We start from the raw sequence: 288,358 nt of genomic DNA on the forward strand, positions 1-288,358 counted from the left end.
TATTTAGCTTTTGCTAATACTATTGGCTAATAACTTGCATCAGTCAAGATGGTTTTGATTATGTTGCAGTGACAAACACTGAATATTTCAGTGGTTCCATCATTTCACATGCCCAGCCGGGGTTAGATGCAGCTCTGCTCAACATTGGTGGAGCAGTCTTAACCTGGAATAGTGTTGGTCATTGTCGCAGAGGGAAGAACATATGGTGAACCACATATTCAGTCTTAAAATTTGTGCTAAAAAGTGACACACTGCATTTGGCCAAACCAAATCATATCACTAACCTTATGTCGGCAGAGCAGAATGCATCATCCTCTTATAGGATTGTTCAATAATCAAATCTACTACATAGCCCCATTTTCACACCTTTAACCTAATATCTGAATGTCATTTTTTCCTTACAACATATATTCTGGTAGTAGTACTTTGGTTTATACAGTCAACAGAAACTAAGAAATTAACTGCATATGTCTTTGTTAAGAACTCTTTCTGAAGCTCCTTACTTGAGCTCTGTCATTTGTTTGCCTTCTTATCACTGCAGCACCTTAGCAAATATATTCTAAGGATATTGTGGGTTTTGTATGAAATGCATTAATCATTCATGCCATTTTGATTGGCTTCTCTTCTTTTTACAGTATATAGCAGCCAAACAAGGTCACTTCTATAAGATTTATTACAAAGTATCTTACTGACAATTGATTTTTCTCCTTCTAAAACCTTACTGTGATACATTAGCCTATGAGTTTTTACTGGTCTTCTTTTTAGGAGGATAAAAAATAGGACTCTATCCACCCTAATTCTGTGACAGTAAAAGGAAAAACAGAGGGGATGAATTTTTTATGTTCTAGTATCTCCCTAGGCATAAATGTGAGATAAGTTGATAAGGCCAATAGATTCAGAATATCGACTGGTCCCAGCAATCATTGCCATAGGTACTGGTTCTGTTTTAGTTAGAAGTGTACTAAAATTTTAAATCTACATTAATATGAGGTTGTATCTCTTCTTAGATGGGCCTCTCCCCATTTTTCATGAGAATGAGTTTGTAATTCCATGGTAATATTGAGCATAGAATGCTAATATATTGAAGTAGTTTTTAAAATTCCAAAGATTAATTGATACCTTATAATGTACTTTTTTCCATTAATGTGTTTTTGGGGAAAAAGCATATAAATAAAAAACATGTTATACAGATCAAATATTTAACTTTTTAAAAAGATATTGAGAGACTTATATTGCAACTTCCTGTTTTTAATACTACCTGTCACCTCCTCATATTTTTAATTGGAGAACCTGGCTTTCCAATTCTGAATTTTACTTTGTCTTCTGTTTAACAACTGTCACTGCAGTTCTCAAACTGTGTATGAAGGTACCCTCGGACACTAAGAGATATTTTAAATTTTCAAAAGAAGTCCAGTAACATTTATCATAACATTTATCAGATATGATCTGCACTACTAGGCCAAAGTAGTTCACAGTTCTACCATTAGATCATATGAAATTCCCTTTGATTAGATTGTATCTTTGTGAGGCCGGATTTTGGCAGTTGCCATGATAAGAAGCAAGCACCGTATGGGCTGCCTGGGTGGCTCAGTGGGTTAGGGCTCTGCCTTCAGCTCCGGTCATGATCTCAGGGTCCTGGGATCGAGTCCTGCATCGGGCTCTCTGCTAGACAGGGAGCCTGCTTCCTCCTCCCTCTCTCTCTCTCTCTCTCTCTCTCTCTCTCTCGGCTTGCCTCTCTGCCTACTTGTGATCTCTCTCTGTCAAATAAATAAAATCTTAAAAAAAAAAAAAAAAGAAGAAGCAAGCACCTTACACAAGTCAATATAGAACAAGAAATGTGGGTGATGGTATCCAAAGTGATTCCAAGATTTGAGATGTGCTGTGCCCAACAGGCAAATACAAATTGTGGTTATTTAAGAATGAAATAAAAGTTATATATTTTCTTTCAATTTATATGTATTATTTTTTTCCAAATGGTTACTAAATCATTAGTACAAAAATGTTTGTTTGGATCTAACAATCCAATAAACAGAACTCTAGCATATTTATTTTGGTCTAGGATCCCACATGAAAATATTATTAAACACTAAGAGCATCTTGATGTGAGAAAGTTCATATATATATATATATTATTTCCAGTGTAATATTTGAATAAGACAAGGGATGTTATAGTGGAAAATTATTTTCAACTTACTCAAAATTATAGATAATGTGGATTTATAAATGTATAATACGTTAGTATTATGCTGGATACCTTACATTCTTCATGAATTTAGAAAGGAAAACTTTTGTTACACCTTAATCCCATCTAATACTATTGCTATACATGTTGATAAACAAAAATATTTATATGCATTCATGAATTCTGACTTATTAATGCTTATTTGATCAATTGTTTAAATATGTTATTTTGAGCAGTGTGGTAGACATTGATGATTAATTTCCCTGGAATCTACCTACTTACCATCACACACACACACACACACACACACACACACACATATACACGTATACATACAAAGGAGGCAATCTTGTCATTTAAGCAAGGCTGGCCATCCCCACCCCACCCTACCTATCCTCCTGGTTCCAGTTCTGGGTCTACCCAGACCAATCAACATAACCCTTTCCCATTTGGACAATTATTGGTTAAGGATGAGCATGTGGTATGACCTAGTTGGTCTAAGTAAAGTGTTAATCAGGACTCTGTTTTATGACTGGAAGAAGAGAATTTTACACATGCTCACTGAATAGGAACTAGGAAGTCTGTGGCATGGCTTGTGTTGGAAACCATCTTGAAAGAGGTAGGAGAACTGACCTCAGGATTAGGCCAACCCCATGAAAAAAAAGAGTAGAGAGAAATTTGCTTTTGATCACACTTTTACTTTGCTGAATTAATTCTAACTTGAAGCCATCCACACCAACCTACAGTATAAACACCTTTAGAAGTTTCAGAAAATTAAGCCAATACATGTCATCTTTGTCAAAGATATTTTGTTACTTGCAACCAAAAATATTCTGATACAGATGTCTTACTCTTTTTGTAACTGCAAATAAGAAAATCTTTTTAAAAAGATGGCTAAAACTCAAATCAGGATTTTTTCTTTGTGGGAAAACAATTGGTTGTCATTCAAATAATAACAGAAAGTGAAGGGTACCTGGGTGGCTCAGTCTGTGGAGTGGCAGACTCTTGGTTTGGGCTCAGGTCGTGATCTCATGGGTCATGAGATCAAAACCCTCATGAGGCGCCACAATTAGCAGAGGTGTAGAGGGGTGGTTGGCTTGAGTTTCTTTCCCTCTGCCTCACCTCCAACTCGTGCATGTGTGCCTGCTCTCTTTCTCTCTCTAAAATAAATAAATATATATTTTTTAAAGGAGAGTAAGATTGATTCCATATTTCCATGAAAATATTGTCGTACTTATTTAGTGTCATGTAAGTATATGTATGTTTGTTTGTGTATGTGAACGTATCTATAAATACATAGATTCATTGGAAAAAAAAAAAAGAAACTAACACTTATTGAGTTTATATCATATACCAAACAAGATATCATATTTTAAATATATTTTATCATAGTATTGTTCTACTAAATACCCTCAGACTGTGCAAATGATGAGTAGAGAAAAACAGGTTTTTAAAAAAAAAATTTATTTTAGAGAGAGCAAGAGCATGGACATGAGGGGGAAAGACAGAATCCCAAGCAGACTCTATGCTGAGCATGGAGTCTGATGTGGGGCTTGATCTCATAACCCTGAGATCAGGACCTGAATTAAAACCAAGAGTTGGATGTTTAACCAACTGCACCCCCCAGATGCCTCAAGAAAAATAGTTTTAAATAATTAATTAAATATTCTCGATTTAAAATTGGTCTATCATACGAATATGCTAGAAAAAAAGTTATGATTATTTAAATCAGTGATTTTCAACCATGGCTGCACATGTCCATGACTACCTCTAAATATACGGATTTATTTTTCTGTACCAAGGTCCAGACATTCCCAACAACTCTCCAATTGTTTCCAAATGTGGAGTTAGGATTGAGTAACTCTATTTTATCTGATGTAACTCAGAGAGTCTAACTTTGGTTCCACTACCTAGGTTTTCTTTAACCTTCTCTGCCAGCTTTCTGACCTAGAAATTGTAAGCCAGATACTGTTATCCTTTTTTGACTCAGAATGGAAAGTCTGACTGCAGCTACATGCTGGACTTTGTCAAGAACTGATGCAAGGTGTGACCAGCTGGCTTAGTCAGTAGAGCTCGGGGTTGTGAGTTCAAGACCCACGTTAGGCATAGAGTTACTAAAAAAAAAAAAAAAAATTGATACTACAATATTAACCCTATTTTTTCTTTCTACATCTTCTTGCAATAATTCACCAGCTGTCAAGCAGCTCTTGTGGATTTTCTGGCTCTTAAGAGTCAGTACTTAACAAAAACACCAGATTACTTCCTTAGCTGGGTTGAAGGACCTCGCTAAGAAATCTGGGAGGTGTAAGAACGGACTTGGGCATAGACCTTTTAGTAATTTTCCTTGCTATGTCCATGAAGTAGCAGTGATTGGATGATTGCTTTTTCCCGTATTTCCTCCCAGGCTCTTAAAATGCTAAGCATTACTAATCAAAAGCAGGTAAATTAGTTTCAGTGAAACTGCCGGTGTTTATTCTCAAACACATTAACCACAGAAGGTCTGCTGCAAATGTAACATCTGTGTTTCACTAAAAGAGAAGGTAGGAGAACCATGACTTTATAGCTCAATTCATTGCCATTTTTTTTTGTCTTAATAATGCTTTCTTACCAGTTTTCCCAAATCGCAGGAATCTCTAGAAATGAAATAAATTTCAGTCATAAGTATTATATCTCATTACAACAGGAGAAACAAAAAGTCTTCAAAAATGATTTGATTCCTAATTTTGTAAGATTCAATAGAGATTTTCTGGATAATGTGGAAACAGGATATACTCTCATTTTCTTGTGATCTGAAGCATACACAATAGTACCAGCTGCTTCCGTTTTCTTACACTGAACAATTGTCTTCACATATTGTCAATAGAGAACAGCACTCTTGGGCATATTAAACTCATTTGTAAATTGTTGAAGGTAAAGATCACAGTTGAATGTACATTTCCCGGAATGCATTGTCATTAGGAGTTGGACTTACTAAGTCACTTCCTGTCACATCAATGAGATTCCTGGGTCTTGTATATGAGTATTGTGAAAATATAGCATAACAAAATACTGAGCCATATTCTTCCTGTCTCTTTCAGTAATTCGCAGAACAAGCCCTTTAGCCAGCATTGTGAAATGTAAATAAAGTTGTAGAATTTTATAGATACAATATCTAGAATATTGGCTACATTTATTTAGTCCTTGATGAAATCATTAAAATCCAGCTAAACTCTACTTTATGTGACATAAAGTGCTGCTAGAACCAATTTAGAACTTTTCCCTATAATTTTGTGGCATTAATGCAGCCACCTGATATAAGCAGTGATGCGGGAAAAAAGCTTTCTTTCATTTTCTATACCTTCTGAAAGATGTTCTGATTTAAAGAAAAAAGCGTGTTTTAGAGAATGAGCTACAGACAAATAGAAGAATCTACACTTGAGAGACACAGTTAAAATGGCATCTGCAGCCAGCAAACTTGTTCTTCCCACCTGACAGAATTCAACTCTTTTCAGCAGCATTCAGTTTTAATGCATTTGCAGCAATGCAAACAACAATAAACAAATGGAAAAAAGCAAAGGAAACATATCGCTTAGAACCAGACGTCTGATTCAATTATCATGTAATCAGAGGAATCAAAAGCCAGTTTTCACTCAATAAAGAAAAAGTGGATATGGAACTTTTATAGCCTATGGTTTTTTCACTGGAGAAGGAAAAAGGTTGTTTTTTTTTTTTTTTTTTAATTTTTTATTTTTTATAAACATATATTTTTATCCCCAGGGGTACAGGTCTGTGAATCACCAGGTTTACACACTTCACAGCACTCACCAAAGCACATACCCTCCCCAATATCCATAATCCTACCCCCTTCTCCCAAACCCCCTCCCCCCGGCAACCCTCAGTTTGTTTTGTGAGATTAAGAGTCACTTATGGTTTGTCTCCCTCCCAATCCCATCTTGTTTCATTTATTCTTCTTCTACCCACTTAAGCCTCCATGTTGCATCACCACTTCCTCATATCAGGGAGATCATATGATAGTTGTCTTTCTCTGCTTGACTTATTTCGCTAAGCATGATACGCTCTAGTTCCATCCATGTTGTTGCAAATGGCAAGATTTCATTTCTTTTGATGGCTGCATAGTATTCCATTGTCTATATATACCACATCTTCTTGATCCATTCATCTGTTGATGGACATCTAGGTTCTTTCCATAGTTTGGCTATTGTGGACATTGCTGCTATAAACATTCGGGTGCATGTGTCCCTTTGGATCACTACATTTGTATCTTTAGGGTAAATACCCAATAGTGCAATTGCTGGGTCATAGGGCAGTTTCTATTTTCAACATTTTGAGGAACCTCCATGCTGTTTTCCAGAGTGGCTGCACCAGCTTGCATTCCCACCAACAGTGTAGGAGGGTTCCCCTTTCTCCGCATCCTCGCCAGCATCTGTCATTTCCTGACTTGTTGATTTTAGCCATTCTGACTGGTGTGAGGTGATATCTCATTGTGGTTTTGATTTGTATTTCCCTGATGCCGAGTGATATGGAGCACTTTTTCATGTGTCTGTTGGCCATCTGGATGTCTTCTTTGCAGAAATGTCTGTTCATGTCTTCTGCCCATTTCTTGATTGGATTATTTGTTCTTTGGGTGTTGAGTTTGCTAAGTTCTTTATAGATTCTGGACACTAGTCCTTTATCTGATATGTCGTTTGCAAATATCTTCTCCCATTCTGTCAGTTGTCTTTTGATTTTGTTAACTGTTTCCTTTGCTGTGCAAAAGCTTTTGATCTTGATGAAATCCCAATAGTTCATTTTTGCCCTTGCTTCCCTTGCCTTTTGCGTTGTTCCTAGGAAGATGTTGCTGCGGCAGAGGTCGAAGAGGTTGCTGCCCGTGTTCTCCTCAAGGATTTTGATGGATTCCTTTCGTACATTGAGGTCCTTCATCCATTTTGAGTCTAATTTTTGTGTGTGTGTGTAAGGAAATGGTCCAATTTCATTTTTCTGCATGTGGCTGTCCAATTTTCCCAGCACCATTTATTGAAAAAGGCTGTCTTTTTTCCATTGGACATTCTTTCCTGCTTTGTCGAAGATTAGTTGACCATAGATTTGAGGGTCTATTTCTGGGCTCTCTATTCTGTTCCATTGATCTATGTGTCTGTTTTTGTGCCAGTACCATGCTGTCTTGATGATGACAGCTTTGTAATAGAGCCTGAAGTCCGGAATTGTGATGCCACCAACGTTGGCTTTCTTTTTCAATATCCCTTTGGCTATTCGAGGTCTTTTCTGGTTCCATATAAATTTTAGAATTATTTGTTCCATTTCTTTGAAAAAGATGGATGGTACTTTGATAGGAATTGCATTAAATGTGTAGATTGCTTTAGGTAGCATAGACATTTTCACAATATTTATTCTTCCAATCCAGGAGCATGGAACATTTTTCCATTTCTTTGTGTCTTCCTCAATTTCTTTCATGAGTACTTTATAGTTTTCTGAGTATAGATTCTGTGTCTCTTTGGTTAGGTTTATTCCTAGGTATCTTATGGTTTTGGATGCAATTGTAAATGGGATTGACTCCTTAATATCTCTTTCTTCTGTCTTGCTGTTGGTGTAGAGAAATGCAACTGATTTCTGTGCATTGATTTTATATCCTGACACTTTACTGAATTCCTGTATAAGTTCTAGCAGTTTTGGAGTGCAGTCTTTTGGGTTTTCCACATATAGTATCATATCATCTGCGAAGAGTGATAATTTGACTTCTTCTTTGCCGATTTGGATGCCTTTAATTTCCTTTTGTTGTCTGATTGCTGAGGCTAGGACCTCTAGTACGATGTTGAATAGCAGTGGTGATAATGGACATCCCTGCCGTGTTCCTGACCTTAACGGAAAAGCTTTCAGTTTTTTCTCCATTGAGAATGATATTTGCGGTGGGTTTTTCATAGATGGCTTTGATGATATTGAGGTATGTGCCCTCTATCCCTACACTTTGAAGAGTTTTGATCAGGAAGGGATGTTGTACTTTGTCAAATGCTTTTTCAGCATCTATTGAGAGTATCATATGGTTCTTGTTCTTTCTTTTATTGATGTGTTGTATCACATTGACTGATTTGCGGATGTTGAACCAACCTTGCAGCCCTGGAATAAATCCCACTTGGTCGTGGTGAATAATCTTTTTAATGTACTGTTGAATCCTATTGGCTAGTATTTTGTTGAGTATTTTCGCATCTGTGTTCATCAAGGATATCGGTCTATAGCTCTCTTTTTTGGTGGGATCCTTGTCTGGTTTTGGGATCAAGGTGATGCTGGCCTCATAAAATGAGTTTGGAAGTTTTCCTTCCATTTCTATTTTTTGGAACAGTTTCAGGAGAATAGGAATTAGTTCTTCTTTAAATGTTTGGTAGAATTCCCCCGGGAAGCCGTCTGGCCCTGGGCTTTTGTTTGTTTGGAGATTTTTAATGACTGTTTCAATCTCCTTACTGGTTATGGGTCTGTTCAGGCTTTCTATTTCTTCCTGGTTCAGTTGTGGTAGTTTATATGTTTCTAGGAATGCATCCATTTCTTCCAGATTGTCAAATTTATTGCCGTAGAGTTGCTCATAGTATGTTCTTATAATAGTTTGTATTTCTTTGGTGTTAGTTGTGATCTCTCCTCTTTCATTCATGATTTTATTTATTTGGGTCCTTTCTCTTTTCTTTTTGATAAGTCGGGCCAGGGGTTTATCAATTTTATTAATTCTTTCAAAGAACCAGCTCCTAGTTTCGTTGATTTTTTCTATTGTTTTTTTGGTTTCTATTTCATTGATTTCTGCTCTGATCTTTATGATTTCTCTTCTCCTGCTGGGCTTAGGGTTTCTTTCTTGTTCTTTCTCCAGCTCCTTTAGGTGTAGGGTTAGGTTGTGTACCTGAGACCTTTCTTGTTTCTTGAGAAAGGCTTGTACCGCTATATATTTTCCTCTCAGGACTGCCTTTGTTGTGTCCCACAGATTTTGAACCGTTGTGTTTTCATTATCATTTGTTTCCATGATTTTTTTCAATTCTTCTTTAATTTCCCGGTTGACCCATTCATTCTTTAGAAGGATACTGTTTAGTCTCCATGTATTTGGGTTCTTTCCAAACTTCCTTTTGTGGTTGAGTTCTAGCTTTAGAGCATTGTGGTCTGAAAATATGCAGGGAATGATCCCAATCTTTTGATACCGGTTGAGTCCTGATTTAGGACCGAGGATGTGATCTATTCTGGAGAATGTTCCATGTGCACTAGAGAAGAATGTGTGTTCTGTTGCTTTGGGATGAAATATTCTGAATATATCTGTGATGTCCATCTGGTCCAGTGTGTCATTTAAGGCCTTTATATCCTTGCTGATCTTTTGCTTGGATGACCTGTCCATTTCAGTGAGGGGAGTGTTAAAGTCCCCTACTATCATTGTATTATTGTTGATGTGTTTCTTTGATTTTGTTATTAATTGGTTTATATAGTTGGCTGCTCCCACATTGGGGGCATAGATATTTAAAATTGTTAAATCTTCTTGTTGGACAGACCCTTTGAGTATGATATAGTGTCCTTCCTCATCTCTTATTATAGACACCTCCAGATTTAAAGTGAGGGGGTGGAAAATAATTTACCATGCTAATGGACATCAGAAGAAAGCAGGAGTGGCAATCCTTATATCAGATCAATTAGATTTTAAGCCAAAGACTATAATAGGAAAAAGGTTGTTAATGTGATTATACATATGAAGGTTTACTACTGTCTTTAACAGAGGCTTGCAATATTTTCAGTGCCAAGAGAAAATACAAAGAAAAAAGACTCATTTTCTTCTTTAATAAGCAATATCAGTAGCACTTTAATATAGCAATAAACTGAAGATGATTGTGAGTTATACTTTCTGTCAAGGATTTAAAAGGCCCTCTAAATTGGCCTCTGGGTATTTGTGTTGTAATAGGTTACAGGAGAAACATGTAACACATGCAAAGTTCAAAGGATTTTTGAATATGCAAATGCATTGCTGATACTATTGAGAATCCAATTAAGAAGATTTACATATTATGTTCTTAAGTTGGTACCAAAAGTATCATGAAAATTTTGAGTCAGGTATATCAACTTCCTTCATTTTTTTTGAGCTTTTATGCTTGAGTTTATTCTCCATTTAACTTTCAAAACACAACTATAGTTGAATATTTAAAAAAAACAATAGTAAGTAGTGAGCTATGATTATAGTCCTTCACTTATTCACTACCCCAAAAAAGATGCCAGTGGTATTATGCATTGGCCTCTTTAAGAGGTCTGACACTGAACAACCCCCTAGGATGATGTTCATCATCTTCTTATGCTTCCCCAGTGTAATGGCGCCATCTTTTCTGATTTGGATCAGAGTCTACCAGTTCTACTTGGTCCATTTCATCAGTCTCTTCTATTTCTTTCCTTACAGTTAGGAGTTTTTCCAGCAAAAAGAATTTATTAGGAGAGAGAAAGCCATTCTCAGGAAAGTTTACCTTAAATTTGATGATTAGGTGACCATTTTCATATGGTCTATCACAAATTGGCATACCTTCATTTAGCACACACTTGATATCTCCATGCTTTGACCTAGACATGAGGTGATGATGATGGTTCTTTTGTTGCAGGACTCCAGAGTCTGGGCCATGTTCATGCTACCTCTCTTGGTTCCTTCAGTCCTGTCAACTTTTTTCTTTTTATAAAGAAACTCAACTGAGAGAGATCAAATGACCTTCACAAAATGTACAGCAGTGAAGTCTCTCAGTTGAGTGGTATGTTTGCCACTACAGCGCACCTCACATGGAGGAATCTGAAATGCCACACACTAGTGCCATATACAAAACAAAATACAGTGCCTTGAGACACAAACACAGCCTTATCATAAATATTAAGATTTCTCTCATTAGACAAACATATTAAATGCAGGAAAGCATAAAAGTGAAAATAAAAACCACCCAGTCACTAGTGTGATTATTTTATTGTTTCCTTGCAGATTTTTTCCCTTGATTACTCCTCCTCTTCACCTTTTTAACAAGCCTTATTGAAGTATAATTTAGACACAATAGAATACATCATTTTTCTGTAAACAGTGCGATGCATTTGTCCACTATATACATGCATGTAACCACCAGCCACTCCAGATAGAGTATTTCCATTACATCTGTCTAGTTCCTTTATGCACATTATAGTCAATCTCCACAATTACTCCTGCCTCAGGCAATGTTCATTTACTATCTCCATAAACCACCTCCTATTCTCAGATTTCATATAATGGACTTATACAGTGTGTACACTTTTATGTCTGACTTCTTTTACTCAGCAGAATACTTTTTAGATTCATCCACATTGTTGAATATATTGGCAATTTGTTCTTTTTATCACTGAGTAGTATTCCTTTGTATGGTTATACCACACTCTTTATGCATTCACTGTTGACCATTTCAGTTATATCCAGTTAAAGGGCTATTATAAGATATTATGAACTTTCCTATCCATGCATCTTTTTATATGAATTCTTCCTTACCTGAGGTTTGTCTGGTATTCCTCATGATCACATTCCAGTTTGCGACCTTCACAGGGTGTCAAATCCTATCCATCTGCCCTACATTGGTAATGTTAATTTTGATCACTCTGCAAAAGGTTTATCAATTTTTTCAGTGTGTAATTAGTATTTTTCTCACATTGAAATTCATAAACAATCTGTGAGTAAGCACTTGAAAGCTGTGAAGTTATCCCATTCCTCATTAAAACTTCACCCTGGATTTAGTATCTATTGATGATTCTTAAATGACCCCATGCTTATCATTATGGTTACAAAATAATGATTTTCCAATTCGTAATTCCCTTCCCATTTACCAGTCAATCCACAGAATTCTATAAGGGACACCTGGATGGTTCAGTTGGTTTAGCATCCTCCTTCAGCTCAGATCATGATCCCAGGGTCCTGGGATCAAGCCCCATGTCTGGCTCCTTGTTCAGTGAGGAGCCTGGTTCTCTGTTTGCCTGCCATTCCCCCTGCTTGTGCTCTCTCTCTCTGTCTCTGTAGCAAATATATAAATAAAATCTTAGAAAAAAAAGGAATTCTAATATAAGCAAGGCCTCTCCTGCCCCACCTCACACCCATTCATTTATTTATCTATTTATTATGATTGTGAACCCTTGAATTTCTGTTTTATCAGTGGTTCATTATGGGTCTTAATTATTTTGTTGCTCAAATTGTCCTAGATTTGATTAGTAGGAGCCCTGTCAAGTTATTCCTATGCTCTTATGAACTGACTTACCAACTTTTTCTTTACTCTTTCTTACTTTCAGATGGACAAATTGCTCTAAGCTTATCTTGTATCTGTCTGCCTCATTCCTGGACTCAACCATTCATTTCTCCAAGGAGTCCTGACTCCTTCATGAGAAATGATATTGGAGATCTAGATCTGGGTGTCATATGTGCTCATTGCCCCTGAAGTAACTTTGCTCTGTGGCCCTCTTACTGGATAGAGCAAGGAAAATATGCCTGTGTATACACAGGTATCTAAATATACAACCAAACGTGCATACACACATACATACACACATGCAAATGGATTTGGGCACATACACACATATGCGCATTTTAGAAATCATGGATTCTCAGTGACACTTCCAAATCTAATCCATCTCCACAGAGCTTTCTGTTGCCTTTTCCACATTTTATGCCTTTTTCCCCTCACATTCTATACTTTAATGTCCCTTCTTCCACGGTGAGAACACTGCCTCTCAACATCATCGGTTTTGCTCATATTCTACTTTAAGAGTTGCTTCCTCCAAACCAGTAAAATAAAGAAATCTTTTAGAAAGAAATCACAGGGTGCCTGGTGACTCAGGTGCTTAAGCGTCTGCCTTCAGCTAAGGTCATGATCATGGGGTCCTGGGATCAAGCCCTGCTCATTGTGGAGTCTTCTTCTCCTTCAACCCCTATTCCTTCCCCCGACCCTCTGTTTGTGCTCTCTCTCTCTCTCTCTAAAATAAATAAATAAATAAGTACATACATACATAAAAAGAAAAAAAAATCTTTAAAAGAAATAAAATCTTAAAAGAATTTTTTTAAAAATCAGAATTTGGGCACCTGGGTGGCTCAGTTGGTTGAACGACTGCCTTCGTTCGGCTCAGGTCATTATCCTGGAGTCCTAGGCTCAAGTCCCACATCGGGCTCCCACCTCCATGGGGAGTCTGCTTCTCCCTCTGACCTTCTCTCCTCTCGTGCTCTCTTGCACTCTCTCTCCCTCAAATAAATAAATAAAAATCTTCAAAAAAAATAAAAATTTATTTACAAATCTCCTGTCCTCCCCACAACCTTGCCCAAGACTAAGAATATATAATCAAATGCCTCATTCCTAAATTAATTGTATTAGTCCTTTCTGCCTTTCTCCCCAATGTAGATATGAAAATCATTTGAAATAAAATAAAGTTCATTTATTTCCATTTGCTTTCAGTTTTAGATTTTTTCCTTCCTCATTCTGATTTAATTTCATTTTTTGAATATGTAAAATATTAGCATATGTTCAAAAGTCAAAAATATTCAAAAAGATGCATTCAGAGAAGTGTCATTCATTCCCTTCTGTATTTTTCCCACCCTGTTCCTCCATATGTGTAATGATTCATTGTTTTCTGTGTTTCTTTTTGTAAAGATAAGCAGACATATGCACGTTTTCTTATCTCCATCTTTCTATACACACAAATGTAGCATAAGTTTATGCCCTTTTGCACTTTGCCTTTTTTACTTAATATCATCTCCCTGGAAATCACTATCAGTTCACAGAGATCTTCCTCATTATGTTTCACAACTGTATAATCCTCATGCATACGTATCATAGTTTATTCAACCTATCTCTAAGCTCAGGCATCTAGGCAGTTTCCAATATTTTGCAATTATATGTAATCCCAATAAATAGCCTTGATCATATGTATTTTCACATTGTTTGAGTCATATGTTTAGGGTAAATTCTGAGAACTGGGACTGCTAAATTGAAGGATAAATGCCTTGTGGTTTTGTTCAATATTACCAAATTCTCCTCCATTTCTCAAAGCTGGTGGCAAACAGCAATCTATGACAGTACCTGTTTCCCTCAGCCTCTACATGAAATTTATATAAAAATTAACATGACACAGGGCCCCTGGGTGGCTCGGTCCATTAAGTGTCTGTCTTTAACTCAGGTCATGATCCCAGGGTCCTGGGATGGAGCCCCACCTCAGGCTCCCTGCTCAGCAGGAAGTGTGCTTCTCCCTCTCCCTCTGCAGCAGCCCCTGCTTTTGCACACTCTCTCTCTGTCAAAAAGAAATAAATAAAATCTTTTTAAAAAGATTAAAATATGACACCAAAATCAAAGCACAAGCAACAAAAGAAAAAAATATATATTCTTTCCTAATTAAAAAATATCACACTGTATCACAGGTACTTTCACACACCACTAGAGCCCTTTGTGAATGTGATTCTATACAGTTGCATGATAAGGCATTGAACAACTATACCATAACTTGGTTTTGGATATTTAGATTTTTTTCAAAATACTAATATTTTATATTAAGTGACAATGGACATTTTTAGTGTATAATCATTTGCCCATATGTAGAAGGATTATGTCACTAGAACAGATTTCCAATTTTCCCTCAATATCTTCATTTTACATATGAAGGGCATTGAAGCTTGGAGAGAGAGCAAAAACTTTGCCCATATGTTTGAGAAGTTCATGCCTTCTATGAGACTACTTTAGCAGAAGTATTTTGCTAAAACCAAATCATTTACACCAATCTGTGGACAATAATATCTTTGTCCGGTATCATCATTAATGCAGGGAATAGAGGAAAACTTTAAAAAGTATCAACTGAAGAATCCCCTTGACCTCCACGAATAATTCAAAATGACTTTTTTTTCATCTGATGTGCAGGGTTTAGTGAGCTTTAGGGTTTTAATAAAGAGCTTCAGAATGATTGCCAAGTACTTCAAGTGCTCTAGGAGTGCACTTGGTGTTTGCAAGGATTTTCATTTCATAGATTACTTAGTGCAGTAATTTGAGAAACTAAGTGCTTTCCTTTAAGCACCCAAAGTTATGATACAATCTGCATTGAAAATGTGTTGCCTTGTATTGCCTTCCTATCTTAGCATTGGTCACTCTTCCGAGAAGCAAGTTGAATTTTTAATAGAATTTGCCTTTTCCTTAGGAACCGTGGTAGAAGACCTGCTTCCATTAAAAATGCAACACAACTGTTGGGATTGGAGGTTTTTTCTGTAGATGCAATCATTTTATAAGCCACAAAATACTGGTATTTACACTGACAATCTTGTATCAGTCCTATTCAGTGACATGACTGTCCTTCCCTTTGCTGACTGACATGTCAGGCTTCCAGCCTCCCATAGTGTCACACTCAGTAAGGGACCCCTCACTTAAAACCTGCTGGTGTTTCTGCCTCAAACCTTGCCTTGCTGCCTGGCTGCCACCTTTGCCCTGAATTTTGCTGGTCTTAAGCTCAGGTTTGTTTGACAAAGCACCTGCCGACTTCAGCTTTGGCTGTTCCAAGAATCTTACTCCAAATTGCATATTTCTTGGCATAGGGCACATCCATGTCATGTCTCTGGTCTGTTTGTATTGGGCCACATCTGAGGCTGGATCAGGCAATTTCCATCAATAACTCCCTGCCATGAGATGGAGGTGCTCACATGTCAAACTGCAGACTGCATCCTGCTGGCAAAAAGATTTGTAACCTCTGGGTCCAGAACTTCAGAGTCACTGTTGCAATCAATATTATAGGTTCAAATGTTGACCAGAAGAGGTTTTTGTCAAGGTTTTATGCTCAGCCCAGTTTTTCCTGAAGTAAATGAGTTGGGTTAAGCTCTTCTACACATTTTTTACACCAAAAGGCCAGTTAGTCTCTCACAAAGGTAAAGAACATGTTCCCACTTCCCCAAACCCCTAACACTCTCCCTTTTCTTCCCTCTCTCTCACACAAGAACACTATAATTGCACTATAATTTAATTATATTCACAAAATTTGTTAACATGTCCTTCTCTCATTCTAAGCTGTGTACTCCTCATGGGTAAAAAATGAGTCATGTATGTTTGTGCTCTGCCCCCTTAGGTCTAGCACATGACCTAGAATAAAGTGGTTTTTCCTGATTATTCTATTTAAGTGATTAAAACCATAAATACAAGTGTTGATTCCTTTGAAATATTTGTTATGAAAGTTAAACAGGTGTTCAAGAATTATTTCCAAGCTCAAACAGTTTTTCAAAGACTAAAGCAAAAGGAAGACAAATAATAAATTCTGGAGATCCTTTTAACAATACTTCAACCAAATAGCAAATAAGTACATTCCTTCCATTGACACTTATGAGCTAGAGAATGGTCCCAATTGGCCAGTTTCTTTTTTTTTTTTTAAGATTTTATTTATTTGACAGACAGAGATCACAAGCAGGCAGAGAGGCAGGCATAGAGAGAGGGAAGCAGGCTCCCTGCTGAGCAGAGAGCCAGATGTGGGGCTCGATCCCAGGACCCCGGAACCATGACCCGAGCCGAAAGCAGAGGCTTTAACCCACTGAGCCACCCAGGTGCCCCCCAATTGGCCAGTTTCACGCAGGTCTGAATATACACATTTGGGTTGAATTTGAGCAAGAGAAGATATATGTGAAGATGGTCAACATACTATCCGTAAGTGGATCTATAGTAAGGATGTTTAACTGTTTCAGTGTTAGAGAGATAAACTTAAGAATTATTACTGTGAGAAATGGGTGAGGGCTTCAATTGGTGATAATAGAAGGTAATGCTGAGCAACTATGAGGTTTGAAATCATACATTTATTATAGAGTTATCAACCCGTGATTAGGGAAATTTTGATATATTTGAGCTTCAAGAAGTTTGCAAAACTTGTATTTTATGCCCTGTTTTCTCTTTCAGTATAAACCTTCAATAGGGAATGAATAAGTCACAGGGATGAAAGGTACAGCATAGGACATATAGTCAGTGGTATTGTAATAACATTGTATGGCGACAGATGGTAGCTACACTTGTGGTGAGCATAGCATAATGTGTAGAGTTGTTGAATGATTATGTTGTACACCTAAAATTAATATAACATGGTGTGTCAAGTATACTTCAATTTAAAAAAATGAAATAAGTTAATTAAAAAATATATATGCTTAAAATATTATAAGCTAGTTAATAGTTGGGACCATGTCTTTGCCTCTTTAATAATAAGCACACTCTCATAGTTGGTATCCAAATATATATTATTGATTGCTGCATACATGGATGGAAGGAATAAGAGTAAGAATATTAAACATGCTAGAATTCTCCATATAGCCATTATGGAGTAACAGGTGTCAGACTTACCCTCTTATCATGAAGTACTATAACATTTCACAAATTATTTGTGGTAATAATGTCTAGGTATTGAGCATAGATAGCTCAAAGCTTTGATACTTAAGAGAAGGAAACACATGAGATGAGTTGCTTTTCAGTCTGCCTTTTTATCTGGGGCCACTTTTGAGGTGATAGAATAGGGAGTTGGAACCTAAGTAGACTAATGGGAAAAACAATATAAATGGTGAATGACCTTTCGCCAAAAGTAATTGATGCCATAACATTTTGGAACAACATCTTTAAAATGCTGGAGGAGGGGCACCTGACTTTCTCAGTAAGTAGAGCATGTGACTCTTGTTCTCAGGGTCATGAGTTTGAGCCCCACATCAGCGTAGAGTTTACTTTAAAAAAAGTAAATAAAAAAAAATAAAATGCTGGAAGAAAAAGAGAAGAAAGAAAACCTATAAATTCAGAATTCTATATCCATTGAAAATATCCTTCAAAAAAGAGGATGATAGAAGAAAACATAAGAAAAATATTTGTGACCCCGAGTTAGGCCAAGATTTCTCAGACATAACACCAAAGGCATAATACAAAACAGAGGAAACTGGTAAGTTGAACTTTATCAAAATAAGGAATGTTTGGGTTTTTTTGTTTGTTTGTTTTTTAGATTGAGAGCAGTAGTTTGTTACTATCACATGTACTCACAGGCAAGGGAAAAAGGATTTCATATACTATACAGAACCACAAAGAGGCTGCATTTGGAACCAGAGTAAGAAAACAGGCTGTGGGGAGACAGGCTTTGTAGTATCAAAAGGGTGGAGTGCACCTTGGCTGTCATTGGCTCCTTTGAATAATTCTGCCACTTGGCAGTGAACTAAGCCTTATTTCTGAAATAAATGGGAACTGAACTTGATCTACCTAATGGGGAGTGTTATTTGGCTAGGGAATCTTTTCCATGAGAGCAGAGTGGGAAAGAGAATTCATAGTCACCCCATTTGAGGCTCTTCTACTTTTATCTTATGTCAAGGCAGTGCATAATATTGGAATGAGTTCATAAGTATTTACTTAAAAAATTTTTTTAGCTACATACACTTTCTCTCTCTATGTCTCTTTTTTAATATGATAATTTAAATATTTATAAGAAGAAGTGGTGTGCTGAAGAAAGAGCATGAAAGTTGTTTCAATTAGCAATTTAAGTGAAATTCTAGGTGTCTTCAGAAGCAAATGTGTGTGTGTGTGTGTGTGTGTGGTGTGGTCGTTATGGGAATGTCTGCCCTTCAGAAGACACGGTTGAGGCAATAAAATGGCAAACCAAAGACAGGGAAAAATATATGCAAGTCACATATTTGAGAAAGAATTTATGTCCAGAATATATTAACCAAAATCAGTAATACGGGAAAAAATTTTAAACAAACAACTTCACCAAAGAAAATACACAAATGGCAAATCAGTGCATGAAAAGATGCTTAATATTATTAATCATTAGGGAAATCCAAATTAAAATCGTGATGACGTATCACTACTCATCTATTAGAATGACCAAAAAAAAAAAAAAAAAGAATCCTGATAAGTACTGGCAGTGATGTGAAACACCTGGAAATACATCACTAGTGAATGCTAAATGGTACAGCCACTTTGGAAAATAGTTTAGTGGTTTCTTATACAGTTAAATGTACACGCCATGTATTTACATAAGCAAAATGAATGAAAATATATTTTCATACAAAAATCTGTTCACATGTGTTTATAGTGGCTTTCTGCATGCATAGTCACCAAAATTTGAAACAACACAAATATTCTTCAAATGCAGAATGGATAAGCACATTGTGGTGTGTCCACATGACGAAATACTACTCTGCATAAAAAAGAATGAATTATTGATATATGCAATGACTTGGTTATCTCACAAATGTATTTTGTTATGTGAAAGAAGCTAGTATCAAATGGCTACATAGAGCATGATTTCATTTATATGATTTTTTTGGAAAAGGTGAAACTGTGGGGACAGAAAGTAGTTCAGTGGTTGCTTTTGACTGGTAGTAGGTGGATAAGTTGACTTTATTTTTTTTTTATCATCAAGCATTTTTTATTTTATTATTTTTATTAACATATAATGTATTATTTGTTTCAGGGGTACAGGTCTGTGATTCATCAGTCTTAAACAATTCACAGTGCTCCCCATAGCACATACCCTCCTCAGTGTGGATGAGTTGACTTTAAAGGATCACATGGGAATACATTTTGGGTGATGACATTGTTTTATATCTTGATTAAGAAGACATTTGACTATGTGAGTTTGTCAAAGCTAGCAGAACTATATTAAAAAAAAAAAAAGATCTGGAGTACCTGGGTGGCTCAGTTTGTTGGACATCCAACTCTTGGTTTCAGCTCTGTAGTGATCTCAAGTTTGTGGGATTGGGCTCTGTGCTCAATGTGGAGTCTTCTTGGGATTCTCCCTTTCCCTCTGCCCTCCCCCTGGCTCTCTCTACCTCTATCTTTCAAAATAAATAAATAAAATATTTTTTTAAAAAGATTAATTTTACCTTATGTAATTTGTACCATTAAAAATGAAAAATAGTAGGGTATAATGACCATTTTCAGATAAACAAAAGCTGAGGAAATTTGTTGCCACGAGACCTAACCTCTGAAAGATGATAAAGAAAGTTCTTCAGGCTAAAGAGAAATGGCACTAGAATAAAACTCAAATCTATAACAACAACAACAAAAAAGAAAAGTAATAGAAATGGTAAATATGTGGGTGAATATAAAGGCTGTCTCTTCTTCTTTTAGCTTCTATATTTCTTTAAGAGAAAACTGATATTTGGGCACCTGGGTGACTCAGTGGGTTAAAACCTCTGCCTTCTGCTCAGGTCGTGATCTCAGGGTCCTGGGATCAAGCCCCGCATTGGGCTCTCTGCTTGGCAGGGAGCCTGCTTCCTCCTCTCTCTCTGCCTACCTCTCTACCTACTTGTTATCTCTGTCAAATAAATAAATAAAATCTATTTTTTAAAAAAAGAAAAAACTGATATTTAAAGCATAAATAATATATCTTGGTATTTTTAATATATGTAGAAGTTAAACGTATAATAAAATAGCACAAAGTATAGGAGGGAAAATAAAATCATACTCTTTTATTTATTTATTTTTGAAAGGAACAATAGGGGGAGAGGGAGAGAGAGAATCTTAAGCAGGTCCCATGCCCCCAGCATGGAGCCCAACACAGGGCTCAATTTCACAACCCCAAAATCATGACTTGAGCCAAAATCAGAAGTTGGACACTCAACCAACTGAGCCACCCTGGCACCCTGTGAATCATAGTCTTTTAAAATGTTTCAAGTTTTACATGAAGTAGTATGATAGTGATTCTAAGTAGACTGTGATAAATTAGGGATTCATATTATAATCCCAAGAGAAAGTGGTACAAGTAGGACAAATATAAGAAACAAAATCCAATAGAGGACATCAAATAAAAGACTACAAATATTCAAATAACACAAAAGAAACAATAAATGAGGACTGAAAAAAATGTAAGGGACAAATAGAAAAGAAATAGCTTAGAAGATAGATTTAAATGAAACAATATAAAACCCTGCCAATTCATTAGGAAGACATCACAATCTTAAAAGTGAATGGATCAAATAAGAGAACTATAAAATAGATGAAATAAAAGCTGACAGAGCTAAAATAAACACAAAAGGCCACATAGTAGGCTATTTCATTACCCTTCTCTCAGTAATTGATAAAACAAGTGGGCAAAAGATCATATAGGGCTGTAGACTATTTGAACAACACTATCAACTAACTCAACCTTATTGACATTTATAGATCACCTCAACAATTACTGAACATAGTTTTCATGTGCACATAAAATTTCTATCAAGATAGACAATATATCGGGCAGTAAATATGTACCAATAAATCTGAAAAGACTAAACACTCACAGAGTATGTTCTTTGAAAACAACAGAAATAAATTAGAAATCAACAATAGTAGGATAATTAGAAGATTCCCCAAACTTTGGAAATTAATCAACACTTTGAAATAATCCATGGGTAAAAGAATATATCACAAAGAAAATTAGAAAATATATCCAACGAAGTTCAAATGAAAACAGCATGCCAAAGTTTGTGGAGTGATACTGAAGTGATATATAGAGGGAAATTTATACCTTCACATGTTTATTTTTAAAATAACATTTAAAATCAGAGTGGCTGCACCAGCTTGCATTCCCACCAACAGTGTAGGAGGGTTCCCCTTTCTCCGCATCCTCGCCAGCATCTGTCATTTCCTGACTTGTTCATTTTAGCCATTCTGACTGGTGTGAGGTAGTATCTCATTGTGGTTTTGATTTGTATTTCCCTCATGCCGAGTGATATGGAGCACTTTTTCATGTGTCTGTTGGCCATCTGGATGTCGTCTTTGCAGAAATGTCTGTTCATGTCCTCTGCCCATTTCTTGATTGGGTTATTTATTCTTTGGGTGTTGAGTTTGCTAAGTTCTTTATAGATTTTGGACACTAGTCCTTTATCTGATATGTCGTTTGCAAATATCTTCTTCCATTCTGTCAGTTGTCTTTTGATTTTGTTAACTGTTTCCTTTGCTGTGCAAAAGCTTTTGATCTTGATGAAATCCCAATAGTTCATTTTTGCCCTTGCTTCCCTTGCCTTTGGCGATGTTCCTAGGAAGATGTTGCTGCGGTTGAGGTCGAAGAGGTTGCTGCCTGTGTTCTCCTCAAGGATTTTGATGGATTCCAATGACTAAATTTCTATTTTAAAGGCCTTGGACTACCTAAGTTGAGGGCTCTCTATAATGCTGCAATTCTCAGGTATTGCCGTATTATAAATAGATATGCAAATACACCAGAGAATACAGAATAGATCTACCAGAAAAAGACTCACACTTAAACTCTCAACTGATTTTCAAGGAAGAGTTCAATGTAATTCAAAGGAAAAAGGAAAATATCTTCCACAAGTTGGGTATAATAACCATATGGGAAAAAAACCTTGACTCCTTCCTTACATGATACACAAAAAATAATTTGAGGTAGATTAAGATCTAAATGTAACAGTAAAACTGTAAAAGCTTTAAAAAATATTGCAGAATATCTTTGCAAATACAGAATCAGCAAAGATTTCTTAGAGCAGCCACACAAAAAACATTGAACTTAATAATAAACTGGACTTTGAAATAAAAAAGAATTCTGTTTTTCAATTTTTGTCTTTATTGTCTTTATTTAAAAAGAAATGCAAGCAACACAGAGGTTGAAAATATTAACAACAAATATATCTAAGGACTTGTGTCCAGAATATATAAAAATCTCTCAAAAATGGCTAATAAAAATGGACAAAATACTTAAATGCTACCTGAAAGAAGATATGTGAATAACATATAAGTACATGAAAAGATTCTCAATGTTATTAGACATCATGAAAATGAAAATTAAAACCACAGTGGTACAACCACTTGGAAAACTGGTTGGCAATTTCTTAAACAATTAAATATATACCACCCTTATAATTCATTGATTCCACTTCTTGGTATTTTTTTTTCCCACTCCTTGGTATTCACTTGAAGTTAAAAATATTGGGGGCGCCTGGTGGCTCAGTGGTTTGGGCTGCTGCCTTCGACTTGGGTCATGATCTCAGGGTCCTGGGATCGAGCCCCCCATCGGGCTCTCTGCTCTGCAACAAGCCTGCTTCCCTCTCTCTCTCTCTCTCTCTGCTTGCCTCTCTGCCTGCTTGTGATCTCTGTCTGTCAAATAAATAAATAAAATCTTTAAAAAAAAAATATTGGTTACACAAAGCCTTATATGAGAATGTTTATAGGAGTCTTATTCATAATAACCAAAAATTGGAAATAACCCCAAAGTCTATTAGTAAGATAGTAAAGTGATATGTTCATATAATGAAATAATATTTAGCAATAAAAAATAAGGCACATTTACAATAAAATGTCATTGAATTGTGTACTTGCATTAATGCTTATTTCATTATATATAAATTTAATTCAGCAATTTAAAAAATGTATACATTAATTCTTTGGGAAAAGATTTTTAAGCTGAATAATACAAGGGGACATTGGCTCATCATGGAATTATTTTTCTTTTCTGTTCCAGTTTGTTTGACCTACAAATATTTTATGATATATACCCATGGAACCTCAGTGAAAACAACCTTCTGTTCCCTGGCTCTATTCTTAAGAGTTATTCAAGGTCACCAAAGCACATTTATTGACTCTACAGTCAACATTAGCTTTTCTTTTCTTAAATCTTTTTATTTTTCTGGGATGCCTGGGTGTCTCAGTTGGTTAAGTGGCTGCCTTTGGCTCAGGTCGTGATCCCAGCATCCTGGGATCAAGTCCCACATCGGGCTCCTTGCTCGGCGGGGAGCCTCTGCCCGCCACTCTGTCTGCCGGTGCTCTCTCTCTCTCTCTGACAAATTTAAAAAAAAATCTAAAAAAAAAAAAATTTAACTTTTTATTTTTTTCTTTTTAATTAAAAAAATTTTTTTTTTCAGTAGGTTGCATGCATAGCACGGAGCCCAACACAGGGCTTGAACTCATGACTCTGAGATAATATCAAGAGTTAGACGCATTACCAACTGAGCCACCCAGGCACCCTGTCAACTTTTAACTCAAATCTACATAAACCATAAGATTCCTGTTATTTTTGTGAATCTAAGTTATTGGCTTTGGCAAGGGCAGTGGGGGGATTAATTTATTTTGCTCAGGGATATTGGAGAATACACCAGGCAGATTATTGAATAATGCTCCCTAAAATACCCTTTAATCTGCAGTGCTGGATAAAAATCAGATAAAAATCACAAACTACATTAGTGGTCTGGATAAAGTGAATTCAAACTTACTTTTAAATTAGTTGGAGTAGAATTATCCTATTTTCCTGCTTATCACTTCTCCTTTAGGAGGTGTGTTAATTTGCAAATGGAGCTGTTTTCTGGTGGAAATATCAACTATTTGCAACTATTTGCAGTACTTAGATGCAGCAGACCAGAGGACTCTTGACACAAACAATATGATTAGACATGACATTGTAATTCACCATAGCAGGTTGCTGAAAATTTAAAGAGGCTGCCCTTTTTTGGTCCTGATTAGAATCCCATCATTCTTCTGTTCTAGCTAATCTCAAAAAGGAAAAGTATGGGGAAACTTAGATGTCTGCAGCTTTCAGAAATTCGTTCATCTGTTGCCAGGCTAAGTGAATTATTTATCAATGACTCAGCACATCTCTGGTGTTTGAAGACATACTGCACAAATTTAAAATCAGCTTTTATTTATTTCTGCAGCCAGGAAACACACCCAATTAAAATAAACAATTTGGAAAGATTTTTGTTCCTGAAAGTTATGAATAATTTCTTCAATATAAAAGTTCAGTGTCTGCATTTTGTGAGCCACTATGTACTTAGACTCCAATGCAATTTCATTTCCCACCTTTTCACATGTTAAATGGCATGAATAGCTGTTAAATGCCCATGTGTTATAAATAAAATCTCAGGAGATAGTAGAATAGAAAATACAGCAGAATGGAAAATAGCTGAAGCCACACTTAACTGCTTCCTAACAGAACCTCAGTTTTGTTTAGGTATGTACTTCATTTCCTGCTCCAGAGGGAGTTCCCATTTGCCAAAGGAATAAGAGCATAGAGTTTCTTCTGGTTATTCTTGCTCCACAAAGGTCATGTGACCTAAGTTAGATCAGAATAAATTTTATTCCATGTTTTGAAGAGAAGTTACTCTTATTTGTTTTACTAAACAAGAAAGTAAATACCCTCGTTGCTGTTGGCATTTTCTTGAAAAGAAGTTGTTAAGGAAAGCAAAGAAGAAATAGATATTTTACTGAATCGGTGAATCACTGATGTTTCTATACTTGACCCTGCACTACCTCTAGTCTTCCTGGTATGCAAGAAAATATATTTCCTTATTGTTTAGGAGAGTTTAATTTAGTATTTCTTATCAAAAACTATTCTTCTAAACAACATGGAAGTATGTCATTATCTACTCTGGCCTTGATTCATAGTAAAATATTTTGTTGTTGGACTGAGTTTTAGGCTAAAATGATTCTTGTCTACATTGTTAGCAACAGAATATAAGTGAATACATTTTAGTTCATATAATGTAATCCAATTCAGAAGGGGTTTACCAAACCGTCTCTAGGAATGTAAGAAGATAGCATTGTTGGTAGCTGAGAGACTGATTCCAAAATCCTCTAAGGTATGGAATACCTCAGAACTGAAAAAGCCTCAAGTATTAAATTGTCACACACACACAGAACATAGAGGCAAATAATTATCAACTGAAGGGAATTGGACTGAAGTATAGTAATTTTAGAATATTGAGATTCAAGGAGAAGTCATTTCTATTATATCTACTCTATGACTATTGAATGATTATATATGGCAATGGCCTTGTTGGAAGTTCTCTGCACTGTTAGGGAATTGTGATTCGGTTTCATTGCAGACAGAGCATGAGGTCCTGATGAAAAACAGAATGGATATTTTTCTCTTTTTTTTTCTTAAGATTTTTATTTATTTATTTGACAGACAGATCACAAGTAGGCAGAGAGGCAGGCAGAGAGAGAGAGAGAGAGAGAGAGGAGGAAGCAGGCTCCCCACTGAGCAGAGAGCTGGATGTGGGGCTCGATCCCAGGACCTTGGGCTCATGACCTGCCAAAGGCAGAGGCTGTAACCCACTGAGCCATCCAGGTGCCCCCAGATTATTTCTCTTAAGTGTGATAAATAGGAAAAATATGACCTGTCCTTAAACTATCATCAATACAAAGATAATTTTACAATGTGAACTTAACGTTCACAAGTTAGGAAAATGATAATCATTGCTAAATCATTAAAGAGTGAGGCTACTGTGAGATGATCAGAAGAAAGGAAGATAGAAAAGAAACAGAATCCTTAAAAAAAAAAAAAAGCACAATCTTTGTCATCCATGTAGCAGAATATCAAGGGTACTATTGAAGCCATAAGAAGGATTTTAGTACAAGATGGTGACGTAGGAGGCTCCTGAATCCACCTCTAATGAACACATAGAATCTACAGCTACACACAGAGCAATTCTCTCTAAAAGAAATCCAGAAACTGGCTGAGCAACTCCAACACACTGGGTGAACAAGAAAATACCCACATCACAGAATCAGCTATTTTCTTCACTTCCTTTGTTGCTTCTATGACCCTCTCGCACCCGGATTCTTGAAATGCCTACCTACGGGGTCCTTTGCTCTCTTCTGCTTTCCAGTCCTTCTCTTTCCACTATTTTATATTGTTTTATTTGAACACTCCCATAGCACAATAATCATCTATTCTTTCATCCTTTCTGCATTTTTTTTTTTTTGCCTTCACCCATTATCTTCTTTCCAATCCAGAAATAACCTACCATTTTCCTGCAGGCCAAGTCTATCGTGAGACTTGGTCTACATAATGCTTTGAGATGAATAGAATGTAATACTACTAAGCCACTCAAAGCAACAAACCACTAACAAATGTAACAACATGGATGAATCTCAAAAACATTATATTGAGCAAAAAGAGCCAAACCTAAATTGGCTGCATCATTCCATTTATATTAAGTATTTGGAAAGGTCAATCTAAGTTATCGTAAAATCAGAACTATTCTTAACTGTCAGGTAAGGAATTGACCGGAACTGAGAATAAGGGAATCTTTTTTGGGTAAAGGAAACATTCTATAACTTGTTTGGGGTAAAGGTTAGATGAGTATATGCATTATCAAAATTTATCATAGTACATATTTAAAATCTCTATAAATAATATATATATAAATTATATTTAAAAGTTTGGAAGAACGAGGACTCTAAGTTAAAAAAACTAACAAAATTTGGGGAGTCTGGCTGTCTCAGTCAGGAGAGCATGCAACTCTCTGTCAGGGTCGTGAGGTCACACGGCCAGTGTGGGGCTACTTAAAAAACAGAGAGTCTTAAGAGCTCTGTCAAACAACTGCAGAGTGTGGATCTTATTTGGATTCTGAATTAAACTACCAAAATGAAAAGAATAAAATTTGAAAAAAAAAACAACAAAAGTTATTATAACTTAATGTTTAAGTAATTTTTTAAAATGGCTGCCAATATTTTCAACCTAGAAGTCTGTGTTTCTAGGGTGTCTGGGTGGCTCATTTGGTTAAGGATCTACCTTTGGCTCAGGTCATGATCCCAGGGTCCTGGGATGGAGTCCCCTGTCAGGCTCCCTGCTCAGCGGGAAGTCAGCTCCTCCCTCTTCCTCTGCTGCACCCCCTGCTTGTGCTCTTTCTCTCCCTATCACATAAATAAATAAAAATGGAATCTGTTTCTAACTTTTTATAGAAAATAGGAAGACCTGGAAACATTGAACCCACATTTTCAAATAAGCCTAGCAACTGGGCTTAGGATCAAATAAATTCTTATAATCCCAGTGGCACAGAGACCCTGCCGTTCTCCAATGTGTCTTTCATACAACCAATCTCATTCATTTATGTTATTTCGGCAGGCACATAGGTACTTGTGTTCATGACTCTGGTCATATCCATTTCATTCATTTAGCCTTTTTTTTGTTTGTTTGGTCCTTTGGCCCAAATTCTAGTTCTTAGAACTGATGTGACCATTTTCATTGTATTTGGGCAAACTGGAGTGTCTTAAGATTTCACATACTTTTTTTTTTTTAAGATTTTATTTGTTTGTCAGAGAAAGAGCACAAGCAGGTGGAGCAGCAGGCAGAGGGAGAAACAGGCTCCCCGTTGAACAAGGAGCTCAATGCAGGACTCAATCTCAGGGCCCTGGGATCATGACCCAAACTGAAGGCACATGCTTAACCAACTGGGCCAACCATGCACCCCAGATTACACACACATTTCAACAGTATACTCGCAGTGTCATTGAAGTGACAGGCCCAAAATTTACCCGATACAATAGACAGGAACCTAAGCAGAGACAGGTCATTACCATTAAACCAGAAACCCTGGAATTAAGCACCTTTTATAAGGGTACAAAGATGCAATAAAATAATTAAAAATACAGACTGCCTACACATAATGAAGACACTACTTTGTGAATGATAAACCTTTCCCATATTTTTCCTGAGGTTCAATTTATCAAGATATCAAATCCTAAAATTTCTCTCATTGAAATCTGAGTGTATCTCATTCCACAGTGAGATTTTTTCCAAAGGTCTTGTAATTAAACACAGAACACTTAAGTGATTTTATTAATAATATTTCCTGCTAGTTTAAATTTATTTCATCTTTAAGGCTGCCTGAACATTTTACAGGTCACAAAAATATTTTTAAGGATTTTTTAATGGAAAAGTAACTGAAATAGGTTGGATCAAAATACGCTTTTCTTTCCATCAGAAACCAGGCATGAAATATTTCCATTCAGATGGAGGATTATTTTGGTTTAGAGTCACCTGATGAGTGAGATATGAAAATCATATTTCTAGCTTAGCTAGGGAATTTTATGTAGGAGACTATATTACCCTCATTTCTATTCAGTAGCATGTACAGTGAAAACAGAAACACTGCAATTAAGTAATCATCCAGTTTCCTCATAAAAACACATTGTTTCAGATGATATCAAGAGGACATGATAAGCAATCTATAGGACTTAGAAATATAACATACCAGCAAAATGTTTTGAAACCCATTGTCAACAGTATTTATAAGGCATGGCAAAAGAGGGTGGGTGATAAGAAATGACCTAATGGCTGGAAAGGTCTGTTAGCAAACACCTGTAGATTGAAATTTGAAATTAAATTTTCTTGTCATTAAAGAGAAATGAATTTTAAGTAAGCATGTCATTTGCTTCCCTGTAAACATTTCCACTGATTCACTTATCTGGGTTACTAGCCAACAGGGTCTCAGTTGCATTGTGCATTGTAGCATCTACAAGGCAGAAAATAATAATTTGCATTACTAAATTAGGGAGAAAATACAAATTAAATTAAGTTGAATTTCTGCTTCTCGCACCAGTAGTGAACGGGGAGAGTTCTGGTATGAAATAAGACATTTGGGTTTCGCCAAGTATTCTAAGCCCAGGGAGGTTAAGTGACTAACAATGATAAACTTTTCTTAGACACACTTGGAAGGTTCAGATAAATTTAAACTTTGAGTCATGCTGGGAAATGAAGGAGGGTAAGGAGGGAGAAGAGAGACCAGAGTGACATTGCAATCAATCGTGCAATAGTGTTTACAAATGTTGGCCTGGATTTAGAGCTTTCAGGAACAGAGTTAAATTATACCAGGCCAGTGTCCTCAATGGCTTTGTGCAGTGAGGCACTTGTCAAGTTCCAGAATGCTGCTTCCAAAGCATTCATGCCCTTTCCCACCAAACTAGGACAGTGGTGTTTAGATATTAAGTTGGTGTCTTCAGGGATATTAAATCTCCTAAAATAATATTTGATTTCTCTATATATGACATAGTCAAGGGAGTAAGAAATTTGAGATCTGAAATGTCCAGATTATTATCTGACCTTTCTGAATTTGATAGAATACAGTCAGATACATTTTTAAAACTTTATCTCTAATGCAATTAAAGGTAGTGATTTGAAACCCCCAAATAATGAGCATATACTATAGTTTGTGCTTTATATTAATTATCTGATATAATCCTCACTGTGTTTCTATGAGATAAGGTTTATTCCTATTATAACTCTTATTCTACAAATGAATCTGAGAATTTAATTTGTTCACAGTCACTACGCTAGTAAGTGGATGATTTGGGATTTAAATTCTGATCTGTCATACTTCAAAGTATTTTAAAACATATGTTGTGACACATTGCTGCTGGGATACTGATCACCATTTTTAAAAAAAAATTTAAAAAATTATAGTAGAACAAGGCAGAGTAGAAAATATTAGGCAGCAATGCAGGTAAGCAACAGTTCATGAAACTTTTCTTTCAGATGTGTATATATGTATGCAGCATGTATATAATGATCTAAAATAAAAATGCATTTCTTGCTGTATCACAGTAAAAGAGAAATTTAAAATACATTGCAGTCTACGCTCTCAAATCAAAATAATCTGTGGTAATTATAATATGCAAAAAAAGAATCCCCCTAAAATAAAGTACCATAACTGAAAGATTTGATGGGTAAATTCCTCAGCTTTAGAGGCTGTGTGGGCTGTTTTACATTTTCTCCTTTACTAGATGTATCAGCCTCTATTTCTCAGATGACTCTGGATTCTGCAGCTCATAGCTTGACCAACTACTGCGTGGCACTTAAGTGTACACAAGATCTCATATGATGCCATTTAACACTGTGTGTTACAGCTTATTCAAATATTAGAGAATATAGAGCTTAAATATCTTTCCTATAGTTACCCAACTAGTACAAGACAGAAATAAAAATCAACTATAGACATTGTGATGTGTCCCCTTCTCCTCATACTTCCTTTAGATGGCATATGGCAGGTGTTCCATGCACACACATTTTTCGGGCCCCCTGCAGAAAACAGGATGCTTAAGAAGTGTGAGGCTTCTTTGCTCTTTCATAGTTTTGCTATTGTGGACATTGCTGCTATAAATATTTGGGTGCATGTGTCCCTTCGGATCACTACATTTGTATCTTTAGGGTAAATACCCAATAATGCGATTGCTGGGTCGTAGGGTAGCTCTATTTTCAGCTTTTTGAGGAACCTCCATGCTGTTTTCCAGAGTGGTTGCACCAGCTTGCATTCCCACCAACAGTGTAGGAGGGTTCCCCTTTATCCACATCCTCACCAACATCTGTCATTTCCTGACTTGTTAATTTTAGTCATTCTGACTGGTGTGAGGTGATATCTCGTCGTGGTTTTGATTTGTATTTCCCTAATGCCGAGTGACGTTGAGCACTTTTTCATGTGTTTATTGGCCATTTGGATGTCTTCTTTGCAGAAATGTTTGTTCCTGTCTTCTGCCCTTTTCTTAATTATATTATTTGTTCTTTGGGTGTTGAGTTTAATAGGTTCTTTATAGATTTAGGATACTAGCCCTTTATCTGTTAGGTCATTTGTGAATATCTTGTCCCATTCTATCAGTTGTCCTTTGATTGGTTTTGTTGTTGAGAAGATATTCACAAATGACAGTACAGACAAAAGGTTGATATCCAGGATCTACAAAGAACTTCTTAAACTCAACACACACAAAACAGATAATCATGTCAAAAAATGGGCAGAAGACATGAACAGACAATTATCCAATGAAGACATACAAATGGCTATCAGACACATGAAAAAATGTTCATCATCACTAGCCATCAGGGAGATTCAAATTAAAACCACATTGAGATACCACCTTACACCAGATAGAATGGCCAGAATTAGCAAGACAGGAAACAACCTGTGTTGGAGAGGATGTGGAGAAAGGGGAACCTTTTTACACTGTTGGTGGGAATGTAAGTTGGTGCAGCCACTTTGGAGAATAGTGTGGAGATTCCTTAAGAAATTAAGAATAGAGCTTCCCTCTGACTCTGCAACTGCACTACTGGGTATTTACCCCGAAGATACAGATGTAGTGAAAAGAAGGGCCATCTGTACCCCAATGTTTATAGCAGCAATGGCCACGGTCACCAAACTGTGGAAAGAACTAAGATGCCCTTCAACGGACAAATGGATAAGGAAGATGTGGTCCATATATACTATAGAGTATTATGCCTCCATCAGAAAGGATGAATACCCAACTTTTGTAGCAACATGGACAGGACTGGAAGAGATTATGCTGAGTGAAATAAGTCAAACAGAGAGAGTCAATTATCATATGGTTTCACTTATTTGTGGAACATAACAAATAACATGGAGGACATGGGAAGATGGAGAGGAGAAGGGAGTTGAGGGAAATTGGACGGGGAGATAAAGCATGAGAGACTATGGACTCTGAAAAACAATCTGAGGGTTTTGAAGGGGGGGTGGGAGGTTAGGGGAGCCAGGTGGTGGGTATGATGGAGGGCACGTATTGCATGGAACACTGGGTATGATGCATCAACAATGAATTCTGTTACACTGAAAAGAAATAAAAAAATTTTAAAAAGATACTGTGGCTATTTACACCAGTAATAAATATATGTCTGTCTTGATCTGACATCACCAACAAAATAAATCTGTGCAAACATTTAATTTAAAAAGCATTAAGTAACAGAATTCTGGGGTCTTGAAATTACCAGTTTTTCAGAGAATGAAGAATCCTTCCGAGATCCTGACCCTAGTGTGAGTAGAAAGGAAGGAGTGAAATTAGATTCGTTATAAATAACATACTAACTGACAGATAAGGAAACTTAATTCAGCAGCAATATGTTATAATGAGGAGCTTTAATAGCTTATTGCTCCTTGCAAATATTCTCTCCTTCTGAGCTATATGAAACATGATTTTTAAATGTAAGAATAATTTGATTTGGATGTTCATTTAATTGACTCATCCAAATCCACGTATAGGGACATCAGTTGTATTGTAACTCTATGTCTGTTTACTAATCTAAGGCAATTTGTTGAGTAGAGGCCATGTGAAAGACAGTGCACAGAGCATCTCTAAAAACATTGTGATGCATAGCTTTTTTTCATTTGTTTGTTTTAAGATTTTTTTCATTTACTTGACAGAGAGAGAGAGTCCAAGCAGGGGGACCAGCAGGCAGAGGGAGAGGGAGAAGCAGACTCCCTGCTGAGTAGGGAGTCTACTGGGACAGGATCCCAGCACCCTGGGATCATAACCCGAGTGAAAGGCAGAGCTTAACCAACTGAGCCACCTAGATGCCCCTGCGATGCATAGTTTAATGTTAAATATGTAATAGGCACATACGTAAAAATAATCCAAATGTGTATTTATACAGAATGTATCTATTTAACTGGCTAAAATATAATTAGATATACAAACAAGAAATACATGTGAAAAAATACCATAGCCAGCATGTTTAGGAACATACAAGTGAAATAAGCATGAAATAATATATTTAGCTATAACTCATAAATTCTCAAATGCTTTTGGGATGGCTTTTCTGAGAGTACCAATATAGCATTTAGCTACTACCAACTTCATTTCTATTTCTGGGAGCTAGTAACCAGGAGATGGAATGCTACAGGGTTAGTGTTGGCAAAAGACCAGGTGTTTCAGATGCCTGTACTCACTGGCACGGCATGAGTTTTATGAGGATAAAGAGCTGGGTAATTAGCTGCTTCTCTGAGAAAACACCAAATAGCAGATGACGCCGGTGCTGCAGGAGGGCCTGGAGGGCCCTAGAGGGCCCTGGGGCCCTGGAATGGGAGGCTGGAGGATTAGGCAGCAGCAGCCCAGACCTGGTCCTGGCCATGGTTGGGGGTGGGGCTCTCAGAGGCAAGGCCAAGGACAAGGAGTGCATCGACAAGCTGGGCCACCTGATCAAGAGCATGACTGGGAGGAGATCTGTCTCTTCTCCCATCCCATCAAGGGCTCTGAGATCATTGGCTTTTTCCTCAAGGATGATGTTTTGAAGGTTATCCCTGTGCAAAAGCAAACTGGTGCTGGTCAGCAGACCATGTTCAGGGCATTTATTGTCATGGGCGATTACAATCAACACACTGGTCTGGATGTTAAGTGCTCCAAAGAGGTAGCCACTGCCATCTGTGGGGCCATCCTCCTGGCCAAACTTTCCGTTGTCCCTGTGGGGCAAAGCTACTGGTGGAGCAAGATCGGCAAGCCTGTACTGTACCATGCAAGGCTGACTGGCCTCTGTGGCTCTGTGCTGGTGCGCCTCGTCCCTGCTCCCAGAGGCGCTGCCCAAGAAGCTGCTGATGACAGCCGGTATTGACACCTGCTATACCTCACCCCGGGGCTGCACTGCCACCCTAGGCAGCCTCACCAAGGCCACTTTTGATGTCATTTCCAAGACCTGTGGCTATCTCACCTATGACCTCTGGAAAGAGATTGTGTTCACCAAGTCACCCTATTAGGAATTCACTGACCATCTTGTAAAGACTCACACCAGAGTTTCTCTGCAGAGAACACAGGTTCCAGATGTGGCCACCACAGAGTTTTTTAATAAGAAAAATAAATTGAAGTAAAGCCTGTTTTAAAAAAAAGAGAGAAAATTATGACTGTATTATATATAAAGTCATGTCATAGTTACAATCATTTATCTATCACCAAGAATCTCATAATGCTGCTATAATGTAAGAGAAGACAATTGAATTTAAAGTCAGAAGACTACATTGAAATAAAAGGCTAAAATTTATGAGTTGAGTAACCTTAAAAATTAATTAGGCTTTAGATTCTTCCACTGAAAATTGTAGATGGTAATTCTTTTTTACAGGAAGTTGTAATGGTAATTTGAGCTTGAATCATATAAAATTGCTGATATTTGATTATTTTTATCTATAAAAATGATCATTCATTTGGATCAACCTAATAGTAAGAGTTATACATTTATTGAATCTTTTCATATAAGTACTTTGTTATGTTCCACATGTTGTAGTAGATTACAATGATAGCATCAATGTTTTACCCCTCTCTGTATTTGTGCCCTTTGCAAAAATATATTTTCAGTGTCCTCCCATCACTAGTTGGCTGACCTACCCTGGGCTTAACAACTTGACTTATTTTTGTCAATGGAACATTAGCATGGGTGAGATCGTGCAGAGGTTTGAAGTGAACTTTAGCAATGGGGCTTGCCCTATTTTACTACGGGAATCTGTCCAGGACAAATGCTAGAGAATAAGACACATCTAGACAGAGTTAAGAACATCCAGTCATTCCAGCCTAGGCCATTCTAGATCAACTGACATTCAGCCAACTTCTAGACCTGTTCAGGAAACCAGGTATGATTAGTATAGCCAACCTCCAACTATAAACTTTTAGTCATATACCCTAGAGGATTTATATCAGTACTCATATTATTGTGGCAATAACTAACAAATATAAATGATTCTCTCATCTCATGCACACAACAAATCTATAGGCTCTATTATCATCCTCTCTGGACAAAAGAAGACACTGTGACCCAGAGAAAAGTTCAATGAACTGCCCTGGGTCATATTAAGAGACAATAAATGACAGAGGAAAGGTTTGAAATTATGGAGCTGGGCTTCAGAGGCCATATCCTAACTAGTATACTGAATGGCTTTGTTCTTGTGAAGATGAAATGAGATTATTTTTTTGAAAGTGCTTTGTCAATGTTAAAGCACACTAAAAATATAAGTCATTATTATGAAGCTGCAACTCTTTTTCAAAGATGCTGTAAAATTCCAACTAAGTTTTTTCTTTGTCTCATAAAAAAAGAAACCCCAGGCAAGCACTAGATGATTTAAAATGCACTGTTCTTTGATATGCCAGTTACATAGGGAAAACTGATAAATGGTGAAATTTAGCATGCCACCTTCCTTCCGAATTGGTGATAGACCGCTGCTATTTGCTCGGCAACTACCAAGTAAACAGAAAAATAAAGCCATGGTTTTCTTGGCAAGTGTCATTAAAAATAGATTAAGTTTACAGTAAATGTAATCTGTAGCATAGATCATACAGACAAAAAAACCTGAAGGGGAAATGAAGGCATTAATAAGATATTTCTTAATTTTATGAAGCGTTACACACATCAGACCACTGAACCAAAATAACCTAGGGAAATAGCAATGAAACAGGCGTTTATCCCTCAGCTTCTAAGAGGCATGCAAATACAAATGGTGCAAAACAAGAAGCTGATTATGCCTAGAAATTGGAATAAACATAAAAAAGAAAAGTCTGGAGATGCTAATAGGCATTAAGTTTATGAGGTGTGACTTTATTTACATGGAATATTCTCTATGGGCATGATTTTTTTTTTAATTCCATTCGACTTTTCATTTATATATATATCAAACATCTCCCCTCCAAAATTTATTATTTTCTTAAAAAAAAAAAAACTAGAATGCTACACTGGGTGAAATGAATAATGGGGAGAACTGAAGAGAAATAGGACTCTCGGTGGAAGGGTGTACCTAAGCTAAGCAAGGTATGGCCAGAAGTGGGACTTCTTGATTTGGGAGGCTTTTGTCTGCTGGTGTCCTTTTTTTTTTTTTTTTTTTTTTTTTTTTTTAAATAAAACACAGAACTGACACTTTTAAAAAGAGAGAAAGAAAAAGTGAACTTAGAACAAAAGGGAAGAAAAAAAGGAACCTAAAAAATAAAACAGATGAAATAGAACAAGGAAAGAAAGTTCTCCAGAAAGCATAACTAATACTTAAATGATTTATACAAAACCTATTGTTTCATCAGTGTCTCCAAAAGATCCTACCCTTGATTTCACTGCTTCCTATTTAATCATTTATTTCTCCTCTGATAATTGTCACCTAATTGTCTCTGTCCTCTGAAATAGGAAAGAGGAAGAATGCTCAGAAGAGCTTTGCTCTTGAGTGTCTTTCTCTAGTATTCAGCTTTGAACACAAACTATTCAGTCATTCCTTCATTCAACTTATTCATTAACTAACAATCATCTACTGAGAGAAATGATAACTTTTCCTTAGGGCTTGGGCATTTACAAGCTCTGCTTTGAGAAAACTGACCCTGCTTAGTGCAGATTTGGATACCAATTTTTTTACTGACCATAACACCTTCATAACTTCCCGCCATCTTTTTTATGTGAAATTCTGTGACACTTAGTCTCCTTGTACTGATCAGATGAAGTAGCTTTGTATCATTCCTGCTGAATTTTACCTTATTGTCATTGTTTCATTGTCTGAGCCTGTCAGTAGTTTTCAATCCTGACAGTTTAATCCTACAATGCTATATGCAAATTTGTATTTATTCTTAAAAGTCATTGAAAAAAATTTCCACAGGCCAGATGACTAAAAACAAACAAACAAACAAACAAAAACCTGAAAAAATTGACACTTTATTGCATGGCTGATGGGCATACAAATTGATACTACTGCTTCCAAAAACTGCTTGGAAATACTTATTAACTTGAACTTGTGAATTCCCCCAAGAGCCCATCAATTACATTCCAAATTATAAATACACAGCAGAAGTGTGTGTACAGCTTATCAAGGGATCTATACAAGAATAATCATACCATCAATATTTGTAGTAGTCCAAAGTGAGAGCAAACTATATGTCCAACCACAGTAGAATGGATAAATAAATTGTGGCATCTTCATATAATGGAATACTAAAGAGCAGTGAAGTGGACAAACTACAATTTACACACAACAATACGGATAAATCTCAAGGGCGTAATGTTGAACAAACTAAGACGGAAACAAAACTACTACTGCATGAGTCTGTTTTCCCGGGTTCAGACTAAATAAAACTGTAATATATAAGGATGAATAGTTATATGGTCAAGCTATTTTTTTTTTTTTTTGGAAAAGGAAATAAGGAGATGACTCTCTAGAGGGGGCGGAAATGGGGAGGACTGTGATGAGAGAAGCATGACACTTTCAGTTTTTTGGTCTTTGTTATGGTTATACGGATGTTCACTCCATGATAAATTACTGAGCTCCACATATGAATTTGTACACTTTCATGTGTATTTTATTTCACAATAAAAAAATATTTAAAAACAAACAGTATTAATTAAAACATCTCATATGGAAGCACACCTACATGATTATATTCTGGTTTATTGGTATTCCATTAGCCTAAGCTGCCATTAAGCACCACGTGTTTTTAAATGTTTGCTTTTATAGAGAACAAATCTTTCAAATGAACTACTTCAATTCTTATCTAATATTTTTACCATTATTATTTTGTGAATAAGTGACATAGTAGCCTGGGATTGCTATGCTGGAAACGTATCTCGGAAGATGAATAGATAAGTCTCCTAAAATTAAAGACACTGAAAAATAATAACTAAAACATATGATAACTCTTCTTAAATCTCAGATATTTTAATCTGAGCTAATTCTGAGGTGAAAGTCTTTTAATCACTTACAAATAAGTAATAACCATATTTCATTAATCCTAAAACATATTTTATTGCACCTGTGAAATCAGAGTGTCTCTTATAATCAAGTGCACCCTCAATCTTTGTCAGCTTAGGTCAAAGTTAAGGACTTCCAGAGAGAATTTTCATTTGCTTTTGCCAGCCAACTTCAGGCACAATCCATCTGAGACCATTTTAAATTAAATTCTCTGCTTGAGATTTCTTGGACCATACTAAAAGTGTGAATTTAGACCTCAAACCTGCATGAGTACTGACTAGTTGTTCAAATTTGCCACCCAGTGTCGAGGTTGTAATACTAAGTTTCCCTTGCCGGTCCTTTCTCTGTAGCCACTCTACTGAGTTGCTTAGTTTTATACTGAAGCTATAGCCTTTGGTTAGACCCAGTTTTAATCAGAGGACTGCTGTTAGACCATTCCTCCACACAATCTTGGTTTTTCCTTTCTTATTGGTACATAAGGTCTTAACAACCAGTGGTATCTTAGATTGTACAAGATACAAGTCACAGGTAGAGATTTCCCAAAAGAAAACATTAAACCTACAACTGGACAGGAAAACCCAGACTGACTCTTACATGTATCATTTTGTTTAACCATGTATTAATTTTGATCAGAATATTGCTATTTACTCTATATTGTTAAAGTATCAGGTTGTAATAAAATCAGTGGACTTACTTTGAGAACTCAAGTATTCCATAATTTGAGGCAAAATTATTGTTTTTGTGTGCAATGCTTGTGTTGCCCCCTTGAATTAGAAGACCTGTGAAGTCTCAGATTATACATTTAGAAATGTCCCTTGATCTTGTACAACATTGGGCCCATATTAAAGACACAATAAAACGTAGTGAATATTTAGAGGACTAAAAAACAAACATGCAGGTTGAAACAAAGAAAACTTCTGGAAATAGGGTCGTCCATGTGTGTGGGCACCCAAATATAAAGGAAAGGTCAACATCTGGGCACAGAAGCAAAAAGCGCTTTTGGTTCGTCTTCGTTATGAAAATATTTTGGCCTTGACAGGATCAGATATTATGGAAGAGTGCTTGAGAGGATATTGGGAATCCTATCTACAATGCTTGCTCCAACAGATTCAATTCACAGCCTTAGCAGGTAATAAAAGAAGCCTCTGGACCATGTAAGGGATTGCCCAGGCATAGCTAGGTGTACTGAACATTTTATGTATTAATGCCAATCTCAAATAAATCACTTTTCTGGTCTGCTGTGGGAGGGAAGGATATTTCTGTCAGTAAGTGAATGGAGGATTACTGACTTGCTGACCTTTCCTGACTGTGATAAAAGATGACTTCTTTCCTTTCAGCAATACTTTAAAAATGGAAATTGCTCTTTTAAATGTAGGATATGAGAATGAAGGAGGGAGCCCACTATTATTCCATAAATAGATGGTGGCAGAGGGCACCCCTTGGGAAAGGGAGAAATTCTCATTAGGGCTATTTTTCTGAGAGTTGTCACTATGCATGTGTTTGCATTTAAAGACTGGAGAAAGGAGGAAGCAGTTCCTGACCTGATGTATTTTTAAGACTCTATTCTTATTCCTGAAGCATTTAAATATAGTGTGTAAAATACAGCACTCCTAAATGCCTTGTACTGTGATTGTTATGTGGATTCTTATGTCATTTTCCTGAAGAAGGAGTCAGGATTGCAAAATTGTTTTGCCTCACATTATTAGATCCAAATAAGAATGGAAAATACCAAGGCATGTATTTTCCCTTAACCGAGGAAATGGGACAGTTGCTGGTATTTCAAAACACAAATGGCCTTTGCTGCACAGGCCAGGGAAAAAAGAATGTGCTAAAGGATTGGATTTTTTGTTAGATGTGTTCAAGGATCTTTTGAAGGCCTGAGAAATGTAAATGAATGAGAAAAATGATGATGTAGGATATTTAGTGATATCAGATACTGAAACAACTAAAATGGGCCAGAGAAAGTCCACCATATCCCTGAAGCCTTCTATCACTTAAGTCTTAACGGGCTCTTTACCCAATAGTACTAGTTGTCAGAGCCACTCTTTGTCTAATATTGTGTGTACATGTGGCTTCCTGGACAATCTGAAGATACTGTTCACAGAATGAAGGGATCATATATTATACCAGTAGTAGTGAATCAGTTGGTCTTAAGGGCACGAGGCCATCAGCTGTCATCCAGAGTCACAGAATAAATGTCCGTCAAGGCTAAAATTCACATCAATCAATAGAACTTCATTTTGAAATTAAATAGAAAAAAAAAACCAATAAAACAAGAACAAAAAATACCTCTCAAAGTGGATCACTTAGCCCCTGGATGAAAGCTGTGGAGATGACAGATAATTTGATTGCCTATAATACTTTGCACCAAGAACTAAAAATTTCATCCTATTATGTCATGTAAACACCTAAATATTGTTGGTCTGATGTTCTTTCTTTTAAGAACAATCCTCCGCTTGAAGTTGTTAGTATCTATATCATAGATTAAGTCTTTGACCTTGGGTTTAGTTGTCTGTGCTTGTATGTAACTACTTTGTCATGTGTTGGAGCCACTATGTAGCCAAAGGATGGTTTAAGAATAACTGTAACCATCAGATTGACTTGCTTAAGCAGCCATGCAGATCAAATCTCCAGAGAAGTTGGATGAGTAGACTCTTTAACTATATGCTGTTACTGGGTTTGTTCCAAAATGCTTGATTCTACTTGGGCTTGATTCACCTGAGCCCAAAGCAGCAGTAGAGTAAAGGTAATGGAAACTTTGGATGATAATATTGTGCATGTGAGGGGCACCTGGGTGGCTCAGTTGGTTGAGTGTCTACCTTCAGCTCAGGTCATGATCTCCAGGTCTTGGGATCAAGCCCCTCATTGGGCCCTCTGCAGAGCAGGATATTTGCTTCTCTCTCCCTCTCTGTCTCCCTCTGCCCTTCCCCCCTGCTCATTCATTCTCTCTCTCTCTCTCTCTCTCCCTCAAGTAGATAAATAAAATATTTAAAAAATATATTGTGTGTGTGAGATATTAGTCTGAAATCCTCAAAATAAGCCATAAATTCAAAGAAATAGGCAAAGTCAGCAAGACTGGCATTCTTGGAGAACACATGAGAATGGTGCTCTCTGGGGTTGTGCAGCACAACAACTCTTAGGGGCTAATGTAGATTGCCAGTGCATTTTAGATATAGGATGGGGGAGAAATTACCATAAGTGGCTTCCGAGATTCCAGGGCAGCTTTTCTGCCATCTGATAATTATTGATCTTTCCTCCTTAGCATATGACTTTGATCCTGGAAAATATATGTACAGAGAAGGGGAAATTTACATTAAAATCTTTTCACTGAGCCATATTATACTGTGAATGAAACATTGTAATGTGAATAAGACAAGTGGGGGTAAATTTTGACAGGGAAATGGAGTGTTGGGCACCCTGGGTTGGGATGAGAAGTGTGCCAGGAAATCTTCCCAGTTCTCTTTTGGACATTTAGCACAACCTACATATTGAACTCTCTAATGAAGGGTGCTTTGTCTAACAGAAGTTCTATTAGTTCCAAATAAAACTGGTTTAATCAAAACAGGAAATTATTGGAAGGACACGGGAGTATTTCATGGAACACAGGCAGCTTCACTTTACTTTCCCACTCTCTGGGTCTTACATCGTCCTTCTTGTCTGCTTCTTTCTGCATATCTATTTCATTCCTTTATTCTCTGCAGTTTTTCTTTGCATCCCTGCACACATACCCCAAAACCCCATGGTTTATGCATTTTATTACTAGCTACATGCAGAGACCAATTCCAAATTAATGGGCAAGAGAAACAGACGAGGCTAGCTTAAGGCAGGAACCATCTCTGCAGTAATTACCTCTGACCAGGGGTTCAGGGTCATGTGGTGCAAATATGGTCGCCTGCCAAGTCGTCCACTGTTCTCAGAAAAATCATTATGGGTGGAGCACACACTCCAAAGCTAATCAATTACAACAACCTGTCTGGTTTCTGCTTTCATACCTTCACAGTCTTACACCACATAGTTATGACTAAATGGTAAGACTTTGAAGATCTAGCTGTTTGATCTCCTTTTCCTATAGATATTTTTCCCCAATCGTTACTCTAACTGTAACTTTGTATTTCTATTAAGTTGTAAATCTAAAAACGTTCCAGTTCCAAAATAGATAATATGAAAACCATTCTAAGCATATAAATGCATGAAATTTTTACATATTTCTACTAATCAATCAAAACCAGCCTTAGTTTAGGAAAATAGCATGTTGCATGTGTTTTCCCTGTACAAACGGCACAATAGTCAAAGAAACCTAACTGAAGCCAAACTGTGCTTTTGGTTTGAATGGGTATGAGAAGTCTTAGTGTTTGCTTCAACTTCTAGAACATTTCTAATTCAAAAATGTTATCCAATCATTGGCAGTAGGAGATTGGATCCTGGTGTATAGGATCATACTTGAACTTGCTAAAGCTCAAGGGCCTGGCCAAATTATGTACTAATGTTTATTGACTTTTGATACAGATAGGGAAAAAATAATTTTATACAGGCCTGAAGAAATGGGAGAAAGTAATTCAAAGTATTCCATGTCTTGAAAATTGGCTAGAAAGATGTTCTAAATATTGAGGCTTGCACAGAAATACCCTGAGAATAGACTTTTCCAAAATTCTGCTTCATTGAGCAGCATTTAAAAATATCAAGGTCTTCAGAAAATATAACTGAAAATTTTATATGAAACATTACACCTCCATAATGTTATATTATGTCAAATTTATGCCAAAATTTTTCCAACAGTGAACAGCATTCAGAGGGTGGAGTTGAATGAGAAGCATAATTTTCATTATCATAAGTGTTAAATGTTTTATTATTTAGGGAAGCAAAATTTTCCTCCTCAAATGTGTCTTTTGGCCTGTGGATTACTTTAGGCTGATTGTTTTTAACAAACAGATGACTCAAGGAGTTTTTCTTTTTTGCTACTCCCATAACTGCTTGAAAGGATTTAGACAGAGGATCTGCTCCCAGAGAGAGCTATCACCACAGATAACTATAGTATAATATGAACTAGGTGCCATAGGGAGGAACCCTAGCTAGTCCTGTTTGAGCCAAGTTCTCTATGTCCTATTGTTTCTGGAAGGCTCAGCAAATACTGTTTACCAAACATTGACTTTTTCATCTTCCTGTGAATTGCCTTTCTTCCCTTTGTAGCCCCAGACCCCTACCTGCTTCTTAGCTGAAATGCCTGACTGCCTGTGAGCCTCATAATCTTATAGAGTCCCCATATGTACATAGTTAAATTTGATTTTCTCCTGTTTAGCTGTCTCATATCAATTTAATTCTTAAGACTAGCCAAAAAGATAAATAAATAAACTTGAATGGTAGAGGAAAATTTTTCCTTTCCAATGATTACAATTTCTCATTTTGCTTCTTTCGGACACATCACTATACAAATAAGTAATGCGATCATAATAGCTAGATAATGTTTAAGAAGAATCTCCTAAATGTTAGAAATTGGAAAACTGTTCTTGATGTCGAGTTGTTACATTCCCACTGAGCAGTGATATGGCCACAAAAGTCTCCAAAAACACTTTGATAGAGAAGTTTGTGTGTGGGAGAGGTTCTCAAGCATGAGAGCATTATGTCTTTTCAGTTAATACATGGTATCAACGAGTTAGCACAAGGTATCTGTTAACACAAGTTATCTCCTCCATTTATCCCTTAACAGTGTAATCCCTCGTTCATAGTGAGCTCAAGTCTGTTCAGACTTCAAACAATTTCTTTAAACTCTTCTTGTGAACCGTATTTTTATTTAAAAATAGGCTGTTTATTTTACCTTTATAATGATAAATTCAAAGCTGCCAAGTGGCAGTCATCAGTACCACCATCCCATATATGTAATGTATAATTATCTACTATATATAATTAGTATATATGGCTATTAGTGTATATATATATATATGTTTAGATACTATTTTCTTCATTAATTCTGGTCACATGCAGAAATTGAAGTATTCAAGGTTTTTGCTGGTTTGGTGACATGATTTTCCAGCACTTGTTCCAAGTTTCCTTTATAATCATTATTCCTATGAAGTCATTCAACTTGGAAATAATTGCTTGCCAAAACTGAGTTTCTCTGGTGAACCACTCAACACAGCTTTAGTTTTATAAAGAACACCATTCTTTGTGTGCTGTTAATCTTGGCTTCGAAACACCACATATTATTCTTCCCTCTTGAACAGTTCAGCTCCTGTTCTCTTAGTTATACTTTGGAACTATTAGACTTACTGCTGGAATATAAATGTGTGAGTCACCCAGCTGGTGACTCTTCGAAAACAGATTTTCTAATTATAGATATATGGACTCTCTGCTCATAGCAACATGTAGTTGTTAAAAAAATCTGAGGACTTCCCAAACAGTCTGAAGACCTGTCTCATATAAGAAAAACTGTTGGCATTTTATTAGATGGTGTTTTGTTACTTAGTCTGATCTTAACTTTGGCATTAAGTAGCTATGATACCACATTCCAATAGTTGTCATAAAAGTTAAATTATTCAAGTAAATTAGTGCTTCTAGTGAAAATACTAAGCACATAATTCTAATATTTATTTGCTCTTTTAATCCCACCTAAGGTTCTGCTTCTGAAAAGCTATTAACAGAAGGTCATGAGAATTCGATAAATTCAGAAATTCAGGTATTCGGTGGATTATTTTACAGAATAGAAAATGACTTCACTACCAATTTACTTTCTAACCCAAATGACTTAAATGGTATGCTGTATTGACATAGGATGGACCTGGCTTAATAAAAGAAACTGCTAACAGGCTGTATGGCCATCATGGCAGAGCAAATTGAAAACGCTTTCCTGTTTCATGTTCACAATGAAATCTCTGAAGGCAAAGGATTTTCCCTTGTCAAATCAGAGCAAAGTTATGTCTCCATGTCCTCTGTATTCAGAGAAAGTGGGTTATGGATAATTACCAGGCAGGACATGTTTGTAAGTGTTTTGCTCATGAGAATTCTACATATAAATGAAAGTTACTTTATCTTAAAAATGTAATACACCATATGAATGATGTTACTCCATCAAATTAGAGTCTAAGGCAGTTGAAAGGAAAAGTGATAGAAAATATTAGAACTTATGGCTGTCAAATATGCATACTTTTGAAAGTCTGAGATTAAATATAGGATAGGCTTGCAGATGATTTACAGTATTTTTTGGCAGAAAAGAGTTCTGTGAACCTTTCAAAATGTAAGGGTTCATAAGAGACATGAAAGGATATCCTAACAAAAATATGTACTTTTTGTTCAAACTGATTTTATCAATACAAGAAAATTTATTCAATTACATGTGGCTCTATTTAGGTCTTCAAGAAAAAATTTCTGGCAACCATACAAGTGCATTTTATTGCCTCATTTAAATTTCCTTCCAAGTACACCCACCATTTATATACACAAACATGATGCAAAATTTCAATTTTATGGATTTGTTCATATGCACATGCACATGTGCATGGCAAATGGAGTGTACTTCTCTAATTAAAAATGATAGAAAAGAATGCAGGAGAGGCTGTGTTAACCTACCTTGCAAACACCAAAAACTAAACAAAATCCAAAACAGAGTATCAAGCCTTTTGCTACTCCTGTTTCTAATTGTGTCATTAGAGTATGAAAATCAATAGCTTGCACTTTATCTCTTTCCTGTGCATTTCAAAAGAAAGCTTTAAAGAGACATTTAACATTCTTTCTTTCTCTTAGTGTTTACAGAACTGGCCTGTAAGGAACAGAAAGAATCTTGGGAGAGAGTATGAAACAAAAGTAGTTTTAAAAGTTTTACATAAAAAGAGCCATGTTATGGCAGGTTCTGTTTTCTAAGTAAAGTATATATTATAAAGGGGAACATCAACTTGCAGACATGTAATTTGGGAACCTGTTCATGGGTCTACACAGCAGAGAAGGCACAAGTCAAACCGCATCAGTGAAACCACTTTTATTTTTATTTTTTCCACATAGATAACTTCAGGTCAGCTACAAAAATCATGAAATGAAGAACCGATCGCGAAACTGCAAACTCAAAACCACTGGAGTGATAAACAGGATTCCCCCAGAGGACTGTTAGAAAAAAATAACCAGAATACCATGGATTCATATTTAAGTAGTAAACATGTCATATATTTAAAAATAATAAATATAGAACAGCAGTAGAGAAACTATAGCATAAACAGCATGAAGTATCATTTTGTTTTTTAAGACAGATGAAATTTCTAGGCACAGTTTTAGGCATTAAAGAGGACACAGAGGCATAGGTTAGTGTGCGCTGCTCTGTACAAAAATACAGTCTGAATAAATTACATTGCTAGCCATACAATTAGACGTCACTTACCAGTCAGTTCATTGCATGTTTAATAATATACAGGTACATGCTAATCCATATATATCATTTATATTTCAAACACATAGGTCTCTTTATATTTGTCTTTAAAATTTACATGTTGAACTTACAAAAAGCTAAATAGTTGTGCAAGAAATCCAAATAACTAGCCCTGCTGAGTACTTTATGCTCTATGTGTGTATGTACGTGTATATATCTCTTTAAGTTAAACAATGGATTTATAGCCAACAGTTTTGCTTGTAAGAAACCATCAAGCAAACCTAAAGCTGCAAAGACATAATGTAGGTGAAAATTCACATGTGTTCATTCTGATAGATGAAAAAGTATTTTGGATGAGCAACAACTTTCATGTTGTACTGAGCTTGTTAGTCATGAAATACTTTCAAATATTAGTGATGGTAGAAATATAACATAGGGCTCTTCACTGGGAAGGGGAGAAAAGTTATATAAGAAATCTACTTTTCAGTGTACTGCAAACATGTGTGCCTTAGCCTATAACATATTCTGTCATTTTCCAGCCTGTCATATTGACAGAGAATGAAAACTTGATAAGACTCGAGATGTGATATTGGTCTAACAGCACACTGCATCCTCTATTAGGACTAAGAAAAGTGCCTGATTGATGTCAGCACCAAAGTACTGTTCTTCCATTATTCAGGAATAAGGAGACTCTCTCACAATAGAGAGTGTTTAGTAGCCGAAATCCCTATCCAACAAATATCGTATTTCTCATGCTGCTCTGACAATATGCAATTAACTGCAAGACAGTCTGGCCCAGATTTTACTATTTTTTAAGAAAATTGCTTCAGAAGATTCTATAATACTAATACCATTCTGAAAAACTTCCACCCAGTTTCTAGTTTCTTATGATTCTATGGAGAATCATATACTTTTACAAAGGTTTCTCTCTAGGATGCATTTAATTACTTTTGTCTGTCATTGCTAAAGTAAGATTAAGCCTAGTTCTTTATATTTACTTTGTGATTCTATAGAAAAGTCACAAGATAGGAGGGTGTTTTTTTTAAGTGTTTGAATAATAAAATAGATTCCCCCCCCCCTCCTGTTGTTTTGGCAACAGTTCTTAAGACAAGCTGAAAGCAGAACTCTCCTCTGGGAGGTAAAGCAAATTATTAAATACTATTGATGTGGTCCTGCTCTTAACGGATTTTGCAATACAATAGAACGTACGTAGGTTTTAAATGATTTTTCCAATGCTTCTTTCTGCAAAAGGGCCAAAACCAGGACATACTGTTTTAGTGTCTTTGTTAACAAAAATAACTATCTATAACTTTTATATTAGAACTGTATTATTTGATATAAAAATATGTTTATAATTAAACTATCCAAATTTGTATATTAAACAGGATTAATGCAAGTTTGCAGTGTGAGATTAGCTGCAAACTTTCTCCCTATCATTAATATTTCCTTCCATCTGAACAGCCAAATGATTCCCTTAACATAAATCCATCATAAATGTGTGCACAAATCAGTTAGCCCATTAGTTAACTTCAGAGGACCAGGTGATAACCAGATGAATTCTACTCCTCTACTGAGACATTTAAACATTTCTATAAATCTATTGCTATTCTTTTATTTTTTAATAAAGACATTTAAAGTACTTAAAAAAAGCAGCCTTCTATTTTACTGAATTTTTAACAAAATGATCATTCTAATTGCTATTCTCTTTTGAACTACAGTGCTTACAGAAGAATCATGAATTTTCAGATTAACGCCATTTCAATTTTTCTTCTTAAACAATTCTATTAAAACTTTCAGTGAAACAGTAGAGAACATAGAGCAAAAGTTTTAAGGTATATGTACTTTTGTACAGTAACTAAGTGTGAATACCAATCTAAGCCTCTTAACGTGTACAAGGTTAGTGTTCAAATCACTTCACTAGAGCAAATATTACTTTTATGTGTAATAGGCAAATGCATGTATAGGGCTAGGGAACAACTTATTACCATTTATACTAATGGTTCACCTTCTATAAAAATAGTTAAGCTTGTTACATATGCACAATTATTTGCGGTAATGTTTGGTAAATGATTTAAAGGGTACTTAGGACAAAAGCAACTCATGCATATTTCTTTCTAGTTGCCCCAGGGAAAGTAGAGACTCTCTATTTTCCTCATTCTAGATATGGTTGAGGCACAACTGCTAACCACATAATGAAAAGCACATGTCTCCAAGACTCGACTCCCTTCCCGGGGAGAAGCTGATGGCCAAAGCATTGCCTCCCATTAAAAAAAAGAGTATTCTTGAAGGTGGAATATGTACCCTGAACCAATTACATTCAGAACTTCCATTAGGTGCCGAAGGGCAGTTCACTTTTCTAAAGCTCGCTCAAGCAAATAACCAATGGCCAATCTAGTCATTGGGTGGGATAAGCAGGAGACAAGGACTCTAACAGTGGATCCTTGTCAGAGCAAAGGAACTTCTAAATGTTGCTTATGCCAGCTGCTCCCCTGCAGGCAATAGGAGATTCAGGCATTTCTCATTCCAACTAGTTTCTCACAATGGTTGCTGTCATATAGACCCTTCACTTGTCAAGAAAAATGACATGAACATATTTGAAGTTTGCAGCATTTGCCTATGTCTAATCAGCTCTCTTAATTTGTGCAGGTCCCTAAAATGGATGTAAAAGCTGGTTATGATGTTGACAGCCAAAAGGCAAAAGATATTAAATCAACCGAGCAAACTGCTTGATGCTCCACAAGTGTTTTAGAAAACAGGGAGTTAGAAAAGATACAGACATAATCCTTTTGTTGGATGGTTGGTTGTTTTTAAAATCTCAGACTGTTGGTTCTAGTAGTAGTCTTCGTAGTTCTTAGGGTTCAGGCAATAAAGGATGGCACCCCCAAACGAAAATATAGTTGCACCCCAGGCCAGGCCATAACCCCAGTTGAACTCATGGTAAATTTTCAAGCTCACAGTTTCAATGAACTTGATTGGGTAAAGGACCAGGCTGCAAACCTGTAAAACAACTGAAAGAAAAGCAAATAGATTTTAGAAAAATGTTATTTGCAGGAAATAAAAGGGTACAACATATATATATATATATATATATATATATATATATATATATATATGAGAATTACTTTGTAATCAAATATAAAAGCCAAAAAATTTGAAGGACTGCTTGTTCTAGATGGTATACCTGAAAACATTAACATTTTTTTCTTTAACACTGTTTTCACAATATAGTAAGAATTACTGTTAGTAATTAGTAACTCACAGTAATAGTACTTGATGAGATAATTAATGCAATAATTTACAAGAGCATAGTGATTCTCACTTTACAGACATACATATATAAGCATCACTATTTTGCAAGTATTACTGTAAGTTCAACTGTTCCACTATACAAAATCTGTAAATAGTTTCCCGAGAACAGTGATCCCAAATACCCCAAACTTTTGCTATTTATTTATGCTCTTAAGGAATTGAGGAATTCAAATTCATTTGTACTGATGAAAATAGTTAAGCTGTGATTTTAAGACACACTTTTCTTGCTGTTGCTTCTCAATACCACAACTGAGCCGATGATTCTAGCAATTCTTACTGTGATGTCTTTTGCTTATATTCCATTGATCAAATATGATTTTCATTCCTTTCTTCTCATCCTTCAAAAGGGACTCAAAAGAAGCCACATCCAATTATACTTTTGTATTAGATATAATAGATGACATTTATATATTCATTCTTCATCTACTTTCAAAAAAGAAAGAAATCGGGCACGTGAGTGGCTCAGTTGGTTAAGCAACTGCTTTCGGCGTGGGTCATGATCCTGGAGTCCCCAAATCAAGTCCTACATTGGGCTCCCTGCTCAGCAGGGAGTCTGCTTCTCCTTCTACCCTCCCCACTTTCATGCTCTCTCATATAAATAAATAAAATCTTTTTTTTTTAAAAAAAGAATGAAATCAATGAAGGCATAGGAAGAAGCTAATGGTACTGAAAACATCAGTGAATGCTGGGTACGACCTCAAGCACAAAACTCAGCTATTCATTCTTAACTAACTCTCACTTCTTAAGTCAGTTGTCAGTCACGGCTAAAGGGGGAACTGTGATGAGTCATACGTAACAAAATAAAACAAACCAATTCATCAGGAAAGGGAAGGGTTGTTGTTTTTGCTTATATATAAAATTAAAGTGGCCCTTATCCTGTGGCTATTTCTATATGGGAGGCACTAGATTACATAAGAGATGATGGCTTCCATTCAAAATCTTCACTGCATATTGCATCAACTATTATATAATTTCTACTTCATTTAAATCAGCTTAACTAGAATTTATGGGATGCGTCTGCCTCATTCTCTACTACAGAACAGCTTCCACCCTCAAGAAACAATCTTAAAAAATCTGGGGTACCATGTACTATGCTATGGGGCAGGGACTGGCAAACAACCAAATCTGGTCTGCTGTCTGTTTTTGAAAACAAGTTTTCTTGGAACACAGCCAGGCTCATTCATTTATGTACTGTCCGCACTGTAACAGCAGAGCTGAGTAGTTGCAAGAGAAACTATGCAGCTCACGAAGTCAGGAGTACTTACTCTCTGGCCCTTTATAAAAAAAAGTTTGCCAACCCCTGATACATAAAGTAAACGTTTAGTCAAAATGACTATTATTTAACTCATCTTAAAAATACTGTAAATTCCAAAAGTACAACAATAAACATGAACAGTGAAAGTGACAAGAATAAAATGTGATATAGTAAAAAAAAAAAAAAAGATATGGTTTATTATATTTTTTAAAAAGAGCAGTAGGAGGACACCAGGGTGGCTCAGTCATTAAGCATCTGCCTTGGGCTCACGTCATGATACCAGGGTCCTGGGATTGAGCCCCGCATTGGACTCCCTGCTCAGTGGGAAGCCTGCTTCTCCCTCTCCCACTCCCCCTGCTCGTTCCCTCTCTCACTGTGTCTCTCTCTGCCAAATAAATAAATAAAATCTTAAAAAAATAAAAATAAATAAAAATAAAAAGAGCAGTAGGATGGATAGTGCGTTTAATTAAACTGGAGTTTTGTTCTTTAAAGTCCATGTTCATCTATTCTCAGTACCTATAAAATATCCATGTTACCAATATGATTCATGTTCTCAGGAAGTCTACATTAATGATCCTCTCTCTAGCATAACACTGATGAACTCCAGAACATACATGAGGATGAGATTGCACAAAATCATTCCATTCTACAAGGTTCTGACTAGGGGTCAAGTAACATTTCTGGAGCCAGATATAAGAATTTGAAACACTTTTACCATGTAGGTCAACACTGCGCCCACCATACTTCTGCACTATAGAGAATGGATGGAAAAATAGGTCCATATAAAATGAGAATCTCTTGGCATCCAAAATGGAAATCAGAACTTGTTTATAGTTTAAAAATCTCAGAAAATGTTTTAAGTCATTGTCAGGACAACTGACAGCTCATTATGTAACCCACACTTGCTCTACCTCCAGCTAGTAAGTGCTAAATGTGTATTAAAAAAAAAGTCAGCTGGCTCTGTGACTTCGTGAGGGAAAGGGCACTTTCATGTATTAAACATCTTAAAACTAATAAGAAGTCAATTACTATCAACCATGAAGTAGAGAAAAAAATGGCAAAGTTAGTAAGTTTGAAAAAAAAAAAAAAGGCATTTCTCCTCACGCTTCTATATTCTGGTAACTTGTCAAAGCATGACTGATTCTGCCCGTAGATGACTGAAATATAAATGTGAATTAGGAATAGTCATTCATTTATTCATTCAATAAATTCACTCATTCAATAAATGTTTGAACCAAGTGGTACAGTTTAAGGCATTGGTAACAAAAGCTGCTACCGTCACAGGGTAACTAGGTAAAACCTAGTTACCAATGGGTTAGTTACCCATTGGTAACCCATTGGTAACTAGGCAGAGAATATGGCAGGTATTGTCAAGACACATGAAAATACAAGAAGGCCAGAAAACCAGATAGAGGGACACAGGCTGCTCTTTCAGATCAAAAGCTGGGGAAAGCCTCTTTGCGGGGGGTTGCGGGGGAGTCATCTAAGCACAGGCCAGAACAAAGTGAGGGTGCAGGTCAACTGAGTGGGGTAAAGGGCAGAGGCAGTGCAGAACCCCTGACTCAGGAGCAGGCCAGTGGCAGCAGGACATTAGTAAGGACACTGTAGCTGCCGTATAGAAAACGAGGCAGAGTACAGCAGGACATGAGATGGAAGAGAGAAGCAGGGGCCCATTTGGGGATGGCCCTGTGAACCATGGGTGGGGGTCTGGATTTTATTCTCAGTGTGATGAACAACTGCTAAAGGAGTTTGAGCAGAGAAGTAATAACTAATCTGAATTCTATTCTAGAAGGATTATAGGGGTTCTTGTGGGAAACTGCCAGTCCCTAGGGTGAGTTGTTTACCTAGACCGCTTTTAATATTCACTTCAATGTGTTTTATTTAGCAAATATTTGGCCTCCATGGTATAGTACAATGACATAATTTCCCACTAGTGGAAAAGTGGAAATACAACTCCATTAGGCTCCTCCGGCATATTCTCCTGAACAGCTTTCTTAGAGATAAAGCTTTATTGTGTTGTAGCCAGATGAAAATTACCCCAAAACGCTTTATGCCTCTGAATTATTTTACTCTCTTTAGAATCACTGAGAGAAAAGCATGTAATAGCAAAACTGAGAAAAAAAAACATATATAAACCTGCATTTGTAAATAACTTTTTCCACTTAATAAAAATACACAGAAGCAGGTAAAAATGCCTCCTTGCCTTTTATAGATGCTGTGAAGGCAAAAACAAACGCACAAACCAAGGCCAGAACTCAAGAAAACATCATCACACTTACATTTCTACTTTCCTACCAATCAATGAAACATAATAGGGACTGGTTTTGATATTCTCTGTGCTCTACCTCAGAGGCAACGTAAGTGAAGTCCTGTAGCATTTTAGAATTTGAAGGGAGCTTGAAGTTCATTTTATACCTCTCTCCATTTTTTTGAAAAGAAGTAACAAAACTACTAACCATGAAATTGTGTGGAGAGAGGCATGACAAGAACTTAGAGATACTGATTTTTGTCTTACGTCTAGTTTTCTTTAAGAGGCTATTTTTCAGCGCTTTCAATGCTGAAACATTGAAAACATTCAATACTGAAATATTCAATATTTTCATTTAAGGGGATATTTCAACAAACACTTATTGGATGTTGACTGTGTGGCAGGTGAAAGGGATCAGCCAGACAGGACAAGGCTCTTGGCCGGTCATATTTCATACTCTATGGTGAAAACAGACACATAGATAATTACAAATGAATGTGTTCAACAGTAAGAGCAGAAGCATGTTCACTGATCCATTAACTACACATTTCCTGAACTCTAATGATGTCCCAAACACCATTTCTGCCTGGATAAAGAAGGGAGGGCTTCCATGAGGAAGCACCATTGGAACTGATTCTTGAAGGATGGACAGGACTTGATGAGAAGATAAAAACAAAAAGACCTCTAGTAAAAAAAAAAAAAAAACAGCAGCTTGTATAGAGCTTAGCAGTATAAGAGGGTGTGCCTGTAGAAAATTCACGAGGTTGGAATAAGGGGTGCATTCCCATGGAAAGGTTTGGTTCAGACTATAAAAGGCTTAGTGTGTCATAAAAGTAAGAGACTGGTTTCTACAGGGAGACATCTCAGAGGTTATTTGAATTGTACATGCTATTCATGCCCTACCCGTATGCTCTCCTCTTCATCACTCCAGTACACGTTAGCCTGACTTCCAACTGTCAGCAGCACCTGCACTTCTTTGCCTGACTTTTCTTCTGGCCATGAAAGCTACTTTGCCTGACTGCGGGGCAGGCCTGTTGCTCTGGGAAAGTAACACTGCTGGCTCCCCTGCATCACCTCAGCCCTTACCAATGACTCTCAGAATCTGGTTTTTAAACACCCCAGTTCTCTAGTCCTTCCAAGGAAATAACTGAGCTGTATGTTGTAAACCGGTTTCCAGAATTTTTCCACGAAGTTTAAGCTCTAGCTGCCTTCAGCAACAACTGGTTTGATAATGTCCTCTTTCTTGCCTCCCTTCCCTTCTCTGTCTCACTTTCCGTATCCCTGCTTTTGCCTCCCAGACTAAGTACTTGCACTTGTTTCCTTGTCTTACATTCTTCCTCTGGGGAAACCAACAGGACAAGTGACAACACCAGCTGTCTATTTGAGAACTGTACCTCATGTGTTTGTGTGCAAGACAGATTGTAAGTGGGAAGGAGACTAGAGATGGAAGGGCCCTAGGAGGCTAGTCAATGCATGGATACCTGTACGCAGTGATGACTGAGCTGACACCAGCGGGAAAGAAAGGGAAAGAAGCTGAAGAAAAGGCGGGAAAGGAAGGAGTCACATAGATAGTTTAAGTCAGATATTATCAAAATATTATCGAAATATAAATATTATCAAAAAATAAAGTAGGGGAAGTTCCAATCTGGAAGTGGAGATGTTTCACTTGAAGAGTTATGCCCTCAACTAAGTCAGTAATGGTGGTTCATGAAAAGGAACTATGGATTTAGGAGATTAATTTAGAGACAGAAGTGATAGGACCTACCAGGCAGATCTCTAAATACAGAATATTTCCAAAAAGAAAATGGTAATTTGGAGAATGAAAACATTTGCCCATGAAGGGTTAATATGAAGTAATCTTCTTTTCCTTTTTATTCTTTTTTAAAAAGATTTTACTTATGTATTTGAGAGAGAGAGAGAGAGTGTGCACAGGCAGGGGGCAGAGCTAGAGGGAGAGAGAGAGAAGGAAACTCCCCGCTGAGTATCAGAGCCAGGGCTCAATCCCAGGATCCTGAGATCATGACCTGAGCTGAAGGCAGGTGCTTAACCGACTGAGCCACCCAGACACCCCCTTATTTTCCCTTTTAAATTTAATCTGTAACTACCGAGAATCATAGTACATATGAAATTAATTACTGGCATTTATACTATAAATTGTTCTAGCCAAAGGGTAGTTCAATACTGATTAAGATCTGTGAATAGAATACCCTTTTAGCTTGAAATGGAAGCTGCACATTGGTTTTTCTGCCAAAATCTAGAACCAAAATACCTCCAGGCACCTCACTGTGTAACAGGATGGTGTGTAGGGCTACAAAAGGCAAGTCTCTAATCAGAGACAGGTCAGAGGTGGAAAGCAGTTGTAGGACCATGGGGGGAAAAAATCACTATTCTGTACAAACATTCATTTACAGAAGGATTTTTGCAGATAGAACAGAAAGGAAGTATCCTTAGTAAAATTAGTAGGGATTCTGTTATTTAAAATCTGAATTAGAAGACTGAAAATATGCAATCTGTACCAAAGGCCCTTATAAGAGGCCTGTATATCATCGTAAGTTCCAGTGGAGCATAAAACAGATCTGCAAAACCAAACAATAAAAGAAGAGGACCTAGAAAGAAGCAGCCCCTTTAATTTCACCAACTCTTAGTGAGAACTAGATGTAACTTATAATCCCATCATATATAACCTATTGTTCTCAGTTACACAGTAAGAAATATGTTATAGTCCTCTGTATTGGAAATATGTACACTTTCATGATGCACTATGATTCAGTCACGTTACACTGATGAATGTGTGGTTATTAGGACATTTCCAGTTGCTTACTTCCTTTAGGTGTTGCCCCCAAGAAATGGAGTAACTGGAGTTATGGGATGGACTCCAGCTGCAGCACACAGCTGGCAGCTGAATTCAAACTTCAAGGCTGATTCTGCTCTTGTTTTGCTATGTGTTAGGCATGTCCAAGTAAAGATGAATTGAAACCCTGGCCCTGCAACTGTTTAGCTGGATAATCCTGGGGAATCACTTAACCTTTCTGAACCTATTTCTTCAGTGATAATATGGTAAAAATAAATACCCAATCTTAAGATTGCTGGGGTCAGAAAGAGTATATGCTAAGTGTCTAGCAGTGTTACAGGGGGTAGGTGCTCAATTAATTATTGTTGTCAACCTTATTATTACAGATAGTATCTTAATCTGAAGTTCAGACTTCTAGGACCAATGAATGAAAGAGCTGTGGAACATGGGACAATGTTTTAGATGGGCTGCAATGATGACAAGCTCTTAGCAATTCTTGTAAATATTCAGGTGGGTAACACCCCCGCCCCCCACCAAATTAGGAACTTCAGGGACAAATGGAAGATGGAAAATCTTTAAAATATGTTTGGCTGCCTTTATGAGATTTAATCATCAGCTTTTAAGTAAATACCTTTGGAGTATATAATCTAACCCCAAGGCAGTATACCTACATATTAGAGTATTTAACAAGTATTTGTTAAATAAGTGAATGAAAACATGAATAAATTCTTGAGCTCTTTTGGTCTGAGCTTTGTGCTCACATGAAACTTGCTACTTCATAAATTGCCAAGAGAGAAATGGTTTAAGAAAAATTGCACTAGAGTTAGCTAGTTGTTCACGTGCCTGTTTTTCCCTGTCAAGTTATAAGCCACACATGCCTTCGTCATCTTTCCAGCATTCATTCAACTATTTATTGCGTACCACGTTGTACTGGGCATAGCACTTGGTGCTGAATTAATTATGTAGTCCAGTGTCGAGATGTTTCTAAGTGCTAGTGTTATGTTTATTTGGATTTTATGTACTGCATGTTTCAGCAGAAGAAAAGATTATTTCTTCGCTGAGATACGTAACATTCTCTGTGTGTCAACACCAAGATAAGGCTGGGTATTATTTGAAAAAAAAAATTTGAGAAAAGAAGAGAAACACAGACTATTTTCAAGCACACCAAGGTGAGAAAAAAGGGGAAATGGCCCCAAATACACATTTACTACAAAGAATCACTAAACTGAATTACAGGTAAGACAGGCCAACCAAGAGAATAAGTATGTTTACTATGAAGCAAGTGAAATAAACAGCCATGATTCTTTTTTGTGTTGTTGTTGTTTTTTAATTTATTTATCAGAGAGAGAGAGGGGGAGAGAGCGAGCACAGGCAGACAGAATGGCAGGCAGAGGCAGAGGGAGAAGCAGGCTCCCTGCCGAGCAAGGAGCCCGATGTGGGACTCAATCCCAGGGCACTGGGATCATGACCTGAGCCGAAGGCAGCTACTTAACCAACTGAGCCACCCAGGCGTCCCAACAGCCATGATTCTTGCTAGCATTGTTTCAAATGGGCAGATTTTCCAAATTTGTTACTTTTACGCCCAAATCAATAATGGATTCTTATGTGTAATGAGTACCTTTTCCAGAAATCAGCTACAGACAAGTCTTTAATGGGTTCTCAGATGGGAGAGAGAAACCTTTTCATGATGTTTCAAATAACCAGTAAGTTTTTACCTTGTTTTATGCAAAGAGAACACTAAACTAATGGTTATTTCATTAAAAAGCTTCCATAAGCACAGTGTCAAAAGAGAATGAGTAAAATTCAACCTCAGCACATGTACATTTTAAAAATGTAGTAATATAATGCTTGCTTTAGGTCTCAGCGGGTAGAATATGAATATATGAATATTGCTGTGGGATTCCTTTTATTATTTTATAATTTACTAATACTTGTAGTAGCTAGAGCTAAATAGGAATCTTTATTTTGACCAAATCCATTACCTTAACTTATGGTCATTTACAGTATGTTTTCTGTTACAATCAGTACTTATATTCACACTCTCATAATTTTTGCTATACTTGGGAAAACTGAGGTTTTTAAGAAAGAACTAGAAACTCCTAGTTATTTTTCTAAGCATGTTTAGAATAGGTGCTTTAAACACGGGATTTCTTTACAGATTCTGTATATGCTATTATGTGGTAAGTTAAAGTCTAAATGAGAGAGTAACTAGGTAGCACCACAATATTGGATATTTATAAGAGAATGTCTAGAGTACCTCTATACCTTTCTAAAACCAGAAATATCTGAGTGTTCTAAAGATTATTCAAAACGTAATTCCAGTTTTAAGGAATGGTATATCATTTCAGAACAATTTATCAAAAAATTCTATCACAATTATCTTATCACTATGTTAATAAATCCTAACTGTAAAGACAAATTTATACTAAAATTAAAATATCTAAGATATTTCATTCTAAGAATAGAAATATCCATGCTAAATCCATGAACCAAGATATAAACAAGAGAACTGTGATGGAATCTTTAGAAGAATCTTCATGGTGTACTAAATGATTCACAATAGAGATCTTTATTACACAGGAAATCAACAAAAAAATGAATAGTATTGCCACTGCCTAAGACTTCAAACTTTTTTTTGTAATGGTGTTTCTGTTCCATTATAAAGTGTCTGTGATGCTATTTAGCTAGTTTTGTGGGTCTCTTAATACCATGTTCCGTCCGTAAGAGGCACCTAATGAACGGCTAAATGAATGAATGAGTCAGTAGTGAATAAGCCACTAATTCAAAATTCAGTAGCCTCCCAGCCCCGGCTCTGACAGTAGCTACTATACAATCTTGAGCAAGTCACTTCAGAGATTTGACTTAGATGTACTTCAGCCCTCTGGACCTTTGTTTTCATAATGCTTACATTCCCATCAGTTCCTGGGTATAAAAAAATGAACACAAACAGCAGGGGGCAGCAGAATACTTCTGATCTTATATTTTTAGATCAAACTACACTTCAAATCCTGAGAAATTTCATCTGTTCCCATCTTTAAACAGCTTAAAAAAAAAAAAAATCCATCTAACAGCCGAGACGGTTCTGTCAGTGTCTTCATTATTGACAGTCACAGGGGCTTATTTTGCAGTCTTCAAATCAGCTGTGACTGACAGGATAAATTGAAGGCACCACAAGAATATTTCAGTTTGAATCAAAAAGAACAATATATCCAAGGCTATACTTATAAATAAAAATTAAAACACATTAATTGACTGGGCTTTTAGTCTTATAAACCCCCTTTCTAAATAGTTCCCTGATTTTAGCAAAACCTCCACCCTACCTTGCTTGATATTTTCATCCAAGCTGTGCGTGCTTCATAGGACAAGGGCTGTTAAATTAACAACTATGCCAGTGACCGCATACAACTGAATTGTTTGATGGTTCAAGTTATATATTATCATTTTTCATTACAAGCATGTTTGTTTCCAAACAGATTTAGAACTTTAAGTTTAAATATATGGGAATTTTTTCCAGTTTCATGTCAGAAAAAAATAATGTTACCTTAAGATCACCAAGGGGGCAGTGAAAGGTGGGGTAAAAAGCTAAATATGAAGACGGTTGGTAAATACATCTGCTGCAATTCATAGGGCAACAGTCCTGTCAAGAACTATGACTTATTCATGTTTTAGTTAGAAGTTTAGAAATTGCCACTGTGTTCTGAAATGCTTAACAAACTGAAAACTAATAAGACAAACCCTTAATCAATTTACCTTAAAATATAACAAATGCCTCTCAATTTTTATGTAATGCAGCGACCCCATACTGCTTTTGCCTGAGAAGAGAGGGGTGGTAGAAAGGTTCCTGCAACTTGAATACCAGTTTGAACATAATAAATATATATTTACCTGCTGCAAAAAGCATGACAGCAACAGGTCTGTAGAAGCGCCTTCGAGATCCCACGCAGATAGAAATCAAACCCACCAGGAATGCAATAAGAATGATGGCAGCACCGCCCAAGAGTAAAGCCAGAGTAGCAATCTGCCAATCTGGAAAGAAAAAAAAGAAAGGTATTGCTTTTAAGCAGTCTGTCCTCAAAGAATCAACAGAATGATGTTCCGCAGCCTGTACCCTAGCTACAGCTAAATACATGGGATCCGGCTGCATGCTAAGCATCCTTTGGGAACTGAACTGTTTTGCAACAAAAATTACCATAAACGTCCTTATTCAGAAAAGTCTCTTATGCTAAGCTCAGCAGTGTTTTTAGACCAGGGGTTTGCCACGCTTTCTAAGGATTCTACTAAGCCTTCATGGTAAATTGGGTATCCTTTCCATAACCTATTTTCATTATTTTATTGTTTTCTCTATTGAGCTATAAAGCTCACAAATCTTAAATATGAATATCGAGACTAGGATGACATTTTATATATATTCGTATGCCCATATACCACCACCCGCATTAAGATATAGACCATTTTTGTCACCGGGTTTCCTTCGTGCCCCTCCCCAGTCAATAATCCTCCTCCCACCCAGACTAGTAAGGGACATCTATCACCTTGGATTCATTTTTGCCTATTCTTAAACTTTATGTAAATGGTATGAACTCTTTTGTGTCTGGCTTTTAAGTCTGTGATATTGATTTTGTGTCTGATTTTTACGTCTCTGATATCCACCCATGTTGTGTGGCAGTAACACACTCCTTCATTCTTTTTTTTTTTTTCCTGTCCTTTCTTGTCTAGCCTTCCTTCTCCTTACCGCACCCCCAAGCCCCCCCAAAACCAAGTTTTTATTTGCCAGTCTTCCCTAAAACAACTCCCCCAGCAAAATAGCATCAGGAGAATTTGTTGCTGTTTGTTCTTTCCTCCTCTCTTTCATTTCATTTTAATCTCACTGTGGTATTTACCACAAGGATGGTTTGTGAAATTAAGTATTCCCAGAGAGCCAGAATGTACTCTAAACAGCTGTCGGCCCCCTTTCTTCATTCATACGTGGAAACAGCAAGTATATATTGACCACATGCTACATACAGGTCTTTGTACGTGGATACTGTGAGTCTCCCATATGCTGAGTGAAACGTAAACCTCACAGAAATGCATCTGTCATTTCTTATAAAGATATAGAAATAGCATGACAGAAAATTGGCCCATTTCCCATTCCATAAGAAGAGGAAAATGTTCTCTAAGAAGTATAGCAAAGTGAATATATGAAAGCACTATTCAGTTTAAGAAGCATCACAAAAAAAGTTATTGTGCAGAACATTCTTCAGTGGGGGTCTTTTGGAAGTCCCAGGCTGCCTCTTCTGGTCCTCACTGTAATGTACGTGCAGAAAATGAAAATAGACTTTAATCCATGGTTAAATTGCAATGTAGTCTATCCAAAGTCAAGAACTCATGATATTTTGATGCTGCACTCTGAAATTATCCCTCCAGAAAGCTTTCAAAGCACACTCTTTACCACTGTAGGATAGGGGATGAATGGAGGAACCTATAAAACCCTCGGATTTTCTTCTCTTCTTTACACTTATATATCTCCGCCTTAAGTGTCCTCTCCCACATCCTTGCCTTGTAAAAACTTCTGGATTTATAACTGGCACTGACTCAGAACTTGCATTGCATTCAGGAAACAAACAAACAAGGGGAAAACAGAAAAAAATCCACACTTCTAAAATATAAAGGTGAATCGCAAGAAAGTAGAGAGCATTTTTTTATGCCATCTATTTGTAACAAAGCCATATAACTTCAAACAAAAGTATATCTGGCTTTCAACTAGAGTTTAAAAGGATAGCCATACTATGGATTTTTTATTCCATAACAGCATGTAGCTTTGAATTAAAAAAAACCCCAAAGAATAATCCTTACATTTGGAAGTCTCTAAATTTCTTTGAAAAAGTTTATACATAGCACAATTATTTTTTACTTTAACATAACAGAAATTCTTCTGAAAACTTTTAAGTTGAAATTTCTGAATAAGTAAAATTTTCATTGTATTAAAGTGTTTAGGGTACAAAAAAAATCCTTCCATTCGTTAATCAAATTCTTTAAGAGAGACTATGTGGAACACTGTCTAGTTGGACCATTAATTTATAAAAATGTTTATTACCGTTAGCATCTCCAAATTCCTTTAAGTAAGAATTTTTACAGAATCAATTTTAAGTCAAGATACAACCAAAATATTCACTCACTTTAAAAAATAGCTTAAAAGACTGCTTTTCTGGTAAGTTCTTTCACACAGCCCAATATGTATGCATAAAATGCCACACATTTGACTACTTCCACTTTTAATCCAAAAGAAAAAAAGGAATTTTGTTCACTTTTCTCTACTTTAAATATCCTCAAAGAATAGATAAAACACATGTATTTATTTGCATCTTGTAAAAACAAACTAAGACAGGAAAAAATTGGCAAAATTTTCCCAGACAGTAAATATTTCAGTTTTATGGGTGATGGTCTGTGTTGCAACTACTCAACCTCTGCTGTGTAGTGTGAAAACAGCCATAGACAATATGTAAATGAATGAGCATGGCTGTGTCCTAATAAAACTTTATCTACAAAAACAGGTGGTGGGTTAGTTTTGACCCTCTGGCTAAAATTTACTGACCCCTGGTCTGTACTTTATGTACCATTAAAAAATGTTGAATTTTTTTCTATGTAAAGGTCTCTCAGACAATAATAATTTCGTAATAAAGTCAATTTGATAAATGCGTAATAAAGGTGTGCAAAGTGATGCTGACCCAATTTAGCAACTGAAAAGTACAAAAAACACAAATCTCACAAAATGTCGAATCTCCTTCAAATAATACTTCATGTCATAGAGAAAACCAATAAAATGCAATAGAAGCCACCAGGAGAACAACACTTATTAAAAGGGACTAAAACCTAATTAGGAAGGGAACCTCTTACATCACAGGAAGTAGTTCTAAAAAGTAAGTGAATACAACCAGTTCTCATTTTCTTCCTTTTTTTTTTTTTAAAGATTTATTTATTTGGGGAGGGGAGGGGCAAGGGAGAGGGTAAGACATCTCAAGGACATGGCTGAGCATGGAGCCCAAAGCAGGGCTCCACCTCATGGACCCTGAGATCATGATCTGAGCTGAAACCAAGAGTCAGACTGAGCCACCCAGGGGCTCCTTTATTGTCTTCTCAAAGTCCGGTATCTCTCTATCTATTTTTAGTACTGAGGGTTGTGGCTAATGAAAGTCATACTAGACATAAAGTCAAAAAGGCACATCACACTGTAATACTGTTACCCTTCCCTCTGGTCCTTAACCATAGATAATGCCTGTTCACACAGAGAAGCCATTTTATTTTATGAGAGACTAGAATTAGGCCATGTCTGCCACTGCCTGGCCAGAAGCTGGGGTTTAGACTGAAGTATTGAGCCCATATCTCTCATAGACAGTGCCAAGTTTTGAGATTGTTGTCATTATAGCCATTTGGAATGATTCACTCAGGCAGGATGCCCAGGACCCAAGCTTTAACTTGCTGATCAGTTGAACAATTAGGAAGCCAAAAACTGGTTCGATAAGGCTACCATAGTCAGTTAGATCCAGGGCACTTTTCCTGGCTAAGCACTAGGTATTCTGAAGCTGAGAACAGTGCTTGTGGCATCATGCCTCTTTCAGGAAACAGAAACCACTGTCCAAATATTAGGGCCTGCCTGCCTTACAGGTGAGCTAAAGTCAGGGACCATGTAGATCGGCTTGATACCATTTCCTCTTTCTTGTTGAACAAGACTAGTACACAGAGAATTCAAAAAATAGTTTTATAGATACCTAGCAATAGCCATTAAAACTCTGGGCTTCATGTATACACATATACTTCCTTATCTACCAATGTACAGTTAACAAAATATACATATAGAATGTTCTGTACTTGAATGATTTTTTTGATAATATTATAATAAATGAGCAGAAAATTTGTCTCTACACTAATGGTTTTTCCATTAGAAGGTTTGCATGCCACAAGTACTTGCTATCCCATATTCAGTGTTTGCAAAACAAATTAAAATGTCATAAAAATCTCAATTTTCAGCCCCATTTCTTAAAACAAAATCATCTATTTTAAGTTCTCATAATTGGTTAATTTCTACATCAATCTTAGTTCCACAATTTTATAGCCCTCACAGTATTTAGTGAGATGAAGTGTTAAGAGTCCTTAGAGATTTATTATTCTGCATTAGTTTTACACATTTCTATAAATGATAAAGTGACACTGTAGTGGAGCAGTGAACATAAACCAGCTCTGCAGAACATCAATGGCCATGGTGCTACTTTACAAATTGCAGTGCTCTGCACAGTTAAAACTGGTCATTGTTCAATGTCAGGCCAGCTGATTTGAAATTTGAGTTTGGTTTCCAAGAGCTCAGAAAACAAGTGATAATCAGTTTTGATGAAAAAAAAAAAAAGGTACATCCTTGGTCCATAAACCAGGGAAGACACAAATGGGCTGTGAAGAATGTTTTGGATCTGGAACTCCCACCTGAAATGAGGCTGCCATACTTCTGGCAGATTCGGTTTAAGAGTGTAGCAGATCCCCCCCCCCCCTTATCTGCAGTTTCGCTTTCCATGCTTTCAGTTATCCGCAGTCAAATACAGTCCAGGCTGGAAGCAGATGATCCTCCCGATGAATCACCAGAAGGTCAATAGTAGTAGCCTAATGCTACGTCACAATGCCTGTATCGGTCGCCTCACTTAATTTCATCATGTAGGCATTTTATCTTCTCATGTAATCACGAGAAGGATGAGTATAGCACAATACAATAGTCCGAGAGAGAGATCATATTTACATAACTTTTAGTATAGTATATTGTTATAACTCTTCTATTTTTTAATCTTAGTTATTGTTGTTGATCTCTTACTGTGCCTAATTTAAAAATTAAACTTTATTGCAGATATGTGTGAACAGGAAAAAACAAAGCATATGTATGGTTCGGTACCACCCACAGTTTCAAGCATCCACTGAGGTTCTTGTAATATATCCCCCAGAGATGGGGGGGCCTATTGTATTTTGGCAAAACTGACACAGTGGCACACACAAGGCACTGGATGTGCACCTATGGAAGCCAAGGCTCAAGATACATGTGTGCTTCTCCACTAGTGCTTTCTCTAAAAAAAAATAATAAAGTTAAACATTTTTAAAAAGGAAAAAATAACAGTAATGAATATATATAATGTTATACTTTCCCCTGTAGTTACAGAATCAAAATTGGGCAGTCTTTATATCACAACATCAAGTCCAGCATTAATATGCAACTCAGGAACTAAAATCAAGTCCTATTTCAAGGTATTTTTATTAGCTGGCGCCAGTGTTTCCAATGTCTATAAATGCTTTAGTATTCTGCAGAATTGTGCTGACTTTCTTTACGGTCTAATACATGAGACTGGTCTGAAATTGCCACTGCATTATGAAAATTCTATGAGCCACATTCTAATTGCCAAATTGGAGAATTCACATTCCTTTAGGGAATTCATGGTCAAAGTTTACTTCCAATTTTCATGAAAGGTAAAATCTTAATGATAATACACTTTCCACACGTTCCACACGTTCAAATGTACCACATTAGTGGAACTACAAATGTACCACCTCATTTCAAAACTTTTAACTTGTCAAACACTGGCTAATTTATTTACCTCTGTAGGTATTGTTTATATGCTGAAATTAGTTCTACTGTATGTAAATCCTTGAGCACACAACTGCCACTTCTTCTAGGAAATTAGATAAAATTAAAAGGCAATGAAGAAACAGATTTTTAGTCTTAGAAATTCAACTCCCACAATTTGGGTGGGCAGTATTTTCCTAAATGTATCTTAATGTTTTAATATGGGAGTATCACTGTTTTAGAATTCTCATCACAAATTAAAATACTGATTTTTTTAAAGATTTTATTTATTTATTTGACAAAGAGAAATCACAAGTAGGCAGAGAGGCAGGCAGAGAGAGAGAGAGGAGGAAGCAGGCTCCCTGCTGAGCAGAGCCCGATGCGGGACTTGATCCCAGGACCCTGAGATCATGACCTGAGCCGAAGGCAGCGGCTTAACCCACTGAGCCACCCAGGCGCCCCTAAAATACTGATTTTTAATGAACTTTTATAATCCCATTCAAATTTGCCAAACACTTTTATTTTCACCTTTGAATTCCCTAAAAGACAGGTATATTAACCAAAATGATATCCATAACTCCAATCGAAATCATTTACTGTTCCACCTAGAAGAGGTGACAGGGTGAAGAGGTTTCCTATCACCTTGACACCACCTCACAGGTCATCCATAAATCTTCCCTAAATCCACAGAAGCTGGATCATTTCACTCATCCCCAGAACACCTTCAGTTTTTCTAAATACTTTTATTCACTTGTTGGGCATATGTATAGCAAAACACTTAAATTAATTTTAATTATATTGGTGCAAACTCATTATTGCCAATTCCATTTTTATCATCAGGAATGGGAACTACTGGGACGGCTTGTATTTGTTGAGGAGGAAACAAGCTCCAGTTACAGAATAACTTTTCAAACCCCAATTCTCTAATACACTGCTGACCTAATCACAGAAGACCATGCCTTTTTCCTGACTAGCTCATCTTATTAGAAATTATGCACTGAATTATTTTCATCAACTGTAATTTAGGATTTTGAGATTAATGCTACATATTTCCAGGTTTGGACAGTAAGCCCATATCCTCATGTATGAAGAATGAATCAAAATGGTGCTGTTAATTTGTATAAAAGGAAGGTAACTATAGACTTAACAGCCAAAATATTTCCAGAGTTATCAAATAATACACTTCACTTTTTCAATCTGTATATGGCAAATGAAATGGAAAACTGAAGCCATTACTGAGGGAGTTTAAACTTTTTCTTTGGTAAGTTGCATTCTGACCTAAATCTACCAGTGTTGCATTAATTTTCTACCACTCCATGAGATATAGAGACAAAGACAGGCAAAAGAAAAATTCTGATTCCAATTTCAATAATTAAAATGACCATGTGTTTTGAATCAACTAATATCAAATCTAACATTCTTCATGTGCAAACAAATATTTAAAGCAAACAACTATGTGTCTTTTACAAAATGACAGTATAGACACTGTACACTGTGCTGCACAAAGTGAAATGGAATATTAGAGAAGCACCTACCTTGTTAATCAAGTTGCAATGATACAACTTAGAGTCCTACTCTTCAGGCCAACATATGAATAAAAAATGTATCAAAAACACAGCACTGACCTGACTTTAGCACATATACGATACTAGGAAACCATGCAAGTAAGTGATGCAACAACTCTTTAATAACCAAAATGTAGGTCGATTTTGCCAAAATTCTGGAAAATTCTGATTGTCCAAAAGTACCAGACAGGTTACTAATTTTCAATCCAGACAATTTCATTTAAGCCTTTTGAATTTGAATTATTCTGTGTGGTGTTAGATGAATATGTATCTCTTTTTCTTTAACAAATCAAGGGTTGTTTCAACTGCTTCACAGAATTCTATCTTAGAAATTTGGTGAAAATGCAATTTATCATCTAAATATCATAACGTATGGTATCTTTTCCCCCAAATAAGACCATTATATACAGTGCTTAGCAAAATGCCCTGCAATTAAAGCATGTTGCAGAATTTGGACCAAAAAAAAAAAAAAAAAAAAAAAGACACACCATCACTGCTATCATGTACTACGTTAGAAATATTTCATTAGCATTTTATGGTAACTAATATTATCTAAAGGGTACAGGCTCAGTAGTAATTTCTGATCGTACTATTTCCATAAAGTTGTGATGAGTTTGTTATACTGAACATCTTCCCCACTCTTGGGGGGGGGGGAATCTAAGGTTACAATTTAGGCAACTTGGTTATCTGGAAAAGCAGGAAGAAGAAAGTCCACACCAGGACTAGGAGTGGGTGACCTTCCTCTATTCAACTAAAAATCTTCTGTGTGATGGATTTAGAGTAACTAATAATAATCAAAGGGTAGACGGAAGGTAGCCAGTCACCCACGATCTGTACTGAGATACCTTCTTAGTAAATACGGGGGGAGGGATAAAATTGGCAAGATAGCAGCTCCCTGTTAGCAAACTTCTTTAGTTGGGATCTCTTCCATCCCCTGCCAAATTTGAACTTTTATTTCCCCCTTTACATTACTTTGTACATTTATATGATTTCGTTGTTTAAAAGCAAGTGTTTCATTCATCACCTTGCTGTCCCTAACTAGCACAGTGGTGCCACACAAACTGGCTAATTCTGTACCAGGATAATGCCTACGCCCTGTATGAAATCAATGAATATGTTTTAATGAAATTAACTCTTTGGGCACACATGACAAGATAGGAAAAGGGAAAGGTCATTTCTCTCTTTAGGTCACCTAGTGGTGCTAGCCAGGTCGCATTCACAAAGTACTATGGCAACATTTTGATGAACTTTTGGTTTAGGGACCTTAAAACACAAGAGCAAGAAACCCCCGTTTGATGAAAATTGTAGTTCTTTTGTGGATGAGCCTTTTGCAGACTGAGGATATGTCACTCATGGGTCCCAGCTTCTACATTTAAACATCTTTTTGCCAATAAACATGTATTTTGAAAAGAGAATCAATAGGTGACATTATGTTGAAATATGGCTCATTAAACTATCATTTAAAATCCCCCAACATTTAATATAAGCTGCTAGAAACAAAAATGATCTAGGTATTTTTCCTCAGTTCTTTGGGAACCATGGATGCCTTGTTTTTGAAGATTTTTTGAAAATTGATGACCGACACTAGTGTCTCAAAAACCCACACAAATTACAAGCAAAAAATGGCAAGGAAAGATGTCCTTGTCTAATTTTCAAGGGAGATAATCCAATACTTTGAAAAGACTGTTAAGATTTAACTGCCAGTAACTTTGACATATAAGGATGAAATTCTGTTTAAGGAACATCAGTCCCTTTCGATAAATAAATGTATCTTAAAAAAAAAAAAAAGCCAGGATGCATTAAAACTTGATCTAGTGAAATTTATATTCATGTAATCAATTTAAGAAACTTACATGGCTGCCTTCCACATACTTACAATTATGATTTTAAAATTAAACAGATGTTTTAAAGCATCCTATCATAGCAAAACTTAAAAAAAAGTTTTGCTGATTTTTAAGGACTAGTCATGCGAACAATGTAAATTTGATGTTAGGAAACATCTAAAACTTCACAGACTTACTGACATATGAGTCTACCTGAAGATCTTAAATTCTATGTGAAATCAGATCTTGGATGGTTATAAAAAGTAGACATCTATTTCATGTGTAGTACTTAACCTCTGAATCCGAAGTGCCATGCCTGGGAGCACTTAGCAAACCTTCCAAAATGAAGAGTTACCTGCAGTGTGACAGGAAAGTTGGAAAACACACCGTGCAAAAATAGTTCAGCCAAGTACAATTCCTACTGAGTCACTACCATTGTATCTTCCTCAATTTTTCTTATCCATTCAAGAAATTTGCCCAGGCAGGAATACTTTTAAAAATCTTTTCTACTCCAAATGTGCTATTATTCTGTAATTCAATATATGGGCAATTGTCAGGAAAAGAATTTTTTTATTAAGGGAAAAACAAGCAAACAAAAAATAATTCGGCAACTCCAACATCTTTCTAGTGCTACAAAACTTGACTCCTGTCTTCAATTTTAACATTTTAGTGTTTGTGTACAAAGAACCTATCTCCTCTGTCTCATACAGAACTTTCTTAAAACAAAACAAAACAAAACAAAAACAAAATAAAACAAAACAAAAAAACTAAAGTTTATCAGCAACACGAAGTAGCAGCTTATAGCCCAGATTCAAATCAGTTTGAGCCTTGGTCATTTGAGACTATAAACCAAAATGGCTTAAGGCCACCTAAAGAGAGTGGGAGAAGTTCTCTATTGGTAGACAGGTTAGGTTTTTAAGCTCATTTGATTACAAATCCAAAGTAACCCCATACAAGTGACCAATCATTAAACCCATGTGATAAGGGCAGTTTTTGCCCCAGCCAAATTTTACTTATATAATTGATGCAAAGTTCCTTTTTAATTAAGATTTTATTTATTTTTTAGCTCAGAGACAGAGAGTTAGAGTAAGTGAGCACAACCATGGTAGTGGCAGACGGAGAAGGAGAAGCAGGCTCACTGCAGAGCAGGACCCTGGGATTGTGACTTGAGCAGAAGGCAGATGCGTAACTGACTGGGCCACTCAGGCACCCTGATTGAAAATTCTTCAAGAAAGTAGCTATGTAGTTGTCTTTGTTCTTCAGAGGCAGTAAAGAATGCAGATTGGCAGCTAGACTCCAGTGAGACTCTATGCCTCAAAAGTGGCCCAACAGCATCTCCCATCCTCCATGCTCTTCTATAATGGGACTTTCCAGTTGCTCCATCAAGACCAAGAGGTGGAGCCCAACTTTCCTTGCCTGGAATTTGGGCTGCCAAATGGCTCCTCTGTGATTTTCCAGCTAGTTAAGACAGCGACTGGTTCTCTTAGGACCCTCATTTTGGGAAAAACCACTCATCCTATAGTAAGTTTGACTACCCTGGGACCACCATGCTAGTAAGGCTGGTCCTAGTGGCCAGACTCCAGTCTCTCCGCCATTCCCCCCAAGGTGCCAAACCCAGTTAGAAAAAGATCCTGCAGTTGCAGATGTTCCAGTCCCCAGCCATTCAAGTCACCCTCAGCTATGTCCCCCAGACACCCTGGAGCCCCAGATAAACCATCCTCATTATGTCCTATCTAAATTCCTGACCCACAGATGTCATGAGCATAATAAAATGATTGTTGTTTTGTACCACTAACTTTTGAAGTGGTTTGTTTCCCAGCATTAGTAACTGGCACTCTCTTGGAAAAAATGCCTCTACCACCGACTGAAAACTTGGTAAACTTACAAAATGCCTGGTCTCTTCAATAACATATAGGGATAACATGAACTCCCTTGCAAGTTTACTGTGACACTGGCAATAATTGAGATGTTTGCTCTGTAATAGTACTGAGAAAAAGGGTAGCTATTAGATAGTAATTTTGTGATCATGATCTACCACGAGCATTGTTAAATGCTTGGTAATGCAGTAGCACAATTTAAATTTGAAACTGACAGCATACTTCATTATTCAATGCAAAGAGTTTACCTTCCAAGGGGGATGGGGGGAGTCTTCAATTTTGCAAAAAAAAAAAAAAAAAAAAAAAAAAAAAAAAATCACTTTGGGCTTGTTTTTCTGAATATATAATAAGGAAGGAACACAACCCTAATGTGCAGGTACTTTTATATATTTAATCTTAATGACAAAGCATTTGAAGCCATTAAATTGTATGAGGTCACGTGAATGCTTAAGTGGCCAAGTTCAGGGCAGTTTGAATCTAAAGCCTCCTGTATTCTCCACAACAGTACTCTGCTCTCCTATAGGATTACATTATAATTTAGTATAGTTCATATAGAAATCTACTGTGATATTTAGGTAATATATTCCAGGGACTTAATCTGAAGCATCTACAATCCTTTTCACTAATATATCTAGTAGTAGTGGATGTATCTTTGGTCTCATTAAGTAGTCTTACCATTAACAGAAACTTGAAAGAAATTCCTCAAATATATTCTTGACAGCAGACAAAATCTATTGCCTGAGATATGCTTTTGTTTGTTTTGGTTTTATTGGGAAATGTTTTATGAAAGGCCAGGCTTCTCACACACCCATCAAATCCCTTTGCTGACAAAGACTGATCCAAATGGTTCCCTGGAGGTTACAATCATTCTATAAATGTGAGCAAAAAAGGAATTATATCTGCCCACAAATTAAAACATCTTTTTTAAAAGTCAGTCTTGGGAATTTGAAAGTCTTAGGAGATGGTAAAAGAAAAATCATCACGAAGATCGTGAAATAAGTCATACTTGGTTTTTTCTCCAGTTTATTGAGAAAGTTTTGGTGCTGAGTGCTACTCTTTGTATAACTTTCCACCCACCTATGTTGTGTAGGTTAAATAAAACTGCATTTGTTCTACTTGTGTTTTTTTTCAGGAAGCCAGAAGAGGGTCTAACTGTCTGACCTCCAGGCCTGCAGAACTATTTGTAAACACACATCGGTATCAACATATTTTGGGAAAGAAGCTAAACATTTCCTGAAGTAAGTAGAGTTGTGACGTTTCCTAATGAAATTCTGATTCCCAATGAAGGTATGGATTCAAAGTATGCACAAAGGACATACATCTGAATTCAGAATCACTAAACCTCAGATTTTCTAAGATTTGTAGTTGTTTAGGCAGTTTGGTTTATCTTAAACTATGACCCAAGGTGGGTTTTCTTACAATGACTGTCAAAGTGGAATGTTCTACTAGTTTTAGGAAAAGGAGCTACCTATAAAGCACTCTTAAGAGAACCTCTTGTCAGCTGAAAAAAAAATAATAATATTCACCTGTTATTAGCATACAGCACACACTGCCATTTCAAAACTGCCAGTGACTCATGTTACAAATGAAGCTATTTTTAGGACAGTACACGAATGATGTTAATATTCCTTGAAAAAGACTATTTGATCAAGTATTTCATGGATAGAAAAGATGTATAGATATTCTGTAGATGGAAAGATGGATAAATGCACTTTTTATATCCTAAAATTACTCGTAGTAAAACGCACTCATTTGGCTATCTGCGTGTCCTTGCTTTTGTGCTCGGTCAATAAATCACACGGACGTCAAAAAAGGAATCTGCCTTGTATGAAATAGCTCCATATTTATAAATTTTAAAACCATCTTAGAGGTTATATAGCACATTTGATGTCAAGTTTAGGGCATCAGCATTCTGTATCACTTGAGCAATCCTATTTGCACTAAGAATTCTTCTGCAATGGCTACAAAATCCTAACAACTATATTCTAAACAAAAGTTATCAAAACTAAATGTGACTAAGCAAAAGCCAAAAACACGACTACAATTTAAAAAAAAAAAACTGATTAAAGATGTATTAAGAGGCTGCCCAAATCAGTAGTGGGGAAAACTATTCTTAGAAATTCTGTGGCCGGCAGCCATGGGAGTACTACCTATTCTAAACTTCTTAACAAGCATATTTTATTATTATTATTATTATTGTTTGTTTCCATCGCAAATGACAGTTTATTGGCCGTTTTTCTCATTTGTCTTTTTAGAAAACTTCTAGCTTTAGATGAATGCCTGGACTGTCCCCCTACTCTGAACTGGGACACCAGAGAAAAGCATTACAATTGACTGACACCCGGATTACTGGTTCGTACTAGAAGTGCTGATGCAACCTTCAATACACCAGGACACAAAAGGCATGGTTCTGCTTTCGCTTAAAACCATAAAACGGGTTCTAAGCAGCAAACAACGCGTATTTGGTAACAAAATTAAAATGCAGCTTTAAAAATAATGGCTGAGGGGAAAGTTTCCGTAGGAACTGGGCCTAAGTAGGACATATTGTCGTCAGTAGAAACATTCCTGAAATTTCCCTTCTGTAAATACAAGCTCGCCTCTTCATAGCAGTTTTAATTCTAATTAAGACAAAGGTTTTTAATTAAGCCCCGAAGATCCTGGTGAAGGGCCTTCAGTAAAACTGTCCTTGGTGGCTCCTCCCGAGGTAATTCATTTCAAGAGACAATGAAGTGGATCTCTTAAAAAATCTTCAGAGAAGACATTCCCCTCCCTGCTTTCTGTTACTCCACACCGCAAACAGACTGAGAAAAGCTGCCTGCCCTCTGGAACAGGCAAGAAAAAAGGATTGCTCGTTTCAATTCAAGCTTCCCTCTTCGTTTCAAAACATTTGTGGATAGAAGCTTCAAGTTCACAGAACATTTTAAGAAAGCACATTTTGTAAAGTGGGGGAGATAGAGTAATTTTCCATATTTTGTTTCCTTTCCTCCTGCACCCCCCACCCACCGCCTTGGAGAGGAAAAATGAACTGCTACTACATAAAGAAAGTCAAGAACTTGTTCCAGTTAGCCTCAAACAAAACCATCTCTAAGCCTCCCACATCATTTGCTCACCAACTACACTTTTTCTGGGATGAAAACTATTTTAAGCAAAATAGAACTGAAGCTGATTTTCAGGAACCCAAATAGAAATAAATGCTGTGGCATGAGTTTAAGCAGAAGGGTACGATAACGGGCTTAGGGGGGAAAACCCAGAAACTGTCCCTGGCTCCCATTTGTACTTCGTAGAGACCTTTTATCACTACCTTTGCATTAAGCTTGAGTCTCCCTACCTACTTCCTTGCCTGGACAGGGGGAAAAAGCTGAGATAAATGGGTATGGAGGCAATTAAGGAGAGATTAGCAAACACTGCATACTGCTCAACAAACTCGTGTTGGCTTCTCCCCATTCCCCACATTCCTGGCCAAGAGAAAAGGATCTGGGTCTGAAAAGAAAAGAGTAGAGGCTGGTTTCTCCAACCTATCTGAAAAGTCTTTATGCAATCAGGGGACTATTATTTCAGGAGACAGGAGAAAGGGGCAAAAGATTGCCGTTGCTAAGGAGACATGCCGAAGCTGGCATTCCTACATAAATTTCCATTTCTATTGGAGAGGGGAAAGAAAAGATATTTTCTCCAAAGTTTATTTGGATCCCCTGGTTACTGAAGAAAGGCATCTTACCAATTATTTTATCTTTGGTTGTAAACAACAAACCCTGAAGGAATTAAAAGACCTAAATGTTGACCTCCTGCTGCCAACCAGTCCCCTCCACAGTGAATTAAGCAACAAAGACAAAATCCCATCAATAGGAATTTTGAAGTAAAATCAAAGAAGCAGCCTTTTGTAAACAGAAAATCAAATTTATGGAAGAAACTTAACCAAGTGAACTAATCTTTCTTGAAACAAGAAACCAAAGACAAAAGTAAATCAGGTTTGTGTGGCATTTGTGCTATTTCAACTTTCTTGGAACTTGAAACGTCTCCAGTAAAGCTTCATAAATAGTCCCCGAGAAGACAGACTGTCACGAAGGAATTTAATCAGTTTCTTAGGGGTACGCGTGGGTAAGTGTAAAATCACGGGCAGGTCCTCTCCCTTTATTCCCCTTTCTCTGCACTGACACCAGCAGCTGAAGAATCAAGATTAGCAAGGAAAAGCGTTTACTGCAAGAAATCGGAAGTTGGCAGATTTCTGCTAACAGCATAACTGGGGCGCAGAGGAAGCCAACTGGGGGTCAAGGAGAGAATAAAGCCCCCTCCCAGGGGGTGACTACCTTCTTCCCCACCCTCCACCCCACCCGTTCGCAGCTTCCAGGGGTAGCTGAATAAGCCACAACTTTACAGGCATCTGTGAGTAAGTAGCTCATGGAGAAAAGAAAGGTCTGGAGGAGAGAGGAGGTATTTGGAGAGCGAGAGAAAGAAGGGCAACTCACAACCAACGACGTGCCACCAAAAAAGGCAAGGAAATTACGCCTGTCTCTCTTCCAACTCTCCACAGCCGTCAAAAATTTAAGGAAATAAAACCCAAAGCGAAACTCCCTGGGGAAAACCGGACAAAGTGGAGTAGAGCCGGCAGAAACGTGGGCACTGAGAGGTAAACTCAGGCAAATTCCTCCTTGAGAGAGAAAGGAGAAGAGAGTGGGGAAGACCGAGCCGAGAACCCACGACGTCTCGGTGGAGTTGGGGCGGGTTTGCTCGTCTCTTTTTTAACGACAGTGTGGAAGGCGTTGCATTTCTAACACGGCCCCGCGGTTCTCGCCTTAAATGATATCAATTACCCCAAACAGCATACGTGTTACTCCAGAGCCCGAGGAATGGCCCCGGGGGGACGGAGAGGGCGTGGGACGTCGCATTGGCTTTGGCGACAGGACCGGGGAGAGACGAGGGGTGGATCGCAGGGAGGTGGCTGGAGCCCACGGGTCCGCAAAGAGTCAGGATGCGGCGGGGCGCACGAGGGTAGGGGACACAGAAGGCGGGGAGAGAGGCGGTGGCCGTCCGGGCAGTGGGGCACCGGGCAGTCCGGGGTGGGAGGCAGGGGTCGCGGCGCGCCGGGCCCTCACCGCTGCTGAGCGTGGAATCGCAGTGCCAGCTGTCCAGGCTGGCGGGTTTCCGGCAGGACTCCCACAGGGACAGGTAGTACTGGTGGTCGGCCGTGACCCAGGCCGGGCTCAGCACGGCCCCCAGGTCCAGACACAGCGCCAGGAAGATGCACACCAGCCCGACCAGCTTCAGCGGGGTCAGCACCGACACGCGCACCTCCTCCATGCCGCTGCCGGCCGAAGCCATGCCCCGGGCGCCGCAGCCCCCTGTCCCGCCGGAGGCGAGGTCGCCAGGCGGGTCCGGAGAGCGGGGAGCCGGACCTCCTTCGGAGGGAAGCAGCGGAGCCGCCGCGCGCCGCGAAGGTAGGTCTGCGGGGGCTACCGGCCGAGGTGGGGGCTACCGGCCGAGGTGGGGGGGCTCTCTGGCAGCCGCAGCGACACCGATCCCGCCGCGGACCTTCGCTGCCAGCCCCGCGCCGCGCTCTGCCGGCGCCCGCTCCGCCCCGGCGCGGCCAGGCTAGCTCCGCCCCGGCCCCTCCCCGGGCTGCAGGAGGCGGTGCCGAGCGGGGCGGGGCGGTGGGTCCGCACCCCGGCGGCGTCAAGCTCCGGCTCCCGGCGAGAGAGGCTAGCGCGCGCCCCGCCCCTTGCCAATAAGCGAAACGGTTCCCTCTTCTCTGACCCTCGTGTGTGTCGCGCTCGGAACGAGTTGTCTACTGCACAGTGTCCGGCACGCGCGGAACCCAGAGCGAGCCCTTCGCCCCGGACCGGCTCTGTGGGGTAGTTTCTTGCAGCAGCTTGGTCCCCGGCCCCGCCCCTGGCCTCTCCTGCTCCGGGGTCGCCTCGCTTCCCACCCCCACCCTCCTCTGTCACGTGGGTTTCCTTTTCTTAGCGAGCCTGGGTGGGTCCTTTTCTGCAAGGCGTCAGCTGTGTATTCATGGGTTTCTTGGGCTGTGGCCATTGTAGCCAAGAGCGTTACTGTCTGTGGGTCTCTCTGATGTAAACCCGCCCCCCACCCCCAGCCAGTTTCTCCTCCCGGGGGATTTGGAGAAAGGCGAAGAGTGACAAAAGGCATAGTCCTCTTTTCAAATCCAGGACGAACTCAGACCGAGGAACCCGCAGTTTTTCGCATTTCTTAACTTTCCCCCAATCCTGCCGCCGCTCTGTTCTTGAGGCTCGCCTCCTTTTGCGCCCCCTATAAAGGGCAATTGCTCAGGGAACGCAGGCGCTAAAATGAGTGCGAGAGCTCCTGCAAAATGTGAAGTAAACCTTACTTGGTTTCTCTGGGACTCTGTTTTTTGCGCGTTGACGAAAACCTTTATTCTTTCAGCTTTGCACTACGCCGACTCAGATCTGAATTCCTTCCAGGGTATTAACTAATTCTTGTACCCCGCAAGACTTAGCCCAGGGCCTGGCATAGGAAAAGTGGCTTATTTTAAAGTACTTAATCTGCACACATTTATTGAGCACCTACTGTGCGCTCCCAACTGAAGATTCAGCCCAATACGACCTAGAGCTTTTTTCTTATGGAAACTCACTCACTCTTTTGTTTGTTTGTTTGTTTTTCTATCTGTGAGGAATAAACACCCCTTGAAATTGACTTTGTGGTTCTGTAATTGACTAGTGCAGCTTGCGTCTGGCGGGTTGTCTATTGTATCTCTTTGACTGCTTTCCATTTTTCCTATAAAAGAGGCAATTGTTGAATAGATCATTGTGGACGGGGATATTCCCAGATCTTTCACCATCTGGAAATTTGGTAGGAAACCCAAAATAGTGGTTCAGATCTGAAGAATGAAAGAAATGACTACTCTCTTTTATTGAAACACTGTCCTTGGGCTCCTGGGTGGCTCAGTGGGCACTGTGGGATTTCATACCTCTTGTTGATAACAATTTCTTTTCTTGTAACCACATCTTTCGATAGAGCTGACCACATTTTGACCGAAGCAACATTTTTAATTGAAGAAACAATCGAGTTAGTGTCAAATGACTTAAGAATAAGAATCAACCCAATGTGAAATAAAAGACCATGGTTTTCACACACTTGGAAATTAGAAAATTGACGACTCCCCCCTTACCTCTCAATTATGTACTTCCCTTACAAAGGTATACCTAGAACACTCTGAGCTCCTTAACCTCTAACTTCCCATAAGCTTCTCCCAACCAGAAGGTTGATCTCCCAACCTTCGAAGGAGGAAGAAGTCTAAGTGCTTCTCTGTGAAAACGAATGGAACACGGAAAAATTGAAAATCTGGATGATTAATATGGATGACCAGGACTGTGCTATTTTTCTTTTACCTGGATTTATGTTTGTGGGTTTAAAATGTACATTTGCAAATAATATTTAAGAAAATTTCTTGACCTCAAAGTTATAAAGAACTCTTTTTTCTCCAAGTTTTATAACCTGCCTTTAATAAGTTTTACCTCCAGTCAGCCGATATTTTTCTTTATCTTTATTTCCTCTAATTTGAATTTCTTTCCTTCACCACTTCCTAGCTCCCTAGCTGCTCTGCCCTCCTCCTGCCTCACCTCCCCTCCCCCCCCCACCGCCCCCCTACCTCAGCCACACACACTTATTTTGTTTCATTTCTCTGGCTTGTTCTCAATTGCTTACTTGAGTGAATCCAATCTTTCTTTATACTACCTACAAAATTTTCTCTGTATTTTCTCCAACATTGGAAAAATCAGCCATTTTTAACTACAAACACGGAAATTCTCCTGAAATACTCCATTCCTCTGTTAATCATTTTTAGAATTTGCACAACATAGTACAGATCTACCATCCTTAATCTTCTTTTAAAACATGAAAACCTTTCAAGACAAAGTATTTTGTTGTTGTTGTTTTCCTAAGTTTGTAGCAAACTCATTTGGTGGAAAAAATAATTCCAGACTGATGTGAGGCTATTTATGGTTTTGGGTTATACCCACTTAGCATGAATAAATATGCAGCCACTGAACCTGTTGGGTATTATCTAAATTTACAGTATATTCACCAGATTATCCTTTAAACACACACACACACACACACAGAGATTTTATTTATTTATTTATTTATTTGCCGGAGAGAAAGGGAGGGAGAGCAAGCACAAGCAGGCAGAGTGGAAGGCAGAGGGAAGGGGAGAAGCAGACTCCCCACTGAGCACAGAGCCTGATGTGGGACTTGATCCCAGGACCATGGGATCATAGCCTGAGCTGGAAACCATTACTTAACCGACTGAGCCACCCAGGCATCCCTGCACCAGAGTATCCTTTAAAAATCTGAAAAAGTTTGAATTTCTCAACACAGCTAGCTCAAAAAGTTTTATATAAGGGATGGTGGACTTACATTTACTCTAAGGATGGAAAAAGTAGTGTGGAGGATTGCAACAATTAGTAAACATTGAATGAAAACTAATAAAAAAACAAGTTAAGTGACTGGGAGTGGGATAGGAAGTGACAACTAAGGAGTGTGTGTGTGTGTGTGTGTGTGTGTGTGTGTTTGTATACAGGAGGGAAGTAGAAATGAGGATTGAAATGAACTTATATCTGAGAAATGATATCTGCATTGAACCTTAAAGAAAGAGTTCCTAGCTCAGGAGAATTTACTTGAAATCTCTTAAAAGCAATGACTTTGTTGGCCCTGTACTATACAGTGTCATGCAAAGGCCAGAGTTCCCCTCTTTCACCTGAGCCTAGCCTGGGACACCATGGCACTCTGGTCACCCCTCTCCCTGGGCCTCAGTGGGGGGGCAAAGGCTAGAGGCCCTAACTCTATATCATGCTATAAGAGTTCCATGAAAATTGGAGTCACAGAACTTCAATGCGTGACTCTGTGTGAGATGTACAGCCAGGGAAAGACAGGGAGGAATCATTCCCTAGCCCCCGAAGTAAAAGAAAAAATGAGCCCCCTGCTTGAATCAGGCCAGAAAAGTGGGGCAGCAATGTGAGAGGGAGGTCAGAGGGAAGAGAGTGGGAAGTTCATCAGAAAAATAAAAAGTGTTATGGTGGGAGGTAGAGGGTTTGAAAGAGACAGGGAGGAGGAGCACATTCCAGACTTTGAATGTGTCTTAAGAGAACAAAGAGGAGTAAATGTCTGCTCAGTCTGTCAGCAAAGGCACATCTCTGCATTTGCTTGCCATTTGAGATGTACAACTATTAATGTGCTGTTACTAAGGCTTTTTTGGCACTGGGATCACATACAGATGTGGCATAGAGGTTTAGACCTGCTTGCGCTGAGAAAGGAGGAAATAGAAAGGAGGGGAAAGTGATGAAGCAACGATTAAAAGATTAGAAACACACATCAACTGTTTTTCCAGTGTCACAGATAATAATGTTGGCAAAATATTTTAAAAATCAGAAACAAAGGGTACTTTGGTGGTTTATTCACTTTACCCTAATTCCATTCTTGACTTCCACACCAGAAGGATTCCGATGGGAATGAAACCATGATATAATGAGACCTGCATGCTATTTATGAAAATTAATAAGGTCCAAGAGAGTTCCAGTTTATGGTGTATCCTGCATTGCATTACTGAGATTTCTTGTTGCATTGCGACAAAGTTCTTGGCTTAGAGTTATCACAAGAATTGTTACTAATAATCGCTATTTCTGCTTTTATAAAAAACAATATTGATGAAGATAAAGAATTGCACATCCCCAAAATTTAAATTCCATCATTTGCTAATGTCTTTTCCAATTTAAAAATGTATGATACTGTTGAATCAGTTAGATTTAAGTCAATAATAACGTATTTGCTATTCACATTATGTGTTGATGTTTAGATTTCAAGTTGATTGTTGTTTCATAATGGTACCTGTGGCCATAATAATTTATTCATCCACAGATAAAGGAAATACATCTTGGAAGTGAAAACACAAGAGGCCACTGGAGTTAAAGGATGATTAGTTTTAAAATAAATGTTTGTTGTAATGAAAGAAGCATGAATCAGATGCCCAGGAGGTAGGAGTACATGAAAAATTACAATATTCCCAGTGCGACTAACTCTAAATGCCTTTTCCATCTTTTTCAAGCATCTCTTTCCTTAGCAGCAATCACTTATAGGCCCAAAACTTCCTCCATTTTTATATTTTATTTGTATTTACTTTCAGTTTTATGGATAAATGAACAGGTGTAAGCACTCCAAGCACCTTATGACTGCATTTTTATACATTTTGTTTCTACAACTACAAGTTGAAGCTTTTGGTTACCCCAAAGCAAGAAGCAAGTGCATGCCTATCAACATATTCTCATTCTGGCAGAATTTCATTTGTCCTTGGCCACCACCACCAACATGGTACATCAATTCTACATCTCTCCTGGCGCGCCCCGTGCTGGAGGACTAAATTGAAAATGGGACACTGGAAGCCTCAGAAATGGTTTCCCTGAATAGTTGAATACTTGATAAGACGAGCAGGTTTAGCATATGCTTGGCAGAACTTGAAGCGAATGAGTGTTGAATTATGATTTCGGTGTTGACTTCAATGCAAGCCAAGTGAAGTTAGAGTAGAGATGGAATCATTATTATCAGGAATCGCCCTTGGAAATTACTCACCCTTTCCATGCTCTCTTTGGAACTTGTTATCTGAGCTTCCTCTGTAACTTCAGATTTCAGGCTAAAGTCAACTTTGTGTACTTTGTGATTTTTCATGGAGGCCTTTTACCCCTGGGCATTTGAATGAAGACAGTTGAGAATGATGGGAAAATTCTAAGAAATGCCTGCTTGGGAACCCCCCCTTCCCAAATTGGTCACAACATTGTAAGTTTCTCATCTCAAAAATAGTTTCATCCATGATGATTGCACTGTTCCATTATTTACCATGCGCTTATTTTTTGTAGTATAAACAGTCTCCAAGTTGTTGTAGCCAGGAGCTCTTCCCAAGTCTTCTGATAGAGACTATATCTAAAGACTATAAGACTATAGACTAAAAGTCTTATAGACTATAAGACTATAGACTATATCTATAGTGTAAGAGAGTTCTCTTTCATTAGAAAGTGTGGATCCCTTTTCTTTCTTGTGAACTGAAGGACTCACATTTGCAACTGGAAAAAAATGAATCCCACATTCGTAAATCTCTAGTATAGTGTTGGCTCAAAGTTAATTGCAGGTAAGGCTGAAATTTAAAAAAGGTTAAGTGGAAAGGGTACCTGGAGCAATTTATACTCATACTTCCAAGAAGAAGAATGCAACTAAGCTATTTCTCCCTGGAATTTCCAAAAGGTGGTCTTAAATGTCAACATTGCTAAGGGATTGAGGCTAGTGGAAAACAGATCCTCTTAGGAATTGTATTTCAGTTGTGGCTCTCACCTCTAGATTTCACCTTTTAAAATTTGTCTCTGAAGTGACTGAGTAGTACTGCATGATTTGTCAGCAGTCTGTCAAAATTCAAAATGTCAGCTCATTCAGGTTCAAACAAATACAGGCGGAAATATCAGAACAATATGAGGATCATTGCTTTTTGTCATTCTCTGAGTCATTTTTTTTTTTCAATTTCTTTAGCCTACCTTTTTCAGCGCCCCTTCCCTACCTCCCACGCCACCCCACATACACTCTTTTAATCTTTTTGGTCTTCAGTAAGCAAAAATGGGAATTGCTTTTGATTTAGCCAGATCAAGGTTAAGATACTCACTCTAGAACCTACTGCCTATATGGATTTGGACATACCATTAACCTCAGTTCCCTCTTTTATAAAATAGGGTGATACCTATGTCATTGAGTTGTTGTAAGAATTAATGAGGTGATTTATATAATGTACACTATCTGCCATATGGTAAGCACTAATCATAATTATTATATTATTATAATCCAGATGTCGGCTAGGGCCTTCTTTTCCCTGGGAGATAAACTTTGTTCAAATCACTAATTTTATGATCCTTTAGAGCCCCAAATCCTTTTCTCAATCCTTGCTTCTGTTCTTTTCTATATCTGATTCTGCATCCAGTAGAATGCTTAAATCTACCCCTAACCGAGCTATGTGCAAAGGCCAGCTTATTCACCAGTTACCACGAAAAATACATCAAATAGCACCACTGTATATAATTTTGAATTATTAATCTTTTGGACTACTTGAGAAGTCACCAGTAAGCAGTATTACACTACGAAGAGTAAAGCCCTCCATGTCTCACTTGCCTCACCATAGATCCATATCCAACCCTCTTCTCCCCATCTGCTCATTCAGTAGATTTCATCCCCAGTGCTCTCAATCCTTGTTACTCAAAGTGTGATCCAGACTTGCCGCCAGGGCTGGAATCACTGGGGAGTTCATTAGAAATTCAGAGCCCTGACCTCTCCCGAGACCTACTGAATCAGAATGTATCGTTATTGGGATCCATAGTGATTCGTGTATCAGTCCAAGTTTGAGAAACATCAGCGACATCATCTTCTCAGGTCTCTTAGTGCTCAATTTCTACTACAAGTAGTGGTATCAAAGCAGCTGCTAAGTAAATAAAAATTCACTACTTTATGCCCTACCCTTCAACACATTACCTGCTGCCAAGGTGAATGGTATTTCATTCATGGCCACTTCTCAGCAGGCTCTAACTGTCATTGAGTTTGGAGCCATTAGCAATGATTAGTCAGCATTGTGGACCTTAACTGGAATCAATGTATGCTAGACTCAGTAGTTCTAAATGGTGTCTTACTTCTGAGAGCTGTAATTCTCAGTTCAGTCCCAAGATTCTGATGATGTGTTAATTGACTGATGAAGATAAATGTTGGTCCCTCTTCAGATACACCTTAAAAAACAACTTCTAAGACCGAGGAACACTAAGAGTGACCCTTGGCTTCCTGCAAATTCACTCTGAGGCATTTATGCAGCTGCACGATATGCAAATAAATTGCTACGCACCTAGAAGTAAAAGGCAGAAGTTCAATTATCGAAGTCATCTGAAAGGACAGCACAGAACAAAGTACAAAAGGGCAGCTAATCCCCAGTGATAAAGACCATCAAATACAGAGAGTCACAGGCCTGGAAGTAAAGTAAAGTAAGAGGATGAAGCTGCATTGTTGGGGTTTTAAACTCTGGCCACTTTCAGATTTGCTCTGGACTCCTTTTAAATTCCTTATCTTTAGCCAACCCAGTTATCAGATTTTAGAAACTCTTACATAGTTTTCTTAACTGACAAATCGACAAACAAAAAATGGTGTGCCAGTGAACAGTGTTGAGAACAGAAATCGCCTGTGGAAACAAAAGTAAGTGAAAGATGGCATGTGTGAAACTTGACCCTGGGCACCTGGTGTCTAGAGAGAGTGGGTATAGGATTTTTGGCATGCTTGAGAGCATAAAAATGGCAGGCAAGTAAAATTTACTTAAGAAATTTTAAAAAGTGCAATTATATATATATATATATATATATATATATATATATGAATTGCCAATTATGACCAAAAGACTGGCTAGTAACCATCACAAGGACCGATTTTTCATAGCTGGTGGAGAATCAAGGTGATTGACACCGCCATTCTGTGTTTTGACACCATTGCCCTACTGTGAACTAAGTGAAGCTGTGATTTCTGATAACCCTGTATTATTTCTTGACAAGATATCACCAATTTTGATAAAGCAAGACAGATAAAGCAGATCAGTAGGCATATTCAGAGAAGTACATTTTTCCAATATATTCTTCTATCCAATGTCTATTGCAAGTTTTTTCAAAATGTTTGGAATCTCTTTACCAATTTACTATCACTTTCATTTCACTTTTTGGTCATACGTTTTAATACTTTGTGTGTGCCCAGTACAGAGAGCATGTATTCTGCATGTGTTGTGTGTGCTTTGGTGTTTCTTTTCTTTTCTCTTTCTTTCTTTCTTTCTTTCTTTCTTTCTTTCTTTCTTTCTTTTTTTTTTTTAATATTACTCAATTGATGTGTGCTGCTATTGTTCATGGCTTTTCTGGAGTACGTTTCTCTCTGAGAGAAACAAGCTTCCTTGTAATTTTTTATTTTTGTTTTTATTTCTTATTTGGCAGTAATTTTAATTTATTCTTGTCAAAAATTGACAAAGGCTTAAATTTTCTTTTTTTTCCCTTTTTTAAAAGTTAACATATAATGTAATATTTGCTTCAGGGGTACAGGTCAGTGAATCATCAGTCTTACACAATTCACAGCACTCATCATAGCACATGCCCTCCCCAATGTCCAAAACCCAGCCACCTAACAAGCTTCCTTTTAGAAGAAAAAACAAATCTGGTTTTCATTCTTTGTTCAAGTTTCTGAGTGCAAGATTAAGTAATATAAGAAAAAATAAATATATTAAAATTGTGCTTTGGAGTCAGCAAAACTAAAATAGAAATTATTTTAAAGGGTGTGGTTTTAATCATTGATAGGCCCGCTGCAAAAGACTCTCAGCTATTCCATGCCTCATCCTTCTACTTTCATTATCCTATCCTCTTAAACTCATGTTTTCCTGATGATTTTCAATGTTTACTTCTATTCTTTAAATTCAGTGAAAGAAATAGACAGAAAAAGAGAGAAGTAAAGACAATCAAAAGACATTTCTAAAGTATTGATACATGACTTGCTTTTTCCTGTTTAAAAAAATCTTACTCCTCTTCATTCCTTCTTCTGCTGTTGTCATATTTAGTCTCTCACATGATCCACATCCTGTCTCTTTTTGGGAATAAACAAGCAGTGAATCACATTGTCTGAAAAAACACACATGCACACACAGCATGCATGGCTCATACTGTATTATTTGTATGACATCCAATCCTTGTTAATATCTTTGTCTCTCCCCACGAAATATGTAGAACCATCTTTCCCTGAAGTATAGTCAAATTTCACTTGGATGTGAGCAATTTCACCAAACTGGAAACTCTGCATATTTGGGGATAATGTTCCTACTGCTGTTTTACTGAATATGGGGCTATTTTTGCCATTACCAAGCCAGATTCATGCCAGCCAACAAGTCATCAAACCCAAATTTAGGAGACCAGCTAACTGTTTTAAAGAAACAACCAGCCAAAATATTAAAAATGAGGAGTGTCCTACAAAATCCAGACGTGCGATTACGGAATCTGTAGTACAAAATGTTCACTCTGTCCTTGATCTCTGTTCTCGCTTAGACTGCACTGTTTAAGCCAAGCATTTGAATGGCTTTGTCTCTGCTCCATTTTTCCCTCACTCTTCCAAATGTTTTTACAACCATGCCCGAGTTCCTCATCATATCTGCTAATGTTGCATGCTTAGTCTTGTAAGGTGTTTCTTGCCTTCCTATCATCCCTTCTGGGAACAATCAGAAGTGTAAGATAGTAGATTATGTGCAGAAATGAGAATAATTTTGGTAGTAATCATTAATAGCGCTTTAAACAGAAATAGATCAGAAGTGGAGAAATTAGTCCAAATTGGGTTAGAGTTGACTATACTCCAAATAACTTATTTGACAATGTCTCCGTAAGAAGAAAAAGCATGAAAAAGCATTATATAGGGGGAAAAAAAGGCAAAGCCTGTTTGGAAACAGCCCAGATATGTGGATACTAAAGAATGAGGAGCTGAAAATGATTCCATCACTTATGGGTAACAGGGCTGTTTGAAAAAACATGATTCAAAAGGCAATTTACAGAAAGTAGAATGGTGGTTGCCAGGGGTGAGGGGGAAAGGAAGAATAGGGAGCTATTGTTTAATAGGTTTAGAGTTTCAGTTTTACAAGATGAAAAGACTTTTGAAGATCAATAGTAGTTATGGTAGCACAGCATTATGAATGCATTTAATTCTACTGAACTGTACATATAAAAATGGTTAAAACAGTAAATTTTACATGATGTGTATTTTACCACAAGAAAAAACACTGGAAGCAAAAAGGCAACTTATTTTTTTTTTCTTCCTCCAAGGTCTCTTTAAACATTTTTAGTGTGAGGTAATCTTCCTCTAGTCTTTATTGATATCTCTTACAGACCTCATGGGTATCTGTTCACTTTCAGAGAGTCCCATGGTCACTTTAGGTGGCAAATACAATCTCAATTCAGTGATTATAATGTCCAGCTGCAATACAGTAATCGAAACTCCAAATTTTAGTCAGCATTAAAACTTCTCTGTAGCTCAGGCTTAATTCAGTTTGAACATAGAAAGCTACTCCCTTTTTTCTTTTTCTTTTCTTTTTTTTTTTTTTTTAAGGAATGCTGCTTCTATTATAGGTCTATTTTTATGCTGTTGACCAGGCTGAGGGGTTTAAGAGCTATGGAACCGGTCCTACTTTATATTCTTTGTAAATCAAGTGATTGGAAGAGGGAGTCTCTGTCACCCTCGCTCTGGCGTCCCAATATCTGTTCTCTTTGGTACCTTATTTAAATTTGAGACAAGTTCCATTGTAAGATCCTGTAACAGTGTACTGTCATGTTTGGCCAGAAGGTTGGGATAGAGAAAGGATACTGTGGCTATGGCTCAGCTGGCTGGTCCAGGAATGCCAGAGATTTAAATGTCGTGACACACTTGTATTAATGACCTGGAGTTTGAAAGATGTGATTGCTCCAAAACAGATTTCATTGCAATCATTTTGTTAATGTTATTATTATTTAGGGTTTATTAAGCGCCTATCAACTGCTAGCATTTTTTAAGTGTTTTGCACCTACTTTTTACTTACTGAATGAATACAACCACACAGAGATAAGTGTGAGCATGGCTTTTCATGTGAGATAACCAGGTGGCGTAAAGATTGAGTTACTTACTGGGGACGCCTGGGTGGCTCAGTGGGTTAAAGCATCTGCCTTCAGCTCAGGTCATGATCCCAGGGTCCTGGGATGGAGCCCCACATCGGGCTCTCTGCTCAGCAGGGAGCCTGCTTACCCCTCTCTCTCTGCCTCCCTCTCTGCCTACTTGTGATCTCTCTCTGTCTCTGAATCAAAATAAATAAATAAAATCTTAAAAGAAAAGATTAAGTTACTTACCTAAGGCTACACAATTATGTAATAAAGCTGAGGTTTCTATTTTACGTCATCTGAAAGTGATAGAACATCAAGATGGCTTCATTATTCCCAACTAATTTTTTTTTTACAAGGCCTAAAACTCTATTATGCCCAGGGAACAAGAGGTGAAAAACTACTAATTGCCTTTTGTTTTATTCCTGTTAGTAGGCTTCAGCTCAGGACTGACCATCCATTCACCCTTTTTCTTCCCCTGGCATTACTAATCCCTTTCTTTCCACCTTGAGACTAAGCAACATTTATTAAAAAAAAAAAAAACAAAAGAAAACAAAACCAAAAAAAACCATACCTACCACTCTCACTTTGTGTAAGCAAAATATGGATACTAACACAAACCAAAAAAAATTTTATTGACATATATTATTTTCCCTAGGGGTACAGGTCTGTGAATGATCAGGCTTACACATTTCACAGCACTCACCATAGCATATACCCTCCTAATGTCCATAACCCAGCCACTCATCCCTACCCCCTCAATCCTCAGCAACCCTCAGTTTGTTTCATGAGATTAAAAGCCTTTTATTATCTGTCTCCCTCCCAATCCCATCTTGTTTCATTTTACCCTCCCTAACCCCCACAACCCCCTGCCCTGGCTCTCAAATTTCTCATATCGGAGAGATCATATGATAATTGTCTTTCTCTGATTGACTTATTTTGCTTAGAATAATACCCTAAACTTCCAGCCACGTCGTTACAAATGGCAAGATTTCGGGGTTTTTGATGGCTGCATAGTATTCCATTGTGTATATATACCAATTCTTCATTATCCATTCATCTGTTAAAGGACATCTAGACTTTTTCCATAGTTTGACTATTGTGGACATTGCTGCTATAAACATTTGGGTGCACGTGCCCTTTGGATGAGTACATTTGTATCTTTAGGATAAATACCCAGTAGTGCGATTGCTGGGTGATAGGGTAGCTCTATTTTCAACTTTTTGAGGAACCTCCATACTGTTTTCCAGAGTGGCTCTACTGGCTCGCATTCCCACCAACAGTGTAGGAATGATCCTTCTTGGGTTCTGCTTTCTCCTCATTGTTGCCAGCATCTGTCATTTCCTCACTGGTTAATTCTCACTGGTGTGAGTGGTATCTCACTGTACTTTTGATTTGTATTTCCCTGATGCCGAGTGATGTTGAACACTCTTTCATGTGTCTGTTGGCCATTTCAATGTCTTCTTTGCAGAAATGTCTGTTCATGTCTTCTGCCCACTTCTTGATTAGATTATGGATACTTTCTAGATTTTGGATACTAGGCCTTCATCTGATATGTCATTTCCAAGTATCCTCTCCCATTCTGTCAGTTGTCTTTTGGTTTTATTGACTGTTTCCTTTGCTGTGCAAAAGCTTTTGATCTTGATGAAGTCCCAATAATTCACTTTTGCCTTTGCTTCATTGCCTTTGGAGATGTTTCTAGGAAGAAGTTGCTGTGGCTGAGGTCGAAGAGGTTGCTGCCTATGTTTTCCTCAAGGATTTTGATGGAATCCTATCTCACATTGAGGTCCTTCATCCATTTGAAGTCTGTTTTTGGGTATAGTGTAAGGAAATGGTCCAGTTTCATTTTTCTGCATGTGCTGTCCAATTTTCCCAATACCATTTGTTGAAGAGACTGGTTTTTTTCCCCATTGGACATTCTTCCTTGATTTGTCAAAGATTAGTTGAGAGACCCTTTCTGAGCTCTCTATTCTGTTCCATGGATCTATGTGTCTGTTTTAGTGCCAATACTATACTTTCTTGATGATTACAGTTTTGTAATAAAGCTTGAAGTCTGGAATTGTGATGCCACCAACTTCAGTGTTCCTTATCAATATTCCTCTGGCTATTTGGGTTCTTTTTTGGTTCCATATAAATTTTAGGATTATTCCATTTCTTTGAAGAAAATTGACAGTATTTTGATAGGGATTTCATTAAATGTGTAGACTGCTTTAGGTAGCATAGACATTTTCACAGTATTTGTTCTTCCAATCCATGAGCGTGGAACATTTTTCCATTTCTTTGTGTCTTCTTCAATTTCTTTCATGAGTACTTTATAGTTTTCTGAGTACAGATTCTTTGCCTCTTTGGTTAGGTTTATTCCTAGGTATCTTATGGTTTTAGTGCAATTGTAAATAGGATCACTCCTTAATTTCTCTTTCTTCTGTCCTGCTGTTGGTATATAGAAATGCAACTGTAATTTCTGTGCATTGATTTTATATCCTGATACTTTACTGAATTCCTGTACAAGTTCTAGCGGTTTTGGAGTGGATTCTTTTGGGTTTTCTGCATAAAGTGCCATATCATCTGCAAAGAGTGAGAGTTTGACTTCTTCTTTGTCAATTCAGATGCCTTTTATTTCTTTTAGTTGTCTGATTCCTGAGGCTAGGACTTCTAGTATTATGTGGAATAGCAGTGGTGATACTGGACATCCCTGCCGTGTTCCTGACCTTAGCAGTAAAGCTCTCAGATTTTCCCCATTGAAAATGTTATTTGCTGTGGGTTTTTCATAGACGACTTTGATGATATTGAAGTATGTATCCTCTATTGCTACACGTTGACGAGTTTTGATCGTGAAGGGAGGCTGTACTTTGTCAAATGCTTTTTAAGCATCTATTGAGAGTATCATATGGTTCTTGTTCTTTCTTTCTTTAATGTATTGTATCACATTGATTGATTTGCAGATGTTGAACCAGCCTTGCAGCCCAGGAATAAATCCCACTTGGTCATGGTGAATAATCCTTTTAATGTACTGTTGGATCCTATTGGCTAGTATTTCGGTGAGAATTTTCACATCTGTGTTCATCAAGGATATTGGTCTGTAATTGTCTTTTTTGATGGGGTCTTTGTCTGGTTTTGGGATTAAGGTAATGCTGGCCTCATAAAATGAGTTTGGAAGTGGGTTTTGTTTTGTTTTGTTTTTGTTTTGTTTTTTTCTTTTCGGAACAGTTTCAGGAGAATAGGAATTAATTCTTTAAATGTTTGGTAGAATTCCCCTGGGAAGCCGTCTGGCCCTGGGCTCTTGTTTGTTGGGAGATTTTTGATGATTGCTTCAATCTCCTTACTAGTTATAGGTGTGTTCAGGTTTTCTATTTCATCCTGGTTTAGTTGTGGTAGTTTATATGTCTCTAGAAATGCAAACATTTCTTCCAGAGTGTCCAATTTGCTGGCGTATAGTTGCTCATTATATGTTCTTATAATTGTTTGTATTGCTTTGGTGTTGGTTGTGATCTCTTTCATTCATGATTTTATTTAATTAGGTCCTTCTCTTTTCTTTTTGATAAGTCTGGACAGGGGTTTATCAATCTTATTAATTCTTTCAAAGAACCAGCTCCTAGTTTTGTTGATTTGTTCTATTGTTTTTTTGGTTTCTATTTCATTGATTTCTGCTCTGATCTTTATTATTTCTCTTTTCTTGCTGGGTTTAGGCTTTCTTTGTTGTCCTTTCTCCAGCTCCCTTAGGTCTAGGGTTAGGTAGTACATTTGAGAACTTTCTTGTTTCTTTTTTTCTTTCTTTCTTTCTTTTTTATTTATTTATTTATTTTTCCTTTCTTGCTTCTTGAGAAAGGCTTGTATCACTATATATTTTCCTCTCAGGACTGCCTTTGTTTTTTCCCACAGATTTTGAACCATTGTGTTTTCATTATCATTTTTGCCATGAGTTTTTCCAACTCTTCTTTAATTTCCTGGTTGGCCCTTTCCTTCTTTAGTAGGATGTTCTTTAGGCTCCATGTATTTGGGTTTTTTCCAGATTTCCTCTTGTGACTGAGTTCTAACTTCAGAGCATTGTGGTCCAAAAATATGCAGAGAATGATCCCAATCTTTTGGTACTGGTTGAGATCTGATTTGTGACCCAGGATGTGATCTATTCTGGAGAATGTTCCATGTGTACTAGAGAGGAATGTGTATTCTGTTGCTTTGGGATGGAATGTTCTGAATATATCTGTGATGTCCATCTGGTCCAGTGTGTCATTTAAGGCCTTTATTTCCTTGTTGATCTTTTGCTTGGATGATCTGTCCATTTCAGTGAGGGGGGTGTTAAAGTCCCCTACTATTATTGTAATGTTGTCGATGCATTTCTTTGATTTTGTTATTAATTGGTTTATATATTTGGCTGCTCCCCTGTGAGGGGCATAGATATTTCAAATTGTTAGATCTTCTTGTTGGATAGACCCTTTGAGTATGATATAGTGTCCCTCCTCATCTCTTATTATCATCTTTGACTTAAAATCTAATGTATCTGATATAAGGATTGCCACTCCAGCTTTCTTTTGATGTCCATTAGCATGGTAAATTGTTTTCCACCCCCTCACTTTAAATCTGGAGGTATCTTTGTGTCTAAAATGAGTTTCTTGTAGACAGCATATTGATGGTGTTTTTTTTTTTTTAATCCATTCTGATACCCTGTGTCTTTTGATTGGGGCATTTAGCCCATTTGCATTTGGGTAACTTGTGAGAGATATGAATTTAGAGCCATTGTATTACCTGTCAGGTGACTGTTACTATATATTGTCTCTGTTCCTTTATGGTCTACTACTTTTAGGCTCTCTATTTGCTTACAGGACCCTTTCAATATTTTCTGTAGAGCTGGTTTGGTGTTTACAAATTCTTTTAGTTTTTGTTTGTCCTAGAAGCTTTTTAATCTCTCCTATTTTCAGTGATAGCCTAGGTGGATATAGTATTCTTGGCTGCTTGTTTTTCTCATTTAGTGCTCTGAATATATCGTGCTAGTTCTTTCTGGCCTGACAGATCTCTGTGGATAAGTCTGCTGCCAATTTAATATTTCTACCATTGTATGTTATAGACTTCTTGTCCCGGGCTGCTTTCAGAATTTTCTCTTTGTCACTAAGACTTGTAAGTTTTACTATTAGAGGAAGGGGTGTGGACCTATTCTTATTGATTTTGAGGGGGGTTCTCTGTGCCTCCTGGATTTTGATGCTTGTTCCCTTTGTCATATTAGGGGAATTCTCTCCAATAATTCTCTCCAGTATACCTTTTGCTCCCTTCTCTCTTTCTTCTCCTTCTGGAATCCCAATTATTCTAATTTTGTTTTGTCTTATGGTATCAATTATCTCTTGAATTCTCCCCTTGTGGTCCAGTAGTTGTTTGTTTCTCTTTTGCTCAGCTTCTTTATTCTCTGTCATTTGGTCTTCTATATCACTAATTCTCTCTTCTGCCTCATTTATCCTAGCAGTTAGAGCCTCCATGCTTTATTGCACCTCATTATTAGCTTTTTAAATTTCAGCTTGGTTAGATTTTAGTTCTTTCATTTTCCAGAGAGAGCTTTTATTTATCCAGATAGCTTTTTTCTAATATCTTCCATGCCTTTTTTTGAGCCCAGCTAGCACCTTGAGAATCATAATTCTGAACTCTAGATCTGACATATTACCAATGTCCATATTGATTAGGTCCCTAGCCATCAGTACTGCCTCTTGTTCTTTTTTTTTGTGGTGAGTTTTTCTGCCTTGTCATTTTATCCAGATAAGAATATATGAATGAGAGAATGAAATACTAAAAGGGTGGCAAAGGCCCCAGAAAAATGTATGCTAACCAAATCAGATGAGACCCACAACTGGGGGATAAAGAAAGGGAGTAAAAAGAAATTTTAAAAAAATTTTTTTAATTAAAAAAAAATTAAACAATAAAGACATATATTAATTAGACTGGTGGATAGAACATAGCCACCCACTTGATTTTGGATGTGTTTTAGTCTCTTAGAAGAAACTACCTCCCAAAATTTTAAAGAAAGAAAGAAAAAAAATGCACACACACACACACACACACACACACAAATAAGCATAAACATGATGAAGGGATGGGATATGATTGTAAAGATGAAAATTTAAAAAATGTTCTAAAAAAGGAATTGATAAGATAAGTTGGTTGGAAAAAGAAAGAAAAATAAAGTGGAAAGAATTTGTTCAAGCTGGAGACTGGAACAAAGCTTATTCTAGATGTAGAGTATATTTTGATCTATTAGAAGAAATTGTATCACAAAATATTTTAGAAGAAAAAATCCTACTTGTACACAAAAAATAAAGTTAGATACCGTGAAGGATAAGATATGACTATAATAATGAAGGTTTAAAAATATTTTTTTAAGAAAGGCATTGTTAAGATAAACTATTTTAAAAATGTTAAAAGAGAAAAGAGGAAAAGTTTTTAAAAAATTAGAGGAAGAAAAAAATAATATTAAAAAAACTTAATTAACTTTGCAAGACTAAAGAATCATGGGGAGAAAGCTGTGTATTCCATATTTGCTTTCCCCTCCTCCACTGTTTTACTTGATCAGTGAGTTTGGTGTTGGCTGGATGTTCTTGCTGATCTTCTGTGGGGAGGAGCCTGTTGCAGTGATTCTCAAATGACTTTGACAGAGGCAGAATTGCCCTGCCCTTCCTAGGGCCCAGGATAAGAAATATGCTCCAATTCACTCTCAGACACTTTTTTTCCCTGAATGCTTCCCATAGAGCCTTAGAGGACGGGAATGAAAATGGCGGCCTCCCAATCTCCTGCTGGAGGAGCTGAGAGCTCAGGGCCCCACTCCTCAGTGCGTCTTCTGAGAAAAGTGTTCAATCACTCCTGTCTCCCTGGTCTCTGGCCGCACTCCGTCTTCACCCAGCCTGTGACCACACTTCACACTTTTCTCTCTCTGGTGCACAGCCCCATTTGGAGTCTCCTATCCCAGCAGATTCCTGTCACTCTGCTCTTCGGCTGAGGAAGGTGAGTCTCTCTAGATCTGCCACTTGTGGGATTCCTGCTCAAAGAGCAGTGGTCCGACTGTGCCACAGATCACAATTTAAGGTAACCCCAAGCTGAGAGCTCACTCCTCAGCTCCGTCTCTGTAGCTAGCTTCCCCACTGTGACACCTGCGAGCTCTGCTACACTCAGACACCCCCGATCCTTCTGTGACCTCATGGGACCTGAGACCACACTGTCCCCATGAGGGCTCCACCCTCGCTTTACCTCTGGAACCATGTCCCTCAGTGGAGCAGACTTTTAAAAGTTTGAATTTTGTGCTACATTGCTCCGCTGCTTGCTGGGAGCTGCACACCCCCCCGCCCCAGTGTCTATCTTCCCTTCACTTCAGATTCACTTCTCCACATGTACTATATTTCAGAAAGTGGTTGATTTTCTGTTTCTAGAATTGCTGCTCTTTCTCTCTTTGATCTCCATTGGCTTTGCAGGTGTTCAGAATGGTTTGATAACTATCTAGCTGAACTACTGCAACCTGATTTCATCTCAGTCTGCTACTCCTCTGCCATTTTGACTCCTCCCCTGAGTGAAGGCATCTTTTTTTTTTTTTTTAAGATTTTATTTATTCATTTGACAGAGATCACAAGTAGGCAGAGAGACAGGCAGGGGTGGGTAGCACCCGAGTGAAGGGTATCTTAAGTGAAAGATAATCAATGTAGGGAAACCTGTGTCTCCCCATTCAGATTTGTTTTGTCTTGTCATACTTTATATATCATTTAATGTACCATGATTTCATGTAAGAAATCTATTTCTTCTCAACCAACTACTCAAATTAACTAACACTCTCTACTGTCTTTGTAAAGCAAGCCAACTGATACCCAATGCATACTTAATAGGCTACTCTATTATGGTCCAGTTCACCATGGAGATGAATGTTTACCAGGAAAGATTTGTGTTTGTTATGATACCAGTTTACAGGTGCATCATCTGGTCATTGTCAAATTAACTGTGGGAGAAGCAATGATTAAAAAAATGGGAAATAATTAGACAAAAATCCCGATATAGTCCAGATCCAGAATGACTCCTATGTGTCTAAGTTCTCTTTGTACTTAAGATAAAAAACAACAACAAGATAATCATTTATTCATGAAACATATTAGGAGACTTTTATCAGTGCACTCTTATTCAAAGGAAATATCTTGGGATTGTATCATAAAATTAGTAAATAGGTGCTCAGTCTCTGAGGAAGTCCCATATTACTTTAAAGAACAAGGACTGAGAATATGAATGTGACATTAGGAACTGCCTCCCACAACACACACACAAAGGTAAAGTTGGATTCCTAGATTAGGGTACCCCTGTGTCCCAAAAAGGATCTAAACCACCAAAAGCTTCACCTCAGCAGTGGACAAGTAACCATCAAAGAACCAGCATCCTCCTGTGACTCCATATGGCAACAACACAATGATGTTAGAATCAGACTTTGTAGTTCTCTATGTGGATAGATTCTGGGAAAATAATAGATTCTTTGGAAAAAGTAAACTCTTTTTTTCTTGGTTAATGCTAACTAAAGCCCTGAAAAAGGTGAAATTGGCTGAACTGCTAATAAGGACATAGGAGGCCTTAAGTAATCAATTTGGAAAATAGAGGAGATATGACTTTGTTTACATCCTTACCTATTGAAAAAGTCATAAACATTAAATCCCATCTTAGGTAATGTTGTTAGTTTGAATATAAAATGATCTAGTTATCTTCCCAGGACAATAAATAAATTTATGAGATATTAAATAAATAATTTATTTTAAGTATAAAAAGCTACAGATTTAGAGAAACCATGATTTGTATACAAAAGACATTATAATATCTGCATTTAATTTATGGTTATTCCCTTGCTTTTGGTTCATCCAATAATTTCACCTACAGGGACATATCCTAGAAAAATTCTTTATAGTTTTTGATATTAACTTCACTGTTTTGATATTGCAGTTGGACGAATATTTGCACTCCACTCTATCCAGGTTAGGCTTTTTTTGGTTTTGTTTTGTTCTGTTTTTTTGCATCACAAAAATCATGTGAATTTGCCATTAAAACAACTAAAGCCAAAGCACATTGTTATGCCTTTTCCTCACTCACAAAAGAGCAGGGCAGGTTTTAGCTTCGGACCAGAGCGTTAGTTGTTCATGGCAGTGCAATGATTACAGACAGTGGAAGAATATAGGAGGCTGCATCTTGAGGAGAAGCGAGTCAGACTATGTAAACAGATTTTCAACCCCAAGGTGCCAGACCTAAAAGTGTAACTTAGGTATATGGCAGCCAGATGGAACTGAGGGAATGAGATGATATCTCATGAGGTCTGCAATGGTGAGGGGAGAGAGGATGGAGAAAAATTCTCTGAGAAGCAGCAGTAGCTGCTATAGATCTTTATAAGATAACCAAGGCCTTCCACTGTTTAAGAGGGAGCTTTCACATGTTTTCCCATGGCCTGAAAAATACTGGGTGATTGATCAGCTAAAGACACATTTTTCAGTGTTCACTGGGTTTACATACACTCTTCTAACTTTGTGAAAACACCACTGGGTCTGAGTGAGGTGGGGATGGGTACTGTAACATGGTGTGGGTAGGTCCTTGGAGGAGGTTATGTTCAAATCACCGTAAATGTTGTAAATCAGTTCCTGAACTCTAGAGAGGCAAGTCCAGAGAAGCATCTGACAGATCCTACCTCTGAGCAAACTGTCAACACTAAATCCATTTATCTTCACAGTCACAATTTTTTCATATTCTACTACTATTAAAATATTAACAAACCAATAATGAGTACATTAGAATACAGCAATGTGTGTCCATAAGACAGTGCAGACTGTACCATGTGCTAGCTACTTATAGTCATTTCTTGTGACTTAGAATGTACAGAGAGGAAAAGAGACACAACATTAATTTATTTTAATGGTAATTTTTGGAAATAGAATGAAAAATGGGAAAAAGATGCATTTGGATTTCAGGTCCCAAAATAACAATAGTTTTTAAAGAAATGCCTCTGTAAATATTTTGTATTTAGCCCAATACTATGAAAACATTGAAACTTTTCATTCATTGCTCAGTTTTATATATCAGTCTATTTATTTTAATTTTATTTGAAGTATAGTTGACATATAATATTATATTAGCTTTAGGTATACAATGTAGTGATTTGGCAATTCTACACATTACTCAGCACTCACCATGATAAGTATAGTCACCATCTGTCCCCATACAATATTATTCAATATTATTGACTATATTTCCTATGCTGTACTTTCATCTCTGTGAGTTCTCTGTCTTCTAACTGCAAGTTTGTACCTAGGATCACATTTTTTATTATGCATATTTACAAAAGGGAGTTATATCAATTTAACCAATAACAATTAAACAAGGGCTCATGTATCCAACACGGAGTTTAGAATAGAGTGTTAGCACCTGGGAGTCCCCTGCATGGTCTTTATGGATCTCCCTTTTCTTTCCTTGGTCTAAATGGACTCGTGGTCCAAAAATTTATATTATTTTCTCTCACTTTATATTTTTACCCCATAATATCATATTTGGCTTTGTATCTTTTAGTGTGATACCCTACAGTGTGTCTTCTGCGACTCTTTTCTGAACCTCACAACTGCTGATGCATGCAGTTCTGGTTTTTCCCCATTTTTTACTGCTGTATAATATTCCAGGAACTGTTGATACAATGAATGGATATTTGTTCATTGTTCTGTAGAAAGTCATAATAGCCGATTCCATTTTTTTGCCTTTAAGAGCAATGCTGTTCAGAACATTCTGGCAAGCATGACTTAGTGCCTATATGCAAGTGTTATGGACTAATGAATGAAATTCTGGGTCCTCCAGTATGCTCTTATTTACTTTTATTGGATGATACCAAACTGTTTTCCAATTTATACTTCCACCAGCAGCACATGAATGTTGGAGGAGATCATCCCAGCTACATGACCACAGGTTAAACTGTGAGCTACATTAGGGCAATCAGATGCTCCTCACCACCTCACCTCCCCACTCCTCATCTTTGGAATGTTTATTCCCCCTGCCGTTCCCACACTAGAAGCTGTTCTAAGGCTGTATAGCCTTGAGAGAGTAAGGTGTTGTTGAGACCTTCTGGGCGGGGCACATGACCAAACTCTGTTAAAGCCTGTTTATCAGCCTTAAGGTTCTGGCAGGCAGGTATGAAGATCTACCGGTCTTATGGCCACCCAAAACAAGTCTTATAACTTCCCTTGCTTATTAAACCTGCCCCCTAGCAGTCTAGAGTGGCCTGCCTTCCTTTGCCCCCCGGGATACAAGGGCCAGTTTGTGAACCAACAAATAGTGTTTCTGTTGCTCCTTCTCTTTATGAACACTTGGAATTTCCAAAGAGCCTTAGGATGAACATTTCAGAGGCAGCATGGAAATGGTTGCTGCAGCAGGAGATGAAATAGGAGTTGATATACAGGAGTGGTACACAAGAAGTTTTATAGTTTTTTTAGTTTTTTTGTTTTTGTAGGTGTCCTTTGTCAAGTTAACAGTTCTGTCTAAATTTTTGTCAGCTTTATTGAAGTAAAATAAACATTAAATAAACTTTACCAATTTTAAGTGTGCAATTCAATGATTTTTGACTGATAAATATAAGTGCATAATCTCCACCATCATCATGAAATACACTTCCATCACCTCGACAAAGTTCCCTCATGTTCCTTTGCAATCAGTCCCTCCTCATCGCACCCCCACTCCCATCACTTAGATTTGGCAACTGCTGATCTGTCTTCCATAGGTTAATGCTTCCCTTTTATATCTAGTTCTCTAAAAATTCTTAGTAGGAAAAAATGTTGAATTCTATTAAATGTGTTTTATTGATGTGTTTAATGATCATGTGTTTTCCCTCTTATAGTCTTTTAATGTAGTGAATGTATTGATATTTTTATTAGTTTTAAAATAATTCCTAGGATAATATCAATTTGGTAATGATTTATTTTTTCAATGGGAATGTATTCAGGTTGTTGGTAGTTTGTGAGTAGTGCATGTGTATTCTTGAAATGTTTGTCCAACTTTCCAAACCATACTCTTTGAAAAGAAATCATTATATAGTTCATGAATAAGGAGTCGAGACAACCTCTTCTTCCTTGAGGGAGAAGTATTTACTTAAATTATTTGGAATTCTGCGTGGGAGGCTTAGTTCTTCATCCTTAATTATTTCTTTATTTAATCATTTATTTATACCATCATGGTATTTCTTTTATACTTTGGGTTACAATTCAATACTATGTTATTTATTTTGTTACTCAAGTGTAAGGTTCTATGTTCTTTTGATATATCCAAATCATTGTGCTGTTTTGTTTTGTTTTATTTTTCCAAACAATTCCTTTCTTTCTGTCATGCAGGATGCTCAAGCTCATTGTGTGTATTTTCAGCCCCAGTTCTAGAATCAATCAGCCATTTCTCCAAGGAGCCCAGTTCTATAACTTTTTAGTACACTAATTTAAAAAATTTTTACTACTGTTATTATGTCATCATTAAATGAATTGGAAGAAGTATTCCTTCTTTTTCTCTACTGGAAAATTTAGTTTGTTACTGGAATTTTTTGTTCTTTCATGTTTTTTGGAACTTCCTGTAAAGCCATCTGATTCTAATGTGTTTTTTGATGGGATAATTCAAACTATTTATTCTATATTTTAATAGTTTTCTCTTTTTCCAATTGAACCAGTTTAAGTAGGTTACAATTTTCTAGAAAATTTTCTGGTTTCATCAAATATTTTTAATTTACTAACAAAATTATTTATAACATTATCTAATTTCTTTAATCACTATGGTATCTGTAGTTAGGTCATCTCTTTTGCTCCTAATATTGTCTATTTCGCTTTTTATATTTTGTTTTATTTACTGATATAACCAGAGATTTGTGCAAGTTGTTAGTCTCTTCAAATGTTTTTTGAGGATTTGTGGGGTTCTTGTCTTTTGTTCCTATTTCATTCGTTCATGATCTCTATTGTTTATTCCCTACTATTTGTGGGAAGTTTATCATATTGTTCTTATTTTATTCTTAGGTTGGATGTCTGGCTAATTATTTTTATTTATTTATTTATTTATTTATTTTAAGATTTCATTCATTTATGAGAGAAGGAGGGATAAGCAGGCTCGTGAGGCTCAGTCCCAGGACTCTAGGATCATGACCTGAGCCAAAGGCAGATGCTTAACCAGCTATGCCACCCAGGTGCTCCTGGCTAATTATTTTTAAATGATTCTTCTTTTCTAATGTATATACCGAAGGCTATAAAAAATGCTCTAAGTACCACTTTAGCTATATCCTACAGTTCTGATAAATATGGTTGATTTTGGTCACTTAGCTTAAAATGCTTTATAATTTTATTAAAATTTATTTTCTGACTCCAAGTTTATATAAAAAAGTACTTTTGAATTTCCAAATTCATTTATTCTTTCTTTATTCAACTAGTATTTGCTACATAAAGATAAAGTACCAGGGGCTTCTGTAATGATTAGTGATACAACAAAAATAAGGCAGAATAAAAACTTCAGGAGGTTACAGTCTAGTGAAGGGAAACAGGTCATAAAATTAATACTTGAGATGGTGTGAAATGATTTAGAGAAAAACTGAGAAGAATAAAGAAGAGGAAAATTAAAAATTAGAAGGATAAGGAATGAGTTATGCATAGGTGTTGAAGACCTCAGTAATAAAATAGTATTTGTAAAATGACCTAAAGGGGTTGAAGGAGTGAATGTTCTGTTATCCACAGGAAGCATCCTCACAGAAGAACTAGCAAGTGAAAAGTTTGGAGGTTAAAAGTGAGGCTTGGGGCACCTGGGTGGCTCAGTGGGTTAAGCCTCTGCCTTTGGCTCAGGTCATGATCTCAGGGTCCTGGGATCGAGTTCCACATCGGGCTTTCTGCTTGGCAGAGAGCCTGCTTCCCCCTCTCCCTCTGCCTGCCTCTCTGCCTACTTTTGATATCTCTCTCTCTCTCTCTCTCTCTCTCTCTGTGTGTGTGTGTGTGTGTCAAATAAAAAAAAAAAGTGAGGCTTAATATGTCAATAGAACAATGGATACCAGTGTACTTGGGGCACACTGAGTAAGGGAGAGGGAAGCAAATGAGATGGGAGAGGCAAAACCAGCTAAAATGACTATGGACTTGAGCTTTCACTTGTAGCATGACATGAAGCCACTGGAGAAATCTGAAGAGAGATATGACTCATCCAGGTTAGGTTTACCCATGATCACTCTGGTTGTGGAGTTGAGAATAATCAATACGGATGAAAGGGAAGCAAGAAGAAAAAAAATGCATTGCCATTTACTTTGTCTTAGAATATGGTAGATTTTCATAATGTTCCTCAAGTTCTTCCAGAAAACATATATTCTTCATTCATTGCATGCAATATTACATATATTTTCATTAAGTCAAACTTTTCATTGTGACGTTCAAATGTTCTATATTCTTGTAAGTTCTCATCTGTTTGATCCATTAGTTGCTACAGATATTTGCTAAACTCTCCCAATATGATAGTTTTCATAACTTACCATTCAATTTTGTCAGTTGGTGCTTTGCACCATTTGAAGCTATACTGTTACGCCTATATGAGTAAAGGATCATTATTATCTTCTGGAAAACTGAAGCTTCTGATCACTATGCAGGATTCTTTTTATCTTCAATAATTCATTGGTCTTAAAATCTGCTTGGTTTCGGGCGCCTGGGTGGCTCAGTGGTTAAGCCGCTGCCTTCGGCTCAGGTCATGATCTCAGGGTCCTGGGATCGAGTCCCGCATCGGGCTCTCTGCTCAGCAGGGAGCCTGCTTCCTACTCTCTCTCTCTCTCTCTCTTTGCCTGCCTCTCTGCCTACTTGTGATTTCTCTCTGTCAAATAAATAAATAAAATCTTTAAAAAAAAATCTGCTTGGTTTATTACAAATATATTGACACTACCTTTGTTTTGGTTAGTATTTTCCTGGTGTATCCTTCTATCATTTGATTTTTAATCTTTCTGTATTTTGATAATTGAGATAGGTCTCATGTAAACAACATATGGTTGGATTTTATTTTATTTTGTATATAGTCTGGGAAATCATTGTCTTTCAGGTTGAGTTTAGTCCATTTACATTGTTATGGGATTACTGAGAGACTAGAATTAATTTCTCATATCTTCAGGATTCATTTTGTACTCTTTATCCCTTTTGTCAACATTGCTAGTTTTTCTTCTTGTTTATTATAGTTTTCCATTATATTTCTGTGTAATATTCTCTATGTCTGTTTCTTTTTATGTTTATCCTAGCTATTTAATCAATCAATTAATTGATTGATTAATTAATCTATATTTTTACTTTTTTTAGAGTAAGAGAGCACATGTGAGAGTACTGGGGGGAGGTGGTTTAAAGGGGTGGGGTCTATGGCAGAGGGAGTAGAGAGAGACTCTTAAACAGGCTCCACACCTAGCACAGAGCCTGACACAGGACTTGATCTCAAGATGCTGAGATCATGACCTGAGCCAAAATCAGGAGTCAGAGTCTTAACCAACTGAGACACCCAGGCACCCCCCACACCCTGCTAAATATATGCATACTTTATTTAATCTCTTTAAGATTTTCCAATGCTCTGTCTCCCTGAAATTCTTTTTTTTTTTTTTTATAAGCATTTATTTTTATCCCCAGGGGTACAGGTCTGTGAAACACCAGGTTTACACACTTCACAGCACTCACCAAAGCACATACCCTCCCCAATGTCCATAATCCCACCCCCTTCTCCCAAACCCCCTCCCCCCAGAAACCCTGTTAGTTTTGTGAGATGAAGAGTCACTTATGGTTGTCTCCCTGAACTTCTTTACAGAGCGTTCTTTTGGATACATCTTTCATTTATTTCTTCTTTCTAGCTATTTTACTATTTAACCCATTCTCAAAATTTTAACTTTAATTATTATGGTTTTCCTTTCTACAAATTATTTAGATCTAACTTCAGATCTGCATTTTTATTTTTCATTGTTTCATATTTCTTGTTTAAAATTTCAGACCTCTATTTCTTGTTTTGAAATACATAACCACGGTTATTTTGTATTCTGGTTCTAATGATTCCAACACTGGAATTCTTTGCACAGCAGATTCTGCCTCTTGGTTATTCTTATGGCTTTGATATTTGTTTTTCTGTGATCTCATGTTCCTTAGGTTGTTATCTGTGGGAGTGATTTGAGGACTGGGTTATAGTTGTTTCACTCAAGAACGATTTGTTTAATTCTGTCAGTCATCTAGGGGTCCAGAAAACTTATTTTAAACACTCCTCTCAACGTTTCTGGTTATGTGAATTTGGGCTACAAATGTATGAGGACTGCTTGTGTTTAAATATTGTTAGGGGATATCATATTCCCTTGCATACAAGGTGAATGCGAAGACAGGCATGTTTTCTTATTGGCCCATTGGTGTGCCAGGTGTATTTCTCATTTCCGTTATATGGAAGGTCTATCCCTCCTAGATCCTAGCTTCAACCTGGGAGTTGTATTAGACTTGGGCAAGCCGTAGCCTCAAGCTCCTGTTCCTGTGCCTTTCATAGCAGCGGAGAATGCTCTGCTCAAGGTCACCAAGGTTTACAGATGCCCTGAGGATAAAACTTACCTTTATTCCTTTTTTACATTCTGGGATTTTTGTTTTCCTTTTATTTTTTGTAATTTGTCCATTCTTTGTTTCTTGTAGGTCAGCGGTAACATTTCAAAACAGGTTTACATTTTATGTAATTTTTTATTATTTTCCTTAGAAGGGATGTTCAATGACTAGTCTCTGCTATACTGCTTGAAATAAAAGCCACTTCACACACTCCCTCCTTCCCTTCATATGTAATATTTTCCTCTTTTGTGTGTTTGGCTTATGTGAATATGAAGTATATTGTTTCACCTTGACCTTTTCCCAAAAGATTATGTGCTGTGAAGAAAGAGGTAACTATAATAATGAGTTAATCTTGATAATTTAATAATTATTGGTAAAAATTGGAGAAAACAATATTTTAGTATGTCTCAGGAAAATATCCAATTATATTATCACTCAAGTCTACTAGAAATCAACTAAATATAAACCATAGTTATTAGTATATAATATGAACAACCATTTTCCAAATTGGTAGTCTGAAATCTAGAAGTAAAAAACTGCTTGATTTGATCTCTATTTTAATGATGTGTTTCTTCACACATTCTCTAGCAGTACTAGGAAATTGGACAGGTGCTATGACAGAGAGATGAATAAAACACAGTCTCTGAACTTCTCTCTTACTTCTCCTAATTACTGATTTCCATTCTGGCAGCCATGGAATGGATACATAAAAGCTTATGGAATTTGATCATAAATAATCAGAATCTTTTATAAAATACTAATAATGTAAGCTCTTCCACAAGAGAAATGTATTTGCTATTGAGAGCTTGGCTCAAAAAAAGCAAGGCATTATCTCTAAATTCAAAGAGCTCACTGGGTGGTATTTTAACCTGACCAACAAAAACATAAATTATTTTGGTACAATTAATAGAGATTTATAGAAAGCATTATGAGATCACACAGAACGACCTTTGATCTAGTATCATGGGGTTGAGGTGTTGAACTATAATGGACTTCGTAATAAAATGGGAGATTAGGTAGGTGAAAAATAGCTGATGCTCACCAAACGATCCCATCTATATTTTACAGCTTGTTTTGCAGTTAGGTTAGGCCGAGTAATGAGTTCTGGCCAATGGATAACAAGCGAAAGTAGCATAAGTCACTTAGCTATGGCAGTCGAGAGTGGGAGTGCATCATCCATTCTACTCTGCCTGCTGACATGACTCAGGAAACTGTGTGTTCTAGATGGTATGGCAAGAAAATAGATTATTGACCAGTCTTCATTAGACTTCACAAAAGTCAGAAAACACATCAATTGTGTTTAGTTATGAGATGATCCAACTGTAGCTTCAGGTAGTGTTAATTACCCAAATTAATATAGTAAAGTCTTAGTTTGAGATTGCCCAAAACAGACCCCAACAGGCAGATTTGAAAACAAGTTGTTTATTTGAGCACTGACACCAGTACACACCAGTGAGGAAGTAAGACAGTGAAGAGATGATGGTGAATAAAAAGATGGGCAGAAAATATGAACAGACACTTCTCCAATGAAGACATACAAATGGCTATCAGACACATGAAAAAATGTTCATCATCACTAGCCATCAGGGAGATTCAAATTAAAACCACATTGAGATACCACCTTACACCAGTTAGAATGGCCAAAATTAGCAAGACAGGAAACAACATGTGTTGGAGAGGATGTGGAGAAAGGGGAACCTTCTTACACTGTTGGTGGGAATGCAAGTTGGTGCAGCCACTTTGGAAAACAGTGTGGAGATTCCTCAAGAAATTAAAAATAGAGCTTCCCTATGACCCTGCCATTGCACTACTGGGTATTTGCCCCAAAGATACAGATGTAGTGAAAAGAAGGGCCATCTGTACCCCAGTGTTTATAGCAGCAATGGCCACGGTCGCCAAACTGTGGAAAGAACTAAGATGCCCTTCAATGGACAAATGGATAAGGAAGATGTGGTCCATATTCACTATGGAGTATTATGCCTCCATCAGAAAGGATGAATACCCAACTTTTGTAGCAACATGGACGGGACTGGAAGAGATTATGCTGAGTAAAATAAGTCAAGCAGAGAAAGTCAATTATCATATGGTTTCACTTATTTGTGGAGCATAACAAATAGCATGGAGGACAAGGGGAGATGGAGAGGAGAAGGAGTTGAGGGAAATTGGAAGGGGAGGTGAACCATGAGAGACTATGGACTCTGAAAAACAATCTGAGGGTTTTGAAGGGGTGGGGGTGGGAGATTGGGGGATCCAGGTGGTGGGTATTGGAGAGGGCATGGATTGCATGGAGCACTGGGTGTGGTACAAAAATAATGAATACTGTTACGCTGAAAAAATAAAACAATTTAAAAAAAAGATTTTTTCATGCAGTTGCTGTGGGGAACTTGAGCTCGATCATACTGGGGAATTCTGAGAGACAGTGTAGAATATACAATTCAGAGTTATCTTTAGTGATTCCTATGGGACAAAGGAGTAGGAGTTTTTATACACTAGCTCCTTTTGGTCATCGGTGGAAGGTTTTTCCTGGGAAGTGTTGATTCTCTAGCACTTTTTGCCTGTCTGTCATACAGGTGAGAAAATGGGCCTTTGTGGCCAGAGGGTATTATCAATACAAGAAATGCAGGTGGGCACAGCATGGTTTCACTTGTATAAAGGCACAATACAACATGACATACCCTGCAACTTTAAATTGTTGACGGCTGTTAAAGTGTAATGTGAAAGGCTGGATGGCAAAAGATAGGGCTGAAGAGATAATATGGCATCTAGTTAAGAGGGCTCTTGTTGGTCTTATTAGGAACCTTTATGTTTTGTATGGTCAGTGGCAGGAAGCTGCAAATGGATTATTAAGTACAAGAGTGATGGGGTCAGATTAGTCACTCTAGAGGTTATTTGGAGGATGAAATTGAAGTGGACCAATTCAGTGATTGTTAGAGCTCTCCAGTGATGAGACCACAGGACTTGAAACTATGAGAGTGATAATAGAGACAATCCTGAAAATAGCTAATATTTAGAAGACAGTATATACTACATATATTATGTTTTTCTTTAAGATTTCATTTATCTCTTTAAGAGAGAGAGAGAAAGAGAGAGAGAATGTAAGCATAAGGGGGTGGAGGGGCAGAAGGAGAAGCAGACTCCCTGCCGGAACTGGGGCTTGATTCCGGGACCCCTGGGATGACCTGAGCCAAATGCAGACGCTTAACTGACTAAGCCACTCAAGCACCCCTGGTTTTTTACATAATAAGTCACATAATACAACAAACCATATCAATAGTAATTATTGTTATGCCCATTTTGGGGAAACTATGGCCAAGAACGTTTAAGAACATACTTTGCTGAATATCAGAGTTAAGAGGTAGATGAGCTTGGACACAAATCCAGGATATGTCGCTTTAGAACCTACAGTATTTTTTTGGTTTTGTTTTAAAGATTATTTATTTATTTATTTATTTATTTATTTATTTGACAGAGAGAGACACAGCAAGAGAGGGAACTCAGCAGAGGGAGTGGGAGAGGGAGAAGCAGACTTCCAGCTGAGTGGGGAGCCCAATCAGAGCCTACAGTCTTAACAAATCCAATACAAGCTGTTGGTCAAAAAGAATGGATTCGTTAACATGATTTGGCAAAATGAACAAACTGGCGATTTCTAAGGGAGAGGAAAGTGTGAAGAATGACTCCAACATTTTTACCATGGCTAAAAGGTAAGATACACATTTATAAGCAATTTTTTTAAAAGAAGAGAAAATTATTTTATTGCATAAAATGCTATAATATTAAAAAATATATAAAATATGCATATTATATATAATGCATTCATTTTATTGTGTAAAATGCTACTAAGAGACATTTATTTTTACAGCAAAAAAAAGTGTTCCAAGTTTATTTTAGCCCTACAGTTAAATAAATGAACCCTGAATTGCACTAATTTCTTCCAAGAAACTCATACACATATTTGTGGCCAAAGAGCTAAAATATGAAATAGCTCAATGGCAGAGAGTATAGTATTTTGTTTACTGGCAATTTGGCTGAAAGAGTGTGCTGGTCTAGGAATAAATGGCCCTTTCGGCAGGAGGGCCTGATTTTTGTCATGATATGAAAAGCAAACCTATCCATGGATGAATAGAAGCCTTATTTATGGTGGTCATTTTACACAGATTTTAATTTTTAAACATTTCTTTTAGAGACAAAGATGTGCTCTGCTTCAAGTATTCTTTCTCTAACGATGGCTGAAATTATGGGGAAAATAAGCTCGAATGTTACTTTTGGTAGTACTGACAGCCAAATAATCACCATGAGTGTTGTTGTGGTTCTATTGTATACCCTGAGGGTGATCATAATTAACTCTTCATTTGAAAGTACATTTCCCAAGATCAAAGCTTTAGAAATATATTTCACATGCCAGGTGAGTGCTGTAGGTGAAATGTGTTAAATATTGTTAGAAGCTGTGGAAGAGGATGCTTAGAATTGACAATATTCTTGTTGAGGAACCTCCATGCTGTTTTCCAGAGTGGCTGCACCAGCTTGCATTCCCACCAACAGTGTAGGAGGGTTCCCCTTTCTCTGCATCCTCACCAGCATCTGTCATTTCCTGACTTGTTGATTTTAGCCATTCTGACTGGTGTGAGGTGATATCTCATTGTGGTTTTAATTTGTATTTCCCTGATGCCGAGTGATATGGAGCACTTTTTCATGTGTCTGTTGGCCATCTGGATGTCGTCTTTGCAGAAATGTCTGTTCATGTCCTCTGCCCATTTCTTGATTGGATTATTTGTTCTTTGGGTGTTGAGTTTGCTAAGTTCTTTATAGATTTTGGACACTAGTCCTTTATCTGATATGTCATTTGCAAATATCTTCTCTCATTCTGTCAGTTGTCTTTTGATTTTGTTAACTGTTTCCTTTGCTGTGCAAAAGCTTTTGATCTTGATGAAATCCCAATAGTTCATTTTTGCCCTTGCTTCCCTTGCCTTTGGCGATGTTCCTAGGAAGATGTTGCTGCAGCTGAGGTCGAAGAGGTTGCTGCCTGCATTCTCCTCAAGGATTTTGATGGATTCCTTTCTCACATTGAGGTCCTTCATCCATTTTGAGTCTATTTTCGTGTGTGGTATAAGGAAATGGTCCAATTTCATTTTTCTGAATGTGGCTGTCCAATTTTCCCAGCACCATTTATTGAAGAGGCTGTCTTATTTCCATTGCACATTCTTTCCTGCTTTGTCAAAGATTAGTTGACCATAGAGTTGAGAGTCTATTTCTGGGCTCTCTATTCTGTTCCATTGATCTATGTGTCTATTTTTGTGCCAGTACCATGCTGTCTTCTCAAAATGTTGAAAATAGAACTGCCCTATGACCCAGCAATTGCACTACTGGGTATTTACCCTAAAGATACAAACGTAGTGATCCAAAGGGGCACATGCACCCTAATGTTTATAGCAGCAATGTCCACAATAGCCAAACTATGGAAAGAACCTAGATGTCCATCAACAGATGAATGGATCAAGAAGATGTGGTATGGAATGGAATGGAATACTATGGAATGGAATACTATGCAGCCATCAAAAGAAATGAAATCTTGCCATTTGCGACAACATGGATGGAACTAGAACGTATCATGCTTAGCGAAATAAGTCAAGCAGAGAAAGACAACTATCATATGATCTCCCTGATATGAGGAAGTGGTGATGCAACATGGGGGCTTAAGTGGGTGGGAGAAGAATCAATGAAACAAGATGGGATTGGGAGGGAGACAAACCATAAGTGACTCTTAATCTTACAAAACAAACTGAGGGTTGCTGGGGGGAGGGGGGTTGGGAGAAGGGGGGTGGGGTTATGGACATTGGGGAGGGTATGTGCTTTGGTGAGTGCTGTGAAGTGTGTAAACCTGGCGATTCACAGACCTGTACCCCTGGGGATAAAAATACATGTTTATAAAAAAATTAAAAATTAAAATAAATAAATAAATTAATTAATTAATTAGAAAAAAAGAAAATCTTAAGAAAGAAAAAAAAAGAATTGACAATATTCTTGTTGAGATGATCTGGGTATCATGATTTTTTTTTTAAATTGTGATTTAAAAACACATAACATGAAATTTACCATCTTAACCATTCTTGTAGTAGAGTTTAGTGGCATGAAGTATATCCACCTTGTTGGGAAATAGATCTCTAGAACTTTTTCATCTTGCAAACCCAAAACTCTGTACCCATTAAACAATTATTCCCCTTGTTCACCTTCCTCCAGTCCCTGGTGATCACCACTTTACTTTCTGTTTCCCTGAATTTGACTGTTTTAGATACTTCATATGGGTGAAATCACACAGTATTTATGATTTTGTGACTGGATTAATTTTCTTAGCATTATATCCTCAAACTTCATCCATGGTGTAACACGTGACAAGATTTTCTTCCTTTTTAATACTGAGTAATACTTCACTCTCTGTGTATACTGCATTTTATTTAGTTTTTCACTTGTCCAGGACCCCTTAGGTTGCTTCCACCTGTTAGTGCTTACAAATAATGCTGCAGTAGGCATGCAGATGCAAATGTCTTTTGATATTCTGCTATCAGTTTTTTGGATATGGGATTGTTAGATTGTGGTAGAGTTCTATTGTTAATGTTTTGAGGAGACTTCATGCTATGTTTCATAGCAGTTGCACCATTTTACATTCTCAGAACAGTGCACAGGGCTTCCAATGTCTCCGCACGCTTGCCCACCCTTATTCTTTTCTTTTCTTTTTTCTTTCTTTCTTTTTTTTTTTGGATAGTGTGGATGTGAGGTGATAGATGATTGTGGTTTTAAACTGCATTTCTTTGATGGTGAGTGATGTTCAACACATTTTCATATGTTTGTTGGCCATTTATATATCATCTTTGGATGATATAAAAATGTCTATTAAGGTCCTTTGTCATTTATTAATTAGGTTATTTTATTTTTTGTTGTCAAGCTGGAGGAGTTTTTTAAAAATGTATATTCTAGCTACCAATCCTGTATCAAATATAGGGTTTGTAATTATTTTCTCCCATTTTGGTAGGTTCCCTACTTATTTAGTTGAGTGTTTTCTTTGATATACAAATGTTTTCGAGTTTGATGTAGCCCATTTGTCTAATTTTTTGCTTTTGTTTGGTCTTTTGGTGTCATATCCAAGAAATCATTGCAAGCATAATGGCAGGAAGCTTTTCTCGTACTTTTTCCTTCTAGGAGTTTTATAGGTCTAAGTCTAACATTTAGGTCTTTAATCTATTTTTTAAAACAATTTATTTATTTATTTGAGAGACAGAGACAGGGAGAGAGAGCACAAGCAGGGGGGAGGGGAAGAAGGAGAGGGAGGGGAAAAGAACCCCAAGCAGACTCCCCAGTGAATGCAAAGCCTGACATGAGGCTCTATCTCAAGACCCTGAGATCATTATCTGAGCCGAAATCAAGAGTCAGATGCTTAACTGACTGAGCCACCCAGGCACCCCTCTTTAATCCACTTTGATTCAGTTTTTATATAGGGTGTAAGATAAGGGTCCATTTTCTTTTTTGTCTCATATGAATATCCAGTTTTTCTAGCACCATTTGTTGAAGGGAGTATCTTTTTTCTATTGTGTGGTCTTGGCACTCTTGCTGAAGATCGGATGGCCATATATGTGAGGATTTCTTCCTGGGATCTCTGTTCTATTCCATTGGTGTATTTGTCTGCCTTTTTTGCCAACACCACACTGGTTTTTTTTTTTTTAATTTATATTAAATTAGTTAACATATAATGTATTATTGGTTTCAGGGGTACAGGTCTGTAATTGATCAGTCTTATATAATACTCAGTGCTCATTATACCACATAACCTCCCCAATGTCCGTCATCCAGTTACCCCATCCCTTCAGCAACCCTCAGTTTGTTTCCTGAGATTAAGAGTCTCTTATGGTTTGTCTCCCTCTCTGGTTTTGTCTTGTTTCATTTTTCCTCCCTTCCCCTATGATTCTCTGCCTTGTTTCTTAAATTCCACATATCAGTGAGATCATATGATAATTGTCTTTCTCTGGCTGACTTACTTTGCTTGGCATAATACCTTCCAGTTCCATCCTCATCATTGCAAATGACAAGATTTCATTTTTTTTAAAGGTTTTATTTATTTATTTGACAGAGAGGAATCACAAGTAGATGGAGAGGCAGGCAGAGAGAGAGAGAGAGGGAAGCAGGCTCCCTGCTGAGCAGAGAGCCCGATGCGGGACTCGATCCCAGGACCCTGAGATCATGACCTGAGCCGAAGGCAGCAGCCTAACCCACTGAGCCACCCAGGCACCCACAAGATTTCATTTTTGATGGCTGAGTAATATTCCATTATATATACACATACCACACGTTCTTTATCCATTCATCTGTTGATGGACATCTGGGCTCTTTCCATAGCTTGTTTATTGTGGACATTGCTGCTATAAACATTAGGGTGCATGTGCCCCTTTGGATCACTACTTTGTACCTTTGTGGGAAATACCCAGTAGTGCAATTTCTTGGTCATAGGGTAGTTCTATTTTCAACTTTTTGAGGAACTTCCATACTGTTTTCCAGAGTGTTTGCACCAGCTTGCATTCCCACCAATAGTGTAGGAGGGTTCACCTTTCTCCACATCCTCACCAACATCTGTCATTTTCTGACTTGTGAGTTTTAGCTATTCTGACTTGTGTGAGGTGGTATCTCATTGAGGTTTTGATTTGTATTTCCCTGATGCCGAGTGATGTTGAGCATTTTTTCATGTGTCTGCTGGCTATTTGGATGTCTTTTTAGGAGAAATGTCTTTCATGTCTTCTACCCATTTCTTGATTGGATTATTTGTTCTTTGGGTGTTGAGTTTGGCAAGTTCTTTATAAATTTTGGATACTGGCCCTTTATTTGATATGTCATTTGCAAATATCTTCTCCCATTCTGTCAGTTGTCTTTTGGTTTTGTTGACTCTTTCCTACTGTGCAGAAGTTTTGATCTTGGTGAAGTCCCAATAGTTCATTTTTGCCTTTGTTTCCCTTGCCTTTGGAGACATGTCTAGCAAGAAGTCACTATGGCCAAGGTCAAAGAGGTTGCTGCCTGTGTTCTCCTCTAGGATTTTGATGGGTTCCTGTCTCACATTTAGGTCTTTCCTCCATTTTGAGTCTATTTTTGTGTATGGTGTAAGGAAATGGTCCAGCTGCATTCTTCTGCGTGTGGCTGTCCAATTTTCCCAACACCATTTGTTAAAGAGACTGTCTTTTTTCCATTGGGCATTCTTTCCTTTTTTGAAGATAAGTTGGCCATATTGTTGAGAGTACATTTATGACTTCTCTATTTTGTTCCATTGAACTATGTGTCTGTTTTTGTGCCAGTACCATGCTTTCTTGATGATTACAGCTTTGTAATAGAGCTCGAAGTCTGGCATTGTGATGCCACCAGTTTTGATTTTCTTTTTCAACATTCCTTTGGCTATTCAGAGTTTTTTCTGGTTCCATACAAATTTTAGGATTAATTATTCCAGTTCTGTGAAAAAAGTTGATGGTATTTTTTTTTAAAGATTTTATTTATTTATTTGAGAGAGAGACAGTGAGAGAGAACATGAACGAGGAGAAGGTCAGAGGGAGAAGCAGACTCCCCAAAGAGCTGGGAGCCCGATGCGGGACTTGATCCCGGGACTCCAGAATCATGACCTGAGCTGAAGGCAGTCGTCCAACCAACTGAGCCACCCAGGCGCCCAAGTTGATGGTATTTCGATAGAGATTGCATTGAATGTATAGATTGCTCTACATAGCATAGACATTTTCACAATATTTATTCTTCCAATCTATGAGCATGGAATTTTTTCCCATTTCTTTGTGTCTTCCTCAATTTCTTTCATGAGTGTTCTACAGTTTTCTGAGTACAGATCCTTTGCCTCTTTGGTTAGTTTTATTCCTAGACCACACCGTTTTTTTTTTTTTTTTTAATTATTATTGTAGCTTTGTAATACGTTTTGAAATCAGAAAGTATAATGCTACTATTTTCTTCTTTCTTAAGATAATTTTGAAGGCCTGTGGTCTTTGAGATCCCATATGAATTTTGGGATTCTTTTCTGTATCTGCAAAAAATGCTGCTGAGATTTTGGTAGAGATTGCATTGAATCTGTGAATCACATTGGATAATAGGGACATCTTAACAATATTGAATCTTCTAATCCATGAACCCAGGATGTTGTTCCATTTAATTTGTGTCTTCTTTCATTCCTTTTAGCAGTGTTTCATAGTTTTTAGTGTGCAAGCCTTTCATCTCCTTGGTTAGGTTTTTTCCTAAGTGTTTCATATTTTTACATGCTATTGTAAATTAAATTGTTTTTTAAATTTCCTTTTCAAATTGTTCTTTGTTCATGTTTAAAAATGCATCTCATCTCTGTGTGTTGGTTTTGTATCCTGCAACATTGCTGGGTTTATTTTATTAGTTTTAACAGATTTTTTTGGTGGAATCTTTAGGGTTTTCATAGAATCATAGCATTTTCATATCATCTGTGAAAAATAGATATGATAGTTTTAAAATCCTGTCAGGGGGCCTGACACCACACATTAGCTATAAAATTGTACCTTAATCAATTTACAATGAATTTTTTTTCTATTTCTCTGTCAAGGGAAAGAAGTACATTGAGCTTTAACTTCAATGAGTCAGAAGAACTGACATAAGACTATATCCAAATAGAAATGAAGTGTCACTTTTATGCACTGATTCTAATTACATTTCTAGTTACTGATGCTTTTATATCAGTAAATAGAAATAAAGTTTAAGTTCTATATCCTGAAAAGATTATTTTTATAGCACTGTACATAGATAAGTATGTAGTATGGAGGAAAATGTCATCACTGTCTCAGAAAGGTATTTTTTTTTAAAGACTTTACAAATGAGATTAATAGTCAACCAAAAGCAGTATCATCTCATGCTTGGGAAAAAGTTTTGTCATTACTATTATTTGTCACTACTATTCCTTTCATCCCCACAATACTGTCACAGAAATGGCTATTGTCATTTCCTTTCCCCACATTAATTTAAAATATTTATTAAATTTTAATTATTCATTTAAAATTATTTTATATTTCCTAGTCTTTTCTATTTATAAAACAATTAAAAATACTCCTAGCTTGTGAATCATTTTTTTATTTTATATTTTCCAGTGTTCCAGAAGTCATTGTTTATATTCCACACCTAGTGCTCCATGCAATACATGCCCTCCTTAATACCCACCACCAGGCCTAGCTTGTGAATGTTTTTTAAACTCCCACTAATAGGAAATTGAGTCACTGGTTTCATGTGAGTTTTAGGAAACCATTATAATCTATCCTATTATCCAGAAAATAATCTACTGATCATAGAAATAAGTACATAAGTAACCATTTGCAGATTATGAGCCAACCACCCTTTGAATTCCACAAGCACCCAAGAAAGAAACACTTACTTGAAAAGCACAGCAGAGAAATAGGCAGCAGGTGTCATCCTTTTGGGATTCGCTTGGAGTAAAACAATCTCTGGTTCCATCGAGGCAGTAAGAGGGTGCTCATTCTTTTGGCTGTTACTGTTCTGTTTCCTAACAATGCAGAGTTACATTTGTAGTTTGTTTATAAATGGATAGAAAATACCTCCACATTTCCAAACTGACACATTTTTAATACCTCTCCGTCTTTCAAATTTGCTAAAATTGTTGATTATTTCCTTACTGGCCGACTTAGCACTTGTGAAATTTTACTTTCTTTTTTTTTCAGTCATAGAAGGTACTTTATTTTGGAAATCATAACAAAAATAAGATGATATTCACTGAATTATACAATTTAAATTCAAAATGACCATTTTAAACTATGACTCTTCCACTACCTACCTGTAGGATCTTGAGTCAGGGAGTTACCCTCACAGTTTTGTTTCTTATCCAAAAAGTAGGGTTGCTCTGATTATTAAATGCACATGGTCCAAGGTATAATTGCTGAATGTATATTATCTGCTCTTTTATGCTAAAATACCTTAGATCGGACGCCTGGGTGGCTCAGTTGGTTGAGCATCTGCCTTCGGCTTGGGTCATGATCCTAGCGTCCTGGGATTGAGTCCCTCCTCAGGCTCCTTGCTCAGCGGGGCGCCTGCTTCTCACTCTGCCTGTTCTGCCTGCAGCTCTCTGCGCTTCTGCTCTCTCTGACAAATGAATAAATAAATAATCTTTAAAAAAATACCTTAGAAATAGGAGTGATTGTGTAGCTCAGTTGGTTAAATGTCTGCCTTGGGCTCAGGTCATGGTTCTGGGTTCCCTGCTCAGTGGGGATCCAGCTTCTCCCTCTCCCTCTTTCTCTCCTTCTCCCCCCAGCCCTCTGCTGGTGCTCGCTCTTGCATGCGCGCTCTCTCTCTCTCAAATAAATAAATAAAATCCTTTAAAAACATGAAATAAAATACCTTAGAAACACCAAGATAGAGTAAGTGAATTTGAAGAGTTCATTGATAATCACCTATGCCAATCCTACATTTAACTGGTGAGGAATTTGAGTGAATTGCTGGTGATTACAAAATTAGTTAGTAGCAGAACCAAGGTTTGGGTCTAGATTTCTTAATTGATGCTCTAATTTTCATGAACATTTCTTAATTCTAGTTCTTATAAAGAATGTTTCTTAGTTTTAAAAAGGAAAGGAAACAGTTAAAAGCAGTTGCTGACTACTCATGGCAATTTCCAGTTGTAATAGCACTTTCATGAATAAAGAATCCAATAAATAAATATTATAGTAACTCCGGATGTTCAATGTAGAACAAGATAAAGTGGCCAGATGGTTCATTTCAATGTAAAAATATTTTTCTTGACTATTTTAAGACTTCAAAAATCTAAAAGAAAGCACTTTCTTCTCTGACTTAGGAGGAGAAAAACCAGAACAGCAAAAGTGCAACTGTTGAGAGTGGCGAGGATTGGGTTGGGATAAGGTTGAACTCACTACCTCACAAAATTTTATCTTGTAATGAAGAGGGGATGGATCCATTCTGGTTTTTCTATGGAGAGAGTATACTCCAGCAGAATAAAAAGAGAGGATTTCTAATTATTTTGAAAAGTAATGCTTTCCATTTTGCTATCATAAGTATATAATGCTATGTTGATTGAAAATTCAATATTAAACTAGCTGTCAGTTATAATACTGAGCATATTACACATGCTGAGTTAACTTACCTTTAGAGTTATCCTAAAAGGTATGTACCATCTCCACTTTTGTTTGAAGAAATTGAAGAATAAAAAAAGAAATTGAGACTCAATGTAGTTGTTTATTGAAATGAGAGAATCATAGTTTTATTCTGGGTTTCTAAAAAAAAATATTGGGTTCTAATTCTGTGAGGTTGCTATGCCTTATTTAGGCCATGGAATAGTCCAGAAGAAGCCCCACATTCGCTGCTACCGGCTGGGCAATGGACAAGAGCAGAACTAGGGCTGAAGTTCAGTCAGTTAAGAACTGATTCAGCTAAAATGATTGTTAACATTTGGCAATATTCCTGCACCACTTGGTGATGGCTGTTGCCACAAACTTCCATGTGGATCTCCCACCTGCTTCCTACCAGCCTGCTTGACACCTCCTCCCCTGGGAATTTTTAGATTTCCCCACAGTCCAGTAGGCAGGAAGCATAGGTGATGCAGCAGAAGGTTACTCTACCCTGCCCAGGGCTTTGCCCAGCAGCGGAGTGAAGGATAGTGAACTACCCACCTTCTTTGTCATCCCATTGGCCAAAACCCACCTGGAAGCCAGAGAACAAGGGAGTCTAAGATATGCAGTCTGTTGAGGCCAGCTGCCTGAGGCTCAGAACCAAGCACGGTACAGGTAAGAATGGATCTGGTGGGGCCAGTGGAATCTAAGAAGCATGGCAGTAGGATGGAACATCATAACAGAAATTAAAATGAGCTCTAAAGCAGTAAATGAATCTGTAGTTCTGGCACAGCTGAGTTTATGGCCCTATGTTCATGTCTGATATAGGAACCCTAAATTAAGAGGAAGAAAGAAGATGATCTGGGTTTCAGTTCTTTCCAGGGATAGTAGGTTTATGCTGCTGTTATTTCCTCTTCTGATCTAGAGGTTTCTGAAATACCCCTGGAGGGGTAATAGGGCTTATAGATTCTAGAGGAAGCTATGTAGATGCAGGGCCCTGAATTTGCCTATCATCCTCCAGCTGTTGGAAAATGTCAACCCTTACCTCAAATTTACTAATATTCACCTTGTTGACGTGGGAATATTTGCTGAAGAGATGCATTTATGATAATAGTCTTTGAAGTTAGACTGTGGGGTTGCTGGCTTTTCAGAACCCTGGAAGGCTGAGACATGGATATTTTCTTAAAGAGACATATTTAGGGAAAAAAAAAGGAAACATATTTAGGAAGACCTTACTTTCTCTTAACAAATAAGTAATGTGAATATGCTCTTATTCAGTTTTGTTCAAGAGACAAAATATCTAGTATTTATAAACATCTGCTAAATAGAAACATATAGATTTTCATGTTAAGTCTTCTAAGAGTACTTTGTAAGTGTGATTACAGGAGAACAATGATTAAAAGCCTGAGTATAAAACAGTGGGTATTTGAACGTTTTGCAATTCTGACAGAAATTTACTTACATTAGAATATCACAGGAAGCTGTGTATGATGAAGGCACCCAGAGTCTAGTGAGAAGTCGTGTAGCTGTGTGATACCCCCAAAAGAACTGTATTATCATGGTACTTCCATTAAGCTCTATGTAGTTGGTTAATGAATCTGGAAATTACATTATTTCCATGTATTAGTTTTCTGGGGATGCTATAACAAAATTCTACAAACTAGGTGGCTGAAACAACTATATATTTTTACAGTTTTAGATGATAGAACCATTTAAGGTGTAGGTGGGTTTGGTTTCCTCTGAGGCTTCTATCCTTGGCTTGCAGATGGCCGCCTTCTTGCTGTGCCCTCATATGGTCGTCCTTCTGTCTATGTTGTTTGTTTCCTAATTTCCTTTTCTTTTAGTGACATCAATTATATTGAATTATGACTCACCATAACGACCACACTTTAACTTAATGATCTCTTAAATCCCTATCTCCAAATAAAGTCTCCAAATACAGTCATGTTCTGAGTTACTGGGGTTAGGGCCTCAACATAGGAATTTGGGAGGGACTCAATTCAGTCCTCAACACTCTATGAGAACTCTTCACACTAATCCATAACCCTTTCGATGTGCTGTACTTAACTATGTGCTGCATGCAATATTTATTGACATATTTTAGTTGGATGTCTATGCAATATCCATTTATCTCCTCCCCTTCTTCAAATTACCAAGATATTCCCTTAGTTATCCATCTGTTAATGATGGTCAGTCAGTATATTCTATTCTCTTTATTTTTTTTAAAAGTGTATTTATTTGAGAGAGAGAGAAAGAGAGAGAGAGAGCATGAGGGGGAGGAGCAGAGGGACAAGCATACTCTATGCTGAGCAGGGAGCCTGACCGGGGATTCCATCCCAGGACCATGAGATCACGACCTGAACTGAAACAGGGTCAGACACTTAACTAACTGAGCCACCCAGACACGCCACGCCCCCCATTCTCTTTAGATCAGTTGCTGTACGCCATTCTCTTTGGCCAGTCCCTGGTGCAGTGCTGGACACATGATCTATGCCAGCCCAGTTACTATATACCTATATGTTTCTTTCTTTTACTGTGGCAGGTATTTTTTCTTTTGAATATGGACAAGAAAGCATGTAATCTTTGGAGTTGTTGGCAGCCATCTTGTGACTGTGGAGGGGAGCCAGGTCTAAGATGATGCTGTAGAAGGAGAGACATGAAAAGAATCAAGACTCTTGTAGACCCCATTTATCTTTTTAATCAAACCATCCTTGAAATTAACCCCACATCTGGACTTTCTCACTATGTAAACCAAAAACTTACCTTTGTTGTGTGGGCCATATTCAGCTTGGTTTTTTTTTGTTTGTTTGTTTGTTTTTTGTTTTTTGTTTTTTTGCAGCTGAATGCATTCAGATACTTTATGTTTTTCCATCTTTCAGAGACAACCTTCCATCAAATCAATAAATATTTATTGTTCATCTACTCTGTATGTGCCAGTCACTCTACTAGATGCAAGACACTATTATACACATCAGATAACCCTTATTTTTCTTAGCATGCAAGTCTACTTCAGGAGATAGAATTTCATTAAATAATCACACAAATAAATGTAAAATTGCAACCTTTCTTGGGCACAAAAAAGAAGTCCACCCAAGGATATAAAAGACTATAAAAGGAGGAGTTCACTTAGTCCTTGTTCCAGGTCAGGTTTCCCTAAGGAGGGAACATTTACCCCATAATTTGGAAGAAAAGTACCAGTTAATTAGATGACAGAAAGGAACAACATGGATGAAGTCTATGAATAGGAAGGAAGATGGTACAGCATTTAAGGAACTAAGTGAATGCCAGGATGTGTGGCTCATGTAGGGAGGGTATGGCATGGTATTCTTTTAAAACAATACTTGTTGCAGAATCTGAGATCTAGGACTTCTCTCATGCTATCTTTTTGCTTGAAAAGAAAGTTACGATTGCCACATTATTGAAATTTTCATTAAATAAACCCCAATTGCCAGAAAAAAATTAGGTGTCATTAGTTCGTGGTGTTCCTTACCTCAAAGGTGAGACAACAGATACTCCTTGTAAATTTTATGCTGAAAACAACTTGGACATTTCTTTCTCCACTTTACCTGGAAATAAATCTGGCATAGTCAATATATGCAAGGATTAGTGTAGAGTTTCTGTGTGTACATAGACATTTGTGCGTACGTGTGTATATGTGTTTATAGACGTGTTTGTGTTTATTTTTGAATGTGTGTGAGTGTGTGTATTTATGAATGCCTGTGTTTCTATGCTTATTTATGAGTGTATGCATATGTGTTGGATATGTGTATATATTTATGAATGCGTGTGTATGTGCGTGTGTAACAAAGGCACTAGATAGAAGCTTGGCTCTGTCCCTGCTATGGGCCCCGGCCTAGGCAAAGATATATAGTTATTTTCAGAATCCATTATTATAAAGGGATTTTCCTGTAAGATTGTCAAAAGGTTATATTAGGACACATGGAACATTTACCAGATTCTTCAAAGTTTATTCCAAACATCATCATCAGTCCTTTCTGGCTCCTTCTCTCTGGACTCCCACAAGAACATTTTAAGCCTGTCGATCTTTCTGCCAAGAGTCAAGTTCCAAGGGCAGAGAGAAGTCTTGGTTGAACAGAAAACAAACTCTGGACTGACACTTTGAGGACAGATCCTTAATTTCTTAATTTCTTCTCTCCAAGAAATCCATTTATGAGTGATATCTTTCTTATAGAAAATGTCTGCAGCATTGCCTTCAGGTTCCTTATGCAATAAGATATGAGGAGCATGGTCTAATGGATGTAATGGGAGATTCAGCAGAAAGAACTACTTGAGAGGAAAATAGTAGGCAACACCTTTACAGATACTTTACAGATCCCCCAACTTAATCACATAGTGGACATGTTTTGAGAAAATATTTTCAGCTATTATATGCTGTGAAGCTGTGAATAGCTATTATATGCTATGAAGTAGAAGGAAATATCAGAAGCTATACTTTCTGTTAAGTATGCTATATTTCCTGAGTCATCTAAGACAACTATGTTATATTTAGTTATATAGGTAAATATGAAAATAGTACATGAGCTATTAAAATAACAGTTTGAATAGAAAAAGAGCAATGCTGCCTGGCAGGAGAATATTGATAAATGAATCCTAGAAATCAGTCATGTTAATTCAGAGAAGAAAAGCATTTTTCCAGCTATAGAAAGCAGTGTCATTATTAAGAACAGACAGAAACTGAATTTAACAAATGGAAAAGATTTATGAATCAGGATTACACATGGCTGCTAGCTCAAGAAAACCCTCTGAACAGCGGCTTTCATGCACAAAAGTCTAGGAATAGGCAATCCACAGTATTAGGAGACTCCCTAGTCTTTTTAAATTTTTAATACATTCTCTCTTGAAGATTTTATTTATTTATTTGTCAGAGAGAGAGAAGACAAAGGGAGAAGCAGACTCCCTGCTGAGTATAGAGGCTGATTCTAGGTGCAATCCCAGGACCCTGGAATCATGACCTGAGCCAAAGGCAGACACTTATAACTGACTGAGCCACCTAGGCATCCCAGGAGGCTCCATATTCTTTTCAAGCACTCACATTCCTTTGATTTTCCTGCCTTACCACATGTGGTGTGTATGGCTTTCACCCTCATGGTCACAAGGTGGCCGCTGGACTTCTACTCATCATGTCTCCCCATTTTCCAGGTAGGAAGACAGGAAAAATATAAAAGAACAAGGAAAATGTTTTTCTCCTCATGATCATTTGCATTTTTATTTTTTGATAATAATCTTCCTCAAGGACTTTGGTGTGAGACTTGTTGTATGGCCTCCTCTAGGTGCAAGAGCGGCTGGGAAGTCAAGTATTTTCCTGTCTAGATTTAAGAGTAGAGGAAAGTGAAGAATAGGTTGATAAAGCTGTTGAGTGAGCCAACGTATAACATCTGCCTCAAGGGTAACTGATCTTTGCACACTGTCTCTAAGTCTGGACTGCCAAGGGAAAAAGTCCAGGGTATATTATAGGGGGCAGTAACTAAACATTATTGGTTTAAACACAGGAAACACTAAAATAGTAGTGAGAGAAATATTACAAAGATGGTTGGTGCCTGTACTAGGGTGAATAGTGTACCCTCAAAATCCATGACCATGTGAGGGTGCCTGGGTGGCTCAGTCAGTTGAGCATCTACCTTTGGCTCAGGTCATGATCCTGGAGTCCTGGATAGAGCTCTGAATGGGACTTCCTGCTCAGCAGGGAGCCTACTTCTCCCTCTCATCCCTGTTCATGCATGTGTGCTCTCTCTCTCTATCAAATAAATAAAATCTTTAAAAAAAATCATGACCATCTAGAACCTCAGCATGTGACCTCAGGGCATGGCCCTGCTGATAACTTGGTTTTGGACTTTAAGCATTTAGAATTGTGAGACAATAAATTTCTGTTGTTTTAAGGCATTTGGTTTATGGTACTTTGTTATGGCAATCCTAGGAAACTAATATAGGGCCCTACTGTGAAGTTCATAGAATATCAGATTTAGAATTGAGTAATTATACTGTCAACCAGTATCTCAAAGTGTTCTCAAGTGTCTTAGAAGATGTTGGAGGATGTTCTGCAGCAAATGATTTTGATGGAGAAATAAATTTGAGAAGTGCTTCATATCTTAGCTCTAACCTGGAAATTCACACTGAGTTTTTGGGACATCAAAGGTTATGAGAAGTAGAGAAATTAACTTTATTCTGTTTACCCTATATTTTTCAGGTGTATTTAATCACAGATTACTGTTTTCCCCTCATCAAACAGCATGTAATGTGTCCAGATACCTATGTGTTCTGAGGATCTTGGATGAGAAATACTAATGTAAAGGACAAGTCCCTGAAGGCGTGGTATGACCAGTGTAACATTTAGGACAAGGGATCCTGCAGAAGTGTATAAGATGACATGGAGAGGAAAGGAGCAGAAAGCAGGGAGAACAAGTCACAACAGGGAGGGTGGTGGTGACAAGAAAAAGATTAGTGAAGGGGTGCCTGGGTGGTCCAGTTGGTTGGGCGTCTGCCTTCACCTCAGGTCATGATCCCAGGGTCCTGGGATGGAGCCCCACATCAGACTCTCTGCTCAGTGGGAAGCCTGCTTCTCCTTCTCCCTCTGCTGCTCCCCCTTCTTGCGCTCACTCTCTCTCTGTCAAATGAGTAAATAAATAAAATATTTTTTAAAAAAATCAGTGGTGCAGAGATAACCAAGTGAGAACACACAAGGTGTGAAGAAGACATTAGCTGAACAACTCTTTCCTATTTACAAAACAATGACAGAATTAAACAGACCTTTTCTTTAAAAGATTTTATTTATTTATTTGACAGACAGAGACCACAAGTAGGTAGAGAGGCAGACAGAGGGCGGCAGGGTGGGGGGGCGGAGCCGGGGAGCAACCTCCCCGCTGAGCGGATAGCCTGATTCAGGGCTCGATCACAAGGCCCTGAGATCATGACCTGAGCTGAAGGCAGAGGCTTTAACCCAGTGAGCCGCCCAGGCGTCCTTAAATAGACCTTTTACGGTGAAATTTCTTTTGTGAAATTTTGTGCAATTATGGACTGGCATTCATTGTAGCCCTGTAGGAATTTCATGATTATTTTATTTTTTTAATTTTGGTTTCTTTCTTTTACTAGACATATGTAAAATATATTTTTCTATTTTACCTAAATATGAGTCCTTTAAAATAAATTTATTTCCTTACTTAAAAGAGAGAGAGAGCGTGCACACGTGAGTAGGGGGAGGGGCAGAGCGAGAGAGAGAGAGAATCTCCAGCAGACTCTCCGCTGAACATGGAGCCTGAGGAGGTGCTCGATCTCATGAACCTGAGATCATGACATAAGCTGAAACCAAGAGTCAGACGCTTCACTAGCTGAGCCACCCAGGCGATGCAGGTGGCATTCACTTCTAAGCAAGGTCTAGTTATCGGTAAATTAGTTTAAAAGGTTTACCTAAAAAACATCTGTCATAAACTTGTTTGTACCACCTCCCTTACTTAACATCTGTCTAAAATTAATATCAGAATATTCTAGGCTTTGATGACAGGTAATTCTCTGGAACTTTCTGCTGCTACTGCACCTAACAATTCTAAGCCATGGTGGTTACTCCAGGTTGAGTGCTATAGATTTGTTCTATCCCTACTTGAGGGAACAACTGAATAAGAAATGGCAGTTGCATTTTAAACTGAGGTAACATTTCGAAATGATTTAAGAAACTTGATTAATGACAACACAGACTTTTAAGATTTAGTCATTAGGAGACTTGTTTTTACCTTTTTCATGTTTGTAACAGGTTCTAAATAATGTTCCATCAACCTATTATAAAGCATTTATAAATGGCATTGCATAGAATTATTTACGTGTCTCTTGAAAATGATAAAACACTTCTTATAATAAATTATTATGGAAAAGGCAATGCTATTAATCATTCATTGAATGTTAATAACATTTGTCAATGTTTATTTCCCTTAAAGTGGCAAGAAAAATAGATATTTCATATTGAAAAATATCAACTGAAATAAGGATTTTACTTTTTTCAGATTTGACTCTGGACTGAAACAGATTTTTACCTTTTAAAAATTCTAGTTACTGACATTAGTATATATGAAAAGAACATGTTTGCATGTTTTATGATACAGTCTCCACAATAAAGAAGTCTGTGAGAATATAATACATAAGGAAAAAATTAAAGTTGAATTATTCACTCTAATTTTATTTTCTATTTTTTTATGCAGTATAATTTTAAAACATCCTTTGTATTCTTTAACAAAGAAAGGGTCTCTAAATACTTATTCACATTCTTATTTAGTGTATTTATGCCATCTTCTGGTGATGATCAGTTAAGTTGGAAATATTCAAATTAATAGGTCCTGATAGCATCAACTACTTTGGTATTTTCACACCAAGGAGAAGCTGGAAGTAAAGTCAAATTTGGGCGAGACTGAACAAAAGAGCCTCATTTTGAACTGTGCTTTGTTGAGTTTAGATCTTCAGGAATATAGAATTTTGTATGTATGGCCTCTTTTTCATGACAGATATTTTCTAACACAAGTAAAGACTTCATGGAAATATACTATGAGTTTCACAGAAAGGCTTCTCTGTAGAATTCCTCAAACTGAAAACTGAAAATCGCACCTTATGAATCAGATGATCTAGGTTCATATTTTCCTCTGTGTTTATTTCCCTTTGATATTCTCTAACTCAGGTCTTTTAAAGCCCCTTTCAGTGGAAAAATCAAGGGGTTCCAAAGACCCTCTTTGAGAAGGTAAGCTTTAAGATTCCTGAATTCTGCTTCATCTGGAACAGCTCCATGTTAATTGAATTTTTTGAAAATGTCCAACTGAAACCACTACTTTAACCTTAAATAAAGTCAATAGTGCTGTGAGATGTTTAGAGATTTTTGTAGCTATTCAGGAGTTTCTCTACTTGTCTCTCTTCCAACCTCCATTTCAACCCTCAACCAAGATGGTGGTCTGTATAGTAACAAGCAAGAAACAGAATGAATTTCAGGAAATATTTTGGGGTTTTGAGGTACAGTCATAATTGCCCTCTGGGAAATTCTCATTCCATTACTATTGGGTGTTTTATTTTAATAGGAAGGTCATAGTTTTCTTCCCTAATTGTTCAAAAGTTGTAGACATGGCTGGCAAAATAAGAAGTATGGAGAATTGAAGTGAAGTTTACAGGACATTCATTCTGGATTAATATAATTATAAATTAATTCCTCAAGGTAGATACCTATGATCTGGAAAAGCTATCATTTAACACAGCATCAGATAGGCCCAGAACCAACTGATTGGTGAAATATGTATGAAACTTTAAAGTATTTATAAGCACAAGTTCTGTTTGATTATTATATGGTATAATGAATCCCTCAGTTCTTGGTTTAACATTATTTAACTAATTTGTCATATTTTTATTAAAACACATATATTTGCTGATATGATTTTATTCAGTAAAAACATCCAAAATAACATTTTTAAAATTTTTTTAAGATTTTATTTTATTTTTTTATTTATTTGACAGAGAGAGGGAGATCACAAGTAGGCAGAGAGGCAGGCAGAGAGAGAGGGGGAAGCAGCCTCCCCGCTGAGCAGAGAGCCCGATGCGGGACTCGATCCCAGGACCCTGAGATCATGACCTGAGCCGAAGGAAGAGGCTTAACCCACTGAGCCACTCAAGTGCCCCCAAATAACGCATTTTTATTATGAAAAATTTAACCATTGTTATTGAATGCTTACTAATTTCTAGGAAGTACACTAGGTACTTTACATACATTATTGCATTTACTTCCATTTTGTTTAAGATTTTATTTATTTATTTATTTATTTATTTATTTTTTATTTATCTATTTATTTATTTGACAGAGAGAGAGCACAAGCTGAGGGAGCAGCAGGCAGGGGGAGAGGGAGAAGTAGTCTCCCTGCTGAGCAGGGAGCCCAATGACGATGCAGCATGGGGCCTGGGATCACGACCTGAACTGAAGGCAGTTGCTTAATGGACTGAGCCACCCAGGTGTCCCTATTGCATTTAATTCTTAAAGCAATCCTGTTACCTATTATTTTACTCACTGTAGGCAGGGGTTATATAGATTTGTCAGATTAAGGATCTATCAGTTCTATAGATATGACCATTGATTTTTTTTATGATAACCAAAGTAATTTAACAACTCATATTTGAGCATTATCATGCAATTTGCAATATCCTGGCCTATTAGTAGATTCTTTTTTTCTCAGTAGGCATAATGGGATATTTTCATATTGTATTATAAATAAATTTTCCATAAAATATGAATGCTCTATATTAGAAATAAAGAACAAAAACATAAAATGAACATCGTAAAACATCAAAGTAATCCTATTTTAATTGATTAGACTAATATTTTATAATGTCATTGCTCATATCAATCACTGTTCTCATTTTACATTTGGATATATATGTTCTAAATATTAATACACAGATAAATATATATTGGTAGCTACATAGAATATGTATAGATTTTAACTAGGATCACATTAGTTTTATCACATGATATGCTTTTAAAAACTTAAGGTTAACTTTTCTTATATAGTGAGAAATTACTTGAAGCCACAATTTCTAATGGTTGTATTCCATCATATTAATTAAATTATCTGTTTCTAAATATTTATTTTCTGATACAGTACTTGATTTCTGCAACCTTAATTTGCAACCTAAATCCTGTGCTCATAATCTAAAATTTTATATCTGTACGGTGCTGTATATAATGCTCTACATGTGTATGTTTCATTATGTTAAAAATTGTGATTAAATCATATCTATATAATCTAGGGTAGTATAATTTTATTTGAAATGGAAATATGATAAAGAGTTTATATCATATATCTTGTTGACTAATGTTAATGGCAAAGTGGTCATGGCTTTCAGGTGAAGAATTGTCCTTAGGACTTCAGTTTAACAAGTTAGAGAAGAAGAGAAAAGGTGAAAGGAAATTATCAGCTATCATAAACCAACTCAGACACTCTGTAATTCCTTAGTTCTTTGATCCATAGCTAAACATACTTCTGCTAATCCAGAATACTTTCTGAATGATGACAAACATATTCAGGTACTAGTTAAGTCTACTTTTATAATGAAGTTACTTTTTTTTTTAAGATTTTATTTATCCATTTGACAGATCACAAGTAGGCAGAGAGGCGGGCAGAGAGAGAGAGGAGGAAGCAGGCTCCCTGCTGAGCAGAGAGCCCGATGTGGGGCTTCATCCCAGGACCCTGGGATCATGACCTGAGCTGAAGGCAGAGGTCTTAACCCACTGAGCCACCCTGGTGCCCCTATAATGAAGTTTCTTATTTTCATATTGAGTTAGTCCTTTAGAATTTTTTGAGCTTTTTTTTTTTTTTTTTTTGCAGAGTAAATATGTGGGGGACAGAATAACCAGAACTGAGTATGAGCCATCTGTTATACACTAATAATTTTAAGGTATTCAGTGATGCCTTATTTAATGGATTTTAAGTTTGCTTTTTTGTTTTAGGAAGAAGCTTCGTTACTGACAGAATATAGTGTCATGAGAAAAGAATGGAAAAGGTGATATTCTGCTTGAGAATGCCTTCACATACACCTGATCGTATGATACTCTCCTGCACACCCATTAAAGCCAACTTTAGAGAGAACTTTTAATACCAGATGAGGAAGTTAAAACTAATATAAGCCCCATTGCCAGTGTTATGTTGATTCCAGATCCTCCTTTTTTGGTTCTGTCAAATGCACTGCCTTGTAACATTGTAACAGTGTTGATAATGACAAAAATAAAAATCAGGGTAATATGGCTTCAAGTAGAGGGAAATAAAATTGAGTGATTTAGATGAGGCTAAGTTATGAAAAGCCTCAAAAATTGGATGGAGTGGCGCCTGGGTGGTTCAGTTGGTTAAGCAGCTTACTTACTTGTGATTTCGGATCAGGTCATGATTGTGAGATTGAGCCCCGAGTTGGGCTCCATGGACAATTTAAGTTCTCTCTCTCCCTCTCCCTCTGCCCTTCCATCTCTTCACCGCCCCCCCCCCCGCCAAAATTGGATAGAAATGTCTAGAAGTGGTGCAGCAAACAAAAGAAAGACCTTTAATTTGGCAGAATGAAAATATTTTGGGAAAGATTAATCAGGGATAGTAATTTTATCTTTTAGTTGCTAGAACCTAAATAAAATATTGAATTACATAGATTAAGAACATCCTATATTACCAAGTAAGTTCCCTTAATAGAGCATAGAAGCAACCTATATAGTGTATTCAATCATCAGTCATCAATAGGACGAGTTAAATCAGTCTTCAATCAAGTAACAGCCTTAAGCCCAAGAAAATAAGAATATCACAAAGTAACAAATCATTCAAAAGGGGATCAGGAAAAACATGAATTAATAGAATATAAACTGTCCTAAAAATTAGGAGTCTTACCTAGTTTATACCACCATCTGAAATGGCTTTCTTAATTCATTGGGCCTTATGGACCTACCGTGGAAAATGAGGGAATTGAAAATCATTATCTTGAAAGTTTCACCTTGCAATATTAATGTATTTCCCAATTCTAAGATGCACATTTTCCACATTTTAACTTCTCTGAAATCAGGACATGTCTGTATCTTCCAGTTGTCATTGTCCAGGTACCAACTATGTTGTATTTGTTGTTGCCTGCTCATATGCACTCTTAGTCATTGCTTTTAATACCATTTCAGCTGAATTATGTTACTAAACAAACATGTTGAGTTTCATTGCTTTACACTTTTATCAGTAATTATAATATCATGCATTTTGGAATATAGAATTATTTGGCCATGAAAATACAGCACTGGGGTGCAAATTTAATGCTATTAAAGAAAATATTTATCATTGGGGGAGTGAACACCATTTCATGGTTTTGTGCAAAGAAATATAAAAATGCTTCATGAGACGGAAGAGAGAGTCCCATCATGAGTAGACGTTGCTGTTGTAGGTTTTGTTACATTCTTTTGGAATTACCTCATATACTCCAAGAGATGTCACTTTAGGCAAGAGAAATTTCCAAATCTCTTGGAAATAGAAAACTTCAAAGCAAAAAAAGCTTGTATGACTAGATCATGCTAAAGCAACTTACAAATTGCTTTAAATTAAAGCAATATATATTAATTTAGATTGTGCTCTATTTCTTCTTCAATTGTTTTAGTGAGCCTTACAATTGATGCTGTTTTAGATCTGAAGAAACTCGATATGTGATTCTAAGCAGCCAAAACGGATTTTTCAAATTTCAGGCATTATCTCACATATTTTACTCAACATGTATGATTCTAGATCTCTTATGTAGTTGACTCTTAAGTTATGCAGAGTCTTAAAAAATTGCTCTAAATGCACACCAGATTGGAAAAATAATTCTGTTTTTTAATGGGAGGAATATAAGTTTTAGTTTCTACTTTACAATGTCTGCATAAAACTAGATATAGAATCAACATTATATCCAATTTTATACTTAATATCACAAGGAACTTGTGAGCAAACTCTAAACAAATGGACTGAACCACTAAGGATCATTAATTGAGTTGCACTGACAGCTGGGAATCATTAGAAAGAGATTTTCTGCCCTTAATTCAGTTGTAATTATCACACACAAGAAGTTATGATCAGAGGCTAAATGTCATCCCTGCATCAACAGTCTTGATAAGTTTTATAACTTTCAATCAGTTTTCAGATTCCAAATGAAAAATCCCAGATTACCCTCCAATTATGAAGTGCCATCAGATTCTCTAATGCCAGAGTAAAGTAGGCACAGTCCTTACCTACATATTACATAGAAGGCTAAAACTGTGAAAAACTGCTTTCCAACGTATGTGTGTTTTAAATAGCCAACTCTGCAACATTTTCCTAAGAGTTGCTTTTCTGGGCTTTGTGCGTCAGTTATTTTTCTTCATGGATGCAGCAGTGTTTTGCAATTATTGGCCATCTTTTACTCCTGATTTCCCTTGTAGAAGATTGATTAGCACAATCAGTCACTGGAAAGCAATTTTCATCACCAAAGGCAGCTTCTTTTCTCTCTTGATTAGCAGCCCTGCTGCAAGTTATTCAGCAGAAATAGATAATCCGCAAGAACACTGCCAGACGAACATTCTGATAAGAAAAAGAGGGTTGAACCTGAATATTGCTGACAGTATCCCCGGTAGACAATTGATCAAAGAAGCCTTGCTGCCTCTTGTTTTTGTGATACTATTCTTTTATTTAGACAACAGGGCCTTCAGTACTGGTTTTTGTTTTTCTCGCTTCCGTATGAATCTGTGCATCTTTGAGAACACATATTTGCCCGTGATCTGTGTGAAGTGATCATCACAAGCCGATGATTCCTTATTTCCACATGTATTCTGTCAGCCACACTAAAAGCAGTGAGTGTCTGTCTGAAGGAATAAGTCAAATAAAATTCAAGTGAACCAGATAATTGTTTATTCCTTTAAATTATGTACTGTTACATAATAAATCTTAGCTCTCCAATTTCCATTTAAAATCACTTTAGGGAGGAAATATTTGTGTTGTTAGAGGGATAAAAGGGGGAAGTTCAGCAGTTCTTTCTTCTGCTGGATTTACTTTCTCTGCTCAGAAAGAATAATGCATGTGGAAGCAGCAGAATAGAGGGGAGAAGTTAATAGATTTTGGAACCGTCCGTATTGTGTAGTAGGTCTACGTAGGTCTACTACAAGCAGGGCTACATAATAGCTGTGTGGCCTTGGGCAAGCGAATTAACATTTCTGAATCTCCATTCTCTCATCTGTAAAATGAGCACAGTCTTGTCAGCATTAGAGGTAATGTATACAAGAAGCCCAACTCAGAGTAGGTTCTCAGTAAATGAGAGCTTTTAATTACCTGCATCTATATCGACCTACCTACCTACCTATTTATTTAGGCATCTAGATAGGTAGATAGATAAAATAGCAAAAAGACTAAGTTGAAGCTCTACTTTCCTGTCCCTACCTGGAAGTGAAAGAGATAGAGAATCCTCATCTAAACATTTAACTTCACCAGTTTTAGCTCACACAGTGCTGAAATTCTAAGTTGCCCAAGCAGTGCTACATCAGATGATAAAACAATCTGGCCATCCAAATCCAAATGGAGAGCCATTTCATTTTTTAGACTTTAGTCTCTAAAGAAATGGCTATGTATGTTTACATAGACCCTTTCCAAAAAAGGTCTTAGATCTAATTTGTATGATATGTCCCCAATCATAACATCTTATAGATTTATGAAAATAAATGCCATCCCCTTTTGTTCTTGGATCTGTTCTTCATAAACTAGAGTGATCTCCTTAAAATGTCAAGTGGACCATGTTAAGTCCTCCCCAGAACTTTTCAAGGATTTCCCATTATACCTAAAATACTATTTTGAATCCTTTGGGAGCGGACCTTTGCCTTCCTCTAAACGCTCTTTGCACTCACTCCATTGCCGTGCCAATGCCCTGTCTGTGCTACTCCTTCTGGGCCTCCTTTCATTCCCTCCAACACTCAAAGGTCTCACCTTAAGGACTTTGTTCATCTTTCTCCTTGCCCTTTCGATACTTGGCTTCTTCTCATCCTTGAGGACATGCTGCACATTATTACTTTTCAGAGAGGCCTTCCTTGAGTCTTCAGTTGAAATTAGGTTCCTTGTATACTTTAGCAATATAAATTTACACTTTATACAGCACTCCTCATGGCTCTTCTCTGTGTCTACTTACGTGATAGTGTATTCCCTCCAGACAAGTCAGTATGTCTGTGCATGGGCTTTATCTGTTTCACTCAACACAGTATCCTTAGAACCGAGTGCAGTGCCAGCATTTCTCAAAACAGATGAATTAATGCTGTCTCAAGTCTCCTTTAAATGGACAGGATAAATTCAGTCAATGGATCTGTTAAAAATAAATATATATTTCTCCCCTTCTGAGGATCTCCTGTCCATATGGCTTTGTTTTGCTATTTTTCTTATTCAGGTGGTTATATATGGTTGCTATAGATACTGATATTAATCTCTGAAATCTTTTCTATAACGGAGTAAGAAAATAGTGTCATTAGGGGAAAATGGTTTAATTGATGAATAGAGGAATTCAGGGAATGTCAAGAGGACAGAGTGCTATTTGGGGCCATGGAATATGGGAGAAATCTCCTATACCAAGGTGATCAATGGATTTGAAGGATAAGCATATCCAACATGCAATTTAAATTTACTTGATATACCATGTTTATACATTTTTCAGTAGAATGCTGTTTAGAATCATATTCTATTCACATTTGGCTTGGGCCCTCATGGAGTAGAGTGTATGTCTCATATTAAGTTTTCCCTTAGGATGGAAGAAAAGGAACACTCCTGAGACACAGAGTAGAGGATAAGAATTAACTCTTCTCTAACACCCCTACCAGGAATTTACAAAACTCCTTGATGGGATATTGGACTATCTACAAGGATCTGAGACCAATATTACCTAGATTTTTTTTAAAGGCCCTAGACTGTGTTTCTAACAAAGAGCTTAGGGTTGTTAAGCTTAAGGACATCATATAGTTGACCAAGGGCTACAAATATAACTTATTAAAAACAAGCTTCAGATATTGATGTTAGAAATGTTTTCTAGGAATTATTTAATAATTCTGTTAACACTGTGTCATCTCTGCCATAAAATAGGCCATAAGTCCATTGAAACCACATGAAAACAAAAAAAGACCTATTTGTTCCTAATGCTTTACAGTTTTCCAGGATCTAGGAAGACAGCTTTGTATATCTGTTATAACGTTTTGTAACTGTAACTTAAAAAGTATTATATGTATGTAATGAGCTAGACAATAAAATGTTTTTTAATTGTACACATATACATACATACACACTCAATAGAGATAGAGATATACACATATCTATGCATGCATATATATAGTATATATTACCTGTATCAAAATATATCTAGTAGAAGTATTATAAATGATTTCCCAAGATAACTCCTAAATGTATAGATAATAAAGCTTATCATTAAATTTATCTAACCATTTATAATAAAACCTAAATCTCTAGCTCTAAATCTCTAATGTTTGTTCTAAATGAACAGCTCCAGCTGGTATTTTTATGTTCTTAACATTAGAAAATTATACTTTTGTCACAGAAAATTACAAATACTGAGCATAGTTAAATATATTCCCAATCCCAGTTTCTTTAATCCTGAACATTTAGCATATTTCATCCCTGAATTTTTCTCTGTAAGCTTGGTATTGGTTGTTGCTCCTGTTTCTTCCTCCCTTTTCTCCTCTCCCTCCTTCCTGCCGTCTCTTTCTTTTTTTCTTTCTTTCCTCCCTTCGTTCTCTAAGTTTGTTATGTTAAAAATGTGTTTTTAATTCTGTTTACAATATAGCTCTTAAAAAATAAAAGGAGTCTAGATATTTCAAGGCAAAACAAACTCAAAGTCCACTCATGAGATACTACATGTATCATGTGAAAGCAACAGTCTGATCTCTAGGTTATGAAAACTAGAATCAAAAAGTCACTACAAAGAAAACGTCCAACTTTCCTGCTTGGCAAAGTTTGGGTGCAATTCTGCAAAATGTTTAATAAGCTGAATTTTCCCCATTGTGTCACAAAATGACAAAACTGAAATCCATGCTGGGGAAGTTTCAATCTAAATCCATAGCTACACAAAACACCATACAAAACACAAAACATTATACCTGTTAGTGTAACAATATTTTCTTAGAGAGTGGGAGGGAAGGCAAAGTGACTACAGAGAATGAAAATGCGGGAAGAAGAAATAGTGTCTACTAGATAGCATAAACTAATGGTGAAAAGAAAGCCTCAGTATATCTCCTAAGGGTGGTAAGACTATACTTCAACTTTGGAACATTACTTTAGACAGAGAGAGGAAGGGGCACCTGGGTGGCTCAGTTGGTTAAGTGTCTGCCTTCAGCTTAGGTCATGATCTCAGGTCATGGTCTCAGGGTCCTGGGATTGAGCCCCACACCGGGCTCCTGCTTGGCTGGGAATGTGCTTCTCCCTCTCCCTCTGTCCCCCCCCCCCCCCGCTTGTGCTATCTCTCTCTCTGCTTCAAATAAATAAATAAAATCTTTTAAAAATTTTTAAAAAGATGGGGTGCCTGGGTGGCTCAGTGTGTTAAGCCACTGCCTTCAGCTCAGGTCATGATCTCCGGGTCCTGGGATCTAGCCTTGCATTGGGCTCTGCTCCGCAAGGAGCCTGCTTCCCGCACCTGCCCCCCCCCCCCGCCTGCCTTTCTACCTAGTTGTGATCTCTGACTATCAAATAAATAAAATCTTTTAAAAAATTTAAAAAAGAGGAAGAGTTTGAATCATTGCAGTTAAGCATGAAAAGTGCAAATATGATAGAATAAGCCCAATGGAGGATTCATAAAACATGTTTGGAAAAATCTGTTTTATTTGCCCTGATGAAGAAAGAGTAAGTTTCTCAATATCTGACATCCTTCATGGACTGTTGTTAGCAAATTAATAATAACACTCCTACCTCTGCACTTACTAATTAGGACTTCTGAACAAATGTGGATTATCCCAGGAAGTGAGGTCACCAAGTAAATCTAAACCATTTCTTTCAGTCATGTTAACCTTATCCACTCTATTCTCCTTTATTTTTTTTTAAGATTTTATTTATTTATCAGACAGACAGAGATCACAAGTAGGCAGAGAAGCAGGCAGAGAGAAGGAGGAAGCAGGCTCCCCACCGAGCAGAGAGCCCGATGAGGGGCTCTATCCCAGGACCCTGGGATCATGACCTGAGACGAAGGCAGAGGCTTCAACCCACTGAGCCACCCAGGCGCCCCTATTCTCCTTTATTTTTATTCTCCTTTTTTTTTTTTTTTTTTTAGCACTTGAAGACAAGAGATTGAGTTGGCAGATACTGTTTATGGATCCCTGAAGTTGTTGACAGGTAAATCTCAGTTTTATTGAAACTTTGATAGTAAGAATAGGATTTGCAGACTGAGCAAGGATATTGGAAAGGTCCATATTAGGTGTTTTGTGAGGGGCTAACAGAGAAGCCCCTTAGTTTCTAGTTGAGTTGTAATTTTCTTCATATAAAGTTGTTCATTTATTTCTGTTTTCTCATGTCCATTCAAAACAAGACTGTTAGCTTCTTTACTTGTTTTATTCCCTTCTGTTTGGTTTTCTTGAGACACTCTATTTTATTTGGTAAGGATGTCCTCTTGACTCCTACTACAGGAATAGGTTATTTTGCTGCTATATTCCTGAAGGTATAGGTGGTTGGTTTACAAGGCATGTTGAAGACTGGACTCTAGGGACAGTAGGCTTTGGTCATGGAGAAATGGTTGGTTGTGTGGCACTTTGAGACATGTTTATACTCGATGTACACCCTGAAATTTCACTCACATTTACTTGTGGTACAGAAACTTCACTAGCCTGAGTGTTGGTCACAGATGTTGCTGTTGCAATTGGAGCAGAACTGTTACTGTCCCAGGAGCTGTCAGGACAAGTCAGTGGACCTGTCTTCAGAGCAAGATTCCAAGAAATTTAAATTAAGAAAGATTCCATAGAAATTTCTAGAAGGTTAATGCATAGGCATGAAGTTATCACTGTCCACTGAGAAGTAGAGACTATGGTCACTCAGACCTACCAATCTTACATCTTCTGTTGAAAGATTTTTCCTTTTCTGAGGCACATGATTAGATAGTATTGAAGTTGATTTGTTTCTACATGTGCTACAGCAACTTTCGCATGAACTTCAAATAGTTTGCTACTTACGGCATGCCTGTGAACTGTATCTGTGAACAACTGAATATCATAGGGTAAAGTAACACTGAGATTATCAGAGTTTTTTTATTTTTTAGACACTGAGTCAATCACCTCTATAGTATGAAATTTTTTCATATTCTTTCTCATCCTCCTTTTCAGTCTTACTGTGGGCCAGTTTTCTCCTTTCCCCTGGATAAAATTTCTGACATGACTTCTAGTTTTTCCAGTCCCTCCTAAACAATAAAAAAATTAATCTCTTTAAAGCACTGACAAGTTCAATATCATCTCATAATGACTCAACTCCAGTCTAGTGGTATAGTTGTGGTATTTCAATTGCCAAACTTATTCAGAGTTAAGTTTTCTCCCTCCTGAGCACAGAGCTTCTTGAGTATTGGAAGCTCCTAACAGGAAAGGACAGAACTATCAGTGTCTTATCTTATCTTCATTGTTTGTTGATTACTATATGGCTGACCCCAGGGCAATGGTGAAAAGGACTGGAGCTTAAGTGGCTAGACCAGTTGGAATCTGGTGTTGGGGCACTTTGGCGATAGTCTTTCCTTCCTAAGGGGTGCATTTACAGGGTTCTTAGCAATTTTCCTATTGGAGACCTCCCACTGCAACTCCTTGGTGGGAGGAATGCTTTTTGTCTGGTTGGCTATATCCAAACTCACCCTTGGCCTCTGGGCTTTTAGCTCTTTATAACTGGGGTCCCTACGTATTTCCAATCGATCACCCAGGTCAGAGTTAATACTGATAAACCCAGATTGGATCCCTTTTTTCAAGTTCATGTTTGGTCTCCAGGAAACTGCACCTCTCCTCAACCTTGGTTGAAAGAGGAGCTGGCTCCCGGGGCAACCCTCTCCACTCTGCCAGCAGAGTGAGGGACAGTACCAGCCAGAGAGCTTGCCTTTAGAACTAGTAGGCAGGAGTCAGAGCTTTTCCTCTCGTTCCTTGAGCTCTTGCAAACACACTTAAAGATTTTCTTATCGATCTCAAAGCTCCTATCACTTAAGTTGAGGGAAGGTGAAGCACAGCACAATTAAATATTTCTTGAAATAAATCCTCTCACCACTACCCTCCCCTACATTCCCACCAGCATGGGTAAAATGAAAAAGAAAATACCAAGGGTTAGTAAAGATGGGGAGCCCCTGGAACTCTCATATACTACTGGTAGAAGTATAAATTGGTGTAATAACTAGAAAATGCTTTGGCATTATATACTCTAGCCAAACATGTCTAATCTCTGTGACCTAGCAATTCCACTCTTGAGGCATATATCTAGCAGACAAGCAAGCATATGTTCGACAAAAGCATATTCATAGAAGATTTATGTTCTACATACATACACAACAACACACACAAATATATCAAAAACACAATATTGAGCAGATGAAGCCAGGCACAAAAGTATATATACTGTATGACACTATATAAAATCCTCAACATAGGTCAGGTTACTCTATGTTATGATAACAGTCAAGAATGGTGAGGAGATTGGCTGGAAGAAGCTTGAAGGAGGAATTGTGGCACTGGTAATATTCTGTTCCCTGATCTGGTGCTGGCGTTCTGCGCAAATTTAGTTTCATAAGATTTTATTGAGCTGAACTCTTAACAATAAATGCACTTCTCTTTTGAATGTAATACTTGAGTAAGAACTATAAAGCAAAATAATACCAAAACAAGCCAACAAAAATGAAATTAACTGTCTTGACTTTTTAATCTCACCCTCTTATCTGAAAGGAGATAGGTGATCTGTTAATTGTGTAACACTCAGCATTGGGCCACCCTCTTTGCAAATCCTGCATAGATGAGCCAGCCCCTTGGCTTAGATCAAGTGGTTACCAGGCAACTATTGTTCTCTTCTCAGCCTTTGTGGCCTCTTTCTGAGCCTACAGGAAGAACTGCATTTATCATCCTGTGACATAAATGATATGCTTGGTACAAAGCTATCAGAAACTTAGGGACCCAAATGAAGGCTCTGCACATGCTCATTGGCACAGACTGTAGGTCACAAGGTGCCCAAAACCTTAAAACAATAAAACCTTACCAAAGGGGACCCAAAATGACAATGTTTCTACGTTAGCCTTAAGGGTTACAATTCTAGACTCAATTCTGCCAAGATCTTTTGCTAATATCTCTCTTAATTCATATGGGTTATGGATTGACACAATGATGAAACAATTGGGAGGGCTTTGTGGAAAATGTGTCAGAGGGGAAAAGAGATTTATGCCATTAGCCTTTGTTAATTCTTTTATCATGATGTAGACAGGCTCTCTGAAATGAGCAAATTTTTAAGGTTCTTTGAGTCTGGTTATTCTTTCTCATATCCACATACATACTCTGGACCCAAAAGAGGCTGCACTGATTCAAGCAGTGCCCAACTATCAGGAGATTTGGATAGACTCTCTGAAACTGAATTACTAGTCACAGGCATGAAGATTTTCATGTTTCAAGATGCACACTGACAGATTGCTTTCTATTTGGCAATGTCACTAGCAACACACGGTATTATCAAATTTCCCAAATCTCTACTGACACTGGGTAGTATTATTTACTTAAGTATCTGCATATATTATATGTGTATATGCATATATGTATATATGTACATGCACCCACATATCTCTGATGGAACTTTCATAGGTGGAAATGGCCTTCCTGACATTTTAAATTTAAAGAGAGAGAAAGCATAGTGGCCATCATTTTACCTCCTACTTTTTAGGAAAAATCTTTTCAGCACAAAACGACCATTTTATTGAGTTGCTGTTATTCTAACAAAATATAAAACTGAGCTTCTGATCAATCTCTAGCAAAGAAACTCTATAAAGGAACATAAAGACAGTGGTCTCAGCTTCCTCAATTAGTTTAAAAATTGACAATTACATTAATCTCAGAGGACCTTGGTAGATACTATCTGAAATGGTATTCATTCTTTTGTTCAGAGCATTGTCTAGTGCCAAGCTAATGCCAAAGTAAATTATTAGCCATTATTTTTTCTTTCTTTCTATAGCTGGAATATGGAGCAATTCCTGCAGGGTTTTTTTTGGGGGGGGTATGTAGTTTATTATAACACATGTTGTAATTTCAGAACATATTCTCTTATAACCATCTGAAATTATTATTATCATTATTTACGATACCATTTCTGAATGGGAAAATTTCTTCAGATATACCGAGGAAAATAATGGAGCTCTTAGAATTTTCTATTTTAGTATATTATGAAGCAATAAGACACTTGCTTTATAAAACTTGCTTAGAATCTTAATAATGCTTTTTCAAGATGCTTCATACTTTAAGAGAAGCTAGATTATTATAATAGAGCTAATGATTATTCATTAGTTAGTTAGATGTTAGTTAGATGTTAGTGCTAACATCTTTACTCATATTTTCATACTCTATAAAATACCAACTTTTAAGAGCTTTTTTGAGGTATACTTACATACCATACAATTCACCCATTTTAAGAGTACAGTTGTTTTTTAGTAAATTATAGAGCTGTGAACCATTAACCACAATCTGAAATAGTCCCATTTGCTCAGTTAAATTCACTCCACTGTCCTACCCTCAGTCCTTGGCAAAGACTAACATGTTTTCTGTATCTATAGATTTACCTTTTCTGGATATTTCATATAAGTGAAATTACATAATACATGGTCTTTTGTATTGGCTTCTTGCATGTAGTTATTTTTTCAAAGAATCATCTTTGTTGTAGCATGCAGCAGTAACTACTTTTTTGTTGCTGAATAATATGCTTTTTGGGAATACCAAGTTTTGTTTATACATGTATCAATTGGTGAACATTTGGGTTATCTTTAGTTTTTGACTCATATACAATACTGCTATGAACATTTATGTTTAAGCTCTGTGTGGATATGTGTGTTTATATCTTTGGGGTAGATACTTAGGAGTGAGTATCCTGGGTAGTATGGTAAATTATTCTCTCCACTATCACAACTCACACAGCTGTGATGTTGGCCTTCCTTGATCGTTTGCCTCCAAGATACCTATTGTTTCAGATTGTCCCTGCATGTGGGTTGCCAGATCTGATCAGCTTCCACTGGCAGTAAAGCTCCTGATTCTCATGGCTTGCCCACTTTAATAGAATCACCATCCAGAATGAGCTTAATTGGGGGCAGGGGAAAAAAGGGAGGAGGTACAGTTGAAATGCCATAGACGGACGTTTGTACCTGAGGCCTGAATTCAGCAGTTTTTCAAGCTTCTCAGATCGTTATATGCCTTTGGTTAATTTGCAAACAATGTTCGAACGTAACTGTTTTGACAATTTGTCCAGTTGTGTGATTGTGTGTCGGGTAAATCTGCCAATCCCCTTACTCCACCATTCTGGAAGTCTTGTCAACTTCTAAATACCAGTTTTTAAACTTTTTTAAAAACAAAACTATAGAGGCACCTGGCTGACTCAGTTGGAAGAGCACACGGCTCTTGATCTCAGGATTGTGAGTTCAAGCTCCACATTGGATGTAGAGGTTACTTAAATACGTAAAAACTTAAAAAAAAAAAACCAAAAATATCAAGGCTTCTTCTTTAGGCACATATACGTTTTCATATATAGATTACTGAGAATCTTAAACATTTTTCATAAAGAGCCTTAGGAAAAAATTGCTGTACGAGTATACATAGGGTAGATAGTGTTATTTCATGGAAATATGCTAAGTTTAGGATGCAATAAAATATGAAGAACTTTCTTTTTGTCATGCTACCTCCCTGTAAAGGAATAAATATGAATCTTTACCATGCACCAATAATGGGGCAGTACTAATGTTTTACATTGTTTAGAAATCTTCGTTATCCTACTCCCAAATAATCCAATCCCCCTGCACACACCCACACACATCTTGCCATGAGTAGTGACATTTAATTAATTATGCACATGATTTCCAATACCTAATTTTGGATTAACTTACTAATGTCAGTGGGGGGCTCCATATATGCATAGTACTGGCCTGTTTCTTCTGGGAAGAAAAGGTAATGACAAGAAGATTCTGGGCTCCACTGCTGGGCTCCCACAGGCTATTTAAAAGTATTGAAGTAATGTTCACTTGGAAATCTCTCATTATAAAGTCTTTCTCTTTCCACCCCACAATGCCCCTCTCTGCTACACACACACACACACACACACACACAGTTTGTCAGTTAATTGCCTGTGGCAAAAGTTAATGTTCTAATAAACTAGGTATTAACTGATGTAATGAGTGGTATCATGTGGGTTATTGCCATTATAAACCATACTTAACAGTTTAGAAAATCAATAACATATTAAACAAAGGTTAGTGCTTCTGGAAGAGTTCCTTGGCAAACAGTTGTTTTCTGACAGATTGTGACTGATTCTTCTGCTTCTTGGAAGGTAGACACGTTCTGCTGCCTCAGTAACTGTTAAGAGTTTGTGTATATGGCAAAATCGCACGCGCGCGCGCACACACACACACACCAGTGAACCAGAGAAGCACATCTCAACTTCCATCAGTGGAGCAGCTCATTTATGATCTACAGATTAGGCAGGAGGGAGGGAAAGGGAGGGCGGCCAAAATCCAGACCTGATGCTCCTTTCCTTTGCTTCCTGCACACACGAAAACATTTACTGACATAGATAATTAGAGGAAAAGCACGGAGTAGGGTGACATATTTGGCAGCTTTCTTTAAAAAGGAGTTTGCTGTGCCCAGCAGGCAGGAGTGGTGCCGATCTCGCGCAAGCCCTCTTGGGGCCGCGTCTATCTACCTAACATTGCTGCTTACACACTTCCTCCCGAAGCAGCCAGCTGTGAAATGCAGATTCACAGAAGACTCAGAGCCAACAGTTCCCAAGGCAAGATGGTCTGTATTCTGTCAGAATACACTCCTCTACCTGAGCTTCTGGAGAGTCAAGTCAGAGAAAAACCAGGAAATACGTGTGGGGGCAATGGGCGAAGACAGCATGATGCGGACTGAGCCTTCTTGAAAGAAGGAGTTCACAGTCTCTATGAAACATGTGCTGTTGTTGTCAGAACCCCACACGCCACATTCTAAGTCCCTTCAAGAGGCATATGTCTATAAGTTTTATCCTTTCTGCATAAAACCTCATTTCATGTTTACTTTCCCCTCTTCCCTACTATGTGTTCTATGGCAAAAAGTTATGAACATGAACACTATCTTATTAACACGCCAGAGGGGCAAAGGTACTAGTAATTATTTGTAAAGAATCAAAGAGATACCGTGTAAAGTAGAATAAAGAACATTCGGCTGGGAGTGGGAAACCTGGTTCCTCTTCCAAGCTCGTGATTAACTACTGGGTAACCATGAGGAAGTGACAACATCCCCGGACATAAAGCTTCTTATGTGGACAACAAAGGACTGGATGAGATCTCACCTGGGTCCCTCCCAGTATAACATTATATGCCAGTGACTCCTGCACAATTCCTATGTGCAGTCACTACTCCAAGCCCTTCCCATTTCCTTTGATCGTCACAACACCCTTGGGAGGTAGGTGCCATCACCCCCATTTTGCTGCTGGGGAGTCATGTGTAAGGAACGTGCTACAGACACAGCCTGCAAGTACCTTAGCTCGTTCTCGGTATCCTAAAAACTATGCTGTGCTCCTCACCAGACCAAAATGGTATTAATGGGAAAAGCTATATTTTGTTATTAAAGCTGCCCTGCTAAGATCTAAAGATTCAAGGATTTATGATCCTTATGGTTAAGGATCTAAGGATTTAGCTGCCCTGGATTTAAGTTCTAGTATCTGAGCCATGGGCAAACTATATTAATATATTGAGGTGTTTGAGTACCAGTGCATCATCAGCCACTTCTCAGACCTCCTCCATCATTGCCCTACACTTTCCCTCCTCACTACTATATGATCCATTCACCGACTATAGGGGAATTTCTAGAACTGCTTTCTGGGACCCTCTTCAGTATTTGGACCTGTCTCCATTTTTCTGGGACACTACACTGGAATAGTGGTTGTGAAGTACTTTAAATAGTGTCTCTGATAATTACTATCTTAGCTACTTTCCCTTCCTTTTACCTACAGGCTCAGACAGGATGAGTTGACTTCTGCCCTTAGAAGCTGTTTTTCAAAGCTTCTGGTTGAGAGTGAATGTTGATTTAGAGTTGAGGTTAATTTTATTGAGTTGTTATAAATATGTTTCTCAAGCTCTTTGCCCATCTTCTGTCTCCTATAACTGTGATCCTGTTCGGGAATCTGGTTCTCAATTACCCCTACCCCTCTCTGAGCTTCTAATAGGATACTTTGTCCAGCTTTGCCTGCTCTGATGTCTGGCCTTATTCTCAATTACCTGCCTGACAATTCTTCCTCTTCTGATTACTAAGTTTCTAAATCTCTTCCTTGCTTTTATCTGCTCTGTGGCCTTACATATCTCCTCCCCTGATCTTCAGTAGAATTTCCTCCCTCTAAATTCAGTAGAATTTAGCTGGTTTGAGACCCCCAACTTCTGTTCTACCTGAGATTATAGGCCAGTGGGGATTTGTTGGGTTGGTCCAGATGGCTTGGTCCATGTGAGCGGTTTTCCCAATGTTCCTTTAGGAACTTGAGGATATAGAAGGGAGACACTCGTGGGATGATTATTACTCTTATGAATGTTTTATCTACCCCTCTACCTTAAAAGTAACAAAGGTGTTTCCTTTGCTACTCTTTTAAAAAGCCGTTTGTTACACTCTCCATCATACCATACATTTTTCTTATTTATCTTGTTTATTTTCTATCTTCATGGAAGGTAAGCTCTAGTAAGATAGGATTTTTTTTGTCTTGTCCATAAATGATCTCAAGTACTTGAAACAAGCTCTAGCATAAGTCAGTCCTTGGAAAATACTTGCTAAACAAATAGGTAATTGAATCAATGGAACCTGACTCTGGTGTCTTGCTGTCTTTAACAACTGAGTTAGAAAAGATATCTCCTAGTAGTTTTAAAATGAAATGAATGAAGAAAAAAGAAATCATTGTGCCAAAATCAACAATAATTTGGCAATAAAATTATGCCCTGCAATAGACGGTGTTGTGTTTGGTCCGAAGAGGTGGAGAACTGGTCTGTTCAACTGAGTGGATGAATTGTGTCAGCTGAGTCAGAGGGGGGCAAGAGGCCAGAGCAGCTATTGTCCTAATTACTCAGCCAGCAAACCTCACGGAATTGGCCTGTAAATAACATACTCATCAGCTTCACAGAGCTCCCCACACAGATGATTTCATTTGAATTGATCTCCCCAAACCCCTTTCTAGTAGGTTTATGTGGATGTTTTCTGGCATGCCTGCCTGTTATGTGAAGCTAATTTACCTTCAGGAAAATGCTCACCACACAGGCAATGGCAGGCAGAGTTCAGGTTTACCACACCCACTGATTGTTGTGTGTGGTAGAGACTGATTGTTGTGAAGGCAGTTTAATGGAAACAGTTTTATTTTGTATTTCTAGAATCATCTTTGAAATAATTATTTTTATTGTGCCGATGACCTTAATCAAACAACAGAAGTTCTCCAAGTAAGTAGGCTTAAGAAAAAGGCAGATGTACACTACCACCTAAATTCATAAAAACCAATAACAAGCATTTATCATCATCATTTCTGATATAAAGGAACAATGGTTCAATATTGGGAACACATATAAACAAACTTTAGAATGCTGATCAGTACCAACCAACTCTGCCTCTACTTCAGGAAACTACCACCCCCAGAGCTTCTTCTGCCTTGGTAGGAAGGTTTTGTAACCTAAGCTCATGTCCAGGCTTTGGGGAGGGGGTCTAGAGAGGATCTCCAACTGAAGACTCATTAATCCATGAGCAGCCTTATAGCCATGTGATTTGAAAAGACAGTCATGCTAACCTGATTTTCATTCTTAGGGATTTGAACACAGAGAGTCAGAAATAATTTACAGGTCGGAAACTGGAGACAGAAGCTGAAGGGATGAAGTGAGGATATAAAAAGCTAACCTTTACAGGGTCCCTACCATGTGTCTGCTACTACCTAACACCTTCCATGGACTATCTTTTACATCCTCATAATAGCTCTATGACCCAGGCACTCTTAATTTGCAGGAAGGTAAGTTACTTGCCCACACAATGACTGGTAGGGCCATGCTTCAACCCAAGGTCTATGTGACTCCGGAGCCTCTTTTAAGCACCACATGACACTGACTACGGAGGATAGTGAATTTGGTAAAAGTCAGGTTAAAATCAAGAGGGATAAAAACCAATGAATAAATAGAGAATACCGGTTATTGGAGAACAGGTAATGCAATGGAATAGACCAAAAAGGAGTTAGGATAGCTAGTGGAAAACCATACTTCCCAGGACAAAGAAAAGAGAGGCAATCTTCAGAACTGCCTTAGGTCAATATGGCATTCTGCTGTCAGGTCCACTTTTAAACTACTCCTATCCCTGCATTTTACTTGAGAACTTTTCTATCCTTTGCCAATAAAATAATCTTTTAAAAAATTCTTTGTACCAAAGAACACCATAAAACTGCATTTAGGGGGCGCCTGGGTGGCTCAGTGGGTTAAAGCCTCTGCCTTCAGCTCAGGTCATGATCCCAGGGTCCTGGGATCGAGCCTCGCATCGGGCTTCCTGCTCGGCGGGGAGCCTGCTTCCTGCCCCCCTGCCTGCCTCTCTGCCTACTGTGATCTCTGTCTGTCAAATTAAAAAAAAAAATCTTTAAAAAAAAGGTCCATTTTGGAGGGAGAACAACAAACACAACTATAGCATGTATGCTACAAATATCTGGTTCTTTCCTCCTGTTTCTATGCTTAGTTGCCAACCTGTCCCTTTTGGAGAGACAGGCATGCACATGGGCCTCTGGGAGCTGGAGCTGGGGGGGGATACCTGATGCTCAATTCTTGTTTGAGTGTCTCCTCCCTGGAGGGGCCTTGACATTTAGGAGATGGTAGCCCCAACAAAGCATCTAGAACCCCATGCCAGCTTCTCTTTCTTGTTATACCAGAGGACTTTCCTTCAGGTGGTTCATTCTGCTGACTCCAGCACTTACTGGAAAAATAGGACTTTGGGGTGATCCCAGGGCTGCAGAAAAGCACAGTGGTGCTCGTAAGAAGTCCGGACCTGGCTATGAAAGACATCACGTAGGCCTGTATGCCGTGCACTTCCATTGGGAACCATTGGTTTCAGGTGTCTTGCAACTGAGGATGTGCACGTCCTTACAGTACCTCACACAGGCAGCTTTTCTGCCTAACAACCACAGCTGAACTCCAGGGCATGAGGGAGCTGTAAAGGTTTTGGCCCAACTTCTAGCATTGATGAATGGAAGAACCTTTTGTACTCTGAAGTCTCTCATCAAGAATGAGATTCTCATCTCCTGCCTTGGAGTTGTCCATAGGAATTCATTTTCTTCATCTTTGGATTCCTTCACTTTGTTCTTTACCTTCACTTGCTTCTTTCTGCAAGACTGAGTTAAATTTTAAATTCATCATCTGGAGTACCTAAGAGTCCTATTCCTTTGAAAATTGTAAATGAAGAAATGTTCTATAAAGGAAAGACCAGGATGACCTAGTCAATGATTGAATTGATTTTTTCCATCTTACAAGGTCCCAGTAACCTCACATTGATTAAATGGCAATGCACTTGGTTTTCAGAATGTGCTATAATAAATTAGATATCTAAATGTCAGATGAAACCAGGGCTGTCTGGAATTTCCTGATATGCTCCCTGCGCATGTATGTATGTGTTGGTGAGTATTTGCATGTTGGCTTTTAATAAAGAAGAACAAAACTGCAATGTTTTCCTACGTTACTTAGGTTTTGAATGGGTTGATCAACACAGTGTTACTACTGTCCAATGCATCAAAAAGCATTATTATTAATTAAAGTAATGAATACTCAAGAGATTACAGAATACAGTTCAAGTTTTTAAGTATATGTTATATAAATCAAACCTGTTTTTGTGGATTTAAGAGAACATTTGTATGCTGTATTCATTATCTACCATAAATACATATATCTTTTATTTTGAAGAGTCAGATTTACTGAGATAGAATTTTTTTAAAGATTTATTTAGTTAGTTGAGAGAAAGAGAAAGAGTGCAAGAGAACATACATACTGGGGGAGAGGCAGAAGGAGAAAATCTCCAGGCAAACTCCCTGCTGAGCATGGACCCCTTTGAGGGGGCTTGATCTCACTACTCATAAAATCACAACCTGAGCCAAAGCTGAGAGTCAGTTAACTGACTGACCCACCCAGACACCCCTGAGGTATAACTTAGGTACATTAGAATTCACCATTTTGTGGTACACAGTTTAATGAATTTTGACAAATATAAACAGACATGTATCCCTCACCATAATCATAATAGAGAACATTTCCCTAAAGTTTCTTCATGCCCCTTTTTAATCAATCCCTTTCTGAATCCCCAACTCTGGTCTGATTTTTGTTCCTATAGTTTTGACTTTTCCAGAATCTTGTCCTGTAATAGAATCTCACAGTATGTTAGCCTTTTGTGCCTAGCATTCTTCACTTATGAAGCGTAAGGCATTTGACATGCTTTCATATTGTTGCCTTGTACCAGTAGCTTGCTCCATTTTAACTCTGAATAGTATTCCATTGTCTGACATATCATAATTAGTTTTTCGTTGACCAGTGGAAAGACATTTAGGCAATTTCCATTTTGAGGTGTTATGAACAAAGCTGTTGGAACATTCCTGTATAAGGCTCTGTGTGAACATGTTTTCATTCCTCTTGGGAAAATACCTAAGAGTGGGTATTCATTTTATTTTCAAATGAATATACACACACATAAAATAATATATGAAAACTATATGTATGAAAGAACCTATAATTCTTATTAAGAAAATTTTATTCTTGCAAATGAGACAAATCTATGCATTAGCTGGGAAAGCTTAGTTGTTACGTGAACTAAGGTTTTCATTTGGGCAATGCTAGCATGTGTTTAATGTTTGATACTCTGGTCCTCTCTGAAACTTCCAGAGAAATAATTCAGAAATTTCAGTGGCGTCGAGGCTTTTTTAATTTAATATTTTGCTTTTCTTTTTCTATTTTAGATAAGGTATAATATGTGTTGCCTGTACCAGTAGTTTGCTCTTTTTCAGGAATTTTGAATTTGAATTTGGAATTTTGAGATTTTGAAAACCTTTGTAAAACAATACATTTTCAAAAATTTTCTATAGAGTAATAAAAATTTAACCATTTTTCTTCATTGTAAGCAAAACTCCTTAAGGTAAAATGTGTTCATTTGTGCTCTAAATTTAGTTTAATCACAGGGCTGAAAAACAATATGGACAGTAAGAAGCTTGAACAAATACAAGTAGATAATTTTTGAGTATCTCTCCTCCTTACTGTTATTTTCCCTAATCTAGGACTGAACCTATCCTTGAATTCACAGGATCACAGACCCCCGTGAGTGCCTCTCAGTCCTCATAGTAGTTCATGACTTTATCCCTCTGCCTGCAGCATTTGGACCAGAGTGGACATCTAGACCTGTCTACGGCAATCACATGCTCTTCCATAAACCCTAGCCTGGGACTATCTAAGGCTTTTTCTGTGGGCGTGTCTGAGTCATTATGTTCAGGGACTGTGAGACAGCAATTTTTCCACTGAACTGAGAAGCAGAGAATGCTCATCTACAAGGAGGAGTGAAACAGATGTGCAGAGGAATCAAGAAGTGAGACGAATGCTCCCAGTGTCTTTCTCAGCCAGGGTTCCAATCTGTAGTTTGCAGTGTTTCCTGAGGCCTAGAATCCTGTCATTTTTTCCTGTGATCTGTGAAACACTTACAGAGCACAATTTTGGTTTAACTAAGCTTGATATGATTCCAATCACTTGACTTCAAAGAGTTTTTAACTGCTAGAATCAGGAGTCTTCTCCACTAACTAGTTATGGCATCAGGTACGTTTACTCAGATTCTCTGGGCTCTTGTGTTTCCTGGGCTTGGTAGAGAAGAACACAGAGCTTGGAGTTAGTCAAAACTGGCTTCAGATGTGGATTTTACCACTTTTCCTTTCTGGGAGTTGAGGTAAATTTAACTCTTTTGAGCTTAGTTTTCTCTACTAGGAGAGAGATAATGATACCTTAGAGTTTCTCTGAGACCTTCATGAGAAAATATTTATTAAGCGAGCAAGGTCATTGCTGTTGTATACTGAAGATGTGAAGAGGGTGACAATGATTACTACTTATAATTCTGTAATTTTCCCTTCACTCTTCCTTCGCTTCCTCCTTTTCTTTCTATCTTCTACAAATATTTCATTTTTCTGTGCATTAAGTCTCGTATTGAGAATGCTGCATGTCAATAAAGGTTAAATACACATTCCCCTAAAGAAACAGATTCTTATCCAGAAGACAGACTGTCCAGGGCAATAACAGACATGTGTATAAGAGGGCGCTCACCCACCAGGCAAGCTGAGGAGAGATGCAGGTAGAGTCCAAATAGCCCCTTTAGAGCGTTATTGCCAATCAAAAGTCTAGAGGTGGCACATAAAAGGTGCAGGCAACAGGTTTACTGACTTGAAAACCTGCAGTGTAAGCCCTTTATGAAGTGCTTCTTGAGATCTGCGGATGTCAACTTAGGCCCCGAGGTCAGATATATTCTCACAGTATCAAGCTCCTGGGGAGAATTAGTCGGGGTGGTAGGCCACCCCGGTCCCTGACCTAGCCCTTCTCAAAATGACAAAGGGTTACCATATGGTCCGCAGGCAAATGGCTAAATGGTCTCCTAACAGCCTGGAAAATTTGCTTGATCTCTGTTGCTCCAAAGGCAAATGTTTTCTTAACTTATAACCTAAGGCCGGTATTCCAGGGACTAGGGCCTGTGCCTGTGGCCCAACTTCAAAGAGCTCTTCCCACCATTTGACCATAACAGCAACATGAGTTAAATGAAAACTGACTCCCCTAAAAGTCCTCCTCTGAACCAAACTGTTCCACTTTATTGTTTAGGTCAGAATCAGCGTTGCATCTTCGTGGTCCTTTAAATAAAAGCAAATTACTTTCTGTCTCTTCTAAATCAGAAGTGTCTGGACATACCTATCTGCTTTCTTCCAGACATGCTGACGGTGCTGCAAATTTAGGTTTATGAAAACAAAAGGGTTGTCTACAAGAGTCATGGTACGTCTGTCTGTTTGTCCACTTGCCTGTGTGGCAGCTGAGCACACATGGCGCCCACAGCAGCTGCAGCTCCTCTGGGCTCTCTGTGAATTGCCTGACTGAGCTTTCTGCAGACCGGCCTGGAGTGGTTCTGCGGCTAGTGGCACTATGCGAGAGATCTAGACCTGTGTCTTCCACATAAGAAACTTGTTTCTTGAGAGCACCTTGAAGAGGATGTTGCATCCACTGCTGCTCAGTGAATATTAACCAGCAGAATTTCCTCAGGTGTCTGTTGGGGGCGGGGGGGACTGAGTTGGCTGCCTCTGCAGCTTGTAGTTCTTCTCGAGGTTCTTGAGGGGAAATGGAACTTCATTGCAACTGGGGCTTCATTCTTCCCCATTCAGACTGTTTCTCTGAACTCCTGGCGGCATCCTCAGCTCGGATGGAAAAGTGGATGTCTGACTCCTGCTGACTGTTAGGGTTTTATTGCTTTGAGAGATCCTGGCACCTCTAGCAGGCTTTGGAAGCCACACATTCTTTGTGAGGCCCAGTTTCGAAGTATTCTCTGGCTGCTTTTATATCAAGTATAGCTCAGGGAAAGATCAGTTTTCCTTCTCTCTTACAGCTGACTCTACCAGCTCTGAGCCAAGTGATTCCTCTGAAAAATGGGATTTAGTAAATCCTCATCTTTTGTGGTAGCTGTTTTATTAGACGGTTGTTGAAAATCTGCTGGAGATGATGAAACCCATCCAAATTGGACAATTCAGCTAAGATTTTAGTTATGTTCTACAAATTGGGCAGTCAGAAAGACTGTGACCCTGTGCGTTGTACAGACGCTCTTAGACTCTACTGCGACCATCTCATCCTCTGCTATGTAAAAAAAAAATTATCTACCACTGATACATCAAGACATAAGCAGACATCGAAGCCAAAATTCTGATGCCAACCATTTCAAATTTATTTACGCTTTCTTCACTGAACCTTTTCATTTGAACCTTATGAAGAAAGTTCAGAAATATTAATTATAGGTTAAGATAGTAACATCATTTGCATGTTTCCTTTCATGTCAGAAAACACCATGCCGGGGCGCCTGGGTGGCTCAGTGGGTTAAAGCTTCTGCCTTCGGCTCAGGTCATCATCTCAGGGTTCTGGGATCAAGCCCCGCATAGGGCTCTCTGCTCAGCAGGGAGCCTGTTTCTTCCTCTCTGCCTACCTGTCTGCCTACTTGTGATCTCTGTCAATAAATAAATAAAATCTTAAAAAAAAAAAAAACACCATGCCAAGGGAGCAAGGTTTTTCATCTTTCACTGATGGTTGTCATCAGTAACACTGTAAATCTATCACTTTGTACAAGGCATCCCAATATGCATTGTCCCACTTGATCTTCACAGCATTACGAACAATAAATTCTATGGGAATTTAATTTTGTGTGGTGGTTTCAGATCCAAGGAGGCCTCAAAAGGAAGGTGGAATGTGAGCTGACCTTTGTGGAAAGGGAAGTCAAATCTGCACGAGCACTTCTTCAAGAGCAGATGGCAATCGATCTACCTCTAAGGGGTGTAGCCCTCTTTATAACCCCATTGACACCAATGCACGTGCACAGATGACACCTCTCTCTTCATGACCTTTCATACTTTCTCATTATGGATGTGCCATAGGTTTTCCTCTTACCACTCTAATCCCTGACTTCTGGACCTCTTCCATCTGGGAATATGGCAAAGGGGTGTGTTAAGGCATGGCCCAGACTGGGAGTCCAGACCTAAATTCTAATCCCAATTTTGCAGTAGCTGTACAATATTTGACGAGTTTCATCTGTTATGAAACAAAGAGGGTGGTTGACAAGAACATCCTTTAGGTGACTTCTTTTCATATAGAGCTATTTACAGAGGTATGAGCAAGATTAGGGAACCCCAGGGGAATGATTGAAGCACCTAGGGACCTGCAACAACAGAAGCCTTTACCACACTTGAAGGAGGAAGGTGTTTTGGTGAATGGTGGAGAGAGGGAGCCTTGAGGGAAGGGTTGGTGGCAGAAGTTGTAGCTCTACAAAGATACAGCCACTGCCACAACTGCCCTAGACAGGAGAAGGGACAGGAACAAATTCCATGACCTTGCTTTCCTTCTGCCCTCCAAGCCCCTGTGGACACCTTCTGTTGACCAAACCCAACAGAAGCCAGAGTGTGGAGGAACCCAGGTGGTGTACACTGAGCCTCCCTGAGCACAAAGAAGAACAGAGAACAGCTTTCAGTAGGTCTAAGTGCAAATGGAACCTATCTTCTGGAGACCCCAAATCCTGATTTGGTTATTCTTTTTGCAGTCATAAGTTCTAGCTGCTATTTGTTTGATTGTTTATTTATTTACACAGCCTTTATTTCCATCTCTGTGTGCAAGTGCTCTCTGGTAATTTGCAGATAGATTATCTATTTCACAAATCAGCCCATTTCTCCAGGATAGCTAAAAAAATATTGATCTTTATTTGAGGACTGGTCAAAATGTATAAACTCCAATTTAGAAACAAGTACTGCATTTTCTTGGAGAAAATAAAATTTTATCAGCAACACAGCTTTGGTAGCCCTCTTAAGGTAGATGATATTAGAATAATTACAATTTTGGTAACACATGTTTATTGTTGAAGAATTTTCAATTGAGAAAACATTGAAGTGTTTGGAACTTTACAGCTAGCATCATTCTATTTAACATTGCAAATGAAAGCATGAAAAGTGAAAAAAACCCTGATTTTTTAAAAAATATTTTATTTATTTATTTGACAGAGATCACAAGTAGGTAGAGAGGCAGGCAGAGAGAGAGGAGGAAGCAGGCTCCCTGCCGAGCAGAGAGCCCGATGCGGGGCTCGATCCTAGGACCCTGAGATCATGACCCGAGCTGAAGGCAGCGGCTTAACCCACTGAGCCACCCAGGCATCCCAAAAAATCTCTGATTGTATTCTCTATTAGAATCAATATATGTTCATATACTGGTGTGTGTGTGTGTGTGTATCTGTCTCTTCTTTCTTCCAAATAGATGAAACATAAGCAAATGCTTATGAAGCAAAATATCGTGTTATACAGTCTCATAGTTTTTACTTGGCTTACATTGAAACTAATGGAGTTTCTTCATCAATATGATGGAAGAATTTTGTATCTAACTTATCAACCCACCTACTCTGGTTTTCTACTTCGTTAATACACTCAATACTCTATTGGTCAGCTCTCCAAAGTTCTGAGCAAAATGTAGAAAGGTACAATGAGTCTGCAATGCCATATCAGTTCTAACATTATTTAAAAAAATTTTTTGAAAGATTTTACTTCTTTGTTTGGCAGGGAGAGAGAGAGAGATCACAAGTAGCCAGAGAGGCAGGCAGAGAGAGGGGAAAACAGGCTCCCCACTGAGCAGGGAGCCCAATGCGGGGCTTGATCCCAGGACCCTGAGATCATGACCTGAACTGAAGGCAGAGACTTAACCTACCAAGCCACCCAGGAACCCCTAGATGTAACTTTAGGACTGATGTTAAATAAACCTGAGAGTAAATATTAAGGGAAGAAAGAGTCTTACCTTCAGACTCCAGGTTTAGGATCTGTGCTCTTTTATGTCATTCAATGAACTTATGAAATACACATTTGCTTTAAACACTATACCACAATACCTTTCAACAAGCATTGAAATGCATTGTGTCCTTAAGCCTGTGTTTTAAAAATTTAACAAATAACATTAGGTAGCTCCTAAGGGACCTGATGGCATAATAGGATGAGTGGTTTTATCTGTAGTCAGAGATGAGGACACAATTGATGTACATTTTTATGTACTTTCCCCAAAGAATGTCATGCTGTGAAGAGTAGCATAATTGCCCAACTGAAAGACAGGGAGTCAACAGAAGTACATAGTCCAAAATTTGTGGACCTGGGGTTGCTGTATAGTGAGGTCTGTGTGAAGTAAAGAGAAACAGGGGCATGTTATGAAGTCTTGGTGGAGAGTGAGTTTGGAAGGATAAACCTCAGGTCTTCTGTTCTATTCCTCACTCCTCTTGGCAGACTGTGTCTGCCTTAAGATGTTATTGTCTCAGACCTTGGGCAAGAGTTATGTGGGGAAGTCCAGGGTGTACATGTCAACAAATAACTGGTCAGTAGAACAAAGAAGAGAAAAGGGTGGATACTTTCTTTTTTTCTTTTAATTATGTTCAGTCAGCCACTATATAGTACACAATTAGTTTTTGATGTAGTGTTCAATGATTCATTAGTTGGGTATAACATCCAGTACTCATCACAACATGTGCCGTCCTTAAAACTCACCACCCTGTTACCCATCCCCCAGCCCATCCCCTCTGAACACCCCAGATTGTTTCTCAGGGTCCATAGCCTCTCAGGTTCATTTTCCTCTCTGATTTCTCCCCTCTTTGGATTTCCCTCCTTCCCCTGTGGTCCTTCATGCTATTGCTTATTTTCCACATTTGAGTGAAACCATATGATAATTGTCTTTCTCTGCTCTACTCACTTCACTTAGCATAATCCCCTCCAGTTCCATCCATGTTGATGCAAATGGTGGGTATTCATCCTTTCTGATGGCTGAGTAATATTCCATTGTATATATGGACCACATCTTCTTTATCCATTCCTCTGTTGAAGGGCATCTCTGCTCCTTCCATTGTTTGGCTATTATGGACATTACTGCTATGAACATTGGGGTGCATGTGCCCATTCTTTTTACTACATCTGTATCTTTGGGTTAAATACCTAGTAGTGCAATTGCTGGGTCATGGGGTGGCTTTATTTTCAACATCTTTAGGAATCTCTATACTGTTTTCCAGAGTGGCTGTAACAGCTTGCATTCCCACCAACAGTGTAAAGGGTTCCCCTTTCTCCACATCCTTGCCAACACTTGTTGTTTCCTCTTTTGTTAATTTTTGTCATTCTTCCTAGTGTAAGGTGGTATCTGATTATGGTTTTGATTTGTATTTCCCTGATGGCTAGGGTAGATATATTCTACTCAAGTCTTTAGTCTTCATGATGCAGGTGACTGACAAAGTCCTGTATTGATAAAGTCCCATATTCAGACCTCCCTGAAAGAAGAGTACTAAAGGTCCTATTAACATGTCAAGCTGTTAGTCCACATGGGGCATGGATTAACCACCATTCAAATGTGGAGCATACATGATTTTACTGATTAGTGAAACACTAACCAATGTAATATGGAGAGAAGACAGAAAGCAGGGGTGCTGCAGTGGGAATGGGAAGGCATGATATTTTACATCAGCCTCAGGGTATCCCTGGAAGTAAGGCACTTGACTCTCAAGGGTTGGTTGGGAGGTGGAGATACGAGACAGAGTGGAGTTTTGACATGATGAGTCTCCCTGAAACTCCACTGGGACCTGCTCTTCCCTAGTAACTCCGAGGAAGACAATCCAGCAATGAGATCTCTCTGAAACAGAGTCAGGGAAAGGCAAACCTATCCAGTTAAAGCTCATTCTGAGTCAGTCACCTGTCTGGGTCCCTTAGCCCTGTGCTCTTTAATATTCCTTGATTCTGCTTTACTTGTGTTCTTTTGTGATGACAGTCTTCCCTCTCCTTTCAGGAAATATTTGGGAATGAACAAACTGGAGGTCTATGAGGGTCCCTCAAGCTAATGTGCTTCAGTGTCATAGCTTGTGGCTTCTGGAAAGCAGCCATGTTGGGCCTGAGCAACCTGCTCCCAGAATGACATGTGTTTGTCTAGGATTCCATTGGGAAGTAAAGTTAGGAAGCGAACCAAAAGTTGAGAAAATTGTCCTTACCTGGGATGTTTTCTCTCTCTCTCTCTCTCTCTCTGTATGTGTGTATGTATCTGAAGGGAAAAGGAACATTTTTGAAGTTCACTTATATAACAAAACAGTGTCTTTTGGGGTTATGATTTGTCATTTTTTAAGGTTCTTTTATGGTAGAGCAAAAAATATTGTACTGTCAATACCATATTTTTGAAAAAATAACCTATTAAAATTAAAGGAATAAGAATGAGCTAATTATTTCACTGAAGTTGTTTAGTGTTGGCATTCTGCTTTACACATCCCCATTACAATCTTATGAAATGCAGAGTTGTAGAATTGGTTGAGTTAATATTGGTAATCTTTTTATTTACAACCGTAATTTATAAATGCTAACCTCCACCTGATTTTAAATGCAATTTCTTTTTCTGCTTATTTATATACGTAATTCTTGAGGTAACATTTATAAATCAGAAGCTAAAAATCTCTAATTTAGTGTCTGGATTTACAGATCCCTGACTCTTCATTAACTTCTTGATTTATAAACAATGGACCAAAAGTCCCAGTTGATAGATGCAAAAATCTTCTGCTAGATTTATGCACTGTAACCAAGAGCCCTGCTGTAAATCTTTGTCGTGTTTGCAAATGTTCCCATTAGTTAGTGCTTTGGCTGTCTGATTTGAAAACACCTTCTCCCTTTACTATTTAATTCTGACTTATCTTTTTAATATATGGCACATTCTGATAATTTGTTACTACTAAGTGCTGATTTATAAGGGCACTATAATAAATTTTATAACATAAATTTTAAAGGCTTTGAATTAGGTGTACCGAATTTTTGAAAGTTTTATGGCTGAAAAACAATTCTCAGAAGCAGGAAGTAAATTTTACATCCAAATCCTAAAAAACAAAACATGGAGCATTGGCCATAAGGATGTTTGCCTTTTCTTTCTATATTGTCTACCCGGCCCCTGTGTTAAGACTTTCCTTTTTAAACAACGGTATATAGCTGTTGGCTGGACCTAAGGAGACTTCCCAGGGCAGAGAGTACTCGTGTTTGACCTGAACAGATTGATATGACTACTGGGTATTAAGCCTCTGGTTGAATTTGGGGGGCCTACATGCGTTTATCTTGGTTTTTTTTTTTTTTTTGTCTGCTTTTTGTCTGCTGGGGACACACTGGTACATATTTGGACTGAAATCCCTGCTTGGGGAGCTTAGAATACTGTCTGGGCAGCCTGCTCTTTACATATCTGTTGAATTTATTTATTGTTTCCCTGGCTAAGGGCGGAGGGATTTATGTTTATCAGTTTTATGCCTTTGCCTACTGGTGACTGAACTAATGGCCACTGTCTGAGAGAATTGCCCCTACGGGGGATGAGGGCAAGGCCAGAGAACACTGAGTAAGATTAGCATTTTAGAGTGATGCTATTCTCAGAAGTGTTATGCATAGTAAAGGAAATGGATGATTCTTCTCTTGATTATATCAAATCTAGCAGATCTGTGTGGTTCACTTTGTTCCTTAGGTTCATGTGGTTTGCCTTTGTACTTTTCTCCCTCTTGAGAAGGTGGAGAGTGATATATAGTGTTGCATGATACCTTTACTGTATAGGATTTACCTTACCGAATTTTTAAGAGCTGCAAAGTATCTAAAGTGGGCACTCAAAGGCATAGATTTTCTTTTGGAAGTATTACCAAACAATAGACAGAAATTTTTATCCCATGTTCTCTACATTGCCGTGAGATTTATAGGAATCTGGGAGATTTTTGGCAAGGAAAAATAGTGGGTCAACAATTTATAATGTAGCAGCTGGGTTTGATCATAAAACATTTTTTTTCATAAAGCATTTTTAACAACACAATTTTTAAAATAAAGTAGTCCATATGTGTTTTTGTTTATTTGCTTTTAGAGAGAGAGAGAGAGGATTGGGGGAAGAGGCAGAGGGAAGGGAGAGAATCTTTTTTTTTTTAATGACTCATGGGAATATGATTTAATCAAAGCACAGCTGCATAAATGTGCTATACAACATTGTAAGATAAAATGGGAAACAAGTCCCCTACTGATTACAGTACATTGCCCCTTAAGCCAGGTATCCCAATGGTAATTTGAACCTTTTTAAAATTTTTTTAGTTTCAGGGGTAGATTTAGTGATTCATCAGTTGCGTACAACACCCAGTGCTCATTCCATCATGTGCCCTCCGTAATGTAATGCCCAGCACCCAATTACCCCATCCCCCCACCGACCTCCCCTCCAGCAACCCTCAGTTTGTTCCTTAGAGTTAAGAGTCTCATGATTTGCCTCCCTGGGAGAGGAGGATCTTAAGCAGGCTCCACGCCTGTTGCAGAACCCAACACAGTGCTTGATTTCACAACTCTTAAATCATGACCTGAGCCAAAATCAAGAGTCAGATGCTTAAGCAGCTAAGCCACTCAGGCACCCCACCATGTTTCTTTTAAAGACCGTCTGTGGAGCAGTCTCTGAGCCAGGCATTTGTACTAAATTAAGCACATGGGGGAACAAAGATAATGTTATAGAAGTTCAACCCATGGTTTGTGTCCTCCAGGCAAATAAAAGAAACAAGGCAAGATTCAAACACAAAATAGTTAATAACACAAGATTTTTACTGGAAGATCCAGGGCTTCAGCTCTGTTTCCCTGCTGAGTAGCTGTGTAAGCCCCTGCAAATCACATCAATCTTTCAGGGTTTTAGTTCCTTTACCTTACATAGAGAAGATTTGATTAACAAATATTCATTGAATGCCTTTTATTTGCCAGGCACTTGCAAACCTGTTGGGGATTGAGTGATCAATGAAACCACAGCCAACTTCACAGAATTAAAATCTGGAAAAGAAGCAAGAAATTTTTATGACTATAAAGGTGACATATGTTAGAAAGGCTTAAGTACTGTAGAAGAGGAGAAGAATACCTAAAGTGCCCCTTAGCCCTGTAGTACTGGTGAATTTTTGATAGATGTTTATAAATCCACAGGTAATGAATGTTATGCACATTACTGTTACTTGTTCTATTTACTCCACGCACAAAAATAACCTATTAAGCATAGTTATTTCCCTCCTACTGTTTGCAATATTTTTGGCAGTCATCCTATTAGACTAAGTAGTTACTTCATAGAATTAGTCATTTCAAACAAGAAAGAAAGGGAGAAATAAAAACTGACTCAAAGAAGAAAGTGAAATACAAGGATAAAATATCTAGGATGGGTTATATTTGATATTTACTTCTTGCATTCAAGAAAAATAGCAGTGGTGTGTGCCCCACTGCTATTTCTTTCTTTCTTTCTTTTTAAGATTTTATTTATTTATCTGACAGAGATCACAAGTAGGCAGAGAGGCAGGCAGAGAGAGAGGAAGGGAAGGAGGCTACCTGCTGAGCAGAGAGCCCGATGCGGGACTCGATCCCAGGACCCTGAGATCATGACCTGAGCTGAAGGCAGCGGCTTAACCCACTGAGCCAACCAGGCATCCCAATCCCACTGCTATTTCAATACTAGACTTGATCATGATGGACAAGAAGACTGGACACATTGCTGTTCATCTTGAAATATGAATAAATTTGGTGAGATGATCAACAGTTGTGTTTTCTATTGTGAACAGCATTTTAGGCACACAATAGGATCATGCAGTGAAGTCCCCAAAGAGCAGCAACTTAAACGTTGCCCTCTTGAGCAGATCCTGGCTTTGAGGATCAGCCACGTCAGTAATACCTGTGGGCTTCACTGACCTCTCTTCTGGCGGTGTTTCGCCCTCCTTCACCAAAAGGTTTGGGACTGCCTTATCTTCTGCGTCTTACCTAAGCGGGATCCTGCAGGGCCTTGGGGATGTATACTTGTCATGGATCTATCCTCTCAAGCTTGGATGTGTTCCAGATTTGATCACTGTTTTGCTACAACTACTAAGGAATTAACCTAATTATAATATTTAAAAACATAAGTTGGGTCCTCTCACTAGAGCAAATTTCCCAATGGCAATTTAACTGAGAAAAAAAATTTCTTCTTCATCTTGAAAATAGGAAAGTTCTAAGTAGAAATGAAAGAAAATTGTTTTATACCTAAAGTTCTTCTTGACTGGTCTTTAATCAAGTTCACAATTACATATGGGCATTTAAAGTATCTTCCTTCATATCCAATGTTATCCTTCTGCCTTTTTTCTACATTCATTGCATTTATTAGACATGAGAGCTTTGAACATAATCATGCAAATATAAGCATCGAAACATAATTGCCAAAAAAAAAAAAAAAGAAACAATTCAGCAGGCGGATGACCTCTTTGAAAAAAGGAACAATAGTAGCTAATAAAGCTGCCAAGTGGATATGAGAAATTCACTGCTTTCTGCAAATCTAAGAAGAGAAAGGGCATTTTTAATTATTCATTACACTGATGCTCAGGAAAAAATAAATTAAGGGCATCTCATTTTATGAGAATTTAATTCAATTTATATGCTGTCCTTCTCTACTACCTTTCCCATGAGGCCTGTTTAACTATAGATCTGTGTGAAAAATAGCAGCTTTCTCCATTCCATTAGTGTCTCTTCCTGCCACAGTCATCTCATATACCCCATTCCTGGGTTGGTGACATCAGACTAATTTCAATTCAGGGCAATGGCTCTCCCAGTGCAAAGCAAGACAGGGTTATAAACAGAATGATGTCCACCTTCGGACAAGATGCTGGTAGAACAGACGTGTGCTTGAGTTTGGATGTATCCTGTTCAACATTTTAGTGAGTTGACTTAATTCATAGCATGGATGTATATTTGTTAAATTCATGGATGATGCAGAATTGGGAGGGTCAGCTAATATGAAGGATGACAGAATCAAGTGTCAAAAAGATCTTGATCTATTGGAAATATGAGCTAACAGCAATATGGTGCATTTATATCTTGTAACAATACATATGAAGTTCTTCAATCAGGATAAAAAATCAATGGCATATATAAACATGTGGGGAAACTTTGATCAGTGGTAGATTATGTTAAAGCAACAATAATAACCACAACTACAGCACAAAAAGAACCTGAAGTTTTAGTTGACTTCAGGTTCAATATGAGTCTCTGGTTGCAAGTCCATTGCTATGAAACTCAATTTTGGAAAATGTGATGAAGCTATATAGTAAAGTTGCCTTTGGGGGATGAAATACATTCTAGAAATGCTCCAGTAGGAAGTTCTTGCGTTCTCTTTGATGTATGACCTCCTGGACTGCACATACCTTATTTGTGTCAGGGGAAGCCAGCAGCACTGAATATAAAATATAAGAAATTAGCAATGGAAGTTCTGATTACATCTCTCTTTTCCATAGCTTCCTCATTTACTGAAATGCTTCACTTTGCTCATCTAAAATTGGAACTAATAATACCCAGCTCCCAGGGTTTGTATAAGGATAAATTTAATAGAGAGTACAAAATTGCATTAAAACCCAAAGTACTAGCCAATGATCATTTTAAATCATGCCCTTCCATAGGTTTATCCTTAGTAGGGACATATAAGTATTTTAGCACACATAGGCTAACAGGACTTAGATATTCTCAAATACTGTTGAAGGAGTGTAGGTTGACACAGGCAACTTGTATATATCCTTCAAATTTTTCACTGCATGTCTTTTTGATCAAGTAATTCCATTTCTATTTTTTCTTCAGAAATACTCAGACGTATGCACAAAGATAAAAAGGCTCTCTAAAGACAATTTTTCCCAGAATTTTTTTTTTTTTGCAGTAGTAAGTCTTAGGGAAATAACTAGAAGTTCATTCATAGGGAAATGACTCAAAACTCTTAATAAATTATGCATTTAAATGTTATGGAATACTATGTAGTTGCTAAAAAGAACAAGGTACGCTAATAAGGAAAGATGCCCGTGGCAAAAGCATGTCACAAAATATACTAAAATTGATCCAATATATGCAAAAATTAACTTCTATGAGTATGAAGAGTACAAATATTGTGTGTGTGTGTGTGTGTGTGTATGCATACATACATACACTTGGGGAGACAGGCATCCATGAATTTCCCACATTTTGCACATCTTGTATCAGCTTTTGTTTTGGACTACTTTTCAAGGCTGTTTGTACAGCAACAAAGCAGCCTTGTAAGATAAAAAGTGCCTCCCTCTGGGGCAGAGAACAGAAAGCAGATTTTTTTTTTTCAATCTGAAGTTAAAGAAAAGAGTATCTCCTTCAAGAGTAAAGGCTGGGCAGGCTCACTAGCAGCCCCCTTTAAAACATTGTGGTTTCCCAAAGTCAGGGTTCCCTGTGCATTTACATGTTGTTACCTTTTGCTACCTCTTTGTATATGTGCATGGGGAGGGAGTAGTGATGAAGTTTTCCACAGGAGGGTTGAGAGAGTAAATCCTGCAATTCCAGCCAGTTCTTGAACAACTATTCAGTTGGCTTTATCTGTTTACATCCAGAGTGTGGGGCTAGAAGAAATCATTGAGAGGCAGTTACAAAGGAAAGAGAGATACAATTTAGATTATTAAGAGGAGAGATTTTCAGATTAACTTAGGCTTTCTTTTCCTCATTATTATTTCTTCAAGAAAATGTTATGATCCTCATCTGGTAGGCCAGTCCTTCATTGGACTCAGTGCTCTGAGTGTGTAAAGGGCCTGCTCAAATGACCTTGACATTTTTGTCTTGTCTCCACTGTCTCTCCATCCATATGGTTTGGCCTCATCTGAGCAACTCTTTTTTTTTTTTTTTCTCCATTGACATGTCTTTTCTTGTTCATAGGAGTGAGGCTGGAGGGCCAGGATTTAATGAAAATTGTGTGCAGCCTTTTGTCTAGTTGAAATAATAAACAAAAACTTTTGACTGTGGGCCTATGGAAGCCAGAAGGCCACTCAGCCTGCTATGATTCTAAGCTCTAAGTTTCTCTCCTCCAGACAATAGGACTATGGACCCTGACAAGTGACCTAGATCATCTTATAGTGTTCTGTGTGAGGTTTAGAAACAAAGCCCCGTTGAACAATAAAGGATTTCTTCATATTCTATTCCCCTCCGATACCTTCCATAGGAAGGCGATAGGGAAGATCTTGCTGGGCTAAGTAAGATTGAATACTGGGTTTCTTGTTCTTTGTAGATGTTCCTGCATCTACAGGAACCAGTGCAGCATGATATTGGTTACCTAACTTTCTAAGGGCACAACGTCTCCCTGCTCCCACTCTCCTTCAGACCTGTGCCCTTCAGTGCACCCTTGGCTGGAGCCCAATAGAGAGGATGTGACAACAGTGAAGCAAACAGCAAAACTAAAGGACAATCTACAGAATGGGAGAAGATATTTACAAATGACATCTGATAAAGGGAAATTGTCTAAAAGATATAAGGAGCTGATACCACTCAACACCCAAAACACAAATAACCCAATTAAAAAACGGGCAGAAGACATCAACAGACATTTCTCCAAAGAATACATACAGGTGGCCAATAGACACATGAAATGATGCTCAACATCACTCATCATCAGGGAAATGCAAATCAGAACCACAGTGAGATACCACCTCACACCTGTGAGAATGGCCAAAATCAACAACACAGGAAGCAACAAGCTTTTGTGAGGATGTGGACTAAGGGGAACCCTCTTGCACTGTTGATGGGAATGCAGACTAGTGCAGCAACTCTGGAAAACAGTGTGGAGCTTCCTCAAAAACACAAAATAGAATTACCTTAGAATCCAGGAATTCCACTCATGGGTATTTACCCAAAGAAAATGAAAGCACTAATTTGAAAAGATATATGCACCCCTATGTTTATTACAGCATTATTTACAATAGCCAAAATATGGAGGTAGCTCAAGCGTCCATCAATAGATGAATGGATATATATATATATATATATATATATATATCACTTCTTCTTTATATATCTATATATATAGTGATATCTTTTCTCTTTGCTTCTTTTTTCCCTAATGGCATGCATATAGATATAGATATAGATATAGATACAGATATAGAGAGATATATTTCTCACATATATATCTCACTTATATAATGTGATATATATTATTATATATAATGTAATATTACTCAGACATAAAAAAGAATGAAATCTTGCAATTTGCAACAACATGGATGGAGCTGGAGAGTGTAAGGCTAAGTGAAATAAGTCAGTCAGAGAAAGACAAATACTATAAGATTTCACCCATATGTGGAATTTAAGAAACCAACAAACAAAGGGGGAAAAAAGACAAACCACAAAGCAGACTCTTAACTCTAGAGAACACATTGAGGGTTACCAGAGGGGAGGTGAGTGGGTGATGGATGAAACAGGTGATGGGGAATAAGGAGGGCACTTGTTGTGCTGAGTACCAGGTAATATATGGAAGTGTCAAATCACTATATTTTACACCTGAAACTAAAATTACACTGTATGTTTGGGCTCTCTGCTCAACAAGGAGCCTGCTTCCCCTCTGTCTCTGCCTGCTGCTTTGCCTACTTGTGATCTTTGTCTCTCTCTGTGCCAAATCAATCAATCAATCAATCAATAAAATCAATCTTAAAAAAATAAACTCTGTTAAAGTTACACTGTATGTTAATTGTACTGGAATTAAGAAAAAAGAATTTGTTTTTGTATTGCTTTTATCTGTACTGTCATTTGCAAATATCTTCTCCCATTCCGTGGGTTGCCTCTTTGTTTTTTTGACTGTTTGCTTTGCTGTGCAGAAGCTTTTGATTTTGATGAAGTCCCAAAAGTTTATTTTCGCTTTTGTTTCCTTTGCCTTTGGAGACATATCTTGAAAGAAGTTGCTGTCGCTGATATCGAAGAGATTACTGCCTATGTTCTCCTCTAGGATTCTGATGGATTCCTGTCTCACGTTGAGGTCTTTTATCCATTTTGAGTTTATCTTTGTGTACGGTGTAAGAGAATGGTCGAGTTTCATTCTTCTACATATAGCTGTCCAGTTTTCCCAGCACCATTTATTGAAGAGACTGTCTTTTTTCCACTGTATATTTTTTCCTGTTTTGTCGAAGATTAATTGACCATAGAGTTGAGGGTCCATATCTGGGCTCTCTACTCTGTTCCACTGGTCTATGAGTCTTTTTTTATGCCAGTACCATGCTGTCTTGGTGATCACAGCTTTGTAATAAAGCTTGAAATCAGGTAACGTGATGCCCTCAGCTTTATTTTTGTTTTTCAACATTTCCTTAGCGATTCGGGGTCTCTTCTGATTCCATACAAATTTTAGGATTATTTGCTCCAGCTCTTTGAAGAATACTGGTGGAATTTTGATCGGAATGGCATTAAAAGTATAGATTGCTCTAGGCAGTATAGACATTTTAACAATGTTTATTCTTCCGATCCAAGAGCATGGAATGGTCTTCCATCTTTTTGTGTCTTCTTCAATTTCTTTCATGAGTGTTCTGTAGTTCCTCGAGTACGGATCCTTTACCTCTTTGGTTAGGTTTATTCCCAGGTATTGCTTTTAAAATTAAGGTTGTAATTGGAAGAAGGAATAAAAATTAAAGCTTACCTACAAAAACACATCTTAAAACATAATTGGTCATGTCTTCTTGTTTAACAAGCCAAATTACAAATGAATTCCACATATTGGAGAAGTCTGAGAAGATAAATATCAGACAAATCTTAAGTATGTTTAAAAATCTTTCTGTCACAAGCATAGAAGCCTATTGCCCACAGCAGTAAATAATACATTAATTCATTGCTCTCCCTTTTTACATGTCAAAAGCAGCCATGATGCCTGTATGTTTCTTAGAGTAATTTTACTAGAGTTTTCTAACTTTTATTACTGGCATCTTTATCTTCATTTTGGGCCTGTTTCCATTTTATAGAGACATCACGCTATCAAACTCTCCAGACAGGGATGATGCGGACTGGCCTGTCCATGCTAGTAGAATTTGCATCCCTTTTGTTAACCCTCTGGAAATGCCAAGCAATGATTTACAACTCTTTGCCCCTGCAGGGCGTTTGTAAAGAAGTCACCCAGATGGTGTGAAACTTTTCCGAACAGTGCAATGTGGATGCAGAGCTGTGCGTCTCAAGAATGTCCTGGAGGCTTTGTGCAGTCAGGATGAGGCATGAAACATCCATAGAAAAGGGAGATAAAGAAAAAAAATAATGGAGCCCAAACTTGAAGCCTACACCCTAGAGTCCTGAAGAATGGAGCTATACAAAAGAATCATATACTGCATTTATGGAATGTGATGTTTAATTGAAACTGAACAAAATATCAGAGAGGTGGAATAAAGCAAAAATAGGATTATAGATATGCACACATACAAATATATACGTTACAAATACTAAATACAATATATGCATGCATTCCTTCTTTCTAGGGTGATTTTCAAAACACAACATATTTTAGAGAAAGGATCAGCAAACATTTTCTAAAAAGGGAGAGAGAGATTTTAAGTTTTGCAGGCTACCTCCAGTCTCTGTCTCAATTAGTCATCTCTATTGGTGTAGCTCGACAATTTGTAAATCGTGTGCGGCTGGGTTCCAATAACCCTTTATTTATCCGCACTGGCATTGGAAGATCACAGTTTTCAGACCATTAGCTACTATTCTTCTTTTCATTGTGTTCAACCATTTAAACATGTAAAAGCCATTCTTAGCTTATGGACTATCCGAAAAACAAGCAGTAAGCTGGATTTGGCCCCTGGGTCATAGTTTGATATCTCTGCCTTAAAGGGTCAATCTGTGAGAAAAAAGAAAATTTTATTACATCTAAAAATCGGAAAGTATTTCAGATTTGAAGAAATCTTCTAATACTTAATATAATGTAGTCATCTTAATGGATGTGGCTATTGCAAAATGCTAAAATAATCACAGGTTAGCTTTGTATCTATCCTTTACATTTCCTCTGTAGTTTGTTACACAGTGTATTTCTCATCTTCTGCTGTTACCAGCAATTTTGACTGTGTTTTTTTTTAACTATTCTGCACCAAAGAGCCATCATGTCCATTTGAAATTTAATAGTATGCACTGAAGATAGCTACAGTAAATGGTCATCAAATCTAAATTACTAAACAAAGCTAAAAACAGAGAAATCCATATCATGTCCATATCATATACATGTAATCACACTGGACCATCCATCTGGTGAAGTATTGTATTTAATTTCAGACTGTCAGCCAAAATTCTCTTCACCACGACCATCTCATAGCTAGCCTTTTGAAGCGAAAACAAACCTTGGGAGTATCATAAGATGTGTATTTAGATTAATGTGTACATTAGTGCAGTCTCTCAAATATCAAAAAAGAAAAGGATTTGAAATAAATCAATGGCCAGAAGAGAATAAAACTTAAGACATTGTCATACTTTATTCACCCAAGGCATTTGTGTTCACTTTTCCTGTTTCTCTTTGCTGCTTTTTTCCCTTAATGGCATTTGTATTAGTTATCTATTGTGGCATAATAAAAGGTCATTAATGTAATGGCTTAAATCAAAATACATTTATTATCTCCTAGTCTCTGTGGGTCAGGAGTCCTGGCATGGCGTTCTCCTCTGTAGTTCAGCATTCTCTTCCAGACTCCTGTGGCTGTTCGCAGAATTCAGTTCCTTATAATTATAGGACTGAGGTTTTTGCTTTCTTGCGGTCTTTTGGATGAACTCTCAGTTCCTAGAGACCCCTGAATTCCTTGCTAAATGGCCCTCTGAAAACACAGCTTGCTTCTTCAAGGGCCAGCAAGAGACTCTTTCTTGCTCCCGTGTGCTAAGAGGGAGTTTTATGTGGTTTAATCAAGAGGGTGGTTATCTCATAACCTTTGCTGTATTCTACTGGCTAGGAGTAAGTCACAGGTTCCATGGATCTCAAGAAGAAGGGATGTGTCCACTGTAATATTACTAATAGTGATTCAAAATAAATTATCTCTGTGACTTAATTAGTCACATAAGAATATTGGGCTGTGTTCTTAGAGAGTGGCTATACACTGGTCCTACAATCCAATCTGTAATGTGTCTTAAGAGTCCTCCAACTGGAATACAAAACTCTAAGTTGGAGTTTCTCAGTTGAGGTACTACTGACATTTTGGTGGGAGAGATTTGTTGTGGTGGGACGGTCCTATGCATTGTAGTATGTTTTGTAGTATCCCTGGCCTCTACCAACTAGGAAGCCCTCCCTCCCCGTTGTGACAACTGAAAACATCTTCTGATATTGTCAAATGTCCCCCGGGGGTAAAATCTTGTTGAGAAGCACTGTTATACATAATTCCAGTCTTTATTTTGTAAGAGAAATCTCAAGCAGTGTTCGAATCATTGGACTCTTTAACACACAAATGCTACAGTGGTCCTTAGGGTGTTTTCAGAGAATGAAAGGGGAAATAAATGAATGGGGGATATATTTTGAATACTTTCGAAGGTATGGAGGAAAAAGAAATTTAGGAAGAACATATTTCTGGTTTGGCTAACTTTATAAATGGCATATTCTCTGAGAAATGGAGTAAAAGAATACATGCAGGTCTCAGGGCTGTAGAGTGAAGAAGAAGGACCCCGAGTTTGAGGTTTTTTATGGAATTTTTAAGTGGATGTTTGCAATGAAGAGTTGGATATATAATTGTGAAGCTCTGGGGTGAGATTAAGAACCAAGGGCCATAATACGTATTGCATGGAATATGGGGTGTGGTGCATAAACAATGAATTCTGGAACAATGAAAAGAAATTTAAAAAAATAAATAAAAATTAAAAAAAAAAATACCAAGGGCCATTGAATTTAAATGGTAGTTAAAAGGAAGGGAAAGGGGGTTGAAATCATGCAGGCCTATCATGTAGAATGAACAGAGCAATGATCTGGATAGGGCCCTTAGGATATGAAAGGTGAGACAGGAGACAAGGAAAGATAAGTTAATTAAAGACTTCAAAAAGGAGTTAGGATGAAGAACAGGAGGAAATGAGAATTTCTCCATGGAATTAAAAGTACTTGATACTTTAATCAAAGAATGTGGTAATTGGTGCCCAACAGAGTATCAAAATCCAGCAAGCGATCTACTGGATCTGGCAATATGAAATCAGTTTCTTGGATTTTTCAATGTGAAGTCTAGTGGTGCAAAGTTCGAAGCCCAGTTAAATCTCCTTCATCTATCGTTAACTTGCTTCAGTCAGACCAGCTTATACTGATCTCTTACACAGGATTCCTAAGCCTTTTGCCATGTGATAATATCACATACATTCACATTTCAACCCTGTTTTATCACATATCTTGAATTTCAGTTCAAAGGGATCTCAAAAGAGAAGTATAACTTCTTTACTCAGGGTTTGCCCTGCATTTTACAGAGACTCCATGAAGGAAACCTTGTTTAAAGCGTGCTTGAGACCGCAGTTGTCAAGAGGAGAGTGAGAACCCAAGTTTAAGACTATTGTCTTCTAGAGAATACCATTGACTTTCAATTCACTGTTCCTTCTTCTTGGCCATATGTTCATGTATATATCTTTGTTAAGTATTTGCATTTTAGTAGTCTGTATAGGAACTGCTAAGTGTTTTGTTTGGGTCTTTATAAGGAAATAGTATGTGTTTCTAGAAACTTGTTATTTTGAACCTCAGTTTAAAAAAAAAAACAGTGATTTAACTGAATGAGCTATGTATGCTCATTATATAGATATTATCAGAATGTATAAAATGAAATCAGTGGTCTCTCCCTCTACCACACTCTAGTTCCACCCCTGCAGTATTACCACTGTTTGGAATCTAATGGGTTTTCTTTCATCCTGCTTCCTTCTTTATGCACACGTATAAAAACAAATGTACACTTACATGGTTGAAGATGTAAAAAAAACAGATTTTATGAAATTATCATGATAGTATACAATATTATTGTGCATTTAAAATTTACTTCTATGTCGAGGATATACCTTCAAGTCAATACATCTGGATCTACTACACTCAATATAATAGAAGTGTACTATTTCAAAGGATCAATGTGAAGTTGTTCATTAAGTCACATATCTATTAATGTATATTCATGTAGTTTTCAGTTTGTTAAAAACAATGCTTTAATAATGAACATTTATGGTTTATATGGGTACGTTCAAGTAACAGTGTCTTCTGCATTTTAAATGATTTTGGGATGCCTGGCTGGCTCAGTTGGTAGAATATGCAATGCTTGATCTTGGGGTCATGAGTCCGAGCCCCAGATTGGGTGTAGAGATGACTTAATAAAAATATAAAAAATCTTTTCAAAAACGTTATTAATTGTGCTCCTCCACCCCTCCCCACGACTTTCCCTGACCTAGCTTTTCTTTCTCCGTCCTTTTACTTCCTGGGACCTCAACTACTGTTTACTTGGCTTCTGGGTAGAGTTTACAACCACTTAGATCACTCACCTACCTATCACATCAGGCCTTAAAGGTTGAGTTTAAGGATTCAACATTTTTTTTGAATTATTTATTGCTGAGTATTTTCAGTCATTTAATCTTTTCTCTGTGTTTGGTAATTCTTGATTTGCCAGGTGTTTATGGTGCCACTAGCTTGGGTTCCAGGCAGCCTGGATTTCTCATCTATTGCAGTTAAAAATGGCATAGACTTGGGATGCCTGGGTGGCTCAATTGGTTGAGCATCTGCCTTCAGCTCAGGTCATGATCCTAGGACCCTGGGATCAAGAACAGCGCTGGGCTCCTTGTTCAGCAGGGAGCCTGCTTTTCCCTCTGCCTGCTGCTCCCCCTGCTTGTGCTCACTTGCTCTCTCTCTGGCAAATAAATAAATAAAATTTAAAAAAAAAATGTCATGGGCTTGGTCTCTCTAGTGTTAATGTCAAAACTGGGCATGAATAGTCTTTAACTGAAACAATTAATTAAGATAAAATATACTCCTTTCACTTAATCTTGGCTACTATCAGTTATGTCACTTGTTATGGAATGCTTGGGAAAATAGGAGTACTTGGTCATGCTGCTACAATTTTCTTCAACCGCTTTTTTTTTTTCCTTTTTAAAAATGTTTCTTTCTTGTTCTCCATCAGATTTCAGGAAGTTGAGGAGTCTAAGATCGTGTGAGATTAGAATACTAGAAAAGTTGATGACCCAGGAAATTAAGAAAATTACTTAAAGAAATCCTACTCAGAACAAATGTTCACTGTGTCCCTCCCGGAATCCGCTTTTACATATTGAATTTCCTCATGTAGAGTATTAAAACCTAGAAAATCTATAGGAATTTTCAGTGAGACAAAGGCACAATGAATGATTGCCATTCATTCTGTTTCATGGCACATAATTGCTAAGAATAACTGGTTCCTAATGTGTATTTTAAATACCAGATTTTGTGTGGAACATAAGAAGAATCGAATTACATATTTTTTCTCTTCAATAATTGTGCTATATAAAAAGATCAAAGGGCTCAGAATTGGGCTCTAGTCAGAGCTATTTACTAGCCATGTGATCTTGGTCAAATCATTTAACCTCTTTTGGGCCTTGGTGTCTTAGTATAGAAATTGAGGGGGAGGGAAATAGATTCTCTAAAGAATTTTCTAACTCTGAAATTGTATGACCCTTAAATTCTATTGAGGATAGAATCTCATTAAACGAGGACCAGTGGTGTCCCTTAAAATGAAAATGTCTTGGTATGATTGCTGTTGTAATGTGCAAATGTTCTGAAATTAAATCAATAAAGTGAAATCCTTGCTGCTCTTTCATATGCATGATTATATTGTGTGATGTTAAACAGCTGCCGTGTTCTATCATGGCTGCAGCCCTTCAGTTCTGGTTGAAATGACTCCTGTGTGTATACTGAGAAATAAGACTAATGCATGATTCAGCGCCTTTATAAATCAAAGATTCTATTACAGGCAGAAAATAGCCCAACAATAGCTATTCTATTACACTTCAATGGCATTAGAAAAGAAGAGAATACATCAAGTGAAGAACATAGGCCCTGCCTTTTTATTCTGCAATACAATAAAAGCCATGTAGGTTTTAGTAGTTTCTTCTGCCCAGTGGTTAGCGCGTTGACACCTATGCTGAATGACATTGTCCCAGTTGTACCTCTGTTTTGTTTTTTTTTCCCCAAAATATCAGTTCTCTTCTGTGCTTTGGTAAAGAGATGGAGTTTTCTATACAGAGTATGGTGGATCATTTCTTTCAGTGTAGCTCATTTGGATTTTTACTTCCTGATGCCTCACAGGGAACAACTGCACAAAATATGTATCGGGAGAGCAGTATGTGTCTGTATTTGTATATAAAATAAGTTGATTTGATAAAACAATTATATTTAATATAAATTTTTAGTTGTAAATGGTCCTAAAGACATTGTCATGTAGCCTATCCCTGGTCTTCCAGACCTATGTTTTATTGTATAGAGAAGAGTTAGACATTTATCCTTGACATTTCTTCCACCATTTCCTTTTTCAACAAACTTCGAACTGTCATAAGAGCTGCTATTTTTTAAAAGATCATATTTATTTATTTATCAGATAGAGAGAGCACAAGTAGGGGGAATGGGAGGCAGAAGGAGAAGCAGGCTCCCTGCTGAGCAAGGGGCCTGATGAAGGACTCGATCCCAGTACCCTGGGACCATGACCTGAGCCAAAGGCAGATGATTAACCAACTAAGCCACCCATGCATCCTGAGGGCTGCTAACTATTTAAAAGCATCAACAATTGTAGGCCCCATATATAGTAGGTTGAGTAATGAACTTCACCCCAGTCCCACTTAGCCTAAAATGTCAAACTTATGAAATTTATTTGGTAGAGCAATGAATTAATTTTTAGGAGAGGCATGATCTTAATAAATTATTTTACAAATAATGAAGCCTGCTCATCACATATTGGTACATCACATACTAGACAGCAGCAACTATGGAAGATAACAGTCCTACTTCATAAAATTTCAAAACTTGTAAGATAAAAACAGTAATGATAGGGCTAAACCCAATTTGTAGAAATTTTTAGGATCCAGAAGGGTTTGAGAATGAAGCAGTGAGTGATGGAGGTGAAATAGGGCAAAAACAGGGCCTTACCCCCAGTACCATACATATGATTGTTATCTTGATTGTCTCATTAAAATCATTCAATTTTGAAAGTAGCCACTCTCCATTCTATACCAATCACTTAATGATTCTTTCTTTCTTTCTTTCTTTCTTTCTTTCTTTCTTTCTTTCTGAGAGAGAGCACAAGTGGAGAGAGGGATAGCAGGCTCCCCACTGAGCTGGGAGCCTAATGCAGGGCTTGATCCCAGGACCCTGGGATCATGACCTGAGCCGACGAAGGCAGATGCTTAACCAACTGAGCCATTCAGGCACCCCAGAGAAAATAGTGTTTAATTGAGAACTTGGTGGATTATATATATCTATTCTCTAAAGATATAAACTCACATGCTAGCATGTTTTGTTTTTCTCTTTTGTAGTTAATATTTATAAATATAAAAAACTATTTTCTTGAATAGTACCATGATCAACTTCTGTTCTTATTATGAGAAGGCTAAATAATGTCTTTTTAAAAAAAGATTTTATTTATTTATTTGAGAGAGAGCATAAGCACAAACAGGGGGAGCAGCAGGCAGAGAGAGAGGGAGAATCAGACTCCCCGCTGAGCAGGGACTCAATTCAAGGACCCTGGGGTCATGACCTGAGCCCAAGGCAGACGCTTAACTGACTGAGCCACCCAGGCACCCCAAGGCTAAATAATGTCTTAATGTCAACTTAGAAAGTGGAATTTATATACATGCTGTATTTGCATAAGAGCATTTTCATATAATAATAGATTAAAACAATGCATTTGGCCAAAGAAGCTATATGGTTAAGAGCTGCAGAGCATTAGCTTAATACATTAGTTTCCAAGGTCTAATTCTAAATATATATATATATTTCATAAAATAGATAGGCATGAAATAATTTTCTCATTTAAAACCAGAGTTGAGGGCGCCTGGGTGGCTCAGTGGGTTAAGCCGCTGCCTTCGGCTCAGGTCATGATCTCAGGGTCCTGGGATCGAGTCCCGCATCGGGCTCTCTGCTCAGCAGGGAGCCTGCTTCCTCCTCTCTCTGCCTGCCTCTCTGCCTACTTGTGATCTCTCTCTGTCAAATAAATAAATAAAATCTTTAAAAAAAAAATAAATAAAACCAGAGTTGAGCGGTGCCTGGGTGCCTCAGCTGGTTAAGTGACCGACTCTTGATTTTGGCTCAGGTCATGACATCAGTGTCCTGAGATGGAGCCCGGGGCTCCACGCTCAGAGGGGAATCTGCTTCTCTCCCTCTCCCTCTGCCCCCACTCCTTCCCCACCTGCACATGTGTGCTCTCTCTCTCTAAAATAAAAATAGATAAATCTTAAAAAAAAACTAGAGTTGACTTCATTGTTTTGTTTTTATAGTGAAGTAAATCTGTTACCGCTGAAACCCAAAGAAATAACACATTAATACATCCTCAGTGAAGTAAAATCAATCCTACAGGTCATTGCTTGACTTTGTGGGTTAAAATTGCTTTCAAAATCTTATTATTAGCACAGTTGCATTGCAGGCTTCTAACTCCATTACCATAGAGAAGAGATTTCATTTTTTATAACAGCTTGCTACCTTTCAAAATGCAAAATTTTAAGTACAGGGCACTTTGAGTAGACTTGATTTTCCTAAATTGAAAGAGATTGAGCTTGTTGTCAGTAACTTGTCTCAAAGGCCAACTTTGAAAATTTACAAGTTATGGAAAAATGCTGAAGGAATAGATGGATAAATGAATCACTGGCACATTTAAGAATGAAATGCTTCTTTGAAATAGGTTGCTGTGTTTATGGCTGGCTCAATTTACCCTCTCTACCACTTTTTTTTTTAAGATTTTTATTTATTTATTTGACAGACAGAGATTACAAGTAGGCAGAGAGGCAGGCGGTGGGGGGGGGGAAGCAGGCTCCCCGCTGAGCAGAGACACCGCCCCCCGAAGCAGGGCTCGAACCCAGGACCCTGAGATCACGACCCGAGCCAACGAAGGCAGAGGCTTTAACCCACTGAGCCACTCAGGTGCCCCTCTACCACCTTCTTAATTTAGATCTCCCTCAAGCTGAAGAATAGATGAGGGAATCCACTTCTGTCATTTTATTTTACTGCCAAATTCATACTCTAATTTCTTTTCCACATGCTGTTTTCCAAGTGTCATGAGATTAGAAGCCCGTTTGTTTTTACTCACTTGTAAGTGTTGTTGAATATGAGAAATGAACAGGATTATGCGTTGTGCGTATCCATCTCCAAGGGAAACGATAGCAAAAATAGCTTGCCGATCAACAGGTTTAAAATCTAATAGAAATGTTTTCAGTGTAGCACTATGCTTTTCTATGGCATTGAGAAAGCATGTTTACTTACCTCTATTTCTTCATTCCTTTTCATTTCCCTATGAAAAATTGTTTGGTTTTGATCTGTTTTTTATTGGTGTGTGCATTACATCAAGAAACTACATGATATAATTTATACATTTTGGAATTGATAGAATAGTGTTATCAACGCAAAAAAATTGTTCATATATTGTCATAACTATCTATCAACAGAGTAATAAAGATTATATATTATTCTTGAAGTTGTGTCTTTTGCAGGGCTGGTTTTGTTTTTCATCCCCCCAAACTTTAACACTCTCTACCATTCCTTAACTAAATATGTTCTTTTGAATAGGAGGAATTATTTTGCTTAAACAGGACATCTTGTTTCATCAAGGAAACTAATTTCATGCTCCTTCTCAGAATTTTCAACTAAACCTTGGGGAGTAGCATATAAAAATTTTGAAAGAAAAAAAGGATATGTCTGTCTTATATTTAATTTTCTTATTTTAATTGTATTTTTCCAATTTAGGAAATTTACATTTAAGTTGCATCTACATGGCATAAAGTTGAAAAATTAGTTAAAATTAGCTAATGGATTTGCATTTAAATAGACAATCTAAAAAAAAAGTCAAATCTGAATGTTTCCTATCAGGAAGAGATTATAGCTTTTACCAAGTTATGATTCCCACACAGAAATCTGGGCAGTTGAGGAAATGAGATAAGGCAAGAGGAAGAAGTGAGCAGAAACATTGGGAAGATATTGCGTTAGAAGGTTTGGTGCCCACTCATCCCGAAGAAAGTTCTATAGTGCCTGAAGTTCAGAGTAAATATCCATGAGGAATTTTGAAATCAGCTATTCCCACCTCGTGTTCTATATCTATGTTTATCAGTGACTCAAATTCAACCTCTCTTCTTTGAATTCCAAACCTATTAACAAACACTTTTCCTTCTTTGTCTTCTATGATGCTGCTGTCTATCTAGGGCTCTTGCATCCAGTCATGAAGACGGCTTGGTGCACAGTGGCCATAAGCACACACCCTAGTGCTGGCCTGCACCAACCAGGATTCACACAACAGGTGCTGTGTGGGCCAGCGGCTTTCTGTGTCTATCTCACAGATAATTGCTTCCTCTGCAATCTGCCTTCTTGAGTGGATTGTGACCGCTGTCCAGGCTTCCTGCTTCGTGGTTACTTAGGAAAGAACATTTCAGTAATCTGAAGATGTCAAATTTGCCTCCAAATAGAGAGCAAAAATGTGAGGTTAACATTCCCTCTGAGAGAAGCAACAAGTAGGTGAAGGTTAATATTCATGCAAATTATGGGTAAACTGGAGGCCAGACATTGAGAAATTTGTTATCTGAACACGTCCATTTAGTGCTTAAATAGATACTAGATTCATTAGCTGAGAGTGAAGGGAAATGGGTAGGATCGGCTAAAAGGACAGCCAAGAAATTGTGAACTAGCTGAGATATAGAGCGAACATAGAATTTACCTTCCAAAATGTGGCACTTTTGACAGTGTGTTAGTTTCTCGGTGTAACAAATTACCATAAACTCGGTTTGCTTAAGAAGCCAGAAATTTGTTCTCCCACAGTCTGGAGGGCCAAAAGGCCTACCTCGGTTTCACTGTGCTCAAATCAAGGTGTCAGTGGAGCCCTGCTCCCTCCGCTCCACCGTCTTGAATGGGAGAATCTGTTCCTCGCCTCTTCCAGCTTCTGGTGGCTGTCAACATTCCTTGTGTGACCACCTCACTCCCCTCTCTGCCTCCATGGTGGTATCACCTTCTCCTCCTGTGGGTTTGTCCTATTTTTCTCTGTGCCTGTCTCATAAAGGTACATGGGATCCCATTGAGGGCTCACCCGGATAAATCAGGATAGGCTCCCCATCTCAAAATCCTTACCTTAACTACGTAAGCAAAGATCTTTTTTCCCCTCGCTATCTAAGGTAGCATTTACAGGTTCTGGGTAGTATGATGAGGCTGCCGTGGAGAGGGGTTATCATCAGTCAGCCTACCACAGAAGGTAGAGGAGAGCACTGTGAACCATCACATGGCAGCCACAAGGCAAACTGGGACTGTCCCAGCCAAAACGGAATACAGCACTTTTCTCCTAAGAATACATATATGATTTGTGTATATGTTTGTAAGCATAAACCCTGACCGTTGGTTGTCCCTTTTTTGTAATGCAAGTGCCTGGCTTAAGCTTTGGTTGCAGAGGCCTCAGTTTCGACCACACTTATCTTGAATAAACACATTGCCAGTCATAGGATCAGATAAGGAGCCAGGCCACCCATGCAACTCCCTTGTTTTAGAGATCTTGGTTTGGGCCACTTGCTTTAAATTCCCCCACTTGAGTGTGTGTGTGTGTGTGTGTGTGTGAGATGAGAGAAAGAGAGGGAGCACGTGCATGATGTGTGGCAACCCGAGGTGGGGGAGGGATTTGTGGGGGCACAGAGACAGAGGGAGAGAGAGAATCTCAAACAGGCTCCACACCCAGCTCCGAGCCTGTATGGGGCTTGATCTCATAACCCTGAGATCATGACCCTAACTGAAATGAGGGGTTGGGCGCTTAACTGATTGAGCCACCCAAGGGCTCCCCACTTGCATGTTTTTAAATTCACCAATTAAAAGTGAGCTTGTGAAACCTTAGGCTCCCATCCTTGACCCCCCAAAATGCAGAACCCCAGGCCTGTGCTCTCTCACTACCTGTGACCTTGCTATGTGGCCCTGGGTGTGCCATGTAATTTCCAGGATCTGTAGGTAATAAACCTTTTTTCCTTTTTCAGAGTTTCCTGGTAGTTATTGCTGAAGGGCAGCTTGCAATCGTAATAACCATAAGGACCTGTCCAGCCACAATATCAGTTGTTGATTAGCTGAGACCAGCACACAAAACAGTATGTATACACACACACAGTTTAAATATTCAAATATTTCATTATGATTTATTTAAAAAAAACTGTTTGCATCTTACTTTCAGTAGTGATCATTTTCAACTCTTTTAGCTATACTATTTTTATATATAATATACTGTGATGTAATATAAAATATATGTATTGGTCTCTGCCCCTGTTTCTGGGCATAGAGCTCCTACAGCCCTTGAAATTTCCTGGAAAGAGCACTAGGAGCCTCTTTTAATACTTGGTCTTTAACTCCAGTTCCTGACACAGAACATCCAAACCCCTTGGAATGTCCTGGGTGATAGGAGTATTCTTTTGTTCCAATGAGGCAATTCTTGGTGGCTCCTGGATAGCTTGAGGATGGGGACTGGCAAGCCAGAAAGACTGAGCCCTGGGTTAGAAACTTGGAACTTTCAGTGCTACTCCCTATCCACAGAAGGAGAAAGAGGATGGAGATTGAGTTAATGATTGGATCATGCCTACATGGTGAGGCTTCCGTAAGAATCCCAAAAGTATGGGGCTTGAGGTACATTCAGATTGGTGAACACTTCTACATGCTAGGACGGTGCCACACCCCAACTCCACAATGACAGAAAGGGTCCCCTATGCTTGGGACCCTTCTCGACCTTGCCTTGTGTTTCTCTTCATCTGACTATTCATTTGTATCCTTTAAAATGTTCTTTGTGATAAACTGTGGTAAGTAAACTGTTTTCCTGGGTTCTGTGAGCCCTTACAGCAAACTATCAAACCTGAGGACGGGGTCATGGGAACCTCTGATTTGAAGCCAAGTCAGACAGACGTTGAGTACCCTGTGGACCTACTATGCACAATTAGCATCTGAAGTAGGGAGCAGTTTATGGGACTAAGCCCTTAACAGGTGGTGTCTCTGCTAACTCCAGTTAGAGTCCTTATTGAGTTGACTCACAGGACATTTGGTTGGTGTTAGAGAGTCAGTCTGTGTGGGAAAAGAAACCTATATATCCAGTGTCAGAAATGCTGTGTGTGAGGAAACTGTGTTTTTCCCTTGACACAGACTATTATGGCTCTTTTTCGATTTATTGGTTTTAGCAAGCACCCTCAGCTTTCAGTTCATTGGTTGGTTATGCTACTCCATCTCAATTTGTTTTTCTGGATCCAGACTCTGTCTCTCTCTTCTCTGTTCTGTGTGCTGACAGGATGACCCCTGTGGACTGGATCGCCAGAGCCCCCTTGAGCTTTGGCTTCTAATTGCATTTTGTCAATGACAGAACAGCTATTGGAACAGGATCTAAGGTCAGGAGTGAGAGAGGTCAGGTGTCTATTCCCATTTCTGGATGATCCTTCCTTGCCAGTTTACAGTTTAATAGTGGCCATGTTGCCCTACTTACAGCCACAACTCTTGTTGGGGAACCCTTTCCCATAGTTACAGATCTTGTCAGTTCCAGGAACGCTGCTCTCTCTCTTGCCTTGTCTTGTGAGGCTGGGAAGAGCTTCATACTCTTGTTCATCTCTGGCTGCATCGCCATTCAACTGAGTTCTTTAATCTTCCTCTCAACTCTATAAATCACCCTTTCATTACAGTTTCTTCAACTACCTTTTGAATAAGCTATCTGATTTCTACAGAAACCTTGACTAAAAAATGTTTAGCTCTCACATTTCTCACTCACACTTTTTTCCTATTCTTTCAGCATACTCATTCACTACTTAGCATGTAACTAGAGAAAAATAGGACTTGACCAAAAAATAGCTTAGTGAAGTATTTAAATAGAAGGAGTTTAAGCCAAGAAATTGGCCACTTAGTTGATCGATGTGTTGGGAACCCCAAAATGAGGGGAGGTGGAGCAACACGGACATGAGTATCGGCAGGAAACAATTACCACCCCTGGGATAGAGCGACAAACCTAGGGTGGTGTTGATGGTGTCCAGGGCTCAAGATCGCCTGCTAAATGTGGGAACCATGGTCAGACTGTTTGGAAGAATAGGAGACGCAGATATTGCCAGAGCGGCCAGCTGCTGCACAGAGGGAGAAGAAACCTGAATCCTCCTTACCTTCTGCCTTCCAATCTCCCTTAAGTGCCTCCCACTGGCTAAACCTACATGGAAACCAGAGAACCAAAAACTTGGAGATGTAATTTGCCCAGGAGTCATATCTCTGAGATACAGGAAAATTGTCCTGGGGAAATTCTGGGGCATTTTAACTCTTTCATGTAGGCCACCATTCAGGCCAGGCTTTAGCAAACTGTTACATCTGCTTGCATCTGCTTCACTTCGTCCATGAAGGCCAAATCTCAGGTAAGCTTACCTATCATTTCTGAAAGATTTATTTATTTATTTTAGAGAGAAGAATGGGGGGTGGATAAAGGGAGAGAGAGAGAGAAGCAGATTCCCCACTAAGTGTGGAGCCCAGTGCTGTTTGGAGCTGGATCCCCAAGACACTGAGATCATGATCCAAGCCAAATCAAGAGTTGGATGCTCAACCAACTGAGCCACACAGGTGGTCCAAGTTTACCTATTTTGATCAATGTTACCTAGTTTAACCTTGTGTTCTATTCTCCTTGGTCTAGCAAACTTAAAATCCATTCCCACAATACTTCTTGATTTTTTGCTTACACAAATTAGCAACAGTTTGCAATGACATTGGATGTAAGTGCTATCTCCTTCCCAGATCTTGAAATCCTTCCCGAGACCATGCTAGAATCTGACTCCTCAAGGGCAATGGAGAGACAATGTGTGGAGGGGTTTGTTTTTGAAGAGTTGCCTTTCTTTTGCAAGGCAACTGCCTCTGTAAATTCATTAAAGATTCTCTTTTTTTCCTTCAAATAAGCTTTATTTTTAATAGTTAGAATCTGGAAACAAATGGCCACCAACAATTGATAGGTGAATAACCGTATTATATCCATATTACATCCATACACAGTGAAATAGTACTTAGCAACAGAAAGAAATAATTTATCTCTGAGCAATTATGTTTACTGAAAGAAGGTTTAATAAAAGGCTATACTGGCTTTATTATTTATTATGCATTATTATATACTATATATTTTGTAAAATACCAGAATGCGCAAATTAAAGTACTGTGAAATAAAACAAATAAATGGTTGAATAAGAATGAGGGGTTACCGAGGGGCAAGAGGAATAGATTATGAAGCGACATGAAAAAACTTTGAGGGCCAATGATATGCTCATTACTTTACTTATGGTGATGGTATCACAGATGTCTACATATGTCAAGATTCATCAAACAGTACAACTTAAATATGTGCAACTTATTATATTCCACTTATATGCTAATAAAGCTATTAAGAGATATAATGCTACCATATAAAAATATGGATCTCCCATCTCTTTTGGGAAATCAACCAACCCTATATTCTTTCAACTATTTCATACTTCTCATATCTTGGTAGGGTCAGCCCTGCCTCAGTGGCAATAAAAACTAGAGAACAATTAATACCATGTTCACCCAAACACTGGCTGGATCACAAGACCTATCTGAGACTGCAGTCTCTCTCTTCCCTGCTCTGGGGTACCTGCCTGTGCAGTGATGGCCTAAGGTCAACAGCACAAGGCTATAGGAATCTAGAAAACCTTTTGATGGTTTGCTCTGATACTGACCTCTGCCACAGGAGATAAAGAGGTCTGTAGGTTCTAAGAATTTCTGAACACCTTTAACCCAGAGCCACACCTTTAACCTTTAACATGAAATTTACGTCTGCCCTTCAGAGCAGTCACATAACCTCTAGTTTGCCACAATCTCCACCACTCCCTAATTAATCAAGGTTTCTGTACTATTTCTATATTGTGTTTTTTTTTTTTTAATCTTAAAGGTATATTTTAACTATCAAGTTTTGAAAGAGTTCTCTAAATAAGTTATAATCAAGTTAACATTAGAATATCTAAATAAAACAATCTTTACCAGAGTCAGCCTTACTAAGTGCTAATGCTTAAAATTTTGTAAAGTAGAAAAAAAAAACTAGTATCTTTACCCTTAATAAAGTCGAATTGCTGGAAAAATGACAACATTCTATGCATCAGAACAAGATATATATCAATTGTGTTTCCTACTTAGCCTCTGAATGTCTTATCTGCCTCCCAAATTTTGGACTTCACAGAGGCTGATAACTTCTGGGTACATCTCAGCGGATAGCTAGAGCTCAACAGTGTTGGGGAATGTGTGACAACCCCTAGGAAAAATGGACTTAAGTTCTGCTCTTCCCAGAACACATGGAGATTGTCTTATCACTCACCCCTTTATCAAGGCGAGCTTAGGCCTCGTAGGAGATCCTGACATCTAGGTCATAAGATCTGTCCCACAAGGCTGAATCATTTTTCCTAAGAAGGTTTAGGAAAGGAGGTTGGAGTTGCATTGCCAATTAGGCCAAATTAAATGAGAGCTGTTCTTTGCCATCCTGCCATTTTCTGTGATGCACATAAAATTTGGGGCTGCCACAAAAAGTGCTCTTCTCTTCATGTTGGCAAAGCTCATCTCTCTCTCTCTATTTAAAAATTTTAATAACATATTTAGCCCAATATACCCCAAATATTATCAATTTAATATGTAGTCGAATAAAGATTATAAGGAGATGTTCTACATTCTATCTCACCCTCTCTCTCTCTTTCTCATACTATGTTTTAGAAATTGAGTGCGCATTTTATACATACAGCATATCTCAGCTCTCACCAGCCACATTTCAGGGGATCACTAGTCATTTGTGGCTAGTGCCTACCGAACTGGACAGCACACTCTATTTAGCCCACAGTCCTAGTTTTGTTCCTGACTGTGGAAAACACTCAACACCCGTGGATACAGGTGTGAAGGGAAGAAAAGCCCATTTCTTTTCTCAACCAACCCGCACAGTGAACAGAACAAGGGCTTTAAAATAAGGCTTTCTTCAGGGCACAAAGCAGATCAGGGTGGGACAGGCAGTTCCAAGGCTGGGTGATTTGGAGGCTGGAGAAATCCATCTCAGCTATCTCATGTAGAGTCAGTACTGCCCATGGAATACAAAAACCTCTGGAAAACTGCAGCAGATTCCAGCTCAGATCTTTTTGGCAGGTGCTGGGTCATATCCACACCAAAACCATCTTCAGGTAGGAAGTGAGGATCCCTAATGGGTTCATATCCCTCATGATTCCCTCCAGGATATAGGAGGGAGGGTGGAGGTGTGCCTTGCCTGAGTACACTGGCGTGACAGCCACATGGTGTGGGGCCCTGACCACTGACAGAGGTGCAGTGGTCTCTGCAACAGACACAGACAATGGAATAGCTCAGGCCAGGTGAAGGTCCTGGGGAGTTCAGAAAATGTAAAAGGAGGTCCTGAAGCTTTCCCACATACCTGGCACTTGTAGATGCCTCCCCAGCATGGATGTCTGGATGTACGAAGTTCAACTTCGGGATGTTGACCCCATCTGAAAGGCTACTTTCGGAGCTTTTCTCTTTTATGAGTCATATTATGTTGAGCAAGGAGAAAGCGCATTCCCTGCTCTATTAAGGCCTTCCTTTGGTGTGAAGTTCCTGGTGCTAAATGAACTTAAAAGATGTAGCTAAAGGATCAGCAAAACTTACACACATAGGAAGCCTTTCTTTGATATGAACTTTTATGTGCCAAGCCTGGTGGGAGGGCCTTCTGTAGGCCCTCCCACGTTTGCTGAACACATACGGCTTTGCTCTGGTGTTATGTCTCCGGTGCATGATGAGGTTGGCTTTGTCACCAGAGAGTTACCCACATTCACTTGATCCATAAGCCTTGCTGTGGTGTGAACTTTCATGTGTTGAAGAAGCTGGGAGTGACTGACATAGGCTTTCCGACATTCACCGCACACATAAGGTTTCACTCCACTGTGAATTCTCTTATGTATTTTAACGTAGGAACTGTGGCTAAAGAATTTCCCACATCTATCACACTCGTAAGACCTCTCTCCAGTGTGGCTTTTCTGGTGCTCAGCAAGCGCATCTTTGCGGAGAAAGGCTTTCCCACATCGGCTGCACATAAAAGGCCTTTCTCCACTGTGAATTTTTTGGTGCTGAGTAAGTGTGTCTTTGCGGCCAAAGGCTTTCCCACATTCACTGCACTCATAAGGTTTTGCTCCGCCGTGTATTCTCTGGTGCTGAATAAGATGAGATTTTCTGACAAAAGATTTCCCACACTCAGCACACTCATTAGACCTTGATCCCATGTGAGCTCTCTGGTGTATTTGGAGGTTGGAGTTGCAGGCAAAAGATTTCCCACAGTCGTTGCACTCATAAGGCTTTTCTCCAGAGTGGATTTTCTGGTGCCTAACACATTTGCCTCTGGTGCTAAAAGCTTTCCCACATTCACTGCACTTGTAATCTTTTTGTCCAGTGTGAAGGGCTTCCTCACACTGGATGCTGTCGCATGGCTTCTCATCTGTAGTGGCGTGGTGCTGGACAAGTCTTGAGCTGGCCACGAAGTCCTTCTCATCCTCTTTGCAAGTGAAGGCATTCTCTGACTTGTAGCTTCTGTAGCTCTTCACAAAGGAATCTTGGTCTTTTTTCCTCCTAGGGACTTCTTCACTCTCCTGCTTTGGGATCTGGTCAGTGTTGACAGTGACCCAGAAGGTTCTTCCACATGACCCACATGGATGTGAGTGAGGCCCAAGGGATGTTGTTACCTGCTGCTCAGACAGATGCAAAATGTCTTTTAAGATTGGGTCACACGTGTTACAAGGATGGCTCTTTTGGATGGAAGGACCCACGCTGAGAATTTTCCCCTGTGACTCTCTTACAGAAACACCCTGCTCAGAAGATGCGCCTTCATTTTCTACTCTTTGACAAGGGCTGTGGCTCCCCCTGACTCTCCCTGCCCCTGCTGGAGCTATGGCTACATTTGCAGGAACCCCATGCTCTCTCACTGACAGTAGTTGGGGAATTAAATGATATCTGGAAATTGGAAGTCCCAGTGAGGTCACCAGTAGAAAGTTTTCCAGTATCACCTTACAGTATAGGCGTTTCTGACCTTCATCAAGTAGCTCCCACTCCTCTGGGGAGAAGTATATGCACACATCCTCAAAGGTTACAATGTTGCGGTTGGGATCCGTTGCGGTCTGTCCACCAGCCTCCGCCATTGCTACAGTATCAAGGCCCTGAGAGGGCGCGCCTCAGAGGGTGTGAGAAAAAATGAGGCAAAAGATTGTCCACGCCACGGTCAGACACCAAATCTCCACACAAAGGGACATCACATAAAAATAAAGCTGAGGGAAAAAAAAAAAAAAAAAAGCTGAGGTAACACGGCTTCTACAAAGCAGAAAGTTACGCCCCAACCTTGAAAATGGCGTCCGTTCGGTTAGAGAACAAACCGCCGGAGCAACGGTCTCTGCCTAGTGCTTCCAGTTGCCTTTCTCAGATGAACCGGAACCAAATATGACTGAGCATGGTCCAATGGACCGAAGCAGGAAGTCCCACCCGGAAGTCGCCTTAAATATATACATATATATTTAAACAGAGGAAGGGCTGACTTCCTTAGATAGGAGAGAGGAATGGAGGTTTCATTTGGCAAGTGTGACTTAAGGTAATTTTAAAGTTCATGGTTCTTGGTTTCATTCAAATCCATCTAAATGTGTCCATTCCAAATTTCATAGTCCTGAATAATTTTTTTTTAATGATTCATTGTTGCTATACAGGGTAGCTATTAGGTGTTTTGTTTTGTTTTGTTTTCTATGTTGATCTTGTATTTAGCCACTGTTGAATTCCCTCCTTAGATCTACCTGTTTGTCAGCTGCTTATCTTAGATTGATTATATAGATGATCATAACCACCGAAAATATTTTATTTAATATTTTCCAACTTCTGCATTCATTCCCCACTTATTTTTTTCTCTCATCTTTTGCAGTGGCCAGAACTTTTAGGATAAGGTTGATTAGTAGTGTTGATAAGAGACGACTTTTTAAATTTCTGAATTTAATGTAAATTATCCTAGACTTTGCATCTTATGCTGTATAAATATTTGCTGTACATATTTGGTAGAAATATTTATGAAAGTTGTTTGCCAAGTTTTTTTTTAAAATCATGAATGATTGCTGGATATCATTCAATGGTATATTGACCTATATTTAGTTATGTTTTTTCTCATTTAGGTACATTATTTTCATGAATTAACTTTGTTGGTGAATTTTCTTAAATTTTGCTGTCCTTGAATTTTGAGATTAAACCATTAGTCATGAGGTCATTAAAATGAAATATTGACTATGATTTGCTGATACTATGTTTGAATTTCGGTTCTGTGTTTTAAGTGTGATTAATCTATGTTTTTGGGTTTTTGTGCTTTTCTTTCTTGGGGATCACAGACATTACTAAGCTTAAAAAATGAGAAATTGTCTATTTTCTGTTCTATATATTGAAGCAGTTTTTTTCCCCCACAGTTGAAATTAACTTTTTTAAAAAAGCTTAGTAAGTCTGATATCTTTGTGGTTCTAAAAATTTAACTACTCTTTCTTTAATTTTATGGTTTTCTTCATGATGGGCCACTTGCTAGTTTATATTTCCCTAGAATATTTTTATATTATCTAGGTTTTCATATATTTCTATTACATTGATCACTGTATTTTATTATTTTTACCTTTATTTTTTTAAAAGATTTTATTTATTTACTGAGAGAGAGACAGAGAGAGAGAGGGAACAGAAGTGGCAGGGGGAGAGGGAGAAACAGTCTTCCCACTGAGCAGGGAGCCCCATGTGGGGCTCCATCCCAGGCCCCCAAGATCATCACCTGAGCTGAAGGCAGATGCTCAATCACTGTGCCATGTGGGTGCCCCTGTTTTTACCTTTATTTGATATTTCTCCAGGTTTATTGAGGTATTATGATGAATAAAATTGTATATACTTAAAGTATACAATGTGATGATTTGATATATGTATATATTATGAAATGATTACCACAATCAAGTTAATTAACGTATCTGTCACCTTATATAGTTACCTTTTTCTGTATATGCATTGTGAGAGTGCTTAGGATCTGTTCTCAGCAAATTTCAAGTCTACTATACACTATGATTAAGTATAGTTACTGTGTTGTACATTAGGTCCCAGTAACTTATTCATCCTATATTTTTTGTTTTGTTTCAAGTTTTTATTTAAATTCCAGTTGATTAACATACAGTGTAGTAATAGTTTCAGGGGTAGAATTAGTGATTCATCACTTATGAATAACACCCAGTGTTCATCACAGTTAAGTGTCCTCCTTAATACCCATTACCTATTCAACCCATCCCCCTGCCCACTACCCCTCCAGCAACCCTCAGTTTGTTCTAAGAGCCCCTTATATGGTTTGCCTCCCCCTCCACCGTTTTCATCTGTTTCATTTCTTAAATTTCACATATAAGTGAGATCATATGGTATTTGTCTTTCTGACTGACTTACTTCTCTTAGCATAATACACTCTAACCTCATCCACATCGTTATAAATGGCAAGATTTCATTCTTTCTGATGGATGAGTATTATGTGTGTGTATATATCTGGATGTCTCTCTCTCCCTCCCTCTCTCTCTCTCTCTCTCTCTCTCTCTATATATATATATATATATATATATATTCATATTCACCTCTTCTTCACCCATTCATCAATCAATGGACCTTGGGGTTGTTCCCATAATATTCCTATTGTGAATACTGCTGTGATAAATATCAGGGTACATGTGTCCCTTTGAATCAATATTTTTGTATCCTTTGGGTAAATACCCATTAGTGCAATTGCTGGGTTGTAGGGTAGCTCTATTTTGAACTTCTTTTTTTTTTTAAGATTTTATTTATTTATTTGACAGACAGAGATCACAAGTAGGCAGAGAAACAGGCGGAGAGAGGAGGAAGCAGGCTCCCTGCTGAGCTAAGAGCCTGATGCGGGGCTCAATCCCAGGACCCTGGGATCATGACCTGAGCCAAAGGCAGAAGCTTTAACCTACTGAGCCACCCAGGTGCCCCTATTTTTAACTTTTTTGAGAAACCTCCATACTGTTTTCCAGAGTGGATGCACCAGGTTGCATTCCCACCAACAGTGTAAGAGGGTTCCCCCTTTTTTGCATCCTTACCAAAATCCGTTGTTTCCTGTGTTGTTAATTTTCACCATTCTCACAGGTGAGAGTTGATATCTCATTGTAGTTTTGATTTGCATTCTCCTGATGATGAGTGATGTTGAGTATCTATTTGTGTCCATTAGCATGTGGGTGTCTTCTTTGGAAAAATTTCTATTCATGTCTTCTGCCTGTTTCTTAACTGGATTATTAGTTTTTTGGGTGTTGAGTTTGATAAGTTCTTTATAGATTTTAGATACTAACCTATTTTCAGATATGTCATTTGCAAATATCTTCTCTCATTTCATAGGTTGCCTCTTAGTTTTGTTGGGTGTTTCCTTCAATGTGCAGAAACTTTTTATCTTGGTGAAGTCCCAATAGTTCATGTTTGCTTTTGTTTCCCTGGCCTCCAGAAATGTGTCTAGTAAGAAGTTGCTACTGTTGAGGTCAAAAAGGTTGCTGCCTGTGTTCTCCTTTAGGATTTTGATGGTTTCCTGTCTCACATGTAGGTCTTTCATCCATTTCGAATGTGTTTTTGTGTGTGCTGTAAGAAAGTGGAAAAATATAGAACGCTTCATGAATTTGCATGTCATTCTTGCAGAGGGGCCATGATAATCTCCTCTATAGCATTCCAATTTTAGTGTATGTACTGCTGAAGTAAGCATGAGAACTTATTTTACCTTATCACTTAAAGTTTGACCCTTTCTTTGACCAGCATTTCCCATTTTTCTCCACTACCTAGACTCTGGAGACCACCATTCTACTCTTTCTATGAGTTTGACTTTTGTTTTGTTTTGTTTAGATTCCTTATATGAGTGAGTACATACAGTGTTTGTCTTCCCATGTCTACTTTATTTCATTTAGCATAAGTACTACAGGTTCATTCATATTGCCACAACTGGTAGAATTTCCTTCTTTTTTATGGCTGAATAATATTCCATCATATATACACATTCACTGAGTAATATTCTATTGCGCATATATATATATACATATACATACATATGTGTATACATGTATATTCTCACATTTTCTTTATCCATTCATTAATTGATGAACACTTGGGCTCTTTCCATATTTTGGCTATTGTGGATAGTGCTGCTATAAACATTGGGGTGTATGTGCCCCTTTGAATCACTATGTTTGTATCCTTTGGATAAATACCTAGTAGTGCAATTGCTGGGTTGTAGGGTAGCTCTCTTTTTAACTTTTTGAGGAATCTCCACATACTGTTTTCCAGAGTGGCTGCACTGGTTTGCATTCCCACCAGCAGTGCAAAAGGATTATCCTCTTTGGGAAGATGGAAAGGTAGTAGGGAAACTTAAGTTTTTTTCTACTGATCAAAACTTCTCCTAAATATATTGACTCTGAATAAAAATCATTCCTATTCCTCTGAACAGAAGTTTGAAATTATAAAGACAAAATTTGATTATTTTTAGGTTCCGTTCTTTACATTTTTGTTGTGTCATGAATAATGGCCATCTACAAAGGGTAGAAAGAAATACCCAGAATGAGGGGAATTTTATTTAATTCTACTTAAATATCATCTCTTTCTTGATGTTGATTGTGCTCTCTTTTCATGACCTGCTCTCTCCTCTTCACTCTTTCTTCCTGCTACAACCCACAAAATCAGGTACGTTGAAGAATAAAAAAAATTATGACCTTTATCAAGATAAAGAAGATTCACCACACTGATCACTGAGCAAAAGAAATTGTAAAACGGAACTTTTAATATTTTAAAGCCATTTGGAATACAGTTCGCATGAATGATTCTGTACAATGTACAAATCGGTACCCTGGAGAATTTGCACTGACAGCCATGGGAGGAAGACATGCGGGAATAACATTTAATTGCATATTTAATTGACCTTGTAGGAAAAATGAATCTCCTATTTTGTACTGAGTACAATTACATAAAGATTTGAAAATAATATTATCCAAAAAAGTTACTCAGACTCTTTTATGTTGTTATTAGAATCATATAATGTTTGTGCTCTGCATTCTTTTGACTGTAATAAGACAATCACCATCCTGCTTTATAGCAGAGGGGTAGAAAGGAGTTAGGAGATAAAGCATACATTTTGCCAGCATTTTTAGTAATTTATGATAAATAACTTGATAAAAGTCTCTCTGAAAATTTTCAGACATCATTTTGAAACTATCAGATTTATAGTTAATACAGCTAAAATGTAATTTTAAGGTGGCTTTTTGCTTTTCCAACAAATTGGATATTAAGGTAATTTAGAATAAGTAAATTAAGTATTTTTCCCCACGTATGTTTTCATATTGGATAGAGCTAAAGAGATTGTTGTTTAGAAGAATGAATATGGCTATTTTTCTCAAAAGCATTTGTCCTAAGAAGACATCTTTTATTATTTTTTTCAGATATAAAATTTAGTGATTCATCACTTATACATAACACCCAGTGTTTATCATAACTAGTGCCCTCCTTAATAATCATCACCCATTAAGAAGAAGATGTGATATATATATACAATGGAATACTGCTCAGCTATCAAAAATGATATCTTGTCATTTGCAATAACATGAATGGAACTAGAGGGTATTAATGCCAAAAGAAATAAGTCAATCAGAGAAAGACAATTATCATATAATTTCACTCATGTGTGGAATTTAAGAAACAAAACAGAGGATCATAGGGGAAGTCAGGGAAAAATAAAACAAGATGAAAGCAAAGAGGGAGACAAACCATCAGAGACTCTTAATCATAGGAAGCAAACTGAGGTTTGCTGGAGGGGAGAGGGGTTGGCGGATGGGGTTACTAGGCAATGGATATTAAGGAAGGCTTGTGATATAATGAGCACTGGGTATTATATAAGACTGATAAGTTACTGAGCCCTACCTCTGAAACTAATAATATAGTGTATGCTAATTAATTGAATTTGAATTTAAATGAAAAAAATTAAAAGAGGACATCTTTTAGTTAACATATTTAGAAAAAGGCATTGGCTCATATAAAAATAGTACTAGCTAAGGTCCCGTGTACAAGGGAAAATAGATAATTTTAGAAGTTATAAGGCAAGAAATGATCACTATTTGGGGCGCCTGGGTGGCTCAGCGGGTTAAAGCCTCTGCCTTCAGCTCAGGTCATGATCCCAGGGTCCTGGGATCGAGCCCCACATCGGGCTCTCTGCTCAGCAGGGAGCCTGCTTTCCCCTCTCACTCTCTGCCTGCCTCTCTGCCTACTTGTGATCTCTGTCTGTCAAATAAATAAATAAAATCTTTAAAAAGAAAAGAAATGATCACTATGAGAGATCATCAATATGAGAGAAAGTAAAGGTAATTTTCTCAGACCTACAATATAGACCAGGCAGTTAAGTGCCATGATTGACAATGATTTGGCATGAAAATAGAACTGTTAGGATACATAGCAACTGTGATCTACAGTTCCATTTAGAATTACATGAGTTGCAGTGATGACTCTCAGAATATACACCATGAAACATCTGGCAGTGTTTAATGCCATATCCCATCTGTTGCCATCTTAAGCTGCATTAAAAGAAATAGTGTCTAGTTCACAGAAGGGGAGAGTTCTACTATATTGATTAGAAACTACTTTTCTAAACTCATCCTGGTTATATCTTAAGGGAAGTAACCTAGAGCAACCATGTAAGGCATGGAAACAGTATTCTTTTGATTTTTCAACCAAGAATATAGATTTCAGGGGACATCAGTTGTATTCTTTCCAAAATCTTAGAGCTCTTAGGGAGAAAACAATTTGATTTAGTTTGTTCTGTTTGAGCAGAAAACAGTGAAGAGATTCACTTACTAGATGTATGGCCCAGTGCCACTAAATCTTCACACCTATAATACAGACTCTGAGGTATCATGGTAGATGATCAAAGCCCAATTTGCCTGATATTTATGGACAATTGTTAAAGTCCTCAGATACTGGAAATGCATCATTGCATAAAGTGGAATGCATAAAGCCTATGCTTTACATACTGGGAAGAACAGTGCTCCCATTGATGTAGGGAAATGTAAAGACTGCAGTTCCTCTTTGCAACAGAGTCAGAGCGGGCAAAGGACAAACAGCTGTGCAGGCCATACATAGTTGCACCACCAGTATCTTGGGAGCTTCATTCCTTTAGCATCAACAAGATGGAAGACACTGAACATAAAGCAAGAAGATAGTGGGCTAGAAACTAAGAGTATAATGTCAAAGGAGAAATAGTTACTGCCTCTATACCATCCTACTAATGAGATGTAAAATGTGAGGCTATGTTTATATGTATATGCATGCCTGAACATGAGTTCTGAAGGTGGTCTTTATAATATGTATTAGGTTAATTTTGTTTCTTAACACCCATGTTTAATTGACTAAGATTTTTACATTGACTTAAAATCCCACTTTAAAATCTTATTATTTTATTGTTATCTCAAAATTTATCACTTTTATTTTTATTTTCTAAAATATTTTAAAGATTTTATTTATTTATTAGAGAGAGAGAGAGGAAGAGAGAGAAAACACAAGAGAGTACAAGCAGAGGGAGTCACAGAGAGAGAGAGAGAGAGAGAGAGAGAGAGAAGCAGGCTCCCTGCTGAGCAGGGAGTCTGACTCACATGGGGGTCCATCCCAGGACCCCAAGATCATGACCTGAGCTGAAGGCAGACACTTAACCAACAGAGCCACCCAGGCCCCCAAGTGATACATCTGTCTCTTCTGTCCTCCAAAAGCATGGAAACAAAAGAAGTGTATGTATATACACTGACTGCTGGGCGAGGGTGCACAGGGTGGATTTCTGGGGCCAGCAGTGGGTGACGTGTTTCTCTGTATTCACATTTAGCTAATGTGGAGTAGAGTGCACAGGTCCTAGGTGCATGTCCCCCCCCCCCCGCCGTGTTTATGTGAGTGGCATTGGGTCCCTACTGTGCCCTCACCCCAAGAGCCTACTGTGTACAAATGGAGGAGGAGGTAATAATCCTATACCATGACTACGGCAGCTCCTTAACAACAACTTCAGGCTTTTCTGGCTGATTCCCTTGGTAGAGGCAAAGCTGGGGCTCCAGGTGAGGCCTGGTGGTCTCCTGTGATTTAAGAGGAGGATGAATGGTTTGTTGTCATCTATACATGTCAGTAGCATGTCACATAACTGCCATTTAGTGTCTCACAGTGCTCAGGAACGAAGATAGCATTAGAGATAATTAAAGAAACTTTTTTCAGCTCTTTGATTATTTTTGCCTTTTTTTAAAAAAAATCTCTCAATACTTCACAATTACTTGAAACATCTGAGAAATTTCAACATCTTCCCTTTCTGGTGTGTGAGATGAGAGTCCTGCTCACTTCGTACTGCAGTAAGCCTCATTGCTTTCCCAGCATATTTCAAAGTTTTTCTTTTTTTTTTTTTCTTTCTTTTTTTTTTTTTTTTTTTGGTTTTTTTTTTTTTTTTTTTTGAGAGATAGAGTATGTGCATGGGGGGGGGGCTGCTGCAGAGGGAAAGGAAGGGAGAAGCAGACTTCCTGTTAAGCAGGGAGCCACAAGCCTCTCACTACCCCTAGGTACCCCTAGGACTCTAGGCTCCACACAGGGCCCTGGACCATGGAATCATGACCTGTGCTGAAGGCAGATGCTTAACTGACTGACACCCAGGTGCCCCATTTCAAAGCTTTTTCTTTCCTAAACCTTGTGCCAACAGTTACTAAGAATCTACTTCTTCACTTTGGGGCATAGAAAAATTAACCAAATGTGATCCTTCTCCACTAAGAGCATAAATAGAGTTCAAGTTGACATCTCAAAAAAAAAAAAAAGGGGGGGGGCAAGTAGAAATTGCCCAAAGGAGAAATTATCTCTAGCTGGTGAGATTAACAGAGGCTTCAGCGCCTTTTAACTAGGCTTTGGAAATGGGCAAAGCACTGACAGATGTATATGGCAAGAGTTCCTGTTGCTTCTTTTCTTTACTTCACAATCTTCTACTCTTTTTAATTCATGGCAGTAGTCTTTTGTCCCTGTCTACTCTCTAAACCACTTGTTACAGCTACCTTCACATGATCAAATCCAGTAGTGTAATCTGAGTCCTCACCTTAACTCACATTAACTCACATTAACTCTTAATGTACATTTGACTGAATTCATTTTTCCTTCTTGAAATGCTTTTTTGGCTTATGGGATACTGCACTGTCCTCTTGATTTCCTCTGTGCCTTGGTGGCCAAAGCTTGGTTCTGGCCTCCTTTTTGTAACCTGCCTTTACATGTCTCTAAATGTTGGTGTGCCCCAGAGTTAAGTACTCAGACGTCTCCCCCCATCATTTCCACAGGTCAGGAATTCTTCGACCTAGTTGCACATTTGAGGAGTTTTAAATATTCAGATACCCTGGGTTCCCTGCAGAGATTTTAGATTTAGTCATTCTGAGGATGGGAGCAGAATCAGTATTTTAATTTAAAGCTTCCCCAGTGAATCAAAAGTGTGCCGGGGTTGAGAATCACTGAAGGGAGTGATCTCATCCAGTTCAATGACCCCAAAGGACACACACAAAAAATCTGGTGATTCAAATGGAACTCTCCATCCTTGAGCTGTCCCTTGAACTCCAGACTCATAATTAAAGGATTGACTAGACATTTCCACTTTGCAGTCTAATGCCCATTTTCAAAGTTAGCAAGTCCAAAGTTGACCTTTTGATTCTCTTTTCAAATCTGCTCCTTGTTCCGTGTTTCTTATCTCAGAAGGTGGCACATGTCATAATCCACCCCAGTGCTCAGGGCCCAAATTCAGGTGTCATCCAAGATTCTTCTCATTCTTTCATTCCTCATGTGCAATTATCAACAAATCTCTTTGTTTCTGTCTCTCATATTAACCTTTAATTTTCTAATTTCTTACCACCTTTATGCCAATTCCCCCAGCCTAAGCCACAGTTATCTCTTACTTAGACTGGCCCCACAGTCTCCTAACTCCTGTTCTCTGCTCACTGTTTCTACCACCTCCCAGTCTCTGTACACTTGCAAAGTGAGCTTTCTGAAAAATAATAAAATCATATCACTCCCTGTTCTCCATCCTCCACATGCTTTTTATCACACTGAGAATAAATTCTGTATCTTTATTTTAGTCTGTAGCCTTGGAGAATTGACTTTTGGTTATTCAGACCTTGTTTCTTACCTTCTTTTTTTGAAACCCCCTCACTCAATGTACAGCAGCCACCCTGGTTTCCTTACTATTCCTCTAACACTTCACACATACTCTTGTCGAGGGCCTTTGTCCATACTATTACACAGATCCCAATATAATGTGTCTGGCTCTCTCATATCATTCAGATTACTGCTCAAATATCACTCCTGTCAGGGAACTCTTCCCTGAGTGCTAGGTTTTAGGGATTAGCCTCTGTCCCCTAATTTTGTTTCATTTTTCATACGACATTTTATTATGTTCACTTACTTAATTTCTATCTTCTCACTGGAATACAGGCTCCATTAGCATTGGGAGGGTCATTGTTTTCTTCGCCATCTCATCTCTAGCATCTAGAACAGTATCTTGCATGTAGTAGATAGGTACTCACTGTATGAACTGATGAATATGTGTATGAACATGAGGAGAGGGATTTTAGGCCAAAGGGGTATTATGAACAGTGTCATGGAAGCAAGGAAAGTTAGCTAGTTTGGGAGAAGAGCATATTTGGTGGAAGGGTGCTTGGAGAGAAATAGCAAGAGATGGTTCTAGAAAAGGATGTACAAGTCAGGATGTGGATGACATTCACATTAATATGAATATGAGCTCTAAACAATTCACATGGACTTTAGGAAATGGAATGCCACAGAAGTTATTTTTTAAGTGGGCTATGTATTTGATTGAATTGAGGCTAAAAATAAAAATGATATGGTAATTGAATAGAAGTGGTGGTTAAGGGAGAAAGAAGAGGTAAATATGATTTTTCAAGTGTTAGGCCTGGGTAATTGAAAAAGATGTTAATGGCATCAACAAAGAGAAAGAAGACAGAAAATAGTGAGATATTGTTGTTTTCCTCTTATTGTAATTAGTAGATTTGAGGTCTGGAGAATAATCCTTTTAACTTGGGACATGTTGTTAAGGTGCTTGGGAAATATTCATGTGGAGATGTCTAAGAATCATCTGTACATGAGGATATGGAATTTGAGAGAGAAGTCAGGGCTAAAGTTTGAGGTTTGAAAGTTCTGCCTTAAAAGATGAGATTGTAGGGATAGATATGCATATCAATGAGGAATCTGTGAGGTAAAAAATGAGAGGTTGCTATGGAATCTTATGATATGTCACTTTAAAAGGTGTGAAAACTAAAAACATGGGAAAACCAAAGATTGTTCAGAGAAGTAGGAGAAAACCTCCATGAGCTATAACATCATGAAAGCTAAGGGAAGAAAGATTTGGAGAAATTAATCATCTATTTAAGTTCTGCAGAGGATTTTAGGAGGATGAAGAGATAAACCTTTTGATTATCAAAAGAAAAATTGACTGCAACTGTGGTGGTGTGGATTGGTGGCTTGGAAGAACTTAGAAGAATGTGGAAGGATATTATCTTTATAAGGTAACAGGGGTGAGAAAAGAAATGTTTGAGGAAAGAGAAAAATGAATCATAACACCAAATCAAGCAAAACAAATTTTAGAGAAAGAAACTTAAATTTTAGAAGGGAGCGTGGTTCATTGATAGAGTAAAGCCTCATGCATCAAAGTGCAAGGTGGTTGTTAGCCCTAGCAAGAAATAGATAGACATGTACCATCTTCTTGCCCAAGAAGGAAACATAAGAGAAAAGAAACGAGAGGAGAGTGAGGTGGAATAGAGGTGAGAAGGCACAAGTTAAATAGTTAAAATCTCAGTAACGCTGGAAATAAAATCTTCTGTTGGGATTTGGTGCAGAGTGGGGCGGGAAAGGATTTAGCTGATACAGGTGAAAAGATTATGATCAACACTATGTTGACACCTTTTCCTCCCGATCTAACATCTTACCAAGTGATACATGTTTACTTACAGTTAAGTTTATAAAAACGCACAAATAAGCTACTGCATTTAAATGTAGAGTCTATCACTGTTGTAATTTATAAAAATGCTTTTTCTTTGAATGGTAAGGAAAATAAAGTATCACTCTCGATATTTCTTAAAAGACACAGTTTTCTGAATGAGGATGAACATACATCTGTTTTGATGGTTTTCAAGATGATACGAATGAGTCTTCAATTCCAGCAAAGCTGTGAAATATCTGCTCGTAAGTAGTTAAGGGACTTTCTTTCTCGAAAAAGAGCATCACTATATAGTTTTTTTAATTGTATGTAAATTAGATAGAGAGTCTAGAATTATTTCTCATAAATGAATTGACTCACATAAAGTGCATAGAGCATAGAATAGTTCCTGGCACAAAGTATGCAGTCAGTGGATATTAACTAAAATTCATTATCATCATCATTATGGTTTTTATTTTAAAGAGGAATGTGAATTTGGATTACTAAATTATGTAAAATGTTGATTTATCCTATATTTATTGATATTGTCATGGATTTGTAATAATTTGAAATAAACTGCAAAGACTCCTTAGTATTTGATATTTGATCATAAAAATTTTACCTATTCATATTCAATGTCAAGGCACTGATCAATATTAATATAATTGATATCATGTAACTATAATATTTAATGTCATGAGAATTCCACTGCAGCTTTGCATTAATTAAATATACTGTTAAATTGAGTAGCTTAACCTTCTGAAATGAATTAGTATTCATCAAAATAACACTAATCATAATGGATTCATTAGATATTAATGTGAATGTCATATATATATTTCCACAAAGGTTTCATTGCAATCATTATTCATGCATTATTGTACTAAAGGATATAAATGGCGGAAAGTACGTTGCTAATCTATCTAATGTATTTTGTTCTTTAAAATTTTATCCTATTGGGACGCCTGGGTGGCTCAGTTGGTTAAGCAGCTGCCTTCGGCTCAGGTCATGATCCCAGGGTCCTGGGATCGAGTCCCACATCGGGTTCCTTGCTCGGCAGGGAGCCTGCTTCTCCCTCTGCCTCTGCCTGCCTCTCTGTCTGCCTGTGCTTGCTCGTTCTCTCTCCCTCTGTCTCTGACAAATAAATAAATAAAATCTTTAAAAAAAAAAAAAAAAAAAAAAAAAAAAAAAAAAAAAAAAAAAAAAAAAAAAAAAAAATAAAATTTTATCCTATTAAAGAAAAAGAGTTCAATTTTTTATATATTTCAGACCTGGACTTTTAAAAATAAATTACAGTTGAGATTTTTTTTCATTTTTCTAGTTTTATTGAGATATAATTGACATACCTTGTAAGTTTAAGGTATACAATATATTAATTTAATATACTTATATACTGCAAAATGATTACCACCATAGTGTTAGCTAGTACCTCTCATTTTCCTTAATTATCATTTCTTTTTTGTGGTGATAACATTTAAATCTACACCCTTAGCAATTTTCAAATATTTAATGCAATATTATGAAATATAATTACCATGCTGTACGTTAGATCTTTAGAATATATTTATCTTATAAGTGGACATTTATAATCTTTAAACATCTCCCCATTTCCCCCACATTCTAGCCCCTGGTAACCACTACTGTACTTTCTGTTTCTATGAGAGCGGTATTTTTAGATTCCACCTATAAGTGAGATTATATAGTATTTGTCTTTCTCTGACTTATTTCACTTGGCATGATGTCCTCGAGGTTCTTTCATGTTATCACATGGGTAACTACTATTTCGTTGTTGATATATACCACATCTTTATCCATTCGTCTGTTGGCAGGTACTTAGGTTGTTTCCATATCTTGGCTATTATGAAGAACACTGTGGTGAACATGGAAGTGCAAATATCTTTTTGAGATCCAGTTTTCATTTCCTTTGTATATGTACCCCAAAATGAGATTGCTGGATCATATGGCCCTTTCATCTTTAGTCTTTTGAGGAACCTCCATACTGTTTTCCAAAGTAGTTATTTGAATAGGTGTGAAGTGATAGCTCGTTTGGTTTTGATTTGCATTTCCCTGATGATTAGTGGTGTTGAACACCTTTTCATGTGCCTGTTGGCCATCTGTATATCTTTGGAGAAATGTCTGTTCTGGTTCTCTGTGCATTTTAAAAATCAGATTTTTTCCCTTTTTTTGCTGTTGAGTTGTGTGAGTTCTTTATATATTTTGGATATTAACACCTTATCAGATACATGATTTACAAATATTTTCTTCCATTCAGTAGGTTGGCTATTCATTTTGTTGATGGTTTCTTTTGCCGTGCTTTTTTTTTTTATTCAAAAGAAGATAAATAAATTTATTTTTTTCAGAGAGAGAATGGGGGAGGGGGGAAGGGGGCTGAAGGAGAAGCAGACTCACTGCTGAATGAGGAGCCTGGCATGGGCCTCTATCCCAGGACCCTGAGATCATGACTTGAGCCGAAGTGGGGTGCTTAACTGACTGAGCCACCCATGTGCCCCTATGCAGCATTTTATTTTATAGACCCACTTTTTAGATTTTCGCTCTTGAGGCTTGAATTTTTGATGTGATATCCAAAAAGTTATCTCTAAGACCAATGTCAAGGAGCTTTTCCTAAGTTTTTTTCTATGTGGTTTATGGTTTCATTCCTTATGTTTAAGCCTTTAATCCATTTTGAGTTCATTTGTGTGAGTGGTGTATGATAGGGGTGCTGTTTTATTCTTCTGCATGTGAGCATCCATTTTTCCCAGCACCATTTTATTGAAGGGATTATCTTTTCCCCATTGAGTATTCTGGCGCCCTTGCCAAATATTAGTTGAAGGTATGCATGGGGTTTTATTTCTGGGCCCTTGATTCCTTCCCATTAGTCTATGTCTGTTTCTATGCCAACACCATGCTGTTTTAACTACTGTGGTATTGTAGTATAATTTGAAATCAGGAACTGTGATGTCTCTAGCTTTGTTCTTCTTTCTCAGGATTGCTTTGGCTATTTGTTTTTTTTTGTGTGTGTGTGTTTGTTTGTTTTTTAAATTCCATACAGAGTTTTGGAATGTTTGTTCTATTTCAGTGAAAAATGTTTTTGGAATTTTGATAAGGAGTGCATTGAATCTATAGACGGCTTTGGGTAGTATGGACACTTTTTTTTAAGACTGATGATTCACAGACCTGTACCCCTGAAACAAATAATACATTACATGTTAATTTAAAAAATAATTATGTTTCAAAATATAAAATAAGCCCTATTTCATTTTGATTAAAAAAAAGAAAATGCTATAACTAAATATTGGTATCTCAATCAATGTTAATCCTCTTCTTAACTGGGTATTTTTTTGCCTATTTTTTGCCACTCATATATCACTCATTTCCTTACTATCCATTATTTTATAATTTTCGTTAACAGGAGCATTTAACTGGTAATGGAGATGAACCATGAGAGACTGTGGACTCTGAAAAACAATCTGAGAGTTTTGGAGGGGCAGGAGTGGGAGGTTGGGTGAGCCTGGTGGTGGGTATTGTGGAGGGCATGGATTGCATGGAGCACTGGGTGTGGTGCATAAACAAAATATGGGCATTTTTAACAATATTAGTTCTTCTAATCCATGAAGACAAGATATCTTTCCATTTGTTTGTGTCTTCTTCAGTTTGTTTCATCAATGTCTTAGAGTTTTCAGCGTATAGATCTTTCACATCCTTGATTAAATTTATTCCTAAGTATTTTATTGTTTTTGATGCTATTGTAAATGCAGTTGTCTTTCTTTTTCAGATATCTTGTTGGTATATAGAGATGAAACTGATTTCCATATATGGTTTTGTATCCTGCAACTTTAATGAATTTGATTTGTTCTAACAGTTTTCTGGTGGAGTGTTTAGATTATATATACATATAAGATCGTATAATCAGTAAATAAAAACAGTTTTATTTCTTCTTTCCAATTTAGATGCCATTTGTTTCTTTTTATTGCCTGGTTGCTCTAGCTAGGACTTCTAGTATTGTGCTGAATAAGAGTGGTGAGAGTGGGTACCTTTATCTACTTCTTGGTATTAGAGGAAAAGTTTTCAAGTTTTTACCATTTAGTATGATGTTGGCTGTGGGTTTATCATACATGGAAGGTCTTTATTGTGCTGAGGTATGCTCTTTCTGTACCCACTTTTTTGAGGGCTTTTACCATGAAAGGATGTTGCATTTTTTAAGTGCTTTTTCTTCATCTATTTAGATGATCATATGACTTTTATCTTTCATTTTATTAATGTGGTATATCACATTTACTGATTTTTGTGTGTTGGAACCATTTTTGCATCCTAGGTGTAAATCTCCCTTGACCCCAGGTGTAAATCTCATGTGTAAATCTCACTTGATCATGGCATATGATCCTTTCAATGTGCTGTTGACTTTGTTTTGCTAATATTTGGTTGAAAATTTTGCGTGTAAGTTCTTCAGGGATATACGTCTATAGTTTCTTGGGACTGTGTTTATCTTGCTTAGGTATCAGGGTTGTGATGGCCTCATAAAGTGAGTTTAAGAATGTTCCTTCCTCTTCAATTTTTGGAAGAGTTTGAGAAGGATTGCCTTTAATTCTTCTTTACATGTTTGGCAGAATTCATCAGTGAAACCAAATAGTCCTGGGCTTTTCTTCATTGGAAGGTTTTGGATTACTGACTGAATTTCCTTACTCTTTATTGTTCTGTTTAGATTTTCTATTTCTTCATGATTCAGTCTTGCTAGGTTGTATGTTTCGAATATAACTATTTATTTTAGGTTATTTAGTTTGTTGTGTATATTTGTTCATAGTAGTTTCTTATGATCCTTTATATTTTTGTGGAATCAGTTGTAGTGTCTCCCCTTTTTTTCTGTTTCTGTTTGAGGCCTCTTTTTTTTTTTCTTAGTCCAGGTAAAGGTTTGTTAATTTTGTTTATCTTTTCAGAAAACTGGCTCTTAATTTTGTTAATATTTTCCAATGTTCTTAAGATCTCTGTTTAACCTATTTCTCTCTGATCCTTATTATTTCCTCTCTTCTGCTTCCTTTGGACTTAGTTTGTTTTTCTTTTTCTAGTTCCTTGAGGTGGAAATTTAGGGTGAGTTCTTTTTTATTAATGAAGGCATTTATCCTATACGTTTTTCTCTAAGAACTGTTTTGCAACATCGCATGCGTTTTGATATGCTATGTTTCCATTTTCTTTTTGTTTTGTTTTGTTTTTTTTTTAAGATTTTTTATTTATTTGACAGACAGAGATGACAAGTAGGCAGAGAGGCAGGCAGAGAGGAAGGGAAGCAGGCTCCCCGCTGAACAGAGAGCCCGATGTGGGGCTCGATCCCAGGACCTGGGATCATGTCCTGAGCCAAAGGCAGAGGCCTTAACCCACTGAGCCACACAGGTGCCCCCATTTTCTTTTTTTTATGATTTTATTTATTTATTTGAGAGAGAGAGACCAAGAGAGAGCATGAGAGGGGAGAAGGTCAGAGGAAGAAGCAGACTCCCCATGGAGCTGGGAGCCCAATGTGGGACTCCATCCCAGGACTCCAGGATCATGACCAGAGCTGAAGGCAGTCGCTCAACCAACTGAGCCACCCATGCGCCCTATGTTTACATTTTCCTTTAAGATATTTTTAAATCTCAATTTTGATTTCTTCTTTAACTCACTGGTTGTTCAGGAATATAGTGTTTAATATCCACAGACTTGTGGATTTTCCAGTTTTCCCCCTGTTATTGATTTTTAATTTCAGACCATTGTGGTCAAAAAGATACTTGTTAAGATTTCAAATATTTTTAATTTGCTGAGGCTTATTTTGTGAATTCCCATATGATTTATGATTTAAAATGTTCTGTGTGTGTTTGAGAAGAATGCATATTCTGCTGCTGTTTAGTGGAAAGATCTGTATATATGTTAGTTCCATTTGTTCTAAAGTATGCTACAAGTCCAACGTTTTATGTTGATTTTTCTCTCTGTTCTGGATTACTGTAAGTGAGGTATTGAAGATCCCTAATTCACTATACTATTGTCTATTTCAACCTTCAGATTTGTTAGTATTTGCTTAGTATATTTAGGTGCTCTGATGTTGGGTGCGTATGTATTTATGATTGTTATGCCTTCTCTAAAAATAAGTCTATTTATGTTGGTAAGAATTTAACTTCAATTATATACAAAATGCTACCCTTTTAATCCTTCCATTTTATGTTTGTGGTGTCATGATTTACATCTTTTTATATTGTGTATCCAATAGATTCTTGTAACTATAGCCATTTTTAATACTATCTTTCTACCCTTTATCCTTTATTCTAGAGTTAATTAGCATACTAATTACTGTATTAGAGTATTCTGAATCTGACTCTGCGTGTCTTTCCCTGTGTGTTGTATGTTTTCATGTTACTAAATAGTGTCCTTTCATCTCAGTCTGAAGAACTCCTTTCAGCATTTCGTAGGTAGGTGTAGTGGTGATGAATTCACTCAGTTTTTCTTTATTAAGGAATGTCTTTATCTTGCCTTCATATCTGAAGGACGGCTTCCTGGCTAATGTATTCTTGGGTAGCAGTTTATTTCTTTCAGCCCTTTGAGTAAATCATTCTGTTCTCTCTTGGCCTGCAAGGTCTCTGCTGAGAAACCCCCCGATAAACTTATAGGGATTCTCTTGCATGAGATAATTTTTTTTTCTCTTGCTGCTTTTAATATTCTCTCTTTGTCTTTGGATTTTAGTCAGTGTTATTATAATGTTTCCTGGTGAAGATCATTTTGGATTGGACTTTGGGACAAATCATTAGCTTCATGAACTTGGATGTCCAAATCTCTCCCTAGGTTTGGGACATTCTTAGCCAATATCTAAGCAAGCTTTCTACTCCTTTTTGTTCCTCTTACTGTATAAAACTGTTGTGTCATCTTCTAGATCATTGATTCTTTCTTCTACTTTGTTAAGTATGCCATAGAAGTTCTCTATTGAATTGATCATTTCAATTATTTCTTTACCTGCAGAATTTGTTTGGTTCTTTTTAATGTTTTCTGTCTCTTTGTTAAACTTCTCATTTTGTTCTTATATTGTTTTTCAATATCATTAATTGCTTGTCCTCGTCCGGCAATTCCTGTATCTCCATTTCTTTGGGGCCAGGCACTGGAGGTTTACTATATTCCTTTGATGGAGTCATATTTTCCTGATTTTTTGTGATTTTATAGCCTTGTGTTTCTGCACTTTCGAACAAGCAGTCACTTCTGCCAGACTTTATGGACTGCCATTGATAAGGGAAGATTTTCACCTGTGGGCAAGGTGCAATGCAACATGCTGGGATTCTGGGACTCGTAGTGCAGGACACCTAGTGTGGGAGCATGTGGTGGCACAGGGGCTGGGGAGTCATGATGTCTCTTTGGCTCAGGTTGCTTGTTTCCACATTATTGACAACTATGTGAACTTTGCAGGGATGCTGGCCACCAGCATGGTCTCCAATGGTTACACACTCTCCTCCAGCACATTGCAGTGGAAGCTTGTGATGGGGGTCTGTGTGGACGGCATGCAGGTGCACATCTAGAGGCGCTGGCTGCAGGTGAGCATGGCAGTGCAGGCCAGTGATAGAAAACAACCTGATCTGAGCCCACAAACAGTGATGGGGGCCCTGGTTGTTGCATGCCCCCCCCCCATGGCTGCACATTTTTCCACTGGATGTACATACTGCAGTAGAGGCTGGTGTTGGGGGTTGGGCCAGGGATGTGCAAGTACACAGCTGAAGCGGTGGTCCCTAAGCATTTGCAGGACCGTGGGGGCCAACTGAGGGGGTGTAAGCTGGCATCTTGCACTGTCACAGCTGCAGAGGCCTGAGCTGGCTGCTAGGGTTGCCCCTCGGTTCTGACAGGGGCTTCAGGGGAAAGAGCAGGGGGTGACTCAGGTGGCTGGCATGAGTGACTATGAATACCTGAAGAGTGAAAGCTGATGACATTTGCAGGTGGTCCACTGTTCTGCGCTGGCTGTTGGTTTCTTCGGTGGTGAAATCTGCTGGGCTTGTGTACAGAGCAGGTCACCGTGAGTTAGAATTCTCTTGCTGTTTAGCTGCTATTTGTAGCCCCTGCTTTTTCTTTCTTGTTCCAAGCCATCTTAGTACGTCTCAACTTTCTCATTTGGGTGGGGTGAAGCCATTATTTGGTGCCCTGAAAAGATGGAGAAGCTGATTACTCATCCAGCTCTTCCATTCCTGGAGAGCGGAACTCTGCCTGGGAAACTCTCTTGGCACTAACCAGTTCTGGTTTGTGGCACGAGATAGTACAGGCAAAATGAAGCTGTGTTCCTTCTCTTCTTTTGCAGTTATTCTCAGGTTTTTTGTTCCACTGTATTGCTTAAATTTCTTAATAGGATTCTAGGGCTCTCCCAGAGCTGTTTTTGTTTGTGGCTAGCTGTGTAGTTGTTGATATTTATAGGGAGTCGTGGAGGGGAGCCTGGTGTCTCCTACATCACCATTTAGGTGACAGCACTCCTACAGGTGAGATTTGAATGCTACCCAAATGTGAAGGGAAAAAATCTAACAGAATTTATTTCTAAACAGAATGAAAAATACATTCTAAAAAAGTTAATTGACCTTTGACAGTGTGGTGATTTGCTTCAGCCATAAAGTCACAATGATCCTCTTCTATTTTATTACTAGTAAATGATGCTGGCATTTCAATATGTAAATGTTAACTCTCAAAGTAAAATGTAAATCTGATCAGTAGGCTTCAAAACAGAATAGCTAAAGTACACACTGTAACACTGTTCAGTATGAAATTAAAAACACAATAAGGTAGAAATCCCCCAAATATCTTACAATACTAAATTGTAATAAGTAGACACACTTTTAATGCAATTTTGTTGTTTTTATTCACATTAATTTCTAAAGCCCACATGCTTCTGAGTCCATTACTAAAAATTATTCTAAACAGTGCTGGGCTAATCATGAAAATGAGCTGTGAAAAGGCAGCCTGTCATTGTAGGGACAGGGATAGAGAAGTGTGTTCTTACTCAAGTGTCTAGTAGTTTCTGTTAAAAGAATAGAATTCTTGATGCTATACTTAAGCCTTTTTTTCTTTTTTGTTTGCTTTTTTTACAGAATGAAAGTGCTTATCCAGGTTTAACAGTATAACTGGCTTACTTAAAATGAATAAAATATCCAAGTACAAGTCAATATTTTGAATATTAAACAAACAGTTCATTTACCTTCATAGCTGGATTCATATTTGGTTATCCGAGAATAAAGACTTACGTTTTGGAAAAACCTTAAGCTCTGATTTTTAATATTTTCCTTTATGATAGTAAATATCAATTACATGACTTTCAAAAATATACAATGCAGACTGGTGCAGCCACTCTGGAGAACAGTTTGGAGGTTCCTCAAAAGTTAAAAATAGTACTACCCTACGATTCAGCAATTGTGCTACTAGGTATTTACCCAAAGGATACAAAAGTACAGATTCCAAGGGGTATGCACCCTGATGATTATAGCAGCATTACTAACAATAGCCAAACCATGAAGAGAGCCCAAATGTCCATCAACTGATGAATGGATAAAGAAGATGTGGTATATCTGTACACAATGGCATATTACTCATCCATCAAAAAGAATGAAATCTTGCCATTTGCAATGACGTGGGTAGAGCTAGAGTATATTATGCTAAGTGAAATAAGTCAGTCAGAGAAAGACAAATACCATATGATCTCACTCATATGTGGAGTTTAAGAAAGAAAACATATGGGAAGTGGGGAAAAGGAGAAAGGGAAATAACCCATAAATGACGATAGAGAAAAAACTGAGGGTTGATGGGGGGGGGGGGAGGAAGATGGGGGATGGGCTAGATGGGGGATGGGGATTAAAGAGGGCATTTGTGATGAGCACTGGGTGTTGTATGTAAGTGATGAGTCACTGAAGTCTACTCCAGAAACCAATATTAGGTTAACTAATAAAATTTAAATTAAAAAATAAAACTTAATATTTTATCAATGAAAAAAATAAAAACAAAACGTAAAAACTGCAGATGCTGTAGCTAATAAAGTTATCACATTCCATTACCTAGATATGTAGTGAATAGACCAACCCATAATAATTTTTACCCCTTTGTTACTCTTAGGACAGCCAAGGAGAAGCTTCAATTTTATGGTTGGTTTCAAATCATTGACCATTTTCTTCAGTTTCAAGGCTACAAAGTGCCAAACCATATTTGGAAAATAATAAACTAATAGGGATCTTCATTCCTTGAGGGGAAATGCTCTATGATATGCTTCATTTTGATTTAAAACTACTATTGACCCTTGAACAACTCAGGTTAAAATGTGTGTATAACTTTTGAAACCCTCCAAACTTAACCATTAGACTATTGTCTACTATTGACTGGAAGCCTTACCAATAACATAAACAGTCAATTAACACCTATTTTGTATGTTATAGGTTATCACATATTTTATTCTTAAGGTAAGCTGGAGAAAATAAAATGTTATTATAGAAAATACACTTACAGTACCATATTTATCAATACCATAAATTTACATTGTCTGTTCATAAGATGAATTGTCTGTCAGTATCTACATTAATATTGTCTTCTAAGACACAAAACACTGTAGATGTTGTGCTTATTGCTAACATGGAGTGTCAAAAATGAAAAGATAATGTGCAAAGAAATTTATACTTATTTGTAGGTATTGCAATTCATGCATTAACAAAGAAGCAGCAATATAATTGCTTTATGGTAGCCTAGTATAATAGATAAGATTGCTTCATGGTAGCCTAGACTATACATTAATAAATGAATCGTTATAAAAATTTTTATGGCATATAATATTACAGTCATATTCACAATACAGTATTGGAAACATTATTACATTTTTAAAAAACCACTTACCTATGATGATAGTCTGATACACAGTTTCTTCAATTACAAGAGAGGCATACTATATGTTAATGTAATTCTTTGAAAGCAAAGTTAGAAAACAGTAAAACTAGCACATTATTAATTTTATATTAAATATCACTCACCCTAGGCTAACGACTTCCATACAAGACTTGCACACTACATTCTACATGATGAGTACTTAGGCGATGATGATGATTATGAAGACACAAAAATATACGTTTCTTGCCATACGGTTAGATTTTCTGTCTTTTTTTTTTACAGATACATATTTTTTAATTGTTTTATTATTATGTTCAATTAGCCAGTTAGTAGCTTTTCACATGAAGACACTCATACACATATACCACATGTTAGTTATTTAACTGTAGGCTTGATGATTATTTGCTATCCATTAAGTGGCAGTGGACCATCTGTTTTCATCCTGTCTCTTTGTGTCAAGTGGGCTGAGGAGGAGGAGAAAAAGGAGGCGTTGGTCTTGCTGTCTCAAGGGTGGCAGAGATAGAAGGGGTGAAGTGAAATACATTGAATGGGATGAGGAGGAGGACGAGGAAGAGGGGTTGGTCTTGCTCTCTGAGAGGTGGCAGAGGAAGAAGTTGAGGTGAAATGAGGGGCAGGAGAGGCAGGCACAGTCGGTGTAACTTTGTAGAAATACATGGCAATTTCCGTCTGACCTTTATGCTGTTCCATTTCTCTGAAAATATTTCTGTGTGGTACCAATCCATCCACTGCACACTTTAGTTGCAGTGTCCATATCATGGAAGGGTCTGGGTTGTAGAAGAAGTTGAAAGCAGTTCAGTTGAATTGAAGCCCTTCTGCCAGACTGTCTAATGTCCATTTGTTTTCTGCTCTGCTACCTCTAGGTCTTCTTCTCCATCGTCTGGTGCTGCTAGGGAAGCACTCATCTCCATCAAGCTGCCTTCTGTTCACTCCTCTGGTGTCGTGTCTGTTAGCTGTTGAACTTCTCCACGACCCAGATCTAGAAATCTTCCACGTCCCACCTTTCTTGCCATAGCCACCATCTCGTTAACGATTTCCCTGGCTGGTTCTGTAGAAACCCTGGGAAGTCATGCAAAACATCTGGACACAGTTTTCTTCAGCAGGAGTTTATTGTTTCAGACTGATAGCTTTCATGGCTTTTCCTATAACAATGATACCATCTTCACTGCTGTAATCCTTCCAGACTTTCATGTTCTGTTGGGGTTCTCTGCCATAGCATTGACAGTCCTTCCTATAGAGTATGTATGTAATGAGCTTTAAAGGTCTTCATGACCCCCTGATCCAGAGGCTGAATTAGAGACACTGCGTTTGGGGGCAAGTAGACCACTTTGATGCCTTTGGTGTTGAGCTCATGGGATTCTAGGTGGCCAGGAGCATTGTCTAAGGTCAAAAGAATTTTGCAAGGCAGTACCTTACTGGCAGGGTACTTCCTGACTTTGAGGACAAGCATCGATGGAACCAATCCAGAAGAAGGCTTCTCATTGTCCAGGCCTTCTTGTACAACCCAAAGACTGGCAGCTGGTGTTCTTCCCTTCCCTTAAAGGCTTGGGGGTTAGCAGCTTTATAGATAAGGGTGGTCCTGGTCATAAACTCCACTGCATTTGTGTTACCAAAGCCAAGTTTGGCTGCTCATATGTTGGAAAGGCCAATACTCAAGAGATAAGTTTTGATTGGAAAAGAATTTGATTTTTATTCAAGAGGCCAGCAACCTGGGGAGAAGACAGACTCCTGTCCAAAAGCCAACTCCCCAGTTTTTGCCTGGCCTAGGGGTTTAGGGTAGCTAATCAGCAAAGGGGGGGTAGTGGTCCATAACATTTCTTGATTATGTTCAGGCTCAGTGGTGCCAGCTACAGATTTTATCTCAGTGCTCAGAGGTTGTGCAAGGGGGTCATGGTTCCTTAGTGCCTGGGGTTGTGCAAGAGAGTACTCGGTTCTTTCTGCAAAGGAGGCCAAGGTCTACAAATGTGCAAAGGGAGGTCAGGAAAAGTCATTTGTGCGACCTTTAAAAAAATGTTTTGCTTAAAGATTGCTGGGTTAATCAGAAAGTTGAGCCAACTTCAAACAGACTTTTTGGCCTCTGTGGCCTGGGAAAATTCTGGTCCTTCATTCCCCAAGGTCAGTGGTCTGCAAATCCATAGAAAGTAAATTGGTTTTGTTACAGGTCAAGGGCCATAGGTCAAAAAGCAAGGAGCAGTGCTAACCTGAACCAATTTAACCCTTAAGACAGGTTGGAATGCTGTTACATTTGCACAAAACAGTAGTTAGCCTATCCCTTTCTGCCTTAAATCCTGATACTCACTTCTCTTCTGTAAGAGTAAATGTCCTTTATGTCATCCCCCCGCCCCCCGAATAGAGCAGTTTTGTGTGCATTAAAGCCTGTTTAGGCAGCTATCCTTTCTCAATGACTTTTTTTTTTTTAAAGATTTTATTTATTCGACAGAGAAAGATCACAAGTAGGCAGAGAGGCAGGCAGAGAGAGAGGAGGAAGCAGGCTCCCCACCGAGCAGAGAGCCCGATGCGGGGCTCGATCCCAGGACCCTAGGATCATGACCCGAGCCGAAAGCAGAGGCTTTAACCCACTGAGCCACCCAGGCGCCCCTCTCAATGACTTTCTTAATGGCATCTGGGAACTTCTTTGCTGCCTCTTGGTCGATAGTAGTTACTTCTCCTGTTATCTTGACTTTTTTCTTTTCTTTTCTTTTCTTTTTTTAAAAGCCAGAACACTTTCTAAAATCAAACCATCTTTTGCCGGTTTTAAATTCTCCAGATTTAGGTCCTTCACCTTCCTTTTGCTTTAAGTGGTCATATAATGACTTCCTTTTTTCTTGAATCCTATTAGAGTCTATAAGCATGCCTTTCTTACAACAGTCCTGCACCCACATAATAGCTGCATTTTCAAAACGAGCTCAAAAGTATTTTACAAAAAGTGCAAGTTTTCATCCCTGCTGGGATAGCTGCACCAGAGGCTTCACGAATTTTCTTCCTTTTTCACAGCCGTTCTCCAGCTGCATTCATTCATCTCGAAATTGTGGGCACCTGCAGCTGCAGACCTCCATCTGTGGTACCTATCAAGCAATTTAGCCTTTTCTTGTACTGTCATGACTTTCTCTGTTTCTTGGCAGTCCTTGCAGCATCACAGGCGGCACTTTAAATGGTCCCGAGGTGTGAGTCCAGGTTCAGGATATTGTACTAAACATGATGACAAATACACAAGAATCGCGAGAACTGGGAGAATCGCGAGAACGCAGATCCCATTTTACCGCGATAGGCAGTGGGCCACGGAGACCATTAGCATCAGGTGGCTTTCTCCATGGCTCCCAGCAACCCTTGAGCTCACCGCAGTAGCTGCAGGAGGTGGCTCTGAAAATGCGGCCTTAGCGTGGTATGTACTACAGTTCATTGTATGCAGATGTAATTTAATACTACATCCTGAACGTTTGTTTACATTTCTCTCTGTTATGAATGGCACTGTGTATGGTCTGTAAATGTGTGCGTAAGTTTTGATAAACTTTATATCTTATGGGAGTAAATGATAAAATAGACTAGGATCTACATATATGTTGTGTATTCTTAATGTACCTTTTTCTTAATTCTTTTGGTATTACTAGGCTTTGCAGTTTGTTGCCTGCAAGTTTTTTGAAATTGTTACAATCTCCAATATGTTTCCAATACGTTTATTGAAAAAATCTGCATATAAGCGAACCCACGTTTTTCAGATCTGTGGTGTTGAAAGGTCAATTGTAATTGTTGTTTTAAAGATTTTATTTATTAGAGAGTGCGAGTGTGAGCGCACGTGCGCCCACACAAGGAGGGGGAGAAGGAGAAGCAAGTTCCTGGGAGCAGGGAGCCGGGCGTGGGGCTCCATCCTGGGACCCAGGATCATGACCTGTGCTGAAGGCAGGCACTTAACCAACTGAGCCACCCAGGTACCCATGTAGTGTGTTTTTATGTAGTCAGAAAACTGCATATTTTTTGGTATCGGTGTGAAGAAATTGTTTTAGTAAAAAGGATGTATTCATCCACTAACCAAATCTCCTTTACCTCACTGCAAATCATAAAGGACATGAGAAATGCAAAGCCTTGAACCCTGCGTCATGAATTTATTGGCAGGATGCAGAATTTTGATATCCTGATTTTGTTGTCTTCCTGTGCTAAAGGAGACAGACACAAGTTCTACCAGAAGCCAACCTACAGTTTGCTATTAAACCTAGATATACAACTTGGGATCTAAAAAAAGAGAATAAAACAGAAAGAAGCATAATCAAACTATCTTTTGAATTATTGCTTGATTTTATTAGCGGTTCTCCTGATTTCTAGGCTGTAGAAGGCCCTTATTCTCATGTGATTATACGAGACTGTATAGAGGAGACTAAAATTGCCATCAGGTTCCCACATGTTTTGTCCACAGAGTAAAAAATAAAAATGAAATTTTATATAAATAAATTTTAATCAGCCAGACATGGTATATGTTTTAACAATCTAGATTCATTCTTCCCTCCTTCCTCAAACAGAATTATCTATAAAATAAAATAATAAAATTATCTATTAAATAAAATAGATACTTGGATGGATTAATTATTTTTAGACTGTTCAATGTTAGCTAAAGCTTTTATTTTAAACTTAAAACCTTATTTCCTTCCTATTGGTGCCCCAAATTTGGAACAATCAATAATTCAAGCTGATGTCCCTTAGTCCTAAACATGAGCTTTCTAAATAATTGTCTGTAGTGAAGTTATTTTAAAATTTATCATAGTAAAACGGATGAATAACACATTTTTGCCTCTTGCCTCCTTCCCTTTTGAATTGGTTTGAGTATGCCATTATACTGAGTTGCCTGTAGTCCTCCAGCTAGTGTTCTCTTTTGTGTTTGTCACAAAGGATCAGCTAGTGTTCCCTTTTGTATTTGTCACAAAGGATCAATGAAACAATGCCTCCAGACTGAGCCAGGGAACTGAAGGGCACACATAACGCACTAGTTTTTTTTAATTCTCTGGTTGCAGACCTCTAGTTTACCATCACTTCCTTTTCTTGATACAGTGTTGCAAAAAAAAAGGTCTATTCTGGTTCTTTTAAAACATATCGTGGCAGCAAAGATATAAATCTTGGTATTTTTCTTCTAGAATTCTGATTTAGATTGTTCACAGAGCAATAAAATGTACTCTCTGGGAGGCTTATAATACAACACAGAGAACAAAGTTTAAACTCTGGAGGAGTTAAGTTATACCAGGTCACAGAGCAGTCAGTACTAAGGGAAGCATGCCATCATGTCATTCTCATTTCAAAACTGAAATGGGAAAAGGTTGTCATTATTATTTGCAAACTCTGAGTACTTATAAAATGCGATGTGCTATAGTATGGTCAGTGAGGCATACAGAATTGAGAAAGATGTGGTTCCTGCACTAGAGGAGTTTATAACCTCTTGAAAAAGATGTGGATACTTATAAATAACACTGATGCATAGGAGATAATGAGGTGCAGAATGGGACTGGCTGAATGTGCACTCTGAATAAGGTAGAAAAGAGCTTCAGGGTTCCAAATGGAAACGTTGCTGTTATGACATAAGCTAGTATACAGTGTATTTAATGCTAGGCATTTCTATCAGAAGTTTTCTGGAAGCTGTGCTCTACAGTACAGTAGTAACTAGCCACGTGCGGCTGTGTAAATTTAAAGTAATTAAAAAATTCCATTTCTTAGTTGCACTGGTCTCATTTCAAGTGTTCTTTGTGGCTATGGCTACTATATTAGACAGAACACATACAGACCATTTATATTATCACAGAAAGTTCTGTTGGCCTGTTCAAGAGCCTGCATGAAGGATGAACTGAGTTGATTAGTCTCTAAAGTAGGGGGAACAAGTGATTACTTGAAATACTGAGAGGTCATGTCAGTTTGTAAATTATAAGACTCAAATTTGTAAAAATATATGGGAATATTTTTTAGACTCTAACAAAAGATCATTTAAAATAATAGGAAATATGAATTGTAAAAATGTATCTGTTCACTTTTTAAGTATAAACTATGGCTCTGTAGTTTAGAAAAACTGAATATAAAAATAGATACTATAAATATTAACATTATTAGTAAAAGGAGTTAATTTAATGGGAGTTAAGGCAGATTATCCTCAGCTAAATATAATTGACTTTGAGACTAGACCTAGCACTTAATGCACTTGAGGTAATATTGAACATGATTGTTTCCATGGGAACATTCCTTGAGTGGCTGCTGCCTAAAAGGGATGTTCAGGGCAGTTTCACAGAAGATTTGGTGGTATTTATGCCGCTGATTCAGATTCTAATCAAGAATTGGTTGTAATTTTATTTATTTCTGAATTTTTTAAAAACAAAGCGAAGTAAAATACCTGGTGCAACAAGCTAGAAAACATAGCTTTAGAAAGCTTTAGAGCTTTCTAGCTTTAGAACAAGGTAGAAAACATAGAGGTAGCTCAAGGAGGGATCAAGACAAAAGTTATAGCAGGAATTTGCCTTGGCTAGCTGGCCGACCGGAGACAGGCTGCATTTTGCAGAGTATCGGTGAGTGTGTCACTGTAGGAAACAAAGAATGGAGATAGTCCTAAGGCCCTGTCGTGAACACTTGCATGAGAATGGAGAGAGACTTGGTGTATACAGTGAGTATAGCCCTCACCCAGGAAAGTAGCATTGTAGAAAAAACTTCTGTGATTGAAGAGTGAAATCCATCACACAGGGGAAGGAGGACCTCAAAAGAGGGAAATCTAGCCAGCAGCCCAGGGATTAATTAGTCTCCCTCCACGTGGCTTGAGGGTTATCACCATGTCTTCCCAGAGGGAAACGCGGATTTTGATTCTGAAACCCCGTTTCTGTGTCTTTTGCGGCCGTACTTATTTTTGTGAGAGGTTTGATTATATAGTTCCCAAATCAAGTGACAGGTTCAGTAATGATCACAAAGCCTTTTATCATTGTGAGGTATGTCTTTTAAGCAAAAGACACTGATGCAGCTAGATCTAATCTGCGCAAGGTCTTCAGGAAAGAACAGGTGAAGCCTAGCAAGCAGCCCCAGGTACACAGTGTAAACCCGATTTCACCTCCTCAGCTCAGCACCTCTATGAGGAATGGAGTATTATTATTCAGAATTTGCAGATGTGAAAACTGAGGTCTAGATATATAGTAACATCTTGCGTGAAGTCACAGAGTAAGTGACAAACCTAGAAATGAAATCATGTTTTCCCTGATTCTAAAGAAAGCCTGGATTCTGATCACTACAAGCTGCTGCCTTCCTTCTGTAGAGCAATATGGGAAAAATGTGTGGTTAGAAAAACAGTCTCTCAGGCCTATTGTTGATACTCTGATTATTTTTCTATAAAACACCTGCAATGTTAAACACTAAGATAATTTTTATTCTCAGGGAAGGATTTGATTGTTTATGAAACTGTGAAACTGTATGAAAACTGTAGTAACATGGTTAAATCAATTAATCTGCTACACCTGCATACTACATGGCATAGAACTATATTCTCAATATCTATTTAATAACAGAAAATATTTAAGTTACAGAATGTTACTTACACAGCATGAGTCCATGTATATAAAGGAAATAATGTGTAGGACATGAAAAAAACTCTGACAGGAAATATGCCAAAATATTAATAGTGGTTATCTCTGAGTCACAGGTTTAGAAATTATGTTCAGTTTAATGATCATGATTATCTTTAATTTCCCCCAATTTTATTATGAAAAATTTCAAACCTATTGTAAAGTTGAAAGAATTTTGTAATTCATTTTGTTTAGCTTTTCATCAGTACTTACTGTGATTTTTTAAAGTACAAAACATTATTTTTAAAAGAGATGTCACCCTGTATTTTTCTTCCGTTTGCTGACTATTTCTGTTTTCTCATATACTTTTTACTCCATTAGCTCTTTTCAAAAAGAAGTCATGGAGCTCTAGAAACTAACCATATTTATGTGTCAATCTCAAGTTCAATCTTGCAGTCTATTGGGAACAGCTTTGAGGGCTCTCCTCATAGTCGACTGGCCCTCTTAGCTGTAGATGGGAAGGTAGGATGCAAGTGTAATTGTCAGACTGTGGTATCTGAAGAGACTGTTGGCCTAACCACGTTTGGTTCACAGTATGTAAATTGATAAAATTGTGCACTTACTCTTTTTAGAAGAACAAAAACTATCTTCTACCTCCACTCAAGTTGAAAGGAAGGTGGGGCCAGACAGCTCATATCTCTTTGATTTGTAATCTTACAGAAAATACATACTGGTACCTTTGCTTGCGGAGGAGATACACAGTCAAGAACACTCTTGAGTCAGCAAGAAACAGGTGATCTTATTCTCCTTTACCTGACAGTTTATGTCAAGAATGTGAAGGGCTTTGTTCCCTTTTTTCCCTTCACTGATCATCTCTGACATGCACCTGGCTACCCAATCTGGAATATTGTATCTTTAGCATTCTGCAGCAAGCAGAGATTCTGCAGTCTACTTTTGTCCCCTACTTGTTCTCCTTCTGATGTATAGTCAGGTTAGTCAGTGTCATCTAGGCTTCACGTGCCACTTGGTGTGGTCTTTTCCTTCACATAAAGTGAATCAGGTAAATCAGGCTTGGTAATTTTAGATTCAAGATATTTTTGTAGGAATTAAATTGTCCCTATGCTAAAATTGTGTGCTTTTAATTTTCATAACCTGTATAAATTATCATTCTTTAAAGTGTGTACTGTGAAATATTAAGATGATTAATGGCTTTCACTCAGAAAGGTAGTAAGATACTGTGGTCATAAATGATTGGAGAACGCTGGGTTATGCCAAGTTCAACAGAGCTTTTAAAGTCTCTGTGCATACCACATTCTTCAAGAAGGTGGCCATATAGTCATCATTTTCCAAACCAGTTTGAACAGAGGAATTACTCCTCGGCTAACCACCATTAAGCAGGAATACTCTTCAGAGTCCCACCCATTTGTAAAGCAATTCTTACCACACAGAGTGTGATCTGAGGAACCAGCAGCATCAGCATTACCTGGGAAATTGTTTGAAATGCTGAATCTCAGACCCCACCCTGGAATTGCTGAAACAGGATCTTCATATGAATAAGCTTCCCAAGTGATTCATATAGATGCCTTCCTGACCTTTCAGTTCACATCTGTTGAGCACTTATTGTAGTCAGATATAGCTATGAATTTTAAAGTATATCATTTACTCCTCACTGTCAGAATGTTCGTGAATGTTCTTAAATACACTAGGATTAATTTTACAGTAGAAAAGGAGTGATACACTCCAGACTTGTAGGCTGTTACCGAATAGACTTTTCCCAAAGGTATTGGTGGCTGACATTGAATTATTTAAAAGTAGACTTTGCTTGGGGTGCCTGGGTGGCTCAGGCAAATGAGCCTGTGACTCTTGATTTTGGCTCAGGTCCTGATGTCAGGGCCCTGGCATTGAGCATGGCATGGCAGGTTCTGCGCTCAGCAGGGAGTCTACTTTTCTCCCTCTTTCCCCCTCCCCCAGCTTGTGCTCACTTGCTCTTTCCAAAATAAGTTGACAAATCTTGGGGGGAAAAATGGAGTTTGTTTAACAAGAGCAGTTTTAGGTTCACAGCAAAATTGAGGGGAGAATAGAGTTCCCAGATGTCCCCTGCTCCTTTCCTCAGCAAACGCAGGCTTCCTCACTATCTGCATCCTGCACCTATGTTGACATGTCATCATCACCTAAAGTGCACAGTTTACATTAGGGTTCACTGTGGGTTTTGATAGATGTACGATGACATGTATTCATTATTACAATATCATTCAGAAGAATTTTGCTGGCCTAAAAATCCTCTGTGCTCCATCGATTCATCTTTCCCTCCTGTCAACCCCTGGCAACGAGTGATCTTTTTAGTATCTCCATAGCCTTTTCCAGAATGTCATACAGTTGGAATCATATGGTATGTAGCCTTTTCATATTTACCTCTTTCACTTAGCAATATGTGTTTAAGGTTCCACCATGTCTTTTCATGACTTGTTAGCTTATTTCCTTTTAGCAGTGAATGACATTCACTTGTCTGGATGTGGCATGGTTTATTCATTCATCTACCGAAGGATACCTTGGTTGTTCCCAAGTTTTGGCCTCCGTGAATAAAGCTGCTGTAAATGTCCATGTGCAGGCTTCTGTGTGGACATAAGTTTTCAGTTCATTTGGGTAAATACCAAGGGGTAAAATGGCTGGTTCATAGAGTATGTTTAGGAAACTGTCCTTCTTCCAAAGTTGCACTCCCCCCAGTAATGATGGAGAGCTCCTGAAATTGAACATTAATAGGGATGTCAGTCATCATTGGGGATTTACTTAATGTTGTCATTAGTGTTCTTTAAATTTTATTCAAGAAATAATTCTTCATGAAAAATAGACACTTGAATGACACTTCATGTTTATCTGTTATCTTCAGGATGTATGTAATAAAAGGTTATGCCAAAAGATAAAATATCAAAGCGTACACCTACATTTGTTAAAAGACATGCACAACGTATAGTTAACTCCATTTGTAGTGTTGGCATTCTTAAAATTGTGAGATTATGTGTTAACCAGTGGTTGTGTTCTTAAACTTCTCAAATTATCTCAAAGATCTCCAGTTACGTGTGTAGCCACAGTGTAGGCTGTATTGATCTTTTCATATGAAAATTAGAGATCAGATTTCCACTTTCCAGGTTAAATGAAAACTATGTGAAGCTCTCAGGGAGCCCTACTTAGTGCATTTTATAAAGCGAGGTCTTTATGTTTGGTCCTAAACCATGACAGGATGCACTGTTGTATGTACACTGGGACATGTATAGAAATAATTTCAATCTTGAAAGAGTAATAGCTGCAGGAAAATTGGCAAGTCACTGGCTCAGAGTTTGGGCTCTGGGTTTAGAATAAGTTGATTTTAACTCCCAGTTCTTCTAACTTATCCTTTATGTGATAGGTTAAGCAAATTACTTACCCTTCCTGGACCTCAGTTACGCCATCTGACACAGATGATGGCAGCAATTAGCCCTCCAGTTTGTTCTACTGAGTCATTATATCTCTAGGACATAGTGCTGAGCCTGGCCCTTGGCAGCTCTTAGTAAGTGATACCTACTCTTAGAACTGTGTAGAAAAGTTTGGAAATCAAACTTTAGAACCAAGAGTTTTATAACCAAGCAGCTCATTTTGGAGTATTTCCTTTCTGATGGAAACCTCATGGCAAAAAGGGGAGAAATTAAAAACAAACCTTAAACTAGATTTTCACTGAAACTGGGAGACAGACAAAACACACAGGCTCCCACTGGCATATGGATTACAACAAAGGTGAGGCCACACAAAAGCTGATGATGGTAAAGAATGTGAGGGCAGAGCAGGGGAGGGGAGGGCAGACAAAGAGGTTCCTGAAGGCTGGTATATGTCCGATCTCTTCAGAGAATAGTTGCTTCCCAAATGAGCAGGGACTATTGTGAGCATACCAGACACTGAGCACCTTAAGAGTGCTGGGGTTGAAAGAGACCAGGTTCAGAAAGTGTTCAGGAGCCCAGAAGTGGAAGACAGCAGATGTACCCATCAAGAAATAGTGTCTGAAAGTGCATCGTAATGGAAGAAAGAGCTGTGGAGGGGACTAGGAAACCCAGGGCTCATGGGAGGTTACCAGAACCAGGCTGGGCTCTGAGAGAGCAGGGCTAGCTACAGAGATGACCATATTTAAGACACTCTCTGTGGTGACAGAGGAGGGAGTGGTGAGCTGTGAAGCTAGAAATGATACCCTGGCACATCTCTGTATCTCCTGCCCCATTTCTTACTAGAAGTCTAGGAAAATCCATCCTGAGGGGAAGCTCTGCCTACACACAGGGATACTGTAGAATAAATCATAAATGAGTGCAGCATCAATTCCTATAGATAGTAGAAATATTTACCTGCAAATGGTTTCCACAAAGCAGATGAATATTAAAACTTAACATTACAAAAAGAACTAAAGAAAGTCAACAGAAAACTAATGGGTCCTTGAAAGAGCCATTCTAGTTGGGCAGGAATGCTACAAAGCACAAATAGATCTCAAAAGAACAGGTGACCAGAAAACAGGAAGTGGTGGCCTGAAAACAAGATATGAAATTTGTAGCAAGCTAAATCATTGAATAGAAAAACAAAATTCTCAACGAAGACTAAATTACAAGTAGTGCATTGAAGAACAACCACCGCAGAAAACACAGCAAGAGATAGGAAATAAATGAAAAATGAAGTCCATGGAAACATAAGCCTCCCCTCCCCCACAAAAACAAACAAACAAAACAAAAATGAGAGAAACAACAGCAAAAAACTAAAATGAAGTCTTCTCGTAGAAATGGCTGATTATATATCTAGGGATGTGGGAGGTGGTCTTGAAGCATTTGGTCATAGGAGAAAGACAGGACATTATTAAATAATCCTGGAAGCATAGTAACAGTGTTAAACTACATGAAAATCGTGCTTCTGCAGGCTCCCTTGCAATAGGAGGTGCCCCCCTGGACAGCAAAACAACAGAAGCTTGGGTTTTCTGTAATTTCCAGTTGACTGATAGTGTTTTACTGACAGATGATGTTGAAATATTGTCAGAATCTGAGAATACAACATGTGTTAAACACCTTGCCACGTCTCTAGCATTTACTGAGTGGCACCATTACTATCAGTTCCTCTTTATACTCTTTCCCATCCTTACATGGACAGGGGAGCATTTACATTACCTGCCTTTTGTGTTTCATTCTTTCAAGATGAGTATTTTTTGGTGAAACTAAAAATAGTCCCACATTGGGCCCCCTAAAGGAAGTTGTGAAGTGAACCTGTGTGGCCTAGGGAAAGAGTGTAGAAGACCTGGACTTCGAATCCCACTGTAGATACTAGAGGCTGCGTGTTCTTTCAGAGCTTACTGAACCTCCTTTCTTTTAGCATCAGTTTGTTCCAGATGACTCATGTAAAGGCCTGCTCATCATGGTCTGGCAACCAGTGATAACTCCATAAAGATCTGGCAGTCATGTCCAGTTGGATGGACTCTGATAGTCTCAAGGTTTACTGCCTTAATAACACAGGTACCTGTGGGGTAAATACCTCCACGCTCTGCACCTGACATTCCTTATTTGTAAAAGGGGAGAGTAATAGTACTTTATGGACCATATAAGGATTAAATAATAGGGTCAATACAAACATAGAGCAGATGTCCAACAAATGCTATTTCTTATGATTATAATTATTATTTCTCCGAAGACCTGACCTGGCTTTTGTTGTTGTTGTTGTTATTGTTGTGGTTTTTTTGAGTCACTTAAGAGCTCATAGAATCCGGGGTCTTGGCTGGCTTAGTTGGCAGCATGTGCAACCCTTGGTCTCAAGGTTGTGAATTTGAGCCCCACATTGAGTGGAGAGAGTACTTAAAAAAAACTAAATTAAAAAAAAAAAAAAAACTTAAAAAAAAAACCCAGAACAAACCTATGGAAACAAGCCCCTAATTTTCTGACAAATGTGTGTCAGAGTAGAGCCTCTCAGCTATGCTCCTGCATTAGCTTTACTATGGAGAGTATGGAGGCCTTCGGATGGGCTCAGACAGGGCACATACTGTTCCACACAGAGTCACTGAGGCCACCATCTCCCTTTCCACCAGGGGAGAACCATCAACCATTTAGGTCCCAGCCATTTCCTGCTTCCCAGACCATTCTAAATGCCCACATGCCCAAAACACAGCAATGTTAGGGCCATAATTTGAGCAGAGGCATGTTGCCTTAATAGTAATGACATATACACATGCAAAGATTCCAAGAGATTTTACAAAACCATAAGGAAAAGACCCAGAATCTAGGCTACCTGGACTGGTGGGAGGATTTAGAAATGATTTTTTTAAAGAGATTTCATTTATTTGACAGAGACAAAGTGAGAGGGGAACACAAGCAGGGGAAGCGAGAGGGAGAAGCAGGCCTGCTGAGCAGGGAGCCCGATGTGGGGCTCAATCCCAGGACCGCGGGACCATGACCTGAGCTGAAGGCAGATGCACAAAGACTGAGCCACCCAGGCACCCCTATTTTTGAGCTGCTCTTATATATGTGCTTGTGTTCTCTCTCAGGTCATAAAATGGATAGGAAGTCTTAAAGAGAAATGAATTTTCAAGAACTGAAGACATTTGGAGATAAAGCTATGCTTTTAAGCTGGATTTTTTGGTCATTAGCACTACTAGTGCCTGGACACTTATTGGGCTGGTAATGGCAAGATCAAGGAGGAAGCAGCAGTAAAATACCCATTTATTATAGGGACACATGGACACATTCTCCTTTCTGGTTCCTTTTTTTTTTAATGTTTTTAAAAAATTTATTTTTTATTTTCAGCATAATAGTATTCATCATTTTTGCACCACACCCAGTGCTCCATGCAATCAATGCCCTCTATAATACCCACCACCTGGTACCACGACCTCCCACCCCCCCGCCCCTTCAAAACCCTCAGATTGTTTTTGAGTCCATAGTCTCTCATGGTTCACCTCCCCTTCCAATTTACCCCAACTCCCTTCTCCTATCTCCCCATGTCCTCCATGCTATTTGTTATGCTCCACAAATAAGTGAAACCATATGATAATTGACTCTCTCTGCTTGACTTATTTCACTCAGCATAATCTCTTCCAGTCCCATCCATGTTGCTACAAAAGTTGGGTATTCGTCCTTTCTGATGGAGGCATAAGACTCCATAGTGTATATGGACCACATCTTCCTTATCCATTCATCCGTTGAAAGGCATCTTGGTTCTTTCCACAGTTTGGCGACCGTGGCCATTGCTGCTATAAACATTGGGGTACAGATGGCCCTTCTTTTCACTACATCTGTATCTTTGGGGTAAATACCCAGGAGTGCAATTGCAGGGTCATAGGGAAGCTCTATTTTTAATTTCTTGAGGAATCTCCACACTGTTCTCCAAAGAGGCTGCACCAGCTTGTATTCCCACCAACAGTGTAAGAGGGTTCCCCTTTCTCCACATCCCCTCCAACACATGTTGTTTCCTATCTTGCTAATTTTGGCCATTCTAACTGGTGTAAGGTGATATCTCAATGTGGTTTTAATTTGAATCTCCATGATGGCTAGTGATGATGAACATTTTATCATGTGTCTGATAGCCATTTGTATGTCTTCTTTGGAGAAGTATCTGTCCATATCTTCTGCCCATTTTTTCATATGATTGTCAGTTTTGTGTGTATTGAGTTTGAGGAGTTCATTATAGATCCTGGATATCAACCTTTTGTCTGTACTGTCATTTGCAAATATCTTCTCCCATTCCATGGGTTGCCTCTTTGTTTTCTTGACTGTTTCCTTTGCTGTGCAGAAGCTTTTGATTTTGATGACATCCCAAAAGTTCATCTTTGCTTTTGTTTCCTTTGCCTTGGAGACGTATCTTGAAAGAAGTTGCTGTGGCTGATATCGAAGAGATTACTCCCTATGTTCTCCTCTAGGATTCTGATGGATTCCTGTCTCAAATTGAGGCCTTTTATCCATTTTGACTTTATCTTTGTGTACGGTGTAAGAGAATGGTTGAGTTTCATTCTTCTACATATAGCTGTCCAGTTTTCCCAGCACCATTTATTGAAGAGACTGTGTTTTTTCCACTTATGTTTTTAAAATAAGTTTAGAGATTGTCCCACTCTATCCACCTGTAGTCTCTGGAGGCTGATCCCCAATTTTGGCTAACTCCAGAAATTGAAGTGTTGCAGGCATAGGGCCAAAATTCTTTTTACCTCATAAGGAGACAATGAGTTTTCAAATCCAAGTTAATCCTGAAAATTTTACCTTTCCTTTCTTCTCCCTCTCCTCTCCTTTCTTTCTTTCTTTTTCTTTCTTTCTTTCTTTCAGCTAGTAGTATCTGAAGCTACTCGATGATCTAGAGCTTCTTTGGGACTAACCCAGCTCCACGTTGCCCCCTTGAACCAATCATCCTTTGTGAGGATAGACCCATTTTTTTGTTGTCCTCGTTGGAAGAGGCATGGCAAGGAACTTCACATATTTGGGCCAACTCCAGACCAGTAAAAACCCTGGTCCTCCCTGGCAGTAACAGTGGATCAGAGAAGGTTTAATCATCCTGAGACATGACTGATAGATGTTGTTACAGAGGAGTTCACAATCTCATGCCTGTTAGGGAAGTTTAATGTTGGTGACAAGGGAGATGAGAAATTCTTTGGAAAACAGGCTGCAGGGCAAGATGGTCTTTATTTTGAGATTGAGTTGGATCTGGTTGAGCCTGAGGGAGGAGAAAGACACCTTTCCATTTGCACACCAGTAACTCTGGGAATGTGTATTATTCAAGCATGGCTCCCTCTGCCGCAGGCACCCAGCAGCTTTGGGACACAACTTGGAAACCCTAGTAAGCAGTGTTCCCAGACAACAGAATTTCACCCAAAGTCCAGAAGTAAGAAAAAAGACAAGAGGCATTGCTTTGAAACAATTTATCCTTTTTTTTTTTTTTTTGGTGGGGGGAGGGGATGAAAGTAAGGTAATAAATGAGAAGATTATCATGTAAGAGTGAGGAATACTGGGGTACCTGGGTGGCTCAGTGGGTTACCGCCTCTGCCTTCGGCTCAGGTCATGATCCCAGGGTCCTGGGATCCAGCCCTGCATCTGGCTCTCTGCTCCGCAGGGAGCCTGCTTGCTCCTCTCTCTCTCTGCCTACCTGCGATCTCTCTCTGTCAAATAGAAAAAAAAAAATCTTAAAAAAAAAAGAGTGAGGAATACTCTTTTGTCCCTTATGCATTCTGTTGAGGAATCCCCCAGCTGAGCAGTTTGAGATTTTCATAAGAGGCTACCATTTCCATGCTCCATTTCAGGGAGGGGGTGCAGAGAGTGCCTTATTCATCTGTGCTGCTGGATATTTTCCATTTATCCCTCCAGATCCACTGTCCTCCTTTCCCTACCAGGTTCTGTGCTCCCAGGGGCTGACCTTACTGGAAGCATCAGTTGGGCTCCATTGCTCTCTGGCAAAGAGAGATACCAGAGATGCCAGATCAGGGTGTTTATTCTATCAGCCTCCTCCATTATGGGCCAAGAACTGGCAATGGCTTCTTCTACCAAGGACTTCAGTCCCTGGCGGTGTTCCTCACTTACACCTGTAGGCTTTTTTGAGAATCTAGTGGCTGACTCTGCTTGCCTCTTCAGGCCTTGCTGCTGTGTTCTTTGGTTACAGTCACTGAGCTCTGTTACCATCCCTTATCAGTTTCTCTTAACTCTCCTGTATATATTCCTTGGATTAAATCTCTTCAGCAATCCATCTCTAGGTCTGACTGCTGCTTCCTGCTGGGAAACCAACTAATATCTTTTCCTGTATAGTATAGTACCTACCCCATAACCTGTGCTTAATAAAGGCTTCTGTCTATTATTTTTTGTATATGTATGACGTGATGACTACATTTAAATCAGATTTTGCCCAATTTCAGGCTGGGGTATTTTCATCATATAGTTTTTCCAGTATTGGAGAGTTTCTAGTTGTTTGCCTTCATAAAACGTCAGTTTAAAGAATATGATTTTGATGTGAAGACTTGAGGAGCTGATATATGCTTTTGTTGCATTTCTGAAAGTTCAAAGGGTAGAAGTGAAAAGTCATAAAAATCTCATTCAAATCAACTATTAAATGTCACCATTGTTTTCATTGTATCAGAATTCATTAAAATAAGTTTTATTGAAAGTATATGTCTAGTTAGCCTAAGTCTGAAATTCTGTCCTTTTTCATCTTACTTGTTTCAGTGACACATACTGTTTAAGATCTGGCTTTGAACTTCTGAGACCCATGTCTGTATAAGCCAGAAAAAGAGGCTCAGCCTTAACCATGGGCCAAAGTTAGCCTTTTCTTCTATAATGTTTGGAATAGGAAAAGCAGTGATGAAGAAGTCTCTTCAGATAGGAGTTTCACCAACTATGAAAATTAGTTTACTCAATTATAGTTATGGAGGAAAACTAGTATTTCAAGTATTGTTGCATGTAATTAGATCCCTGTTTCTCAAAATGTTCTCCAGAGATAGCTGACACCACATCATCTGCAGTTTTCCAAGAATACACATTATCTGTCTGTAACCAAGACCTACTGAATCCAAATACTTGGGAGTATGGCCTTAGTAAATTGAATAGTAATTTTATTAACTGTCCAGGTTATATTTCCATACACCAAATTTGATAACCATTGTAATAATAAGCCATACTAAGACTCTTTCTAAGGGGAGAGGTATGTCTTAAAATAGATTTATCCAAATATAAGAGAAAGGCTAATGTATAAAATGAAGTTAAAGAAATAGAAAAGATTTTAGAATGACAATTCTGATAAACCATGTTAAAAACTTAGAATAATTTGTCAAATTTAAAATTAGATATTTAAATTAGGGGTTGCCTACAATTCTGTAACAAATAAAAGCACCATGGGATGATTTTAAGAAATTTAAGTAATGGCACCTCTCCACTTACTCATCGTGACCTAGCACTTAGTACCTCCTGTTAGTTATTTCTGCACGTGCCTTATCTTGACTGATAGTTTGTGATTTCCTTGCAAGCAGAGATCAGGTCTTTTACATTTTATATAGTCCTCGGTTCATAGTAGAGAACCCCTCCCATGGTAGGATGGTAACAGATAAGTATTGAAAGAATGAGTGGAGAGCATCATATTTTAGGGATAAGATTTAATGTGTGATTGTATGTGTGTGAAATGTTTAGGGACTAACAAAAGATTTGATAACGAAGTGCTAAACAGTGTGGTACAGAGTTCTCAGGATGTTTCATGACAGGTAGAATAGTCCTATAGATATGAATGGGTAAGGCAATAAAAAGTCAGCCTTGGTGAACCTAACACTCCTCTACAAAACAGTCTGTTGAAAAGTCAACCCTGAGCTGCACCTTCAAGTTTGTAGGAGATCTGGCTAAGAGAAGGAATTAAGGCTGGAAATGATATGCCGCTGGCTGAGGATGTTGGTTTCAGGTGAGTCATACATCATGAAAAAAGTGTAGAGACAAATAATGATGAATAAAAAGTTGCATACTTGACAGGATGTCAGATTGAAGAGAAGAGTTGAGCAAGGTAGGGTTGTTAGGGTTTGGAACATTCAAAGAGCCATAAAGTCTGGGTTTGATCTCAGGATTGGCAAGCCCTGTAAGCATGGCAGAACAAAGGAGTGTTGGCTGTAGTTGTTTTGCCCCCTGTTGGGAGGGCTGTAGAGCTGGAAGGCCACAGAGGATATAATGCATTGTCAGTCACATAGTCTGTATGGTCTCTTTCAAATAAGTCTCAATGACTAAGAAAGAAGTAATGTTTCTTCATTCCTTCCTTCTCATTGTGGACCCTGGGGCATAAGCCAGGCTGTGGACCAGATTTAGAGTCTAGAAATTCTGTGGTAAGTCGAGGCAATGTGGACTAGCCCACGGGCTCTACTTTGAAAACCTTTGTTTTCTTCTTCTAAATCCCCACAGTCCACAGCTCTTGATGGCAGAGATTACGGCAGTAATGATTTTAAATAAAACCAGAAACCTTTATTATTTTGAGAGAGTCACAGGGAAATTCTCTTTTGCCCAAATAAATGTCTCTATTTTATTTTAATCTAATGAGTCAAATGAGGTAAGATAGTTGGACAGAGTAAAGTGGCAGTGTTACATTCGTGATCTATTTGCCCTCCAAAAGTCCAATCCCATGAGTCACGTGAGCCTGACTAAATGGCAGACACACTCTCTTGCTGGAGACCAAGAGCGTCCGGCATTTTGAACAGGAATGTGAGCGGTAGAGCAAGATATGCCATAGGGAGGGTGGGTGACATTACGAACATAGCAAATAACAGTTATCCGAGTGGGCTTGCCACCCTAGCAAGATGTGATCGCCCTTCCTTCTGTCATGCCTACTTCCAGACTTTCGCTCATGTCTTTACTGTACTCAGCCAAGGTGAACTCCCAGGTCAGGCCCAAGATGTTCTGTTGCTAAACTGTTTTCACAACAAACAGCATAACCCACCTGCATGCTGTAGTGCTGCATATGTGTCTGACTGAAGGGAGCCAGTAAACACCCCATGCACCTGTGTTTTCACAGTAGCAAGGGAGGAAAATGTCACTGTTTCCTAAGGGAAGAGAATAAAGGGAAACGTGCCACCAACTCAGACTCCAAGCAAGGTTAAGTCCAGGAAAGGAGGCTTTGAGGGCCGTGCAGAGCTTCATCTCCAAGTCCTCTCAGTTGAGATCACAGAAGTCCTCTCTTTCCAGTTCACAGTGATCTCTGTGACAGAAGTTTCTCTGCATTCTGGCAGTTCGGGGCACAATCAGCCAGCCAGTACGGGAGTGCTCACGATGAGATGCCTGCTGCTGAGAGAATGCCCAGCTGTGATTGTATTTCCCTGTGTTTGGAGAATACAATTCGTTCTTACTACATTCGCTGAAACAGACTGCCAGAGAAATGGCCAGTTTGAAAGAACACACGGAAAAATCAACATTCCCGATGCATCTTGAGATCATTGCAGCAATAGGAACATATCTCCAAACAGCCAGAATGAAAGCAGCAGTAAGTTGGGGAGAGGATCTGGTCTCTCCAGAGGACTGTGGCATCATCTCACATGAACACCGGGAACTGTGGGGAGGAGGGCGGGAATGAGACTTCCACTGCAAAATCACAGGTTTCTTGGGAAGTTCCATTGTCAAGCACAATACACTCCCTGCTATAGCCACCTGTCTTTAAGTAACATCTACTTACTCCTGTCCCCTTCTCTCTCTCTCCCTCGTTCATCTTCTTTCTTTCTTTTTTTTAAGATTTATTTATTTATTTTGGAGAGAGAGGAGAGAGTGAGAGAGTATCTGAGTAGGGGAAGGGACAGAGGGGAAGAGAGAGAGAGGGAATCCCAAGCTGACTTCCCACTGAGTGTGGAGCCTGACGCGGGGCTCCATCTCACAACCCTGGGATCATGATCTGAGTCAAAATCATGAGTTGGACATTTAACCGACCAAGCCATCCAGGCACCTCCCTCCTGCCTTGTCCATTTTCTGTGTGTACAAAATAAAAAGCCATGTTGGTTTCTTTTAAATACTAATATTAGTCAGTGTTTTGCTCATTTTTCTTCTCCATATGGATGCTGTAGGGCAGGTAAAATTTTCCCTTTTTCCTTTCTAGATTTCTTTAGCTAGTCTAATAATTAAATTGACAAGATGGATTAACAGGAGAAAAACAAATTTAATTTTGTACACATGGGAGCTCATAAAAATATGAAACTCAAATCACCAGAGCAGGCAGCTTTTATACCTTTTAGATCAACGATAAATTTGTGAGGAATTGACAAGACCAAGAAGTTTGGGCTGGGGTAGTAAATTGGTGAAGAAGTAACAAGCTTTGTTGATAAGCCTTCTCAGTCCTGAATTCTCTGTCTCTGGTCATAAGGATGTCTTTCTACCTCCTGGTGCAGGAGGAGATTCGTTTCTTGGTTTCTAGGGGACAGAGGAAGGTCAGACGGTGGTCCTTGCACCAGCTGCTTCTTAAATGACTTTAGTTGAAAATAATCAACATGCTGAAGTGGCCTGTTTTAGGGCAGCCTTCCTTGAACCCCACTGTTGTCAATCCAGTAACCCCCCCCCCCTTTAATCCGAAGTTTTGCTTGCCATGGTTTCAGTCACCTGTCCCAGAAGCAGGTGATCCTCCTCCTTACTTAGTCTCAGAAGGTCCATAGCAGCCTGCCTAGTGCTACGTCACAATGCCTAGGTCATTTACCTCACTTCCTCTCATCCAGTAGGCATTTTATCATCTCACATCAGCACAAAAAGAATAAGTACAGTATATAATAAGCTATTTTGAGAGTGAGACCACATTTGTAGAACTTCCATTATATTGTTATAATTGTTCTATTTAATTAATCTCTTGCTGTACTTAATTTAGAAACTAAACCTTATATATATGTATAGGAAAGATCATAGTATATATAGAGTTTGGTACTACCCATGGTTTCAGGCATCCGCTGGGAGTCTTGGGAACATATCCCCTGCAGATAAAGGGTACTGTTGTACTCAAAAGGCAGGGCATTTGTATTGTCATATTTGTAGCAAAGCTCTTAGTGACTATTGCATAGATGATTCCTGCGGTATAGCTTGCTGTTCCTTTTTTTTTTTTTTTTTTTTTTTTTAGCATGTCATTTCTGGCATGCTGAAGTTTTTGATAGGGTGGGTGATGTGCAGAGATAAGGATGAAAAAATTCAGGGGCTGCAGTGGTATTTGACCACAGGAATTTTATTCATTTCTAAAGCCATCCAACAGCCTTCATGTAGGAGATTCCTAAACCAAAGCCTGGCTACCTATATGTTATCTTTAACGTGAGCAAATGGTGAAGGAGCCTTAGCTTAAGACACTCATCATCCCATCATGGCATGAACCTGTACAATCCCTCTCCCCCCCCATTCTTCATGTTTCAGCCATATTTTTGCAGATGAGACACAAGGTTTAAGTGTTCCACATATGGCAACAACGTCATGCTTTCCCACTATGGAAAGCTTTCTTCCTTGATATTTCCTATGGAGAAAATGTGGAAGAGAAAACATAAAATGTGAATAATAAGCAAAATATTTATGGTCTCTGTGCTGCCACTCAACTGTTTTCTCACATATCCTCAGCTAACTCTGTGTTTCATGTTATCTGCCAGAAAGTTATAAATTTTCCATGTAAACAGATAGAAAAAAAGCTTAGCATTTCACTGAACTGAATTTGAAAATCTAGTGTTTACATCTGTGAATTGATATAATCTAACTACAAAGGATCTGGTTAACGGGTTCATCAAAGGCGAAAGAATAACACGAGAAGGGAACTGTAGTGTGATTTATTTCTTACTCTTGAAGTATGACTAAAATAGGACTCAGCCTCCTACCCTATTTCTACAGAGCGGTTGACTTCTGGAGTTAACATTCAGCAAGAATCTGAGGGAGAAGGGAGGGGTGCAGGTACAGGACCATCTCTTCTGCAGCATCAGTGAGTGCCTACTGGGCAGTCACAGGTCACAGCGGGCTCACTGCACCCTTGTCATTTCAGCAGTAGGGGCGGACAGGGGGCCAGGAGGAGGAAGGATCCTATCGAAGGGATCTTGGACAAGCTTCCATTTGTTTGATTCTAACATATATTCTTTCTTCTGTATTAGTAACCTAGAAAATTTAGCACAGTTACAGTTTAAAATTATTGAAACCATTTTTAAAGCGACACTGATAGGCATTTGGTCACTGAAGATAGCAGCTTTCCTCTATTTAAAACAAAGTGCCCTGCCTCTTTTGTTACTTAATTTCGTTGACACTTGAGTTGGTACTTTCAGTCTCTGTCCACTGTTCCAGTGAGGAGGCACTGGGGCTCTAGACTCTAGTTTGTAATCCAAGACTTCAGCTCCAGCTGCTGGGTTACCAAAGGAGGGTGTAGGGATCAAAGAAACTTAATCATGCCTATTAGATGGGAATGAACAGCTGATTCCCAGAGCGAGAGCTGGGCCACCTCTAGCTGGAATGATTCATCCAAAGAAAGAGCTGGTGTGTCAGCCACAATCAGGGTACTTATAAAGATAAAAGGAATTCTCATGGCCACGCAGAGTGGGTGCCACTGAGAACCGGGGGGGGGGGACTCAAGAACAGATTGGAAAGAGAGGGGGCTGTAGCTCCATAATGAACAAGTTGGTCGCTCCTAGGTGTTCCTGAATTATGCTGGTATAAGAGCTTCCCCACAATAAAATAGAGCAGAAAGAGGACCTTAAGAAAATTGCAGTGATTTTTATTTTCTGCTGCCATATTATTATTATTATTATTATTATTTCTTTCTTCTTCTCCTCCTCCTCCTCCTCCTTCTTCTTCTTCTTTCTTTTGAAACTATCATGAAGGTATGGTAATTCTTTCTCTGCCCTTGTGTTTTGTTTTGTTCTGGAGTTGTTGGCTTCAATTTCCTGAATAAGAGAGCGTGAAAAACTAGTGAAAGGAATTTGAAGTGCTTTTGCCCAGATAACTTTGCAATATTTTTGCCACCCATATATAATCTTAGGTTTTATTCCTTTTTAAAATTTAGAGACAGAAGTCATACTTCTTTTGCTTTTCTAAAAATTTGACAAATGAATACAGTTGCGTGACAATCACCAGAAATAAGATACAAGAGTTACATTAATCCTACACTATCCCTCATGCTGTCTTTTTAAAATCATTTCCCCACTGGCCCCTGGAAAACTGAATTTTTTTTACATTTCTATACGTGGACCTTTTCCAGAATGTCATATGAACAGAGTTACACAGTGTACAGTATGTTGCTTTTTTTACTTTGGCATCTTTCACTTGAGATTCAGCCTGTTCTTGTGTAGATCAGAATTCTTGTACATCTGAAATTCATTCTTTTTATGCCTGAGTACTATTCCATGTAATACATGTTTCACATTTAATTTATTCATCATTAATGGACAGACGTTTAGTCTGCTTACAGTTTCTGGTAATTAAGAATAAAGTCATTTATCATTCCATTAAAATATTTTCTGGTTTTCCTTGTGGCTTCCTCTCTGGTCACTTAATAAAATCCTAAAAAAAAAAAAGAAAAAAATCAGTTAATTCCATTGTGGTCAGAGGACATACTTTGAATGATTGTAATCTTTATAAAATTGTTAAGGTTTGTCTTATGACTTAAGACTTGATCTGTCTTGGTGTTTATTCCATTTGACCATGAAAAGAATGGGTATTCTGCTGATGTGGGGTGATTTATTCTATAAATGGCAGTTAAATCTAATTGGTTGTTAAACGGTAAGCTGTTGTATAATACCACATGTGTTTAAATTTTTGCATAATTTAAAATGAAAATATGTTAGTTTAAAAAGACAAATCAGTGCAATGGAATAATAATCACTAGAAGAAAATGGGATACCATAATTTCAACATAAAGAGCTTAAAATGGAATAAATTAAAGTGGATAAATGTGAAAGAATCACAAGATACTTAGTATTGCTTACAAAAGGAAAATAAATAGTGCAGTATCGATCTCACACAAGTTAGAACTCATGGTGAATGCATTAAGTAGACATCAATTTCATATTGATAAAAAATTTCAGTCCAAGAAAACAAGCACAGTGGCCTTGAATCTTTTGTGACTCAGTCAATAAAACATATAATTCTTGATCTAGGGCTTGTGAGTTCAAGCCACGTGTTGGGCATAGAGCCTACTAAAACAAACTAATATAAAATACTTAAGGGAAAATGTGAATAATAATTTTAAGGAGAAATTAACCAGTCTATAATTTTAGTAGAACATTAGTGTGCATTAAAATGTGATAGATTAAGTAGACCAAAAATAATGATACCAAGGATTTAAATAACATGAGAAAGAAAGATGTGTACTGAGAATAAAAGTTTTACAATGTGTTTAGAAAAATCAACTCTGTGCAATAACTCAAAACAATCTCCAAAAAATTAGAAAGAAGGAAAAAAAGGAAAAAGCTCTAAAAGTTACATTCATTAAATGTAATGCAATAAAAATGGAAAATACAACAGGATAGCTTTAAACTCTAAACTGCCCTTTAATGAAGGGTAATACATACTAATAATTATTCATAATGGAAATTATAAATATAAAAATGAAAAAAATGAGAATACTTCATATCAAAATGTTCAAGTAAAGCTGAAGAGGAATTCAGGGAAAAATTTATAGCCTTAAACATTTTTGTTTTTAAAAAGTATAGCTTCAAACATATTAATTAAAGTATATTCCAAATATAAAATATATATAAGCAGAATGAAATAAAAAAATAGTAAGAAGATAAGTAGTGAGTTATTGGGGAGAAAGTGGTAGGGAACCCAAAAATTGTTTCTTTGGAACAAGAAGTAGAATAGTTTTATTAGGTTTATTTTGAGATTTGGATGAACAGAGAAAAAAGTGAGAAAGAGAGAGAGAGAGAGAGAACATGCAAGCAGAAGGAGAAGTGACTCATAGCTAGCGGTGTGGAATACACTATAACACTTAAAAAAATAGTTCTTTCTATTACATCATCAAGGCACTAGAAAATTTTGAGAAATTACTTTTTTTCCCCTGCGAAAATATCAATCACTCAAATTAGGCTGAAGTGATAGAAAACTTGGCTGTGTATAAGCAACCAGGCAATAAATGAAAAAGTTGGTAAAATTTCTTCTCTAAATAAGCACCAAACCCACTCAGTGTTTAATGGTCAGTGCTACTAATCCCTTAGTAAGGGTGATATATAAATTTCTTTTCAGAGCATAGAAAAAGAGACTGACATTTTTAACGCTCATTCTCTGAGGCTTACCTATGACTGAAACAACAATAAGTACAGATCACATGCAGCACACACACACAAACACACACATTCAGACAGATACACCGTTCAGACAATATCAATAAGGGCAAAAAGTTCTAAATAAAATATTAACACATTGAATCCTTCCTGTAGTAAGATAAAAAAATTTTTATTATTGGAATACAAGATTGACTCAATATTGAGAAATCTATTAATGTGCACTGCTATATTTTGAAACTTAAAAGAGGAAAACAAATGTTGAAAAAGCATCTTACAAAAATATTCCTTACCTCTTTTTTTTTTAAAGGAGCAAATTAGGAACAAAGGAAACTTTCTTAATTTGATCAGTTATATCTACCGAATTTGATCGCATACCAAGATCAGTTTTTTTTTTTTAAAGAATTTGTTTATTTATTTGACAGAGATCACAAGTAGGCAAAGAGGCAAGCAGAGAGAGAGAAGGAAGCAGGCTCCCTGCTGAGCAGAGAGCCCGATGCAGGGCTCCATCCCAGGACCCTGGGATCATGACCTGAGCCAAAGGCAGAGGCTTTAACCCACTGAGCCACCCAGGTGCCCCTGTTTTTTTTTTTTAACATTATCAAATGCTTCCTCTTAAAAATCAGGAGTGAAATAAGGTCAGTTCTTACTATCAAATATTACATACATAATTCCTGGAAATAAAATCAGGAAAATAAAGGGGGAGCATACATGTTAGGAAGAGAGAAAACTATCATCCTTTGCAGATTGTATGATTTTCTATATACGATATCCAAAAGAATTAAATGAAAAAATGAAAGACCACCTTGCTTAAGAATGCTTGGATCAAACAGGAAATCAAAGAACTTAAGCAACTCATGGAAACCAATGAGAATGAAGACACTTTGGTCCAAAACCTATGGGATACAGCAAAGGCAGTCCTAAGGTGGAAATACATAGCCATCCAAGCCTCCCTCAAAAAAATGAAAAATCCAGAATACACCAGCTGTCTTTACACCTTAAAGAACTGGAGAGTCAACAACAAATTAAGCCAACTCCACACACAAGAAGGGAAATAATCAAAATTAGAGCAGATTAATGAGATAGAAAGTAGAGATACAGTAGAACGCATCAATGAAACTAGAAGCTGGTTTTTTGAAAGAATAAGATTGATAAACCATTGGCCAAACTAATCCAAAAGAAAAGAGAGAAGGCCCAAATTAATAAAATTATGAATGAAAAGGGAGAGATCACAACTAACACCAATGAAATAGAAACAATCATCAGAAGTTACTATCAACAGTTATATGTCAATAAGTTAAGCAACCTAGATGAAATGGATGCATTCCTGGAAAACTATAGACTTCCAAAATTGAACCAGGAAGAAATTGACAACCTGAATAGACCTATATCTAGTAACGAGATTGAAGCAGTGATCAAAAACCTCCCAAAAAACAAGAGCTCAGGGCCTGATGGATTCCCTGGGGAATTCTACCAAACTTTCAAAGAAGAAATAACACCTATTCTCCTGAAGCTGTTTCAAAAAATTGAAGCAGAAGGAAAACTTCCAGGCTCTTTTTATGAAGCCAGCATTACCCTGGTCCCCAAACCAGACAAAGACCCCATCAAAATGGAGAATTTCAGACCAATATCCCTAATGAATATGGATGCTAAGATTCTCAACAAGATCCTAGCAAATAGGATCCAACAGCATATTAAGATTATCCAGGGCGCCTGGGTGGCTCAGTAGGTTAAAGCCTCTGCCTTCGGTTCAGGTTATGATCCCAGGGTCCTGGGATCGAGCCCCGCATTGGGGTCTCTGCTCCGTGAGAAGCCTGCTTCCTCCTCTCTCTCTGCCTTCATCTCTGCCTACTTGTGATCTCTGTCAAATAAATAAATAAAATCTTAAAAAAAAAAAAGATTATCCACCATGATGAGGTGGGATTCATACCTGGGTTGCAAGGATGGTTCAACATTCACAAATCAACATGATAGAACAAATCAATAAGAGAAGAGAGAAGAACTACATGGTCCTCTCAATTGATGCAGAAAAAGCATTTGACAAAATCTAGTATCTGTTCCTGATTAAAATGCTTCAAAGTATAGGTATAGAGGGAATGTTCATCAACTTCATCAAATCTACCTATTAAAAACCCACAGCAAATATCATCCTCAATGGGAAAAAGCTGACAGCCTTACCATTGAGATCAGGAACACGACAAGGATGCCCACTCTCACCACTCTTGTTCAACATAGTATTAGAAGCCCTAGCAACAGCAATTAGACAACAAAGAGAAAAGGTATTCAAATTGGCAATGAAGAAGTCAAACTCTTTCTCTTCGCAGATGACATGATACTTTATATGGAAAACTCAAAAGACCCCACCCCCAAACTACTAGAACTCAGAGAGCAATTCAGTAATGTGGCAGGATACAAAGTCAATGTACAGAAATCAGTGGCTTTCTTATACACTAATAATGAAAATATATAGAAAGGGAAATTAGAGAATTGATTCCATTTACTATAGCACAAATAACCATAAGATACCTGGGAATAAACCTAACCAAAGAGGTAAAGGATGTGTACTCATGGAACTACAGAACACTCATGAAAGAAACTGAAGAAGACACAAAGAGATGGAAGACCATTCCATGCTCATGGATCAGAAGAATAAACATTGTTAAAATGTCTATACTGCCTAGAGCAATCTATACTTTCAATCTGATCCCAATCAAAATTCCACTGGCATTTTTCAAAGAGCTGGATCAAACAATCCTAAAATTTGTATGGAATCAGAAGAGACCCCGAATTGCTAAGGAATTGTTGAAAAAGAAAAACAAGACTGGGGGCATCCCATTTCCTGATTTCAAGCTTTACTGCAAAGCTGTGATCACCATGACAGCATGGTACTGGCATAAAAACAGGCACCTAGACCAGTGGAACAGAGTAGAGAGCCCAGATATGGACCCTCAACTCTATGATCAAATATTCTTTGACAAAGCAGGAGAAAATATACAGTGGAAAAAAGACAGTCCCTTCAATAAATGGTGCTGGGAAAACTGGACAGCTATATCTAGAAGAATGAAACTCTATCATTCTCTTACACCATACACAAAGATAAACTTGAAATGGATAAAAGACCTCAATGTGAGGCAGGAATCTATCAAAATCCTAGAGGAGAACGTAGGCAGTAACCTCTTCTGTATCGGCCACAGCAACTTCTTTCAAGATACGTCTCCAAAGGCAAAGGAAACAAAAGCGAAAATAAACTTTTGGGACTTCATCAAAATCAAAAGCTTCTGCACAGCAAAGGAAACAGTCAACAAAACAAAGAGGCAACCCACAGAATGGGAGAAGATATTTGCAAATGACAATACAGATAATAGGCTGATATCCAGGATCTATAAAGAATTCCTCAAACTCAACACACACACACAATCATGTCAAAAAAATGGGTAGAAGACATGGACAGACACTTCTCCAATGAAGACCTACAAATGGCTAATAGACACATGAAAAAATGTTGATCATCAATAGCCATCAGGGAGATTAAAATCAAAACCACACTGAGATACCACCTAACACCAGTTAGAATGGCCAAAATTAACAAGACAGTAAACAATGTGTGTTGGAGAGTATGTGGGGAAAGGGGATCCTCTTACACTGTTGGTGGCAATGCAAGTTGGTGCAGCCACTTTGGGAAACAATATGGAGATGCCTTAAGAAATTAAAAATTGAGCTTCCCTATGACCCTGCAATTGCACTACGGGGTATTTTCCCCAAAGATACAGATGTAGTGAAAAGAAGGGCCCCCTGTACCTCAATGTTCATAGCAGCAATGGCCACGGTCGCCAAACTGTGGAAAGAACCAAGATGCCCTTCAACAGACGAATGGATAAGGAAGATGTGGTCCATATACACAATGGAGTATTGTACCTCCATTAGAAAGGATGAATACCCAATTTTTCTATCAACATTGTGACGGGACTGGAAGAGATTATGCTGAGTGAAATGAGTCAAGCAGAGAGAGTCAATTATCATATGGTTTCACTTATTTCTGAAGCATAAGGAATAAATCGGAGGATATGGGGAGATGGAGAGGAGAAGGGAGTTGGGGGAAATTGGAGGGGGAGACGAACCATGAGAGACTATGGACTCTGGAAAAACCATCTGAGGGTTTTGAAGGGGCGGGAGTGTGAGGTTGGGTGAGCCTGGTGGTGGGTATTATGGAGGGCACGTATTGCATGGAACACTGTGTGGTACATAAACAATGAATTCTGGTACACTGAAAAGAAATTTTTAAAAAATTAAAAAAAAATGATCAGAAATCTTAAAAAAGTTGATGCCAGTGTTTAAGACAAATATATAGAGAATTTTTTCTAATATATTAGCACCAATAATCATTTAAAAATGCAGTTTGGAATTAAGTAATAAGTATGTACATAAGAACAAATTAACCAAAATTGTGGAAGACTTTGATTGTTATACAGATAAAGCCCTATTGGTGGATGTAAAGAAAAAACTTAAAAAGGGAAAATGTAACCTTGTATAGACTAAAGTAGGCATACCCCACTGTTGAAACCATAGCAGAATTCAAGCTCTGTGGCTTAAATGTGCTACAAACATCATGATTCTTATTAAAATGAAACAATTGAATCAGTGTAAAATTAAATGCAATTTTAATAAAAGGCTGTTGTATACAACTTGATAGGATTCTCAAATTATCTTGAAGAAAGATTACATAAAGCCAACTAATTATGTGTAGCGAAAAAACAAATGAAGATTTCTCTACTATGTGCAAAGATTTTATAAAGAAACATATTAGGGGACGCCTGGGTGGCTCAGTTGGTTAATCAGCTGCCTTCGGCTCAGGTCATGATCCCAGCGTGCTGGGATCGAGTCCCACATCGGGCTCCTTGCTCGGCGGGGAGCCTGCTTCTCCCTCTGCCTCTGCCTGCCATTCTGTCTGCCTGTGCTCGCTCTCTCCCCCTCTCTCTCTCTGATAAATAAATAAAATCTTAAAAAAAAATTAAAAAAAAAGAATCATATTAGAAGTTTGATAGTGCTAAATGTATGAAAAATAGGGCCATGAAACAGAAAATTCAGACACTAACTCGTATATATACTATACACCTATATACACATACATATATATTAATACATAATATATGTATACACATATGTCACCATTAATATTATTATATGGTGGTAATAATTTGGCCGTGTACTTGGAAAGACATATCTACATATACATGCATTTTATGTATATATAAGTCTTAGTAAGTGCTTAAGTTGCCATTTTTTATCTGTGGGCAAAGAAGGGGTTAGTCAGTGGTATCATAATAATTTGACCGTACTCTTGGAAAGACACTTAATTATCTACCTCACCCCATGTATGAGAATATATTTTAGGTGGATTCTAGGCTTACATCATTTTTGTTATGGTAAGATGAAAATATGACAATATTTTTTCTATCCTTGAATTCAATTTCTTTTTAAAGATTTATTTATTTATCTGGGAGGGAGAACGTGTGATCAGGGGAAGGGGCAGAGAGTGAGAATACCTAAGCAGACTCCCACTCAGTGTGAAGCCCAACCCAGGGCCCAATCCGATCTCATGGGTCATGAGATAGGACCTGAGCAGAAACCAAAAGTCAAAGTCAGATCCTTACCTGCCTGAGCACCCAGGTGCCTATGAATTCAGTTTTTTAGGTGACACTCCAAATGTCAAAGATAAAAGGAAAACAAAGATTTAAATTTGATTATATAAAAAGGAACTTTTTTTTCTGATCAAAGCAAATGCAAAGTTAAAAATTCCATGTAGAGTGAATAGAAATATTTGCCACATATTCAGGAAAGGATAAACATTCATAACATTATTGAGACATTATCGAATTACAGTAAGATTCAGCTCAGTTCTGTAAGTTAAAACAACAGACAGTTGGTTGAAGCATATGATCAGGAAGATATTAGCAGAAGTTTCAAAGGGCCAGTACATCTCTGAATAGATCTTTGACATCACAGATAAGGAATGCATATTCATGTTTGTCTGCCACACAGTAGAGTTTTTAAAGATTGACAGTAGGGGCAAAGGGGTGAGCGTATACTGATTCTCATACACTGTTGATTTGAAGGTAGCTTGGTATAAACCCTGGGTGGGATCTTGGCAAAGTTTCCCAAAGTTTTAAATGGATGTGCATTGATTCAGCAATTCCAGTTCTGGAAATCTACCTTAAAAATCTAACAGTGGGTGCCTGGCTGGCTTGGATGGTAGAGCATGCAACTGTTGATCTCAGGGTTGGGTTGTGAGTTCAAGACCCATGCTGTGCGTGGGGCCTACTTAAAAACAAAAACACAACCTCCTAAAAACAATCACTGATAGTGTGCTTGGTGATGCATAGGTTATTTTAATGATATATGTCCCAAGATAGCTATGGTAACCATTTGGCCAAAGTACTACATTGTTACTGTGAAGAAAGGGTGTTTTACATTTTTACTCCAGTTTTATCTGTTTTGTTTGAACCTTTTAAGAGCCTTTTGAAACCATGTGACATCTCGAAATACATCTACAAACGCCTTACTGTCTTGAGAATTTGTTCAAGCCGGATAAGTAGACTATAGCAGATTTTGTTGACTTTATTGCTTTTTTGTAATTTGTGACTGAGAGTTGGGAAATAAAAGTAGGTGAAACTATTATCTAGAGTGTTAGATATTGACATTTATTAAAAGGATTATTTAAATGATACTATTTGTGGAGAAGCCCTGCAATTTTTAGAAATGCCTTCTGTGCCAGGGAGAGCTTCCTCCTTTGTCAAGTTTGATATCTTTTCCTTCTCTTAATGTCAGGCTGCAGAACTAGAAGTCCTGCTATGGTATCACACACAGAGAATGACTTTTAGGATGGAAATTAGAATAGAACTGAAAATGGGAAATGCTATTTTTGACAAGTGAATATTTCCAATTTATGTACTGCATTCTGGAGCTAAAAGAAAAGTAATGGAAATTTCTTTCAAATTCAGATTAGTTTTTCCAACCAGGCTTATGAAATTACTACCATCATATCAGCATTGAGAGGCAGAATAATTTTGTAGATAGAAATTAGGCTTAAGTACTTATTTTGTTTTAGGACTTAATTGTATTCTCTTCTGACTTGTGCCTTATTATTATAAACTATATGTGTCTTCATATTTAATGGTATTTTATGTTTTCACCACATGATAAATAGGAGGTGGTCATAAATAAATATCACCTGGTTATAAATATCAGGTGATTTGATTTTAAAAGTGAAGTCTAAACAATTCTATTATTAAGTATAAAATTACTAAAGGAAAGGGACCCCATCAAGAGAAAGTGGGAAGTGCAAGATCATGATACTACCTAATGTTTTCTTGAGTAGCAAACAAGAAATGTATTTGTAAATCTTTCTGATTGATGTATGTATCTTACAATTAAAAAACTTGTATTCACTGCCTTACAAAAACCTGAGATTTAATTTATGACAGAAGGGAGAAGGAGATCTTCCCAAAGTTTGGGCTATAAATTTTATAAAACAACCATTTTACACATTCCCTGGAACAGTGTATAAAAGTGTATGTTATTGACTTTTCCTGTCAACACTTAGTAATATTAGACATTTTAAATAGATGTGGGTCAGAGTGATAGACAATGACATCAAAATTTTCATATGATTATTTTTTTCTGGTTGGTGAGGAAATTTAGAGTAACTTTTTTATGCCATTATCCATTCAGGATTTTTGTTCTGTTAAACACAGACACACAAACACACATGCATATACACATACATATACATATTGTAAATACTTTTACCTATATATGTGTATATTTATATCTGTATTTTTATACTAATACTGAACTCATAAGAATTAGAATCATTGCAAGCATCTTTTCACACAGTGTCGCTTATATTTTAGCTTTATTTATGGCATCTTTGGAAAGAAGATTTGAATTTGGCCAAAGTTAAATTCATAATTTTTATTCATTCTTAATTCCTTTTTTGGGTCTTCCTTGTCTTCTCATTTACTACCTCAACATATTTCCTATATTTTCTTTTAATATTTATAGGTTTTACTTCTCATTAGGTTTTGATTTAGATTAGATTTGTGTAGCATAAGCAATAAAAAAAGCATTTTTCTGTATGAATGGCCAGATGTGTCGGTGTCCTTTATAAAATCCAATAGCACATTCTCTCCACTATGCCTTCATAATGTAATCTCTCTTATACCAAATTCTTGGCATGTATGCATATGTGTATATGCACGTTAACATATTTATAGACTATTTTTTGCCATTGTTTTATCAATTATCCCTAAAGTTTTGCCAAAATCACATTTGAAAAATTACTTTATGCTTTTAATAAGCCATATGTCTTATACAGAGTATCCCTTCTGGAGTTCCTCAGAATTATCTTGCCATTATGGCCCTTTTAAATTTCCATATATGCATTTTTGGATCAGTTTCTTAATTCCTTCAAAAGTATTATTTGTTTGAAATGCATCAAACTTATAGATGAAGAAAACATTGACATCTTTACAATATATGGTCTTTCTCTGTACATATAATCTGCCCATCTAAAAATGTTAGCATTTACTGTATCTTTCTATATCAGTAGACTTTTATTAATTTGCCCATTATGTTTCACATCTTTTATTAGGTTTATTCCTGAATGTCTTTTAAATATTGTCATTTTTATTTTTTTTTAAATAATAGGTCTGGGGCGCATGGCTGGCTCAGTTGGTAGAGCATGGGACTCTTGATCTCAGGGTTGTGGGTTCAGGCCCCATGTTGGGTTTAGAGATTACTTAAAAATAACATCTTAAACAAAAAATAAATAATAGATCTAGTTGGTTGTGTACATTTTCTAATGTTATAGAATGGCAATTGATTACTTGCAAAGTAGTGATTATGCTTTAGGCAAAACAACATAGGATTTTGCTGCACCTCTGGGCTAGAAACAGTGGGGAGCTCATACTGCCACAGTTCTGAAGGTTCTGGATACAGCACCTTGAGAGGAAATGTGGATTCCCATTGGGGAGAGCAGGCAATCCATAGGAGTCTGTGGGAGGGAGGCTGGGGGTTGCACCAGGGCAGACAGTATTCTGCCCTGATGCTGCTTTTCCCCTCCATTTTCTCACCACTCTCTCTCTTTTGCTGAACCCAGCTGACAGCCTGAGGGCTAGGGAAGCTACGGATTCAGTCCATAAAGGATAGCCCTTTGGGGGCACATAGCAGAGCTTTGAAGGATCCAGAGCACATCTTGAGGCTAACACGGGAGCTATACAGCTGTTCATATTGGGGTTCTCCAGAAAAGCAGAACCAGTCTATAGGTATTGGGTCACATTAGTTACGGAGACTGAAAAGTCTGATGATCTGCCTGTAAGATGGAGACGCAGGAAAGCTAGTGGTGTAGTTTCAAGGCCTGAGAGCCCTATAGATTCTAGTCTGGGTCGGAACGCTGAGAAATCAGCTCAGTCACAGAACAAATTCAACCTTCTTTCACCTTTTTCTTGTATTCAGACTTTCCATGGAAGAGAACAGGCCCACCAGCATTGGGGAAGGCCATCTGTTTTACTACTGAGTCTGCCAATTCACATGCTAATCTCTTCCAGAAGCAGCCTCACAAACACACCCAGAAGTAGTGTTTAACCAGCTATCTGGTCATCCCTCGGCTCAGTCATGTTGACACAAAATTAACTATCACAGTGGTTTACACCTATTAACTCAATCCTCACAACACCCCTATTAGGTAAATACTTTTATATTCATTTTATAAATGAAAAAATCAAGGTCCAGACAGGTTAAATAAACTTACTGAAGTCTCACAGTCATTTAGTGGTGGAGCTGGGCTTTGAACCCTCACCAGCTAATTGCCAAATCCATACTCTTAAAACATATTCCCCTTGTGTTTTATCTGGTAATGGTGTAATAACCTTAATGACATGAATAAATATTGCATTGTTCTTTCATACCAGGTGAAATTTTGATTAAAATTAAATTGGGACTATAAAATAATGTGAGGATATTTTACATATTTATGATATTGTGTCTTCCAAATCAGTCTTCTATTCATTTAGGTTTTCTTTAATAATAAGCTTTGCAGTTACCTCTAAAAAGACACTGTACAACTTTTGTTATATTTATTCTTAGGTTTATTTTTGTTGCTACTGAAAAGTTAAAAAAACTATTAGATTTATGTATGTATAGATTGGGGTATAGTTTATTTTTAGATATTATTTCCCAGCAAACTTGCTAAGTTCTTATATTAATTATGTAGGTTTAACCATTACTTTTGAATTTGTATATAGACAGTTACGTGAATAATGATAATTTTGTGTGTTTCTTTCCAATCATTCTATGTTTAGCTAAGTCCTCCATTACAGTGCTAAGGAGAGGTGGTGATAGTAGACATTATTATCCTACTTATTATCTTAAAAGGACTATTTCCTTCATTTCGTCTTGAGTTTGATGTTTGCTTTTAAAGAAGTTCCTTTATGTGCGAAATTTGCTAGTAGATTGAAAAAAATCAAATGTATTTAAATGCTACTGAAATTTGTATTCTCTTTAGGTCTGTCGGGTGAGTTATATCCCTGAACAAACCTAATTTAACTATATTTTATGATTTTTCACATTTCTTGATGCACTTGTGTCTTAGTTCAGGAAACTAAAAGCAGACCGATGTTTGGTTGCAAATGAATTATTGAGAGAGCACTCTATGGAAGAAAAAGGGACAGAGCCAAGCAAGGATGTAGTCTTAGGTAATGTTAAGTTCTGGGAGTACCACTCCAGAGGCTTTCCGCGTTGACCCACGTGGGCTGAGCTTTTGTAAGGTATCAGTTCATCACTGGCACTGCCCAGTTGAGCTGCACAGGTACCTGGCATGTGGATGGCAGGGCCATGACCACAGTGTGTTTTTGTAAATAAAGTTTTACTGAAACACAGCTCTGCTCACTCATTTACATATCGTTTTTGACTGCTTTTGTGCTAAAAACTCTTTCTTTTGTTTGCTGGTTTGTTTTATGGTATCAAGTTTATAATGCTTTTTTTAAAGACTTTATTTATTTATTAGACAGAGAACACAAGTAGGCATAGAGGCAGGCAGAGAGAGAGGGAGAAGCAGGCTCCTTGCCGAGCAGAGAGCCCGATGCGGGCAATCCCACAACCCTGGGATCATGACCTCAGCTGAAGGCAGAGGCTTTAACCCAATGAGCCACCCAGGTGCCCCAATGATTTTGATTATTATAACCAAGTAGACTGTTTTACATGTTTCTAGTCCTTGGAATATTTTTCAGTAAGTTGGTAAAATTTTTCTTAGATATCACTGGTAAAACTTGCTGAGCATGGAATCTTATTTGTGGTAAATTTTTAAAGCTCTGATACAGTTTCTTTGACTGTTCAGCTATTTTGAAAGACCATAGTTCCTGGGATCCCTGGGTGGCTCAGTTGGTTAAGCATCTGCCTTTGGATCAGGTCATGATCCTAGGATTGCAGAACAGAATCCCACATCAGACTCCCTACCCACTGGGGAGCCTGCTTCTTTCTCTCCCTCTCCGTGTGCATTCTCTCTCTAGCTCTTACTCTCTCAAATAAATAAAAATCTTTAAAAAAATTAAAGACTGAATTTCCCGTATCTTTTTGTGTTAGTATTGTTTAATAATATTTGTATACATGTGTTTATGTGAGTTAAGTTTTATGTTTATTGACATGTAGTTGTTTATTTCATCTTCTCAGCTTCTTATTTTCTGTAACATTTTTAATGTCCCCCTTTTTAATTTGCTTGATTTTGGTTTTCCTGTCTTTTTGTGACTTCTGTTCATCTTTTCAAATAATACTGTTGATTTTCTCTTTGTTTTCTTATTTCTTTCTAAATTATTAATTTTTCTTTGTACCTGTACTGTGTCTTCATTTTATCTTCCTTAAATTCTGTTGTTCATTTTCAGACCTTTTCAACTGTATGTTTGGGTCCTCAATTTCAGCCTTTCTATATCCCTAGTACAGATACTTGACTTAGAGCATTTTAAGTATTTTTCCTATGTACCTATCTTCTGTCTTTCCAGTATGGTTAATTCACTCGAGTTGTTTGAAGTATGTTTTCCAATTTATATATATACAGGGCTTTCCTATTTAGCATTTATTGCTGATTTTTACTTTATGTCAGAGAACATATTGTATATGAGTACAATTTATTAAAAATTTTATTTGCTTCATGATAAAATGTATAGGCATTAAAGAACATTTCATGTATGACAGAATGACTTTGAGGTCTGGTATATTTCAACAATTCTGGAAAATTCTCTAGAATTATATTTCCATATGGGAGCATAGAGAAAATGAAGGAACATTATTCAGAGAGAGTGGGCCTTCTTACTCTATTTTCCATTTTTCTTTCCAATATAATCACTACCTTTTTTATCTGTTATATATTCTGGATCATTTTCATATCTATCAATTTTTAGTTTTTCTTCATCTCTATTGAATATATTATTTAGCTGATCCTGTATACTTGAAGTTTAAATTTTATGGTATTTTTAATTTTTAAATATCCCATTTGATTTTTTAAAATAATTTGCTTATTTTTATAGGTTTTTGGTGGTATTTAAAATTTTTTTCTTTCATTTCTTAAGATATTTTAAACATATTTATTTTAGGGGCACCTGGGTGTCTCAGTCGGTTGGCGGCTGAGATCATCAGGTTGTGATCTCAAGAGTTGTGGGTTTGAGTCCCACATCCGGTTCTCTGATCAGCAGGGAGTCCGCTTCTTTATCTCTCTCTGCCACTCCTCCTGTTTGTGCTCCCTCACTCTCTTTGTCAAAGAAATAAATACCTTTAAAAAAATTATTTTATATTATGTATCCGATGATTCCTTTGTATGGAATATTTGTGTATCTGATTCTGCCTTTTTTCTGGCTTGATCATGGTGCCTCATTTCCATGTGTAACATCTTATGAATTTTTATTATAGTCGCATAATCTTTGTGACATTGTATTTGTATGGGTGTTCCTTAGGCTTGGGGTAAACATTCCTCTGGGGAGGTTTTATGTTTCCTTGTGTGTGGTGTGAAATTCAGCTGTAAACTCACCTGTTTAGGATCAGTGTCTGTTTAGAAATTCCAAGGGAGCTGTTTTTGCTTCAGCAATCAAGAGTTCAGCACCGGGCCCCCATTTAAAAACTGCCTTATGAGGTTGCTCACCTCTCTTTGGCAGTCCTTTGAATTTTTTTTTGGCATTTGAGGGATTTATTACTTTTTTCTTAGCTCAGTGATGATGGAGAAACAGAAGTATCACTCATTGTTTTTGGCTTTCCATGGTATGGTTGTTCAACATGCCAATGAAAGTGGACTCTTAAATTTGTTTAACAGAATGATATATTCAGTCTTCTAATATGCCATTTAGGATTTAACATTATATTCCTAAATGAGACTGGTATAATTATTTTGTTTTCCCTTATTATCTTTCAGTGTTAGAATACCAAAATTACCCTAGCTTTAGAAAATCTACTGGGGAAATTACTTTTTAAGTTTTTTTTTTTTTTTTTTTTTTAAAGGACAGTTGTTTTCCTTGAAAGGGTTTCTGGGTTTGTCTGTACTCCTTGTCCTTTGACAGGGACCTCAGAGTTTTCATATTAGACATTCATGTCAAACCATGGGATCTCTCTTTTTCCCAGGGGATAAGAATTTGAATCGCCACACATGTGTGGCAGAGCATAGGAAGGATTTCTCAGAGAACTCTTAATTATTTCCCAGCCAGAAGACTGGGCAGATGACAATTTTCCTTGCTGCCTTTCTATTCCAGAAGGTGTAGTTTTTCTAGTTCCCTTTAATGCAGGGATTTATGAAGAGATTTCAGTTCCATTTCTTTACATTATGGGCACAAGACCACACCCTCTGTGGGCATTACAACCTTAGCCTCATGCTTTCAGAGCCTACTTTCAGGTTTGATAACATCCTAAAGCACTGTGATATCTACCTATAGAGTTAACACTCTAGTTTTGACTTCCTTTCTGCTTCTGGAAACTAGAGATATCTTTTTCTCTCTTTATAGCTAAGCTGTGAATTAATGCTCTTGTCCAGGATTTTCATGTTCCTTGAATTGAAGGGGCATCGGAGCATTCACCACACTGTGCTACCAGAAGCAGCCTTATGTTTTCTGCCAGTTGAAGTGAGACTGTTGAAATGCTGCTCAAATCTCTTCATCAGTGACATGGGGAAAAATACTGTCATTTTACCTAATGGTATCATATGGAAGAATGACCCAAATCATTATAAAATCACACTATTCTATGAATAGTGCCCTAAATGGATGCCAAAGGCATTGATACTTTAATTTTCTCTTTTATGTTTTTTTCCCTATAATGTCTACTTTCAAAACCCTGGCTTAACGCCCATAAATGTAATGTTTTTCACTTATGTCATTTTCTGATTATAGTATTTCATGTTTCTCAGTCCAGGGGAAATTTTAAAACAAGATTTCACTTCAATAATATCCTCATAAGCCTGTTTGAAAAGTAATGTGGTTTCTATTCTGTTTTGTCACTATAGATGACAGTCCCAGAGGGATTTTGAGTTCTTCACTTTTATATATATATATATATAGATATATATATCTATATATATATATATCTTGTAACTGATAAAATGGATATCTTCCAATGGGGATCAGATTAAAATAATAGAAAACTTTATGCATTATGATGAGAGCATAATGCTTACTCAGCCTGCGCTTACTAAGGACACTTTGGATCTCATTGTTGCTGGTCCAAGCTCTGATTTCTCACAAAAGAAATTCACATGGTAAGATTTCTATATTCACTAACTTTTTCAAGATCTTGATATATTAAGATATATATCTACATGCTTCTAATTCACCTTGCTAAGGTCACCTAGAGAGTCATATGGTCATGTGGTAATCATTTCACCATATATATGTATATCAAATCATCATGTTGTATACCTTAAATATATATAGTTTTGTCTCATATTTTAGTAAAGCTGAAAAAATAAATGAAGAGACTTTGATTAGATTTTGGTCTATATAACGCACGAACTAATAATAGGTATCGCCCAATTTTCCAGTAGATTATATATTTATGTTTAGTGGCAGAAAACATACCCTCGAGAGAGGTACAGCTCAGTTTTAGATACTTTAATAGTGATTCATGACCATATGACTCTCTAGGTGACCTTAGCAAGGTGAATTAGAAGCATGTAGATATTTAGAGATCAAGTCAGCCTCAATCCTTTATTTAAAAAAAGAAAAAGCTATGTGTACATTTTGAGTGTCAATGATGAATGCTTTTCCATATGAACCGCATCTGTTGAGAGAACACATTCATGATGGAATATTAATAAATCAGCTATTCTTCAGAACGTATTTTATTCTTTGTTGCATTTATACAAGAATAATGTCCACATTAAGTAACTGATAATTCCAGAATACTCAGGAATTTGTATTTGTCAGGCCATATGTGGCATATTAGGTTCAGTTCTGGGTGCCACATTTTACAAGGATCTTTGAAAGACTGGAATATGTTCAAAGCAAGCTGAGCGGGAGGCTAAAATGACGTGTGAGGAATTAGTGAAAAATTTGGAAATGTTTAGCTTGGAGAGCAGAACACAGAGAAGGCACATAAGAATTATTTTAAAGATTGGAAGGGTTGCCAGTCATTCAGTATACAGTACTTGAGCAAATATCCCACATCAGGTATCAAGTATGGGGCCACTGGGATGCTGGGTGGCTCAGTGAGTTAAATGTCTGTCTTTGGCTCAGGTCATGATCCCAGGGTTCTGGGTTCGAATCCTGAATCAGGCCTCTTGCTCAGTGGGGAGCCTGCTTCTCCCTCTGCTTGCTGCTCCCCCTGCTTGTGCTCTCTCTCCCTCCCTCCCTCTCTCTCTCTCTCTCTCTGACAAATAAAAAAATCATTTAAAAAAAAGTATGTGACCATGAAGGGAGCAATTATGAATAAGAAGGGGGCACTCTTTTCAAGAAATACACATAATAATTAAAATGTTATAGCAGTGTAAATTCAATGAAAAACATAGCCCAGAAAAGTGGTAGGAGGCTATAGGAGGAAAGAATTATTGAAATAGTTAAGTTTACTTCAGATTTCATAACTAGAAACAATTAGTTAAACAAATAAGACATATACTTTGAAAACTGGTGTAATGAAGATTTTTCTGATAATTGTTATTAGTCAGTTTACAGAGATTTTACACTGAGCTAAGCCTTGTAGTAACTCAGAATTATCACAACAGTCCTCACAGTCGATACTGTTGTTATCCCTTTCACAGATGAGGAACAAGAGAATCAAAAAGTATAAGCGACTTGCTCAAAGGTCATGTGGTTAGCAAGCAACAGAATTACAGTTTGAATCCAGACAGTCCAGCTCTAGGAAACATGCTTTTTACCGCTAAGCTACACTGCCTTTTCAGATAGATTATTGATCCCCATCTCTGGAAATTTTCTCAATAATCTCCATCATTATATGTTAAAAGTGATGACTTCTCAGATTGAGAGGATGTTCAGAGTAACTTTTGACAGTTTACTATCTTGTTATTATGAGTCTTTATGCTTCTGGGATAAGCTTATGATCATAGTCATGAGTTCACAAGCTAAGACTAATAGTGTGACCCTTATTTTAGGCCACATTAGGAAATTCTCTCTTTTGATTTTTATTAGGAGAGATACTTGTATATCTCTATTGCTTGCCAGTTACTGTTTTTATTTTCTAGGTAGCCCAGTCTTGTCTTTGCTCATTGAAAATTCTGTATGTCTTAATATTGCACTCCCTGAGAAGATATTTCTCGTGTCACACAACAAGGTTGCACTCCTCATTGTTTGCCAGTGTACTTTCCTGTGATTTTCCTTTGTCCTCCATACCTTAACTGCCATCTCCATGGTCTCCATGAGGTGCTGCTCAGCTGTGTTCCTGACATTCATCTCCTAAAGGAGTATGTTTGAAATTCATTGAGCCTGGTTGCAACACACTTTTTATTTCTCTTTTTCTTTTTCTCTCTTTCTTTCTTTCTTTTTTTTTTTTTTTTGCAACAAACTTTTTCTTACATATTGATGGACTAGCACTCTTCCAAAGACAAACCAGTGGGAATTTGTAGTCTTAAATGAGTACTGTGTTTTAGTTACTTGGCAAAGTGTATAAAAGTATTCCATGTGAAGGGTGCCTGGATGACTCAGTTAAGTGTCCCAACTCTTGGTTTCAGCTCAGGTCACAGTCTCAGGGTCATGAGATCGAGCCCCGTGTCAGGCTCCACATGCAGCAGGGAGTCTGCTTGTCCCTCTCCCTGGCCCTCTGTCCCTTCCCCTGCTTGCGAGCTCCCTCCTTTTCCCTCTCAAATAAATACATAAAATAAAACCTTAAAAAAAGTATTTCATGTGATAGGTAATACTGGTAGATCCATGTCTCATTACAGAAAGGATGCCCTGTCTCTACACATCACTCCACAGGAAGTTCACTACTTTGTCCTAGAGCTTGTTGTGATTTTGGTGGTATGCTCAACCTCTCTTGCCCAGTGAGTCTCTGCTAAAGACCTTGCTTCCCATTTCAGTGAAGGTGAAAGAAGTTCATTTCCACAAATACGCATCACCACTACCTGCATCTCTGTTCACATGCCCTGATTTGTTCTCAGTCACTGTGAACAGATTGTTCTCCCAGCAAAGACGAACACTTCCACTTGTGCAGATCTAATTTCCTTCTGCCTGTTGAAGGTGTTTGGTGTTGTAATCTCTAACCTTTCCTGTGACAACATCCATTTATTAAGACTGAAAAGTGTTAGGAAGGAGCAGTAATGGTAGATGGTGAAATCAAGAGTTCTCTTCTGGAATGTTCTGTGAAATGCACTGCTTGGTCAATATACGAAAGTATCTATAATAAAGTAGTCACTATTGTTGACTACTCCCTCCTTCTTGAGCCATCTTTCTTCCCTGTCCTTCATTACTCTACACTACCTTCTGCCCTATGGGTGATTCCAACTCAGTACTCATTCCTTAGCATTCCATTGAAAACAGGTATCCTCCTCCACATACCACCCAGAGCTCTTTTCCTCTTAACAGAAAATCTTTTTGGAACAAGTTTGGCCTTTGTGTGTCTACTTCTCCTTATTAATTACATTGTCAAAGGGAGATGACTTTCTTGTTGTTAAATACAACCTTCACTGCTATTCACTGAGTATATTTGGAAAATACGATCCGACCAAGCAGTGACGAAGTTCTACGTGGTATTCACATGGCAAACATTGATGACATTGTTAAAGGTAATACTGAAAGGGTTAAAAAAAAAGTAAAGATAAACATCACACCGAGATTAAGATAGCTTAATAAGTCAGTGTCTATAAAATTGACAGAATTTTTCAGAGTTATGGACAGAGAAGAGCTCTGAATAATATTCCCTAGTAGGTGGAGACAGACTGGTTCTGTACAAGGGCAGTCAATATTATTGATACCGCTAGAATCTATCTTTAGCATACTTGTTACTTAAAAATACTATGTCCTTTCATTTAACTTCAGGAAAGGATATATACCTTCTTAGATCAGACATTTATTTCCAAAATTAAAAAAAAAACTGCATTGGGAGTTAAACATGAAAAATTCATAGAATGGATTCTTCCACCACTATTTTCTTTAATGGAATTCTAAATACTGATAATGAAATAAACTCCCACTGGTTTATATGTCAGAGCACAGAATTTGCAGTGATCACCCCAAAGTACTTAAGTTACTGTTTTCTTTTTTCACTGTAACCTGCAACTCTTTGCTGATAATAAGGAAAAACCTTCCCTGCCTCATTGCTACAAATTAAAGCCACATCATGGAAAAAATTAAGATTCAGAAATTTCCAGGGTTAGGTGATAAAAGTTAATTTTATCCTAGTTTAGCTGATTATAAACTCTGATATAATCAGGGATTTACACTGTTTCTGTGGTTAACTAACATTGAAAACCAACAGCAATGATAGCTGTTGTGTGAAGGATAGTTCTTTGTACATAATAGATGAGCAATAATGATGTCTCTTTATTTCAGAAGTTCTTAGAACTTGTAGCAAGATATTTTATGTTCACTTATTAGGAAACAAGATAATTTGTTGCAAGTTAGGCCTTTATAACTAGACAGTGAACTCTTTGGGCTAATCTTAACATTAGGAAGTACTTGCATGTACAAGAAGTAGCATGAGGCCTACTTTCTCTTCAAGCTTGGAGAGACAGCTTGGTTAAATTGAATCATGAAAGATGAAAGCTGATTAGTGAGGAAGTTATAGAAATGTAACCGAAAGACTGCATTGTACTAATCCTGATCTTCCTCTCCTCCTCCTCTATTTCTATTATCCTAACAGTCACCTTACCTGAAAAATGGGGCCAGTGTGAGAACCTCACCCTCTTCTCTGGTCTCTCATTCCCACCTTTAGATTATTAATAAGGGCAAGGCACCCTGTAGCATATACAGATGATACCAGAATTTCCAGGAATATTAAACTTAGAGTATCTGTTGGACATCTGTGGGTTTAAAAGATGAGTATTTGGGAAATGGGTACAGTTTCTTCTAAACACATCAATTTCGGGGAGACAGTTGTCTTTCCTTTAAAGTAATTTCAGCTATCACAGAGAGTTGTATTGGTTTGTAATTTTTTTTTTTTAAACAGTGATGTGAAAGAAGTGAATGCACTTGCAAGTAATTTCTACTATATAAATAGGAAGATACCTGATTATAGAATTACCTTAAGTTCTGGTTTCCTATGGGAAAGGGGAAAACAGAGTGATAAAATTTTCATATTAGTACAGGTAATTCCATTCAAAGTTTGTAGCCTGACACTGATCATTGGATCAATTACCAAGGTTTGTTGTAGTTGTTGTTATTCCCTTTCTCCTTTTTCATGAATGTATTTTTGGGAAGTTAAGGCACCCTTCAGCTTTAACTGCCCTATCTGTGAAATGGAGATAAGATACCTATTTTAACTATGTCTCAAGAGTTGTTGTAAGGCTCCAGCAAGTTATTTCATGGAAAAGTGGTTTATAATTTATAGAGCATTAAAAATATGAGGTCCTATTTTTGTCAATATTAGATGGGTTTAGCTTTTTCTGTATTCTACACCTTGCTTTAACATGTTAGTCCTATGAAAGATAAATTAGATGGTGTAAAGCTTAAGGTAGTTAGCACAGCTTTTATATCCATTTATTTATTGTGAGGCAAGTGAAGTTCCATAGAAGAGATCTAGGGTCATTGTATTTTATAAAGGTGAGAACACATTGTAGAAGCATCATAAATATTAAACAGCCATATAAGATATTTGGAAGTATCTATTTAAACATTTTGCTGTGTCTCTGAAATACCCCTTAGCATACTTTGAATAATTAATAGATGTTTTAAGAAAAATACTGACAGTAATGCGGAGCTCATTCATGTCTTTCAGAGCCTTTGGAGTTCCTGGGGATAAATCAATACAATTCTAAAGAAATGTATCCCTTTTCATAAAAAAAAAGTCATTCATGTAGCTTTCAATAAGTCATCATTCTGTAAGTTAGAATATTTCATTTTTGTCCCCAGGTAAGGTTAATAGGGATGTGGCATGCAGAAAAAGAAAAGCAACAATGATCAGTCACCCACTTATGCATGATAGGACATGGAAGTGTGAGTTTAGTGGGATGACTTAGCTTCTCTGGAAAGGTTTTTCACGGCTTACCGTGAGGATGGCATTGAAGTGTAACAGAAATGATATATTTGATTTTCTGTGATCAAAAAGTCTCCCCTACCAGCTTCTACAAATAGGTATCAATTATATATTAGTGCAAGTGTCATTATTTAGTCATTGCTAAATGGCAAGTAATAAGAAATTTGACCAATGTAGCACAGACAGAAGCCATTCCAAGAGAGGAAGCAGCTTTTTCCGAAGGGGAAAACAACTGACCAGAGTGAATGCAGAAAGGCTTTAACTTTAAGCAAATGACAATTTAATTATATACTACGGGTGTTAAGGGGGCATCTGGGTGACTCAATCAGTTGAGCATCTGCCTTTGGCTCAGGTCGTGATCCCAGGGTCCTGGGTCAAGTCCTGCTTCAGGCTCTCTGCTCGGCAGAGAGCCTGCTTCTCTCCCCCTCTGCCTTCCACTCCCCCTGCTTGTGCGCATGCTTGCACACTTGCGCGCGCTCTCTCTCTCTGTGTGTGTGTGTGTGTCAAATAAATAAATAAAATCTTAAAATACTATGGACACCGAGGAGATGAAACTGTGGAAGAACTGTCAATGGTTGACCATTTTAAATCCCTGCCTTTTGACCATAAACTATTATAGTGTTGTGCCAGTACTAAATATAAGGCAGCTTATCTAAACTAAGATGTGGTTAAGATGACTTACCACTGTTGACATTGACCTTGATCAGCTGGCTGTTGGGTTTTTCTACTATATGGCTCCTCATTTACCCCTTCTTCAGACTGCTCTCATTGAAAGGAAGTCATTTGCCACCCCCACTTAGGGAATAGAGTTATGTTCCACCTCCTTGAAGGCAGAGTATCTGTGTGGAAATTATTTGGGATTCATCTACATGGAAGATTTGTGGATTTTTCTCCATTTACTCATCTGTTTGAGCCTTTATTTAGATCCATATGGATTTAAGGGAATTTATTTTATATATGAGATCACAAGCCAGTGCTACTTGGATACTTTTGTGGCTCAAGTTTTTCCAGCTTTAGCCATTGCAAGCTCTTTTTCTTAACTCCTGTGTCATACCCAGTACCTTTGTTTTATAAGCACTCCCTTATTTTCTGGCATTAAGATGCTCCAGGCTCATCTTGTACATTCTGTCCTCTGCCCTAAAATCAGCCATTTCTTCAAGAAGTCCTTGTCCTTTTTCTCGGAGAATGCTATTAGCAACCAAGATCTGGATGCTGATTATGTTCATTGCTACTGAGATACAATTGCTTCTAGGCCCTCTTGGTGAACAAAACTAAAACTATATGTATATTTTATTATCATCAGTGTTTTTTAGTTTTCTATGCATAGATCTTATACATATTTTGTGTTATACCTAAGTATTTCTCTTTTTTGGTGTGTTTTTTAAATTAACATATAATGTATTATTTCTTTCAGGGGTACAAGTCTGTGATTAATCAGTCTTACACAATTCACAGGACTCATCATAGTACATACCCTCCCCAGTGTCCATCACCAGCCACCCCATCCCTCCCCAAGCTTTCTTTTGATGTCCATAAGCATGGTAAATTGTTTTCTACCCCCTCACTTTCAATCTGGAGGTTATCTCTGGGTCTAAAATGATTTTCTTGCAGACAGCATATTGATGGGTCTTGTTTTTCTATCCATTCTGATACTTTGTGTCTTTTGATTGGGGGCATTTAGCCCATTTACATTCTGGGTAACTATTGAAAGATATGAACTTAATGCCATTGTATTGCCTGTAAGGTGACTGTTACTGTATACTGTCTTTGTTCCTTTCTGGTCTGTTACTTTAGGCTCTCTCTTTGCTTAGAGGACCGCTTTCAATATTTCCTGTAGGGCTGGTTTTGTGTTTGCAAATTCTTTTAGTTTTTGTTTGTCCTGGAGGCTTTTTATTTCTCCTATTTTCAGTGACAGCATAGCTGCATATACTACCCTTGGCTGAGTTTTTTCCTCGTTTAGTGCTGTGGTAGGTCTGCTGCCGGTCTAATATTTCTGCTATTGTATGTTACAGACCTCTTGTCCTGAGCTGCTTTCAGGTTTTTCTCTTTGTCTCTGAAACTTGGAAGTTTTACTATTAGATGTCGGGATTTTGACCTATTTTTATTGATTTTTGAGGGGGTTGTCTGTGCTTTCTGGATTTTGATGCCTGTTTCTTTCCCCCAATTAGAGAAGATCAGGCTATAATTTGTTCCAGATATACCTTCTGCATCCCCCTTTCTTCTTCTTCTTCTGGGATCCCAATTATTTTAATACTGTTTCATCTTATGGTATCACTTATCTCTCATATTCTCTCCTCGTGATCCAGCAGTTGTTTATCTCTGTTTTTCTTAGCTTCTTTATTCTCCATCATTTGGTCTTCTACATCACTAATTCTCTCTTCTGCCTCATTTATCCCAGCATTAAAAGCCTCCATTTTTTAATTACACCTCATTAATAGCTTTTTTGATTTCAGCTTGGTTAGACGTTAGTGCTTTTATTTCTCCATAAAGGGATTCTCTAGTATGTTCTATGCTTTTTTCAAGCCCTGATAGCATCTTTAAAATGGTCATTCTGAACTCTAGTTCTGACATCTTACTAATTTCCTTATTGTTTAGGTCCCTAGTAGTCAGTATTGCCTCTTATTCTTTTTTTTTTTTTTTTGAGGTTGTTTTACCTCCTTGTCATTTTATCCAGAGAAGAATAGATGACTGAGAGAACAAAATGCTAAAAGAGTAACAGTGACCCCAGAAAAATATACACTAGCTAAATCAGAAGAGACCTGAACGTGGGTGGAGAAGAAAGAAAAGAACAGAGCCACACCCTTGGTTTTGGGTGTATTTTGGTCTGTTAGAAGAAAGACTCCTGGCGTGCCTGGGTGGCTCAGTGGGTTAAGCTTCTGCTTTCAGCTCAGGTCATGATCTCAGGGTCCTGGGATCAAGCCCTGCATTGGGCTTTCAGCTCAGCGGGGAGACTGCTTCCCCATCTCTCTGCCTGCCTCTCTGCCTACTTGTGATCTCTCTCTCCCTCGGTCAAATAAATAAATAAAACCTTTAAAAAAGAAGAAGAAGAAGAAACTACCTCTCAAAATTTTAAAGAACAAAAAACTTTTACATATATACACAAAAATAAGGGTAAACATGATGAAAGGATGGAATGTGACTGTAAAAATGAAAATGTAAAAATATTTTAAAAAAGGAATTGATAAGAAGTTGGTTGAAAAAAGAAAAAGAAAAAAAAAAGAGAATGTGATCAGGCTGGAGACTAGAATAAAGCCATATGTTCAATTTAGGTTATAATTTGGTCTGTTAGAAGAAACTATCCCAAAATGTTTAAGAAAGAGAAACTTATATGTATTCAAAAAATAAGGTTAAATACAGTGAAGGTTTAGATTATGACTGTAACAATGCAAATTAAAAAGGATTTTTAAAAAGCTATTGATAACATAAAATAGTTAAAACATGTTAAAATAGGAAGTAGGAAAATTTTTCAAAAATAGAATAAGAAAAAATAAAATTAAAAATTTTAACTTTGAAAGACTGAGGAGTCACGGGAAAAAATTATGAATTCTATGTGTTGCTTTCCCTTAGCTCTGGAGTTCTGTAGTTCTGATTGATTAGTGTACTTTGTCTTGGCTGTATGTTCTTACTAATCTTCTGAGGGAGGGGCCTGTTACAGTGATTCTCAAATGTCTTTTCCCAAGACAATTTTGCTCTTGGTAGCTCCTGTTCCCTGAACTCTTTCCGTATTGCTTTGGAGAAAGAGAATGAAAATGGGGGCTTCCCAATCCCTGGCCTGGAGGAGTGGAGAGCTCAGGGCCCCACCCCTCAGTGCATCCTCAGAGAAAATCAGTCCATCCCTCCTGTCTCCCTGGTCTCCACTCACACTCCAGGTTCAGCTGGCCTGTGACTGAGCATTTCTATCTCTGGTACATGGCCCCGTTTGGAGTCCCCAAACCCAGCAGATTCCTGCGGCATGCTCCTGTGCCACTCCTCCCAGGGGTGGGAGGAGGAAGGGGACAGGTCTCCCTGAATCTGCTGCTTGTAGGGTCCCTGCTTGATGGGTAGTGACCCAGCTTTGCTGGGGATTGCTGTTTATGGCAACCCTGAGCTGAGAGCCCACTCTTTGTCTCTGTCTTTGCAGCCAGCTTTCCCTCTCCAATCCCTGGGAGCTCTGCCACACTCAGGCACCCCTTGTCTTTCTGTCACCCTGAGGGACCTGAGACCACACTGTCTCAGCGAGGGTTCCCCCCACACCCCCGCTTAGTCCGTGGAGCGACGTCCCTCAGTGGAGCAGACTTATAAGAGTTCCGATTTTGTGCTCCACTGCTCTATGGCTTATTGGGAGGTGCCTCCCCCCATGGCCCATCTTCCTGTATATTGCCTGGGATTCACTTTTCCGCATGTTCTACCTTCCAGAAAGTGGTCGATTTTCCATTCATAGAATTGTTGCTATTCTTCCCTCTGATCTTCTGTTGAGTTTGTAGGCATTCAGAATGGTTTGATAACTATTTAGCTGAATTCCTGGGACCAGAGGAAATTTAGGTCTCCTATCCTCTGCTGCCTTGCTCTTTTTTTCTTTTTAGTATGATACATGTGTGTGTGTGTGTGTGTGTGTGTGTGTGTTTTAATTTCAGGTCCATTTGTTTATTGCTCTTGGAGAGCAATAAACAGTATAATAAACAATATAATAATAAAATTTGTTTATTGTTTATTGCTCTTGGGGAAGCTATTGACTTTTGTATATTTACCTTGTGTCCTGTGCCCTTCCTATGCTTGCCTCTTAGCTCCAGGAGGTTTTTTGAGTTTTTGTTGTTATTTTTGTTTGGTAGTTTCTTTGGAGGTTTCTTGATAGATACCTCATCTGAAAATAAAAGCAGTTTTATTTCTTCCTCTCAATTCTGTATAACTTTTAGTTATTTCTCTTGCCTTATTGCTGTAGATAGTATTTCCAGTAATATGCTGAATAAGAGTGGTAAAGGAGGATATCCTTGCCCTGCCTGCCTAAGGGAGAAGAGCATTTAGTCTCTCACCATTAAATATAATGTTACAAGTTGCTGCAAGTTTTTCATACCTACCCTTTATGGTGTTAAGAAAAGTCACATGTGGTGGATGAGCATTGGGTATTATATGCAACTAATGAATTGTTGAACACTACATAAAAAACTAATGATGTACTATTTGCTGGCTAATTGAACATAATAATAAAAGTTAAAAAAATAAAATTAAAAAATAAACACACACAAAAAGAAAATTCCCTTCTACTCCTAGGATTTTGAAAATTTTTATCATGAACGGGTATTGCATGTTATTTAATACTTTTCTGCATCTATGGATATAACCACATGATACTCTTATTAGCTTGTTAATGTGGTCAAATTGATGAAGGTTAAACCAGCCTTATATCCTGGGATGAACCGTGCAAGGCCATGGTGCATAATTCTTTTTATACATTATTAAGCTTAATTTTGCTAATATTTTACTGAAGATTTTTAATCTGTAGTCATAGGTTATAATTGTTGTTTCTTGCATGTCTTTCTCCGGTTTTAGATTACCGATAGCCTCAGAAAATGAGTTGCAAAGTGTTCTCTCCTTTTCTACTTTCTGAAAAAGATTGTGTAGTTTAGGAATTACTTCTTCTTTGAAGGTTTGGTGGAGTTCACCAGTCAAATTATCCGGCCCTGGCATTTTTCTTTGGAAGATTTTTAGCTACTAATTCAGTCTGTTTGATAGACACAAGTTTATTTAGTTTATGTTTTTCTCTTTAAATGATGTATGGTGGTTTATGTCTTTCAAGGAATTGGTCTGTTTCATCTAAGTTACTAAATTTATGGGCATAGGGTTGTTCATAGTATTCTCTTATTATCCTTAGTAACTTCTTATTATCCTTTCAGTGTTGTGAGATCAGTAGTGATGCCCTGACTTTTATTAGATGTTGGTACTTTGTATCTTTGCTCTTTTTAATTTTCTTCAGTTGGCCTTGGTTGTTAGAGTTTTATAAATTTTATTGCTCTTTTTTCTGGTTGCTTTAAAATTTTTATCTTTGTCTTTAGTTCTTTGCAGTTTGAATATGATAATGGTAGGAGGGAGAGTGTGTGTGACATGTATCCTCTCTGGTGTTCTCTAAACCTCTTTGGTCTTTAGTTTGGTGTTGTCATTAATTTGAAAAAAATTTCAGCCCTTATTTAACCGTTGATTCTGCTCCATTCTCTCTTCTAATATTGCAGTTTTGCATCTTTTTAATATTTATTTATTTATTCAAAGATTTAATGTATTAGAGAAAGCACAAATGGGGGAGTGGCAGGCACAGGGAGAAACAGGCTCCCCACTGAGCAAGGAGTCTGACATACGACTCCATCCTAGGACCCTGGGATCATGACCTGAGCCAAAGGCACACACCTAACTGACTGAGCCACCCAGGCAGCCCCAGTTTTGCATCTGTTACACTGTTTCATATGGTTTCACAATTCTTAGATGTCTGTTCTTTTGTAACATTTTTTCCTCTTTTTGTTTCAGTTTAGAAATTTTTATTGACCTGTCTTCAAGATCACTGTTTCCATTCTCAGCCTTGTCAAAGTCTAATCAAAGAAATTCCTAGAAGGAATTTTTCTTTTTTGTTACTGTGAGGATTTTGTTTCTGTAATTTCCTTTTGGTACTTTCTCATAGTTAACCATCTTTCTGCTGACATCTGGTTTTGCATCCACATTTTTCATGAGAGCTTTAATACATTAACCATAGTTATTTTAAATTCTCTGGTAATTCCAACATTAGTGTTATATCTGAGTCTGGTTTTGCTGATTGCTTTGTCTTCAGACTGTTTATTGTTTGTTTTTGCCTTTGGCATGCCTTACAATATTTTGCTGGAACCCAGACATGTGGTATAGTGTGTTAAATACTGAGTTAAATAGATCCTCAGTATGAGGATTTATGTTAATCTGCCCAGTATTTGGGTTGTGTTTGATGTTTGTTGTAGTTATGGGTATGAGAGGTTTCCACTTCCTCCAGTGTCCTCTCTCTCCAGCTCCTTTTTGCCTTAAGGGCTTCTTCCGTTTGTACTCATCTGTTGTCCCAGCTGTAATCCACTATTATTGTTCCTGGAGACATTATTGTGGTAGTGATGGGGTGTAGGCAAGGGGAAGCTTCCTCTAATCATCTGATTAAATTTTTGTTTGGGGATGGACTATGGGCCTGTGTTTCTGTCCCTTCTTTAGGCATAGAACTTTTTTCATCCCATGCTCTTTGACCCTTTCCCTATTGCTGGACATTGCTTGTCCTCCAGTGTCCCCAGTTTGTTTAACTGAGATCCTCTCCCCTGTACATTTAATCTTTAGTTTTTTCTTTGACACAGGGAGGCCATGGCAGAGTGGAGCTCCCTTTTCCCAGCTTGATTCAGATTTCCCTGCTTCCAGCCATCAATGTCAGACCTCTTGGGAGATTAAACCTTTTGTTCCCTAAGAGTGAAGGGTCTGGGTGGATTTTCACCATGGCTACTCCTCTTCCTGTACACCAGCTAGGGCCATGTGGTAGAGGGAGCTTTCTCCAGATTCTTGATTCTGTGACAACCTGATGGGTTCCCATAGGGAAAACATATGAAAGTGTGGGTCCTTCACCAGGACTTTGGCTCTCATTAGCTTCTCACTCTCGTGATAGTCCATACTCAGCCTCCAGCAGTTCATTGAATTTTCTGTTTTATTGGACCTTCCAGCTTAAATGGCATCTTCCCAGTGACTTCTGCTCCAGATAATTATATGCCTGAGTTCTCTTCCTGGAGGAGCCCATCTCGTTAGATTTGGGGATGGCAGTTAGGCCTACAGTCCCAGTTCTCTGACGTGTTGAAGAAAAGTTGTTGATAGCTTGTCCAGCTTTTCCTTGTAAGGATGGAAATTACAGCTTCTAAGCTCTTCACATGTTTGAACTGAAACCAAAGTTCCTGCAATGGTTTTAATAAATGATGGCCTCTGATTTTTAAATTATTAATCTATGATTACTTGTCTTCTAATTCAGATTCTACGGTCTTCTAAGATTCAAACATTAATTATTCCAAACCACAGTATATAACATCCATTAAATATTTACCTGTCATTGAATTAGTTGTTTATTATGACTTAAGTTGAGAATTGAAATGGATTTAGAGATTATTTCCCCATCCCTTTCATGTCAGATTATTATTTCCCTATCCCTTTCATTTTACATATTTTCAAATTGATTTGGCTCTATCATCACAAAAGGTCATTCATAGTTCATGACAGAACTGGAAGTCTGATTTACTTCCTTGTTCCTTTACTGAATGGATGATCGAAAAACACATTACCTACCCTCCCATTTATCCCCAGAAGTTGTCATTCTAAACAGATTTATGTTTAACTGCTTTATCAGCCTTCTTTTGCACATAGTAGTTACTTTAATAATGATGTCTTACCTTCAAATAAAAGCACTTTTTAAAAAATTTTATTTTTTCAGTGTTCCAAGATTCATTGTTTATGTACCACACCCAGTGCTCCATGCAATACATGCCCTCCTTAATACCCACTGCCAGGCTCACCCAGCCCCCTCTTCCCTCCCCTCCAAAACTCTCAGTTTGTTTCTCAGAGTCCACAGTCTCTCATGGTTTGTCTCCCCCTCCAATTTCTCCCAACACACTTCTCTCCTTCATCCAGTGTCCTCTGTGTTATTCCTTATGCTCCAAAAGTAAGTGAAACCATATGATAATTGACTCTCTCTGCTTGACTTATTTCACTCAGCATAATCTCCACCAGTCCTGTCCATGTTGATACAAAAGTTGGGTATTCATCCTTTCTGATGGAGGCATAATACTCCATTGTATATATGGACCATATCTTCTTTATTCATTTGTCCGTTGAAGGGCGTCTTGGTTCTTTCCACAGTTTGGCAACTGTGACCATTGCTGCTATGAACATTGGGGTACAGATGGCCTTTCTGTTCACTACATCTGTATCTTTGGGGTAAAATATGTTATATTTTTTGAGACTTTTTATAATCCAGTTGTATGGAATTATTATTTTCTATGAGTTTTGAATTCCTGTTGGTATTCACAGAAGGTAAATGATTTGTCCAAATGTGCGAGGCTGAAACATAGGAAAACATCAGGACTAAAACTTGGTTCTCATAGTTTTAACCTGCATGCAGAATTTTTCCCACTTGAGAAACCAGCTGCCTCTCACACGATGCTGACAATCTGATATAACTGCAGGCGCTATTTTCAGTATAAAAGAATGCACACCTGCCTCTCAGCTTCACAAAGTGTGCTTCCCAGAGCAACCTCCTGCCCAAAATGAGTGCTCAAAACTGTTGTCCATTGATCAGCTGCACCTTTCATATGCCCTGAATTTTCAATACTGCACTGTTCAACACAACGGGAACAAGCAGGAACAGATTTTGTAACATTTAATATTATTGGGCTTTCCTGGAGTTACAGGTGAATATTGGAATTCACTGTGTGTGCTAAGTTCTTTTTTGTTTTATTTCACAGTTTGGACAGAGTTACATTTCCATCTTTGTCCTTCCAAGTTATTATTTGCTCTTCTACCATATGTTTGTTGTCTCTATTTTGAATTGTGGTTAATTGTGCACATAGGTCTTTTCCAGGACTGGAAACACGTTAAAGCTTTCCTTATGTCATACTCATCCTGTGTCTGTAGGGCTTAATGAAGAGGCTTACTCAGCATGAGTATTCACTAGTGCTGTGGCTTTGGTGAAAAATGCATTGGGTTGTATTATACATAGTAGATTCCATTAGGTTCTAATTCTCAAAAAGATGCATCCAACAGTGCAAGACCCTTTCAGCCCTAAATACTCCAGTCAGTTTCTACTTGGCTAAACTCAAGAACAGTAGAGAGGGGGGGAAAAAAGTATAGAAATCTTAAAAGTCCAGTTTCTTGTTTACCCCACCCAAAGGCTTGGGGGAGTTAGGGTAAATTCACCAAAGAACATATTCAGAGAACTCCCATTGGATTCTCTCTATTCTGCTTTAAGATTTTTTTTTTCAGTTCACACTTGCCTTATTTACTCTGATTTGATAAAACACTGCGACTAAGTAGTCTTATTAATCTTATGCTCCCCTGCCCCCTAAAATATGTGACCATTTTGACTTCACACCTTACCTATGTGGAGTAGACTATTGTAGAACTGAGGTTTTCATACTAATTCACTGGGGAAGAGCAGCTGGAAATCAAAATACTATCTGCAGAACACCACGGCATATTCTTCTGCTAAATTCCATCACAGGAATTAAAACAATTTCACTGTCTTAAAATATTACTTTACACACATAGCATGTTTAAAAAGTGTTGTAAAGAAATTATATTTTCTAAAAGTTTTGCCATTGCTATATGTTCATTATTTTTCCATTTTTTTCTCCCACCTTTGTAGTATGTTGCACATCTCTACCATACTATATAAGGGAATGTAATTACTTGGATTTCCCCCTCTACTTGTCATCCAGGTCTGCTTATTTTAGGAATCTTTATGTACAGCAAACTCTCTCTCTCTCTCTCTCTCTCTCTATATATATATATATATATATATATATATATATACACACACACATATACATATACATGCATACATACATATACACACACAGACACACACATACACAAAACTATATAACTTTATATGAATGTTAATGATGTATATTCATACAAGGATATTTAATCCAGTCTTTTTTCTTTTGATTTTTGTTTGCTTTTCCTTTTTTCTTCTTCTCCTTCTTACCCCATATATTTTCCCAGAAAGTAACTCATGTTAACAACTTCAAATTCTTTATATTCTTTATTCTAATCTTAGCATGTATGTATATCTATATGCGTATACACACACACACACACACTGCTATAGGAATTTTCTTCATTGTTTTAAAAAAATTAGGACCATACTTTGCAAAGTTTTCTGGAATGGACTTCTCACTCATCATTTACCTTGTAAAGTATCTTCTTGCTGACTGGTCCAGCGCTAATTCATTATTTTAAAATATTTAAAATATTTACTTCCTGCTTGTAGTACATGGTGTGGATATACCACAATTCCTCAATTTATGTCATTCAGTTTGTTTTCAACATTAAAATAAACATTAAACATTATATATATATTTCAGTGTTATATATGTTCATATATATGTGTATGTTGTATAGTTTTATAATATTAATGTTGTATATATAAATCTCTTAAATCATAAAGGAAGGGCTTTTATTTCTATGGGAGAGATTTCCAGAAGTGGGCCAAAGGGAATGGAATTTTAAGTTTTAATAGACTGTTATGGGTTGAATTGTGTTCCCTAACCTGTTCATAACCTGTCTTTGCAGATGTACTCAAAATAAGATGACGTCATACCTCATTTAGGGAAGGCCCTCTTCCAGTGACTTCTGTTCTTAAGAGGAACATTTGGACACAGACACGCAGAGGAGGACATGTGAAGACAGAGCCAGAAACTGGAGTGATCCACCTAGAAGCCAAGGAACATCAAGGTTCTCCAGCAACCTCTAGAACCAAGGAGGTCTTGGGAGGCCCTGCAGACACCTTGATTTCAGACTTCAAGCTGCCAGAACTGTGAGACAATGCATTCCTTTTTTTTTTTTTTTTAAAGTCTGTTTATGCTGTTTGTGGGACTTTGTTATAGCTAACTGAGGAAATTAACACATATATGTTGCAAAAGTACTGTCCCTAAAGACAGGTGTTCTTATATCCTAATTTATCATGGCACTTGTTTTGGTGACTATCATTTAGTGTATATTTGTTACTGGTTTTATGATAAGAAGTCTACTGTAAGTATTTTCCTTTTATTCCTGTTCTGTGTGTTACATTGATTAATAAGGTTCCGAGTTTTACCAAATGATTAGCATTTATTGTTATTATCTTGGGGCTTTACTACTTTACTTTTTGATAGAATGGATTCTGTTTATATCGTTTATGATAATTTTCCCATCCTTACATTTAGAATAAGCCCTACCTGCACATAATGTGTTAGTCTTCTGACTTTATATCCGAATATTTTATTTTGAATGCTTCATACCTATTCATAAGTGCTGATGGGCTATGCTTTTAATTCTTGTTATCAGGTTTAGCAGTAAAGTCTTGTTGGCTTCGTAAAATGTATTAGAGAGCTTTTCATCTTTTTCTGTTCAGTTGGAATATTTTAGATTACATTAGAATTAACCTCCCCCCCCTTAATATCATATAGAACTGACCCATAAACTACTCTGGTTCTTAGGACTTTTTTCTCTTTTTTTTTTTTTTTGGCAAAAATGGTCACTTGAAAATGTTTAAACTTTTACTAAAATAAGAGTATTATATAATGAACCTCTTCATACCCACACCCAGCTTTAACATAAGTTGAAACTTCAGTTGGCAGGGAAACTGAAGCAGCAAGTGATGCTTTGTGATTTTTAAAATAAGTTTCATGGTACCAATGGATTTCAACTCCTTTCCTAAAGCTAGACATTTTACCCAAGTTATAAAGTTGAAATAATCTGTTACTTCCCACTTTGTCTTCTTAATTCATCAAGCATGAATTGAGAGTAGTAGAATGCTACACCCTGCCTTCAGAGGGTGGGGACTGAAGGCTGGAACTGGGCTAAGGTCCCAGCTCCCTAAGTTACCAATAAGTGAGTCTCAGTTTCCTCATCTGCTCTGTGGAATGGTGGTGAGGACTAGGTGAAAGACACAGTAGGACACACAGAAGGGGGCGCTGTGGGTTACTACAGATAATCGCTTTAGGACCGAGGCACTAGTTGGCTGCCCCTGGCTGCCAATGGCTCACAGATGAATCCTTCTTTGGGACATGTCCTCTCCTGAAAGGAACTGCATTGAACAAGTTTGTGCCCGATCTTAAGGGTCAGCACAAGGCCACAAGTTTTGTCAGGTCCTCTTGACTCCATGCAGGTCAATTCTGAAGGACCCTGCAGCCTCTAAGCTCCCTGTGGCATTGGCTATGGCCTCTGTGTAGCTGCTATGCCCAAATTCTCTTGCTGCCCAGTCCTGTTTCCCTCACCCCCTCACAGGGGTTGATAACAAGAGAATCTCCAGTAAAGCTGCTGCATGCAATTTCTTCCTCAGTCTGTTTCTGAGGAAGTGTAGCCAAGATGGTGCTTAAAACACGGCCTGGTAAACATTCAATAAATGCTGTTACTGGGAACAGCTATTACAGTTATCATAGATCTCCGATAATGCTGAGCCTTTCCTGCTTACCTCAGAAGGTCTGCCTAATGGTATAGTGGTGAGGTTCATTCTCTCTCCAATGGAATCGCATTTGCTTGAAGTGGGCGCTGTGTGGCCTGACCCTGAACAGAGTGCTGATGTGAGAAGTTTGTCAGTTTCTAACATGGAAAGGATTTCTCCACCTGAGCAGAATAACGGCCTTTATTGTGTAACACCATCACATACTTACCAGGAAACAGTAGAATTGGGCATTCGTGTTTTGTAATGCAGTGTTCAATATGTTGTGTGCTATGTTGGTGCAAGCTGACAGACAAAACTCATTTGATGCCAAAAAGTTAAAGGAAAAAAAATCCTATCGAGTTAAAATATTGAGAAAATATTGATTAACATTTTCTACAATTCTCATTTAGTCATGAACCTCCTCAGTCTGGCTTATGGGCGCCGCCTACACTGAAATCTGTGTGTGTGGGTGTGGAATGTGGCCCTATGTGGCTAAGTGCAGACTCTTTCAAATATATAAGCAGATAGGCTTCATTCAACATATGTACATCAAGGAAGTGAATCAGTAAATTATGTGACTATTGCAGATAATTGAAGATGGTGATGGTGCCTAAATTTGGTATGGGGGGGTGGAGTATTTTTAGTAATTGGACTTTTTTCCCCTGAACTGCCTACAGAGCACATTTAACAGCTATCCCAAAATACTCTCAACAGTAATTTACAGAAGTGTCAGAAAAACCTGATAGGCTAACTTATTGGCATCAACATGAATCTTTAATTTTATTATTATTATTTTATTTAATTTTTAAATTTAAACTCTTAATTCATCACCATGGAGCTATGTGGTCCAATTATTCTCTGGGCAGTGATCAGAGGGTCTTTTGTCTACAGCACTTCTTTGTACCGAAAGGAGAATGTACAATACACCTGAGAGCGTTTTTCTTACATCCTTTTGGAAGCTCATTATTAAAGTTTGGTTGTCTGTTCCTCACACTTGTACTGGCATTTAATGGTTTAATTATGTTACTGATCAATTAAGTCCATATTAATATTCCTTTCAAGAGTCCCTGGAATTCTTGGCGGTACTGAGAGAACAAGCCAGACTGATAGGACAAAGAGGTTATATACTGACCCCAGGAAACATAATATTTGCATTTTGTATTGAGCATTTCAAGGAAGAAAAAAAAATAAAGCTAATGCCTTTAATCATCTACACTAGATGTGTATAGAGGCTGAGTCACATGGAGAACAGGATCTCTGATCTCTACCAGAACACCGGATGGTGTTAAATAGGAGGGTTAAACATACTGCCCCCCAAACCCACACATTTATTATCTTTTTGTAGTCAATTTAATAAAAACATCCTTATTTTTTTAAAAAGCACACAAAACCTTTTCAGTAATAATTTGGGGCAGGTCATGCAAATTCCATGGTTAAGACACATTGATAAACATCATGTCTGGCTTTTGAGTTACATTTACATTTCTAAGAGGAAAAAAAGAGTTGGATTAATTATTTCAAACCACTCTCCTGGTCCCTTATGCAGCAGTTTTATCTCATGAAGAGTGTGGATGGGTCCTGGAGACAAAACAGAGCTATAGCCATTGATAGATTTGCTGGAAATTTGATGTTTACAGTTACGCTCCAATTTGGGCAACTTCAAGTAGAGACTAAGGAGTCAAGAGGAGGGAATATAAGAAACTTTGGGGCATAAATGCAGTGGTTTTGGAGACTCTTTGGTAAATACCATTAATCTCAAGGCCAGGAAGTTCTTTCAAAGTATAGTATGGCATGTGCCAAACTAGAAATTGGAAAGTCAGAAGTGATGTCCCCTGTGTGTCCTGTCTGCTCTTTGAAACCAGAGCTGTAAAACTATTGAACTGCTACATAAGGAGTAGAGTAGAGCAGATACCATATGATTCAGAATCCTCCTAAGGATGGTTCAAAATTTGCCTTAAGAATTTTTCTCTAGCTATGTGTTTTTCTACAGGAAAAGGTGACATCTTTTTTTTTTAATTATTCAATAGGATCAGAAATGACTTTATAATAATTTTGGACCATGTAATTCTAAAAAATCTGGATAGACCCTAGTAAGAATGATGAAGATATTATGATGACAAGTCAGCAAATACTCAGTAATCACTTGTTAAGAACAGGAAGGAGGTAAGAATCTAATAAATACAGAGTGTTTCTTCTGGCCCTAAGAAATTCTGCATATACCACATCTATTATTCCTCACAGAAACCCATGGAGACCTATATACAGGTCCTCATTTTGATAGTTGAGAAAAATGAAGTTTAGAGTCACAACAGGAGAAGCAGGAACCACTTTCAGTGTGATATAAGTACCTCTCACCTTCCTCAAAGAATCTGTAGATGACTGGAGAGAAGAGACAAATATTCCAAATAAGAGATTATCTATTTCGGAGTAGACATTTTATTGACAGAAAGTGCTTGGCATATCAGTCAATATATTGTATTTGAGAGAAATAGGAGTTCACGAAGAACTATTCTGGTGTTCAAGAAAAATAGAATGAACAAAGTGGGACTCAAATTCAACAAAGATAGTTGAAAACTTAGTAGAATTTAAGCAGAGAAGATGTGAGAGGCATTGCCAGTGGTGGAATGCTTATGTTCAAAGGCCCATAGATGGATAATCAAAGGTGGGTTAGGGAGAAAATTGTAGACCAGTGTGATGGTAAGGGTGTTTTTGGGAGGAAAAGCTAACAGTAGGGTTAAATTTAGTCTACATATGTTATATTTCAGCTTGTGTTACCTTTTAGTTTAGTATTTGTATAGTATCAGTAGAAGAATCAGCCTAAGGTATTCTGTTAATCTGACATGGAGAAACAGAAGAGAAAGATCATGGACATGAGAGAGGAGACTGTGTTGGTGATGCCAATAAAAATTTCATAAACCAGATATTTTTGCTATAGATTCAAGATTCAGAGATTTTTTTTTTCAAAGATGGCTGTTCTGTTAAACATCTTATTCTGTTTTATTTCTATTAGCTTCATATTACCACTCTAGCAAATTACCATAAACCCTAGTATTGGAACACAAATTTATAATCATACAGTTCTGGAGGTTAGAAGTTCAAAATGATTCTCACTAGGCTAAAAGCAGGGTGTTGGCAGAGTTGTGTTCCTTTTGGGAGCTCCAGGAGAGAATTTTCTTGTCTTTTCCAGCCTCTAGAGGTTGCCTGAATCCTTCAGTGATCATACTCTGACCTCTGTGTCTTTTATCACATTTTCCTTTCTGATAGACTCTCCTGCCTCCTTTGTCTTGTAAGGACTTTGTGATTACATTGGGCCCATCCAGATAATCCAGGATGATGACCCCATCTCAAGAATCTTTTTTTTTTTAAGATTTTATTTATTTGTTTGACAGAGAGAGAGAGAGAGATCACAAGTAGGCAGAGAGGCAGGCAGAGAGAGAGAGGAGGAAGCAGGCTCCCTGCTGAGCAGAGAGCCCAATGTGGGGTTTGATCCCAGGATCCTGAGACCATGACCTGAGCCGAAGGCAGAGGCCTAACCCACTGAGCCATCCAGGTGCCCCCCATCTCAAGATTCTTAATCAGACCTGTAAGTCTCTTTTGCTATGCAAGGCAATGTATTCACAGCTTTCTGGGATAAGGACATGGACAACTTTCAGTGCCCATTATTTTGCCTACCACACCATCACATGGCAAAAACACTACTACTTTAGATCAGTCAGTTCACCCACCCATCCATCCATCCATCCTAAATGGGTGAAATGCAGCATGTGCATAGATATGAATTGATTGTTCATATCTCTCTCTCTTGATTGTGTCATTGAGCATCCATTAAATCCTCTGAGACTCAATACTATCAATTGAAAAACAGAGGTGTTTTACAGATCTCCAAGTTCTCTTACGGGGATTAATGAGATAATGTAGGTGAAAATATATGGAACAGTACCTATTATAAGCCATTAACTAAAACTAGCAGTAGTAGTAGTAGTAGTAATAGTAGTAATGGCATTCTGGGGGGGTGCCAAAAAATTTAAAAAATAGTTATACTGAATCATATAGAATAGGTACAGAGCCAGATTGAACAATTTTACTTATTCAAAGAGAATTAATTTGATAGACCTGAAACTAACATAACACAGTATATTAACTATACTGGAATTAAAAAGAGAATTAATTTGAAATACAATAAAACTGTTGTTGAGAATAATAGGGTTTCTTCAAGTTTTGTGTCAATTCTGTCTCAGCTTCATATCATTGATGAAGTTTCTCAAATTTCATTTTAGTCAGTCTTTATGACCGAGAGTGAGTTAGGTAGACCCAGATATTTCCCCAGTTATAAATCATCTGAAATTCAGATTGATCATGGCATTTGTCTACTCATTTCTGATCTTCTGAGGATGGCTTTGAGTGAGTACAGTTTGCCTTCAGTTGGGGCACATCCACTTAAAATTACACCATATCAGTGGGTAAGATGTTTGGTAGCTTAGCACATTTTGAGGTTTACAATCAGTGACAGTCACAGACACTTATAAAGATGATTCATACTCATAAACCTTTGAATATTTTCAAAAACTCTAACATAATTCTAACCAAATAGTTCTAGGATTATTTATAAAAATAATTTTATTTTATTTTTCAGTGTTCTAAGATTCATTGTTTATGCACCACACCCAGTGTTCTATGCAGTAGTTCTAGGATTCCTTAAAATAGGTGATTTCTTCTATTTCAAGGTAGTTTGGTAATGGAATTTATAGTCTCTAGATGTCATCTGCTCTATCCACACGTCCAATTTGCATCTATATACTTAAACTTTGGTGAATAAGCACTCTCCCTCTCTTATTGATTATTCTTTAAAACTTAAAGTGTTGAAAGTTTATCGTGTCCCACTGTCTTCTATCAGCAAGAAAGTAAAATCTTGTAAGCCACTGGAGGGTTAGCAAGTTGAGTCTTTGGGAGTCCTTGAATTCCCCCAAAGACTGGCTTAAGAATGTACCTTAGGAAAGCTTTTCACCTGAACATTTGACCATATTAAAAATAAGCAAAATATCTATTCTCTATCTCAACATCTTAAAAATAACCAGTGAATAAGAAATGCAGGATACCTCCAACATGATACCTGCAAGGATCCACATGGAAAATTTTGCAACATAAATTCTGTGACAAGTGATTTAATGACAGCCAGGTATAGCAACCCTTTCTTTTGATATGAAACATTATTTAAAATGTTAATTTAAAATGTTTCCACCTTTCAATATTGGCATTAAATCTGTGAGAAGTTGATCCTGTTTCTTCTTTGTTTAATGTAAACATATAAAATTTCATGCCGGGATGTCTTCCTTTGGTTCAGGTCCCAATTCTCAGGGTGCTGGGATGGAGCCTCGTGTTGGACTCCCAGCTCAGTGAGGAGTCTGCTTCTCTCTCCCCTCTACCCCCTCCTCCTGCTTTCTGTCTGTCTGTCTCTTTCTTACTCTTTTTCTCAAATGAAATCTAGAAAATAAAATTTCGTACCAGCTGTGCAGTGTGCTCTACTATATCATGTGCAATATAGCATATGCCAAAGGGTCCAGGCCCCAAAGACAGAGAGTTGTATCAATTTATGCTGTATTTGGGGATAGGTGAATGTATCATCTGACCCTATGGAAGGAATGAACAATGGAGCTGAAGATACAGTATGAGTGTTGTCATTTATTAAATATCTTATATGATGAGTCCTCCTCTAAGAACTATATATTTACAGTTACATAACCTCTTCCTAATAACTCTTAAACATAGTCCTTATTATTGTCATTTTAAAATTTGTATTGGATGCCTGGCACTGAATGAGTTTGTAGTGATAACAAGGTAGACATTATTTTAGCCTCATGGTGCTTCTAGATGATGGAACTGAACTTCAGAACATTAAATGAATTTGCCTGTACCTGTACAGTTCTTAGAAGAGGAGCAGGGATTAAACTCCAAACACTGGGGCTTTTCTGCTACTACTTTTGTTTTCCTACTATAGGGCACAGAAGTCAGTTTGAAGAATCCTGTAACTGGAAATTCAGGGCCAGGTAGGCAGTAATAGTGTTTGTAGACACTGAAGGGGCGCCTGGGTGGCTCCATGGGTTAAACCTCTGCCTTTGCCTCAGGTCATGGTCTTGGGTTCCTGGGCTCAGACCCGCATCAGGCTCTCTGCTCAGCAGGGAACCTGCTTCCCCCTCTCTCTCTGCCTGCCTCTCTGCCTACTTGTGATCTCTCTCTCTCTGTCAAATAAATAAATAAAATCTTAAAAAAAAATAGTGTAGTCGCTGAAGACAATTAAATAGCCAAGAGGTAGAGAAGAAAATATTTTTTCTTTTTTTTTTTTTAAAAGATTTTGTTTATTTATTTGAGAGAACGTTTTCTTAACATATCAACTGACAGTTTATCTACGGACCAAGGACAGATGGAGATTGGAAGTGATTAGATTATCTTTACAATGTGAATTGGTGTTTTACTTACTTAATTAGTATGTATCATCCAGCTGTTATGTCCTGGCTTCTGGGATCATTAGGATAGCTAACACAGGAGGTTTGACCTCAGAATGTCACGGTTGAAAACAGAAGAGACCAACAGTGAATAAACCAGTTTAGTTGCTGTGATAGAAATCTATACAGCTGCAATGGAGCATATTAGAGGGAAGGGTACATTCCAGCCAAGGGTAACTTCTAGAAGGGAGGGAATCAGCAAACCATTGTAAGAATTGAAAGCTGTGTATTCACTAGGTGAGGGGGGAGGAGGACAGGTGGAAGCAATAATGAAAACAGAAGATTGTGAGATTGCACATAGTTTAATGTGCCAGTGGAGAAGTTTTCAGGGACTGATGAAGCGTGATATTTATTTGGAAATATAGTTGAGGTGAGAAGGGGACCTTTATTCTGCAGAAGATAAAGGATCATTGAACAGTTGACCAATGACTGCCATCCGTGGCTGCAGTGGAATCTTCCCCTATCATGCCAGGATCCCATTGAAGACCAGTCCAGTCAGAATTGTGTGACTTCCTTAGGTGATTCTTTTTTTTTTTTTTTAAGATTTTATTTATTTATTTGACAGAGATCACAAGTAGGCAGAGAGGCAGGCAGAGGGAGAGGGGGGAAGTAGGCTCCCCTCTGAGCAGAGAGCCCAATGCAGGGCTCAATCCCAGGACCCTGGGACCATGACTGGAGCTGAAGGCAGAGGCTTTAACCCATTGAGTCACCCAGGCGTCCCTCCTTAGGTGATTCTAATGAGCAGTCAAGGATGAGAATGCCTGTGTTACTAGATGAGTACCATGTCACTCTGCGTACACACACACACAGCCACACATAATTCTACTCCCCAGGTTTTAAGATGAGAAATTGAGGAGCACCTGAGTGGCTCAGTGAGTTAAGCATCTGACTCTTGATCTCAGGGTCATGAGTTCAAGCCCCATGTTGGGCGCCATGTTGGGCATGGGCTTGCTTTAAGAAGAAAAACAAATTGAGTGAATGAAATTTTGCAGGGAGCATCAACAGGTGTGAAAAAGATGAAGATGTTAGAAATACACATTATCCTAAGTGAAGTAAGCCAGACATAGATTGATGAATACTGTACAATCTTACTTACATGTAGAATCTAAACAAACTTATAAAAGCACAGAGTAGGATAGTGGTTGTCAGAGCCTGAGGGGTGGGAAAAAAGGGGACATGATGGTGGAAGGGTACAGAGTTCAGTTATGCAGGTTGAATAGGAGATCTGGATACCTAATGTACAGCATGGTGGCTCTAGTTAATAATACTATATTGTACACTTGAAATTTCCTAAGAGTAGATTTTTCCAGTTTTATTGAGATATTATTGACATAAAACTTTGTAAGTTTAAGGTGTACAATGTATTGATTTGATACACTTCTATATAATAAAATGATTATTACCATAGTGTTAGCTAATACCTTAACCATGTCATGTAATTACTATTTACTTTTTGTGGTGAAAGCATTTCAGATCTATTAGCAACTTTCCAGTATATAATATAGTATTAGCTATAATCACCATGCTATACATTAGATCCCCAGAAATTATTCATCTTATAACTGAAAGTGTGTTCTCTTTGATGTACATCACCCCATTTCCCTTACCTCTCAGCAACTGGTAACCACCAGCATACAAGAAAGTAGATCTTAAGTGTATGTATACACACACACACACACACACACACACACACACCAAAAAAAAAAAAAAAAACTATGTGAGGTGATGAATATGTTCATTGCTTGAATGTGGTGATCATTTCACTATGTATAGGTATATCTAAACATCAAATTGTATACCTTAAATATTTGTCAGTTATGCCTTAATAAAGCTGGATAAAAGTTTAAAATACATTATACACCAAAAATGAAGATGGTAGAAGTGGCAGGACATATAGCCCTTGATGTGGAGGGCTAGTTAAGGGAATGCCGGAATAAATGATGACTTCCATTTTCATAGTTATGATACCATTACCATGTTGAGGAACACAAAATTTGCTGAATAACATTGAGCTCTCTTTGATGTAGTAAATTTGAGGACCCTCTAGGATGTCTAGGTAGGAAAGTTAATTAGGCAACTTATGTACTAGGATGGAGCTCATGAGAGAGGTCAAAGCCAACAATAGACATTTGAGAGTCATCATCATATATGGTGGGGAAGCCGTGAGCATGGGTGAGATTGTTTAGGGAGCGTGTGTGTAGTGACAAGTAGAACCAAGGACAGAATTATTTGGCTAATAACACTTTGCGGGTGTAGACTGAGCTAGTGAGGTCTGCAAAAGGAGCTGGAAAGATATGATCAGAGAAGTATGAAGAAAATAAAGAGATACCATTTTTATGAAGGTGGTATTTAAGACGTGAGGATCGGGGTGCCCGGCTAGCTCAATCAATAGAGCATGCAACTCTTGATGTGAGGGTTATGAGCTCAAACCCCATATTTCTCATTAAGAGAAATAATAATAAATAGTTACTAAAAATAACAGATTTGAGGGTTATTACAGTTTTATGTGTGGCAAGGTCTAATTTGAGGCCATACTAGACTAGTGATTGAGTACCCTGGTAATCAAGAAACTTGGTGAGTGGGAAGTTGGATAGAAGATCTGAATAGATATGGAAGCTCTCTTGAATGATGCTGGAGCTTGGCATGGAGAACAGAACTAGCATAGTAATCAAGTTCCGAAGTACATACCAGTTCAAAGAGAATGATAGAGGCTTATTTGGATGCATCAAAGGCGTTTTTGTGTATCAAAGGGTTGCATCGGGGCGCCTGGGTGGCTCAGTGGGTTGGGCCGCTGCCTTCGGCTCAGGTCATGATCTCAGGGTCCTGGGATCGAGTCCCGCATCGGGCTCTCTGCTCGGCGGGGAGCCTGCTTCCTCCTCTCTCTCTCTGCCTGCCTCTCTGCCTACTTGTGATCTCTCTCTGTCAAATAAATAAGTAAAATCTTTAAAAAAAAAAAAAAGGGTTGCATCATTCTCTTGGAATTGTTACAAACCAATCAGTATTTATTTCACATTGGAGATCATGAAAACTAATTTTCTTTTGAGGATAGCTATAAACACGAGCAGTGCCAGATTCCTTGTTTAGTCATTGGACAACATCCTTGTAGTTCTCCAAACCTGTTCTGTGGTTTTGGATCTCTGTACCTCAGACTTAAAGTTCCTTCTAGTGTTCCTGCTATTCCTTTCCCAGGCTTATTTGTTAACGGTTTTGTTTAGAGATTTTTAAATTTTAAGATAAAATTTACATATATTGGTGTTAAAAATATTAAACGTACACTTGTTGTTTGGACAAATGCATACACCTATGTAACCTGAACCTGTATCACAATTATTGCAGAAAGTCACCTGCTCCTTCCCAGTCAAACCTTTCACACACTCCCCAGTGAAAACCACTGCCTTGATTTTGTGCCACCACAGACTAGTTTTGCTTGCTTTGGAAATTCATACCATGAATAAATCCATTATTTTACGGATGGACACCTGGGCAGTTTCCAGTCTGGGGTCACTACAAATTAAGCTGCTTTGAAGGTCTGTGTGAAAGTGTTTCTGTGGATATCTGTTTCACTTAGGTAAATCCCTCGGAGTGGAACTGCTGGGTCAGAGAGCAGTCGTTCAGTGTCATGAGCAACTGGCAGACATTTTACCAAAGTTGCTGTAGCATTTTGCTTAGTCATCAACAATGTTTAAGAGTTTTAGTTGCTCCACGTCCTTGCCAATATGTGGTGTTGTCAGGCTTATTAATTTTAACCATTAAGGTAGATAATTCCTTAGGTTTTAATTTGCATTTTTGAGGACTCATAACGTGAAGCATCTTTCCATGTGTTTATTGGCCATTCGTATGTCCTGCTTTCATGAAGTAGCTGGTTCAATTTTTGTTCACTTTTTTGTCATTGAGGTGTCTTTACATTATTCTGTTGTAGGAGTTCTTTTTATATGCCCTGGTTACCAGTGTTTATCTGATACATAGGTTTTAGGGGTATATTAGCTCCTCGTTTGTGGCTTACCTATTTTTACATTTTTTAATTTTTTAAAAATTTGATTTTTAAAGATTTTATTTATTCATTTGACAGAGAGAGAGATCACAAGTAGGCAGAGAGGCAGGCAGAGAGAGAGAGAGAGAGAGAGGAGGAAGCGGGCTTCCCACTGAGCAGAGAGAGCCCAAGGCAGGGCTCCATCCCTCAACTCTGGGATCATGACCTGAGCCAAAGGCAGAGGCTTTAACCCACGGAGCCACCCAGGTGCCCAAATTTTTTTATATTTTTACTCCATGAAAATTTTTATTTTAAAATGTGTGAAATATATTTATTTAGAATTTTTAGAACACATAACATGAGCTCTATACTCATAATTTTTTCACATCTTACAAAATTATTATCTAAAATATTATTCCAGGCAATGTTCAAATTTCTTTGATTTTTCTCATTTTTAATTTACTTTTTATTATAGTTGACACGTTAGTTTCAGATGTACAACTTACTGATTTGACAAATTTTTTTAAAGATTTTATTTACTTATTTGTCGGAGCATAAGCAGGCAGAGGCAGAGAAAGAAGCAGGCTCCCTGCTGAGCAAGGAGCCAGGTGCAGGACTCGATCCCAGGACCCTGGGATCATGACCTAAGCTGAAGGCAGACACTTAACTGACTGAGCTAACTCAGTCAAGTGTCCCTGATTTGACACATTTAGACATTATGCTGTGTTCACCACAATATAGCTACCATTTGTCCTGTTACATCGCTACTGCAATATCATTGACTGTTTCTTATGCTCTTTTATTCCCGTACTTATTCATTTTATAACTGGAAGCCAGTATCACCCTCTCCTCTTTACCCATTGTGTCCAACTCCCCACCCCCTCCACTCTGGCAACCATCAGTTTTTTCTCCGTATTTATAGTTCGGATTCTGCTTTTTGTTTATTCTTTTTTTTTTTTTTTAAGGACTCCACTTTGGAGTAGAAACGTATGGTGTCTGTCTTTCTCACTCTGACTTATTTCCCTTAGTGTAGTACTCTCTAGGTCTATCCATATTGTTTCAGATGGCATGATATCATCTATTTTTATGGTTTTGTAATATTCCAGTGTGTGTATGTGTGTGTTTGTGTGTACACCAAATTTTCTGTACCCACATTCCTATTGATGGACACTTAGGTTACTTCTGTATCTTGGCTGTTGTAAAGGCATTAGACATAAGGGTGCATATATCTTTTCAAATTAGAATTTTCATTTTCTTGGGGTAAATACCCAATAGTGCAATTATTGTATCCTATGGTATTTCTATTTTTAGTTTTTTGAGGGACCTCCATACTGTTTTCTAGAGCAGCTGCACCAGTTTGCATTCCCACCAATAGAGAATGAGCAGCAAGAGGGTTCCTTTTCCCCCCACATCCTCACCAACACTTGTTGTTTCTTGTCATTTTGATTTTAGCCATTCTCAGTGGAATGGGTAATAATTTATCATGGTGTGATTTCTATTTTCCTGATGATTAGTGATGTTGAGCATCTTTCCATATCTCTGTTGGCCATCTGTACGTCTTCTTTGGAAAAATGTCTACTTCAGTCCTCTGCCCATTTTTTAATTGGATTGTTTTTTTGGGGTTGAGTTGTGTAAGTTATTCCCATATTTTAAATATTAACCTCTTATTGGATATTTATAAATATCTTCTCTCATTCAGTAGGTTGTCTATTTGTTTTGTTAATGGTTTCTTTTGTAGTGTAAAAGCTTTTGATTTTGATGTAGTCTTGATAGTTTATTTTTGCTTTTATTTCCCTTGCTTTAGGAGAAATATTGAGAAAAATACTGCTGTGGCTGATATCAGAGAAATTACTACCCGTGTTCTCTTCTAGGAGTTTTACGGTTTCTGATTCTCACATTTAGGTCTTCAATCCATTTTGAGTTTATCTTTGCGTGTGGTGTCAGAAAGTGGTCCAGTTTCATTCTTTTACATGTAGCTGTCTAGCTATGGAAGAGACTGTCTTTTCTCCATTGTATATTTTTGCTTCTTGGTCATAGATTAATTTACCATATAATTCTGGGTTTATTTCTGGGTTATCCATTCTGTTCTCTTGATCTATGTGTCTCTGTGCCAGTATAATACTATTTATTATTATTATTATATTATTATTATTATTATTATTTTAAGTTAGCCAACATATAGTACATCCTTAGTTTTTGATGTAGTGTTTTGATTATTACAGCTTTGTAGTGTGTCTTGAAATCTGAGATTGTGATGCCTCCACCTTTGTTCTTCTTTATTAGGATTGCTTTGGCTATTCAGGGTCTTCTGTGGTTCTATATAAATTGTAGTATTATTCTATTTTTATGAAAAATACTATTGGTATTTTGATAGGGATTGTTTGAATCTGTAGATTGCTTTGGCTAATATGCACATTTTAACAATATTAATTCTTCCAGTCCTAAGCATGGAATATCTTTCCATTTGTGTCTTTAATTTCTTTCATCAGTGTCTTCAAGTTTTCAGAGTACAGGTCTTTCAACTTTTTGGTTAATTTTTTTTTAAGACTTATGTATTTGAGAGAGAATATGTATGTGAGCTGTAGGAGGAGCAGAGGGAGAGGGAAATTATCTCAGGCAGACTCCCTGCTGAGTGTGGAGCCTGAAGTGGGGCTCAAACCCATGACCTTGAGATCAGGACCTGACCCGAAATTGAGTCGGACACTTAACCAACTGAGTCACCCAGGTGTTTCTCCCCACACCTTTCTGGTTAGTTTATTCCTAGGTATTTTATTCTTTTTGGTATAACTGTCAATGTGTTGTTGTTTTTTTTTTTTTTAAATTTCTCTTTCTACTACTTTGTTGAGTATATAGAAACATTACCTATTTCTGGGTATTAATTTTGTATCCCGCTACTTTACTGAAATTGTTCATTACATCTAGTACTTTTTGGGGGGAGTCTTTAGTATTTTCTATGTATAAGTATTATGTATAAGTAATATGTATAAGTATCTGCAAATACTGACAGCTTAACTTAACCAATATGGATCCCTCATTTCTTTTTCTTATCTGATTGATGTAGCTAAGACTTCCAGTATAGTGTTGAATAAAAGTGGTGTGAATGGACATCCTTGTCTTGTGCCTGACCTTAGAGGGAAAGCTCTCAGTTTTTCCCCATTGAGTCTGATGTTAGCTGAGGGTTTTCCAGTATGGCCTTTACCATGTTGAGCTGTGTTCCCTCTAACCCCACTTTGTTCAGACTTTTGTCTGAGTTGCTGTTGAATCTTGTCATAGGCTTTTTCTGCATCTTTTGAGAAAACCATATGATTTTTATCCTTCATTTTGTTGATGTGGTGTATTACACTGATTGCTTCTGATCAACTTTCAGTTGAGGCAAAGCTATCCCAGCAAAATAAACCATGTAACAGAATACCTATTTCTGTCCACCCCTCTCTTCCTTGGCCTGGTTCTCTGAGAAGACATAATGAAGCTCTGGGGCATTGAGGATGCTGAGGTGGACAAGGTGGAGGGGCTTACTAAGGGCAATTGGCTTATGATATTTCTGTGTTCTGTGCCAGGACCAGATATGGACATAAGGCAAAACCTTTTGACATCTTCTTTATAGCCATTTTTAATAGTATTGTTCTGGAAGGAGATGTTATAAATCCCTGGATGTTCTTTCTCATTCCAACCCATAGTTCGTGGTTGTTTCTTTCAGCTTTAGACTGTCTTTTTCTCATCCTTAATTTCCATTGCTACTTTAAAAGTTAGTTTTTCATATTGCTTTACTCCAATGATATTTTTAGATGTTTTACTGCAAAAATGTGTTTACTGCAAAAAAAAAAAAAAGAAAAGAAGAAAATAATGGAAATCACATATCATCCCACCACTCAGAGGAATATTTGGGGCTGTTTTCCAATTATTTTTAAATTTTATGTATATGCATTAATCAATTACATATGAATATTCAGTAGCTTTTGATGTGTAACAAACTATCCCAAATGTTGTGACTTAAAACCACCACCATGCATTTAGATGATGTATTAGTCAGCTCTGGCTGCTGTAATAAAATACCATAGACTTGGTGGCTTAAATAACAGAAATTTATTTTCTCACAATTCTGGAGGCTCTAAGTCTGAGACAAGGTATTAGCATGGGTGGTTGCTGGCGAGAGCTCTTTTCTTGGCATACAGATGGCTACCTTCTTTCTCTTTACTCTCGGCCTTTTCTTGATGTCTGTGTGTGTATGTGCGCACACATACATATACACACACACAGAGAAGACTACAGGAGTGATCTGTTTGGTGTCTCTTTTTATAAGCTCTCTGATGTCTTTCTGTTGAATTAGAGCCACACCCTTATAACCTCATTTGACTTTAATCACTTTGGTAAAGGCCCAAGTACAGTCATATTGGGTCTCAGATGGTCAACATAGGAATGGGGTGGGGGTTCCACAAAGATTTGGTCCATCACAGATCATGATTTTGCAGATTGGGTATTTGATTTGAGTTCAATTGTACAGTTCTTCTGGTCTGAGCCTGGCCTGGCTGATTTTATGTTTCTGTGGTCAGTTGGTGGTGACTAGGGCTGGCTTGTGTATGATGGCTTCATATGGGAAGGCTAGGATGACATTAGTCTGACCCTATGTTGTGTCTCATCTAGCATGCTAGCTTAGGCTTACTCACATGATTTTCGGAGTGCTTTAAGAGCAGCAAGTCCCAGTACACAAGAACTTTTCAAAGTCCTTGCTTGAATCATATTTGCTTCTGTTCTGTTGGTCAAAGTAAAGCTGCTGAAAGTGTAGGAGGGCACTGACAGTGGACTGGGATACAGGAAGGTATGAACTACAGGCAGTTTACCATATATATGCAATACACGTATATTGTTCTTCCAAAAACCAGGGCAAACTTTGTATAGTTTTGTAACTTTTTTTACTTAATAAAATACCCCTCTTTCTATGTCTTTAACATTCTTTGGTAAGCACATATTACTGCATTGAAGTACAAGAACATGGTCTTAAAGAGGAGTATTAAAACAAAAGTTCAAAAAGTGTTTTTCCTTCATTAGATGCCCTGACTTCAAAAATGAGTATTTGGAAGGAAACAAAAGTCTTTGGGTCTATATATGTTCTGTAATATTTCTTAAGGACCAATCTCAATCGATTCCTGTAATCACAGCTATCACTAAGAGGATGCTTGTGATTGAGTGAGGTACAGGGTCCATGGACACTCTTTTTACTTTAAGTGGCCCCCCTTTTTTTCTAGTAAAGAGAATAGCAAACATGTTGGTGCATTGCAGACTATAATATGAAGTGACTGTTCATAAGCACCAAGAGGAAGAGAATGTGAGATGAAACAGACGCCATTGAAGTCATCTTAACTTTTCTACATTTCTCACACCTACATTTGATCTGTCAGCAACTTCTGTTGGATATACCTTCAAAATAAATCCTGAATCTGAACACTTCTACTTCTACTGCCACTGTCCTGGTCCAAGGCATCATACTCTCTTGCCTAGACTATTAGTCTGTTAAATGGTCTGATCTCGCTGCTTACATGCTTGTCTCCTTAGAGTCAGTTTTCAAAACAGTAGCCAATTTTAGCCTTTTAAAATGTTGAGTTAGGTCATGTCATTGCTCTGCTTAAGACGCTCCAATAGCTTTCTGTTTGATTCTGTAGAGATTTTGGCAGAGTAGGAAAGATTGTATGGGGGCGCCTGGGTGGCTCAGTTAATCGTTGTCTGACTCTTGATTTTGGCTCAGGTTATGATCTCAGCATTGTGAGATCAAACCCTATGTCAGGTTCTGTGCTGAATGCGGAGGCTGCTTGATATTTTCTTTCACCCTCTGTTCCTCCCCTGCCACCCGAGCTCTCTCAAAATAAATAAGTAAATAAATAATAAAATTGTAGATGAGATTGTACGAAGTACTTAACTGCATAGAATTTAATGGAGAGACTATAAGAATTTATGAAATTAAGGAAAACAAAGAGCACTGAAAGGAGCAGGGGCCAGCAAGAGCTGGAAACCTTCCCTTGCCCAGGTCTGAACAAGTTAAAGGGAAGTGACATTTTCACCAGGACACCTTGAGAGCTACAGCCATGGAATGAGGATGCACAAAGGGAGCTGCAGCCACACATGACCACAGCAGAGGTTCTTATTTTTTCCATTCCTGCCAGTGTATCCTTCCAGCTGGCCAAATGAAAATGAAGGCCACGGGGCAAAGGATCCAGAGTGGTGCATTCTGTAGATTCCACCTCCCAAGGCAGAAAGGAGAAGGGTGATAAGGGGATCTGCAGGGGCAAATAGGGTAGGCCCTCTCCATAAAGGCTACAGCCCTTTTATACCTACAAAGCCTTATACACACGTCTTTAACTGTCCACTCTCCTTTTAGTCTGTGCCTTATATTTCTGCTAGCTTCCCCCCCGCCGCCACCCCTGCCCCACCAAACCATTCTTATAGTTCCTGTAGCACACACCAGGCACATTCCTTCTTCATGGCCTTCACATAGGCTTTCCTCTACATTCACTGCTTTTGCCTCAAGTATGTCCCTGGGGCTTATGCACTCACCTGCTTGAGGGCTCTGTTTAAAGGCAGCCTTTCCCCCCGACTATCTTCTCTTAAAAAGAAAAATTATTTTTAGGGAGAGAGAGTGTGTGCATGTGAGTGTGTTCTTGAGTGCAAGGAGGGGAAGGAATGGGGGGGCATGGAGAGAGAGAGGAATTCAAGCATACTCCCTCCTGAGCATGGAACCTGATGCAGAGCTTGAGCCCACGATTCCAAGACCATGACCTGACCTGAAATCAAGAGTCAGGTGCGCAACCAACTGAGCCATCCAGTGCCCCCTCCCTGCCCATTTTGCTGGTGGCCCTTTAAGAACAGATTCTTGTGCCCAACCTCTACACCATTAGGAGTACAGGAAAGCTCTCCTCAAGGAACCCCCTGTTGACAATGATCTCCATGGGGGGGAAAAAAGCTGTATTTTAGTTCTAATCTTGTTTAATAGTAAAATTTGCCACTATTGGTCATGATCTCCTTCTTGCCACACTTTCTTTTCTTGGGTTCTAAGACAGTGCACTCCTCCTTACTTCTCTAACTGCTGCGTTTGGTTCCTTTGACTGGTTCTTCCCTTGTTCCCAGGACATCTAAGTGTTAGAATGCCCCAAAGCATTGTCCTTGGATCTCTTTTCTTTTCTATGTTTAATTTTTAGATGATTGTGTGAAATTTCATGACTGATCACTACTGCATTTGTATCTCTAGTCTGTATTTCTCCCTTGAACTCCAGATTGGTATCCACATTACTTACATGTCTAAACTTAGTATGGCCTGAACTGAGCTCCTGATATTTGTCCTAGTAAATAACAACTGCCGTAGTTTCCTCATCATGCTTAATGGCAATGCCTTTTTTCTAATTGCTCAGGCCAAAACTTTTCTGACTACTCTCTTTTGCTCATATTCCTATCTAATGGGTCAAGAAAGAAATTCTGTCAGTTCTTCTGCTTTTGGAATATTAAAAGTGGTATACTGAAAGACGCTGTTCATATATTGTACCTTTCCTATAATTCCTATAAAGAATAACATGAACAAAGGTTCTAAGTTTATTTTATTGCTTTTGACACTGGCTAATTGCATTTCATACATTTATTCATTCATTTATTCACCCAACAAATATGTGTTGAAGAAACAGTTTTAATTGTCAGCAGTAGACTTGAGGCCATGACACTTAACTGCCAGAGTGGAGGACAGAAAGCCAAATAACCAAGGACAGACTCTGGTGGACAGTAGAAGATCAACTAACAGAGACTGGTATAAAATACAACTAGAGGAACATGCATATTATCAAATAGTATTAAAGATCTCATTATCCTGAAACTTGTCCACCGTGAGTATTACAACTGATTCTTTTATTTATTCCTTGTTATAGTTAATTGCATTGTTATTTTTAATTTCAGTAGAGGATCAGTTTGAGAGATGAAAATTGGAAAAAAAAATTTTCCTCAATTGTGGATAGTTTGGCATTCTTCACCCTCAATCTTGGTAATCTAAGATTTAGCCCTGAGCTCTAAAGTTTTAAACTGATTAGATGCAAAACAGTGCATGTAGTCTTATAAATATTGCGGCAACTATGAATGATCAAAGAATAAACAGTGCTGCTATTCTTGGGGCCATAAAATAAACATTTTCAAAAGCTATGAATAAACATGAGAAGGAGACAGTGAAGCTCTGGTGACATGTAAAAGAAAGTACTGATATTGCTCATGTTGTAGTGAAAAGGCAAGATCCTCCAGCCACCAGTCGCCCTGTCTCAGTAACAGCCTCAAATCTTCATGATCTACCACTTCTGAGTCTGTTTTTAGCATGTGGAAGGAATTTATTACAGTAAGAAATGAAAGTTTGCAAAGAGAACACAGATCTAATTGTGTCTTCTCATGGGGCATATGATTTCATTGAGATGACCATTACATCCCAAAGAATGCAAGTTGTGTTTTCTGTTTCTTCTAACAGTGCAGGACTGAACTAGACTGTCAACCCCAAAATTGTCCTGGGTGAATATATTAGGTTTTAAACAAAGTCTTTTCTTAAAATCATTTAAACAACTTTGCATTTGCTATGAGAGGGGTGTGAGTTGGCTGAAAACATCCTTTTTGCCAGATGTGAAACCTAAACTTGGCAGTGACTCAGGAAAGGCCTGGCTGCCATTGTGACCATTACTCCCTTAGCTCGGTTTCAAGGGTGAATTCACAGGTGGGGACAGATTTGGTGTAGTCGAAAGTCACTTGAACCAGATGGTTACAAACAGGCCAAGTGTCCTATGCCCATTCAGCTCTTCATTTGGGTCTGGAATAGAAAGCTTGCTGGCTCAGTGCTAATAAAACATTTTTAATGAAAGGGAGGTCAAACACTCAGCCATGCCACCTGGCACCATTAAAAGAATCAGCTTGAGCTGACCATGTTCAAATAAATACCTTGAGTGTAAAATGAACACAACTAAAGGAGAAAGAAAAAATCCATGCCATCAAAGAGGTAGTTAAAATAACCTCAGTAGAGGTTGAAAATATTTTCCCTTTGGGATTTTAAATGCCAAAAGCATGACTTCTCTTTACATTTCTTTGTAGCATGCCAGACAGGACAGAAGTAGATAAGCCCTTGGTAAATGAATGAAAAAAA

The 288,358-nt window shown here is 37.8% G+C and overlaps 2 protein-coding genes, 1 non-coding gene and 2 pseudogenes across 3 annotated transcripts; 1 reads left to right on the forward strand and 4 right to left on the reverse strand.

Annotated features, from left to right (window-relative positions):
- The first annotated feature begins 33,710 nt into the window (after positions 1 to 33,710).
- Positions 33,711 to 34,566, forward strand: LOC123394710 (annotated as a pseudogene).
- Positions 34,567 to 46,272: 11,706 nt separating this feature from the next.
- Positions 46,273 to 76,568, reverse strand: TMEM47 (transmembrane protein 47). The gene is made up of 3 exons (XM_013061113.2): positions 76,201 to 76,568; positions 60,157 to 60,297; positions 46,273 to 49,676 (listed from the first exon to the last, which is right to left on the reverse strand). Exons 1-3 carry the CDS (start codon positions 76,424 to 76,426, stop codon positions 49,498 to 49,500), a joined length of 546 nt encoding a protein of 181 aa, XP_012916567.2. The 5' UTR covers positions 76,427 to 76,568; the 3' UTR covers positions 46,273 to 49,497.
- Positions 76,569 to 77,261: 693 nt separating this feature from the next.
- LOC106006737 lies at positions 77,262 to 151,402 on the reverse strand (annotated as a pseudogene).
- A 33,048-nt stretch (positions 151,403 to 184,450) lies between these two features.
- On the reverse strand, positions 184,451 to 186,252 carry LOC123394712 (zinc finger protein OZF-like). The gene has a single exon (XM_045089218.1). The coding sequence runs from the start codon at positions 186,022 to 186,024 to the stop codon at positions 184,537 to 184,539; it is 1,488 nt and encodes a 495-aa protein (XP_044945153.1). The 5' UTR covers positions 186,025 to 186,252; the 3' UTR covers positions 184,451 to 184,536.
- Positions 186,253 to 189,519: 3,267 nt separating this feature from the next.
- On the reverse strand, positions 189,520 to 189,622 carry LOC123394773. The gene has a single exon (XR_006609524.1). It is a non-coding gene; the product is annotated as a U6 spliceosomal RNA (small nuclear RNA).
- Positions 189,623 to 288,358: the final 98,736 nt, after the last annotated feature.

Source organism: Mustela putorius, unplaced genomic scaffold (assembly GCF_011764305.1).
Source record: "Mustela putorius furo isolate JIRA1106 unplaced genomic scaffold, ASM1176430v1.1 tig00003836_pilon_pilon_pilon, whole genome shotgun sequence".
Taxonomy (NCBI): domain Eukaryota; kingdom Metazoa; phylum Chordata; class Mammalia; order Carnivora; family Mustelidae; genus Mustela; species Mustela putorius.

What these genes read in the sequence shown, in the direction of transcription:
- TMEM47 (XM_013061113.2), bottom strand. Translation starts at nt 76,426, where the DNA reads ATGGCTTCGGCCGGCAGCGGCATGGAGGAGGTGCGCGTGTCGGTGCTG. An exon ending in CGATTCCACGCTCAGCAGCG is followed by an intron (nt 60,298 to 76,200) that starts GTGAGGGCCCGG and finishes TTTTCTTTCCAG; the next exon opens with ATTGGCAGATTGCTACTCTG. An exon ending in TGTCATGCTTTTTGCAGCAG is followed by an intron (nt 49,677 to 60,156) that starts GTAAATATATAT and finishes CTTTTCTTTCAG; the next exon opens with TTGTTTTACAGGTTTGCAGC.
- LOC123394712 (XM_045089218.1), bottom strand. Translation starts at nt 186,024, where the DNA reads ATGGCGGAGGCTGGTGGACAGACCGCAACGGATCCCAACCGCAACATT.